This window comes from Panthera onca, chromosome D3 (assembly GCF_046562875.1).
Source record: "Panthera onca isolate mPanOnc1 chromosome D3, mPanOnc1 haplotype 2, whole genome shotgun sequence".
Lineage (NCBI taxonomy): Eukaryota > Metazoa > Chordata > Mammalia > Carnivora > Felidae > Panthera > Panthera onca.
In genome coordinates this window covers 36,278,050-36,518,408 of record NC_138350.1, presented here as the reverse complement: position 1 = coordinate 36,518,408, position 240,359 = coordinate 36,278,050, and the positions used below count along the sequence as shown (strand labels likewise).

General features: G+C 43.4%; 1 protein-coding gene and 1 long non-coding RNA gene across 2 annotated transcripts in view; both read right to left on the bottom strand.

Moving 5' to 3' along the window:
* Positions 1-17,963: 17,963 nt before the first annotated feature.
* On the bottom strand, positions 17,964-186,257 carry LAMA1 (laminin subunit alpha 1). Its single transcript, XM_081790773.1, has 63 exons — positions 185,917-186,257; positions 153,503-153,673; positions 153,201-153,313; positions 127,677-127,919; positions 126,578-126,757; positions 123,978-124,067; positions 120,451-120,568; positions 118,202-118,380; positions 117,420-117,525; positions 115,056-115,216; positions 113,257-113,397; positions 111,881-112,054; positions 109,752-109,853; positions 108,339-108,550; positions 107,441-107,552; positions 104,357-104,467; positions 100,645-100,772; positions 98,612-98,698; positions 97,690-97,901; positions 91,128-91,234; positions 90,629-90,809; positions 89,912-90,048; positions 88,787-89,023; positions 87,010-87,153; positions 86,315-86,494; positions 84,855-85,040; positions 84,184-84,311; positions 83,423-83,543; positions 81,347-81,484; positions 75,525-75,646; positions 71,579-71,665; positions 71,092-71,285; positions 70,475-70,617; positions 68,754-68,843; positions 67,149-67,260; positions 65,506-65,668; positions 58,531-58,741; positions 57,881-57,997; positions 57,592-57,755; positions 55,698-55,833; positions 55,062-55,155; positions 53,338-53,454; positions 51,596-51,778; positions 50,794-50,948; positions 49,170-49,313; positions 48,050-48,183; positions 46,791-46,941; positions 45,906-46,030; positions 40,242-40,392; positions 39,435-39,577; positions 38,826-38,969; positions 35,855-35,969; positions 35,493-35,663; positions 33,123-33,286; positions 32,220-32,405; positions 30,696-30,831; positions 28,815-28,927; positions 24,886-25,075; positions 24,191-24,349; positions 23,510-23,663; positions 22,140-22,273; positions 18,931-19,153; positions 17,964-18,324 (listed from the first exon to the last, which is right to left on the bottom strand). Exons 1-63 carry the CDS (start codon positions 185,987-185,989, stop codon positions 18,164-18,166), a joined length of 9,258 nt encoding a protein of 3,085 aa, XP_081646899.1. The 5' UTR covers positions 185,990-186,257; the 3' UTR covers positions 17,964-18,163.
* A 48,935-nt stretch (positions 186,258-235,192) lies between these two features.
* The window catches only part of LOC132665781 (uncharacterized), a 16,873-nt gene continuing 11,706 nt past the window's right edge, over positions 235,193-240,359 (bottom strand). The window contains exon 3 of the long non-coding RNA XR_009604274.3: positions 235,193-235,889. This is a non-coding gene — a long non-coding RNA (uncharacterized LOC132665781). The remainder of the gene's footprint in view (positions 235,890-240,359) is intronic.

Genomic DNA, 240,359 nt, shown 5'->3' with positions numbered 1-240,359 from the left:
CTCTCTCTCTCTGCCTTCCACCCCCCGCTCTCTCTCTCTTTCTTTCTCTCAAAAATAAGCATTAGAAAAAAATTTTTTTTTTTAATCACACAGTATTAACCAGACTCACTGACTTCCTACCTGCACCTAATTCTGCTTGCTTTTCTAGTCTGGTTGCAGAGCCTCAAATCTAACCTCTGGTGTGTCTGTTCCTCACAAGCTCCCACCTGCGTCCTCAACTGATGTTCTTTCCCTAATTGTTCTCTTCTGACCACCTAATAGAGACATAACTCTGTTAGTTATGCATTCTTCAATTTTTACCAAAGCGTTTACGGCTTTTTGTTTATAACAGATCATCTCATTTGGATTTTGAACACATGCTAAAAATTAAATTATTCATGAGATGCTTGATGCTTATAATGGTTCTGGCTAATACAAACTGCCAAAAACTTTACCCTTTCATAGCTATGAAATTCTTGTAATTATGTAAGCAGACCACAGCTCTTCCGTATTCAAACTGGAGTTTGTGCTTTAATACTTTATAGCTAAGTAATACATACTACATGTACTGTGAGAAGAAAATATTTCTAAATTGTGTTACAAAAAAAATTTCCATTATGTTCCCATCCAAGGCCTTGCTTCTGAAGGCTGCTATAGGTCCTGTTGCTCAAGACTGAAAAAGTTTGAAAGGAACATGGGCTATGTATTTGAAAAAATCCTGATAGTGTTGACATTTCAGGATATATTAAGCTGAAAATTACACTACGTATTATGAAAGGTGTTAAGCTTCAAGAACTTCTTTTGGAAATATCTTGCAAAAGAGACTTATCTGCCATTTGTTTTATGTTTATTAGACGGTACAGGGGAATTACATTTGTAAAGTCTCGATATTTGTACAAAGAAATACGCTGCTGAGATACTTTTAGAAAAAATGATAAATATTCAATAATTATTTGCTAATATTCTTCCACAGGTCCTAATTATGTTAGCTCTGGGAGAAATTCCCAAGAAATATCAAACACAATATAGACCTGCCCAGAAGCTTTAAAACAACTAGAGGATCACTGAGGAGCACACTGAGGGGAAAATGGATTGTAACCAAGAGCCATTAAAAACAATGACAGGTCCCTGACCAGAGCAGTCGCTGCTGCAGTGGGCAGTCTAGGAAGACATCAGAGACATTGGAAGATAAAAAATGTGACTGCATAGACTTGAAATTTATGTGACATTTTTGGCATTTGAAAACATTATAAAATAATAACTTGACAGAGAAATCTTAAGGCTTTAACATAATACCTAACTAAAACTGGTTACCACAGGTGTTAGGAGATAGGCCCATATTCACTTTGCTTTTCAGTGTAGTCAAACCTAAGAAAAAGCCCTGATATTTTCTGCTCAGGCTGTTAATGCTTTTTAGACATTTGGAACTGCACTAGAGATATTCTGCCATTAGGAACAAGTGATTCAGAGGCTGATACAGGAATAATTAAGGTTGTAGTTGTGCAAGAGTCCTGGGGTGGGAGCAGGGCAGAAATGCCTCCAGTCACAGTTCCAAGCAAGAGAGAAAAGCCAGGTAACAGTGTGTTACCTGGAGGGAGTTTATTATGGCCGAGGAGCAAGCATAAGGATTTTGGTGGGATTTTAAAATATGTAATCAGCCATTAAAGAGTTTCTGCTACTGGTGAAGAAAGGAGAGCCACCAAGTAGCACTATCATTATAAGAAATCTAGTGAGACTTCCTTATTTCTGCATCACTAATTCCCTCCTATTTAAAAAAAATATATATTACCCATAGAAAACGAAACATGTGGTGAGAGAAACCAGTTGCAGAATCCAGGAGACAGAATCCATCCATTCTCTCAATAGCTATTTTATGGAAGAAACCCCCTCAAAACTCAGCAATGCTTTTTAGAAAATACATCTGAACATTGCCCAATGCGAATTTCTTAGCTAGTTTTCCTTCATTGTAGTCCTAAGGTCAATCTTGATGTTTCCTCAGCTGGGACTCTGATGGTCTTGGACACACCTTGGAGGCAGCAGCGCGTAAGCCCTCAGCTCACTGGCCAGCTCTTTCCTCACCTTGTCCCAGTTTCTCTTCATCCAGCCAGCTAAGACATCCTGCTTCAGATGTTCTCACCGTTTTCTCAAACTCGGTACATTCAGAGCGTAAGCTTATGATTTCTCTCAACTTATCTCCTGTTCATGGAACCAGCACTCGCAGTGCTCTAGGCTCCCTGCTGAGCCTCATAATCTCTTAGTGGCTAAAGCTAACATGGAGCCCCTAACAATCCCGGGCCGTTCTTTTGTCCTTCTTCACCGCCCTGGTTGTCCGCTACCACTCAGTCTTGCTCAACCGGCTGTGCAGGCTGCATCTCCAGCCAGTTTGTGATTCCAAATGCACGGTCTCCGAACTGAGGGTTGGTGGACCGGAGGTGGGCGGGGGATGGGCTAAATGGTGGTGGGCGCTGGGGGTTATATGTAAGTGGTGAATCATTAAATTCTGCTCCTGAAGCCAATATTACACTGTATGTTAACTAGAATTTTCCAATAAAAATTTGGAAAACGAAAAGTTCAGATGATGGTTAAGAGTTTTTAGCAATAAAGTATTTTTAAATTAAAAAAATACATATATACATACATATATAATGAAAAAAAGCACACCGTCTTGTCACAGCATTCCCCTGAGAGAAAACCCTGATGCTTTACAGGGCATCTCCTTACTTACCTGCTTGACTTGTGGGCTGACGATGATCGGGCCCCATCCACTCTGTTCTCTCTTCACACCTGTTCCCATTGCTCCCAGCAGTCTCCTTTCTTTACTAGACCCATGTATCAAGGTCCCATACTCCCTGCTCTACACCCAACCACCACCATGCATGTGAAAGCAATTTGTAAATTGGGCTCCAGCCCACAAATGCGTCTGTTGTGTATTCCGCCAAGCCTACTTACAGCTATTAAACCTTCCCAGACTGTCCATAGGACTCCAGTCTATCCCCTGGTACCACAATTTAGCCTTTGATTTCTAGTGTTCTAAAGTGAAAATACAGATGCCTTCTGGGCTCGGAAATTCTAATAGAGCATTTCATCTGTTTTCCTCTCAATTTCTGGTTTGGACACTAAATTATTACTTAATTCATAAGCCTGTGTTGATATATTGTTGTCGTATTCAGCTGTGTGTATATCATCCCTGATTACAATGCATCATTTTAGAGATGGTTATATAGACAGACAGTACAGGAAGATCAGTAGTGTATTATATAAATTGGGCCTTCTAAGGTTATACCAGCATATTGAATGAGTTGGTTAGTTTTTTTTGTTTGTTTGTTTCTGATGTTTAGTAAAACTTGCCTTTAAACCAACTGATTATTGGCCTTTTTTTATGGGCATGTGTGACCAAGGATTAAATTTCACCAAAGTCAATGTTACTAGCTTACCCAGGCATTTTCTTTTGAGTCAATTTTAGTATTTCATAAATATGTACTTCTTTGATATTGGTTCCATAATCCCATTTTACAGATGAAAAAATTGAGGCTTAAAAACAGTGCTGGATGCTTGGGAAAAAGTATGGTGGTTCCTCAAAAAATTAAAAGTAGATTTACCAGGGCGCCTGGGTGGCTCATTCGGCTGAGCGTCCAACTTCGGCTCAGGTCATCATCACAACAGTTCATGAGATCGAGCCATGCGTCGGGCTCTCTTGTCATCACAGAGCCTGCTTCAGATCCTCTGTCTCCCTCTCTCTCTCTCTGCCCCTCCCCTGCTCTCTCATGCATGCTCTTGCTCTCAAAAATAAACGTTAAATGATCCAGTAATTCCGCTTCTGGCAATATACCCAACAGAATTGAAAGTAGAGACTTGCACAAATATTTATATACTCATTGTCACGAAAGCCAAAAGATGGAAACATTGCCAGCACCCACTGATGGATGAATGGATAAACAAAACATGGTCTGTCCACACAGTGGAACACTCCTCAGCATTACAAAGGGAAGAAGTCTGACCCGTGCCACAACATAGCTGGGCCTGTAGGACGTCACGCTAAGTGAAATAAGCCAGTCACAGAATGACAGGGACTGAATGATTCCAGTTATACGAGGTAATTAGAGTAGTCAGACTCCTACAGAGAGTAGGATGGTCGCTGCCAGGGGCTGGGGTGAGGGAGAATGGGGAGTCAGTGTTTAACGGGTACAGAGTTTGTTTTGTGAGATGAAACGAGTCCTGGAGCCAGAAGGTGAGGACGGTTGCACAACAGTGTGACTGTACTTACTACCACGGACCTGTACACTTAAAAGTGGTTGAAGTGATAAATTTTACATTAGCCATATTTTACCACAATTAAGAAAAAAACGCAGTGATGGCTGAACAGGCAAACTAAGCAAATGCTTGGGCTCCCAAAAATAGGTTTTGAAAAAAATCTGAAATTTCAATAAAAGTATTGTGGAAAAATATGATCTTCAGTGAACTTTTTTGCATATCTTTAAACTATAGATTTTTTTTTTTTTTAATCATGTGGTAGTGAGTGAGGGAAGGAGTACCAATCTTTGTAGGCCTTTGGGACTTTATAAAGTGGGGTTGCCAAATTTACCAAATAAATATAGGATGTCATGCAATAATTAGGACATATTCTTACTAAACGTGGTTCGTGGTTTATCCGAAATTTGAATTTAACCGAGTGTCCTGCTGTATTTTATCTGGCAACCTAACTCCAAAGACCTGAATTCTGCCTTGCTGAGAGAGGTTAAGGAACCAACATAAAGCCCTGCGGTGAGGCACAGCCAGGTGTCTGATCTGGAGCCCAGGTTCTTTACCATCAAGGGGAGACCTCTAAACCCCGGTTGTACTACTCTGCACTCAGTGGAAGCCCTAAGGGGAGAGAAGTGGATTTTCCTGAGGGGATCTTTTAGGAGAGGCCTTGTGAATAGTTCGAGCGATGAAAGGCCCAAACCCTGTTTCAGCTCTATTAATAAATGGTGAGGGCGAATGGGAAGGAGGGAGAGAGGGGAGAGGGGGGAAAGGGAATAGACCCTATCCAAGTCTGTAGTGTGCTCTCTGTAGTGGTTCGGACCATTTCCTCCTCCAACATGGTGAACCAAATTCTAGAATGTCCATGCCTTCGTCTCCACTGTAGAGGGTTTCCACAGAAACAAGAACAGAAGGGCCACTCTCGGCATGGTGAAGGGCCCTTGTGCATTTTTGTGCTGAGATGGCTAATGCCTCTTTCCTAATCCAGCTGTCCAAGGAACTGCCTTGAGACTGCACTTGTCCGCATTCCTTCGGTTGCCAGTTGCTACAGAACAAACAGCTCTGCCACAGTTGGCTGTCACCTTTCTCTAGTATCTTCACACAGATATTAAATTGGGAAGGAATTACAGATTTCAGAGACATCAGCCAGGAGGTACAGTTGGCTGCCAGTGTTCAGAGACATGAGCGAGGCACAGAAGAGAGACAGGGACAGGACCACAGTTGCCTTCCTTGTTTATCAAATTACAACCTCTCACAGGAATAGAAGTTGAATCTGTCACTTTCTGTATTGGAAAAGTAGGTCATTGCTAAGTGAGGTAGAGACCTCTTTTCCAGTAAGAATTTGAAAAAAGAAATCATTTTCCTGAAGTGTTTGAGATAGCAGCCATTTTGACCACAGCCATGGCCACAGAACAGAACTAAAACACGTTTGTAGGGAATCAAATAAGACCTCAAAAATTTGGGTTTAAAACTCCTCAGTTCATTTAAAGAATATACAGGTGTGGCTTAAAATTTTTTTCGTTTAAAATTATACACATTCTTCCAGAAAAAGTAGCGGATCGGGGCGCCTGGGTGACTCAGTCTGTTGAGCGTCCGACTTTGGCTCAACTCGTGATCTCGCAGTTCTTGAGTTCGAGCCCCACATCAGGCTCCGTGCTGACAGCTTGGGGCCTGGAGCCTGCTACAGATTCTGTGTCTCTATCTCTCTCTGCCCCTCCCCTGGTTGCACTCTTTCTCTCTCTCAAAAATAAACAAACATTAAAAATATTTTAAAAATCAAAAGCAAAAACAAAAACAAAATGTAGCTGATCAAGGGGAAAGAATTATACACACACACACGTTTATTTATATATATATGTGTGTGTGTGTGTGTGTGTATATATATGTATATATATATATACATTTTTTTTTTTTTGGTCCCGAAAAATGTTCTTTTAGTTCAGGCCCTGATTAAACAACAGTCTGTCTAAAGGAGGTTCCATCTCCTTCCTTTGCTCCCTTTGTCCCCTTTGTCCCCTGTGACTCTCTAGGGTCTGTTTAAAGTCTTCTGCAGCAAACAACTGGTGCCCTCTGCTGAAATGTAACCAATAGCATTCCTGGTCTGTTGTAGAAATCAGAGCTTAAAAATTTTGGTAAAGAAATGAAAATATTCATTCTTTGTTCTAATCTATTATAGGCTATAGGATACTTTATTTTTTAATTTATTCTTTTTTACTGAGTCAAAAAATCATTATTTTCTAGGGTTAAAATTAACTTTCTAGAGTGGATGTGCCAGAATGCTAGTCTGTTTAGACATTTGTATAAGCTTTAGACACTTTGAAAATAGAGTTCTTTTTCTCTTAAAAATAGGATCTGGGGCGCCTGGGTGGTTTAGTCAGTTAAGCGTCTGACTCTTGGTTTCGGCTCTGGTGATGATCTCATGGTTTCATGAGTCTAAGCCCCGTGTCGGGCTCTGTGCTAGCAGCACAGAGCCTGCTTGGGATTCCCTATCTCCCTCTCTCTGCATCTCCCCTGCTCATGCTGTCTCCGTCTCCCTCAAAAATAAATAAACGTAAAAAAAGAAAAGAAAAGAAACAGGATCTTATTGGATTGGTTGAAAATGTTTTTTTTTTCCCCAGCTCTTCAAATTAAGATAGATGCAGTCAACATTCCTTTGTTTTACTATTCAGTCTTTAAGGGCAGTTTTTCAAACCAATTGAAGTACAGTCGATGTTAGTGTTCCATCAGTTTCAGGTGTACCACATAGTGATTGGATAGTGTATGTTGTGCTGTGCTCACTACACGTGGAGCTACCATCTGGCACCACACAGCACTATTACAGTACCACTGACTATTTTCTCTACGCTATTATTTTTTTTTCAATATATTAAAATTATTGTCAAATTGGTTTCCATACAACACCCAGTGCTCATCCCAAAAGGTGCCCTCCTCAATACCCATCACCCACCCTCCCCTCCCTCCCACCCCCCATCAACCCTCAGTTTGTTCTCAGTTTTTAAGAGTCTCTTATGCTTTGGCTCTCTCCCACTCTGACCTCTTTGTTTTTGTTTTTTTTTCTTCCCCTCCCCCATGGGTTTCTGTTAAGTTTCTCAAGATCCACATAAAAGTGAAAGCATATGGTATCTGTCTTTCTCTGTATGGCTTATTTCACTTAGCATCACACTTTCCAGTTCCATCCACGTTGCTACAAAGGGCCATATTTCGTTCTTTCTCATTGCCACGTAGTACTCCATTGTGTATATAAACCAGAATTTCTTTATCCATTCATCCGTTGATGGACATTTAGGCTCTTTCCATAATTTGGCTATTGTTGAGAGTGCTGCTATAAACATTGGGGTACAAGTGCCCCTATGCATAAGTACTCCTGTATCCCTTGGGTAAATTCCTAGCAGTGTTATTGCTGGGTCATAGGGTAGGTCTATTTTAATTTTCTGAGGAACCTCCACACTGTTTTCCAGAGTGGCTGCACCAGTTTGCATTCCCACCAACAGTGCAAGAGGGTTCCCGTTTCTCCACATCCTCTCCAGCATCTATAGTCTCCTGATTTGTTCATTTTGGCCACTCTGACTGGCGTGAGGTGATATCTGAGTGTGGTTTTGATTTGTATTTCCCGATAAGGAGTGACGTTGAGCATCTTTTCATGTGCCTTTTGGCCATCCAGATGTCTTCTTTAGAGAAGTGTCTATTCATGTTTTCTGCCCATTTGTTCACTGGATTATTTGTTTTTCGGGTGTAGAGTTTGGTGAGCTCTTTATAGATTTTGGATACTAGCCCTTTGTCTGATATGTCATTTGCAAATATCTTTTCCCATTCCATTGGTCACCTTTTAGTTTTGTTGGTTGTTTCCTTTGCTGTGCAGAAGCTTTTTACCTTCATAAGGTCCCAGTAATTCATTTTTGCTTTTAATTCCCTTGCCTTTGGGGATGTGTTGAGTAAGAGATTGCTACGGCTGAGGTCAGAGAGGTCTTTTCCTGCTTTCTCCTCTAGAGTTTTGATGGTTTCCTGTCTCACATTTAGGTCCTTTATCCATTTTGAGTTTATTTTTGTGAATGGTGTGAGAAAGTGGTCTAGTTTCAATCTTCTGCATGTTGCTGTCCAGTTCTCCCAGCACCATTTGTTAAAGAGACTGTCTCTTTTCCATTGGATGTTCTTTCCTGCTTTGTCAACGATTAGTTGGCCATACGTTTGTGGGTCTAGTTCTGGGGTTTCTATTCTATTCCATTGGTCTATGTGTCTGTTTTTATGCCAATACCATGCTGCCTTGATGATTACAGCTTTGGAGTAGAGGCTAAAGTCTGGGATTGTGATGCCTCCTGCTTTGGTCTTCTTCTTCAAAATTACTTTGGCTATTCGGGGCCTTTTGTGGTTCCATATGAATTTTAGGATTGCTTGTTCTAGTTTCGAGAAGAATGCTGGTGCAATTTTGATTGGGATTGCATTGAATGTGTAGATAGCTTTGGGTAATATTGACATTTTGACAATATTTATTCTTCCAATCCATGAGCAGGGAATGTCTTTCCATTTCTTTATATCTTCTTCAGTTACCTTCATAAGCTTTCTATAGTTTTCAGCATACAGATCTTTTACATCTTTGGTTAGATTTTTTCCTAGGTATTTTATGCTTCTTGGTGCAATTGTGAATGGGATCAGTTTCTTTATTTATCTTTCTGTTGCTTCATTGTTAGTGTATAAGAATGCAACGGATTTCTGTACATTGATTTTGTATCCTGCAACTTTGCTGAATTCCTGTATCAGTTCTAGCAGACATTTGGTGGAGTCTGTCAGATTTTCCATGTATAGTATCATGTCATCTGCAAAAAGTGAAAGCTTGACTTCATCTTTGCCATTTTGATGCCTTTGATTTCCTTTTGTCTGATTGCTGATGCTAGAACTTCCAACTCTATGTTAAACAACAGTGGTGAGAGTGGGCATCCCTGTCGTGTTCCTGATCTCAGGGAAAAAGCTCTCAGTTTTTCCCCATTGAGGATGATGTTAGCTGTGGGCTTTTCATAAATGGCTTTTATGATGTTTAAGTATGTTCCTTCTATCCCGACTTTCTCAAGGGTATTTATTAAGAAAGGGTGCTGAATTTTGTCAAAGGCCTTTTCTGCATCGATTGACAGGATCATATGGTTCTTATCTTTTATTAATGTGATGTATCACATTGATTGATTTGCGAATGTTGAACCAGCCCTGCATCCCAGGAATGAATCCCACTTGATCATGGTGAATAATTCTTTTTATATGCTGTTGAATTCGATTTGCTAGTATCTTATTGAGAATTTTTGCATCCATATTCATCAGGGATATTGGCCTGTAGTTCTCTTTTTTTACTGGGTCTCTGGTTTGGGAATCAAAGTAATACTGGCTTCATAGAATGAGTCTGGAAGTTTTCCTTCCCTTTCTATTTCTTGGAATAGCTTGAGAAGGATAGATATCTCTGCTTTAAACATCTGGTAGAACTCCCCTGGGAAGCCATCTGGTCCTGGACTCTTATTTGTTGGGAGATTTTTGATAACCGATTCAATTTCTTCGCTAGTTATGGGTCTGTTCAAGCTTTCTATTTCCTCCTGATTGAGTTTTGGAAGAGTGTGGGTGTTTAGGAATTTGTCCATTTCTTCCAGGTTGTCCAATTTGATGGCATATAATTTTTCATAGTATTCCCTGATAATTGTTTGTATCTCTGAGGGATTGGTTGTAATAATTCTATTTTCATTCATGATTTTATCTATTTGGGTCATCTCCCTTTTCTTTTTGAGAAGCCTGGCTAGAGGTTTGTCAATTTTGTTTATTTTTTCAAAAAACCAACTCTTGGTTTCATTGATCTGCTCTACAGTTTTTTTAGATTCTGTATTGTTTATTTCTGCTCTGATCTTTATTATTTCTCTTCTTCTGCTGGGTTTAGGCTGCCTTTGCTGTTCTGCTTCTGTTTCCTTTAGGTGTGCTGTTAGATTGTGTATTTGGGATTTTTCTTGTTTCTTGAGATAGGCCTGGATTGCAATGTATTTTCCTCTCAGGACTGCCTTCGCTGCATCCCAAAGCGTTTGGATTGTTGTATTTTCATTTTCGTTTGTTTCCATGTATTTTTTAATTTCTTCTCTAATTGCCTGGTTGACCCACTCATTCTTTAGTAGGGTGTTCTTTAACCTCCATGCTTTTGGAGGTTTTCCAGACTTTTTCCTGTGGTTGATTTCAAGCTTCATAGCATTGTGGTCTGAAAGTATGCATGGTATAATTTCAATTCTTGTATACTTATGAAGGGCTGTTTTGTGGCCCAGTATATGATCTATCTTGGAGAATGTTCCATGTGCACTCGAGAAGAAAGTATATTCTGTTGCTTTGGGATGCAGAGTTCTAAATATATCTGTCAAGTCCATCTGATCCAATGTATCATTCAGGGCCCTTGTTTCTTTATTGACCGTGTGTCTAGATGATCTATCCATGTCTGTAAGTGGAGTGTTAAAGTCCCCTGCAATGACCACATTCTTATCAATAAGGTTGCTTATGTTTATGAGTAATTGTTTTATATATTTGGGGGCTCCGGTATTTGGCGCATAGACATTTATAATTGTTAGCTCTTCCTGATGGATAGACCCTGTAATTATTATATAATGCCCTTCTTCATCTCTTGTTACAGCCTTTCATTTAAAGTCTAGTTTGTCTGATATAAGTATGGCTACTCCAGCTTTCTTTTGGCTTCCAGTAGCATGATAAATAGTTCTCCATCCCCTCACTCTCAATCTAAAGGTGTCCTCAGGTCTAAAATGAGTCTCTTGTAGACAGCAAATAGATGGGTCTTGTTTTTTTATCCATTCTGATACCCTGTGTCTTTTGGTTGACGCATTTAATCCATTTACATTCAGTGTTATTATAGAAAGATACGGGTTTAGAGTCATTGTGATGTCCATAGGTTTCATGCTTGTAGCGATGTCTCTGGTACTTTGTCTCACAGGATCCCCCTTAGGATCTCTTGTAGGGCTGGTTTAGTGATGACGAATTCCTTCAGTTTTTGTTTGTTTGGGAAGATCTTTATCTCTCCTATTCTAAATGACAGACTTGCTGGATAAAGGATTCTCGGCTGCATATTTTTTCTGTTCAACACATTGAAGATCTCGTGCCAATCCTTTCTGGCCTGCCAAGTTTCAAAAGAGAGATCAGTCACGAGTCTTATAGATCTCCCTTTATATGTTACGGCACGTTTATCCCTTGCTGCTTTCAGAATTTTCTCTTTATCCTTGTATTTTGCCAGTTTCACTATGATATGTCGTTCAGAAGATCGATTCAAGTTACGTCTGAAGGGAGTTCTCTGTGCCTCTTGGATTTCAATGCCTTTTTCCTTCCCCAGTTCAGGGAAGTTCTCAGCTATGATTTCTTCAAGTACACCTTCAGCACCTTTCCCTCTCCCTCCTCTGGGATACCAATTATGCGTATATTATTTCTTTTTAGTGTATCACTTAGTTCTCTAATTTTCCCCTCATACTCCTGGATTTTTTTATCTTTTTCTCAGCTTCCTCTTTTTCCATAATTTTATCTTCTAGTTCACCTATTCTCTCCTCTGCCTCTTCAATCCGAGCCGTGGTCATTTCCATTTTATTTTGCATGTCGTTTAAAGCGTTTTTCAGCTCCTCCTGACTGTTCCTTAGTCCCTTGATCTCTGTAGCAATAGATTCTCTGCTGTCCTCTATACTGTTTTCAAGCCCAGTGATTAATTTTATGACTATTATTCTAAATTCACTTTCTGTTATATTGTTTAAATCCTTTTTGATCAGTTCATTAGCTGTTGTTATTTCCTGGAGGTTCTTTTGAGAGGAATTCTTCCGTTTGGTCATTTTGGATAGTCCCTGGAGTGGTGCGGACCTGCAGGGCACTTCCCCTGTGCTGTGGTGTATAACTGGAGTTGTGGGCGGGGACCTGATGTCTGCCCCCAGCCCACCGCTGGGGCCACAATCAGACTGGTGTGTGCCTTCTCTTCCCCTCTCCTAGGGGTGGGATTCACGGTGGGGTGGGGTGGCGTGGCCCGTCTGGGCTACTTGCACACTGCCAGGCTTGTGGTGCTGGGGATCTGGCGTATTAGCTGGGGAGGATCGGCAAGGTGCACAGGGGCAGGAGGGGCAGGCTCAGCTCACTTTTCCTTCGGAGATCCGCTTCGGGAGGGGCCCTGCGGCACCGGGAGGGAGTCAGACCCACCGGAGGGACGGACCCGCAGAAGTGTTTGTGTGGTGCAAACAAGTTCCCTGGCAGGAACCGGTTCCCTTTGGGATTTTGGCTGGGGGATGGGCGAGGGAGATGGTGCTGGCGAGCGCCTTTGTTCTCCGCCAAGCTGCGCTCTTTCGTCCGGGGCTCATCAACTCTCCCTCCCGTTGTCCTCCAGCCCTCCTGTTCTCCTAGCAGAGCTGTTAACTTACGACCTCCCAGATGCTAAGTCCTGCTTGCTATCGGAACACACTCCGTCCGGCCCCTCTGCTTTTGCAAGCCAGACTCGGGGGCTCTGCTTGGCCGGCGGGCCGCCCCTCCGCCACGGCTCCCTCCCGTCAGTGCCGCACGCACCGCCTCGCCGCTCTTCCTACCCCCTTCCGTGGGCCTCTCGTCTGTGCTTGGCTCTGGAGACTCCGTTCTGCTAGTCTTCTGGTGGTTTTCTGGGTTATTTAGGCAGGTGTAGGTGGAATCTAAGTGATCAGCAGGACGCGGGGTGAGCCCAGCATCCTCCTACGCCGCCATCTTCTCTCCTATGCCGCCATCTTCTCTCCTACGCTATTATTTTTTATCCCCATTATTTAATCATTCCATAGATGGAAGTCTGTACCTCCCACCCCCCTTCACCCATTTTCCCCATTGCCCCGCCTCACTCCCCTCTGGCCCTCATTAGTTTGTTCTCTGTAGGTATGGGTCTGTTTTTGCTTTTTTTCATTTTATAGTATGCTGTCCACTTTTTCATCCATTTATTTATTGATGGACACTGGGGTTGCTTCCATATCTTGGCTATTGTAAATAATACCGTAGTAAACATAGGAGTGTATATATCTTTTCGAATTAGTGTTTTTTTCTTCGGGTAAATACCCCGTAGTGGAATTAGTGGGTCATATGTTCTATTTTTAATTAAACATTTTTTTTAAGTTTATTTATTTTTGAGAGAGAATGTGAGCAGGGGAGGGGCAGAGAGAGAGGGAGACACAGAATCCGAAGGAGGCTCAGTCTCTGAGCTGTCAACACAGGGCCCGTTGTAGGGCTCGAACTCATGGACAGTGAGATCATGACCTGAGCTGAAGTTGGATGCTTAACCCACTGAGCCACCAGGCGCCCTTATTTTTACTTTTTTTGAGGAACCTCCATGCTGTTTTTCACACTGGCTGCACCAGTTTACATTCCCATCAGTAGTGCATAAGGGTTCCTTTTTCTCCACATCCTTACCAACACTTATTTCTTGTCCTTTTGATTCTAACCATCCTGACAAGTATAAGGTGATCTCTCATTGTGGTTTTTATTTGCATTTTCCTGATGGCTAGTGATGTTGAGCATCTTTGCATGTGTTTGTTGGCCATCTGTAAGTCTCCTTTGGAAAATGTGTGGTCCCCTGCCCATTTTATTTGGGTATTCTGGTGTTGAGTTGTATGAGTTCTTTATATATTTTGTATATTAACTCCTTATAAAATGTATCATTTGCAAATATCTTCTCCCATCCAGTAGGTTGCCTTTTTGTTTTGTTGATTGTTTCCTCCACTGTGCAGAAGCCTTTTATTGTGGTGTAGTCCAAATTTATTTTTGCTTTTTTTGCCCTCACCTAAGGAGGCATATCTAGAAAAATGTTTCCGTGGCTGATGTCAAAGAAATTGTTGCTTATGTTCTTTTCAAGGAGTTTTATGGTTTCAGGTCTCACATTTAGGTTTTAATCCATTTTGACTTTATTTTTGTGTATGGTGTAAGAAAGTGGTCCATTTCATTCTTTTGCTGTCCAGGGTCCCCAGAACTATTTGTTAAAGAGATTGTCTTTCCCCATTGTATATTGTTGACTCCATTATTGTAGATTAAATGGGCTTTCTTCTTTTCTTAGTTCCTTTAGGAGTGAGGTTAGATTATTTGAGAATTTTCTTGTTTCTTGAGGTAGGTCTGTAGTACCATAAATTTCACTCTTAGAACGGTTTTCATTTTCATTTCAATTTCCTCTTTGAATTCTTTGTTAACCCATTTACTGTTTAGTAGTAGTATGTTGTTTAGCCTCCATGTGTTTGTGTTTTGTGGTGTGCATGTGTGTGTTATGTGTGTGTGGTTGATTTCCTGTTTCATACAATAGTGGAAAGGATACACAATACAATTCTAATCTTAAATTTATTGAGACTTGTTTTGTAACCTGACATATCCTAATAGTGTTCCGTGTGCACTTGAAAAAAATGTGTATTCTCTGGTTTTGAATGGAATGTTCTATACATACCTGGTTTGTCTTGTTAGTATGTCATTCAAAGACACTATTTTCTTACTGGTTTTCTGCCTGGATATTCTTTCCTTTTATGTAAATGGAGTATTGAAGTCCCCTACTATTATTGTGTTACTGTCAATTTCTCCTTTTATATTTATGTATTTAGGTTTTTCAGTGTTGGGTACATAGATATTTACGTATCCTCTTGTTGGATTGACTCCTTTATCATAATGTATTGCCTTTATCTGACTCTTATCATAGTTTTTGTCTTAAAGTCCATCTTGTCTGGTGTGAGTGTTGCTTCCCCCCCTACCCCCCCTAACCCCCATATTCGCATGGTATATCTTTTTCCATCCCTTTACTTTCCGTCTGTATTGTCTTTAGGTTTGAAATGAGTCTCTTTAGGCACCATATAGATGGGTCTTGTTTTTTTATCCATTCTGCTTCTGTATGTCTTTTGATTAGAGCATTTAGTCCATTTAATTTAAAGTAACTATCGTGAGGTATGTACTTACTGCTATTTTGTTAGTTGTTTTCAGTGGTCTTTGTAATTCTTCTCTGTCCATTTTACTCTTGCTCTCTTTTCTTGCAGTTGAGGACTTTCTGTAGTGTCATATTTGGCTTTCTCTTTATGTGTTATGTTTTGGGGTTTGGGTTGCCATGAGGCTTATGTATAGGGTCCTGAGAATACAGCAGTGTATGTTGAGTTGATGGTTATCTAAGTGTGAACGAACACATCCTAAATGAACTTTTTTACTCCCTCCACCTTTTATGTATATGCTGTCATATTTTTACATCTTTTTATTCATAATTTTCTTCTAACTGTGACCTTTTGTTTTCCACTTAAAGAAGTCCCTTTAACGGTTCTTATAAGACCAGTTCAGTGTCAATGAACTCCTTTAACTTTTGACTGGGAAACTATTTCTCTGTCTCTGAATTCTAAATGATAATCTTTCTGGGTAGAGTATTCTTGGTTATAGGCTTCTGTCTTTCAGCTGTTTGAATATGTCATCCCACTCCCTTCTAGCCTACAAAGTGGTTACTGAAAAATCAGCTGGAAGCCCTATAGGGTTTCCCTTGTATATAACAGTTTGCTTTTCTCTTGCTGCTTTGAAATTGTCTGTTTATCTTTAACCTTTGACATTTTAATTTTGTGTTTAGTTGTGTACCTTCTTGTGTTCATTTTGTTTGGAACTCTGTACTTTCAGAACCTGGATATCCGTTACTTCCCCAGGTTGGGGAAGTTTTCAGCTATTATTTATTCAAATAAGTTTTCTGCTCCTTTCTCTCTCTGTCATCTTCTTGGGCCCCTATAATGTAAACGTTTGCTTGATGTTGTCCAAGAGATCCCTTAACCTACCCTCCTTTTTTAAAATACTGTTTTCTTTTTTCCGTTCTGCCAGAGTGCTTTTCATTACCCTGTTTTCCAGACTGCTGATATCTTCTGCATCTACTAATCTATGGACTCCCTAGAGTGTATTTTTTATTTCAGTTATTAATTTCAATTCTGATTCTTTTTTATATTTGCCGTCTCTTTGTTGAAGTTTTCACTGAGTTCTTCCACTCTTCTCCAGTCTGGCGAGCATCTTTACGAACATTACTTTACACTCTATCGTGTGTATTGTTTATCTCCATTTCATTTAGTTCTTTCTCTGAGTTTGTGTCTTGTTCTTTCATTGGGAGCATATGCCCCTGTCTTCTCATTTTACTTGACTTTCTGTGTGTGATCCTCTGAAATAGGTGGAGCAGCACTTCTAAACTTGAAGGAGTGGTCTTGTGTATGGTCAGCTCCCGTGTAGAATGTGTGTGTCTTTATGGCTTTGGCTGGCTGGCTGGAGCTGTGTCTGGTGCAGGCTGGGGATCACGTGGCACTCTGTGCTAGGGGTGCCTGGTGTGATGGCTGGAACTGGCATGGGTATGGGCTGGGCTGTCCCAGAGTACTCCATGCACCCTGAAAGGACAGCTGAAGCTGAAGTGGATGTGGGCTGGGGTGTTTCAGGGCTCTCCGTGCAGTGGGCACTCTGGTGGGCAGCTGTAGCTGAGGCAGGCCAGAGGGACCTGGGGTGCTCCATGTATGGGGCATCTGGGCAGGAGATCTGTAGCTGATGGTGGGTATTGACTCAGGCAGTTCCAGGGCTCTCTGGCCAGAAGGTATCCTTGAGGACAGGTGAAGTCACAGTGGGTACAAGCACAGGGAGTGACCTAGTGTGGCGATTAGAACTGGCACAGGTCAGGGAATCCTGGGACATTCTGCCCCGGGGCTGCCCTGGTGATGTGGCTGGAACCCCATGACAGGCATGGGCTTCGGGTTCCTGGTCACTCTGAATATTGGCCACCTTGGTGGGGTGGCTGGAGCCAAAGCAGCATGAGCCAGGAAGTCCCAGCATCCTCTTCACCAGGGTGCCCTGGCAAGCAGTCTGGAGCCGAAGTGGTACAGGCATGGAGTATTCTTGGGTGCTTTGTGCCTGTGTCACCTTGATGGGATGGCTGGAGCTATAGTGAGCATTGACAAGGGGTGTTCTAGCGTGTGCTGTTTCGGGGCCTCCTTGGTGGAATGGCTGGGGTGGTGTGGGCTAGTGGCCCAGGACTCAGGTAGTAGGCCAGCTCTGGTGCCTGGACCTTCTTCCCATCCACACTATCAAGGTAGATGGGGAGCGTAAACCATGGCACTTGCCAGCCCCTCCAACCTAGAAAGAGTTCCAGCATCTCCCCCACTGTCAGGTGGTTTTAGGGCTGGCTCTTTTGTATTCTATTTGCTCTTTTATACCATGGCTTTTTTTTGTGCTCCAGGGAACCCAGTATTAACGTGGCAGGCCAGCTAAGGCACCAAACCCTGCTCCTGCCTGTGCTATCAAGGTGTTCGGGGGAGTGTAAACCATGATACTTGCCAGCCCTTCCGACCCAGAGAGAGTTCCAGCAGCTCTCCTGTTTGGTGGACTTACAAGAGAGGATCTCTTAGATACTAGTTGCTCTTTTAAACGATGGCTTTTTTCTGTGCTGTAGAGCAGACGGATCAGCTCATGGTCCCTCAATGCTATCCTTCCCCACTGCAATTCACAGGGCTGGGGGTTCCTTTTGTTACCATGTCCCCATCTCTCTTGCCATTCTTTATGTGCTCTGTGCCACAGAAGCCAGCCAGCCAGCCCTCAGTTCTTCAGGAGGAACTGCTCTATAAATAGGTATAGATTGTGGAGGAGGTGAATTCAGGGTCTTCCTACATCACTATCTTCGACCAGACTCCATATTTTGATAAAATTCAAAATGTAAAACATGAAAAACTGTCAGGTAATCAACAGCATATTCAATGTTTACAAAGAAAAAGCGAGCCACTTAATTCAACTTACATTTTAAACTATTTAATAGAGGTATTTGTTGTACACATGGTTTTAGTTTAATATAAGTACAAAATTTCTCTCTGGAAACACTTAACCTGAGTTGAAAATGAAATCAGAACTGAAGAGAGATTTTAATTCACAAAAACAATTCTCCTCAAAATATAAACAATGATTCCCAGCTGGGGAGTTGCTCTGAAATTCAGGGTTCAGACCCAGGACAGGAATGAGGGAAAACTCCTTGTAGATCAAAAGCTCTGCTGAAGTCATAGGATTGCACTTGTGGGCCCTTAATCAGAGTGAGCTTTCTCAAGCACCCCCGGAAGGAGGTCTGGCTGCTCAGGCAGTTTTGCTTTACGTCAGCTGTTAAGAGAGAAGTCTTGCTTAATTTTGTTAAATGACATGACTAGCACAATAGGAACAAAAGTAATTATCAAGTCGTTTCTTCATCAAAATTAGAACACTGTTCTCCCACATATGTTGCTTCTGTGATAAATCAATGAAAACTTTTAATATATGGTAATTTTAAGGTATAGTTATGACTTAAAAGTCATCAAAGAGGTGTTTATTTCGTTATTTGTAAAAATCACTGGGAACATCCGAAATGCAGAATTCAAATCCAGAATCGATGCCAGAGGATAAGATCATGTTTCTTTGTCCTCTAAAATGGTTACCTGCCCTAAAATGACTTCCTACTCTGGGGGGTCATCTAAGATGACTTGCCTCGGTAAAGTCATCTCGCTTACTTTACATTGCATCCAGTGTTCTCAGAGTCTTATCTAACGATGAATTTACTTGTGTAGATTATTTTAACTTTTCTAAGAACTTCTAGGTATTTGAGATAGGCTTTCTAAAAATGTAAAGGATTTGTCACCCAAACCATGTATTTTTCTTAATCCCTATTCTGTATCCAGCTAAACTGACAGAGCTCCTTAAAAGTGAATGGGCAAAGCAGACACCCATACGTACCAGGGTAGCCGCCCACATAAATGGGATTGTTGGTGTCTGCTGAGGTGGACTGGGTGTGTGGACTTTCAGCGTGAGCTGCATTCCCATCAACAATCAGAACCAAGCGGTGTTTGCTTTTCTGAGCTTGAAGTGTGTGCCATCTTCCATCGCACAGAGTACTCGTAGCTTTGGGTTTATATGTGGCTGTTATCCGACCAGCTCCATTGTTAACATGAAACAAGATCTAAACAAATAAGACACAAATACCTTGGTGAATTTTTCTATGTTTAAGGAACACCATTCATTTATATAATGCTCTTGGAGTAGATAAATCCCCCCATTCTGCTAAAAAGGAGGGCAAGCTATGAAAAACAATGATTTTGAAAAATAACCTCATAAAGGATGCAGGTTTCATCACTCTCGAAATTACAGAAGGGATCAATGACCACCTCCATGGGAAGAAGCCCAAGCCATTGCCCTCAAATCAGTACCTTTTTCAGGCCTGCAGGAGCTGATGGGTTTAGAGGGTCAGTTTGTAGCAGATGGATAGCACCGATGAAGAACCATTTACCGACTCTCTTGTGACAGACTATAGGTGCCCTACCACAGCAAGTTGTAACATACAAAAAAATCTAAGACTTGCAAAAGCTAGCAGGGAATACTTGTAAGAATACTGTTGTAGAGGTGACTCCGTGTATTTCGAGGTCAACTGTGATAAATTAAAGATGTACACTATAGACCCTCGGGCAACAGCTAAGAAAAGTTTTAAAGGAAAAATAAGCCAATAGTAGAGGTAAAATATACATCAGAAATTACATTTTTGGCAACTGTTACACTTCTAATAATGTTTCTCAGATGTCATATAAAAATGCGCACATGATACAGAATTTTTCAAAATTTTTTTGATGTCCAGATGAGGAAGCCTTTGGCTATAAGCCACAGTGTAGAGGGGCAAGTGGTATGATGTAGAGGCAGCTTTGTTTAGACCTGAAGATGAAATAAGGGGGGAGAAGAGGTGAAGGACAAGAGGTGGATCTGATTTTCTTACATCCTCCTCACCCCCATTCTAGGATGTCCTCGCAGCCGGAAACCCAGTGGGGAAGAAGCAGAAGTACTAGAAATAGGCAAATGAGATTGCAAATAAAATTGGGAAAAATCTAGGGCACATAGACTTGTTCCTTCCTTGCGGGAGGCAGTAGCTTAAAAAGAGTCAAGCATCTTAGTTTCAGAGCAACACAAGTTGACCACAGTGCAAGAGAAATGGTGAAAAGTGTAGTTAGGTAGAGAGGATTTAAGAGACGCCTTTCATCCCCATGGCCTGGCAACAACTCCCCAGTTCTCCTATGATCCTCTGGGGGACGCAGGAGGTGGCTGAAGAGACAGCAGTGCCCCTGACCGGGATGGGAAGCTTGATCTGCAAGGGATGTTGGCCTAATAATCTCCAGGATAAGTTCCCACAACCTGGTGATGGCTGAAACTCCAGACCACTCGTTACAACTTGCCAGGGACAACTGGCCTAGTGCACAAAAGACAGAAGCTATGCCTAAGGACCAGGAATGCCAAGCCACACCTCAGCTATTGTCAAGAGAGAACTTACAGAAAAGAAAGGACAAGGAAGACTCTCTTCCTCACATCTTGCTTGCACCTAGAGGCAGTTTTCAAGCAAAAGAGACTAAGGTATCCTAATTGTTAAGTTCATTTTGTTCCGAACATGGGAAAGACTGGCGACTGAAAAGCAAGAGCAGAATAGTTACAGAAAAAAATATATATATATTTTGAATTAAAAAAATTAGACGGTGGTATATCCATCACATGGAATACTCTGCAATAAAAAAAAAGAAAAATGAACCATTGATAAACACAACAGCCCAGATCAATGCCAGGAAATGAGGCTGAGTGTAAAAAGCCAATCTCAAGAGGACATATACTGTATCATATCATTTATATAATACTCATGAAATAACAGAGAGCTGGAGAACAGATCAGTGGTTGCCCAGGGCTACGGAGAGAATTGGTGTGGATATGAAGGGGTGGGTTGAGAGAGCCTTGAGGTACAATTAAGTATCTTGACTATGAGGGTGGATACATAAAGCTAAACAAAATTGTGTAGGGCTACACACACACATGTACATGTATAACTAACTCAACTGAAAAAAACTCTGGGTTATGCCAATGTCAATTTCATGGATTTGATGTTGTGTAAGAGTTATGCAGGGACACCTGGGTAGCTCAGTTGGGTAAGCATTCAACCTTGGTTCAGGTCACAATCTCGCAGTTCATGAGTTTGAGCCCTGCATCGGGCTCTCTGCTGACAGCTGAGAGCCTAGAGCCTGCTTCGGATTGTGTGTCTCCCTCTCTCTCTCTCAAAAATAAGTAAACATTAAAAATTTTTTTAAGAGTTATGCAGAGCGTCTGGGTGACTCATTTGGGGAACTGACTTCGGCTCAGGTCATGATCTCACAGTTCATGGGTTCAACCCCCATGTCAGATTCTGTGCTGACAGCTCAGAGCTTGGGGCCTGCTTCCAGATTGTGTGTCTCTTTCTCACTCTCTGCCCTTCCCTCACTTGCAGTCTGCCTCTCTCTCTCAAAAATAAATACGAAAAAAAACTTTTTTAAATTAAAAAAAAAAAAAAGTTATGCAGATGCTAACACGGGGGAACCTCCTTACATATTTTACTATAATTTGCTATCAATCTGTAATTACTTCCAAATAAAATGTTAACAAATATTAGGGAAGGGAGAGCATCAGGTTGGCAATTTTCAGATGCCTCTGGAGAAAAGATTTCTGTTGTAGTAAGATTGCAGTTTTGCTTTAAATTTAATTTCATTTTTGTCATTTTTAATCTTTTTCAGATTAATTAAACCTTTTCTCTTTTCCACTGAAATGATCATTGGAAGTTTGGATCTAGGTATTTCTTGTTTTTTTGTTTTTTAATTTTTTAATGTTTATTTATATTTGAGAGAGAGAAATAGTGCACAAGCAGGGGAGGGGCAGAGAGAGAGATGGAGACGGAATCTGAAGCAGGCTCCAGGCTCTGAGCTGTCAGCACAGAGCCCGATGCGGGGCTCGAAGCCAGGAGCCATGAGTTCATGACCTGAGCCAAAGCCAGATGCTTAACTGACTGAACTACCCAGGCACCCCTGGATCTAGGTATTTTCTACTGTTTCTCAATTGCTCTGTCTCTGGCACTGGGATAAAGGAGAACCCCATCAAGATCAAGCACTTACCTTGCCATTCACAATCTCTAATCCGATGGCATCTACTTTGGCGCTGCTGATCCCCAGGAGGACACCATTCTCGGAGGTGGTACGAAATTCCAGTGTTATATTTACATCTGATCGGACTTTGTAGCCTTCCTTGACTGAAAAATACAAGGATAACCCCAAGTTAGGGGTGAGCCTGGCCCCGGAGGGTTCAGAGTCGGAGAGGCCGTGGGCTGGCTGGCTGGTTGGCTGTGCATTTTGGTTCCTAGTTCAGGAGGCCTGGTGCCAGCTCTTTCTCTGGATCCAGCACCATCCTCAGCTTCCTCATCTGTAAGATGAAGTGATGCTATTCAAGACCTACCAGGGCTGAGCCAGACCGGAGCCCAGGCAGGCACATCCTCTCTTCTAGAGACACATAGGGAAAAAACGGAAAGGGATTCGATCCATATAATCCCTTCATCATCTATCCAGCAATAGTCTACTTTATTTTCCCAATATCTACATACTGGGTATGGTGTCATTTACTGAGCATATTCATATCCACGCTAGGTTTTTTTTACTTGAGGATTTAATTAAATGTATATTTTATTCAAGTGATAGAAAAGCTGAGAAAACAAACTGGGGCTACATAGCAGACGGTTGTTCAGCCCAGGGTTAGAGGAGGATTGGGAGAAGGCTGTGTTACCAGAGCTTCTTGGAAGCACAGAGTGAAGGAGAGAAGTGTGCTAGCTTTTCCTTTCCTCCTCCCACCCGCCCCTAATCTTCCACCAGGACCTCCCTGGAAGCCAGAGAAATGTGGTTCCCTGTGGTAGACAGCAGAACAGAGGCCAAGAGGAGCAGGGTTGTGAGTGCAAACAGCAAATCAGATGGAGAGGGAAGGCCAGATACATTACAAAGGCTAGTTCTAGGCCGTAAGGAATTTACATTTGAAGGCATTTTAGACATTTAAATTCCTCTACTTAGGATCAGTATTGTCAACAGTCTCAATGGAGTCAATTTCTTCATCAAATCTGACTTGCATTTGGCTGGCTGGTCTAGATATTTTATGTTGATTTTTGTCAAAGGCCTTTATTAACTTGGGCAGAGAGAATATGGCTCACGTAAATTTAGGGAAAGTACAGACAAAACCAGTACCACATGTCTGCCCTCTGCCGGAAGTTGCCGCTCTCCTGGTGGGAACAAGCCTGCAGCAGGCCATCTGGATAGCATGAGGGGGAGAAGGCTTTTACATTAGAAGTTGAGAAATTAGAATAAACTCGAACACTGAACTAAAATGGTCTTGCTGCAGCCTTGTTCAGGGGGTCCTGTCCTATCAGGACATATCACTGGATCCATTTCAGAGTGCAGGCTAAACAAACCCAAAGATTTCTTTTGAGATCATTGATAATACATACCAAGAGCTGCGTATCCGCTGCCTTCAAAGAACGTTCCTTCCTGGGCCACTGCATAGCACCTGCTTACTGCAAATGCAGACACTGGGCTGCTCTTGTCCAGCTGTTTGCCATTCAGTATCACCTCCCCAATGCAGGCAGGGACACTGTGGGTGATCTAAACCAAGTGACATGAGAATAGATGCTCTAAGTAGAACAAGAAGGGCAAGGGTAAAATGTTCCTATGCTTCAACAAACACATTAAAATGTTAACTTTTGGTTTTTAAAATTGAATTTCCACAATAGTTTACATAAACATCTAACGGAATGCTACTAGCTAGTAGTATCTTGGCTAGTAATGCAGTAAAGGTGTTTTCCATCATTTTGATTAAGTAGTGTAGAAATCAAGATGCTGAGTTTTCTAATCTGCAAATACAAATCTACTGGACTTTCCTGCATTGTACCAGGGCTAAATGGCTGGGGAAGGAGAAACGTTCATTAACTAACAGATAGGAAAAGCTGGCTGAGCTTCAAGGGGAAGCCCCAACACAATTTAGGGATGCAGTTTAAAAGGTGTGCATCATGCAGCCAAGCTCCAGTTTCAAAAAAGATAATTCAACATAAACTTTTTCTTTTACAAATAAAACCACAAAAGCACAACCACAATAAAGGTAAGACGGGCTCCAAACAGAAAACACAGCTTACGTTTCCAATGTTCCTGGCTCTGTACTCAGAGGGAAGACCTCCTAGGTACAGCTTTCCTTCCACATCCAACATGGTGCCATCTCCCACAGCTGTCACCGTGGGGGATTCCTGGCCATCAACTGTCATGAAGCCCTTTCTTTTAAAGTGCTCTGTCTTGACCTAGAGCAAAATGAGAATATCCACAGTTTTAAAGGAATCTGAGAAAACTGTAACAGATGTTTGTTTGCAGCATCTGTTTATCATAGCTGTAATAACCTGACTGAAATCCTAAAGGATGGCTCTGATTTTTACACAGTTGGTGTTGAGGAGACCAAGCCTGGCAGGAGGCTGGAGCAGGCACAGGCAAAGCTCATGTTAGAATGGGAAGAGCCCCTGAGGCCTAGTTATAAGAAAGCAAATGCCATGACCTAAGGGTTGGCCCACTCATGCCACAGGTAGGCTTGGTTTACTTCTCATCAAGGTGAGAACGCTTCTGATACCTTTCATTCATTCCAACAATGTTAGCTACTGAGTGCCTTTCAGGATGCAGAAAAGGTCCCTGCCTACAAGAAGCTTATATCTATAGAGGAGGTAGTGGACACAAAGCAAGCTAGAAACCAAAGGGGATCACTTCATGACAGCGAACTGGAATGGATACAAGGGATGGATGGAATAAACCTTAGCACGAGGGATTCACCAGCTTCCTGAGGGCATACCGTGTGCCACCTGCCATCACTGATCACTGCAGGGTGGGAGACCTTTGTTCTGCCTTTCCCAAGATCAAACATGAAGTGAAGGTGGCCCCCATGCAGCTGGAGCGTGGCATAATCAACTTGGTTCTGATGAGCCATGTAGTAAATCAGACCGCTGGAGGCAAATGTCCGGATACTTAGCTGAACTGAGAGCCTGGAGGAAAACAAGAGCTCAGGCCTCAGAAAGAAACTTTCACATGTAAAAATAACCTCAAAGAGAGAATCTAATAACTGTTTCAACCTGTGTATTTAACATCTCAGCAGAGAGTCATTCATTATTCTTTCATTCACTCATCCATCTGTTCACCCAACTAATAGTTACCACATACAGATGTCTGCCAGGGACTGTTCTAGATGCTGAGGCTGGAGCACTAAACAAAGAGGAATGTCCTTTCTCCTGCAAAACTAATACTAGAAATCTATCAGAGATAAAATTGGGTCACGAGAGGCCAACTGGTGGTTTTATTAAAGAGGGCAGGCAGCTCTGAAAAGGTGCTGTTTCAGCTGAGCTCTGAATGGCAGGAGCAAGCCCCACAAAGCTCAGCACTTAGTTTGCAGACAGTGCCGAGTATGCTAAAACAATGGGGTGGATTTGGGTGGACAGCCAGGAACCCCCTACCGGGGCTCCATGGGAGACAGCACCACACAGCAGTGGAGGGAAGGCTGCATCTGGGTATCCTCCCGCAGAAGAAAGCACAACACTAAAGCACTCTGGGACAGGGAAAGGAAAGGAGAGTGTGGGTCTGTCCTCATGGATGAGGGGCTCTGGGAGGCAGTATTTAGATTCAAAGTGCAGTGGGAAGTCACAGTATTCAGAAGGGGAGTGGGCATGGCTTGATTTACATCTTAAAAGGAACTTCTGATGTGAAGAAGCCATCAGAGGAGGCCAGGGTGTCAACGGGCAGCTGGTGAGGCAGTCCACAGAGGCCAAGGGGGTGGTGGGGGACACAGAGCGGATGAACTAATTCATGAAATGCTCCAGAGGAAGAAGCACTAGGACTTGTAGATGGACTCAATTTGGAGAGGGAAGGAAAGACAATAACCATCTCTAGGTTTGGGCCCTGGGCAACCAGGGGTATGGTGCTGATGTCCACAGAAATGGCAAAGATCAGGCGAGCAGATGTGGGGGAAGACTGTGAATTCTCTTTTGGTATGTTGAGGTTGGGGAGCCCGTGCCAATCCACGCAGAGATGTGGAGGAGCCAGTCAGGTGTATGCCTCCTGAGTTCTAAGCAGAGGTCAGGCTAGAGATGTGGGTGCTGGTGCAAATAGATGGTATTTTAAAGCCCTTGAGATATGGAAGCTCCCCAGGAAGAATACACAGAAGAGGCCCTGGGCCTTCCTGATGGAAGAGGAGCCAGCAAAGGAGACTGAGCAGGGGTGAGCAGGGAGAGCAAGAAATCAGGAGAAGCTGGGGCTAGGACAGCCAACGAGGCTGAGTTGCCGAATGCATGTGATAGTGCCGAGGGCCCAGCAGAGAAGGCACCACGGGACGTGGCCACAGCAGGTCTGGGAGGATTGTGGCCAAGAGCAATGGAGAGGTGAGGGGAGGCTGGCTGGGTGGGTGGAGAGGAAATGAGAGGGGAGAAAAGGCAGACTGCCACATGAGGCAACTTTTTTTTAATAAGGCAACTGTCTTAAGTCTTACTGTGAAATACAGCCAGGATACTGTGGGGGTGGGATGAGATGTGGAGTCTCTTGGAGAGGTGTTTTTTTTTTTTTTAACTTTAATTTTTTTGTTTACATTTATTTAGTTTTGAGAGACAGAGAGAGACAGAGCACAAGTAGGGGAGGGTCAGAGAGAGAGGGAGACACAGAATCCGAAGCAGGCTCCAGGCTCTGAGCTGTCAGCACAGAGCCCAATGCAGGGCTTGAACTCACGAGCCGTGAGATCATGACCTGAGCCAAAGTCGGACGCTCAACTGACTGAGCCACCCAGGCACCCCAGGGTTTGTTTGTTTGTTTGTTTGTTTGTTTTAAGTGAGGAACTATTAATGGGGCTCCTGGGTGGTTCAGTCAATTAAGTATCCAAATCTTGATTTTGGCTCTGGTCATGATATTACAATTCTTGAGATGGAGCCCCACGTTGGGCTCTGCATTGACAGCGTGGAGCCTACTTGCGATTCTTTCTCTCCCTCTCTCTCTGCCCCTCCCCTGATTGCTCACTCTCTCTCTCAAAATAAACAAACTTTAAAAAACAATGAAGTGCAGATCTACTAGAGAGGGAATGACCAACACAGACATAGCACCTGGGTTTGGATCCTAGTTCTGCTGTGTGCCCTGGAGCAGGTGACTTGACTTCCCTCTCAGTTTCCTTGTCTATAAAATAAAGATGATACCTTCCTCATACAATAATTATGAGGACTGAGTTGGGGTATGTATGTTAAATATCAAGGCAATTTGTGGCACAAGTGTTTGCTCCTCTTGTTAACACTGATGAGGAAGAGGGTGATGGCTCTGAGAGAGGTGATGGGCTCCAGAGGCAAGCAAGATGGGGAGCAGGACCCTTCCTCTGTGGTGCAAGGGAAGAGGTACAAGGGTGGGGACGAAGACAGCAGGGGTGCTCTTTTGGGTAGTGGACAGATGAGAAGAGTTCTCTGTTCACTGAGGTAGTCATCAACTGGGGCATGAAGAGAGGCTGTGGGAATGCACAGAGTTTTGAGATAAGAGAAGCTATAAAAATTTTTAAAAAAATGAACATAATAGAGAATAGTATTGGCTACCCATGTAGTCTGGAGGTTCCATCTCAAATCAGTGGCCATGGCTTTCAAGTCAGACCAGGTAGGAAAGAGATACGCACTTCTGCAGACTTGACCACCAATGTGGATTCTGGTACAGATTAGGAAGTATGAATTTTTCCTGGGGCCGTGGTGGAAGTTTACAAAGGGGCACCTGTAATAATGGCACTGTGCCCATCTGTGTTGGGGATAAACTATTCTAGGGGAGCTGTAGAAGGAGGGTTTGTGAGAAAGCATGACAGGTTCAAGGTCTTGATGCAGTTGAGGAGCTGTTGGAATGGGAGGTAACAGTAGATATGAGGAGGACGGGGTTAATAGGATGCTTCAGGTAGAGATTCTGGTTGGAAGTGGGATGGATATTTACAAAGTAGGCAAGGTTGTGTGTGACCGTGGGGAGAATGTGGCTGAGGAAAAGCCCTCTGATAGATAGGAGCCAGAAGACTTGGAAGGTCCAGTGTGGGGTGGCCGAATTCATGGAAAATGATGGCCCAAGTTATGGAACAAGGACACTGAGGCAAGGTCTGAAGACGGTGCCGTAGGGGCAGTGATCACAGGTGGCCGTAACACCGGGTGCAGTCTGAAGGATTCAGAGGAGAGGAGGCATGTGGAATCCCCAGGCCTCATCTGTGGGATGTGAGCTAGCGTTGTCAAGGAAGAGCCCTTGGGGACAAGCAGGTGTGAGGGCAAGAAGGAACGCGGAATGCGCAGATTGGTGTGGGTGTGGCACCAGGGAGTTTGAAAGGCACGGTGAAAGAGTTTGGGTGGACGATTTGATCAGGTTAGTAAATGCTTACAATAGAATGGGGTTGAAAGTCCAGAGGATGATAGATCTAGAGGACTTGAGATTCTAGAACAAGATGATTTAGAGAGATTCCCTACCTATGTGCTTTCCTATATTCATACAGAGGCAGCAGCTAGCCTTCATCAAGAAGGGGTAAGGACAAACCACAGGAACCCCACTGGACCACATTTTAAGCATCTGGTTTGCACAAAGGCCGCATTCCTGTCTCTGCCTTTTCACCGCTGCCATTTGGTTGCACGCTGAATACTCCATAATAACATACAAGAAGCTTCTGAAAAGACTCATTGGTGAAGAATACCTCCTGGATTCATTTATCGGTGAGACATCTAATAAGGACTTTAGAACAACACCCACCTCTTTCTGACAGCCAGCTGATTGAAGGGCAACACAAAATGGCTGCTTTGCATGAGGCCAAACTGGTGAGCGTTGGGGATGTACTCTGGGGCTCTGTCCACAGCACACTGCCCCTGTAAGACACGCGGATGGACTCTCAGCCACACAGAGCCAGGGCCCCCACTAACGTGTCCCAAGTTTTCCATGAAAAAAATACCTCAGAAGCAACTGGATCAGAACACCAGTAGCCACAAATACATGTCTGCGCTGACTTATTCTCTGCTTTAAGTAATTTACTTGCTATGTCTTTATCTGAGAAGGCAGTTAGAGCTTCTGTCTTTCACCTCAGTCCCACTCAAGTTTGCTTAAAAGTCCCATGACTATTCATCAGGCCAAAGGGGCAGAGGCCTTGCTGCTGCCCTCCCCTGCCTCCCACCCCTGGCAAGGGCTGGAGGGCATCAGTGGCAGCACATGCATCAGGAGACTGGAAGTGCCCACAAGTGACCAGCAGGGGCTCCGAGCCTGATGTCTCCAATTCCTCCCAGACAGAGCAAGTCCAGCTGAGAGGAGCGAGGCTGAAAGGGGGGCTGCTGGGGAACCTGCAGGTTGCCTGGCCGCACCCTCCACACAGTGGCTCTGAACCACGTGAGGCTTCAGACTCACTTTTCGGCTTGGGGTAGGTGGACGCTACCAGGGGAGGTGTCCTGAACTCAAAGATCAGTCCTGCTTGGAAGGTACTGCTTTTTGTACAACTGAACCACCATCTAATCTGAGTGCATGCTTTCAACCAAGGAAACCGAGAAATCAGAAAAGGGAAAATAAAATGGAAACTAAGAACTGCCATTAAAAATACTTGGCCATGGGGCGCCTGGGTGGCTCAGTCGGTTGAGCGTCCAACCTCGGCTCAAGTCATGATCTCGTGGTTCATGAGTTCGAGCCCCGTGTCAGGCTCTGTGCTGACAGCTCAGAGCCTGAAGCCTGCTTCAGATTCTGTGTTTCCCTCTCTCTCTCTCTGCCCCTCCCCTCCTCACACTGTGTCTCTCTCAAAAATAAACATTAAAAACTTTTTTTTGAAAAGTACTTGGTCAAAATTGGCTTTTCCTAGATGAATCAAATCTTTTTTTTTTTTTAAGCAATAATGGAATGTTCAATGGCTTTTACATAACGACTTATTTTCTGTTTCTGACTCAACCTGAAGTCACGATTAGTCCTTATAGAAACTCTGCTCCAAATCTTGCTGTACGGCAGTCAAATGAAGATGGCTGTCAGGACCTGTGGTCTGTAAATGCTGTGCCGTGTCATCAGAGAACTATTCGCCACCCTGCCCCTGCTCTGCTTTTCATCACAGGGATGAACCTTGTGACTGTTCCTAGAGTTCTTTGAAAAATGGCTTCCTCGGGGCGCCTGGGTGGCTCATTTGGTTAAGCATCAGACTGGTAATTTTGGCTCAGGTGATGATAGCACGGTTCGTGGGATTGAGCCCCATGTCAGGCTCTGTGTTGAGCATGGAGCCTGCTTGGGATTCTCCCTCTCTCTCTTTGCCCCTCCCCCCCCCCCCCCCCCCCACACACACACACACTCTGTCTCCCAAATAAAGAAAATGTAAAAATGGCTTCCATCTGGGGGTTTGGAGGGTGGGTCAATGGAAAAGGCTGGAGTGTTTCTCCCTCCCTTCCAGCTCCAGGTGGCCTCCCTGACAGCACCTTTCTTCTCTGTGCCCCAGTACTCACCAGGAGACCCTCTCTGCTCAGACTCACTTCCCCTGTTCCTGGTAGCACCACCTTCTCCCGTGGCACTGTTGTTCCATTGTGCTCCTTCAGCTTTCCCAACACCTTTGTAACAAGGTCCCCGCTTTTGTTCTGACTGTACTTGACTGATACAATTAAAGAAAGCCCCTCTTACTAGACTTGGTAAAGGCTGAGGCTCTGGCGGGAGCTCGCTGTCCTCTCCATGAAGAGCCAGCTTCGGCCTTTCTGAAAGCAAGCAGGTGTCCAAATCTACTTGTTCATAACCAACCGCACTCGTGAAATCCAAATGTCTAGATACAAAGTGTTTATAAAATTAATTAAGATACTATGTACAAGCCAACACAGAAGCCAAAGTCATTTGATTATTGAACACTACAGTCTTATGAAAAACCATTAATATATTACCCTTAGTGAAACCAAATTGACCATCTTCCAGTGACTAGAAGTCTGTAAGTCTTACATATTCCCTCATTTGATTCTTCGACCCACCCCACTCCAGTCCCTCCCTGTGTCGTCCTCCTGGCCACCGCTGAGCATCCCTCAAGATTTGGCTCAAATGCAGCATTGGCCAGGGTAAGAGAATGAGCCTGTCTCTGGCTCTCGCACGACTACACACTGGCCTCAGTTAAACACAGATTTCTTTCTTAGAGATTTACACTTGCCAGGAAGTCCTGACCCACTCTTTTCATATTCCCTTCACTCTGCAGCCCTTGCAACATGTCCTGTCTGCGTCTACCCTCTTGGCACCTTCTGAGGACGCGGCTGTGAACGGCACAGAAGCATTTCTGCCCTATGAAATTCTCAGCCTCAGGGCTTTCAGTAGTAAGATGCTGAATCAGTTTATTTATAAACAGAGAACTGGGCAAATAAATCAACTGTACAAATAAGTTGTACAAACCAAGGCTCTGACATGATAATCGTGCTGAAACCCAGTGTAATGTTTTATTCTTCCAAAGTCCAAGGACTCCTAAGAGGTTCTTTTACAGGGGACACTGCGACCATCAGAGATCCAAGCCGTTGTTTAAGGTCTCAAGGCAAATGGGCAGTTCAGGCAGGAGGGAGCTTGCTTGTCCTGGGCAGATTCTGGCTCCGCACCCCCACCTGCAGGTTGTAGCCCCGCTTTTGTGCCACCAGCGTTCTTATGCAGGTGGGAGGCAAGTGAAGAAGAAATAAATACCCATGGGCATGTGGGCATGTGTCCGTTCTCTTACTCAGAATGAGCTCCACAGGGAAAACAGACTTCCAGTTCTTAATTAGGCACTAATTGTTTCAGGAGGAGCCATTAATCCGAAGCTGCAAGAAACCCCACCATAAAGGTTCCTTTAAAGCAGTGAGCTCAAGACAGCAAGAAACTTGCATCACAAAATCTCTATGTTCCCTGAAGTGCATGTCAACAGTGTATTTGACCTCTGATGTTTGTTGATAGTCCTGTGGAACTAACTGATGTTCATTTTTTTTTTTTTTTTTTTTAATATATGATTACCAGATATATCCACTATTCTAATCCAGTAGAATCCATTTGGGAGACCTTTGCGATAGAATAGGGCTCGCTTGTTATTCAGAAACTTGTAGGATTTTAGGTAATCTCAAACAGCAAAATTAGATAGCAAGTCAGGGTCAGTACTCAGCTTTAAAAAATTAGGAAGTGCAAAAACATATTGAGAGCAGTTACACTTACTCCATGTTAAAGATCAGGTTTTTGATACAGCCGTGAAATGATCTTCCCATCTTGAGCACTGATGTCCCCTCACCCTCTGGAACTCCCCCTATGTACAGGCTGGATACATTTATTGTCCTGCTTTCTGCTGATGGGCCCAACTTCATTTCTACAGGATTTGTCTCATCCATTTGGACAGTGATAATGCTAAAAGGTCAAAGGAGAAAAGAAAAGCTTTTCAATGTAATGAAACATAACTATTTTAATACATAATTTCACAAGTTCTTACTGAATGACAGGAGTTCCCTGAAGACAAATTTTAACAACACTAAGTGAATAAAAAGGTGAGTCTTAAAAATTAACACTTACAATTGAACGTCCTCCCAAAATGAATCACGTTATTAAATACTATTGAGTTCAATTCACTTGGGGAGAGTATTATTCTTTTACTTTACCTGTGATAAAATGTCCAGCATGCTTTTGAAACATTTGGTCTACCGCTTTGAAAGGGGTATATGTAGGAATGTTGATACAACACTATTTACTATTTTACTATTTGTTTTCTGTTTACTGTGTTCCTACTTACTGTTTGACATTTATTATTTAGTATTGGTATAATGCTTTCTACTCACACTATGGTACTATCTGCCACAGAATTAATCTGATGTAAAACATTTTATACTGGGCCCCAGAAAAGAGCAGGGTTAAGGTTTTTTAATTGCGAAAGTTCCACAAATATCTTATTACCAAGCAGATGAAATTACTTTTGAGGGAGGTTTTCTAGAAGAGCTCCAGAGTTATTCTGGAGCTGTAAAATCTCTGAATTTTCCTGACTTCATCCTAGTCATCCCAATCATTTTACTGCAAAGAGTATCCTAACATGGTTCCTACTGTCGAGGTCACCAGGGCCTTGTATGTGAATACCTCCCAGTCCTCATCAGAGAGATGGAATGCTCTTGCCCGTCACCATATGTGCCCTTGGGAGCACGCAGGACAGCTCTTCTCAGGTTTGCTCCGTCCCCAGAGTTAACGTGCACTTCAATGTGGCCTTCAATCAGCATGATGGAAAAGAAGGGCTGGGAAGTTTGCTGAGAGATTTTCAACAGAAAAAATATTGCCACGTGATTTTTAAAATTATGAAGACAATATGAGAGTATTAACAAGCAACTTATTACGAATATCACCATCTAACACAACTCTTTTAAGTTTTGTATATGAGTTTCTAATCTCTGTTCATATGATTTACATTCTGCTTTATGCTCTTATCATTAACCCTATCAAAGATTTCCCTTTCTACTTCATACTTTTTATTGCCACCATATGTACTAACAGATACATATACTGTAAATCATTGACCGATTTATTAAAAATTTAGTTTCCAATTTTTCTTACCATACATAGTACTTTTGTTTTTTGCCTGTGTACACTTTTTTTTTTTTTTTTTGGCCTAACATTTCTAAAAGTGGGTTTAAAAGGTGGAAGAGTTTGGAAATTATTAAAGCTTTGAGAACTATTTTGCACATTGAAAATCGGTCCACCAGCAGAACGGGAGTGTGAGTGTTTCACAATGCCCTTGTGAACATTCTGTTTTGCTGAACAAGCAGCAAACTATGATTTGCAAATGGTCCTATTAAGATTGGTGGAGGCAGGGCACCTGGGTGGCTCAGTCGGTTAAGTGTCCAACTTCCACTCAGGTCATGATCTTACAGTTTGTGGGTTCGAGCCCCACATCGGGCTTTATGACGACAGCTCAGAGCCTGGAGCCTGCTTCAGATTCTGTCTCTCTCTCTTTCTGCCCCCCCCCCCCCCACTCGTGCTCTCTCTCAATAATAAAGTAACATTAAAAAAAAATTTTAAGACTGGTGGAGGCAAACAGTCTATTGGTTCCTCAAAAAGTTAAACATAGAATTATCATGTGACCTATCAATTCCACTCCTTGGTATATACCCAAAAGAACTGAAAGCAGGTAGTCAGACAAATACTTTGATATGAATGTTCATAGCAGCATTAACAATAGCTAAAAGGCAGAAACAACCCCAAATGTCCATCAGTGAGTAAGTTATGTACGTATAATGGAATAGCAATTCAGCCATAAAAAGGAAGTACTGACACATCCCACGATGTGGACAAACCTCAAAAACATGCTAAATGGAAGACACAAAAGATGACATGCTGTATGAGCCCATTTATATAAAATACAGATCATCAGGAAATTCAGAGATACAGAAGGAAGACCGCTGGCCACCAGGGACTGGGCTGCTGAGGGGACAGGAAGGGCCCGCTTGACCGCACAGGCTATTATTTGGGTGATAAAAATGTTTTGAACCAAATAGATAGAGGAGGTGGCCTCACCACATCGTGAAAGCACTAAATGCTAACTGTTCACTGTAAAATGGTTACTTTTATGTTCTGTGAATTTCATCTCAACTAGGAAAAAAAGAAAAAGATTGGTGGGGCCCATAAACCACTCTGTCATGGTTAGACCTTCGCCAAGTGTCTCATGAGGCACTAGGAGTCTACACACTGGTGTTCCAGTCCTGGCTCAGACATATGTCAGCTGTGTGACCTTCAGCAGGTTAACAAGGTTCTCTGAACCTATTTCCTCCTCAGCAAAACGTAGGATAAGCAGCATTCACCCTGCAGTGTGGCTGTGATCATCACACAGCAATGTCTACAAATAATCTTGCACAAAAGAGGACAGTATGCCGTGACCTCTACTTCATTAAGACCGTAAATTAGCATTCTGTAAAGCCTCTTCAAATTACGTGATATATGCAAGTTTGAGCAAAAGAAAGGGTAAATCTATGCTCTTAAAATGGAATATAAATATGGAAACCCATCAACTTTTCTCTCTTCTACAGCTGCCCCACTGTTCTGATCACAGGCCACATTTCTCTTTCTGCTGACTTCAATCCTATTTGTAGATAAGGAAAATTGTGCTCCGTGGAGCAGCACACTAAAAAACTCTACAGAACTGAAGGATTTACTTTCTTAGCCTTAGAATAAAGAGTAGCCACCTAACATGTGGAAAAACTCTGAATGAGCTTGAAAAGAATGAGGGGTAGACAGCAAGTATCTGCCTTCTCCGTAGCCAGACAAGAAAAATGACTGTGTACCACAAAGAGGTCACTGATGCATAGGGGAAGACATTCAGCGATAGTAACTGCTACTTATTAAAATGCACACTTATAAACAACTGGCCACACTGCTACAATAATGTTCACGACCAAGTCACTTTCCAACTAGTGCTTCTTGAGCCTGTGGCTGAATAACAATAGCACTTGAGCTACTCACCCCATGGGCCTGCCGATGACCCTGCTTCTCCCCATGCCTGCCCAGGGCAGCCAGGATGATGCCACTGCTGTTCTTGGTGGCAAATGTTGCCAACAGTTCCGATTCTGGCAACAAAGACCTGGGTGACAATTCAACGTAGCCACCTTTCAAGAAGCTAACAGTTCGGATAGGCTGGTTAAAAAGGAGGCAAAAAGAACACCATCAGGACTCCTAAGCACTGAATCGCCCATGGCGGGGTTTACTGCTGGTCTCCCCATCACCTCTTTTCCATCCATCGCACTGTGTTAGATTTTACTACCTTATTATGTTGGTAAGTCAGTGGACATTTGCAAAAACTCATTCAAATATTAAAGGCTTCCCACCTCCAGTATACAGCCTTTTCTCACTCCATAGGAATTTCTGAGTAAATCAAAGGTTGATCTGGATATTTCCAGGTTTTTGATACAGCCCACATAGCTTTTGCTGGTGACACCTTTCCTGTAGGGAAGGGCATGAGAACAACAAGATTTGGATTTTATAACTCCATTTTTGAAAGAAGGAATAAAAATAGACCTACAGGTAAAGAAGATCTGCTTCTATGTGTCATTCTGCAGAAATGTCTAACTCTCCCACTAAGAAGAATATTGATGGTGAAGACTTGAGGTCTAATGAAGGCTCTCCTTAGGACCAAGGAAAGGGGTTGAATTTAGGGAGTTTGACTAAATGGCTACCTAGACAAAAATGCATAATATTTTAAGGGAAAGTACTGTAGTCACTGCAATTTAAATATACTCATTAGGGGCGCCTGGGTGGCGCAGTCGGTTGGGCGTCCGACTTCAGCCAGGTCATGATCTCGCGGTCCGTGAGTTCGAGCCCCGCGTCAGGCTCTGGGCTGATGGCTCAGAGCCTGGAGCCTGTTTCCGATTCTGTGTCTCCCTCTCTCTCTGCCCCTCCCCCGTTCATGCTCTGTCTCTCTCTGTCCCAAAAATAAACGAAAATAAATAAATAAATATACTCATTAAAACAGGCCAATTATAAGAAAGACAGTACACAGTCATAAGGAAACAATAGCACATAGATTGAAATCCAAATCAGTACTATATTTTTCTCTCTTTTTTGTTATTTTTAGAGAGAGTGTGTGTACACATGTGAGCAGCGGAGAGGGAGCAGGAGAATCCCAAGTAGGCTCCTCACTGTCAGCAGAGAGCCTGATGTGAGGCTTGATCTCACAAACTGTGAGATCATGACCTGAGTCAAAATCAAGAGTTGGATGCTGAACCAACTGAGCCACCCAGGGGCCCCACTACCATATTTTTCTTAATAGAAGTTGCCACACTCTGGTTGGGGTGAGGTTGTAATATGATCAGTCTCTCATTTCCAAAATATGGAGATGACTGAACATCTCTAAGTTATATTCTGAAGCATCAGCTAGTCACAGGAGAACTCTGAAGTCACATGGTTTCCAGCTAGAGTCACATCTCACTTTCCTTTCCCTCTGTGTTGAGTAGTGAGCTGCAGACCATTAGGCAACTCAAGATTTAGGGCAGACTTTAACTTTTCTGGATATGTTTCTTCCTTTGTAATTGAAGAGGCTGGTCTTGATAGATACCCAGGTCCCTTCTAGCATAAAAGTCTTATTTGGAATGTCTTCCTGGAAAGGGGGATCTTTTCTCCATTGTCTGCACAGTGTCCATCTCGGTAGAGTACAGATGAACTGTGGCACAGCTTGTTGCTACAGGAGCACCCACCCTGCTGCCACCATGTGAGGAAACGATATCTGGAATCGGGAATTAGGAGACTGGCTTCCAATCCTGGCTCCATCCTGGCAGAGGGGTAAGACCTGGGACAAGTGACCAACTCCCCCTGAAGTTTGAGTGTAATTCATTTCAAGATGGGGTGTGGGGGGAGGGTACTGGTGACTGTGGTGGTAAGCTGTGTCCCTTGGAACTTTCAGAAATTTCTGGCAAAGGAAAGGAGTGAGGAGTGGATCTGGACTGCTCAGCTTAACAGCAACCAGTGTGGACGCACTTCCGTGCCACTGATTAGGATTGCATATAAGAACTCAGCTGTAGTTAGTGCTGTAGTAGTAGGGTAGTAGCCGTGCTACTAACTTCTTCGAAGACCACTGGGCTAGATGAATCAGTTTGGACATTTGGTAATCCCACTCCCCAGAATCTATCTTGCCTCGACTGCTGGCCTTTGGTATAGGAGGTTTTTGTTTTTAATGGTGTGAAAGAAACTTTGGGCTTCATTTGTCCAGTCCAAAATGACACAACTAAGAACAAAGACCCACAGAGACCTTATATAAATTATTAAAGTCACAAAGCTAAACATGAATCAGTGTTACAAAAGGATCTCATTGCCTTCTCTGCCACCTTTCTTCCAACTTCCTGATGCTGGTGTTTCAACTTTCACATACATTATTCATTCTCATCACACAAAGGAGAAATGCAGACAGCATGATTTTTTTTTTTTTTTTTTTTTTTTTTTTTTTTTTTTTTTGCCCTGAAAAAGATTCTACTATTCTGAAATGTCTAGAAGGAACAACTTATGATGGGAAGTGGGGTCTAAGAATACTGTACCATATTAAGTAACAATTAGTAACAATCACTAGATGTTCTAAAGGCAACAAATAGAAAATCATTAATTTTACTGCAGGAGGATTTCTTTACATCCCAATTAGTAGACACACAGTGGTTTGAATCAAGGCAGACGTTAGGGATTAAAATTTGTCCCCCACAAAAGATGATGAAGGCCTAACCCCCAGTAACTGTGAATGTGACCTTATTTGGAAATAAGGTCTTTTTAGATGTAATCAAGTTAAGATGAGGTCATTAGGATAGGTCCTAATCCAATATGACCATTGTCATTATAAAAAGGGAAATTTAGAGGCACCTGGGTGGCTCAGTTGGTTACGTGTCTAGCTCTTGATTTTGGCTCAGGTCATGACCTCGTGATTCATGAGATCGAGCCCCACGCCGGGGTCTGTGCTGACAACATGGAGCCTGCTTCGGATTATCTCTCCCTGTCTCTCTGCTCACATCCAAAAATAAATTTAAAAAAGGAAATTTGGTCACAGAGACATACACAGAGGGAAGACAGTGTAATAAGAAACAAAGAGAAGCCATCCACAAGCTGAGTAATGCCTGAAACTCCCAGAAGCTAGGAAAGAGGCATGGAACAGATTCTTTCTCACAACCCTCAGACGGAAGCAATTTTGCCGACACCTTGATTTTGGACTTGTAGCCTCCACAGTTGTTTAAGTCCCCTGGCTTGTGGCACCTTATTATGGCAGCCCTGGGAAACTGACACATTTGGCAATTACAGGCATGACAATTGGGCCATGTGATATACCTTACAACTCTTGACCTAGGTAATCCACCCACATAAATTGGATCTTTATCTAGACGATTGAGGTCAGAAGATGCTCCCGGAGTTTCACCTTGCTTCGTTTCTTTATAACTGGTGTTATATGCATCAATAACTGCTAGGAGTCCTAAAATGAGATCAAATAGAAGAGACAAGAAAATGAAAATCACTTTCTGCATTAAAAACCAAAGTTCATTTATAAAGACATACTCTTTCACATTCTGCACATTTGACCAGGGAGTATTCTTGACTATTAAATCCTCTGTACAAAAGTCAGTGAATCCAGAATATACAAAACTAAAATGACAGCAGTGTGTGTGTGGCAGAAAAGAGAATGGATTTGATCCTTGATTCCAATGCAGCATTTAATGTTAAGTAATGCACCTGGAAACCATAGAAAATAGAATTATAACATTTCTCCAGCAAAATGTGAATCCTGGCGTTTAGCATTTCAAAGAAAACAATGGCTTTCTATTAGAGTATCATTCAAGAATACCCAAGGAGCCACAAAGTACATAAAGACTGCTGATTTTGGAAGGATTTCTATTTCTATGAGAGTGACCAGTATCTCCTTGCCCTTCTGTGCACTTAACTTGCTTTCGGTTTCTCTGGAAGGCGATTTTATACCAGGTTCCGTTGTTATAGCGTCTGTCTGTAATAAGAGCAAGAGGCCCTGAACCCAGGTCAACTGTAACTCTAACTCTGCCACGCACCAGCTCGATGGATACAAAGTCTTTCTGTGAAGAAGAGAAAAGAGTTACCCAGGGCTATGTCATTCTTACGGATCCCCTTTCCCTCCCAAGGCAAGGATGGCAGAAGTCTTCCAAAGTCAAACTCAGAAAACTGGATCTGGCCCAACAGTCCGAGGTCTCTGTTAGGAAACTGAAGTGTCGGGGAAGACTTTCTAGAATACTACACTGATACAAAGGAGAGAAACGCATTGTTGCCCAAATCCACAACTCAGTAAGAGAAATGGAATCTTTGTATCTTTTTCATTGAGATTACATGGGCCAGTCCTAAAAATAAAACTAGAAGATCCACAGAGAGATCACGTGCACAATAGGATAAAAATAACATGAAATTCCTGTCCATGGAATTCAAAGGCCACAGGGATCACAGTGAATGTGGAGCAAGATCTATGAAGGTCAAAATTTAATAACAAATGTCACTGCTCTCTACAACGATTGGAAGGCTGTTTTCTCCTTGGTGCTCTGTACTGTATTTTCCAAAGGTTCTTTGGTGAATTTATAATACATTTCTTGAAACGGGGAAATAGTATGGCGTACATATGTATACATTATATTTGCATATGCTCATAAAACAGTCATTAAACATAAATCTCCTCCTAGCAATCTGACTGTATATACACGGTGGAGTCTGCTGTCCCATAAAGCCTCTTACAGTGCCATTTGAAGCAAGGTAGAGAAGAAGCCCGTTGGGTGAAAAGGTACTAAAAAGCATAATTATCTGAGTCACGGTAGCCCGGAGCGTCTTCTCCACAACCGAATAACCACTCCCATCAAAATGGAAGGACGAGTCTTCGTTCTGGGGGCTGCAAAGCAGAGCAGATGAAATAACAATCTATTCTCAGGAAGGCAGTTAAGGAGAAGAAATACCTTTACTGAGTTCTCTCCCTCACAAAAACTGGTAGAGCTATTATTTCCATAATCTGATAAGCATAAATCATATCTTAAAATATGCTTGCCATGAGATTATGCAAAACAAATGCCAGTTGCTTTATATGGAAAGGAAAATGTAGGCAGTGTTGACTGTAGTAAAAAGGAATGTCTTCAAAGGATGGATAACTGCTCTAAATATTTCTACTTATCAAGTAGACTCTTTGTTCCAATGTCCTTTAATGTAACTGTCCTTTCTTAATTCCAAAGCTTTCAGAGTAGTTTTTATATTAGCATGTTATCACCCTCTGCTGGTTTTAACTAATACTAAACTGGAGTAATGATGGAAAACCCAATCTACATCAATGTAGCAGAAGGACCACTGCAAAAAAAAATCACTGACATATATATATGTATGTATACATATATATATATATATATATATATATTACATAAATATATAAATAAGTAAAAATATATATATATATATCAAAAATCTGCGGGATGAACTTAGAACAAAGTTATTTAATACAGACCTCAGTACTTCCCAGGTGAGTGTTTTCTGGTCTTTCCCACACCTCAAAAGGCTGACTTTACGCTTTAATTACAAAGTAAGCTTATCTGGAACATGTCCTAATAGGTTTAAAAAATGTTTCTGGGCTTCAGAGTGAAACTTGGACTTTGATGTGTTTGGGGTAGGAATTTGTACTTTTCCCAGTGGAATAAGCAAACTCAGTGCCGTATCTCCAAGCAGGACAAGTAACCCAACGGTGACACCGTTTCCATCCACAGAACATAGCGGTGCTTTGTGAAACCTGGGGTTTCAAACTGATAGCTTCCCACAGTCCAGTTTTTTCTAAAGATTGCTGTCTTTCGACCTCTTTCAGGAAGTGTATATAACTTAAAGGAAATGCACTCTGCGTAAAGAAACTATAGACAGATACCATATGGTTTCACTCTTATGTGGATCCTGAGAAACTTAACAGAAACCCATGGGGGAGGGGAAGGGAAAAAAAAAAAAGAGGTTAGAGTGGAAGAGAGCCAAAGCATAAGAGACTCTTAAAAACTGAGAACTGAGGGTTGATGGGGGGTGGGAGAGAGGGGTGGGTGGGTGATGGGTATTGAGGAGGGCACCTTTTGGGATGAGCACTGGGTGTTGTATGGAAACCAATTTGACAATAAACTCCATATATTGAAAAAAAAAAAAAAAAACCAACATCCATCCGACTTCGGCTCAGAAAAACAAAAAAAAGAAACTATGGCTTAATTCTCTGTTATTTAATTCCTAAAGCTGTGACTTCCTACAAGCATGTTCCATTGCTCTAGCTCTTGGCTGACCAGTTTCATGGGGTTAAGGATGCGGACTCTAGAACCAGATTGCTGGGGTTCAAATCCCAGTCCTTCAATTTACTAGCTGTGCGAACTTGGAGAAGTTACCTAATGTCTCTGCGCTTCATTCTTTTCATCTATAAAATAAGGAAAACAATAGCAGCTCTCAGGAAAGCTGTGCATGACTTAATACATGTCAAGTTCTCTAGACAGTGCTTGGCACTTGTATGTTCAGTACATTTAGCTCTGATGATTCTGCTTTGTTCAGAGGTCCCTGAAGGGCTGCCATTTTGCCTCTTAAAACCTGAACCTCAAAAATTAAGTACCTTTTTAAAGAGCACACCCAAGAAAATAGTGAAACCAGGTTTCAAACAGAACTCCAGAAATCTGTCTTGTTCCGCTGCACACACCCTCTCCTTCCCCAGAACTCCTGAGTTCTCTGTTCTCAAGAATGTGGACTCTCTACTTCTGGCTTCTCTCCATCAGCAGGGCCTGCCCCAATGAGGTAGCAAAAAGAGGGGTGCATTCAAATGAACCGACCTGTGAATGCACGTCTTCGGAGGTTCTTGACCCGGGGTCAGTGACACACTTCTGGGGCTTGCCCCCTTGTGGGTCAGGCTTCCATTCTATAACCATGAGGCCCAGGTGCCTGATCGCAGGTGGGCCACAGGAAGGCAGCTCCAGGCCCCTGCCCAGACAAGAGGCCCCGGGACAAATGAAAGCAGGGTTGGCAAGAGCACTTTATGGAGAGCTCTGTTCCAGACCCAGCAATTCCAGGTGAGAGTCCTGTAGTCAGGCAGGCCTAGAGAGACACTCTCCCTCCCCAGCCCTCAGCCCTGTGAGCCTTAAAGAATGACTAGGCCTCTGGTCCGAGCTCTCACTCGTGACAGGGGTAATACCTACTGTGGTACCATCAGCACTCTGGGCAGCTGTTATGAGAGTGAGTGGGGTAGCACCTGGGCCCAGGCCTAAGATGCTGCTTCACCTGTCACCTCCTCCTGCCACAGCACAGAGTACTTTCTCTGTGCTTTCATATGGCTCTCTCTCCTATACACCAGGAGATGTTGGAGGAGATGAACGCATGTGACTGACGTTGACCTTGCCAGCACCTAGAAGAGTACCCTGAACGCAGGTGACTGACCTATCCCAAAGGTCAGCTACACAGCCTATCACAACATCCACTCGTAACTAATACAAGAATAAAGTCCTGTTAATTAAATAAACAGGTTTTTTTCCCATATTTAGGTGAAAACTGTTAGAATCCATGGTTTCTTTTGTAATATCCTTTAAGAATTTAAGAGATTGTTCATAATTATTAACATACATTGATAGCATATAAAGAAGTGTAAATATATCCAACAAGGAATAAAACAAAAAATTCAATTCATTTAGTTGGTAATAGAAGTAAAAGTTAGGGGCGCCTCAGTCGGTTAAGCGGCCGACTTCGGCTCAGGTCATGATCTCGCCGTCCGTGAGTTCGAGCCCCGCGTCAGGATCTGTGCTGACAGCTCAGAGCCTGGAGCCTGTTTCAGATTCTGTGTCTCCCTCTCTCTGACCCTCCCCTGTTCATGCTCTGTCTCTCCCTGTCTCAAAAATAAAATGTTAAAAAAAAATTTTTTTTTAATAAAAAAATAAAAAATAAATGAAAAAATATAAGTCAAAGTTACAGGTAAATGTTTCTATTGAGAAAATTATTTTAGTAAATCTAAAGGACATCAGTTGACCACACTAATGATTTAAAACGGCAGGTTACACGCAGAGGTCCAAAGCACACTGAATTCTAATCACTGGTCTGCTAAAATTGATTCATTTACTAGAATTAGTTTGTTAATTCTTTGAGCTCAAGTCTTTGTCTAATAGGTAGGGATGGTTGCCTAAAATGAAGACAATTCAGTTTACAAATACAGAAAGCATCAGCTGTGTCTGTCTCAGCACTTGCCATGGTATGTGTTCTATGGAACACCAGCAACTCTGGAATGCTGCTTTTTAAAAAGTTTGGGATCAAGTGAGTTTGGGAATGGTGCAACTCCAGCCCATATCAAGGACAGGGTTACTGCACGTTCGCACATTAGAGGCTCTGGATGCCTCACAATCAGGAAATGTACTTAAATCATTTAACACACTGTTTCCCAAACATTTATGGTCAGGACACATCTGACACCCCCACTTTAAGAAAGTATTTATTAATATCCTATCAAACTAGTATTCTTTAAAAAAAACACACAACATACTTTAGAAGTGGTAGTCAGTATAAGAATAGCCAGTTGATTTGTTCAGTGCCCAGAAAAACATTTAATCAAAACTTTAAGCTAATGAGTCAGTCTGACCCTAAGGTTCAGCTGGGTGGTCAGCCTTCCAGCAAAAAAGCCAGTTCCAGGACATGCGTCGGGAGGGTGGTGGCACCTGCCAGTCCCTCCCGAGTTTGGAGCAACCTTCCTCTTTCCCCGGAGGTCCAGGTTGGGTAGACATGCAGGGGGAAGGCAGATCTCAGAAGAAAACGAGTGCCCACACAGAAAATTGACTTCCTCCCCAACAAAAGAAAAGAGCTAGCAATCATCAGATTCACTCATTGCTACAGTTTAAGGTCAGCGGTTTTAAGATAACGTTGAAAATGGCAGGTGAAATTGGGGATACTGTAAACAGCTAAAGCATAGGAGGACATTTTCCATATTAGAAATTTTCCATCTCTGTTAAGACTTTCCTTTCTACAAGTAAGATTAATGATCTGGGGTCAATGTGGGGCCCAGAGGTCCAGGGTCCAGAACATTTTTCAAGTTCGAATCACTATTGCTGGGGAAATGTCCCTGCTAGAGAAAAAGCATGAGGAAAATGTGATGGGGAGTTCTCTGCTCCCAGAGTTCTAGAGCCGGTGCCATTACCTCACTAGGTAATATCATTTTTTATTATATTTGCCAATTACAGAACCTCTGGTTTTCACATGCTTATTGTCAAGAAAATAACAGACATTTATCTAAAAAGCAGTGGATTATCACTGCAGAAAGATCAGAGGGAAACAGTCTCAAATTCATTGAGTATTTTCACATACATCATGCTAGGTGTTCATCACCCCACTTTTGGGAGGTAAGACAAACATGATTACCATTTTCCTTTTCTGAAAGAAGAAATCAAATCTCCACAAAGTAAGTGACTTACTACAAAGTCACCAAGAGGGAGTTTGGTAGGAGAGGGAGCCTGAGTAAGTTAGATTCCAAAGCTATTTTTTTTTTTTTTTTTTCACAAGGTTCCAATAACCAAGCTTCTGGTCATGACTTTGAAAGCAAGCTGAGTCAGGGGAAAGTAGCAAAGAAAAGGCTCAAACCACAAAATCCCAAGCTCTGAGCCCTAAGAGAAAACAGATCTGACAGTAACAAAATGAAAACTCGCCCACAAGTTTCCAAATGTAATGGGAGTTGCTTCCAACTGATCTTGTCACAGCTCACTGTTAATTACAGATATCTATCTAGACAGAGCAGCCCATTAGATGACAGAATCCTATCAGATGTTTCATTTCTCTAATGGCAAAGGCAATCTATTGTCTTAATTACTGAAGTGCTAGAAAACAGGTCTTGTACATTTACGAAACTGCAATTACCTTTTTAGAAAGTAATGCAGGGAGTGTTGAGCTCAGTGGGCTTGTTATTAAATGCCTGCTGTTACATTAATACCTGCAAGACGATTTTAGGTAGTTGTTCTCCATTGCCAAATGCATTTAATTTCTAGAATTTTAGAATTTAAGAATAGGAAAGTACTTATCCATAAAATCTGACAGCACAAAGAAAAGTCTTATCCTTGGAGGTATTTTCAAAGTAAAGACACACAGGGATTTACCTAAGATTTTGCTGTGGCTCTCTGAGACAGAAGGTTGTTGGAGAGGATGTCTGATGCTTCTCAATTTTATGATCCATGATGAAAAAGCATATGGCACAGTGAAAACAGTACTTTTTAGAGGTTAAAAATGATATGCAAACTTCTGTTAGTAAAGGACCTACATCACATCCTTAGCGGTGAGATGTCCGATATCACAGACTGTGTACCACCCATGATGTATGTGCTCGTGAATCCTCTAAGCATCTGCCAGATGTTAATAACATACTGTGTGTTAGATTATAGGGCATGTTACCTTCCGAAGCAGCCGTGGCACTTGCCCTCCCGTTCAACATAGTTCCACAGGCCGATGGACTGTCCGTTCAAGAAGGCCTCTCCCATGCAGCCTTTAAAATGAGTAACCTTCACAGCAGGAGACTTCTAATATAAACAAGCAAAACAAGCACAGCCCACACGTATCAGAAGGAAAGGAGTAAATTCTCTATGTGCACAAAACTCCGTCCTAGGAGCTCAAATCTAACAGATCCAAATTTTGAGAAAGCAACATCCAGAAAAAAGGCCAGGTTGGAATCACTGAATTTCCTTCCGATTATTAAGTAGGATCCTAGAATGAGTGACAACCTGACAGGATCTTAAAGATCACCTCAGTTACCAGGATCCCTGGAGAGAAGCCCCTTTCACAGACGAGGAAACAGAGACTCAGAGCATGTCAGGTGTGAGGGTCTGGCTGGAAGGAGACCCTTACTCTCCTTTCGGAGCACTGAACCAAGTAAGTCCAGGTGACTGAACTTTATTCAGTAAAGGGATAACAGGTATAATAAAATACATACCATAGGCTCCTGTGCTAAACACTAATTAGCATTATTCTACCACTAGAGTTTAGAATAGCAATAAGGGAAACTACAGAAATTAAGGTGGAATATTGAATTTCCTGTTTGAGTATTGGAAAAGAAATTCAAATAGCAAAATGAACCACTGGCTTCTTTTCCATTTATGCTATTTATCCAGCAGGATCCTTTGCTTTCTAAAACCAGCCCACTCTGCAAATTTACTGTCATTAAGCAAAATGATAGAAACAAAAAATATTCATCTGCCTAAGAGATACTCAATAACTTGAACATTAATTTTATATACAGATAAAAGTAATCAGTCCTGTACAGATGAACATTCCGAATGTTACCTTGATCTGTCCTCCAAGCCCTCCAACAAACATTAGTGTTGAATTGTTTATATCCAGAACTTTAGCTGTCCCAGGGGATTTACTTGTTTTTGTTGATGGCTTTTGGGTTGCACTCATTTCCTTTACACTCAATGAACCAATGTTTCCAAATCTATAAGGGTCACAAAGAATTGCAAAAAGAATACTTTCAGAATTCCAAGCCCCTCCACGTACATACACATCTGTTTATAACATAGCCTTTAGGTGTTTCTCCCCACAGTCCCTGGGCGGCTCCCACTGGTCTCCCTCGCCCAGTCTTGCCCACTTTGCCCCCAGTTTACTCCCAAGCTCTTGTCAAGTAGGTCTTCTAAATCATATACATTTCCTCGTGCTTAAGACAGTTCTAGAAAACAAGTTAAATTATATACAATAAAACCTTGGTTTGCAAGCATCATTGTTCCAGAAACATGCTTGTAATCCAAAAGCACTGGTATATCAAAGCAAATTCAAGAACCGTCAGCCCACTTGTGATCATGTCATGTTCAGTGTCACATACTACTCGTATTACAAGACGTCACTCGTTTATCAAGTTCAAATTTATTAGAAATGTTTGTTCATCTTGTGGAACGCTTGCAGAATAAGTTACTCGCAATGCAAGGTTTTAGTGTATCTGAAACAGTCCACTGCCTTCAGTATTGCTGCATATCTATAAATAACAAAGCAAAAGACAGAAATTTCCAGCCATAACACACCATCAACAATACACTGTAATATTATAGAAAAGCAAAATGATACACCTAAAGCTGCTTAAAAGGAGTTACCTCTGGAGAGGGGCTTTACAAGGGAGAGTTTTGCTTTGGGTCTGAATTTTAAGAAACCACATTCTCCACCTGGATCCTTGCGTTCTGTCCTCTATGTGTGCACACCACACCCACCAACCACGTGGCATTTCTACCCTGCTGCCTCCCACCCCTCTCTTCAAGGAAGAACACAATTTACTGGGTTGGCTGCCTCAGATTTAGACCAAACGTCCTAAAAGTAACATAAACTTTTAACTTTTACTTCTTTTGATTGTTGACTTTGGTAACAGTTTACTTCTTCTGTAAAAATAATAATAGTAATAAAAAGTCCTTATTTCTGTAATGTAAACCAACTATATTTGGCTGCAGTCTGACTTCCCAGAAGTTTCAAAGACAATTACATAAGGTGACAAACACATTACAAATTTATAAGGTACAGTTTTAAGAAAAGAGATGCTTGGAGAGCACTTTCTCCACTACCTGGTTACATAGATACTGTGCCATTTGTTGTCGTCAGCTCGGAAGTCTGGAAATTCCAACCGTGTAGACCCGGAGCCCATATCCCAGAGAAAGGCCACCTTCCCTCGCCGCATCTCCACTGCCAGGAAATCAGACTGGGGTGCGGGCATGAGTTGGGATGAGTTTATGTGCCAGACTGTTTGCATGACTCCCTACAGCATTTTCTCTATTCTTAAAAACAAACAAGCAAAAAAACCTGTCTTTTGTCTTTAAATGTTCATCTCCCTGGAGCTGGAGCATGACTCAGAGCATGGGAGACAGTAGCCACTGTTGGACATGAGTGCCCCACCACCCTGGCCCACCAGCATGGCCTTCCACAATGCCTTCCATAAAGTTCCCCCAAGAAATCTCCCGGGGGGTCACCAGCAGCCTACAAGGAGCATGAGGGAAGGCACTGTACTTATCTGCTCACTCTGAAAAGGCAATACACGAACATGAAACACACAGCAAGATAGAAGCCATGAAATCCCACATCACAGACTTGCATGTGTTCGGCACCTCAGCTCCAAAGAAGATGTTTTAGAATTTGTGCTTGTTAATATTTTCTGCTCTAATACCCCCTCCAAAGGTTCTGACCCACACATTGCCACTGGTATAGCCAAAGGTATCAGTGGTCTTCCACAGGGGACTTGCCTTCTGGGAACTACCAGAATGGTGGGTTGAAGAGCTTGGGGGAGGCTGGATAATTAGGATATGCCCCTTAGGGTGCTCTCCTCCACTCCTGGTAAACACCACCAAGATCGATTTTACAGACCCAATGCTAGACTCAGTGGCTGAAGAGGCTGCAGAAGACATAGGAAATTCTACCCCATAGCTAGCAATTAAGATGGCAGAGGGGAGAGCCCTCTCTCCTCAATACCACAGTCCTCCTCGTAGGCATTCAGTTTTGTACTGGGTGTTTTAATCTGATGCCACCAGTTCAGCAAATGCTGATTAGTTTCCTTAGAAGAATTCGTGATTTCACCAAGGCCCTATTTTTTTTTTCATAAAAGAAAAAAAAAAAAAAAAAAAACCCTGCCGATTCAGAAAATATACATGTTCATAAGAGATTCATTGTTGCTTTCGGCAGGTACACACTCACACTGGTGCTGCTCCCGAGGTAGAAGAGAAGGTTATCGGGTTCACTTGTCTTAACATTTAGTGTTAAGGTGTTATAGTTAGTAGAAGAAATCTGAGGCTGGTAGGCCCGGACACAATCTCTGTCTGCAGTCACAGCGACTTTAATCTGTAAAAGGAAAGGGGAAGTGTCCTACTCACTTAGTGACTCATGCTGGCAGCATGCCAAGAGTTCAAAAGTGCTGCTTCCTAACAGACTTTGACTGTTTGGCAGGTTTCCTCTCTTGATGATGCGTCACGTTTTGGGTTTCATAAAGTGAGAAATCTGGTGGTGATGAAAATTAGTTCATTTGGTGAACTATTTAACTACTAAAAAATCACTCTTGAAGTTTTAAGAGTATCTTATGTTGGAAAGAGTCTCACTCATGTGAGATTTAATTCCTTAACACAAGGAGCTTCTCCAGTTCACCTTGGCATCTTTACACCACGCGGGGAGGATATTTGATAATCGTCTGACAAATAAATGAAGGGATAATCTATTTATACATTCAGCAAATACTTATAGAGAGATTTTTGTCCTTACTACATATTTAAGTATTTGCATATATTTCTTATATTAATCTTAAGATTATGGGTTTGTATTAACCAGAGCATTTGGAAATATCTATCAGGCTTGCATTTATTTGGTAACTTTAATTGAAATAAATAGAAACCAGAGCCCAGGTCAACCTACAGCCCTTTTCCAATCACAAGGCCACCCGAAGGAAGGAGAATTCAAGATTCTAGAACTTTTTCTTGACTAGAAGGGTTCAGGCAGAAGAGCATGAGACCAGAGGTCACATTTATCCTCTATAAATCCCCAGTAGTGTGACAACTGCATATTTTGTTGAAAGTATTATTATTTCCCTGAAATGCCTCTCCTTTAGAGCACAACCAGTGCCATGTGCTATGGATGCCTGTAAAACATTTTCTCACATTCGTACTTTTCCAGCTATCAAGTGTTTTTTGCATTTAGTGACCTGGATTTGTGTGTGTTTAGAGTGTTTTGTTGGACTGACTCCTGGAGGATGAGGCTCATAGTGTGCAAACGTTCTGAAAAGTACTCGGATTATTAACACCAGGTTGGTTAAATGATGGCAATAATACCATACTCAGCCACTGAAACTTAGATGTAAACACTTTGACCACGTGCTCTACCGCTAATAGTTATAAATTGATACATCTAGGCTACAATTATAAATCTCCATACAGACATGAGATCTCTTTGCTAACAACATTTTGAAACATGTTGAATAAAGAAAAAAAAAAACCACAGAAAATGAGACTAATTAAGTAGTATATTTAAATACACTGCCTGGGGCAGGAAAGAAGGTATTTTTGAGACACGGCACAGGCACATACATGAAAGTCGTAAGTTGCCACTGAAAAAATATATGTATGTATTTAGGTAAATATGCTTAACATAAAGTTTTAAATATACTGCAGACAAGGCTGTGAGAAATCTGAGATATAAGAGCTGAATCAGTGGAAGTCCAGGAGACCAGTGTGACAGTCACCTCCTCCACAGGAGTTCCCCAAGTCCTGGAGTTATCAAGAGCTCCAGCTATAGGATGGCCACATCCCCAAGAGCCACAGAAGCCCACACTCACAGAAGCTGCTTGTTTCCGGGCCTGGCTGATCAGCAGTTTGATTTCTGATAGGTTTCTGCTCAGGTTCTCTTCTAATATCTTCAGAGGCTTCAACCGATCAAATAAAAGGCTGGCTTGTGTTTCTGCATCTTTAACTCTTCTTCCAGCTAGCAGAGCTAACAAGTTCAAGGTGGCAAAGAAGTTGGTGGTAGGGCGGAAACCAGAGAAATTAGTTCTTCATTACCAGTGCACTGGATCAAATAGAATATTCTAGTAATGAAATCCTTGAAATTTTGCTAACTACAGTTGACCTTTGAACAACGCAGGGGTTGAGGCACTCAAACCCTATGCTGTTGCAAATCTGTAAAACTTTTGACTCCCCCAAAACTTAACTAGGAATAGCCTACAGTTGACTGGAAGCCTTACCGATAACACAGATAATCAAATAGCACGTTTTATATGTTACCTGTATTTTATACTGTATTCTTACAGTAAAGTAAGAATAAATAAAGCTGAAGAAAATGTTATTATGAAAATCATAAGGAAAATATATTTTCAGTACCTATATTTATCGAGTCTGTATAATGGACCCACACATTCAAAGGTTCAACTGTATACGTTCAAAGGTCAACTGTATATGAAAAATGCACCAGCAACAGGCAATACCCAAGGCCCTTCTCTTTCTTTATAAATGCAAATCTAGATATCAGTGCATTTTTATTCTTTAGGAATTCTGTTTGTGAACAAGACACCATTGTGCACCTGGCCAGTTCGAAATCTCACGATGCAGACTCTCCTAATGGGAAGGGAGACTGTAACGTACTGGTCATTGAAGAGTCCTGCAGAAGTTTGTTTGTTTCTTGTAAGGCGGCATTAACCCTGGACAAGCCAGTTGATGTATTCAACAGCTCCTTGCTCAATCCCACAACCTTCTTTAGGGTGCTTGCAGCGCTCCGATTTGCAGATGAGGCCAGCTCTTTGATTTTGGCTCCTTTGTCTCTGACACCTGAAATAAATGTATATGCAAGCATGCACTTCAGTGATTATACGTGGAGAAAACCATAAACCACAATAAATGTAACTTTACATGGAAACCTGTTACAGTGTTTCTTACTGGCTGCTGAACACAAAATGGGGCTTCCGGTTTTTAAAGGCAGTATTAAGGCTGCATATCACAATGCCTTACTGCTCCCTTGAGGGACAAATGAAATAATCTTGGTAACAATCCTCTGTACTGAAATTTTAGTACATAGATCATGACAACACCTGCTAATTGCCATGTGCTCAGCATCTTCTATGTTTAATAAGCTACACTTCTTTCTTTGGTCTCCCTTCTATCCGTCCCTTCTCATATTCTTTAAACCTTTCTTCGGATCCCTCTGTGTGTGGATAAGGTTAGGTAGTTTAAACTTGTAGGTGAGATGGGCGTGTGGCAGGCTAGAGGAAGTGATATCTGCCCACAGTGTCAACTGGCTACGAGACATAACAGCAGAGTAAAGACTAAATGGTCACAATCAGTAAGGTGGAATTTAGTTATTCTAGAAAATCTGGGTGATGTATTTTTTTTTTTAAAAAAGGCACTAGTATTCATTTTTAAAGTATTCAATCACAAATGGGACAAATATTAACACTAGAAGAAGGCCAATAAAGAGTAGACAGGTTTCTTTTGACTCTTGTGGCAACTTTTCTGCAAGTCTGAAATTATTTCCAAATAAAAAGATATTTTTAAGTGTTTAATCGACATACATCATGCATCCTTGAAGGAAAGGAGGGAGGGAGGGAGGGAAGGAGGGAGGGAGGGAAGGGGAGGAAGGAAGGAAGGAAGAACTGTCCAGATCAGAAAATTCTCCAATGACTTAAGGTTGTAAGTCAGTCCAAAGCGCCCCAAGCCCAGGTCCCCACAGTAATCCTCGTGTTTACAAGGTGAACCAGCAGAAAGAACTCTAGAGTTGTTAAGGCATCTTTTAAGTCTTCTTAAGAAAAAAAGAGAAGGTTGAAGGAATGTAAGTAATGCATTGCAGCAGGATTCATTTGTATTACACTTTTAAAAAGTTATCCTATTTCAAATTTTAATGAATAGTGCATTTCCAAACCATCAATATTAAAGTGATTTATGAGCTTATTTTAGAATGCTTTATTGCCTCATGAAGGAAGATTACCAAGCAAGAGTTCTTTAATTGCCCACATTTATAATGAATCTAGCATTTTCCCTTAAAGCAGGAACATTCCCCTTCTTGCTGACTTCTCTGAATGACCCTTTCATTTAAGGGATGTGTCAAGCTCATTTTAAAAGTCAGCAATTCGTATGCTAACATAAAGTCTCCCAAGGCTTTTGTTTTTCAGAGTGTAATTCTAGCATTTCAATGCAAGCGTTCTGGAATTATTTCAAAAATAGTCCTCTTCCTTTCCAAATCATACTCCTCTGCAAGTAAAAACTCTATCAATCTTGGTCTCCTCTTGAGCGAGGGCTCTTAAGCAGACTCATGGCAGGACTTCCTCATGCTCAGGTGTAATGGTTTTGAAATGAGAAAATATTAATTAAATCAAGAACCCCTTTCCACTTACCTTCAGGGAATGCTCTAAGGATGGAGAGTGATTCATTGGTCCGCCTAGTAATTGTATGAGCATTCTCTTGAAATCTCTTTGCTGTATTTTTCAATTTACTCAGTTCCAATGTGATACCTATTTAAAGGGGGAAAAGTGTCCTTTTTTTTGCGTTGGCTACTCAAAGGTGCCTAGGCAACAGTTTCATTTTTCACTCAGATCTGTCTACAGAATCAACAGCTTTCTACAGAGACCCCCCAACATTGAAATTTTTCCCAAAAGACTTAGCATCACTCATTAGAGAAATTAAGGGTGTTTTTTGCTTGCTTGATCATTTTTTCTATTTTGCTTGTTGCCCTTCTTCCTAATATTTCTTCTTAAATTGCATGTCCAATTAAATTAGAGCTCAAGGTGAAGACTTGTGTTTAAATCACTCAATCTTGATCACTCACTGACTTCCCGTCCACACCTCAATCTTGTCCACGTCTCTCCTCTGGGTTATAAAACCTCAGACATAGTCCTGCCCTGGAATCTTCCCCAGTTGCTCCCCACCATGCTTCCCTGGGGGAATGACCCTCCCCTTCCTGCACTCTGTCGCCACCCAACAGGTAGGAGACTCAGCCTCCTTCAAGTCTGATCAAAGCTGTGGGATCAAAGCTTTTACTTCTAATATTTCTGTTCATAATACACAATCACATCTTGATTTTGGACACAGCGTTAAAAAATGAATTACGGATAAAATCCTTGATGAACACGATGGTTCTACCTAAGATTTTAATTGCCAGAAAATTCATTATTTGGTGGCCTGTGAAATACCTTTGGCTGTGTAAATGGAAACCACAGCCCATCAACACTGATGCTAGAGTTTGTGTTTAATGTGCTTTATGATCCAGCATTAGGAACTTTCTCTACCGTGAGATGACAACATAAATTTTAAATAGTGTCACTCACAGAGAAACAAAAATATGTGCACATCCATGCCCCTGGCTCATACAGCTATGGGAGCCAGTACTGGGCATGGCAGTGGTCTGAGGGGTATGAGCTTTGTTTACAGCCCACCATTTACTCCTACAGGAAAAGACTTGGTGTTTTTGATATATTAGAAGATATTCAGGTGAAAGTGTATGTGATAAAACTCCTCTGTTTCTCTTACACAGCAGATTCATGCTGCCATTTTGTGTTGTGCTTACTGGATAGCTCTTGATACGTGCCAAATAATTGTTTACTGAAACCCTCAGGAAAAACTAACCACATGGGTATTTTTTATAAAATTATGATTTAATTCAGTAATGACTTGAGAAGCGTCTAACGTTACATTAGCTCTGCCTGGCAAAAGTGCCCAAAGAAGCATATACCACACACAGTACGACTCTTCATGAACCTGCAAAACAGTGTGAGATGAAGAGAGGAGGCCCTGAAGCCAAAGAGAACTTGACAGACGCTGTGAAACGGTGACAGCTCATGAGCTAAAGCCACGAGTGGAGGATTTAGTTACCAAAGAAGGCTTAACAAGCCTATGGAAGGTTAGAGGTGCCCGCACATTAAGAGATAGCACTAAAATAAAAGTTTAAAAATAAATAAAACTTAAATTATAATATGACGTTCCTACATCAGAAAATGGGCATGTCACGGTGACAAGCGTTCACTTTCAAATTCTTCCAGGGGCGGAGAATGTTCCAGCAGTATGCTCAGAAAAGCGTTTGTATTCACTCTGCTTAGCAATACAGTCCAAGCTAGAAACTGACCTTGATGCTTTCTGCTCAGGCTGCTGCCTTCTTTTAGAAATCTGGAACTGCGCTGGAGAGCCACTTTCCCATTGGGAGCAAGGGATTCTGAGAACTGGAAAACAGGACAGAGTAAACATGGCGGGGGGTGGGGGGGGGGGTGCGTGCAGGTGCACTCCCACTGGAGACGGGAGAGCAACTCTACCCGAATAGCCTCCCGTCTAGTTCCAGACATGGGAGTCCACTAGGCAATATGTAGGGACAATTTAAATTGTCCTAATTTATGGCTGAGGAGAAAGAACACAAAGCATTTTTAAATATATAAACACAAAAACCACCATTAGATGAATATTCCTCCACAGGTAAGAAAAGTTGTCTCAAGTATGTATCAAGAAGCATTATCCTCTTGTTATAAGAAATTGTGAGATTTTCCTCATCTCCACATCGCTAGTCCCTGGTCTTTGTAAAGAAGTATTTACGATCTTAAGAAATTAAAACTTACATCACATGATGACAGAGCCAAACAGATCCCTCCAGACAAGAATGCTGACAAGCACGAATTTAAGCTACTAGGTCTTTGCTCAGCACCTTCTGGAACAATCTCCCATAGTGCCTAGTAAAGGAAGGCATCTAGTGCAGCCCCGGGGCAGCTCTCACCAGACTCGCCGTTGTCACGATCTTGAGAGCATCTTTTGCCACTTTCTCTGATTCTTCAATCATGCTCCGAATGTTGGAATGGACGTGGGTTGCACTGGTGGCATTCAGGGACACATGTCTAACACTGCCAAGGCCACTACGTAATCAACAAATGTACAGATGTTAGTATAAACTAAGTGGAACTTGCCCACTATTCCTAAAGGTTTCCTAGTTTCTTACGCTTAGAAAAGTATCAACAAGGAATTAACAACGTAAGGATTCTCCTCCAGCTCCACATGCGGTCTTTGAAAGAAGTAGCTACCTTGTCATGAGTACACTCAGAAGCACTGTTTAATGAACACCCAAAGAAGAGACCATTGCTGTTGCCCAGCTTTTTCAGCATCAGTTTCCACCAGCTGCCCTCAACATTGTTCCTGTTCAAGCCCCCTGCGCGTGTCTGGGGCACCATGCCCTGTTTGTGTTGGTTGTAATCTCTCCAGCTCTGCACTTGTTAATTTTCAAAAAGCTTCCCTAAGCAAATATAAGGATGCTGAATCTTGTTCCTCAAAAGGTACACACCGATTTAATGAAATTCACTAGAGGTTGGAGGAGGATCAGATAATATTTCAATCATCTGAACTTCACTCTTACAAGTGGGCAAACCACTTATGAACTTGCCAACTGGTAATGGTGCAATCTCATCCAGGTCACTCTATCTTGAGAATGAAATCTGACAATTGACGTATCTTTGCCTGCTGAATAACTCACTTCATTTTCTTCCCAAGGTTATCAAGTTGAGGGATGCCCAGACCAGACACTAGCAGTTACTACTTGATTGGCAAAATTTGGTAATTGATAAACAGAAGGTAATAATGTTATTTAACTTTATTTATCATAACAAATTGCTTTTATAATTCATGCTAGAGAATAAAGGTTTTGTTCTAGCTATGTATGTAGTCAGAGAGTTTTTTTTTCTTTTGGGAAATAATGAAAGTTGATGAAAAGAGAAGCTGAGTATCAAATTCCGCTTTCTATTACAGATTCTTATGGCATGTGTAGGTGGTAATGCTCCACATGGCACGTAATTCACACAACATTCTAGCTTCTATCATTTTTAATTGCTTTTGTTGTGTGAGCTAATCTTTGATGGCAGCATTCCTCAAATTGGAAAGATATTTATTTTTCTCCTTCCACAAAACACACCCAGCACACAGAAGCACAGATATTCCCAGTGGGGCCAGACATTTCCTACCTACAATTTGTAACAAATTTTAAAGAAATAAATTTACCAATTAACCACAATACTGCATAAATCATCGATAAGGCTGAACACTAGTTCCTTCATTTGCTGTACTTAGCTAAGCTGGGATACTTAAAAATATGACAGGGGGTTGGTGCCTGAGTGGCTCAGTCAGTTAAGTGTCCAACTTCGGCTCAGGTCATGATCTTGCAGTTTATGAGTTTGAGCCCCATGTCGGACTCTGTGCTGACAGCTCGGAGCCTAGACCCTGCTTCAGATTCTGTGTCTCCTTCTGTCTCTCTGCTCCTCCCCCGCTCATGCTTTCTCTCTCTCAAAATTAAATAAACATTAAAAAAAATTAATATCGCCATTCCATCCAACCTGACAAAGCCCCGAGTATTTAGTAGGTACTTAACAAGGCCTTCATGGCTTGATATCATAGCATAACATTTGTACTAATTCCCCTCCAGTTCAGTTTGTATTTTTCCATCTATGCAGAAGGACAACAATGTTACCAGATGTGGGAGGAAATCCTTCTCCCCCTGTGAATAAAACAGCAGTCTTCACTTGTAGACCAAAGAAGAGTGACCCAACACTGTCATCAAAAGAGCGGTCCTTATTGTCTCCTATCAATGGGTCACCACCCCCTGGGACTCCTGCAAGGTCTGGTCTCACCTGTCCAGAGCACCTGCTAGTCTCTGGAGTTCAGCTGCGTGGTCCTCTGCTCTGTAGACAAGGTCAAGAGCTCTCCTTTGGGACATCTGCATGACCAGATCATCTACATGGCGCCTGATTTTGGCAGTCCATAAAAGTAGCTCATCTCGGTGACGCTCTAACTGCTACGGAGAGAAATTCATATTGTGGCTACTTGTGCATCTATGTGACAGCACACGCTTGTGCATGTGGAGGAGGCGTGTGAAGATGCTTTGGAACCCGTATGTGGCTGTGCTGAGCGGTAACTTACTGCTAGAGCATCTCCTACAGCATCTGCAGGTGCAGTGACAGCGTCTAGCAATCTTCTCCCTCTGGCAATCAGCGTGGAGGTCAAGTTTTGCTCTTGTTGAACACGCACCGTCTTATCCTGTGGCAAAAATCGCCTTTGAGGATGCTTCAAAAGAGCAAGTCAGCTTCCAAATGTCGGTGCCTGACACCATGTGCTGAAGTTAGTACTTAGGGCTCATTTTTAAAGCTAAAAATGCTATTATTTACATAGGAGAATTTGGATCCCAGCCCTGAGAAGGAAAGAGACTGTCCTTATTACGACTCACATTTAGGGGCGCCTGGGTGGCTCGGTCAGTGCCTACTCCTGATTTAGACTCCGGAAACAATTTCAAGGTTTGTGAGTTCCAGCCCCACATCAAGCTCTGCGCTGACCCTACAGAACCTGCTTGGGATTCTTTCTCCCCATCCCCCCGCCCCTCCCCTGCTTGCGCGCTTTCTCTCTCAAAATAAATAAACTTAAAAAATTATATATATAGTATATAATTTTATATATATACTATATATATATACTATATATATATACTATGTATACTATATATATGTATAATATATATACTATATATGTATAATATATATACGATATATGTATAATATATATACTATAAGACTCACGTTAAATTCTCGCAGGTTGGCGCTGACGATGTGCAACAGGCGGTCGCTCTCCTGGTTCTTCACCTCTGCTTCCCTCACAAGGTCCCTCGCTGCCTGCAGTTCACTGCTGCGTTTTGAAAGAAGGCTGCTTGCTGCTTCTTTTAATACCTCCAACTCTTTCTGTGGCTTCTGGTAATTTTTCTGAATCTGTGACAATAAATCTTCAGCAGCCCTGATAAATGCAGACGATTCGCATAGTGAGTAAATGAACAACGCTCACGTCATGAAACGTAGCGGAAGGATCTGCATACCCACACACCGCGTCTTGGTGAAACCGTAAGTGCAATCACATCATAACCTCTTCAAAAAGGAGTAATTTGGGGCGCCTGGGTGGCTCAGTCGGTTGGGCGGCCGACTTCGGCTCAGGTCATGATCTCGCGGTCTATGAGTTCGAGCTCCGCCTCAGGCTCTGTGCTGACAGCTCAGAGCCTGGAGCCTGTTTCGGATTCTGTGTCTCCCTCTCTCTGACCCTCCCCCGTTCATGCTCTGTCTCTCTCTCTCTCAAAAATAAATAAACGTTAAAAAATAAATAAATAAATAAATAAATAAATAAATAAATAAATAAAAACAAAAAGGAGTAATTTTTCTAAGACCGCTACAGGCAGGGTATATGTATACTTTATCCTTAACGAACTATCTTCATTTACTAACTTCCTAACATATGTTAGTGAAAGAACTGAAAGAAATCATCTCTGTGAATCTGGGGGCAGAAAATTGGGCCCACGGTCTGGGAGCGATGGCAGCTTGTAGTCTTGTGTTACTGGAGGGCAAGAAACTGAAAAGAGGCTATTCAGCGATTTGCTATGAAGTTACCAACATACTCAGAGGACATAAAGGTTTTTCTGCAGCGACTTAAAAAATAGACCTTATAAAAACTTCAAATCCAAAGTTCCAGAAAGATCTAATTTGTACCATGGATACAAGAGCACGCTTTAGGAAATCAAAAGATATTTTTTCCCATTCTTTTGTAAATATGCTATCAAATTGCTTGTGTAAGTCAATTTTGAATCCGCAGTTACATAGAATAATGAAATTTTGACAGTATAAACTTTGACAGGGATTAAATATATCCCATGAGCTTCCTGCTTCAGTTTGTTAGGAGAACTTCAAAAGAGTTCATGGAAAAATGCCTTGTGAATCACCCTCAGCTTTCACAGATACAAGATTGCTGGCTGAAGACACAGTAGAAAACATTTGCCAAAGGCGCACGCTTGAACTCTGACATAAGAGCACCACCGGGAATTACTTGAACATTCTTATGATTTCTCATGATCGTAAGAAGTCGCAGTGTGATACAGGCAACAAGAACTCAAAGTACATGGGAGACACACAAGTAAATCCAATATATCTCTAATGTCTGACCATGGATCAGTCACTTTTTTTAAATATAATTTATTGTCAAGTTAGCTACCATACAGTGTATACAGTGTGCTCTTGGCTTTGGGAGTAGATTCCCATGATTCACTGCTTACATACAACACCCAGTGCTCATCCCAACAAGTACCATCCTCAATGCCCATCACCCACTTCCCCTTCTCCCCTATCTTCCCCCCCCCATCAACCCTCAGTTTGTTCTCTGTATTTAAGAGTCTCTTATAGTTTGCCTCCCTCTCTGTTTGAAACTATTTCTTCCCCTTCCCCTCCCCCACGGTCTTAAGTTTCTCAAGTTCCACATATGAGTGAAAACATGATACCTGTCTTTCTCTGCCTGACATATTTCACTTAGCATAATACCATCTACTTCCATCCACATTTTGCAAATGGCAAGATTTTATTCTTTCTCATTTCCGAGTAGTATTCCATTGTATATATAAACCACATCTTCTTTATCCATTCATTAGTTGATGGACACTTAGGCTCTTTCCATAATTTGGCTGTTGTTGAAAGCGCTGCTATAAACATTGGGGCACAAGTCCTTTATAGATTTTAGATACTAACCCTTTATCCGATATGTCATTTGCAAATATCTTCTCCCAATATGTCGGTTGCCATTTAGTTTTGCTGACTGTTTCCTTTGCAGTGCAGAAGCTTTTTATCTTGATGAGGTCTCAATGGTATATTTTTGCTTTTAATTCCGTTGCCTTCAGAGATGTGTCAAGTAAGAAGTTGGTGCAGCCGAGGTCAAAGAGGTTGTTGCCTGTTTTCTCCTCTATGGTTTTAATGGTTTCCTGTCTCACATTCAGGTCTTTCATCCATTTTGAGTTTATTTTTGTGAATGGTGTAAGAAAGTGGTCCAGTTTCATTCTTCTGTATGTTGCTGTCCAGCTCTTCCGGCACCATCTGCTAAAGAGACTGTCTTTTTTTCCATTGGATATTCTTTCCTGCTTTGTCAAAGATTAGTTGGCCACACATTTGTGGGTCCAATTCTGGGTTCTCTTTTCTATCCCGTTGGTCTGCGTGTCTGTTTTTGTGCCAATACCATGCTGTCTTGATGATTACAGCTTTGTAGTAGAGGCTAAAGTCTGGGATTGTGATGCCTCCTGCTTTGGTCTCCTTCTTCAAAATTACTTTGGCTATTTGGGGTCTTTTGTGGTTCCATACAAATTTCAGGATTGTTTGTTCTAGCTCTGAGAAGAATATCAGTGCAATCTTGATTGGGATTGCATTGAATGTGTAGATTGCTTTGCATAGTATTGACATTTTAACAATATTTGTTCTTCTAATCCATGAGCATGGAATGTTTTTCCATTTCTTTGTGTCTTCTTCAACTTCTTTCATAAGCTTTCTATAGTTTTCAGCATGTAGATCTTTTACATCTTTGGTTAGGTTTATTCCTGGGTATTTTATGGTTCTTGGTGCAACTGTAAATGGGATCAATTTCTTGATTTCTCTTTCTGTTGCTTCATTTTTGGTGTATAGAAATGCAACAGGTTTCCGTACATTGATGTTGTATCCTACAACTTTGCTGAATTCATGTATCAGTTCTAGCAGCTTTTTTTGTGAATTCTTTTGGGTTTTCCATGTAGAGTATCATGCCATCTGCGAAAAGTGAAAGTCTGACTTCTTCTTTGCTAATTTGGATGCCTTTTATTTCCTTTTGTTGTCTGATTGCTGAGGCTAACTTCCAAAACTATGTTAAACAACAGTGGCTGAGACTGGATCAGTCACTTCTCACCATTAAAGTCTCTACGAAATTTTAAAACAGAGGTCAACTTTTCATCCGTGAAGCGACTTTACCACCAAAAACTGACCACATGCAGGGATATAGTCATCAGTGACTTGGCAAAGATTGAAAAGAAAACAACAACAAAAAAACTCAGCATTCTTCATTTCTTCCTTCAAAATTTCTTCAACTGATACAGTTAAGCCAGTGTTCCTCAAACTATATTCCTCCACACCACCAACGCCCCATGAGTTGGAAGCAGGTTTCACGAGAAAGAGTGCCATGGTGAAGTAAGTTGGGCTGTATTCTCTCAGCTCCTCCTGGAGAGTCTCGATACACAGGAGCAAGCATACTAAAAGCTTTGAGAAGAGAAGTCCTTGTCTCTCCTTAGTAGACATTACCTTTCCCAAACTTAGGTAGTCACAGGATGCATTTCTTTAATGAAGTATCATTGGATAGCTCTGGGGACACGAGCATGGAAAACAGCTAGGATATACAGCTACAAAGGATAATTGATAGCATGCATTGAAGGAGTCAGCTATCCTTAGAAAGGCCTGCTGGCAAATCTGGCCCTTGGCTGGCATCTGCAAACATTCCCACCAATCCCTAACTGATAAGAGTGGCTCACTGCCTCGACCATTTGTGCAAACAATGTGGTTTATGTTGAACACCTGCTTTCCTTCTGAGAGTCTGGAATTTGGTATGTGCTTGGTAGAGGGTGCATATGGGACCAGCCCCCCGTTTGAACCTTGGATGCTGAACTTCTCATGGGCTTTCCTGGGTAGAAACATCCCATACGTGGTGCCACATTTGCATTGCTGGGAGAGTATATGCTGTGACCTCCATGGAGGAGAGAGAGCTTAGGAAAAGTTGCGTGGTTTCCTCCAGGCTCTGCTGTATCTTCTCCCCTATGTATCCAGCTGGGCATACTAAATACATCACCTAAGAAATCTTGGCCATGAGTCTGGAGAGTCCTAGAGTCCTAGTGAAACTCTGAATGGTCTTAGGGACCCCAACACAAGCATGATAAGCAACTGGATGGTGTGATAAATATTCTCACCTATGAGAATGCCACACTTCAGCAGTGGGGCACCTGGGTGGCTCAGCTGGTAAAGCATCTGACTCTTGATTTCAGCTCAGTTCCTGATCTCATGGTTTGTGAGATTGAGTCCCGCATAGGGCTCCATGCTGGCAGTGTGAAGCCTGCTTGGAATTTTCTCTCTCCCTCTCCCTCTGCCCCTCCCTCTCAAAATAAGTACATAAACATTAAAAAAAAAAAAAAAGAATGCCATACTTCAGCATAAATGACCACTTTTCTAAGAGTCATAATGAAAAGTTTATACATAATTCATAAAATAATCTGTGAAATTTGAAATGGCATAAACATTCAGGGATTATCTATGGAAAATAAGAAAGAAAAGGCCAGAGAACACATTTTAAACTCTTAAATGTTTTGGGGTCGCCTGGGTGGCTCAGTCGGTTGAACGTCCGACTTCGGCTCAGGTCATGATCTCACAGTCAGTGAGTTCGGGTCCCGCATCGGGCTCTGTGCTGACAGCTCGGAGCCTGGAGCCTGCTTCGGATTCTGTGTCTCCCTCTCTCTCTGCTCCTCCCCCACTCATGCTCTCTCTCTCTCTCTCTGTCTCTCAGAGATGAATAAATGTTAAAAAAATAAATAAACTCTTAAATGTTTTTAAATAAAAGGTATCTTTAGTAGCAATGATTTTACTTACAAGTTTAAGAGAGAGATCAGCAGTCTTATGGGTAACTTTACTGCAAATGGAAAAAGCGCTACAACAGCAGAAAAAGTGTAGTGAGGGCCCAGCAGGTGAGAGGGCCGGGTGCCCTAAGGGAATAGGGGAGAGGGGCCACCCTGCCTTCTCCCCTTCTTCCCAAATGCTACTTAGAAAATGAACTTCTCCCATTGGGACTACAAGCTCCTAGTGGGCAGGAGGGCTCTGTTCTCCTTTGTGTCCCCAACTCCCAGCACAATGCCTATCCCCTGGGGACTCAATCCATCTGATGAAGGAACAAATGAACGACTGAACTGACTGTGGTAATAGTGGAAGAGACATCCCCACAAATGATTCCCAAGAATCTCCAGGGGATCTTCATCTTTAATGAGCTCCCCCACTGACTCTGATATGCAGCTGAGGGAAGATGCAATGAGAGGATACATCATGTGTGGATGACAGGAACAGTGGGGCCAATAAGGGAGCCCCAGGAGAGCTGGAATTGAATACATGAAGTTTATATGTAATTCTAGAGGCAGTGGGAGCTAAGGATGATTGGGAAGCAGCGTTGAGCCTAGAATGGCTGCCTCAAGAATGATGGGTGCTGGTGAGATCTTTCCCCTCCCATGCCATACATTTCAGGTGAAGGGAGAATGCACATGAGAGGTCAGGGTCAGGGAAACATGATTATAACCTAGCACGTCTCTGATCCGAGCATTGAAATTCCACCCACCCATCTTTTATGGACTGGGTCTCAAGCGGTTCTTCCTTCCATTGGGTTGGAAGATCGTAGGGTTTAGGTGTGTGGTCAGGTTTCATATGATCCTGGAGGTTTAATATTGGGCAAAGTACTTGTCGTCTCTGGGCCCATCTCCCCAGCTGGACCCTCCCCAACCTCACAAAGCAGTGGAGATGACTATGTGACAGGATGAGAGAAGTGAAGCCTGCGCCCTCCCCAGCCCAGAGCAGGTGCTCCAAGATGGCAGCCCTGTTCGCCATTTCCCGGGACCCCACCCTCCTCTGATCTCTCCTCACAGCCATTCCGTTATGAGTTCTTGGCCCTCACCAATGTTCCAGTGATTATTTTACTAGTTCTCTCTCCAAATGCCAACTGACAGTAAGTTCCTCCTTTTGTTTTCTACCTAACAGATCAACAATGTCAGAAATCATATGCAATGATGTTGACATAAGCTCAAAAAAAGACGTATGTGAAGAAAGACGTAAGCTCAACTCTGCAGTGTGTTGCCAGTGGAAGTGTAATGGAATTGTTTTTAAATCTTTTAGAAAATAATTTAGAAACACAAGTCAGGAATCTTCCAAATGCACATTCTTTGGCTTCATGATTTCTCTTCTTAATATCTACCCTAATAAGAGATGATAATGTAAGATGTAGGAAAAGATTTTTGTCTGAGACGTCCATCACATTATTCAAAATAGCAAAATATGTTAAAATAGATTAAATATTGCACTGTAGAGAATGGAGTCTTGATGGCGTATGGTGTAACTACTAAGATATTTATCACAACCCGAGAGAGACACAGCTTGTGCTACATTACATCAAGGAATAATTGTGAAAACACTAAGAAAAAAGCCTGAAAGGAAATACAAACTCCTAGTGAGCATGTCTAACAATTCTTTGATCTGTCACACCACATTGTGGTTTTTAATGAGAGTTTGAACAACTGGCTAAATCATTCTGACATAACGTCAATCTGTCTGAGAGCTTACAGCGTAGTAACAGCCACTGACCATATTTGCTTCCATGGGAATTCACTGCATTATACTTGATCTTCAGTAAATATGGTATCATGAGGTTCTTTTGTTTGTGCTAGGTGGAAATGTTCCAGAGTCACTAAGAAAAACAAAACCTATGACACAAAGACAGATACTGGCATTGATTATACTCCCTCTATTGGGAGTAGCTGGCACCCGTCTCTTCATTTTTTTTTTTTTTTTTGACAATAGTGCCCCTCTCTTATGACATTCCATCCCCGGTGAGAGCATCCTCTCCCTCCCCTGCTCCCACATGCCTCCTTAGCTCTCAGTATTCAAGCTCCTACCTCTAATTGATTGTGTCATGAATGGTATTTAGAAACTTACTTGAGTTCCAGCATGGCTTTCTGTTGCAACTGCACGAAATGCCTTTTCTGTATGACTTCTAGCAAAGATGTAATATTCTTTTGCATATTCTGAAGAGTAGAACTGGGTAGTTGGAAGTCTTCATCCAAGGTCTGATTTAGAGTGGCTGCTTTTTCAATAATCTCTATGGACAACAGTCATCAATCATTCAACAGGTCTCTCAAAGTGGACAGCACTAAAATGGAAAAACTTAGAACCTTCTTCAGTGAGGCCAGCTTTGTTCACCTAAATTGGGTTGAACCTCAGGCCAAGCCAGGCCAGGCCAGGCCACATATCCCAATTTACTCCAGTTGCCCCTTATTAAAATATTCAAGAACTTGAGATCATTGGTTTATTTAATGTTGGTATTCCCCAGTATCCATAAACTCATGAGGGCAAGGGCTGTGGCCACCATGTTTCCCTCACCATTTCCTGCACCTGGCACAAACATTTGCACATAAAGCTCTCAGTAAATATTTACTGTATGAAGGAACCAATACTCAACACTACTCTTTTTAACAAACAAATTATTTGTTCTAATCATTTCCTTACCTTTTGCCCTATAAAGTCTAATTTATTATTGGATTTAATACTTTTTATATCCTTAAACTACAATCAAACAAGAAAAGCAAGAATATGTTTCTGGTAGCCAGAAAACTGAAAACAGCACTCCGAAAGCCAGATGAGACATCCCAGTTGAGCAGGACTAAATTATTCTAATACTGTGGGTATACATTGAAGCCCCAAATCCTATCAGCTCCTATTCTGGGCAGAGGGGTTGGTGTTGAGAGTTTAGCTCTCCTGCTCCATGGTATTGCTGCCTTGGCATCCATTTTGTTTGACCAAGCAGCCTGCAGTGACCTTGAACTGACAGTAGTCCCTCATGCCAGCCCATACCCCAGATAACAGCCCCAGCAAGGTCAACAAGCAAATGTCAGTTCTTGTTAGGACCTCCCCAGCAGCCCTTGTGACCAAGTCCCCCCTGCTTCCCAGGGCCTTCTCCTTATGGGCCTCTTTGATAAGACCTCCATGGGCCTTACCAATGCCCCCCCCCCCATTTTGGTTTGGATTGACCAACCTAGCCTTAGACTGGGACCCCAAAGCACTCCACCAAAAACCTCAATAAAAGAATATGCCCCAGGGCCTGTCTGTCTGTCTCTCTCTCTCTGCCTGCACCCCACCTTTACCCCCCTTGGGTGACCCCTCGAGGCATGGTGGGTACTTCCTCCTAGACCTGTGAGTAATAACCTTCTGCATCTCATGTTCTCTTGGGGTCTGCTGCGGGGGTTTGGCTCATCATCCGGGCCCTCTGTGTTCCACTTAATAAGTGCTAATTTGACAAACTCATAATAAATGGGGAGGCACCATACTCACCTGATACTTAGGAACTTACAAGGAATTACGAAGACAATAAAAAAGAAAGCATTCATTTTTCTAAAAGACAAAACTCTGAATGAAAGTCTATGATCTTTCGATTCAGTGCTCAGGATCCCCAACTATGGAATATTCCAGGCCTTTGATTCTAGGCAGGCTAGTACAAGTCACACACATCTGTTCATACGCTGAGTAAAGCGAATGGAGACCTTCCTACCAAATAAGCACAGGCGAGACACTGAGCACACTACCTTGGATAGTTCTCTGCAGCTTCTCAGTAAATGTCATGAGGTCTTGGCTCTTGTCAAGGATTCCTTCAGTCGCCCTGGTTACATGTTGGCTACTCGTTAGCACTCTAGTGAGCTGCCAGAAAGTCAAGGTCTCAGGTTAGTGTGACTTTGAATAACACGCAAGCTTTGCCGTTCCAGTTGTCTCTTTTAGGCAACAAAATATATCCCAGGGTATGGAGTAAAGCTATCCACGGCATCATGGGAGCCCAGGTTAACATTTCAGGGTTGGAAACTAAGTGGTTAGCGAAATAATTTACTACTCAGTCTGTGGGGGAAAAGATGGATTTTTTTTGTTTGTTTGAAAGAGCCTAATTGGCTATTAAACCACAAACTCCCAAGCGTGTCTATTGCAAAGACTCTATATTCACTTTAGGATGCAAGTATATAGAGTTTCGAAAGTAAAATCTCACTAATTTGCACTGACCGTGAGAACTTGGTTCGGGAGTTAAGAACACAGTCAGGTGCAAACAGGGTGTTAGGCCATCAGCCTTGTCGGGCTGGAGACCTAGTACTTAACCATCTCCTGGCCTCATCGGTAACATGGAGTAATATTAACCCTTACCTCCTGCGGCCTTATGAGGATACAACGCCATGATGTCTGTGAGGCCGGCAGCCCAAGGGCAGAGACCCAGCTGCCCTCTGCAGGTATTTTTATTAGGAACGTTATCATTTGTAAAGGGAAAGGTTGTTTGTGATGTTCAGGAGTGTGAAGTAACTCAGACTGGTTCTGTAAGTGTTTTCTAGTCAAAATCCAAAGAGAATCTTCTTTAATGGGTAGAGAGAATTATTTTAATCAGCTTATCATCTCCTACCAAATGTTTGCTCACTGAGGTACTTAAAAGCCACATTTAAACCCTTAAACTCTTCCCAAATCATCCTTAATTCTAAATTAACAGGCCAACCTAATACTTTAGGGTGCATGATTGTGTGTGTGAATACTGACAGGGACTAGATACAAACATGCACGAGATGATAGATACACTATCGTACACATATCTATATACATATGTCCATGTGCATATGCGCGCGCGCACACACACACACACACACACACACACACGAAATCCAAAAGTGAAAATTATAAATTTGACAATAGGCCTCCCTCACCATCTGCAAATGAGATTTTTTTTTTTGGGGGGGGTGGTCACTAAAAACCACTCATCCGGAATGGGCTGAACAAACACATCATTCCTGCTGACATCAAAACAGGCTCACGTGACATTCAAGCTGCACGAGTCAGAAGCACGCGGCCTGAAGCCTGAGGGTTGCACAGACACCACACACCCACCCGCCCCTCGGTTCACCGGAAGGAACGACAAGGCCGATGGCACAGAGACGGCCAAGTCCTCACTCGGCAGACGTGACAGGAGAAATTAAGTCAGGAGTCTCTTCCCACTAAAGCACAGAAACTGGCAGAGGGTTAAAACCAATTTGATGACAAGGTACCTGGAGCACAGCTCCCGGGAGAAAGAGCCTGCCCTGATTTAATAGAACCTTCCAGACCAGCCCGATGCAATTGCTCTCAAGGGCTGGGTGCGAAGCGGGTCTTCTGTGTGAAGCACTTACCTCCCTTAGCAGGTGGTCTGTTTGTTTTGCAACATCTTCAAGCTGATCTTCTGCCAGGTCCTTACGTGTATTTTCTTTTAATAAAGCTTCCTAAAAAGGACAAAATAAACAAATTGCTGGTTCTTAGTCCAGAGGGTCTACAGTGAGTGGAAAAGAAATTTAAACATTGCTTTCTTTTTTCTATTTTTTTTTTTGGAGAATATTTTCACCTTTCAAAAACATTTTTTTTTTCCATTTCAGGAGAAATAATGTGAAAAAACATCTCTGAGAGTTCCCTAACCTTTCTTCATGGCCATTATGTCTATAGAGAGAAGACGAGCAGATGGGTGAAGCAGCCAGATTCACAAACACACGCCTAGGCTTTTATCTAAAAACACAGCATTCAGGAATGACAATCCTTTTCATTACCACATGACACAATAAATTGACTATCTCAAACTCTAACGTGTAGGTTTTAAGCAAAATTAAGAACTGCACTTTTTCCAATTAGAATTAAAAATGCTACTGGGGCGCCTGGGTGGCTCAGTCGGTTGAGCATCCGGCTTCGGCTCAGGTCATGATCTCACGGTCCTTGAGTTCGAGCCCCGCGTCGGGCTCTGTGCTGACAGCTCAGAGCCTGGAGCCTGTTTCGGATTCTCCCTCTCTCTCTGACCCTCCCCCGTTCATGCTCTGTCTCTCTCTGTCTCAAAAATAAATGTTAGAAGAAAATTTAGAATTAAAAATGCTACAGTAGCAAGCTGTCCACTAAGCCAATTTCTTAATTTCCCATTCCTTTTTTTGACCCAGATCCTGTCTGACTAATCATAAAACTATGATTTACTCCCAGAGATGTTTAGATACCTTCTGGGGAAGAGAAACTTTTGTGCCCCACAAACCCAGTTAAGAATAATACATTTACATCGGGCTCTGTGCTGATGGCTCGGAGCCTGGAGCCTGCTTCGCATTCTGTGTCTCTGCCCCTCCCCCACTCACACTCTGTCTCTCTCTCTCTCAAAAATAAAATAAAAAACATTAAAAAAATTAAAAAAAAAAAAGAATAATACATTTACAGAAAACAGTTGATCATCAGCATATTCCAGCATGAAAGAAGATACGTCTAGGTTTATTTCCTGTATTTGTATCAGGACAGCTGCTTTCAAATATCCAAAGGTCTGTCATAAAGACGAGCAAGGGGACTTGTCTTCTCCCAAAAGGCAGAAGGACCATGGGGGAGGAATTTTTATGGAGGCATTTATGGAACAAGTCAAACAATTATTTATTTATTTATTTGTTTATTTATTTATTTATTTATTTTTAATTAAAAACATTTTTTTAATGTTTATTTTTGCGAGAGACACAGAGTACGAGCAGGGGAACAGCAGAGAGAGAGGGAGACACAGAATCCGAAGCAGACTCCAGGCTCTGAGTTGTTAGCACAGAGCCTGACGTGGAGCTCAAACTTTTGGACCGCGAGATCATGACCTGAGCCCAAGTAGGACACTTAACCGAGTGAGCCACCCAGGCGCCCCACAAGTCAAACAATTCACAGTGGTCCCACAGGGGAACAGGTTAGCGTGTGGATGATGAAGTCCCTGATCACACTGTAGGAAGCCTAGATGCCAGGAGCGAGACTCCCACACTGATGAGGCAGACAGACAGAAGGACAGAATACTGTCCCCACCGACTCTCCCATCTCTCAGTGACATAGGTTTTCTACCCATCTCCGTATTCCCAGTACCTACCCGGAGATATTTTGTTGTATTTTCCAGGTTTGACAAAATTCCAGATGGGACAGGGATAACGCCAGTGAGGTTCACGGAAAGGATGGCGTCCCCAATATTATCTAAGTCATTTAGCAGCACACCCACACATTCATCATCACAAGCTAGAAGAAAAAGAAAGTTGAAGTTGATGCACAGCCGTCTGCACGTTTTCTCATGGATCTACACGAGCCATTCTGCAGTAATGACATCCATGGGCAGAGGACATTCTCCCTTCCGCCTGTGTGACGGGAGGGAAGCAAGAAGTGCTGAGCCCCTATTCTCAGGCGATGCCTTTAAGCCTCAAATCAGATCAGTGACTCCCCTGGGGTCACACAGAAAGGAACAACTGATGCCCAGCGTGGATCCCAGGCGGGGCGCATGTTTCCTTCTACTGCTCCAAACTTCAGAGTGCGTTTGCTTGTCTTTGACTTGGACCAATGGCAACGAATGCCAAATGTATTTCCTTTCGGAGTGCATCTGTCATTTCCTCAGATAGCTCGCAGACACGCCTACTTTATCCTTGCAGGTGCCATAACAAGGAAACATTGGAGAGAGAGAGAAAAATCTTTAAAGGTTTAGAGGGGGAAAATACCCACAAACACAATCGCTTTCCAGCAGAATGTGCCTCGGTTCACATTCCTCGCATCGGAGCCCTGTGGCGCCCGGCCTGCAGACACACTGCCCGGACCTGCGGTCACAGTCACCGTGGACAGAGCCACTGGGGCTGCAGTCACACCGCTGGCAAGTGCCACCCAGCGCTCGAGGGTTCCCGTGATAGCCTGAGGAGCACCTGCAGAAAAGTACAGACAGTAGTATCAACACCAGCAAGTTGGTATATTACACCAACTCTTGTTCAAGGATAGCGGTCATTTCTGCCACATAAAATACAAAGAACGTGGGCCCATTTGCCTCATTCTACGTTTTATGTAGATGCTGTTTTGGAATAGTAATCAGGTCCCGTATCAGTCATGCCCATCCAAACTGATAACACCTCTCAAATCCCGTTAGTAAATACGCCCTGTACGCATCAACGGGGCAGAGGCACCTAGCGATTTCCGCATGGTAACCAGCCCCCCCGGGTACCTTTCGCAGTACTGTCCTTCGTAGCCCAGAATGCAGGCATCACAGCGGAAATCGTGATCACCTTCCAAGACACAAGTGGGACTAAAACTAGAAGAAAAAACGTAGTTTTTTGAATTCTTAGATCCACGGCTTCAAATCTGCCTATGGCACTTATTCATAAGTCTTAGGATACTCCATATTGCTCTGAAAGTTAAGTGATTACACCAGACAGACAACCTTTTTAGGGCTTAAAATCTATTGGGGGCAAAAAGAAGGAAAACAAACATGTGACCAACACTATCGCATGCATCTGTCATATCCAAAAGATATTCCTCGCACACCCAGCCAGTGACAATCATGTGGGCGCAGAGGCCAAGAATTGACAGATTACAACGAATCTGTACGATCACACACATTACAGCAAGTTAGTCACCGAACAAGAAAGCTTTCCAGGTGAAAAGGGTCTTGTTCTGAGGTTGAAGGGCATTACCACCTGGCTTATTAGATGGAAAGGGGACTGGAGAGAGCTGTGCAAGACCCTGAGCAAGCACGGGAAGATGCAGCCTGACAGGTGCCCGGTGACGGTAATTGACTGGAAAGGCAGCAAGGAGGAAAAGCAGGGCAAGGTCTGCACATGGGGGAGGGCGCCATCTGAAAGTAAATGAACCCGAAGTAGGGAGCCATGTGATGGGCCATTAGAAGCAAAATGACAGAGCCATTCAAAATTTAATAATCCTCTCAGATCTTCTCAGGGATTTCAGCTTTTGGCTCCTTCCTTTCCACAACCCCTGCCTCCACATTTTCAATTATCCATGCCCCTTGCGCCACCTACAGGCTAAGATGGGTACTTGCAACCCACTGGAAAAAAACCTCTGGGGTAGCCTGTGTTTTTGACCTGTGGGAGTTTCCGGAATGAGTGACAGGGTTCAGAGTCAGCCCCATTTCAGTTCGGACTTGTTTTTCCTCCTTAAAGACTAAAGGAACAGACTCAATGGAAACAAGATATAAGCAAAGTAAAGCATGTCTGTGAGGGTCTCTCAGATGCAGAGCTCACAGAGATGTTCACACCCTGTCTCTTACTACTGTGCACCTTGGGGGTGGTTAGGACCTTTTTAGATCGAAGAAGTAAAATATTCAAAAGTACGCAAATGTGCAAACTAGAAGGAGCTAGTTTGGATATGGAAAGAGCTATCCATATGTATATGGATACACACGTAGATATGAATTTTTTCCAAAATACCATATTATACATTGTTACATAGGTTTTTTTTAAAAATATTTTGTTAATGTTTATTTGTTTTTGAGAGAGACAGAGAGACAGAGCATGAGCAGGGGAGGGGCGGAGAAAGAGGGAGACACAGAATCGGAAGCAGGCTCCAGGCTCTGAGCTGTCACCACAGAGTCCCATATGGGGCTCAAACTCACAAACCGGGGGATCATGACCTGAGCCGAAGTCAGATACTTAACCGACTGAGCCACCCAGGCGCCCCCAGTTACATAGCTTAATTGCTCGTTTTTCCAACTCAGTGCCTACAGATATACCTTATTCTTTTCTCAGTGTTTGTACACTATTTCACTGTAGGTGTGTGCCACGATATATAAAAATCAGTTCCCTGTGAGTCGATATTTCAGTTTCCCCTGTGATTGCTTGTGAGTATAAGCAATGCCAAAATATATCCATCTTTGCACACATATGCAACTATTTCTACGGCTCTGATTACAGAAGTAGAATTAATGAGTTAAAATTTATATACATTTTAACCCAAAAAGTTTCATAGTAATAACTATATGCAGGGTAGCTTAGGAGGGAGGCCAACAGCACCTCTCATTTGTTACCGTCAAGCCTCAATGATTAAAAAAGAAAACTTCATTTTAGCCTACCAAAAGTTGGTATTCGATCTATACATGTTCAATGCCTTGTCAAACATTCTAAGCAATGGTGAAATGTTATTTATGCATTACAATTTCATATAAACCAAAGAGGCCTCATAGATATTCCAATTTCCACGTAAAACCTCTGGTTCTTTTTTGGGTTCAGATAATTCCAACATGAGCATCACGAGTTCAGGCAGAAGCTAGCCTCAGTCTCATTACTAAGGAGCATTTCTGCATTTCATCATTTCACCAGCATATACAGATTCTAACCGCCCCCCCCCTTACGTTAAACAGGAATGGAATTCTTCATATCGACATTCATAAAATTAATAACAATTCATCTCCAGGTACGCTGGATACAGAGGTTGGAGGCTATAATTATTCTTCAGAAAATAAAACCTGTGGCACAAAAACAGACACTCGGATCAATGGAACAGAATAGAAAACCCAGAAATGGACCCACAAACATATAGCCAACTAATCTTTGACAAAGCAGGGAAGAATATCCAATGGAATAAAGACAGTTTCTTCAGTAAATGGTTCTGGGGAAACTGGACAGCGACATGCAGAAGAATGAACCTGGACCACTTTCTTACACCATACACAAAAATAAACTCAAAATGGATAAGAGACCTAAATGTAAGACAGGAAGCCATGAAAATCCTCAAGGAGAAAGTAGGCAAAAACCTCTTTGATCTTGGCCGCAGCAACTTCTTACTCAACACGTCTCCAGAGGCAAGGGAAGCAAAAGCAAAAATGAACTATTGGGACCTCATCAAAATAAAAAGCTCTGCACAGTGAAGGAAAAAGAAACAGTCGGCAAAACTAAAAGGCAACCGACAGAATGGGAGAAGATATTTGCAAATGACCTATCAGATAAAGGGTTAGTATCCAAAATCTATAAAGAACTTATCAAACTCAACACCCAAAAAAACAAATAATCCAGTGAAGAAATGAGCAAAAGACATGAATAGACACTTCTCCAAAGAAGACATCCAGATGGCCAACCGACACATGAAAAAATGCTCCACTTCACTCATCATCAGGGAAATACAAACCAAAACCACAATGAGATACCACCTCACACCTGTCAGAATGGCTAACATTAACAACTCAGGCAACAACAGATGTTGGTGAGGATGTGGAGAAAGAGGATCTCTTTTGCATTGCTGGTGGGAATGCAAGCTGGTGCAGCCATTCTGGAAAACAATATGGAGGTTCCTCAAAAAAACTAAAATTAGAACTACCCTACGACCCAGCAATTGCACTACTAGGTATTTATCCAAGGGATACAGGTGTGCTGTTTCAAAGGGGCACATGCACCCCAATGTTTATAGCAGCACTAGCAACAATAGCCAAAGTATGGAAAGAGCCCAAATGTCCAAATGTCCATCGACGGATGAATGGATAAAGAAGATGTGGTAAAAACACATACATACACACACACACACACACACACACACACACACACACACACACAATGGAGTATTACTTGGCAATCAAAAAGAATGAAATCTTGCCATTTGCAACTACGCGGATGGAACCACAGGGTATTATGCTAAGTGAAATTAGTCAGAGAAAGACAAACATCATGTCTTCACTCATATGAGGACTTTAAGACACAGAACAGATGAACATAAGGGAGGAGAAGCAGAAAAATATAAAAACAGGGAGGGGGACAAAACAGAAGAGACTCTTAAATATGGAGAACAAACTGAGGGTTACTGGAGGGGTTGTGGGGGAGGGATGGGCTAAATGGGCAAGGGGCATTAAGGAATCTACTCCTGAAATCATTGTTGCACTAGATGCTAGCTAACTTGGATGTAAGTTAAAAAAAAGTAAACTGAAAAATAAATAAATAAAATAAACAATAAAACCTGAAAGTATTTTCTTCCGTGGGTTCCATTTTAACACCCCGATACCAACACAGATACTTTGCTTTTGGAAAGATTCTCTTCAAAGGCTGTCATAATGAACACTTTCTCTTAAAATCAGCGTTTCTCAACACACAGAGAGTATTAGTTAAAAGCCTGGAAACCAAGGCCGAGAATGGAAGCAGCCCCAGCTTCCGGGCACAGTTGCGCGGGCTCACCTGGCAGGGTGGCTGCGAGGACAGGCGCACACCGAGCAGTCGCTGGCTGAGCCAGTCACCTTCCCGAAGTACCCAGGAGCACACAAGTCACAGTGGTCACCGGTGGTGCTATGGCTGCAGTTCTGGAGCCCCGCGTTTCAAAAGGAGAGGAAAATCATGGGGTAATTGTTAGAAATCATCCTTACCTGGTAACACCTAAGTAAGCCACTGTCAGGTATTATTATTATTATTATTATTATTATTATTATTATTGAGAGGAAGAGCATTTTTCATCATATATTTTTTTAATATTTATTTTTATTTATTTTGAGAGAGACAGACAGACAGTGGGAAAAAGGGGGGCAGAAAGAGAGGGAGAGAGCAGACTCCACAATGTCAGCACAGAGCCCCACCCCACAAACCGTGAGATCTAATCTGAGTTGAAATCAAGAGTCAGATGCTTAATCGACTGAGCCACCCAGGTGCCCCTCTTCATAGGTTTTAAATCCTGGAAATACTGCCAGCTCTGCCCTGTATTCGTCATAATGAATATAGCCTAGGAATTATTAATACATCCTTCTTATAGAAAGTACACACACATACAATATGTATGCACACACATGGCTTCTAGAAGCCACCAACTTTCAGGTCCTTAAAATGTGGATCTAGGGGTACCTGGGTGGCTCAGTCGGTTGAGCGTCCAGCTTCAGCTCAGGTCATGATCTCGCAGTCTGTGAGTTCGAGCCCCGCGTCGGGCTCTGTGCTCACAGCTCACAGCCTGGAGCCTGCTTCCGATTCTGTGTCCCCGCCCCTCCCCCCCGCCCCCGCCCCCACTCATGCTCTGTCTGTCTCAGAAATAAACATTAAAAAAAATTTTTTTTTAAAACATGGATCTAAAATATATACTAACTCAAAAAAAAACATCTGAAGCACACTGGTTTTACACATAGTTGGGGTTCATTGATCACAGGTGAGGGGCTGAAAGAACAGAAGTAAAGAGACGATTTAGGAAACAGGGAAGAAACTGCTGACCTTTAATTTTTTTTTTTAATGTTTATTTATTTATTTTTGAGACAGAGAGAGACAGAGCATGAACAGGGGAGGGTCAGAGAGAGAGGGAGACACAGAATCTGAAAGAGGCTCTGGGCTCCGAGCTGTCAGCACAGAGCCCAATGCGGGGCTCGAACCCATGGACCGTGAGATCATGACCCGGGCCGAAGTCAGACGCTCAACCGACTGAGCCACCCAGGCGCCCCAAAATTTCTTTAATGTTCATTTATTTCTGAGAGACAGACAGAAACAGAGCATGAGTGAGGGAGGGGCAGAGAGAGAGGGAGACACAGAATCAGAAGCAGGTCACAGGCTCTGAGCTGTCAGCACAAAGCCCAATGCGGGGCTCGAACTCACGAGCTGCAAGATCATGACCTGAGCTGAAGTCAGACGCTTAACCAACTGAGCCACCCAGGTGCCCCGAAACTGCTGAGCTTTAGAGCACCACCAGGAGATTCTCGCAACAAGCAATTCATTTCTAGTTAAGTTTTATGTCACCATTTCGATGACACGACTTATGATCCTGCCATTAAAATAGTTTTTGAAGCTACAAGAGAAAATAATTGTGTGACATCCATTTCCAAGGTGAAATCTGCTTTGGCCGGTTCGATCACTTTCCGCCCAGGCCCTGGGCACGGGCTTCCGTGTGGGGTGTAGGGACAGAAAGACAAGATGCGGAACACTGGCAAACAGAAGCAGACTTTCTTCTTGGCAGCCAGAGAGGATATACAAAGACACCTTTTTAGACCTTTGAAACGCTATTTTTGAAATCCTTTTGGTTAAAAAATATGCCAGTATTTTCTGTTTTAAAATTACATTCCTATTTCACCTGGTGAAAGTAGATTTTACTGGGATCTCCCAGGCCCCTAAAAGCACGATCTCTTTAGGAGTAAAATTTGCAACCTCGCTCTTAAAAAGAACATGTGTTAAGTACTTGTTTTAATGATACACAATATAAATCTGATGAACAATAAATAGATGATGAACAAGTATGGATCCGATTTTCTGGTTTTCATTGTGACACCAACTCCAGCATTTAAAAACTCCCCAAATCCACAACGGATCGTGAGCTTCCTGGTTTCCAAGATCCTAGAGAACTGAAGACAAGCTGCCCCCGAGAGTGGCTGGGAAGTGAGAACCTGTTCATGTCAACCGATCTGGAGGATGAGTCACGTGCTTTGGAAGCTGCACAGACAAGGCTGGTCAGTTTTTCAAGGGCAAAAGCGTTAAGGGTTATCTCCTGGAAGGGAGTCCCCAAGGAAAGGAATTCCCAGGATAGCTTGGTGTTCCTCAGTCTCCCCACCCCTTTCCAGGTCACATGTCTGACCAATCATTTTTAGGATACTATCGAAGTCCCAGTGACATGAAGAGGGGGGACACTATATGCTGAGTGACTAAATCAGATCCAAAATGGTCTGGATGCCCACCTACGTAATAATCCACAGGAAGTGCTTAAAAGAGATTTTGCCAACTAGAAGTGCACTGTTGCACTAAACCACAAAAGAGACCTCACAAGATGAAGACTGAAGAGGAAAGATAAGGCCCCAAGTTCAAAGAGCAAGGACTCGGTGTTAAACATGTGGACGGAGCGTAAGCATCTTAAATCAGCTCAGCAGAGGCAGCAGTGACCAGACTGGCAAAACCCACGGGCTGCCTTCATGGGACACCTAAAGTCAGAGAGAGAGATGCCCCACCCATACCTGGAGAAAAGGTGCTGGGCTGTGGGCATGATACTTGAACCTCAGGATGGGGAATGGATTCAACCATTCCATAGAAACATCAGGCATATAAACTAAGGATATTTGACCAGGAGGACTGGAGATTCAGGACCTTTGATATGTGAAAGAGGAAGTTAATGTTTTACAAGTTATTTCTTAAAACATTGCCATCTTGGGGCGCCTGGGTGGCGCAGTCGGTTAAGCGTCCGACTTCAGCCAGGTCACGATCTCACGGTCCGTGAGTTCGAGCCCCGCGTCAGGCTCTGGGCTGATGGCTCAGAGCCTGGAGCCTGTTTCCGATTCTGTGTCTCCCTCTCTCTCTGTCCCTCCCCCGTTCATGCTCTGTCTCTCTCTGTCCCAAAAATAAATAAATGTTGAAAAAAAAAATTAAAAAAAAAAAACAAAACATTGCCATCTTTCATGAACAAATTTGAACTACTGGTTTGTCTCAATGGCTCCAAAGATTAAAAGTGCACCAATGGGTAGACAAGCCAGGGCACTAAATTCCAGGAATGATCAGGGCTGCCCAAAGATGAGCTGAGCTCCCCATTGCTGGAGGTGGGTAAACATACGTTAAATAACTGCTTGGTGTGAATAATGTAGTTCAGACCTAAGTCATCTTGGAGCATACGTATCCACTGTTGTGGACTGCAAAATTTAACGAACAAATCCAGGTGTGAGCTCTTATGGGTTCCAGGTAACATCTGGCAAACGTTTCCTCCCAGAGCGGGGAACTGTCCAAAAAGCTATCAGTCTTTATTGATACTGGTGACACTCTTCACCACAATCTTTCCTGGATTGGGTTAAGCAGGTTGTATTCTTCCTTGGGTACAAATCAACCGGTCATTTGCTCAACTTTATTCTGGTGAATTTGGGCCAGGAAAGGCAGGGTAATAATTTAATGCCCTAAGAGTGCCTAATCTTGTTAAAATAGTTAGCTGTACCAAGGAAAGATACAGCATGAAAGAACTGATCAACTTTAAAAAAAACCCTTTTTTTAATGTTTACTTATCTTTGAGAGAGAGACAGAGGACGTGGGGGAGGGGCAGAGAGAGAGAGGGAGACACGGACTCTGAAGCAGGCTCCGGGCTCCGAGCTGTCAGCACAGAGCCCCACGTGGGGCTCAAACTCACGAACCACGTGTCCATGAGACCTTTGTCCCCATGACTGGCCAAGGGACCTTCCCCGCTAATCGCGTCTCGATTTAAGTTGCCTGAAATCAATCCTCCTTAAATCCTTAAATGAGATTTTCTCATTTTCTCGATTAGGACCTTACTTTTGCCTGGAGCATGAGCTGATTAAAGTGAATAAATTTTTTTTAATAGTGTTGCAGCTATTTGCATCTTCATTAAGTCCATTTTACCGGGTAGAACTGGAACAATTCTTTAATTCCACATATATAATGAAGTCAGCAAAGGTTAATAGATACCTTTTTAATTGAGGAAAACCCTGCTGCGCCTCAGCATCGAAATTCACCTGCACACTGCGACAGTTCAGCAGCGTCCCTAGTGCGAATGACCTTTACAGGCCACATACGAAAAAATGCTTCCAAACAGAAGAAGACAGGTCTAGAGTGGCTGCAGGTCGGCTGGGAGCCCCCTGTCCTAATTTCCCTGTCCTGTTCCTTGTGATTAAGCCACACCTGGGACCTTTACGGCTTCAGGTATGTCTTTCTCGGTGGGCAGCTCATTTCCTGTCAATGAGTTATTTTACCCGAGGTAAGTTAGTCTTGGCGCAATTTATACGAGTAACCCATGTTTCTCCAAGAATTATTATTTTAAAAATGAGATTTCCAGAGCGGGGAAAGAATATCAGGTTATTCTACGCTATCAATAAGGCCTTGTCAGCTTAAGCGAAATCACAGACACAAGAGTTTGTCCTCAGCAAGGCCTCAAGACTTCCATCTGGCCCACGTGTTCCTTTTCGGTGACCAGAATTCTCCTTAGGTTTCCGGGACCGATCTTGGTCTAGGCTGTTAAAAAGAGAACCATGGGCCCAAAATGGCACCACTTAGGCCAAGACGCCAAACTGGACCTAATACCTAGCCTGACTACAGTTTCAGTCTCCCCCAGAAATGTATTTCATCAGTCAGTCGGGAATTTTCTCATCAGCACCAGTGAGGTACCCTGTCATGTAGGCCCTTCTCTATCCCCAAAAAAGGAAGAGGAGGTGACCCACCTCATCAGACTCCCTGCCCTCCCCCCAGTGGAAAGTGACCTTGCCTCTGGAGCAATCCTTTCTTTTTGATAATAACTTCCTTGCCCCACCCTCCCTCCTAAAAAATGTCTATTTTGTATAACTCCTTGGAGCTCCCCTCTACTCAACAGATGGGATTGCCCCCCCCCCCCCAATTCACGAATCCCTCAGTAAAGCCAGGTATATCCTCAACTTCTGAATTTTGAATTTTGTGTGTTTTAAAAACAAGGGAAAGGTATCTCAGAACCGAACGCATACGAAGACATCCAAGAAATTAAATATTATTAATTTTTTTTTAAAGTGATCTTTGAGAGAGAGAGAGAGAGAGAGACAGAGCACGAGCAGGGGAGGGGCAGAGAGAGAGAGGGAGACACAGAATCCGAAACAGGCTCCAGGCTCCGAGCGGTCAGCACAGAGCCCGACGCGGGGCTGGAACCCACAGACCATGAGATCAGGACCTGGGCTGAAGTCAGATGCTTAACCGACTGAGCCACCCAGGCGCCCCGAAAATAAGCTTTTTTAAAAAAAAATTGCGAGGAGAGAAATAAATTTGCGATGCTGGCATTAACTTATTTTAAAACCTCCAGGTGACCCTCCCGGTTCTGGGACACAAAGGTCTCGTCTACTCTCACCATAACCACCACTACTGCAAGTACATGTAACTAATTCCCCAGTTGGTACCGACACACGAATTCACAGAACTAAAATTTACACAAGACTTCGCACTGACAGCATCAGACCTCTTAGCCTTTTGGAAGGAAATTTATGTGTAGTTTACACTAAATATAAGCTCCCTCTAAACCAAGATCTTTATAGGACTCTGGACCAGAAATCCAAAGACTCGGTGCCTCCTCTAATCACCCACACAAACACACGTACCAGGCACTTCCCAGTTTCGGGGTCACAGGCATCGCTGTGGTTGTTGCAATTGCAGGGCACACAAGGAGCGAGCAGAGGGCGGGGTCCTCGGCCACCACCTTGCGGCAGCTCCCCTCTGTGGTAACCAGGTGCGCAGTCCTGAGCGGATGCAAAAGGAAATGGACATGATTACACAATGGGCGAAGGACTTCTAGCCAGTCTGACACCAATTCCACTTCTGAGCCGCAGCTCTGATCAGTACATTCTGTGGCCAGTTCTTTGTGTGGGTTTGTTTTCCCCCCACGCCAAGCAACGTCTGGACACCAGCTGGGTGTCTGACAATTTAATTCTCACACTGCCTACCTGGAGATAGCATCAGATCTCACAGGTTAAGGGCTCAGTTCCGGAAGCCTGCCCCTCCCCCCCACTACAGATGCCAATCACAAATCCAGGCTGTCACCCGTGTTTCTGACAACCAGCTATAGATTGGAGGCTCCAACAACTCCCTCCTGGAGTTTAATTAATTTGCCAGAGTGGAGCTCAGAACTAGATCACTGGTTTATTATAAAAGAATGTAACTCAGAAATAACCAGATGCGAGAGATGCAGAGGGCATGATACGGGGAAGGGGCTTGGAGCTGCCATGCCCTCTCCTGGCTCACCAAGCGTTGACAAACTAGGAAGCTCTCTGAACTCTATCCTGTTTTTTTTTATGTTTATTTATTTTTGAGAGAGAGAGTGAGCAAAAGACAGAGTATGAGCTGGGGAGCGGCAGAGAGAGATGGAGAGAGAATCCGCAGCAGCTCCAGGCTCTGGGCTGTCAGCACAGAGCCCAACGTGAGGCTCAAATCCACGAACCATGAGATCATGACCTGAGCCAAAGTCAGACGGTTAACGGACTGAGCCACCCAGCGCCCCTATCCTTCTGGGTTTTTACGGAGTCTTCCTTAACATAGGCACGATTGAGAAAATCACTGGCCCCTGGAAACTGATTCAACCTCTAGTCCCTCCCCTCTCCCCTGAGGTCTGGGGGTAAGACTGTAAGTCCTCCAACCACATGGCGGGTTCTTCTGGTGACCAGCCTCCATCCTTACATGATCTAGGAGCTTTCCAAAAGTCACCTCATTAACATAACAAAAGACACATTTACAGATCTCATCACTTAGGAGATTCCAAGCATTTAAGAACTCTGTGCTAGGAATAGGGGATAAAGACCAAATACATCTTTCTTCTGATAAATGACAGTATCACAACTTGACTAAACATTTCTCCAAAGATGATACAATGGCTAATAAGCACCTGGAAAGACGCTCAACCTCACCCATCGTTAGGGAACTGCAAATCAAAACCACAATGAGATACTACCTCACACCCACCAGGAGAACTACCATCAAAAAACCAGCAAATAATCAGAGTTGTCAAGGATGCGGCAAAAGTGGAACGCTTGTGCACCGTGAGCGGGAATAGAAAATGCCGCAGTGCTGTGGAAAACAGTAGGGCAGCTCCTCAAAAAAGTTAAAAACAGAATTACCACATGACCGAGCAATTCTACTTTTGGGTATAAACCCCAAAGAACTGAAATCAGGGTCTTGGAGAGATACACGTGGCCATATTCACGGCAGCATTATTCACAACAGGCAAAACGGTCAACGCAGTATCCATTAGGCTAGCCAGTCATAAATGAGAAATACTGCAGGATTCCATTTAAATGAAGGACCTAGCGTGGTCAAATTCGGAGACAGAAAGGTGATTGCCGGGCTGTGGGCAGGGAGACTGGGGAGTTTCCGTGTAATGGGTACAGAGTTTTAGGTTTGCAAGTTGAAGAATCCTGGAGGTTGGTTGTACAGCGTGAATGCCCTTAACACTACTGAACAATACCCTTAAAAATGTTTAAGACAGTAAAATTTGTATATGCGTATTTAACCATAATTTTTTAAAAGAGAAAAAGGATACAATCCATACAAATTCTGATCACTTGGGAGTTGCTGTAACAAGCAGATCTCCGCTCAGAACCAGGTAGTGGGTTTTAAGCACCGTCTCCCTAACTGACAGAAGGACCCAGCCGTGTGCCCGACGACAGAAGGACCCAGCCATGTACCTGACAGGAGAACCCAGCCGTGCCAGGAGGACAGAGACACTTCTCTAAACGGGATGCCGCCTTCTGTCCCGGCCGCAACTTGTCCGCCTTTTTGCCAACCTCCATGGAAATATTTGAGATTCTGTGAAACCACGAAGTGTGAGAGGGGACATTAATATTTAAAAAGACGCTTTCTAGAGACCTAGCACATTACCTAATGAATTTGCTCACGTATTAAATCAGAGCTTTCCTGCCGGTTTGGGAGTAGCTCCTACACGATTATAAAGGGAATGTGTAAAAGCCCATCATTACTGTTATTACACGGTGAAGGTCCCCAGCCAACATTTTAGACCTTACAAACAAGGTTCCAGAAAGCACACCCAGAACTGGAAGGAGTAGTTTGGCCATAACTGAGCAGCTTTCTTTATGGGATAAGCACTAACTGAGCAGGTGACAGCATTCTTGATGTTATTACAAAGAAACGTCATCTCAGTTCAAGGGCAGAACAGAAGATGACAGAACTGTTTTGTTTTCTTTATATTTCATCCTCAGCTAAGATTTCACCATTAGGTACTCACATTTTATATCCACATTAATTGGAGGATGGATAATCTAGGTCATTTCCCACACATTTCAGAATATTAATATTTAACAAAGTTTTGGTGAGGCACACAAATATATCTAGACTAATAAATATAGGAAGTAATAAGGGTGAATCAAATCTCTTCAGTTTGGTTTCAAATTAAGACTATCTGTTTTTCATTCTAGAAGATTCCAAGTACCTGCTTTGCTGTAATCCCTGACCATAAGATGCTTTGATGAGGATGTACTCAATGTTGCTAAGAACAGACATAAAATCGGAGCGTGTGACAGGTTTTTCAGAAACGGAATTAAAATATCTCCAAAAATTCTGTGGGGGAGAAACACAATTCAATTACATTCAGGTTACAAATCCTCAGGGGCTTGTGAACTTAGTAACCCTCTGGTCAATTTCTGCAGAAGTGAGCCCCATCCTGCGCAGGAGAGCGAACACAACGGAGGCGGCTCTGCGGTCACCTCCCAGGCGGCAGTGACGCCAGCCTCGTTTGTCAGCAGACAGGGGTCACCTACGGCAGGTCAACAGTGAACCGTCCACAGACCTCCACCAGGCAAGTGGACACGCACCTGCCAGGTCCAAGCAAGTCCAGAGACTTCACGCCATTACATCCACTCAGATGGAGACATGGGTATCGCGATGGAGGACTTAGGGTGCAATCTGCACCAAGGTAACACAAACCTAGTATACAGTTCTTGAGAACATGAAACTTGGGACTGTTTTCACAAATCTTACCAAACCCGCTGGGATTTTAATCTCCAGGTCTTCTTGCTCTCGTATTGGCAGCTTGTCATTCCACTGCCCCCAGAGCTAAATTCACACCCTTAAGGGACATATGCGAAAAGGGGACACCGTCACCTCTTTCATTCCCACTTCTTGGTCTTGTCGCACGCCATTCTCCGGTGCCGGCACATCCACGTAGATGACTTGCTTTCTGGTCCGGCCTCCTTTGATGAGCACCTGGGGTTCAAGGTTGAAGGTGCCCATGCCATTGGAAGAATAGAAGGCCACGCTGTACCTCAGTCTGCCACCGTAGGCCAGGAGCTGTGGGACAGGAAATGGCTTACACCTCTTATGTGCGCTGGTTTAAAGCTTTCACCACAAGCCTGCTGCCACTTGAAAGAAATCGCGCATCACATGGGTGGGATAGGTTGTCTGGAATTTCCTTCCTTTTAATTCTACTTAATTATGGATTATTACGTTGACTCAGGCTATAGTCTTTTTGTTGTTGTTGTTTTGTTTCTTAAGTTTACTTATTTTGAGAGAGAGCAAGCACAAGCAGGGGAGGAACAGAGAGAGAGGGAGAGAGGGAGAATCTCCCAAGCAGGCCCCGCACTGTCGATGCGGAGCCCGACTCGGGGCTCGAACCCACAAACTGTGACATCACGACCTGAACCAGAATCAATAGTAGGACGCTTAACCGACTGGGTTGCCCAGGTGCCCTAGTTTTTTTGGTTTTGTTTTTTGTTTTTTTAAAGTTAGAGATGTTTTATAGGTTCCTTGTTTTGTTTGTTTTAACTGAGGCATGTTTGGAATGTAAAAAGCTGTACACAATTAAGTTGTACAACTCCACGAGTCTGGGGATGAGTATACACCTGTGAAGCCACCACCATCATCAAGGCCACCACAGACAGGTCCATCACCTTCCAGAATTTCCTCTTGCTGGCACCCAAGGAGGGCAGCACCAAAGTAACAAATCTGTGTGGTAATGATCCTGATTATTTTCAAACTCCTTTGAATTAAAAATAACCTACAGCTATAGGAACACTGGATACATATTTGCCAATTTTAAAGATCTGGGTGAATTCACTCACACACTCAAATTGATTTAAACAAAAATGCAAGTGAGGCCTTCCATACTCTGTTATAGTAGGTTTTTACACCCCATCCCCCTCCCCAACCAACGACTGGCGATTTCTTAAGAAGAAACACAGCATCTAGGTTTGCACTGAGCTTACATTAAGAACAATGAAAAATATTTGTGAAATCAGAGACAGAGAGAGAGAGAGAGAGAGGGAAACACAGAATCCAAAGCAGGCTCCAGGCTCTGAGCTGTCAGCGCAGAGCCCGACGTGGGGCTCGAACCCACGAACCGCGAGATCATGACCTGAGCTGAAGTCAGATGCTTAACCGACTGAGCCGCCGAGGCGCCCCATGGGGGGATTTTGCTAAGTGTTAAACTTCTCCAGCCCCACTTAGAAGAGTGAACTAATAACCCCCTCGGTTACTAGTAGGCTAACACAGTCCATTGTGATTTCGGACGAGACCCGAGTCTCCCAGGAAATGAGAACCAGTCCTAGGCTGGGCGTGGGCCTCACCTGGTCTCCCTGGAACCGCTCTGGCAGTCTCCAGTAAAACGGCTCCGTGTGAATATGCTGCCTGACAGTCACGGCGTCCAGGAGGACATCAGGAGCCTGGTAATACACCCCCTGGGTCGTGCCCCTGAGGTTGCTCTGAGAAACCACACGCAGGAGCGGCTGACCCGAGCCCAGCGTTATCTAGTCATGGAAGGAAAGAAAAAGACACCTTAGGACATGAATTCACACCTCCCCTTTGATTTGTCAGATTCTACTATCGTTTCACAGACGAGATAGCTTCATTATTAAAACAGGAGTAACACAGATGTTTCCTTCAAACTGAAACCTCTGGGTTAAGGTGAAAACTGCACGTGTTTTACACTATTGCGTTTTGGGCCAAGCTACTGCTACGCTGGGGCAGGATTCAATCCTACGAAGGAGGCTGTGGTGCGTTGCAGTCTTATCTTCTCGCCAAGTAAAGCTTTTGACAGATTAGCTAAGGAGCGACACGGGGTGCCTTCCGTCCCCGCTTCATTTCTTTCCTCGGACGGCAGAAAACAGAGCTCCGATTCACAGCGAACCCAGGTCAGCTTCCTGGAATTTCTGATGCCATCAGAGCAAAGTTTAAAGTACTTGACTGTCTCCCCCACCATCACCCAACTTCCACGGTGGGGAGGGTGCTGAAAACAGCACGCTTTACCGCGCGCACCACTCACCGGGGTCCTCACATAACCCTCGAGCTCTGAGCAGACTTGTGACAGCCCGAAGCAGAAGCAGGGGGTGCACCCCAGAGGGTCGTCGGCGCGGAGAGCATAGGTGCCGGCTCGACACTCGCTGCACTGCAGGCCAAACACATTTTCCTAAAGGAGAAAAAGCAACAGACTCGTCTGTTGTTACCTAAAAAGAAGAGGTGTGATTTCGGAACAGAAATGAGAGCAGACAGCAAACTAATTCGGGAGCAGCACACGTCTCGGAAATAGCCGTTTCCTTGCGCAAAGCAAGCTCCCTGACCTCAAGGAACACCCGCCCTCTGACGCCATCAGTGATTCCCAAATGCAGCTAACCATCAGCATCACCTTGGAGGCCTTGGCAATATATAGATTGCCTGATGAGCCTTTCCTGGAGCAGCCAGGGAGGCTTCCCCGAGGCCCCAGGTGACTCTGATGGCCCATCAGGTGGAGAACACAGACCAGGTGATCACTGCGGCAGGCCCTTCCCGTCCTGTTCGGGTGAAAGTTGCCATCACCTGTGTGGTAAGCCAAAGGCACATTCACTGGTGTTTCCATCGCTCCCGGGCCGTCGTATCTGCATGGGCGCTCCCTTCCTCACCCCTAGTCACTGGTCAGCCCACTACCCTCTCTCTCACCAGCCCCTGAAAAGGATCAGAGGAGGTAGCCAGTCACCTCCTAATCACAAGCACAATGGGGAACCCAGTGGAAACACACAGAGTTAAACATGATGTTGAAATCTTACCTGCTGGGAAAACAACAAGCACAAATTGCCTTCAGTCTGGCCAGCGCATACCAAAGAATAATTACCAGCTATAAAATCACATCTTCTTGAAGCCCTGGGTTACCCGTTTTGCCTGAATATTCAAGACGCACTGGCTACTCAGCCAACCGGAACACGAAAGAAAACTCGTGTCTTTCAGTTCAGTTCCATCATCTGACACTTGCAATAACCAGTAAAAATTCCACTTTAGAGAAGTGTTCTAGAAGGGCCTACACCGAATTGTAACTCAAACCTAGAAGGCAGTGAGAACCATGCCAAGTGTCTAAAACCTAGCTGCTGATGTAAATAGAGTAAAACCTTGGATTGCGACTAACCTGTTCTGTGAACGTTCTGCAAGACGAGCAAACATTTCTAACAAACTTTAGCTTGATAAATCAGTGTCTCGCAATAGGAGTAGAACCTACTCCTAGTAGTGATGCCGAATGTCTCTCTCTCTCTCTCTCTCTCTCTCTCTCTCACTGCTGGATTATGAGTGATCATCCATGCAGTATCACATTTCTGCGAAATCCTCCAAAGGAGGCAAAAGCAAGTGTCGCTGGATAGGTTCCTTGTGAAAGTTGCCCAAAAAGAAAAAAATCCCATTGAGCCAATAGACAGCAGTGATCCCACTGCTGATAAAGTCGTCCTTCACTATAACCCTCCTTTCTCTTGTCTCCCTCACACCAGCCACAAGGGTTTTCAAAGGCAAGTGCAGGTTAGTTTGTTTACTTTTCTTGACATTTTGTATTTTCTTTATTATTTTGTATTGTACTACAGTATTGTGATCATTTTTATATGAATATTTTTGGGTTGTGGAACGGATCACCTGAGTTTCCATTATTTCCTATGGGAAATTCGCTTTGATGTACAAGTGCTTTGGATTACAAGCATGTTTCTGGAAGAAATTATGCTCACAAACCAAGGTTCTACTGTAGTCAAAAGCCCAAAAGTCCTAATGATGCGCGTGAGAGGGGAAGACCGTGGAACGCCGAGGGCCGTTACCTTGCAAGAGCAGATACCGGTTTCCTCTGCACAGCTGCAAAGACTCTGTTCCTCATCACAGGTGTCTGCCGAGGTCCCTCTTGGGTCACAGTCACAGGGCACGCAGTCTGGAAAGTCTCTGTACCCCAGGGAGCACTGGTGGCAGCTCGGTCCACCGAACGCTGGCTTACATCGGCAACGGCCAGTGAGCACATCGCACCGATGACTGGCTGACCCGACAGCACTGCAATTGCAGGCCTGGAAAAACAAACTAACTAAATAAAAAGGTACCTTTTACATTTTCATAATGTACCCATGTGGGGATTACAGAAGAACACTGAGTGTGGGGAAGTGGTCTGGATGAGTGGGCCTCTCCCAATATGGCTCCATGGATTCACTTTGCCAAGAGCCAACGGGAGGCGGTGACTGCCATGCTGGACAGCTGTGCCCCGTTCAGCACATGCGCACTGGGCCCAACCTGTGACGTGAAAGTCAACATCATCTTACAGGTCAAAGTCAAGTCTGTTTTCAAAACACAACCTCTATCTAAGCTTCACTGAGGAAAGCTACATAGACAACAGAACCAAGGAAGACTGGATACAACCCTCCAACAAAGTGACTTATGTCCTTCTCCTGGAAGATAGTGTACGTGCAGAATACATTTAAAGGGCACTAAAATAAAGTTTTCCAGCCATCAATTCCACAGCCGGTTCTCGAAGAAAATTTAGAATGATGTACTTTAAAGGTGCTGCTTCAGGTGATGCCTGAACCTGTACTGAGTTTTATTTACTTTTTTAATTTTTTTTTAACGTTTATTTATTTTTGAGACAGACAGAGACAGAGCATGAACGGGGGAGGGTCAGAGAGAGAGGGAGACACAGAATCTGAAACAGGCTCCAGGCTCTGAGCGGTCAGCACAGAGCCCGACGCGGGGCTCGAACTCACGAACCGCGAGATCATGACCTGAGCCGAAGTCGGACGCCCAAACGACTGAGCCACCCAGGCGCCCCACCTGTACTGAGTTTTAAATGCAAACCACAGAGCTGTTCACCGGGTTGAGGTCAAGCGAATGGATGACAGAGAAGGAATGTAATTTGCTCCAGCAAAGCGCTTCTCGGTTAAGAAAATGCCGATGGCAGTGCACACCTGGCATCCGAGCTCTGGGTCACGGCCCCAGTATCCGTCCTCACATTCGTCACAGGATGCGCCCCGAGTATGAGGAGGGCAGATGCACTGCCCCGATTCCGGGTGACAAGTGTGCTGCGTGTGGGCGCAGTCACAGGCTGCAACGAAGACAGACAGTGTTGTAACACATCAGGACCACCGCGCGACGGAAGGCGTCCGAGTTGATGCCACAGGTCATCTCCCTTTTATTAATTATCCAAACCATTCTAGACCATTCTTCTAGTTCCTAACGGAGACCTCGTGGTTCCCAAGACCCGTCCGTGTCTCCCGGGAGGTGGCTGTTCCTCCTTGTCAGGAGCTGCTGCTGGAAACGGGGTAACCGGGACAGAGAAACAGAAGTAGGCGGGAAGATACAGCCAATACCCACAGGGCATTTATTGTGTTCCAAATGCCTATGCTCAACATTTAAAATAACTCCTGGGTGGAGATTACAATCAGCTTCTCTATTTTACAGATGAAGAAACGAAAGCTAATCAAAGTTCACATCATTAGTAAAGCCTGACCAGAGATTCCGGGCAGATGAAAAACAGGGGCCAGGAAACAGAAAAAAGGTATGAAATCCTACACACTCAAAAGAGAAAAAGTGAAGGAACTTAACACAATTAGAAGTCAAAGGAGAGCGCCAAGAAAAGTCGGGAAATTACTATAAAGTCTCAGATAATGAATTCCAGAGCTTACGTGTACAGCCGCCGTCCTGGAACGCATAGAAGCCACGCGCACACCTGTCGCACTTTTCCCCAGCCACACCTGGCACACAGTGACATCGGCCTTCCTCCGTGCAGTCATCCGACAGGGAGCCTGGCGTGCTGCAGTTACAGGGCAAGCACCCAAGCCCTGTGTCCAGCCCATAATAGCCATGCTGTTTCACAGGAGGGACAGAATTGGGGAAGCCACAGATACATTTTAGTTAGCCACTAATACTCACGAGAATGTTTCCTAAGTCAAACACAGGATGTTTCACAGAATCATAAAGTGCTCACGACGTCATTCCACCCCCTTACAGACTGAACACTTGGTCCGCAGGTAAGGACCCACAGCATTCACCAGCCGTGTTTTGGGCATGAGCTCTTTCCGGCAGTCATGAAGTCCATTTCACTGGGAACCAACGTTCAGGTATCGATTACAGACCTCGCTGACACATACTTTAATTGTACGCAATGACCAGCAGGCCTCTTACCGAGCACCGGTCACACTGCTGTCCAGTCACATGCGGTTTGCAGTCACAGACTCCAGTCTCCAGATGGCAGACACCAGAAAGGGAGCCTTTTCCATGGCATTCACAGGCTAACACACACAAGAGACACATTTGTGCCCATTTCTGGATATAGCTGTAATAAGACCCCTTAATCCCCAAAGGCAAAATTTTAAACATTCATGTTTCAAATCCTAAAACTACAATAAATCACTTCCAAATGACTTTTAAAATTTAGTATTTTTCTGAAAAGTAGGCCAAATGGGGTTGGTGGAAGGAACCATCGCACAGAAAAACCACTGAAGCTATGACGATAGCAAGTAGCAAACGATCTTAACCAATTTCATGAACTCCTTGAATCTGTAAAAAGGAGCCACCGATGTTTATTAACAAATCTTCATAAGAAACATACGACGGAGATTTCAAAATCAACTGAGTCGCCTGCTCTCATTCCAATCATGTAGATATTTAATATTTTAAAGCTCCGTTATAACAATCGAAATAGCTAATATTACATTTCATAGTTTAATGTGACATATTTCCCTGTTCTAAGTCACAAGTTATTTGTAGCTCTGAAGCTCTTAGCTTCAGGTCAAACACTTCAATTTTATCTATAGGTATAGCTATTGATGTTTTATCTATGGTTATAATATTGATGTTTCAAGCTAGCAAGTCCCTCACCTTTTCAGAGTGATGCAATTTAATGGTTCCAAGAAATGTTTAATTGGTATTTATAAACTGGCCGTCAATATGCATGTCCTTGAAAATATTTAATATGTTCACTGACAAAATACCCCAGAAATGCACACGGCTTATGAACGCTTGCACTCAGGGAATGCGCACTGTCATATGGTGTAATGAGGTAAGAAGAGAAAAACTTCGCAGGTTATCTCACTTGTGCCACTGCGTGTGGCACAGCAGTGGCAGACAACAGGACACTGCAAGGCTGAGGCTCAGAGGAAAGGCAGCGTAACTGACTGCGGCCAAGGCACTGAGGTGGTGGTTCCCCAGCGGAAGTGGATCCATGATGCCCCCTGCAGGAGGCTGGGGAAGTGCTAGGGGCCCCACTCGCCGCTGCCCATTCCCTTGGCTCAGCTGTGAACACTCGACTCACTCTTTGTATTACATGTGCCTTCTGGGGCCTTGGACCCTGGAGACACCGCCCTTCCCAGGGCTAGTCAATGTCCAGAAAGAATAAATAGCTTGCCAGCCAGAACGCCTTTCGCGTGCAAACGAACCAATCCGGAGCCCACACCCACAAAGGCCTTCTTATTGGGCCTTCCCTTCATTTGGGCTTCACCTCCACCGTCCCCAGGACCTTTCACCCCAGGGCCATGCCTCAGACAACTAGGGATGGCTCCCATGCCCCAGAGCCTGCTGAAATTGTTTAAAGTAGCCAATCCTAAGCCCGTTTACTCTGCCTTGCCCTTTCCTTCCTGAGGAAACCACAACAAAGGCTCTAAAAACCACATTTCCCCTCCTGACCTACATGGGTGCTTCCTGAGTGCCCTCCCCACAATGCCTTGGTGTGTCCCCTCCTCCTGGCATCTGCTGGCCTTGCCATACCTAAATAACAATACACCGTGTGTGTGTGTATGTGTGTGTGTGTGTGTGTGTACGTGTGTGTGTATATATATATACATATATACATACAGCTTATTTATTTTGAAAGAGAGAGAGCACAAGTGGAGTAGGGGCAGAGAGAGAGAGAGGGAGAGAGAATTCCAAGTAGGCTCCACACCCTGTCACTGCAGAGCCCAACATAGGGCTCGAACTCACGAACTGTGGGATCATGACCTGAGCCAAGATCAAGAGTCAGATGCTTAACCAACTGAGCCACCCAGGCGCCCCATAAAACCTGTATTTTAAAACACTCCTCCGCATCTATTTTCAATTGTCGCCCATAGAAAACATCACACACCCATTTACTCACATGCACACACCCATGTGCGTGCGCACACACACCACACGCACGAAAGTCCATCTGAGGTTCCATCTCCTGATCCCACTAATTGTCCCCCTGTCTCCCTCCAACTCAATTTTTGCCTGCCTCTTGCCTCCTGGCTGCTAAAACTGCTTCCTCCTAACATCTCCCAGGACCTCCCGGGGCAAATTCAATGAGCACACTATGGGTCTTCATCTGGCTGTATCTTCCCGTGACATAGACTCATCACCCACTCCTGCTCACCAAGGTTAGGGACACCCTTCGGTTTCCTTCTCGTATCTTGTGTCTCTCCCTCTGGTGCCTGCCCCTCTGTGTCTCAGGGAAAGCCTCCCCTTCCTCTGGGGAAAGGTCAAAGTTCACCGCATGACCACCACCAAATATTGACGATAATAAATTGTATTTCCTGTCCTGTCAGTTTGCGCCCGTATCACATTACAGTAGCTCTCATTCGACCTGCGTAACAAACTGAGGAGAGACGTGTTATAATTGTCTCTGTTGTCCAGTGTGGAATCTGAAACTTAGAGACATTGTGTAATTTGCCACAAGTCACACAGCTGTTAGTAGTTGTCCTGCTATGGCAACAATTCTAATAGGAATTATTACCAAAAAGTTTTTTTTACTGTAAATAATACTAATTTAAAATAGTTGCCATTAGGGGGCGCCTGGGTGGCTCAGTCGGTTACGCTTCCGACTCTTGACTTCAGCTCAGGTCATGTTCTCACAGTTCGTGGGTTCGAGCCCCACATCGGGCTCTGTGCTGATGGTGCGGAGCCTGCTTGGGATTCTCTCTCTCCCTCTCCCTCCCCCTCTGCCTTCCCCTGCTCATGTGTGCACGCTCTCTCTCTCTCTCTCAAAATAAATACACTTTAAAGAAAATAAAATACAAAAAAATAAAATAAAATACGTGCCAATAACCGACTGCTAGGTGCTTTACATATAATTCTCATAAGAACCTCATGATATCAAAATTGTGCCCGCCTAACATATTTCATATAAGGTGCCTTGAACAGTAGAGCTTGGTGGGGTTCCAGTGCCCCCGGGCTGTCCTGCAAAACCATTCCAGAAGCACCAATTCTGCTACCACACCAAAGCTGATGCGTCTCGGAGCTCCATTTCCTCCCTGATTCCTGCACACCTGAATATCCAAATGCCTTCCCAACAACCCCCTAGGAATTCCCATGTCAGTAATACTGAATACTGGGATTCTCATTGGGGTTAACCTAATAAAACAGTAGTATATTAGCAGGTGGGGCCTCTGGGAAGTCCATGAGAGGGATTCTATCATAGCCTGGAAAGATTTCTTTTTTATTATTATTCTTTTTTATTATTTTAGAGAGAGAGAGAGAGAATATGCGAGCAGGGGAGAGGGGTGGGGGAGGGAGAGACAGAGAGAGAGAGAGAGAAGCAGTTTCCATGCCCAGTGTGGAGCCCAGTGTGGGGCTTGATCTCACAACCCTGGGATCATGACCTGAGCCAAGATCAAGAGTCAGACGCTCAACCAACTGAGCCACCCAGGCGCCCCTGGCCTGGAAGGATTTCTAGTGAAATATCCAGAAATAGTAAGAATTCATCTCCTCAAAGCTGGGGAACAGGAAAGAGGAAATGAAGCAAGAATAAAACTTACAAATGCTTGGAAACTAGAAAGAACCGGGACAGTGTCCCTCTATAACCAGTCCAGCCACCTGGGTCACCATCCTGCCCGTCCTAACCCCTCCCTGCCTCCCAACCTCCAGTGGCCACGGAGCTTCTTCACTTTTACCCCATGCCAAAAGCTCTGCTGGAAACCCTCATTAATTCTGCCAGCAAGTTTCTTTTCTGGCCTTGTCTGTCTTCTTGTCAACTCCAACCTCCACAGTGGTTCCAGAGTGACTGTTCAACACAGATCCGTTCAGGTGAGCTGGAGTCCGGGACAGACGGTGCTGTGCTGTCCACACTAGATGCAGTCTGCTTTCCGCCCGTAAGCCGAGGCTCCTGCCCTGGCCCAACCTGCCTTTCACTTTCTAGCACACTCTTTCCGGACTCTGCTCCTCCGGCCTGGACGACACTTTCCCACCACTTGCCAGCCCACCTGGTCATCTCCTACCCATCCTCCTAGACTCACATCAAGTGGCATTTCCTCCAGACGCAGCCGTGGATGGCCCTGGGCCCTTACGGACCTTTGTGCGCACCCCAGGGATGGTCATTTATCACCCTAGAGACTTGTCTGTCATATCTGCCTGGTGCTACGTGCACGTGTCTCCTGAGCCCTGGGATGTGGCCGATGCAACTGACCAGCGAGATCTCTAATTTCCCTTAAATTAAGACCTGGGCCAACAGCTCGGACCCAGACCCAGATCCTATATGTTCTGACCCTCCTCCCCACTTCTGTTCATCACCAAGACCTATTCTCTATGCAAAATACTGAAGCAGTTTTGTCAATGCAGATGCAAATATAAAGGAAAATGATTCTTTTTTTTTGGTCACAATGAAAAACTTTGAAATATGTTTGAACAACTCGGGTATGTAAATTCCCTTTTGCAGCTATGAATTTTATGTTATCTAAATTACAGATCAAGTGTTTCTTAGGAAAAGTTAGCATCCTAATTGAAATAGGCTATAAAATATGCACTGAATTTTGAAGGCTCAGTCTTAAAAAGGAAAGAAAATATCTCACTAATACCTTAAAAATTTGATTACATGACAAAGTGATATTACTTTTACGTATTGGGTAAAATAAGATGTATTATTAAAATACATTTCATCTATTTATTTATGTGGTGACAAGAAAAGAACTTCTAAATGTTTATTTATTGGTTTTTGAGAAAGAGAGAGCACACACAAGTGGGGGAAGGGCAGAAACAGAGACACAGAATGTGAAGCAGGCTCCAGGCTCTGAGCTGTCGGCACAGAGCTTGACGCGGGGCTCGAACCCATGAACCATGATACCATGACCTGAGCTGAAGTCGGATGCTCAACCAACTCAATGCTCAAGCCACCCAGGCACCCCGGTGACTAGACACTTTAAAATTACTTGTGCGGTTTACATTTCTACTGGATGGCATTAATTATAGAAAAGTAATAAAAAGTATCATTTTTATTATTATTTAATAAAAATAATAAATCATTTTATTATTATTATCATTAATAAAGCTAATAATGAATAGCTTCATAACAGCTACCATTTATTCCACGTCCAGAACTTTGTTATCTCACTGACGTCTCACATATATGTGTATATACACATATATATGCCTATGTCTATTTTATGTGTAAGGAAATAGTGGTTCAGAGAGGTTAGTAAATTTGTCTAATGTCACCCAGCTGGTTGTGACCAACCCTGAGCTCTAACCCGCATTAGACTCCAAAGCCTGAGACCCACATCTGTGCTTCACCTCCACACCATTACATGTAGCTCCTTAATAGACCTGGGTCGGGGCGCCTGGGTGGCTCAGTTGGTTAAGCATCCGACTTCAGCTCAGGTCATGATCTCACGGTTCGTGAGTTCGAGCCCCGCTTCGGGCTCTGTGCTGACAGCTCGGAGCCTGGAGCCTGTTTCAGATTCTGTGTCTCCCTCTCTCTCTCTGACCCTCCCCCGTTCATGCTCTGTCTCTCTCTGTCTCAAAAATAAATAAATGTTAAAAAAAAAATAGACCCGGGTCATAATTTTTCCAACTTCTACGACAATACTTAGTATAGTGACTGCTTAATAAATGATGAATGAACAAACAATGAATCATCGAGGTTTGCAGTAAAGATGAAAAGAAATGGCATGAGTGTAGTGAAAGCATTCTGTAAACTTTGAAGCTTTTCACAAATACCAGTTATCGTAATTATCCTCCTATGATAACCAATCTAGGTGGCCTTGCTGATCAAGTCGACTGGCCCAAGGCTACAAAGCCTTACCTGCCTGGGAAAATATCTTTTCTGTATCGCTAGCACCCTCTTGTGTCCCCATGTTGTAATAGCATAGTAGGACTGGACATAGCAAATTATCAAAAAAATTTAAAATTGCCATTTTTTCTCTTTCACACCTTCAAGATCTGTGCCTAGAAATCTGAGGGCTGTATTAGCCCTGAGGCTACAAGTTGGTCATCTCAGGTATATGAAATTCTGCTTTCCTCAATGAATGATTCTAAGTGATCTGTAATGTCGGGAAGGAAGCACAGCCCTGCAGAGCAACGTGAGAGTCGGTAGTCCGGGCACAGACCTCTGAGACTCCAGGGTTGGAGTCTTCCCATTTCCCACCCTGTATCTGGAAATCCCGTCCGACTCAAGAGACCCCTGAGCCTGTCCTCACAAACACTGCAGGCTTTGACACCACTCTGCCTTCGCCACGGTCACTGGGAGCACTTGACCACTTAAGCACTGTCAAGTCCCGCTTTCTCCCCCAGTGGAAGGTCACTTATTTGCTAGACCATCGGACCTCGTTTATAGGAGCTGATCAAGCTAAGGCAGGGCAAGCAGGGAAGACACAGATCTTGGGTCTACACTGGCATTAACACAAGCACCAGTTGAGATAAAGTTACCCCATAGGCTGAGCCCTTTGTGACACATGTAAGTAGATGGATGGAGACTTCACATGGCGATTAGTAACGGCTCTGACTTCGCAGCCCACACACTCACCGCGGCAATTTTTAGCCTTCACGGCATCCCCATAGAAGCCGTCCGCACACCTCTCACAGTGGGCACCAGCCGTGTTCCCAATGCATTTCAGGCACTCTCCGGTGACGGAGTCACAGTGACCGGCCTCTAAGGGATCCACATTGCCGCTGCAGTCGCAGGGAACACAGGATTCCCCGGGCACTGTTGGGTTTCCATAGTAACCGTCTGCGCATCTGCAAAAAGGTTGAAGGAGGGATCCAACTGAATGCAAATGCTCTAGACATTACCCCACCATCCAGGGATTCTCTGAATGGTTAATAAGTCAGACAGAACTCTTTTTACATAAGATTTATTGTGGAGTGCAACACTGAGTTCGGGCGTTCAGATCTCCTCACTCGTTGTGAAGGCAGAGAGTGCATCCAAAATGAGCCATACATCCAAGCGGATGTGCACTCAGCCCTAGGCCAACTGTACCTGGATGCCACGGCCACGGGTATGGTGTGGCTCTCCTGGGGACTTTAGCCATAGCCGGGCGCTGATACTTACACGTGGGAAAAGACAGCGTTGGCTTTCAGGCGCCAGAGGATGGCTATTAAATCAAACTACCCCTCACCTCTGAAACTATCCAGAGTAAAGGGAGATTTCAATGTGTGAACAGTAAACACTGGCTCCTCACTGTGTCTATTGTCACTGACGAGAACCCATCTTAGCTCAAGGAGGCCAAATGCCGTTCTTGAAAATTTCCCAGGGAGTTTTTCACACTAGTTTTTTAATCGGCATACTGGCTTTTCTCTATAATTATGTGAAATAATAATCACACCCCAAAGCTCTAAAATCATACTTAGCTACACATTTAAAAGTAAACACATATAACTGATATTGAAGTAACAAAAAAAGTCTGATGCAACTTTTTGAAATCAATTGAGTGATGCAGACAGAGTACCTCTCGCACCAAGCTCCCGAGTATCCCGGTGCACACTGGTCACAGACCACTTCGTCCCCATCTTCTAGGTGGCAGGTGGGGCTGAAACTGTCAAAACGCTACAGATTAACACAATTTTCCAATGGGTGGGGTAGAATTTCTAAACATTTAAAGTGTTCATCTTTTAGGGGCGCCTGGGTGGCTCAGACGGTTAAGCATCTGACTCTTGCTCTCGGGTCAGGTCATGATCTCATGGTTCATGAGTTCGAGCCCTTCATCGGGCTCTGTGTTGGCAGTGTGGAGCCCGCTTGGGATTCTCTCTCTCTCTCTCTCTCTCTCTCTGCGCCTCCTGTGCTTGCTCCCTCTCTCTCTCTCTCAAAATAAAATAAACATTAAAAATTTTTCAAAAACAAAAATAAAAATAAAATGCTCATCTTTTACCACTCCTTACAAACTTTCACTAGGTCTTTACTCCAGAACCCCGGTCCCCGACCATGCAGCCCATCTCACTGGGCAATGGCTGCTCACTGTTCCCTGTTCCTGCTTGTCCCTAGCCCAGAGGGCACTTCTTCCCCTCTCTGGCTGGGTTCATCTTATCCCCCATCCCCAACTCAGCAGCCACCTCCTCCAGGACGCCTTCTCTGATGCTCCTCCTGGCCAAGCCAAGTTCCCCTCTCTGGGTTCCCTGTCACTGGTCTGCTTGCCTCGGAGCCCTCTCCACACTGGTCAAGAGCGAGCTCGAGCTTGTACATGACGGCCCATCAACATTCTCCAAAGGACCCCCACGGCTGACAAAGGTCCCTTCAACCTCTGTTCCTGGGTTTTGGGGGGACCTGTGAAGGGAGCCATGGGGGCAGCTGAGAGTCTCCCACGATTTCATCCGAGTAGCCCTGCCTGTATCTGTTTTGCACGGCGGAGTTTCAAATAAAAATCCCCATGGGGGAATTCCTTGGGTCATGAAGGAAGAAGGGTCCTGAAGGGAAAACCAGCAAGAGAGAAGCAGGTTTTCAAACCACTGGCCTGCAAATGAGGCCGTGTGCACCACTGGCCCCTTCCACCTCCCCTCACTTTGTGCGGCAGGACCAACTGTGATTTCATAGATGGGATCCGCTCCTTTGTGCTACCACGCTTTGGCATACCATGCCTTGGCAGTTCCTCCTGCCCAGAAGGCCCTTCTCTGCGGCCTTCAAATTCCTTCTCATCCTCAAGCCTCAGATCAAAGGCTTTCTCTGAGTCATTCCTGGCAGATTCACACTCTCTGGACAGTGGACATACCTCCACCGAGTCATGACCACACTGCGGGTTCCATGGGACCAGCAGCCGTGGATGAACACGTTGAACCAACCATGATGCTCAGTAGGCACTTGATAAATATCGGTTGAATCATTACGTGAGTTCAGCCCATTTTCAACGAGCCTCATATTTACCTATTTTGGTCATTATATCAAAAACTCCTTAAGGTCAGGAACAAAGTTTTATTTATTTCTGTGTACCTTATATGTCCCAGACCGCTGGTAGGTACATACCCTATACATTAAAAGAATTAACGAGCAACGTTAGACCCAGAGGAGCAAACCTGTGCATCTTTCCTTGCCATCACATAACTTTTCTTACTTAATTTAATGCACCAAACTTGTTCTTTTTTTTTTTTTTTTTAAAGAGAATCCAGGGGCACCTGGGTGGCTCAGTTGGTTAAAGGTCCAACTTCAGCTCAGGTCATGATCTCACAGTTCATGAGTTCGAGCCCCGCGTCGGGCTTTGTGCTGACAGCTCAGAGCCTGGAGCCTGCTTCAGATTCTGTGTCTCCCTCTCTCTCTGCCCCTCCTCACTCATGCTCTGTCTCTCTGTCTTAAAAATAAATAAAACACTAAAAAAAAAAATTATAAAATAAAATAAAATAGAATCCATTCCTCCACCTTTAATCCTACTTAATTACCACCGGGTTATCACACTCTCATCACACACAAAGTCTGGCTCTGAAGAAATCAACGCACATCTGAATAGACATTGTGGCCGCCCCGGGTGGAGCCCACCGGTGGAGTTGCCGGGCTTACTTGTTGGAGGCTGTGGAGAGGGGGCAGGCACACTGCTGGCAGTCCCTAGGAGTCCCTCGGGAAGGCAGCCCGTAGAAGCCCGGTGCGCACTGCTCACAGTGGTCCCCGGTGGTGTTGTGCTTGCACGCCTAGAACACGTGAATGAGGAGAAGACTCAGTTCAGGTCTCCTTAAAGGACTCTCTGATTCATCTACAAACAACTTGAAGTCAGAGTGGGAGGGGAAAAAAAAAAAAAAAAGATCAAATGCTCAAACAAGTCACCAAACCCTGTCATATGAGGAGGGGTTGCCTGTTTCCAGATAAATGAATTAAAAAATGTAATTTGCACAATCTGTATAAATGAGAAGATTTCACTTCAGCCCATGTTGGAGGAACTGCTACCAGACTTGCCCGTCTGTGGGAAAGAACTAGAAAACTGGAGCAAAACATATCGAACAACTTCTTTCAGACACTGGACCACAGAGGGGTGCGGAAATACCTGAGACAAGGGAGGTGATGGGATGAACCCACGACCACATGTCTTTCTGCCCGGAGACACTTGCCAAGTTGGCAGGGAGTTGTGGGGGGCGGGGTGGGCAAGAAGGTGGTTTTGCTGAGTTGAGCAGACAGAGGTCAGAGTATGGGGAGGCTGGAACTGCCAAGAATTTGGGCAGAGAACCAGAACTTCACAGAATAAGAGCTCCAGAAATCCCCACGGGAGACCCCTTCAAATAGCTACTGAATACTAAACTTCTTGTGTGTAGAGCGCGTTTCCATGAGGTCAGCTGAAAAATTCAGAACTCACACAGAGCCCAGGGACACTAGAATTGTAACCGGCCAGTATGGAGAATCTTTGTTAAACACCCAGAGCGCCCAGCAGAGACCCCAGAAGAAAAACTCATTTGCAGAAGGGTTAAGCCTGCCCTAGAATAGAGGTTATTTTAGACCCACCCTAACAAAACTTAAAAACAAACCTGGAGACAATCAAGCTGACCTATGGTAATTTACTGCGTGCCAAAACAAACTCTGACATTCTTTAAAGGAAAGCGACAAAATCCAAAAACTTAACAATGCACAATGTTCATCATGCAATCAAAAACTACTGGGTAGGGGCGCCTGGTTGGCTCCGTTGGTTAAGCATCTGACTCTTGATTTGGGCTCAGCTCATGACCCCAGGGTTGTGTGTTCGAGCCCCGCCTTGGGCTCTGCACTGGGCGTGGAAGCTGCTTAGGATTCTCTATCTCCCTCTCTCTCCCTCTGCCCCCTTCCTCTGCTCTCTCTCTCTCTTTCTCTCTCTAAAAAAAACAAAAAACAAATAAACAAAAAAACCCTACTGGGTATGCTTCCACTAGTCAAATCTGGGAAAATTTGGAATCCATGAGTCCAGAGAGATAATCAGTAGGTAAATAAGTAAACATAAGAAAGGGGTGTGGGGTTCTTGCTTAGAGTGGAGGCTGTGTGCCAACCAGTAAGCATGGGGGGAGTGCTGGAGTTGGAGAGCTACCCTTTTGCAAACATCGTGGTGGTGGGGCCAGAACCATCAGCGGCTGCTACATCTAAGGGGAAAATTTGATGATGATTATGTCCACTTGCAAAATAGGTATGATATGATTTTTTGCTCAAAGGGCCAGAACGGGGTTTTCTTTTTCTTTGGGAAAGCCATTATGGAGTTCTGCTAAAAAACCTACTAAGGGTCTGTTTTTTTCTTTTCATTTAAGATTCTTTTTTAATTTGAAAGAGAGAGAAAGTGAGAGTGTGAGCAGGGGAGAGGGGCAGAAGGGGGAGAGGGAGGGAGAGAGAGAGAGAGAGAGAGAGAGAGAGAGAGAGAGAGAAACTTAACAGGCTCCACGCTCAGTGCAGAGCCAGACGCAGGGCTCAATCCCACAACCTTGGGATCATGACCTGAGCCGAAATCAAGAGTTGGACGTTCAACCGACTGAGCCACCCGGGCACCACTACTGCCAGGCCCCACGGATCTGTTTTAATGCTGTCTCAGTCACCATCGCTTTAAGTGACCAGCCCTGTTGGAGGAGCTGGTATGTTAAGGATGAGAATGTTCATCTCCTTGGGAAGGAAAAACATCTTCTCTTGAATGGAAAAGAAAAATAACCTCACAGTGGAAAAACCCGACTGTCACCACCTTATCCGGCTGTCCCAGGCTAACGTCCCCAGGAAGAAGACCAGACCGCATGCTCCTGACAGTGTGCACCGAGAGGGCATGTCACCTTCGCGTCTTCTTGCCTAAAATGCTTGACACTGGAGAGGAATGGGACATGAGTGGAAAACCTGACGAAATCGGAGTGAAGTCCGCAGTTCCGTGGATGGGATGCTGTCAGCGTGAATTTCTTAGTTTCAGTCACTGGACTCTGGTTATGCAAGACCATCAGGGGATGATGTGTGAAGGTTGCACAGGGTCTCTCTACACTGGTTTTGTAAACCTTTCTGTACATCTAACATGGTTTCCAAAACTTTTTCAATGATAAAAATCATTATCATTTATTATATTTAGAACTTGAAGGCCAGTGGCTATCAGCATCTTCGCTTTAACGGGGGTATCTATTTTTATATTTTGTCAATATATATTAATAGAAGCCTGTGCAAACACCCTTTCAGCTCGCCTGTACCTTAAGTCATCGGTGCCACAACCACGGTCTGCCGACCACCCCTCGCTATTGGCAGAGGCCCTTGGAAGGCTGGCCTCGAGAACGCACGTGGAAAGGCAGAGGCATTTAAAAAAAACAGCGACCTCATCAAGCTCTGGGAAACTGATCCTGAGGCACTGAGTGTGTGTGCAAATCATCATTTTATGCATTTCCTACAGACACTTGCATTCCCAGAACAAAGAAAGGAACAAAGAACAAAATGAAAGCTTTACTTACAGAATCAAGAGAAACCAGGCTCTAGAGAGAATAAGCAATCCAGGGCATCTCCCTGGGTCTGATAATTAATTTTCCCTAGCCCTAGGACTCAATCAATCTCTTTTGGAAGGAGTATGAAGGTTTCCCTGCGGTGAATCAGACTCAGCTGATTAACATATGTGTTCACTCCATCTACGTGCAGTAAATCCATTAGAACCCAGGAGTATGGCCTGGCTTCCGGGCAAAAGAACCGAAAAGAATTTCTGATTGAAGTTAAAAAACAAGTCTTGCCCTGTATCTGCCCCAAAGTTCATTCTCAAGATTAACTGCATATTTGTCAAGCCATGTTTCAACTCATGTTGCATGAAAGAAGTATTTGTTTGAAGAGTTTATCCAAGCTAACAACTATGAAGCATTATATATTGTACAAATGAGTGTGATTATCAGAAATTTTATTATCCCTTTTATGATATGCTGTGTAATATGTTAAAAAATGCTAGCATTTTCATGTAAAACACCCGATCCTTTTTATTTAATTGGTGGATAATATTTTCTACCTGTATATAGCTTTATAATCTTACAAAGTAAATTCGTTGTTCTAATAAAAAACCCGCAAAGAAATTATATATCCCTTTTCCGTTTTCACCAAAGTAACTTTTTTTTTTTTTTTTTTTTTTCCAAAAAAGAGTGTTTGTGGCGGGGGGAAGCAGGAAACATTTTATGACATGAACTTAAGTCTGCAAATTTCCTTTGGAGTCTACAAGGGCAGGGATAATCTCCTGTGAAGGAAGCATTTTGTTCAAAACCACTTCTGCATAGCAGATGGCTTTGGGATGGGTGGGAGGGGGCACTCAAGGTTTTAGGAACAGACTCACAAAGCAAACGCCGTGGATATCGCATTCAGCTGCATGGCCATGGCATTCACAGGGTTGACAAATTCCTCCAAAGAGTATTCCATCCACACGATAATAGCCAGGGAGACAGGACTGCAAAAGAGGGGCGGGTAACACACACCGGTGAAGGCAACCTTGGACATTATCGAAACCATCATCTTTTTTCATTATTATTTTAAAATTTTTTTAAGTTTATTTATTTATTGAGGGGGAGAGAGAGAGAGAGAGACAGAAAGAGCGAGCATGAGTGGGGGAGCGGGAGAGAGAGAGGGAGACAGAGAATTCCAAGCAGGCGCCACACTGTCAGTGCAGAGCCCCACACAGGGCTCGAAATCAGGAAACCTCGAGGCTGTGACCTGAGCCAAAATCAAGAGCGGACGCTTAACCAACTGAGCCACCCAGGCGCCCCTCATCTTCTTTTCAATACGTTAGAAACAAAAACGGCTCCATTTTCTAGAAGTAGAGAAACTTCTCTTTTTCCCCCTCAAACTTCTTTATCGAGGCATCATCTACGTGCCATAAAATGCTCCCATTTTAAGGGCACGGTTCAATGAATTTTTTAGTAAACTTCCCAAAGTGTGCAACCGTCACCATAAATCTAGCTCCTTATTTATTTTTGTTATTATTTATTTATTTTTAATTTTTAAATTAAAACAAATGTATATATAATTTATCGTCAGGTTAGCCAACATACAGTGTGCTCTTGGTTTTGGGGGTAGATTCCCGTGATTCATCGCTTACATATGACACCCAGTGCTTATCCCAACAAGTGCCCTCCTCAACGCCCACCACCCACTAACCCCTTATTTCTTTTTAAAGGTAGAAGCACGCACACCCAAACCTGGTGGCTATACAATGGGTCCGCATGTACTTCAGTGGTATCCCACCGCAATATTATTAGAAATCATGTAACACTCAGCCACTTAACCAGTGTTTCGATCAAGAGGGCATTCTCCTCTCAACTTGATTTTATTTTCTTCTGCTTATAACTCACTAAATATTACCATCAAAGTCTTCAAGCGTAGGTCGGTGTCAAACCGCATCAGTTTAATGGAGCATTACAGGTGTGCTTTCTGAAGTATCCAGGGCCATCCCCTGCCTGTGAGGAGCTGGGGACCGCCCCGGACACAGTCATGAGAATGTCATAATTCTCATGATGACCCTGAGAAATATTCTGTTTGATAGACATGAAATCTGGAACACAGAACAGTTAGGCACCAGGCCCACTGTGCCAGTGGAGGGAGTGAAGTCACCACCCAGACCCGTGGCCACAGGGCTGCCCAGGGCCACACCAGACACAAAACATGTTCAGAATGCAGACTGGGGAGTGATGACTTTGGAGGCCAGCATACTCCCGTGGGGCCACGGATGAGGGATGTGGATTTCGTTTTTACTTGTTGCAAAAAGTATTAAAACTGCATTTTCATTATATAAATAATATACACATGCATTCATTCATACTGACCTTGTGAATGTCCTCTAATACCTCCATGCAGCCATACTCCCCTCAAGGGCAATGGGCTAGTCTACAGGTGGGCACCAACTGGGGTGGGGGTCTGTGTGGTCCCTACAGTACTATCAAGAATTCCATTCCTGGGGCGCCTGGCTGGCGTCTGACTCTTGATCTCAGCTCAGGTCCTGATCTCAAGGTTCGTGAGTTTGAGCCCCACCTTGGGCTCTGTGCGGATGGTGCAGAGCCTGCTTGGGATTTTGTCTCTCCTTCTCTCTGCCCCACCCCAGCTCGTGCTCGCTCTCTCTCTCTCTCTCTCTCTCAAAATAAATAAATAAACTTAAAAAAAAGAAAAGAACTCCATTCCCCACCAATAGCTGCCCGATTCCTTATGTCAGCCTTTGATTAAAGAATTTGTTCTATTGTCTGACAAAAACACTGAAACATTTGTGTTAAGCTTCGTGCACTTGCTTGAGCCATCATCGTAGGCACATCAGTACTCTTCTCTCCAAACCCAGTGGACTTTTGAGTTCTCCAGCAGCAACTGCTCACTGCTGCCCCCTCTTGGTCTAGCTGGGACAGGCTTTTACTTGATCTGCCCGCTTTCCTATTTCCACAACCCACACTCTATAAGGTATCCTTGAGGTCATTTACCCGTTAAATATTAACTACACAGGAATTAGGACCTACAGACATTTCCTTGGCCTAAGAATAAATGTTTCAGATCTAAAAAAAAAAAGTTCATTGGATCAAAAAAGAAACAACTCTGCAAAAAATTTAAAAAAGCAATAGAAATATTTAATTAAATATTTACATCATGAAGCATGGGCCAGCTTTCTTAACTGCAATGTTTATAATTGATAAACATCCATAAAAATGAATCATAAATACAGTGTTCTCACTTTGTAAAAATGATTGCCAGACAATCACAGCCAATGACAAATGTTCATAATTATAGTCAGTCTTGAACACGGGAGAGGCGGGACCGTGGGGTGGTTAACAGCACAGATGAACTTGAAACCTGATGTGACTACTTCCTAGCTCTTTCCTACAGAAAGAGGTTAGGATAGTGCCAAATACACAGAAAGTTGTCAATACTTATGTCCAAATCGTTTCAAAATATATTTCAAAAAAAAATTTTTAACCAACAGATTACTTTTAGTGATGACTCAAGTGCATTTTCTCACCCTTCATTGTGGGATGGAGCTCACCTAAGTTAACATAGCTGGGGGCCATAAAAAAGTCTCAAAACGGGCCTGGCTTGTCCAGTGCTTTCTAGATTGCATGCTGGTGATTAGCAAACATTCAGATACAATCAAGTTCAGTCCTCCTTAGAAATGCAAAATATGGCATGCAGTTTTCCAGATGACTAAGGCAAGAGGGTAGACTTAATTCGGAGCATTTCCAGGTGCCCCAGAACCCCCCTCTGCAGGCAGCACCAGATTTCTTTAAACATGTGTTTGCTAATATTCCTATAGCCTGTAAAAGTCTGAGCCAAACATGGGGTTTCTAAGTTAAAAACCAAGTGTGGGCCACTGTATTACCTTCAGGGTGCTTTCTTCCCCTTAGGAAAGAACAAAAGGGAGGGGTCAGGAAGGGGATAAGAGAAGCCTTACCTCACAGGAGATCCCTGCATAGCCTTGGGGACATTCGCAGTGTTCCACCTCTGTGGCCAGTGCCAGGTCTATAACGTTAGGGCTGGCTGTGTCCAAAGAGACAGAATCCAACCTACCAATAGATAGGGGTCATCACGTGACTTAGATACCCACCGGCAAATGACATCTAACACCTTGAGGAAGGTGGATTCTTAAAAAAGGCCTGTTCAAGCAAAATGGTGATGTGACTTTTGTAAGTAAAGATTTTCACACCAATATGATTTCTGCAAGCCATCAGTATTCGCTGGAAAGCCTCTGCAACATTTGGTGGAAAGACATGTGATTGCCCAGACAGCTGTGGGAAGGATCTGATGCTGTCCAGTCTGAGCTGAAGTGCTTCAAAAAAAACGAATCTATTCAATAATCCTCTCTTGAATACAGAGATTGTCCTTAAATGTATAATTCCGTGTTTGCTTTAGCTGTAGCCAATGTTTATACTTAGCCTGGCATTGCCAGAAATTGCCCTTCTAGAAGCAATAAAAAGACTAAGGATGGGAACATTAGCTTAAATAGACAGTAAAATCTAAGACCGTTAACATCGGGAGGGTGAAAACTAGATAGATGCAAGATGGTCCAGCCAATTGTTAACTTGTCAGGAAGTTCTCAGAAAAACACCCTAAACGTTTCTGATCCCGACGTCAAGACTATCTCCTTACTGAGACACACATTTGTCATAGACACCTATTCTTACATCTTCCATAAAATTATAGTAATAAAAATATTTTTACAACAGCTGGTTCCATTAGGTGTGCCCTTAAAATAATCAAGTAAAATATATTATGCTTGAAATGCATAATAACAGATAAACACAAGATTAAAATACCTTCACCAAAACCCTTCCCTCTCTTTCAATACCCACCTGTAAAGAGCCATTTTTGCAGAATTATAGTTGGCTCTGATCAGGAGATGTGTCACATTGGCAAGGACAGTCATCAGTTGATCACGATCTATCTCCTTTTTGTTATTAAAATCTCGGAAGTTCTCTGGCACAAGTCTGACCACGTTTAAATACTCTTCATAGGGCTGTAATGACAGGCCCTCAGCCTGGGTGCTTAAAGTGAGTCCATTTCCCTAACATTCAAAACAAGAGGAAATATATTTGTAATTCAACTTCACGGCCAAAAAGTAAAAGCAAATTTGTATTCAGCAACATGGCTTTTCATTTGTGCTTAGGTTCTCAGGGTAAACATGTAATTGTGTCTATAGCTCTTGGTCCAGAACAATCAGAGGAAAGGTGTTTCAATGTAGCACCCTCAGAGGGAATCAGACTGTAAATCTAAAGACGGGGTCCTTCCCTGGGATCTCAGAAAAGAAACGGCATATAGTCGCCCACAATTTTCCTCAAAGCAATCAATCTGACACACCTAATCTTTTTCTTTAAACTTTTAAAAAATGTTTTCATTTATATTTGAGAGAGAGAGAGAGAGAGAGAGAGACAGTGTGTGAGTGGGGGAGGGGCAGAGAGAGATGGAGTCAGAATCTGAAGCCGCCTCCAGACTCTGAGCTGTCAGGACAGAGCCCAACGCGGGGCTCGAACCCACGAGCTATGAGATCATGACCTGAGCTGACGCTGGACGCTCAACTGACTGAGCCCAGGCGCCCATGACACCCATAATCTTTAACTGAAGAGCAAAAGTAGAAAAAGTATGTAAAAATACCTCTAGCTTTCATAAATTGCCATTCACAAAAATGCTTTATGTCACACTGTTCCCACCCCACGCAGGCTGGACAGGGAGATTTCAGTCATTAAAGGTACAGACTAGAATCTGAAGTGGTTTCGTACCTTTGGGAAAACTACTGGGGAGGCTGAGCTGGGTCTTTTGGTGACGGGGGAGGAGAAGAGTGAGGGGACAGGATTAGGGACAGAGGCTGAGAACAAAAATGGCACCGCATGTCCTGTCCCCACACTGCCGGGTGCTGTCACCTAACCATTCATATGGGGGCCAACGTGGCAGGAGGAGACAGAGGGACTCAAATGGCTGACAAGGCAGTTCCAACATCAAGACAAACACCTGTCTCCCTTTTAAATGTGAAAAGATGTGTCAGCTTCCAGGATCCAGGGAAGAGCCGCGCGTGCTCCCCTGAGGCAGTTCCGGAAATGGACCCAGAGACACTCAGTCTGGTCAGTTTCCAGATGAGGCAAAGCACTGCTGAATGGCCACCCGGCCAAGCGCTCCTTGCTACTAGAGCCTCCCTTATCTACTCGGAGTCACAAAACTGTCACCCAACTAAGCCCTTGAGCTCCACAGCAAAGCAGCGTGAGAGCACCTACCTTGATGATGACATCGGTGTGCGACATGAGGTCGCCATCCACTGTCTCCACTGGAATATCATAGGACACTGTGTACTTCAGGAATCCACCAAAAGCAGTCAGCTGAAACATGTAAGCGAGCGTGAACACCAAGGGCAAATGATCATAGCCCCTCAGCAAGAGAAAGTGGTGGCTAGGATCCATCGGGAAACAACCAGGCGACAAGGTGTCCAAGTGGCCACAGTATGTAAGGAGGTTCACATTAAGCCAGTGAAAAGAAAGCATATTACAAGAATATTTTGTTTAATTGATGTTACCATAAGGCAGGACATAATTTTTTAATGTTTATTTTTGAGAGAGAGAGAGAGGAGGGAGGGACAGAGAGAGAGGGAGACAGAGGATCTGAAGTTTAACAGCAAAGAGCCTGATGCGGGGCTCGAACTCACGAACCACAAGACCATGACCTGAGCTGTCAGAAGTGGAACTGACTGAGCCACCTAGGCGTCTCGATGCAGGATATAATTTAAGTGGACAGAAGAAAGATGTACTCCTTCTTAGAGACCCTAAGGTTAATTAGCATAAATAAACTCCTGTGAATCACACAATAGACATGTACTTCACTTAAATCCTCTAGGATTTAGGAGTTAAATCCATGACAATAACCCCAACATTCTGATCTCACCGCCTGATTGTAGGAGAACAATAAGGAACCTGTCTCATCTGCCAGAAGAAAGACAAAAGCTTTATCTTCCTGGTCATAGCCTCTAATGTAAAGTGGAGATTTTCTTTGCGACAGGTATGTTACAACAATATCATGTTCAGAATCTAGTCTTTGCACCACAGAATCGGAGAGGCGATCTTAACAGAAAAAAAGAAATCACTGACTATTGGTAATAAGATCACATAAACAGAGTACATCTTCTAGGATTATAATTTGATGGGAAAAGGAATCATTTTCAAAATAAGCACCACTTAAACCTAAATCTAAGGTAAAACAAGATTTTACTAAAATGTAAGTAAAACTTAGTAAGTAAGTAAAATCTAAGTAAAACTTAGTAAGTAAGTAAAATCTAACTAAAACTTACTAAATCTAAGTAAAACAAAATCTAAAATTAAAATATAACCAACAAATGAAACAGAAGCTTACCAAGCTAAAAAACCTACACTACGATGAAACATACCATTACTTTATTTTTTTATTTAAAGAAGAAAAAATTTTTTAATGTTTATTTATTTTTGAGAGACAGAGACGTGGCACAAGTGGGGGAGGGGCAAAGAGAGAGGGAGACCCAGAATCGAAAGCAGGCTCCGGGCTCTGAGCTGTCAGCACAGAGCCCGACGCGGGGCTCAAACTCACGAACTGTGAGATCATGACCTGAGCTGAAGTCGGCCGCTCAGCCGACTGAGCCACCCAGGCGCCCCAACATACCATGACTTTAAAACAAACTGAACGCGTGGCGAAGGTGAACACAGAGCTCGCGTTACTGAGATGGATTCCACTGAGTATATTCCCAGGTCATCCGAATCTGGGGAGAAGGCGTTATTGGTGAGGAGGAAGGGGACAACAGCATTGAGGGGAGACTTAAGTCACAGCAACCAAATTTCTGCCTCACGGAACCACCATTTTGCATTTTCTTCAAATGGAAAGTACTCTATCTGTCGCTGACTGTGGATGTTAGGTGAGAGACAGTCTGTCCTGACGCTGAAACCGGCAGTGCCCCAGCCTCACAGCGCAGCCCTCCCTGCCTGAGTACCTCCTACGTGCCAGGCTCACTACCGTGCCATGGGGCCAAGGTATGTACAGGGCTAACCAGACAAAGCAGGAATGTGACCGACACTTCACACAGGCCCACGTGATCCAGGGACCCAGAGCAAAGTAGAAAGTCTGTCAGGGGAGGAGGGGACCAGGCTTCCTACAACAGACTGCTTATGACCGATATGGCCGAGTAAAAAGTCCGTCTTTTAATGATGTAATAAAGTCAAGTAAGGATAAGCAAGACCATGTGGGTCAGGCAAGTGTAAGTAAATGCTGTGTAATTTTCTGTCAAACCCTCAAGTGACCATAAGACGACTTAAAGTGCCAAGTTACGTTCTTTCTTAACGTGCTTTGAGATCTTTGTCCAAGCTGTTACTTCCGATGATGGCCCTACCTTATTTCCGAGGTAGGCCTCCGGTGCCGACCAGTAATACTCGGAAGTCAGCCTCTGCGTGGCCACCGTGTTGTTGATGCTAATCTGATGACGCCCACCCAGTGCGTCTTGCTGAGATGGGATCTTGCTCGGACTGATCAGGTCGGTGACAAGCCACCCAGACATGTCTTTCACCTTAAAAAAAGATTCAGAATTCAGGAATACGAGATAGAAGTCATCTTAGGTTTCACCCAGAAATCCTCACGGTGAAGAAACAGATCCAGAAAGCTTAGCTAGGGACAGAGCTAACACACTGTGGCCACAGAACCACACGACCCATGACCCTTCTACCTGTCAAAGGGCCGAGAAGACCTGAGAACGAGTCAAACACTCCTCAATCCAGATCAATTATAGCCAGGTAGGTGAGCAAAATTGTCAAGGCCACGGATATATATCTTAGATTAAAAAAAAAATGGCAAAGACCTTAGTAAATGCATTGAACAAAATGTCTTTTGCTAACTCTGATTTCTTCATCATTGCTTCCTGTTTTTTACCAACAAGCTGAAAAGTATATCAGTATAACCTCCAGATCCTATCCTCCCAATTTGTCACCTACAAAGAGAGGACAAGCCATCGCACCAGCATGGTGGCCACAGGGATTCACCTTCATTCCCAGGTACTGACTGAGATTCCCACTCCCTCCCCTATGTGGTTCCCACTCCTCCTAACCTGCCAGTGACGGAGGGAGGGGAGAGGGAGGGCAAGGAGAGTCAGGGACTAGCAACCCCCAACCCCTCCCTGAATACCAGTCTCCCGAGATGGGCCATGGGGAGGCAAGGTGGTTCCCATGGATGAGCCCTATGCCCTACAGTCCTCCCTAACCCCCAGCCATCACACTGTCCTCCCAAGGCACCACGTGGCATCCCCCTAGGACTTCCCACTCCCAGAACAACTGAGGCTACCTTTCCTCATAATCCCTATGTCACTCACTGTTGTTCCTACCCTCACCAGGTTCTCTGAACTAGAAAATTCTGCATAAGCCCTTGTCCTGATGTGCTTCCTGGCCCGAGACCAGTGTGGAGCAGATGTGGTGAGATCTGACCCCACAACCTGATACATTTCCCCACAGGAGAAATTTAAACGTGATACATTCTACGATACCATAATATCGTATTGTTTGGATAGGGAAATGTATGTAGGAACAAACACATGACCAGGAAAGAAACTTTTGTGACACTTTAGTAGTAAGCTGCCTCTGATCTATGCCAATGTCATTCCAAACTGCCAAGAGGGGTATTACAGGGAAAGGCAGCCTCCATGCTTTAGAACACAGCTCCCAGACAGCTCATTTGAGATGGCTCGATTCTTAAATCCTGGCTCCGGGAAGGTACCCGCACCTGACTGATGGACCAAGAAAGGCTGTCGCAGACATCAGAAACGCCAAAGCAGAAGCACTCCGAGCAGCCCTCGGGGTTTCTCTCCTTCAAGTTATAGAATCCTGGCTTGCAGAGGTCACAATTTTCCCCTTCAACATTTTCCTGCACGTTAGAGAAAAGATTAGCTTTGAAACCAGTGTGTTCTAGGTAGACGGAATTAAGTGACATTAACATGACATTAACAAGAAAGGCATTTGGTGATCCAGAGAAACAGGTAAATAAATAGATGCTCAAAGTAAATGTAAAGCCTCATGACGTCATTAATTCCAGGACACATATTTTCAAATAATTACCATTTAATTTTGTAGTCAAGAATGAGGGTCAGGATCTCAGAGCTTGGTCATTATTTTGAAATGGCTTTTTTCATATTGTTTTGTTTTAAGTCTCCCATTTTTGCTAGTCTTTAAAGAATCTTAAAATCTGAAGAGTGCTATGTAATTGTCTTATTGATAAATGCTCAAGACTATTTTCAGTCACTTATAACATGTGCCTAAGACTCTGATTACATAGGAAGAAGCACATAAGATACAATGGGAAGTCCTACAATTATGGTTATCATGAGGAAATGGATATTAATATCAGATAGCAAAAAAGCTCTACCACCCTGGTACCCAATTAATATGTTTTTATCACTGTCTAATTCCTTTTTTTTAAACTTTATTTTTAACGTTTATTCATTTTTGAGAGACAGAGACAGAGTATGAGTGGAAGAGGGGCAGAGAGAGGGAGACACAGAATCTGAAGCAGGCTCCAGGCTCCGAGCTGTCAGCACACAGCCCAATGTGGGGCTTGAACTCATGAACCGTGAGATCATGACCTGAGCTGAAGTCAAACACTTAACTGACCGAGCCACCCAGGAACCCCTCCAATCCCTTTTTTTAAAGTTTATTTATTTATTCTGAGAGACAGAGACAGAGAAAGAGTGAAAGAGTGCACCATGAGCAAGCACAAGCAGGGGAGGGCAGAGAAAAGGAGAGAGAGAATTCCAAGCGGGCTCCATGCTGTGTCAGGGCAGAGCCCAACTCAGGGCTCGATCTCACAAACCATGAGATCATGACCTGAGCCAAAATCAAGAAATCGGATGCTTAACTGACTGAGTCACCCAGGTACTCCTGTCCAACTCCTTTTTTAAAATATTTATTTATTTATTTGGAGACAGAGAGAGAGCGAGAGTGGGGTAGGGGCAGAGAGAGGAACAGAGGGAGAATCCCAATCAGACTCTATACTGTCAGCACAGAGCCTGACGTAGGGCTTGAACGCACAAACTGTGAAATCACGACCTGAGCTGAAACCAAGGGTCAGCTTAACTGACTGAGCCATCCAGGCACCCCCTCTGTCCAATTCCTTTTTAAGAGAAATCTACAATAACGTATCTGCCTTTAATTTATGTTCTTATAAATTTAGTATTTACCTGGTTCTCCTCTAAACATTAAGCTGGAAAAGGATGTCATACATGAGGTTAATGGCCCAGGCTTCAGAAATGCAGTATTTGGTTTCATCTTGGAAGTCACAGAAATACCTCTGGACTATGTGGCCATTGCCCAGAAGCCACCAAAAAAAACCCAAACTGGGCGTGCCTATCTAAGTCCGAGGACATGGATGTGACATAACCTCATGCTTGTCAGGAAGGTGCGGGGAAGGAGAGTTCTATTTAAATCTTGCTGCCTTGCTCAAGAACTGATCTTCTGAGCCTGTGGAATGTGTTCCTTTCTTGCACACCTCAAAGGAAACTCAGGGTCACCTTTAACCCCCACACATACCTTGCAGAGACAGGGCTCTGAGCATGGGTCCTCGTTCACACTGCCAGCCCGGCTACACTCACAGCGGACACAGGCTGGGTAAGCCTTATAACCAAATTGGCAGTGATCACATTTTTCTCCTGCGTAGCCTTCCTTGCATGGACATTGACCTGGCCACTTCCCTGGGAAGAAAAGGATAGTGATGGCCCATCAGGAGAGTAAAAAGTAAAGTAGGGGTTGGCAAACTATTTCTGTAAAGGGCCAGACACGAAATATTCCAAACTTTTTGACCAAAGGATTGCTGTTGCAACTACCCAACTGTGCCATGACTGTTCCTTTTTTTTTTTTTAACGTTTATTTATTTTTGAGACAGAGAGAGACAGAGCATGAATGGGGGAGGGGCAGAGAGAGAGGGAGACACAGAATCTGAAACAGGCTCCAGGCTCTGAGCTGTCAGCACAGAGCCTGACGCGGGGCTCGAACTCACGGACCGCGAGATCATGACCTGAGCCGAAGTCGGACGCTTAACCGACCGAGCCACCCAGGCGCCCCTCTGCCATGACTGTTTCAAAGCAGCCATGCATAATACATAAACAGATGGGCATCGCTCTGTTCCAATAAAACTTTATATACAAAAACAGGCGGTGTGCCAGCTACGGCACTTGGACCATAGTTTGTCAACCCATGGTTTAAAAAAAGAAAACAGAGATGAGAAACAGGCTAGTGAGAAGGTAAAACGGTGCCATGACTTTGGAAAACAGTTCGGTACGTCTTCAAAATATTAAGCAGGGAGTTACTCTATGACCCAGCAATTCCACTCCTAACCTTTTACCTAAGAAAAATGAAAACATACATCCACAAAGAAGTTACACAGGGATGTTTGTAGCAGCATTATTCCTAATAACCAGAAAGTGGAAACAAATGAAATACTCATCAACTGATGAATGGATATATAAAATGTGGTATATAAATGCAATGGAGTAGTATTCAGAAAAGAAAAGGACTAACGTACTGATAGATGCTACAACACGGATAAACCTTGAAAACATTATGCTAAGAAGCCAGTTTCAAAAGACCATATATTGTATGGTTCTATTTATATGAAATGTCCAGAATAGGCAAATTTACAGAGAGAAAGTAGATTAGCGGTTGCCTAGGGCTGCGGTGGAGGGTGCGGAGGGAAATGGGGAATGATTACCAACAGGTAACAGCGATGAAAATGGTCTAATATTAGGCTGCCTTGACGGTTGTAATCATGAATATACCAAACCGACACTTTAAATGGGTGAATTGTATGCTAGTGAAGTGTATCACAATACAACGTTTTGTTTTGTTTTGTTTTGTTTTGTTTTGTTTTGTTTTGTTTTGTTTTGTTTTGAAAGCACAAGACAAATGGTAAAGGGCAGTGAGCAGTATCTCTGCTTTAATGCCAGCTTTGAAACTTTCTAGTTGTGTAACCTCAGCCAAGTTTATTAACTGCTTTGCGCTAGTTTCCTTGCTTATAAAATGCGTTAAATAATTTCTGCTATGGTTGAATGCTTAAATGATACATTTTTTAAAATGAGCCCAATCAAGGGTAATTGTCGCTACAATCAACATCACCCTCATTAGCATTAGGTTCCCATCACCAGTCACATGTAGGGATTAATTCAGTTCTGTAAATTACCCTCCACATTTCGGGCCCCACAGTTGGCACATCCTTCCCTGTGGATCGATAGCCATTTTAACTGCTAGTGACTGAGAATTGGATAAGGTCACAGAAATCGTTGAAAAATGCAACCTTTTCAGGAGATTCTGGTATTCGCAAGTCCTTTGCCAGTGTTTGAAACAGAAAGAACACTGACATTTGCAAAGTTAGCAGGAGAATTTGTTTGCTCTGCCAGATGATGTATGCAAAAGCCTTGTGAGTGTCTTCTAAGGACTAAATAGAGGCATTGCTATTTACTGTGTTCCCATTTGGCTTTAAACTGAGCCTTACTTCTTCTCTCATCAAACACGCAATTACCTGCTCAAATGTCATTTCATCACCCAGCGTTGCCCCCTTTACACCTCATCCTCCTCCAATCATGATTCCTAATTTTGCTTTATACCCATAGCCTTCATCCCTACCTGGAGTTACATTACGCGTGTACTTGTTTGTCTACCTGTGAGCAGGAATTTTGATCATCATGTTCAAGTACATATTCCTGGGTTCTAAAAACATCGCCTGACACATAGTAAGTGCTTCATAAGTGTTTTGTGAACAGAATAATTGATAGAGGATCATATCATCCAATTGCTATCCAAAGGTAACAGTTCCACCAGGTACAAATCTCACACACACACACACACACACACACACACACACACAATCAATTCAAGCACAAAAACGAATCAAGTACTTACCTTTGTGTAAGCCAGATTGAGGCTTATCCTTAATACAGACAGAACTGAGGGACCCAAAAGGGTCACATTCACAGGGACGACAAGGGTTGTCATCATAAGGAGATACCTGAAAGGCAGAGTTTGTCCTGGATTATCTCACTAAAAACAATAGCGATATTAGCAATAATAACAATACCAATGACAAGGGATCGCCTTTTTATTCAAGATGTGACGATCATAATGATTTTGTGTACCCAAGGAGGGTGTGTCTCAGGAAAATAAGGTGAGCTCAAGCCAGAAAGCCCCAAACAGTTTTGTAATGGGACAGGAGGTAATATCATTAGCGGAGTGTCATCCTTTCCCGTGACCATGGCTACGTGGCTGCCCATGCTCTGCTCTCTCTCTCACAGTCATACAGGAGCATCACCCAGACCAGACCGCCACAGGGAGCCAGGTCGTAGCTGCATATCAAGTCAACCAGGGAGGCACAGCCAAGATACAGCTGTGATAGTTCTTGGCTGACTCCACATTCACAGTTAGTGTTACAAAACCAAGATCACACAGCCAGTAGCCCCCCCTCCCCATCCAAGTTAAATAACAAGTGGCCATCCTACTCTGAGCAAGAGAACAGGACAGATCGAGTAGGAAGCTGATGTCTGAAAAACGCTACTGGCATAAAAAGAATATAAATGAAACATCCCAAAAGGAAGTGAGTTTCCAATACTGAAGACGACACTTGGTGAAGTCTCTCTTCCACCTTGACAAGGCAGCGAAATTCAGCTATGGCGAAGAAACACTCTTACGTCGTGTGGTCTGTAATATCCATCGATACAGGTTTCACAGTTGATTCCCATGGTGTTCTGCAGGCAGCTGATGCACACCCCGCCTCCTCTGAACTGTCCCGCGGTATTCAAGCTTCTCCTCTGATTTGCAACATTTCCATCATAGTAACAGTCTTGGGCTTTATTGTGACAATTACACTCTAGGAGAATTTTAACATCTCAATTCATATATTTATTATGTCCTATATAAAGAAAACCCTTCCCTCCCTAAGTTTCCATGACTGCAAATTAAATTAAAATTCCAGAATAGGTCATTTTAATAGGATATGGGAAATCTTATGGAGGACAATGGAAGTAGCTGTCAAAACTATAAACATGCACACCCACCGGACCCCTCACCCTATCTCCCGGGATCGTATCCTGCGGAAGTACTTGGCACTTACGAATGATATATATAGGGCTAATTGCTGCACCACTATTGGTGTTAACAAAAGACTGGTAACACCCAAACTATTCATGGACAGGTAGCTATTTTAATTACGTTGCATCCATTTAATGGAATTCAGTGTTCCTGTTTTTAAAAACAGCATTGATAGCGAACAATGTGATGGTTCCGAGAGTGGAGGTGGGTGGGGGGGGGGGGGGGGTGAAATAGGTGAAGGGGATTAAGAGCTCACTCATCATGATGAGCACTGAGTAACGTGTAGAATTGTGAATCACTATATTGTACACCTGAAACTAACATAACGCTGTACGTTAATTACACTAGAATTAAAATAAAATAAAATTTATAAATGAGAACAGCATTTCATATTGCACGTATCGTTAAATAGAAAAGCGATGTGGAGAATGGCATGCATCGCATGTCAGGTTCTGTGTCCACACTAGGTTGGGGTAGGAATATGTTGATGTAGGCTTTATTTGCATAAAAATTCCAGGAAGAACACAGTAGGAAATAGTAAAAAGTGGGAAGGATGGGGCGCCTGGGTGACTCGGTCCGTTAAGCGTCCGACTTCAGCTCAGGTTATGATCTCACAGCTCGTGAGTTCAAGCCCCGCATCAGGCTCTGTGCCGACAGCTCAGAGCCTGGAGCCTGCTTGGAATTCTGTGTGTGTGTCTCTCTCTCTGCCTCTCCCCTGCTCATGCTCTGTCTGTCTGTCTCTCTCTCTCTCTCAAGAATAAATAAACATTAAAAAAATTTTTTTAAGTGGGAAGGTTGGAGATGGGGTGGAAGTAATACTTTCCACCACGTATTTGTGTATATTGGTAGATGTTGGAACCGTGTGAATAAATTGCCTATTTAAAAATTAAACCCTCGGGGCGCCTGGGTGGCTCAGTCGGTTAAGCGTCCGACTTCAGCTCAGGTCACGATCTCACGGACCGTGAGTTCGAGCCCCGCGTCGGGCTCTGGGCTGACAGCTCGGAGCCTGGAGCCTGCTTCCAGTTCTGTGTCTCCCTCTCTCTCTGCCCCTCCCCCATTCATGCTCTGTCTCTCTCTGTCTCAAAAATAAATAAACGTTAAAAAAAAAAAAAAAATTAAACCCAAAATGGGGTGCCTGGGTGGCTCAGTCGGTTAAGCGTCCGACTTCGGCTCAGGTCACGATCTCACGATCCGCGAGTTCGAGCCCCGTGTCAGGCTCTGGGCTGATGGCTCGGAGCCTGGAGCCTGCTTCCGATTCTGTGTCTCCCTCTCTCTCTGCCCCTCCGCCGTTCATGCTCTGTCTCTCTCTGTCTCAAAAATAAATAAATGTTAAGAAAATAAAAATTAAAATTAAAACTAAACCCAAATTAAGGGCATCTGGGTGGCTCCATCAGTTAAGAGTCTGACTTCAGCTCAGGTCATGATCTCATGGTTCACGAGTTTGAGTCCCACATCGGGCTTTCTGCTCTCAGCACAGAGCCCACTCTAGATCCTCTGTTCCCTTCTCTCTCTCTGCCCCTCCCCCACTCACACTGTCTCTTTCTCAAAAATAAATAAACATTAAAAAAATTAAACCCAAATTAATAAAGAATAAATTAATATATGGGAAGGGGAACTTTAGATAAAACAGCAAATCCCAAAAGATACACGTAGGCCTTAACACTGAGTTGTATTAAGGTAATATGTAGCTTTGGGAACTATTTGAAGAGTTAAGGAAACGGGTTATGTACTGATTACAAATGTCAGGTCATCATAGAGTTATTAAGCATATTAAGCGTATTAAGCATAGAAGCATAAAGCATATTAAGGAGGAAAACAACGACATTCTTCCAATCCTCAGTGGACTTACTTTCACATGTGTTACCGGAAGAAATGGTGCCAGGCCGCCACGGCTGCTGGTGATATCCCGGACAACACCTATTGCAGCTCTCTCCACAGGTGTTATGTTCACACTGACACTGAAGCTTCTAGAAACAAGGAATATAAAACTGCACCTGAAAATCAACCTGTATATTTTTAACTTTATTTTACAAAGAACTTACCACCGTCAAACATGTAGCATGACGGTACACGAGAGGACATGTGGCTAGATCAGAGCATAGTGGCATCTGATTTTTAGAGAAAAATGTACACCCATGGCCTGGTGACAAACAGAAGCGAGGAGGGATACAAAGCTAAAAATAAAATGGGTCCACGAACACAAAGTTTTCAGAGTAAGATGCACTGATGTTAAGGGTTTATAAGTTCCTATTAATAATTATCTTGATCTTCATAGTTTTCATCCTCAAAAGAGGATAATCCTATTCAAGAGTCAGAGAATTACAGAGTGGGGATAGGGAGGGTGTAACAAGTCATTTCATATACGTTGTTGAAGAGAAGACAGGGTGTCAAATTATTCACTTAGCATTATGCTAACATGGGTAAACTTGATTTTCCCTTGATTTAGTACCACAAAAATGGAAGAGGGAGAAAATGGGAGGAGGGAAGCCATTCTTCTAAAAAATATAAGCATAATTTATAACTGTGATGGCTTTTTGCTTGACAGTCTTATAGAGAGAAGAGCTTCAAAATTCATAAGGCCACTGAATTGTATGCTTGTAAATGGTTACAATGGTAAATAGTATGTTAAGTATATTTTACCACAAAAAAAAAATTCCTAGCAAATACTTAATTACAAGTACATCTTCCAAACAAAAGATAAATAAAATAAATAAAGGGCATCCAAATTGGAAAGGAAGAAGTAAATTTCTCACTATTTGCAGATAACCTGATACCGTATATGGAAAGCCCTAAAAACACCACCAAAAAAATACTAGAACTGATCAATGAATTCATTAAAGTCACAGGATACAAAATCAATGTACAGAAATCTGTTGCATTGCTATACACTAATAATGAAGCAGCTGAAAGGGAAATTAAGAAAACAATCCCACTGGGGCACCTGGGTAATTCAGCAGGTTAAATGTCTGACTCTTGATTTCAGCTCAAATCATAATCTCATGGTTTGTGGAATCGAGTCCTACTTTGGGCTCTGCACTGACAGAGTGGAGCCTGCTTGGGATTCTCTCTCCCTCTCTCTCTGCCCCTCCCCCACTCATGTGTTTTCTCTCTCTCTCTCTCTCTCTCTCTCTCTAAGTAAATAAACATTTAAAAAAAGAAAACGATCCCATTTACAACTTCACCAAAAACAATAAAATATCTAGGAATAAGCTCAACCAAAGAGGTGAAAGAACTGTCCTCTGAAAACTATAAAATACTGATGAAACAAATTCAAGATGATGCAAAATAATGGAAGGAAATTCCATGCTCATGGATTGGAAGAACAGTTATTATCAAAATGTCTACACTATCCAAAGACATTTGGGTAGATTTAACACAATCCCTATCAAAATACCAACAGAATTTTTCATAGAATTAGAACAAATAATTCTACAATTTGTATGGAACCACACAAGACCTCAAATAGCCAAAGCAGTCTTGAAAATGAAAAACAAAGCTGGGGGTATCACAATTCCAGATTTCAAGTTACATTGTAAAGTGACAGTAATTAAAACAGTATGGTACTGATATGAAAAATACACACACAGATCAATGGAGTAGACTTAAAAACCAAGAAATAAACCCACAGTTATTTGGTAAATTAATCTTTGACAAAGGAGGAATGAATATACAATAAGAAAAAGACAGTATCTTCAACAAATTGTGTCGAAAAAAGCTACATGCAAAAGAATGAAACTGGACCACTTTCTTACACCATACATATAAACTCAAAATAGATTAAAGACCTAAATGTGAGGCCTGAAACCATAAAAATACTTGAAGAGAGCACAGGCAGTAATTTCTCTGACATGTCTCCTGGGGCAAGGAAAATAAAAGCAAAAATAAACTATTGGGACTAAATCAAAATAAAGTTTCTGCACAGTGAAGGAAACAAACAACAAAACTAAAAGGCAACCTATTGAATGGGAGAAAATATGTACAAATGACATATGCGATAAAGGGTTAGTATCCAAAATATATAAAGACTAATACCACTAACACCCGAAAAACAAATAATCCAATTTAAAAATGGGCAGAAAACATGAACAGACATTTTTCCAAAGAAGAAATCCGGATGGCCAACAGACACATGAAAAGATGCTCCACATCACTCATCATCAGGGAAATGCAAATCAAAACTACAATGAGATATCATCTCACACCTGTCAGAATGGCTAAAATGAATAACACAAGTAACAACAGGCGATGGGGCGCCTGGGTGGCTCAATTGGTTAAGCATCCAACTTCAACTCAGGTCATGATCTCATGGTTCACAAGCTAAAGCCCTGTGTAGGGTTCTGTGCTGATAGCTCAGAGCCTGGAGCCTGCTTCAGATTTTGTGTCTCCCTCTCTCTCTGCCCCTCTTCCCGTTGTGCTCTGTTTCTTTCTCTCTCTCAAAAATAAAGAAACATTTTGTAAAAACCCAACAGGTGTTTGTGAGGATGTGGAGAAAAAGGAACCCTCTTGCACTGTTGGTGGGAGTGCAAACTGGTGCAGCCACTGTGGAAAACAGTATGGAGTTTCCTCGAAAAGTTAAAAATAGAACTACCCTATGACCCAGTAATTGCACTACTGGGTATTTAGCCCCCAAAAACAAAAACACTAATTCAAAAGGACATGTGCACCCCTGTGTTTATAGCAGCATTATTTACAAAAGCCAAACTATGGAAACAGCCAAGTGTCTATTGATAGATGAATGAATAAAGAAGATATGGTGTATATATACACATTGCATATATATATATATATATATATATATATATATATATGTAATGGAATATTATTATGCCATAAAAAAGAATGAAATCTTGCTATTTGCAACAACATGGATAGATCTAGAGAGTATATTGCTAAGTGAAATAAGACAGCCAGGAGAAGACAAATACCATATAATCTCACTTATAGGTAGAATTTCAGAAACAAAACAAATAAGCAAAGGGAATAAAAGAGAGACACAAACCAAGAATCAGACCCTTAATTATAGAGAATGAACTGATGGTTATCAGAGGGGAGGTGGGTGGGGTATAAGAGGATGGGTGAAATAATTGAAAGAGAATAAAGAGTACACTCATCATGATGGGAAAAAAAAAACAACCACTGCTTTGTGCTGGACATAGTAGGAAAACAAACAAACAAAAAAGAAATATATCCTCCAAACAAAGTGAAATAAAGTTGTGCAAAAAAATTAAACCAGTTAAATTATCTGAAAAATCTTTTTTTGCCATGTGATTTTACACCTTTGGACATCTGACTTGAATAAAAAATACAGTAAGGCAAATATTATAGCTATAACTTCTATTTGGAAGTTTTACTACACTGTAAAATACTAGAACTCACCTTTGTAGCTTCATCCCATGGGCAGCTACTGGCATGGCCATAACAAATACACATTCCGCCAACAGAAATGTCTTTGATTGAATAGTAATACTAAGGAAAACGAAAGCGACAAACAAAAATTAAGGCCTCTTCTGTTTCAGTTAAAAGAAAATGTTGGGCTCACCAACAAATAGCTCAGTTGTTATCAGTAACCTAAAAAAATAATTAGATATACATTTTAAATTATATTTCATGTACAAAGAATCCTTGTGTTCAAGTTAAGCAAATAATGTTCAAATGAGTTCATCAACAAAAACCAAAGGCATCTAAAAGAAATTCTTATACCAAGAAATTCTTGTAACTGCACCTCATACCAGGCAGTCATATTCAAAACTCATACCACTGAAAACCCTAAGAAACATTGCTACGTTGAATACAGCACCATATAACTGAATATAGTACTTGACACAAAGCATAATAACTCATGACCAAGTAGGATTTTCCCCCAAAATGCCACGTTAGTTCAACACACAAAAATCAGTAAATTTAAATCACCATCTTAATAGAATAAAGGAGAAAAAAATCATTTGATCGTTTCAAATAGATTCACAAAAAGCATTTTACAGAATTTAACATCATTCATTAAAAAAACTTGGCAAGCCAGTAGAAGAGAATCTCCTCAACCTAATAAAGGGAATCCAGGAACAACCAAGAGCTTGCAGTGAAAGATTAGGTGGTTTCTTCTTACAATCTGCTCTCACCATTTCCATTCCACATCTATGGGAGGTGCCAGCCAGTTCAATCATGCAAGAAAAAGAACTCAAAAGTGTAAAGAATGTATAGTAAGACCCAACACTCATTATTTGTAGATGATATTATTGTGTACTTAGGAAAAAAATCTAAAACAAACAAACAAAAAAAAACTACTAGAAATAATATGTGACTTTAGCAATGTCTTAATATGAAAATTAATAAAAATGGACTGTATTTCTATACACTAGCGATGAACAAATGGAAAATAAAATTTAGAAAGCCATCTATGAAGACTAACATGCAAAAATGTGTAATTCTTAAGAATAAATTGAATAATAGATGTACAAATAAACAAATAATAAAACATTGCCGAGAGGAACTACAGAAGACTTAGCTAAGTGGACAGTTATGACATGTTTACGGATCAGATGATCCAAAATTGTCAAAATGTCTTCCAAAACCCTTCCCAAACTCATCTATGAAACCAGTGAAATCCTAATGAAAATCTTAGCAGGATTTCTTTTGACAACAATGAACAAACTGATTCCAAAATTTACAAGGAAACACAGTCAACCTAGGATAGCGAAAAATATTTAAAAAATAATTCACTAGGGCTATTATAGTACCTGACTTCAAGACTTACTCTAAAAAACTATGGAAAGAAAGTTTATTATTAGCCTAAAGACAGACAAATAGATCGATAAGCCAGCATGGAGTGCAGATATAGAAGTAGATAATAGTAAAGTCAAATAATTTTCAACAAGGCACCAAAACAATTTAATGGAGGAAAGTATTTTCAACAAATGGTGCTGGAATAATTGTATGTATAGGCGGGGAAACAAAGAGCCTTGACCTCTACCTCACACCAAACACAGACATTCATTTGAAATGACAATAGATGTAAAAGTTAAAACTATAAAGCTACTAGACAGAACACAGGGTAATATCTTGGCAAACCCGGAATAAAAAACTATTTTTCAGAAAGGACACAGAAAGCATTAGGCATAACATTAAAAATGGTAAATTCGACTTCATCAAAATTAAACCCTCTTAAATGTCATGGGAAAGTGAACAAGCAAGCTCCAGACAGAGAAGATATTTGCAGTGTAGACATCTGACAAAGGACTGGTATACAAAATATATAAAGGTCTTTTATAGCTCCCTAATAAGGGGACGAAATGATTTGATCAGATACTAATAAGCACCTGTTCAACATGTGTGGTCAGGGAAATCCAAATTAACATCACAAGGAACTGCCACCATATGCACATCAGAATGGCTGACGTGGAAATGGGTGACAACCCACATCTGTGACAGCGTGTCGTGCGACAGAACTCTCACACGTTGCTGGTCTGCAAAATGGTACAACTTTCCAGAAGGCTTAGCAACTTCTTAATACTAAACACACAGCTACCCTGTAACTCAGTAATTCCACTCCTCATTTATCCAAGGGATTTGAAAATGCTTGTCCATACAAACCTTGTACGTTTACTGTAACTTAAAATCTGTACCTCCCCTTGAATATAAATTATAACTCAAATTTTAAAATTTCCTTTTAAGTGGAAACAACAACAACATCTTGCTGAAGACCACACGTGGAGCCAGAGCAGAATGTGAGAAACAAATACAACATTCGTTAAATTATGGCATTATGGGATGGGGGGAGGGGGCTTGAGGACACGAGGTCAGAACCATCCCCCAGCTTAGAGGTGGCACGTTAAACAAAGCATATATAATGATCCTCAGTGAAATAAGGAAAAAAAAACAAACGCCAATTTGCGAGGAAAAGGCCAACCAAAAAGAAAAGTCTATTTCTCTTAAACAAAATAAGCTTTTCACAAGGGGCAGGAGCCCTGCCATAGACTTACTCGTCTTGTAACAATAGGATCGAGGTCTTTAGGGTCTCGGTGGCTGAGGGTCATAAGATCGGCATTGAGGGTTCTGATACGCTGTAAGCGAAGGCGGATATATCGTGCAGAAGTAAACTCCAACAGCTTGGGTGAGAGATCATCAGCACTCGGTCTGCCGTTGATTAGCGATGTATGAATCTAAATATAAAGACATCAAAATAAACAAATGTCAACTTTAACCATGCAAAAATATAGCCCTGATTGTTTACCCTGAAGATGTAATCTTTACTGATACTATCTAAAATCAAACTAACCAACTAGATTCTTGTAGAAATCCAGCATTCGTTAATTACTACCTGTGAACTACCATGCTCACAAAACATCTTCAATGAATTTCACATTATGAATTCCAGCATCTCAGCGATTGCCGGAAGACTTAACGGAACCCCTTCTCCCAGGGTGGTGAGGGTATTTTAACATGTTTCATTAGGCTATGACTTCTCTGAAACAAAGTCTAAGTGCCAGGAACAGACTGGGAGAGTGAGAGAGTGAGAGTTTCTCTGTTAATCTCTGCTCTTGAAACGAGGCAGGATTGCTGCCGAGTTCCTGCTGTGAAGAGTGCTCAGGAGGGGGTTCGTAGTTTTATCTCATCAAGCCAGGTGCCACTAAAGAACGGTGTGTTTTTTATTACACTCTGACTCTAATGAAGTGTGTACGGTCTGGGTGTGGTGAGCACTGAGCTGAAATACTTTGTGAGCCATCTCTGACACTCAACACCACCAAAGAGGAGAACTCCACAAAGAAAACTAGAAACTACATCTTTTAGAGGCATTTCAGTCCTCTCCTTAATATTTCCACAAATGTTCTTGAGCTGGTGTCACAAAAGATGCTCTGAGGAGTATCTGACAGAGTTATTGAGTTACAGCTGAGTGACCAGGGGCTCTCCTGGAAAGGACGAAATCAATACAGTGAAATGTACGGGTTACAACATCAATCATCAACAGACACCAGTCAATACCTTAAACACAGCTGGAGAGTTACAGATCTCTGTAACCTGAACTAAGATCTATTTTGAGCGTTCTGGTGAAACACCACGTCACTGCGGTGGGCACAGTACCTCTCCGTGCTCAAGCGGCACCAGTCTGGAATAGTAGGAGGTGCAGATCACTTCATCATCAGCCCTGTAAGTGGGCGGCCCCCGTCTTGGAGTGATATTGTAACGGGTCAAACACTCCGTGTCACTGACTGCATAGTACTGCCAGGGGCTGAACTTGGTGCCATCCAGAGAACGCTCCAAGATCCAGTTTCCGGGTCGAGGGGCATTAGCAGCTTTGATGATGACGTAGGCAACTTGAAAGACCTGAAACGAAGACACTGAGAAATCTCAAGCGAGAATCAGTAGCAATTACAAAAAACAGTTCCCTTGAAAGAACTATTAGACGATGATCGCCAACGTCTCATAATGTAATTGCATACAAGTATTGATCAGAAATATGTCTTGTGAATGTTCTCCTGGTATTTGGCATTGCTTTTCCAAATAAACTCAAAAAGGACTCACAAATAAATTTATATTATTATAATTATTATCAACAGTATTAATATTAAATCAGTGCTTGTGCTCTTGTTTCTAGTGTCTTTCCATCTGGATTCTGGATGATAATAGTGACATTATATTTCATAAATAGTAGCCTAAATATATTTCTTTCTTTATTTTTGAGAGAGAGAGAGAGAGAGCACGCACGCTCACTTGCAAATGGGAGGGGCAGAGAAAAAGAGAGAGAGAGAACCCCAAGCAGGCTTCGTGCTGTCAGCACACAGCCTGATCGGGGCTCCATCCAACAGGAGATCACGACCTGAGCCAAAATCAATAGTTGGATGCTCAACTGACTGAGCCACCAAGGCACCCCTTAAGTGTATTTCTTATAGTAATTTGGAAATAACACATCTGAATATGAGGGGGGGAAAGTCAGTCCACTAAGCATGTGCCCGTTTGAATGACGTAAATCCAAAGCACGAACAATACTGAATGCTGACAAGACATGGAACAACAGGGAGTCCCATTAATTGCTGATGGAAATGCAAAATGGTGGCCGCTTTGGAATGCAGTTTGTCAGTTTCTTACAAAAGTAAACATATTCTTACCATAGAACCCAGCAACTGCACTCCTTGGTATTTACATAAGTGAATGGAAAACTTCCACTGGTGAATAAACAAAGGGTGATACATCTCCAGTGATAAAAAGAAATAAGCTCTCACACTACAAAAAGATATGGAGGAACCTTAAATGCATGTTGCTAAGTGGAAGAGCCAATTTGAAAAGGCTACATACGATATAATTCCAAAAATGTGGTGTTTTGGAGAAGGTAAAAATACAGAGGCAGTAAAAAGATGAGTAGTTGTCAGGGGCTAGGGGCAAGGACAGATGACTAGGAGACCAAGAGGATTTTTAGGGCAGCAAAGCTACTCTGTATGCTACTGTAATTGCAGACACATATCATTATACATGTGTTAAAATCCATAGACTGTGCAACACAAAAGAATGAAACAATGTAAATTAAGGACTTAATTAATAACCATATATCCACATCTGCCCGTCAGCTAAAATGAATGCTTTACACTAATGCAAGACTGAATAACAGTGTAGAGGAGTGAGGGGGATAGGGGACCCTGTACTTTACAGTCTTTTTTCTGTAAGCATAAAAACTGCTCAGAAAGATTAAAAACTATTCATTTAAAAGGAAATAAAATTAGAAAGTGTAGAGGAGGAATAGAGGGGAAAGGGGGATGTTGATGACCACTGGCCGGACGAGGAGACCGGCCAGGTAAATCTTGGGTTTGGAAGGGGCTCTTGTAGCTATGTAGCCCCAAATTCAGCACTAAAAAGGAATCATGTCTCCACCAACCAGCCTCTCTTGGAACACTGCAGTGGCAGGAAATTCATTTGCTCTGAAGATAGTTCTTTTGTTTTATGGAAACTTTCTCTGTTAGGGGATCTTTCCTTGTATTGATTCTCAAGGTGCCTCATAAATTCCATGCCCCAGAGCTTCAGAAAAGATGCTGATTCCATTTCCTGTAACTCTCCTCCAGACAGTCGAACATGCCAATCATATATCACCTCTGGAATCCAAAGTTTTCAGCGTCAACTTTCTATTTACCTGAAGATATTCATCACTTAACAAGACCTCATTGCCCTGTCGTGATGCCCGAAATACAGCCTTACTATAAAATGCAGTTCCCATGAACTGAATACAAAATTTCGAATGTTTTCCGAATTGGGGAAAACATAGGAAAAATATTATGCCCTTTGTTCTTTAGCAAGCATTCACTCTTCTGTTAGTAAACTTAGATTAGGGTTGCAAGCAACAATACAAAAAAATGCCTTTTTCCGTGTAAACTGCTACTTGCTCCAGATTTCCTGTAACCCAGATAGTTAGAGGTGATTTTTGTAAACCAAAGTGAAATATTTTTTATTTTTAAAATATATATGTAATATACGCATACAAATGTGTACACACATATAGCATTTATGTGTATATATATTTGTGCGTATGTACATATACATATGTGTATGCTTTGGGAAGGAAGTTATAATTTGCTTATTCTGAGTCTTATTGCCTCTGCGTTTTTTGTTTTTGTTTTTAGCTTCTCCATCTTAGCCCTCACCAGTTCCAGGAACACAAGAGCTCCTAATGTTAACCCACCATAAGCCATATAATTTTACATTCACCTACTGACTCATTCTCTGGGGGAGACAATTCTATTTCATTATAGTAACTCTATTCACCTGCAAGAAACATCCTCCAACCAAGCTTAGTCTGCAAGTGATAGAAGTGTGTCTGATATTTTGATGACCCGTATTCATGTGCTATTTCCTTTTAAAATGCAACCACTGTTTCTAAAGCACAGTAGAAGTAAAACGATATTCTCAGGTTTCAGGAATGAGGAAAATGAGGAGCTGTGTATCTGCTATTCACGCTTGGAACGGGAACTGAACAGGCTATGTTGACAAATCTAGAACCGTTTTTTTTCAATAAAGACCACCTTTAAACATTAAAATGATGCAAAGACTATTTTGTCCTGGCGTAAACATCACCAGAAAACTCACCCATGAACACAACTTCATGATTTTTATTTGTGGTGATTGCAAAGAACCCTTTCCCCCAATTTTATAATTCATATATTTCATTATTTATGTAATGCTCCCCTGACTTACTATATTTTAATGTTACTGAAATACCGAACCCTTCTGAGAAGTACCTGCCAATAAATCTTACTGTCTCCTCTAGAACTAGTCCTGAAATACATCCAGAGTTTGTTATACAGGTTGGTGACAGGCTACTTCCAGCTTCTCAGAGATCCAGCACTCTCCCGGAGCATCCTGACAGACTTCTGCCTTCGTAGGTTCCTCCTGGTTTTCTTTTTTTTTTTTTTTTTTAATTTAAACTTTAGTTAGTTAACATACAATACCATATTGGTTTCAAGAGTAGAACTCAATGATTCATCACTTACATACCACACCCACCATAACAATACCCATCACCCATCCTCCTTAATACCCATCACCCAGCCAGCCCATCCCCCACCTTCTTTCCTCCACCAACCCTTGGTTTGTTGTCTATCCTTAAGAGTCTCTTGTGGTTTGGTTCCCTCTCTTCTCTCCCCCCGCCCCCCCATCCCCATATATTCATCTGTTTTGTTTCTTAAATTCCACATATGAGTGAAATCATATGGTATTTATCTTCTACTGGTTTTCAGAGCAACGCCCAAACTAATTGAAGGGAGAATATCTTCCTCTTTACTCATTACCTATCCAGTTGCTTTTGCAAATATTTCCATCATAGGAGTAGAACTCCATGATCATGGAACCTTGATCCTTCACCACTGGTGACTATGTTAAACTAGACTTTAAAAAATAGAGGTGCCCAGTGAGACAGTGTGATGGGGCAGCCCATTTGAGAGGGATAGAAGGAAAGGAAATTTACAAAGACAGCTGAAATGAACTGTATTTACCTTCATTTTTCCAGTTTCACATTTAAAAGTGGAAAGAGCTAATAGGATGACTTCATACATTTTAAGAGCTTTATGTGTGTCATCTCATTTAATCCCAAACAACTCCTTGAATTCCAAATGATTGTTGTTCCCAGTTAATATATTTTTTTTTCAAAAGTTTATTTATTTTTTTTGAGAGAGAGGCAGAGAGAGAAGGAAAGAGAGAGAATCCCAGGGAGGCTCCACACTGTCAGCGTGGAGCCCGACGTGGGGCTCGAACTCACAGACTGCAAGATCGTGACTTGAGCAGAAATCAAAAGTCAGATGCTCAACCAACAGAGCCACCCAGGTGCTCCCTCTTCCATTTTACATATTCAAAAACTGATGAATAGAGACGGTAAGAGACCAACTACGGAGTTGTAGGTTCCAATAAGAAATCAGGCAGATTTCAGGTAGAAATCAGGCTGACTCCAAAGTCAGCCACCACACATCCTCCAGAGCGCTGGTCCCCAAGTGACCACACATACCTAAGGTTGCTGAACTTCCTTTTTGTGATACAAAAATGAAAGATTCCTAACATTCACTTGGACAGTGCATTCATATCTAAACAAGTGCCGTGGAAGTTGTTCCAGTTAACTCTGGCATTTCTGTCGTGAGAGTCCTGGATGAGCCATGGGAGGGTATGGAGAATGTGCCAGAAACAAAAATTAATGACAGCTCATGCTTAATGTAGCACTTACTGTGGCCCAGGACAATGCTAAAGGCCTTATCAGAATTATTAATGCTTCATTAGAATCATTAGCTTTTCTAATCCTACCACTAAATTCTTCTTATGAAGTACATGCCGTTATTTCCACCACTTTACAGATGAGGAAACCGAGGCACCACAGAAAGGTTGTGTAATCTCAAGATCTCACAGGTACTCAAATGTGTAGCACAGGGCTTTGAGCCCACGCAGTCTGTACTCAACCACTATGCACACTGCTACGGCTGGCAAGGTTCCAGGCTGGGTCAACTGGTGGGTCCTAGCCTAGTGTTTCCATTATTTCAATATCATGTTCTTGTATTTTCATTAAACTCTTTGTCAGCTTTCATACTGAGAGCTTAACCATAAGAAAAGGACACCAAATGGAAGGAGAACCAGAAGGGAGAAACTTCAGGACAATCCTTCAAGGAAGGAAACGTTTAACTCTTATCTTGATCAAGACCTTGGGCTGTGAAGCTAGGCATTGTTGTCACAATCTCTCAATAAATAGTCCTCAAGGTCCCCAAATTGGAGACCAAAAAAAAAAAACAACCAGCCACAAACCAAGAAAGGGACTGGGAGCTATAAATCTGCAAAAGAGGAGAGGAATGCATGAAGCATTTAAACACAGTCTGTCCTCACTTAAGCTGTGTTATTGACTGAATTGTGTCCCCAAAACTCATATGCTGAAGTCCTAACCCCTAGGACTGCAGAATGTGACTATATACGCAGACAGGGTCTTTAAAGAGGTAATTAAAGTTAAATGAGGTCATATAAATGAGCCCTGATCTAATATGCCCAGTGACTTTATAAGAAGATTAGGACACAGATGCACACACACCGAAGGGGGACCATATGGGGACACAGTAAGAAGCCATCTGCAAGCCAACAAGATAAGTCCCAGAAGAAATTAACCCTGCCAACATTTTGACCTTGGACTTCTAGCCTGCAGAAGTCTGAGTATATAAATTTCTGGCATTTGTTTGTTTGTTTGTTTTTTACTGTTTATTTATTTTTGAGAGAGAGACAGAACATGAGCAGGGAAGGGGCAGAGAGAGAGGGAGACACAGAATCCGAAGCAGGCTCCAGGCTCCGAGCTGTCAGCACAGAGCCTGATGCGGGGCTTGAACCCACAAATCATAAGATCATGACCTGAGCTGAAGTCGGACACTTAACTGACTGAGCCGCCAGCACCCCTAAACTTCTGTTGTTTAAGCCACCACGTCTTTCGTATTTGCTATGACAGGCCTAGCAAATTCATACAAGTTCTAATTCACGAACTGTGCATTGATAAACAGGACTTAACACACAACATAGAACAAGTGAGGGATTCTATGTTAGTATATAGAATCTTAAACATTTGCCCTAATGAAATCTGTGATAGTCCTGTGTTTCTTTAGGGTTTTTTTTTTTTTGTTGCTTTTGGTTTTTTGCATGGTTGACTAAACTGCCTTTTGTCTCCACGTAAGGTTGGCTGAACACAAGCTGATGAAGCAGTTTTCACTAGACTCAGAGCCACTGCGGTCTTGCCAAACCTGCAGCTGATACAGCCATTTCAAAATCCACCTTCATCACGGTTTTCCACCAGGTGGCCTTTGTTAATGATCACTGGAATGCACATAAACAGTGTCACATAAATAAAGTAGACGTACATCGAACACCACTTTCTACAGTGGAATCCAGACAGGAATTTTCACGTGGGCCGCCATCTTAAACATATCAAATTCACCTCAGGGACACGCATCTGAAAAATACAGAGAGCCTCATTCTCCAACATTGGAGGTTAATTTCCAACGTACATGGAGAAGTGAAGTATCTCATCTCCACAGAAAGCTCAACTTCTCTCTGCTGGGCCACGTAATCCGCGGGGACCCAGATACCGCGCAGGATCCCCTCTGGAAATTCTCCATACAAGCATTTACCTGCCTCCGCGACGGTCACTACACAGTGAATGGAGGAATGTTTTCTTTCTAATGTGATGGAAAAGAGCTTTTTGCCAACCAAAGAGTTTGGGGTTATGGGTTAAATTATATGTTTTAAAAGCTAAGTGCATTTGATAAGTAATATTGCTCAATTATCCCTCCAAAAAGTAGTGAATTTGCGCTTTGTAAGCTTTATTTCTTAGGACATTATTAGGCTATGAAATTCAGAATGACCATTTGAATTAGTATTTACTACTCAGGAATAAAGAGGTTATTATTTACCAGAAGGCTGACTACTACCACAGATATGAACCTCTGCTGGTTTTAGAGTATACATCACTCACGCATCTAATCAGTTGATAATCATGGGAAGCAGCAGGGGGAGTTTGGGGCTTAGGTTACTTGACGCACAGGATACGTGCGATGCACTTTTTAGGTAAACCCCTTACGGGCAATCACCTTACAATGTCATTTCTACCATATTTTAGTTGGCTGTTTTACTGATCTCTCTTCATTTTAGGACCTGTATACAAAATTAACAGACAGAAGGAAACAGCGTTGTGAATGAGAAGAGCATTCTGGAATAAAACTAGATTTCTTTTCCTTTAAATTTGGTGCTGTCATTAGAAATGCAAAATGAACACATCAAAAATCCCGATCTGCCCTCTGCTGTCTTTTCTTTTTTGCCTTTTCTTTTCACTGGGATGGGGGGACTTGGCTACCGGTAGTGACAAATTTAAATCAAGTAGGTTTCTTTCCTTAACTTGAAGATTCGCGTCTCAGAAAAACGAGGAATGGCCCACTTTTGAACCAAGATGCTTCAAGCAGGCCAGGCCTCTGTGCCTGCTGATGTCCCCCCGCTGTGTGTGGGGACGAGGAAAGCCTGTCTAAAAAGGAAACGGTAACTTATAACCAGCAATCGGAGGATGGGGAAGCGATACTCAAAACATCTGTCAGAAGCAGTTCTGTGTTTCATCAACTAGAAAAGCTATTTTAAAAAGGACAGTCAGTAAGCTGTCCCATGTCACAGTTTCCATTTAAGGACGACTAGCAAGTATTTCAAAGGAAAAGTGTCACACTACTTGAAGAAGTCAAAACTGGACAGTAAGAGGTTGGTTTTCATTCCCTGTGTCAGTGCATTTCTCCACATAATTGTTCCCAGTGCTCAATGTTGCCAAGTGTTCTGGAACGCTTTTGCTAAATTTTGTGGAAGATTAGTCGGAACTACCTCAAAAGCACAACGAGGCATGTCACCCAATGCCCTGCGTGGATATCTTCACCCTTTTTCCCACTCTGTGTCCTGTGACGGCCCAGCACCCCTACGATGAGACAAACCCGCTTGTGAGATGCACGTACTGGTCACTCTCAGACCTAAGAAATACAAAAGGCACCTTTCCTATCCCCTGACTCCTACCCTCCACCAGTTTTTCACCTATGAATCTCATAGCCTTCGAAATTACATTTGGCTTTTCCCCAAAATGCAGCCTCCCGTTGATTTATGTTGGAGCAGAAGTGGCAATAAATAATTTCCCTTTCTTCCCCTACTCACAGTGAAGTAGGCTCAGAAATCTGTCACAGAGACTGAAGAAAGAAGTCAGCGATATTCCAGAAAAAGGGAAAAAATGGAGGTTGCGGCTTTAATGGGTAGCTGTAGTGGTCTGTGTGGCTCTGCGTCACGGGCGGAGTGGACACGTGCACACCGGCCCCGTGACCTTGCCCTGCGGGTCAGGAACCTGTGTCCTATGACAACCTGCCCGACAAGAGAAGAATAGGGACGTGGCCCTACCTGGGTCAGCTCTTCAGCCAGCTAGACAAACACCTGCTCCTCTCCAGGGGAGGAGGAGGGAGAGGCAGAGAAGCAGAGATGTCATTCTCAGAGATGCTCCCCATAGGGACACATGAGGACGGGAGCAAGGAGTGCTCCCTAACAACGTTTCACTGGAGCTTCATTCAATAAACACTGACTGAGTGTCTGCTTTGTGACGGGGACTGTATGGGGCAGGTGCAACCAGTACAGCGGGGAAGGGGAGGACATGGTTAGCATGGCTGGATGCCCTGATGGACAAGACAGAGGTTAGCCAAGTCCCCAGGAAGACAGAAGGTGTTGAAGGTGTCTGGCTGTGGCAGGGGAGGCCAGCCTAAACTGGAGAAGATGGGGTGGTCAGGGAAGTCTTCTCTGAAAAGAGGGGAGGCCTGAGGAGGAGATGTCGAGGTAAAGCAAGAGAAGGAGCAGAGGGACAAGGAGGGAAGACCCTGCAGGGCCAGAGCACAGAGTGGTGTAGAAATGGCAGGAGGCCAGGCCAGCTTGGGTGTAGACAGAAGGGGGGAGACAGGGAAGGACACCATGTTCAAACTTTTAGACCATTAGAGGACCTTGAACCAGGGGGCTGCGGAGTCAGCAGGGGTGAAAAGATAATGGAACTGGATGTTGGTGCTGGGAAATCGGGAGAGATGGTGACACTGATGTAGTGAAGGCCAAGACCAAAAATAGAAAAGGTCAAGCGTTTTCTTTTTCTTTTTTTTTTTTAATGTTTATTTATTTTTGAGAGACAGAGACATGGCACGAGTGGGAGAGGGGCAGAGAAAGACACACACACAGAATCGGAAGCAGGCTCCAGGCTCTGAGCTGTCAGCACAGAGCCCGACGTGGGGCTTGAACTCACAAGCTGTGACATCATGATCTGAGCCGAAGTTGGACACTCAGCCGACTGAGCCACCCAGGTGCCCCTCTTTTTTTTTTTTTTTTAAGTTTATTTATTTATTTTGAGAAAGAGAGAGCATGAGTGAGGGAGGGGCAGAGAAAGAGTTAGAAAGAATCCCAAGATGGCTCCATGCTGTCTTCACAGAGCCGGATGCAGGGCTAGAACTCACAAACTGAGATCATGACCTGAGCTGAAGCCGAGAGTCGGATACTTAACTGACCGAGCCACCCAGGTGCCCCAAAGGGTTTTCTAAAAAGTCAAATATAAGTTTGAAGAAAACACAAAGAGGTCAGGCAGAGCTCTCCAACTCTGGCAGGACCCTCTATCCGCCTCTGGAAGATGGAACTGGTCTGTCCCACATGGCCCCACAACCCGCACTTCCCCCTTCTTTCCTCAGTCTCAGAAACTTCTGGCTACAAACATTTGGAAATCAACTTCTTTCCACTTCATCTGCTAGAACTCCCAAAGGCCTATGGTGCCCTAGTCGTTCTCGCAACAGGTCGCGTGCTTCCGATCCCTTCTCATCACTAATCATGAGAAAACAGTGTCATCACACCCTATGAAAGTAAAAGGGGCTCCTAATCATTAAGCCTCCCAAATCCAAGTGGCGATACCATCCAGAAAAGCTGTGTAAATCTGCACTTGACCGACTCCACTAAACATTAACCTATTAGTTACACATTTACAACTCCTAGAAACAATAATTATGTGTTTCTTTCCTTTGGTCACGAAATCTAGCCGGATCGTTTATAGTTTTAGCACTAGAGAAATTAGAAAGCATTTTATTTTTTGTTTTTGCAAGATTTCATTCTTTGGTCTATGTCCTATTTAAAGATTGTCATTTTTCTTTAGACACATCTAACTTCACTGAGCATCTATCACTTGTCAGGCATCAAATGGATGGTTATCACATTTAAATGATCACGCTTAAAGCTTTTTTTAAAAAAAAAGAATATCTAAATAAGTGTCTCACGTAGGATGGCTTTTTGTTTACTTAAAAAAAATGTGGTGGGGTGCCTGGGTGGCTCAGTCGGTTAAGTGGCCGACTTTGGCTCAGGTCATGATCTCACGGTCCGTGAGTTCGAGCCCCGCGTCAGGCTCTATGCTGACCGCTCAGAGCCTGGAGCCTGTTTCAGATTCTGTGTCTCCCTCTCTCTCTGACCCTCCCCCGTTCATGCTCTGTCTCTCTCTGTCTCAAAAATAAATAAACGTTAAAAAAAATTAAAAAAAAAAAGAAATTAAAAAAAAAATGTGGTGAAAATGTAAAATGGTGCAGCCATTATGGAAGACAGTATGGAAGACAGTCCTCAAAAAATTAATCATAGAATTACCATATGACCAAGCAATCCCACTTCTGAAAGCAGGGACTCAAACAGATACCAATATACCAATGTCTATAGTGGCACTACTCACAATACCCAAGAGATGGAAATAACCCAAATATCCATCAGTGGATAAATGGGTCAACAAACCCTGGGATGTCCCTATTCAGCCTTAAAGAGGAATGAAATTCTAATACGTAACACAACATGGGTGAACGTTGAGGACATTATGCTAAGTGAAATAAGCCAGATGCAAAGGATAAATACTGCATGATTCCACTCATATGGGTCACCTCAAATTCATAGAGACTTGATTATTCACCTAGAGGTAAATAGTGGTGATGATTTCACAACAGTGTGAATGTACTTAATGCCACTAAATGGCACGCTTAAAAAAAAATGGTTACGATGGCAAATTTTATGTATATTTTACCACAAGAAAAAAAAAAGGATGGGAAAATAGGGAGAGAAAAGTAAATGGCATGAAGATTCAACTTTTCCTGGAAGATGGAGGTTTCTGAATTGCACGTGAGTAGAACACATTATTTCTAGTCAGGGAACTCTGGAGAAGCCCATGAAGCCACGTGGAGGTCAAGCAAACAGCTCAGAAGGGACATCGGGAATCTCATCTTTCCCATGACCTTGTTTCTGTCATGATGGTACTTCACAAAATACAAAATCCAAGCCCCAAACCACTCAGGTTGGAGAAGGGAAGGAGGCCCTGGCGATGCCTTGACTGAAGACCCACAGTTCAGACAGACTGCTTTCCTCCCTGGAGCTACTTCCTGAACCACGAGCTGACTTCTGGGAAGCCCTGTTTCCTGCCTGGCCCGTAGGTAAATCTGGTATAAAGCAATAAATAACCCCGAATAGTGGCCACCTCAGTGGAGGCCTACTGCCTGGTTACGTTACTGGCTTTTCTGTGCTTCTACTGTATGAAGAACAAAGGTAAATATCCTCTGATAACAGGCCATAAAACACTACAGAAAAGAGAAAATTTTAAATTATAAGACGGATGACAATTTTCAGTCACCCTCTACATATGAGGGGGAAAGTTCTTAGAAACTTGTGAATATGTACTACATCAGTCACTTGATTTACTTTTAAAAACTATGATTAAGAGTCCAAAGTTGATCAAAAACTATTATAGAGGGGGGTATATGGGAACTCTTATACTTTTCACTCAGTTTTCCTATAAATCGAAAACTTCTCTGCAAAATAAAGTCTATATTACTTTAGTAACTATAAAATAGTTTGTCAAAAACTATAGTTACTTTAGTAACTATAAAATAGTTTGTCAAAAACAAACTATTTACACATGACTATCGTAGTTATCACTCTAAGAAAGCTTAAACCACCCCAGTTGGCTAATGGGTGGTTTTAAGACTTCACCAAATTTCTCAGGATATCCGGTGTGGACAGCTGTGACTCCCCAGCTAATAATCTGCAGGTTTTAATTTGATCACACAGCTTTTCCAGACTTCATTTCCGTACCTTATGGCGCATAAAGGGCAGGCCAGAGGGAGCCAGTGCCCTCCGAGTATCTGGATACAAATCTCAAAGGGATCCCAGGCCTCAGGAAGTGCACTGGCATAAACAGGCTGCTGTCCGGGTCACTAAGGATTTTCTACCTTTATCGCTCTGGCAACTTTGCCTGTCATCTCACCAAGAATAATGCTCACAGAGCAAGACTTCCAGATTCACTCTCCCCCAGGTAACACATTTTAATTTCTTACCATCTAGAGAATTATAAAACTAGATTTGATGTTTTCCACAAGTCAGGCTTAAAATGATAAATCCAGAGCGTGTTCTATTGTCCCCACTGCATGATTCACAACGAAGAACGCGAACGCGAATCGATCCGTTCTTTACTTGTTCCGCATTGTAAGTGTGGTGTGAAATAATGCATAGGAAAACACTTCATAAGATGCTCACTATGGCTGGAAGGTACCACTATCAGAGTTTTTGTTACTTTTCTCAAGTGCCATAGTGATTCTTCTGACAAGTGGTACCTCCCCAAACAATGATATTTAGAGTTAATTCAACGTTTTGCTGGCTGGTTACAAGAGGAGTTGAAAATTCTGTCCTGCCTCTTGCATGGATGTTCAAATATCTAAGAGTGTCATGTTACAAGCAATTTGATGGCTCCTGTAGAGGTGAATAATCATGGCATAATTTATACCTGTGAAGGTAATAGACAAGGATAAATAAACATTGTTTAAGCATCTGAATTCAGCCCAGTGCCCCCAAATATATGTCCAATACAGTGACATAAATCAATAAGTATATGTTACATCTGAATAAATGCATGAACAAATAATAACAAATAAACAAACAAGCAAATAGTAGATGCTCTGCTATTCGATTAGCAGAGAACAAAAATCGAAGGGAAATGTTAATCTCTGAGCTGCTGAGGGGTTGTGAGACACACACACTCACTGTCAGAGAGCATATAAAATAACAAATATTTCTGAAAAACTAAGGCAGTGAAGATCACATTTGAGGGGCGCCTGGGTGGCTCAGTTGGTTAATATCTGACTTCGGCTCAGGTCATGATCTCACGTTGATGAGTTCGGGCTCACTTCAGGTGAGCTCGAGCCCTGCTTTGGACGAGCCCTGCTTCTCTCTCTCTCTCCCTCTCTCTCTCTGCCCCTCACTCACTTGCATCCTCTCTCTCTCTCTCTCAACAAAAGAAAAAAGATCACATTTGAAAGATGTTTAAGCTCTTTGACCCAATAATCCCATTTCTCGGAATCTACACTAAAATATAATCAGACCTTCAGTCATAAAAATATCCAAACATTTGTTGCAGCATGACTTTATAAAATTGGAAATGCCTTATATGTCCAACAATGGGAACAGGTTGAATAAATTATCATGTACCCAGATGGTGACCTATTATTCTGTCATTAAATATTGTTACAGGAATTTCGAGGATGGCCATGAAGAAGAAGTTGGTACTGCCTGGCCCTCCCGGAGTAAACAACTAGAAAACTGGATAAAGTATACAAAAGAGTGGTTCTAAAAAATTAGGGAGGCCTGAGTGGCTCAGTCAGTTAAGCACCCAACTTTGTCTCAGGTCATGATCTCACGATTTGTGAGTTCGAGCCCCACATCGGGCTCTGTGCTGACAGCTTAGAGTCTGGAGCCTGCTTCCGATTCTGTGTCTCCCTCTCTCTCTGCCCCCCCCCCCCCCCGTTCATGCTCTGTCTCTCTCTGTCTCAAAAATAAATAAACGTTAAAAAAAAAATTAAAAAAAAAATAAAGTGAGAAACTTCCAGAGGAGTTGGTGGTGGGAGGGGGAGGGGGAGGGGCTGGTAGAGCGCAGACTGGGAAGGCACAGGAGGAGGTGGTGGGGCCGTGGAAATGGTCTGTATTTCTATAAGGCTGTGGCTTACACATGTGTCTGTAGGTGTCAAAACCCATCCAACTATACCCTTACGACGGGTGCATTTCACAGTGTGTAAACTGTATCTCAATCAACAGGAAAAATGAAAGAAGACACTTATTATAGGACTGAATGTACTATTTTAGCTCCATAAACATGCCTTTCCCTAGCTGCTCTCCTGTGTACCCTTCCTCATTCCCTGCTCCCTTCCTTCACTCCCTTCATTTGGGTTGTCTCCCTGATTCCCTAAGCTTCCCTTCCTTATGTTCTCCAAGCACCCTCAACCCCTATTCCACAGGACCAAAGAGGTCTGCTTACTTGCCCATTTCCCCCACGACCAGAGGCCCTGAAGGCCAGACTCGGCCTTAAGTAACAATCAAAGCAGCAGTGATAACAACCAATATATAAGGAAGCTACTGTTTGTTGCGTACCTTCTCTGTGCTAAGGGTTTTCCCCAAATGCCATCACTGTCTTGTTCATCAAGGAATCCTGAGGCCCTAGCACCCAATAGGCAGAGATCATGAATTATTAAATATATACCGTGTTCTCACCTAGGATGGAATAGATCAAAAGGTAATTCCTAAGGCACCTGGGTGGTTCAGTCGGTCAAGTGTCCGACTTAGGCTCAGGTCATGATCTTACGATTTGTGAGTTCAGGCCCCGTGTCAGGCTCTGTGCTGACAGCTCAGAGCCTGGAGCCTGCTTCGGATTCTGTGTCTCCCCTCTCTCTACCCCTCACCTGATCACACTCTGTCTCTCTCTCAGAAACAAATAAACATTAAAAAAAAAATCTAAAAAAAAAAGGTAACTCCTGGTAATTAATATCACAAGTGATTTTTTAGAAACTTTTTGCCTTGTATTTTTTTATATTTCAAAAATTTCCACTTTTATATCAAAATAAAGGATGTTTCTGCACAGAGAAAAGGTCAATTGAAGACATTGAAAACACAAGAGCTATTCTGAGGTATAGCTGAGGTATTCATGAGCTCCTTTGTTTTTTTTCTAGTTGTCCCAGCTTTATTTTTAAGGATAAAGATGCTGCAGTTTGAGTAGATCACTAAGTAAAAAGAAAGAAATAAAAACCCAGCAAACGCTAGAATGGATTCCAACGGCACCATATTTTCCAAAGAAGTATTTCTTCAGAAATTAAAACTTATCTTTATAACAGGAAGAAATAATGATTTCAGAACAGACCTCTCTCTTTCCATACATATACAAAAAACTGTATTTTGAAGTCAAAATAACTGGGGACAAAAAAAGTATATTGAGACAGGGTCTCAAAACCTGCACTGATTTCCCAGAATCCTCACCAAGGCCCAGTCTAAGAAGCCCTGTTGAGTAAGACATACTGTATTAGTGAGGCCAATCCTCTGACTTTCAAAACAAAATAAGGGGCTGGGGATGCTAAACGAAATGTGCTAAATGGCAATAGGCTTATGCTTGACTGTTCAGCAAACTATTGATAATACATAAATGATAAAGCTCAAAAATAAATCTTGTCAGGGCACCTGGGTGGCTCAGCTGGTTAAGTGTCTCACTCTTGCTTTTGGCTCAGGTCATGATCTCACACATCCTGAGATCGAGCCCCATGTCCGGCTCTGTGCTGACAGTGAGGCGCCTGCTTGAGATTCTCTCTCCCCCTCGTCCTCTGCCCCTCCCCCACTCATGCTTGCTCTCTCGGCCTCCCTCTCGCAAAATAAATCAACATTAAAAAAATAAATCTTGTCAGGAAACAGAAGTCTGCACAGTCCTTGAAGCCTGGTCTCAGTTAATTTCACTTATTCAGCTCACCCGCCAGGAACATTGAACAATTCAAGGTATAGTATTTGTGTCCCCATTTGATCCTCTAGCTCTTTAGGACACCAAAAGATAAAGGCATGGCACCTAAGACGAGCTGTGGGAGGCTGGCAGAAGAAGTCCCTCAGAGACAGGCGTTGTCAGAAGTATGAGGCAGTCACAGTTTGACAACAGGCCTCCAACTGTTTCCCCCTCCCCCGCTGACAGGCTGGGGTGGCTCCATGTTTCCTCTACTTGAATCTTCCATGACTTCAATGACCGGGTGGCCCATAGCGCCCAGGGAGGTGCTGCCACGTGACTCTGGAGGCCAGGTCTACGTGGGGACACGACTTCTGGAACTTTCTCTGGAACATTTGTGCTGGAGCCCTGAACTGCCATGTAGGCATTCTGCCTTAAGGCTGCCATGCTATGAGGACGCCCACACCAGCTCACATGGAGAGACCACACAGAGAGGTCTTGAGACCACATGAAGCCCCAGCTGCCCCAGCACCCCCTTCTCAGCTGCCCCAGTACCCTCTTCCCAGCTGCCCAGACCCCTCTTCCTAGTTGCCTCAGCACCTCCTCCCCAGCTGCCCCACCTCCAACCCCCATGCCTGCAACCTTACCCATACACCCACTCAATCAAGCCCTTCCTGAAATACTCACCCATAGAAACTGGGATAAATATAATGAATGCTGCTGTTTGAAGGCATAACGGTTTGCTGTGATTTCTTACACACTAGATACACAATAGATAACTGGAGAAGTTGTGTATGAAACAATAAAATGAGATAATAAAAATAGGAAAACAAAAGAAAGACCTATCTACGAGAGTAGCAGTTTCACAGAGAACAGGATGAAAAAGATAAAAATGCCTGAAGGACAAGGATTTTGTGTGGCTTACTTCAGACCACAATGAAGAGCTTAAGATTTCTTCCAATCTATTCTTTTTGCCAAACAAATTCAAGAAAAACTTAACATGTGAAATTGGTTGAGTATAAAGTAACAGAAAATTGAAACAGAATGAATCATTTTGAATCAATGCAAGTATACGGTTAACAATAATTCCTACCACAGTTTCCAGGAAGGGTCTTTGCCTGACCTCTTTTAATGAACAGCCAAGACTCCCCTGCAATGAGAAACTCCAACTTACATGCAATTCTTGTTCTAAAAATCTTTCAAGATTTTCCCTCTGAAGACTGTGAAATCTGCCTGTTCTTTTCTTATTTACCCTGTCAGTGTGCTTAGCAAACACCTTCTATTTGGATATGACACAATAATAAACCTAAATCTAGTTCTGGTCAATTTTTCAGAAATTTTAGGGAAAAAACAACAGACATCCAAATTAATGAGGTTTTATAAAACCCGGCAAACAAGCAGCTATTGTTTAAAGTTTCGTCTAAAACAAAGGCCCTTCTGTGATTATGTTCCCACAACAAAGTGCCACTTCCTAATTAAACCTACACAGAAAATAAAGCACTGCTTCAAAGGGCAGTTTTATTTTCAGTGCTATAGGAAACATTTCCTTTTTTTACGAAACATATTTTATCTTCTAAACGAACATTACAAATTTTGACTCACAAATCTGACCACCTCCCAGTGACACTTTTTTCCCAGGTTTAAAAATTTTTGAGGGAGAGTACAACACATTGGCTCATTTTCCTGCTTCTTGGCCAAAAAACACATGGCCGCTAGCACCCAAATCTACCAGTGACCGTAGGGAAAGGACCCCCTGAGTGGCAACATGAAGAAAGAGAAACAAGGGAAGGGTTTATAAAGGAAGACCCTGAACTATCCCACATCAGGAGGAAATTCTATGAGATCCAGCCAGTCTCCCCGTAATAGGAAAACAGTGATAGGAGACCAGGAACAAATGAGGTGAGACAGTAGCATAGTGTGGAAGGAACCAGAAGTCCCGATTTCCAATCCCAGCTTCAGCACATACAGCCACTTAACCCTAGGTGAGCCAGTGAACCGCTCTGTGCTGCAATGTGCTTACCTCCAAAGAGACCATCTGTATTCCAGGACTTTTGGGGAGAGCAGATAAAATAATATGGATGAGGAAAAAAATGCTTTGTAGTCTATAACCTATACTTATGTTAGTATGTATACAAATATAGATTCCTACATATATTCATTGTATATAAGTACACAATACATAGATTATATGTATACAATATATACATGTATAGATTTAATATGCCATATATAGATTCTATACCTACTGTATATAATTCTATATTATATATTTTTATAAGTTCTATATGATTCTAAATTCTGTATGTTATCGATAAGGCTTCCAGTCAACAGCAGGTCAGTAGTTGACTTATACATGAATTTTCAACTGCACAGGTGGTCAGTACCCCTAACCCCCACACTGTCTAAGGGTCAACTGTGTAAGTCCTACACATACATATCATATATATATGTAAAATACATATATGTTCATATACAAGGTATATGTATAGATTCCTATACACATATAGGCAATAAATATTCCTTTTTAATGGGATCATCAAAATAAAACTAAACACAAACTTGCAGTATGAACCTTGAAACTGATTTGTATTCACTGTATTACTTCATTGGCATACATAGGAGATCAAACTCTTTTTTTTAACCCAGTTATTACCCATAACAGAAAATAACTAAAATGTCAGGCATGGGGATTCTTACGCAAGTAATGGGTAAACCATGTAGAAGAATATTAATGTACTTTCAAAAATTATTAATAATGAGTTTTAGCTATGTTGGGAAATGCTACAAAGTTAATAAAACATCAGGACACAAACATATGTGTCAAAAGTTTCAGCTGAAGGGATCGTATTGCCCATTGATGAAGACAGAGCCCAGGCTCTTGAACCCCAGTGAGTTCTACTCTTGAGCAAGTTACCTGAACTCCCTAAGTCTCAGTTTTGTCATTTGTCAAAAGGAGATCATAATAAGACCAAACTCATAGTGTGAGTATGAGGATTTGATGATGTAACACCCATAATAAATCTGTTATACATGATAGCATTATTGCAGCATTATTAAATACACACAAATCCATGCAAAAGCCTAAGAGCAATATGCTGATGTTATTTGGGTTGCTTTGGAGTGAAGGGATTATAAGGTTTTCTGCCTCTTTACACTTACCTGAACCTTCTAATTTTTCTACCATGAGGCCACGTACTTTTCTAACTAGGAAAAAAAATCATTTTTGAATTATGAATGTATTTCTCAACATCTGCATAATTGCATCCTTCAACCTTCTACTAGCTAACTCCAACCAGATTACATCAAGTTCTTGGTTAACCTTTTTTTGGTGATATCTAAAGATCTTTGGGACTTCAAAGTCACTTGTGGACTACAAATATGGCAGAAGGAAAGGAAGCCCACATTTATTTAGTGTGTGGAGTTTGTCAGGTGCTTGACTAGGAACAACATTTCATCCTCAATGCTGTGACCTTCTACTTTGTAAATTATGAAAGCATAGTGCCCAGTTACACTTTACACATCTCCATGGCACCACACAATCAAGAAGTAACAATAAATACATATGTAAACAAAGGAACTGCCTCCCTTTTCCTCCACCACTGTCCTTCTTAAAGTCACGGTACCAAGGTATCACCCTGTATGGTCTCTAAACCAAGATCTAAGGACACATCCAGTCTGTCAATGTATCAAAAGGCACTCCATGGTTTGCCGATGAAAATTCCAAATTTTGCATTTTTATTCCAAAGCTGATCTAAAAACTTACTATAAGCATATTCAGGATCTGGCCAACCACGGTGAAACTACCGTTCCAGGGTTCAAGGCCGTGTCTCTGTGTTTACATGGTTGCAATGGCACAAGTGATGACCTACAGAGAAGACAGTATCTGTGCTGGTTGCAATGCAACTGCAAATCCACCCTTCTATACTCTGCTTTGGGGGGCTTTGAGTGGAGGTAATAGTAGGAGGCCAGAAGACTGGAAGGCAGCCTCCCCCACGCCTCCCCTGGTTCCCCTTCAGCCATTAGCATCCTCGAGTTCCCTTGGTACTCTCTTCCCCAGTCCTCCAACACTGTTTAACCTGTTCCTCGTGCTAGATACATCCCTGTAAATAACTGGTGTGGTTTCTGATTTCCTGATTGGATGGACCCAGCTGATACAAAACAGCATGTATTTCACAGTATACCAACTTTCAAAAGTTGTAGTAAAATATACATAACGTAAAAAATGACCATTGTAGCCATTTTAAGTGTGCGGTCTATTGGCACGAAGTACATTCACATTGTTGTGCAGCCACCTCCGCCATCTACCTTGAGAACTTTTTCACCTTCCCAAACTGAAAGCCTGCACCCATGAAACACTGACTCCTCAGTCCCTCCTCCCCTCAGCTCTGGCAGACATCATTCTACTTTCTCTCTCTCTAGAGAGAGAACCACACCGGTGCTGCATAGAAGTAGAGTCATGCAGGGTGCCTGGGTGGCTCAATTGGTTGAGTGTCCGACTTCGGTTCAGGTCATGATCTCGCAGTTTGTGAGTTCGAGCCCCGCATCAGGGTCTGTGCTGACAGCTCAGAGCCTGGAGCCTGCATCCAATTCTGTGTCTCCCTCTCTCTCTGCCCCTCCCCCGCTCATACTCTTTCTCTCTCTCTCTCTTCTCTCAAAAAGAAAAAAGAAAGAAGTAGAGTCATGCAGTATTTGTCCTTCTGTGTTTGGTTTATTTCACTTAGCATGTTTTCAAGGTTCATCCATGTTGCTGCATGTATCGGAATTTGCTTTCTTTTAGCTCACCAAACTCCACACCCGAAAAACAAATAACCCAGTGAAGAAATGGGCAGGAAACATGAATAGACACTTCTCTAAAGAAGACACCTGGATGGCCAACAGGCACATGAAAAGATGCTCAACGTCGCTCCTCATCAGGGAAATACAAATCAAAATCACACTCAGATATCACCTCACGCCAGTCAGAGTGGCCAAAATGAACAAATCAGGAGACTATAGATGCTGGAGAGGATGTGGAGAAACGGGGACCCTCTTGCACTGCTGGTGGGAATGCAAACTGGTGCAGCCACTCTGGAAAACAGTGTGGAGGCCTCAAAAAATTAAAAATAGATCTACCCTATGACCCAGCAATAGCACTGCTAGGAATTTACCCAAGGGATATAGGAGTACTGATGCATAGGGGCACTTGTACCCCAATGTTTATAGCAGCACTCTCAACAATAGCCAAATTATGGAAAGAGCCTAAATGTCCATCGACTGATGAATGGATAAAGAAATTGTGGTTTATATACACAATGGAATACTACGTGGCAATGAGAAAGAATGAAATATGGCCCTTTGTAGCAACGTGGATGGAACTGGAGAGTGTGATGCTAAGTGAAATAAGCGATACAGAGAAAGACAGATACCATATGTTTTCACTTTTATGTGGATCCTGAGAAACTTAACAGAAACCCATGGGGGAGGGGAAGGGAAAAAAAAAAAAAAACAAAGAGGTTAGAGTGGGAGAGAGCCAAAGCATAAGAGACTCTTAAAAACTGAGAACAAACTGAGGGTTGATGGGGGGTGGGAGGGAGGGGAGGGTGGGTGATGGGAATTGAGGAGGGCACCTTTTGGGATGAGCACTGGGTGTTGTATGGAAACCAATTTGGCAATAAATTTCATATATTGAAAAAATAAATAAATAAATAAATAAATAAATTGTCTCTAAAAAATAATAAATACTGAAGTTAATGCCAAAAAAAAAAAAAAAAAAAAAAGAATTTGCTTTCTTTTGAAGGCAGAATTATATTCCATTCTATTTACGTACCATACTTCGTTTATTCATTCAGTTACTGACAGGCACTGGGGTTACATCCACCTTCTGGCTATTATGAATAATGCTGCTATGAACATGGGTGTGCAAGCACCTCCTTGAATTCCTGCTTTCTGTTCTTTTGGGGATATATCTAGAAGAGAATTGCTGGAGCATGTGCAAATTCTCTGTGTAACTTTTTGAGGGACCACTACACTGTGTTCCACCATACTGTACCGTTTTACATTCCCCCCAGCAATGGACCACGATTTCAGTGTCTCTGCACCCTCACCAACCCTCGTTATTTCCTGTTGTATTTTTGGTAACAGCCATGTCAGTGGGTGCAAAATGGTATCTCACCGTGGTTTGGATTTTCGAATTTCCCTATTGATGAAAGATTCTGCCTGGTGTCTAAACTTTGAAAGTAGTGGGTCTCAAACTGCAAATCCTTGGGTTCTTCTACTTAGGTTCCCTCTACCATAAGGAATACATTCAAGCGGAATCAGCAGGGCCTAAAAAAATGCTGACAAGCATTACATTCAAGATACATCAAATGGTGTGCCTGGGTGGCTCAGTTGGTTAAGCGTCCGACTTCGGCTCGGGTCATGACCTTGCAGTTGTGGGTTCGAGTCCTGAGTCGGGCTCTGTGCTGACAGCTCAGAGCCTGGAGCCTGCTTCGGATTCTGTGTCTCCCTCTCTCTCTGCCCCTCCCCTGCCCATGCTCTGTCTCTGTCTCTCTCTCTCAAAAATAAATAATAAACATTGAAAAAAATTAAAATTAAAAAAAGATCCATCAAATGCACATGCTAGTTCTCTCACTCAGAATGACTTCTCTAAAATTTTAAGTTGTCACAAAAGATCTCTGACTCAATTCAGGGGTATAGTGCTGAAGACCAAGCTCCGAAGTCACTTGATAGTGAGCAGGAAGTAGTTTATTATGTAGACTACTCACATATATGTTAGGATTAACATTTGTTAAAGTGAATCTTAAGCTTTCTTTTTCTTCCTTCCTTCTTTCCTTCTTCCCTCCCTCCTTCCCTCCCTCCTTCCCTCCACTGAGGTCATCATCTGGCTGTTCCTGAGTTCAAGCCCTGCATGGGGCTCTGCACTGACAGCATGGAGCCTGCTTTGGATCCTCTATCTCCCTCTCTCTCTCTCCCTCTCTCTCTCTCTCTCTGCCTGACTCCAGCTTGTGCTGTCTCTCTTTCAAAAATACACATTAAAAAAATAAAATTAAAAATTAAAAAAATTAAAAACCAGTGGAGAGCAATTCAGATTAGAAGAGATTTAAGAAGTCTCACAATCAAATGTGAGGAGTGGTTTTAATGGATCCTGGTTTGAAAAGGAAAAAGAGCTACAGAAGACACTGTTGGATAAACGGGGAAAGTTCGATACGGATGGTGAAACAGTTATTAGGGAATTGCTCTTAATTTTGTTAGGGCTGCAAATAGCATGGTGTCTCTTCAGGACAAATCTCTTAACTTTTTGAAGCTACAGAAAATATTGTATTGGTACAATATCATCATGACTGCCATTCGCCTGGAAACTGGGAAGCTGAAATCAAGATTGCAGAATGTTTAACAATCTCTGAGGCTCAGGGGTGGGTATGTGCATGCTTACTGTAATATGCTTTCTACATATTAAAAAATGTTCATAATAAAAAGGCTCAATAAATAAATAAATCTGAGAGAGACTTGCATAACGCACTTTTTAAAAAACTGAGAGCATGACAAAAATTTTACACTGTCTAAAAAAGGTAAAGAGGGGCGCCTGGGTGGTTCAGTCGGTTGAGCGTCCAACTTCAGCTCAGGTCATGGTCTCGCAGTTCGTGAGCTCGAGCCCCGCGTTGGACTCTGTGCTAACAAACAGCTCAGAGCCTGGAGCCTGCTTCAGATTCTCTCTCTCTCTCTCTCTCTCTCTCTCTCTCTCTCTCTCTCCACCCCTCCCCTGCTCATGCTCTGCCTCTCTCTGTCTCTCAAAAATAAATAAATGATTTAAAAAATTTTTTTAAATAAAAAATAAATTAAGAAAAAAGGTAAAGACATTTCTGAGTACCAATTAGTTTAAGTAATCTTAATTTGGAAATTTATCTAAAAAGCACTAGAAATTACCTAGAGGTCTATAACTATGTAAACATGCCTATTTTTGAAATATGCTTTAAAGACCTAAAACTGATGAGCCCCCTTGAATTCCTCAAGCCAACTCAGCTCAACCTAAAGCAAAAGAGATCCCTTCAGAGTGAAATCAAATGTGACACATTGCACGATAAATGACAGTCTAACACGGATCTGAAATCCAAAAGTAAAATGTCCAGCTGTTAGTTTGCCCCTACACTCCATACACTATCACATTTCTGATGGTGAAAACGGCTGTATTTTTCCCCTTGAAGATAGAAAATAAACTGAAAAGGCGATGGGAAAACCAAGATCTCCTGCAGTAGAGGAAGAGATTCAATTTCTCACCATTGAAATAAAAACAGGCCAGGCCAAAATGGGGGTTCTTTTCTCTTTTGCTTTAGGGAGGTTTACAAATATTAAGACATGACATAATAACGCAAGACATACGGCTGAAAACAACTGAAAGTGTTATTTTACTGAAATACTATGAACCTAAACATGGGGAAAAATCTCCTGAGCCTCACCTTTTGCTACTTTATTTACTGTTATTATTAGAAATAATACATTTTCTAATAGGCCCTGCTAATTCCACTTGAATGTATTCCTTATGGTGGAAGGAACCCAAGTAGAAGAACCCAAGGGTTCCCAGAAGAACTCAGATACATTAGAAATAATACAAAAGTTCCTTGTATGTGAATATACACACCATCACCTTGTCTTCTACTTAAACGCCTACACATTTCAAAAACTATTACTTATTTGGGGCACCTGAGTGGTCTGGACGTTCGAGTGGTCGACTCTTGATTTCGGCTCAGGCGATGATCTCACAGTCATGAGATTGAGCCCCGCACCGGGCTCTGCGCTGACAGCACGGAGCCTGCTGAGGATTCTCTCTGTCCTCTCTCTGCCCCTCCCCTACTCACGCATGGGTACACTCTCTCTCTATCAAAGTAAGTAAATAAACATTTAAAAAAACCCAAAACTAATACTTGTTCAAAGAATTATAATTATTTGTCATTAAATTTTCACAACTCCTATTTCAACCCTGCAGTGCATATTTCAATGATTTGTCTCTTTGAGCTTATAGTTAACGTGATATTGATGAGTTCTAATGTAAGAGAAATTAAATGGAAATAAATAAGAATGTCATGTAATGGCTTTTCTGGAGACCTCAACTTCGAGATTTTGACAACAGCCCAAAACACCTGCCATCTCTCTTTCATTCCTTCCTCTCAGATTTCTTTCCTTTTCCTTCCCTTTCCCAGAAACATTGGGACAACCAAGACCCATATCATATTTTTCTCCATTCTCCTATGTGGTCTTGAAGCAAAGCAAGAAGATACGGGCATGGCTGGAGCCATTTATACCTTGTCTTTCCCAACTCGTACTGAAGGCTTGCTCACAGAAGTGAGGACAATCCATTACTCTGGGACTCACCGACGGCATGACAGGGCCGGAGCATGGCCAACAGGAGTCACATCATCCCTTTGGTTTCCTAGCCTTATTTTCTACATACAACCCTTATGCAATACCTTTGCACAGTGATAATAGTAAGCCAATAACCTCAAAAGGAACTCTGCGTTTTGTCCCCTCACCCCCAGGGTGTCTGACGACATGTAGCACACAGCTTGATATGGTATCCCAAACAGGTGAGCGTGCCCCGCTCACCCAGATTCCAAGAACACCAAACCACGTGGACACAATTTCACCCATATTCTCGCAGATACCTGGGAATGATAAATGCGACAAGAAATAGACTACTTCTGTGTATCACTTGAATTCACCTGGTGGAAAACAGTCTGACCAGAATGTAAACATGCTCAGACACAAGCCAGACTTTCTGGAAGGGCATTGGGAGAGCACAACTCAGCAATCCATAGACATCCTCCAGTGCTTCTGGCCCGACCTACCTGTCTTAAGTCCAGAGTGATTGTGACCCAGTGATATTCTCTCCCGTTTTGAATACTGGGGCTTTGCCACCAGTTGTTGGTCCCATCGATTGCATGGGATATTGGGTGGCGTTCTGCGAAAAGAAAAAATATAGGCGTTCCTCTCAGCTCTTTAAAGTTTTTGACTTCCCAATGGCAAGGCTAGTGGACATGAGCGGCAGTGAAGGTGAACACAATGTTCGTGACTCCTAACAGAAGCCTTCAGTCATCATTTCTAGAGGCACCAGTCCCCAAGGGCACTTCCGAATAGGAGCGACACTTGCCTTTGGGGTTGGCGCTGTCCGCGTCGCAGATCCGGCACTGTGCGTTGCGCACGGGTCGACCGGGCACGTGCTCCACAAGCTTGCAGGACATCTCGGGCCCCCGCTCCCCACAGGTGGCGTTGGTGCTGATGTGCGCGTTGCTGGCAAGATTGAGAATGGCAGGAAACAGCCCTGAAAGTCAGGATTCACCAAGTCAGCTCAGCCACTTGAAATCGAACGAATGGGATTACTTCACCTCACTCTGCAGGTGACTCAAAAAGAGATTTTGAAGTCTGTGTGCTGAGGGAAGGAAGCCTTACACCGAGCAGCACATACGGCGGATTCAATTATATGAAATTCTAGGACAGGCAAAATTCATCTATGAGGAAACAATCGGAACAGGCAGTTGCAGGGGGTGGGAATTGATGGGGGGGCGACATGAGGGAGCTTCGGGGGGTAATGTTACATTCTACATCTCGATAAAGGTTTGGATTACACAGACGTGCTGTCATGAAAAATCACAGAAGGCACAAGTCTACAGTGTGGGTAGGTTTGAGTATTTCACTGTATGTACACCTTACCTGAAAAACAAAAAAGAATCAAACAAATATTGACGTACGTGCTTAAAAGTTTAAGAGCAGGGGTGCCTGGGTGACTCAGTCGGTTGAGCGTCCAACTTTTGGTTTTGGCTCAGATCATGATCTCACGGTTTTGTGAGCTCGAGCCCCCAAGTTGGGCTCTGTGCACTGATCACGTGGATCCTGCTTGGGATTCTCTCTCTCTCTCTCTCTCTCTCTCTCTCTATCTCTGCTCCTCCCCCACTCATGCCATCTCTGTCTCTTTCAAAATAAATAAATAAAGTTTATTAAAAAAAAGTTTAGGACCAAAGCATACTGATATCTAAACTCACTTTGAAATGCACCAAAAATGAGCTGGGTTGATGGACAGAGATGGAATACAGGTGGTAGAGAAAGAGTGAAATGTTCATTGTGGGATCTGGGTGGGAGGAGAGGTGTTCATCGTACAATTCTTTCCACTTCTCTGATTGAAAATCTTCACAATAAAATGTTGGGAAAATAGGTGTCAAGACAAGTTTCAAATGATCCAATGCATGTATCTGCCAATGAAATTCAAACACCTTTCACTTAAAAGAAGGGCACCCATTCTCTGTCCGCCTTGTTCCCGCTGCCTCTGCCAGAACTTACCTGGTCTTTCCCGTAATCATCTAGGATTTTCCCCGCCTTCTCCTTTTTCTTTACTGCCTATTTTTGTTGGTGAATACGAGTTTACAACACTATGATCCAGGTTTCAAAATTCTCTTCAGTTCAGTAATAATCTTTGCCTTTGTACACTCCTTTTTGTCTTGAGTGATTTTTATCTTTAAGCAACTGGTCCAAACTATTCAGAAAACAATTTTTGGATGACTGTGGGAGGCAGAATTGCTTTAGGGTCTTTGGAAACTTGGCTGTATCTTGTTAAAAGAAGATAAGAGCAGTGAAGATTCCATAAAGATCGAGAAACAATGGTGTACAGGACACTGAAGAGGCATTCTACCTAAATGATTTTGTGTACTGAGACACAAAACTTCAGTGAGGGGGCAGGGGGGTGTTAGCTAAGGGGGGTTTCTCTAATTTACTCGAGGTTGATCTCAGATCACAGGAGATAATCTTTTCTTTATAAAGAACAAAGAGTCAATGTTTTCTCTGCAGTGTTTCTTTTCCAGTAAAATCTGAAAAAGCACAATATAATCTTAGTAATATAGAAGGAATTCATGTGTTCAATTTTTATTGTTTAGGTAGTGCCTAATGTTTTCAATGAGCTTTTCTAATATAGATATTGTAATCACTGAAATTACAAAACTCAAATGGTGTTTTTGGTAAGGGTTACTGCATTAAAAAAAATTACTATGCATCTATTTAAAAAATAGATGCCACAGGGGCATCTGGGTGGCTCAGACAGTTGAGCATCTGGCTTTGGCTCAGGTCGTGATCTCGCAGTTCATGAGTTCAAGCCCAACGTCAGGCTTTATGCTAACAGCTCAGAGCCGGAAGTCTGCTTTGAATTCTATGCCTCCCTCTCTCTCTGCCCTCCCCTGCTTGCTCTCTCTCTCTCTCTCACTCTCAAAAATAAATAAATAAACTTAAAGATAAATTAAAAAAAAAAAAGATGCCACATAAAACAGAACTACCTATCAATAGTGTTCTATCCCAGGAGAATGACCTTGTTCAAGTCAAGAGGCCCTTAGCCTCTCAATAGAAAATAGTTATTGAATGTTTGTTTGTGTTCCAGATCATTATTCCTAATTGTGAAACACAATGCACACTTATATCCTATACAATATTTAATATATTATATATTTTTTCACTGTGAACTTAAAGTTGGTTATTTTTATCATATTCCTTTAAAGGGGGTTCTTTTTTAATTAAAAAGGCTTTGTGAAGAAACTGATGAATTGTTATGTGTAATTATGCAGTTCCCTAAAGTATTATTTTTATCCACCAGTAGTTAGACACTTACATTTTATGTACTGATCTGGTTCCTAAACCAGATTCTTGCGTGTGGTATTTACATGGTAGGAGGAGCTGATATTTATTCTGTTTGGTGCTGAGGTAAATACTAATTTTCTCCATCCTTTAGGAGATTACCATTAGAATTACCATCCTAGTAATCTGGTTTGAATGTATCTTAGGAGGCAATCATTTAAAATACAATATGGTTTGGGGTCCCTGGGTGGCTCAGTCAGTTAAGTGTCTGACTCTTGATTGCGGTTCAGGTCGTGATCTCACAGTCATGGGATTGAGCCCCAAGTCGGGCTCCATGCTGAGCACGGAGCCCGCTTCAGATTCTCTCTCCCCCCCTCTCTCTCTGACCCTCTCCCCTGCTTTTGCGCTCTCTAAACAAACAAAGATAAGAAAAAGAATAAAATGCAATATGATTTTAAACACTGGTGTTTTATCCCTAGAGCTAAAACGATATTTTTCTGGCTCTATACCACATGTATGCGTTTAGATCTGCAGTACAATCAACTCTATCCATTCCCTTGGCACAGATTAGCCAAGCAAGAAAAAGAAACCAAGGTCATGGGAACCAATTTAGCGATGCATTTCTCTATCGACAAATACTTCACATGTTGACTTAGCAAGTGGTCCCACTTCTTCACCCCCCCCTCCAAGTGCTCCACATCAAGAGAACTCCCCGCTTCCTGCCCAGGGGCCCCTCCCACTCTGGAGAACCTCTGTGGCCTTGAGTTACAGGGGGCAGCTAGGAGTGGTGAGGGCACATGCTCTCTGTACTCAGAAGTCCCTGCTCCAAGTCACTGATGCAAAGAAGCGCAAACCTCGTGAAGGTAAACTGAACAGAATTTGGTTGAATAATATCTCAATTATAGTAATCAGCATCAGGTAGTTCTTTATACTAGGTAGGCTTTAAATTTTTTTCATGCTTATTTATTTATTTGTGAGACAGAAAGAGACAGCTTGAGCAGGGGAGGGGCAGAGAGAGAGAGAGAGAGAGAGAGAGAGAGAATCTCAAGGAGGCTCTAAGCTTTCAGCACAGAGCCTAATGTGGGGCTCGAACTAATGACATGGTGAAATCATGACCTCAGCTGAAGTCGAGTTGGACGCTTAACTGACTGAGCCACCCAGGTGCCCCTGTACTAGATAGGTTTAAAGAATTTCTGTATGTTTTTACCTTGCTGGTATCATACATACACTTTCAATACAAGAAAAAGAAATTCCTTCATTAGTATGCTTGAGTAGAAAAACCTTTAAATCGTTTTAGTGCCATAAAAACATCCTGGCTGTCTTTCACTAAAACTAATCTTTCTTCTCAGATAAACTAATGTTTGAAGAAAAAAAAAACAAAAACGATTCACTAAACATTATTCCTTGCATGAATACATTTACTTTCACTTCACAGTTATAAAATAATTACTGTTCCCTATTGCATATGACCGCATCTGCTAGAAGAAGAAAAAAAGAAATACACACTAGAAAAAGCATGTGTTAAAAATAATTTTTTTAAGGGGCGCCTGGGCAGCTCAGTTGGTTAGGCATCCTGACTCTTGATCTCGGCTCAGGTCTTGATCTCAGGGTTGTGGGTTCAGACCCCGTGTTGGGTTCCATGCTGGGTGCAGAGCCTACTTTAAAAAAAAAAATTTTTTTTTTAAACACCTCAGGTTGCTGAATCATTTCAAAGACCACTGAAATACCTCAGTAAAGGGAAACTACCCAAGCTTCAAGTTGGAGGAGGGACAGGAAATCAAAGGGTAAGAAAGGGCCTCGAGATCAAGAATTTAGCAAGAGCACACGTTTGATTTTATGCATAAAAATCAAAGGCAGAATGAAGGCTACAGTAGAATACGTATGTTACACAGTTTTCCCATTACCTAGCCATGGACTTAATAAATTAGACTATACATTTTTGTTGAGAGACATTATTTACTTTAGTTAGTGTTCCTGTAATACTAATCTGTATTTTTCTCTCATTCAATGGGACACACAATGGAATCATTTCTCTATGTGTGTATTTAGCCAGTAGCTAATATAAAGCCAAACTCCACTGAGCATGAAATAAATTCCTTCTCATTCACCAGTGTTTTTTTTTTTTTTTTTAATTCCCTTTCCTCACAGCCTGAGTACATATGGCCTTCTTAAATGCATTTTAGGACTTGTCAATCTAATGGAAATTCCCTTATTAATATGAGGTAAAAAATAAAAATAAAAACAACTGCCACAAGCTGGCAGGCAACAATGCTACTACATATAATTACCCAAGTTTTCATCTGAGAGACTTCCCGATAGCTTAATAATTCATTGTTAGAAGTTTCTAGATGTTTTTCTCAGCAGCAAATATTGTTGCTGCCTTAAAACCGGAGTATCTAAAATGCTGACTACCCTGAAGCTAATTGCAACATCTTTTTCATCAATATTTCTCAAATGATTCAGGGTCGGGGGTTGAGGGCCTTAATGCATTTGTGTGTAAGAAAAGCATGAGTTTTTCCAGTGAGGTTTGTTCTCTGCTTTGGAAAAAGAAAAAAACAGTTTTGAGTTCTATATAATGCTAGTATATGATGCTATACTAATCCATACTCAAAACCAATGTGATATCCTGAAAAGAAAATGATCTGCAATTCTTAGTTAAGGAGTCTAGGGCAATAATTTCAGATCCTTTTCTTCCCCAGAATGGAATTAAAAATTATGAAAATTTTATGGGGTTGAATAATCAAAGTGGCTTTTGCTGTCAGGAGTTTTTATTTTGAAAAAATAATCAAAGCTATTTATTCGATCATGGAGAAATTTGGAAAAATAAGAATGTAAGTTCATGAATTAAGAAATTTGTGATTTTTTTTTTTAAATTCAAATCCATTTTGTTCTCCATTTACTCTAAACTCACCCATTTACCCAAGTAAACTTCTATAAATAAGTAAATTAGAGAAGGCTAGTATTAGAAATAAACCACTCTGGGGAGCCTGGGTGGTTCAATTGGTTAAGCATCCATGTTCGGTTTAGGTCATGATCTTGTGGTTCATGGGTTTGAGCCTCACATCAGGCTTTGTGCTGACAGCTCGGAGCCTGGAGTCTGCTTCTGATTCTGTGTCTCCCTCTCTCTCTGCCCCTCCCCTGCTCATGTTCCGTCTCTGTCTCTCTCTCAAAAATATATATTTAAAAAAAAATTTTTTTAATTAAAAAAAGAAAGAGACTACCCTGTTTGCCAGCACTCTTTGAATCATGGTAGTTGCCTGGTTGACCAATAAAAACAGCACCTCTAACAACTACAAATGGCATCATTCAGAGAAAAATTCTGGAAGGATCTAACACTATTCCAGGATAATAACATCAATGTATTCTAATAGCTTAATATCCAGGTTAATAGTATTAAAGTATTCTAATGACTTGAATTTTAGGGAGATGATGATTTCACTTTTAGTAATGTATCCACATGAGTCCAAAGAAGCAGGTGAGGATGTTAGGTTAAGTTCAATAAACTTTCCGTGAGAATCTCTTAGGATCAAAGCACTAAGGCAGGCACCCCCTCTGAGACACCAGGATGCCAGATCTGGGCTGTTCCTAACCCTGGGGCTCTCACAATCAGGAGGGAAAAACAGGCATCTACTCACAGATTCTAGTAAGAATAATATTTAAAATGCAGCAATATTTTAAAACATATTAGAGGACAGAGTCTAGAACAAGAAATGCAGTTAGGGATAATCCAGGCAGATGGATGAGGGTGTGTACCCAGGCAAAGGCAGGTCTAAAATCCTTTCCCAGCTCCTCTTGTTAGTTTTCAAATCAATTTCAATTTCCTTCCCTTTGCATATTTCATATAACCCTTCACGCCCTACTCACCCTTCAAGCTAAGCTCTGATCTTTCCTGAATCCCAGGCTAATATAGATGTTCTTCTTTTGTCCTGTTCCCATCTGCACTTAGCATTTACACCAGTTCCCATCTCCCTCCCATTTTTCTCCCCTCACTATCCATTCTCTGAAAAATAAAAACAACTCTGATCAATCTGTGGGTTACTTTCGGGTAGAACCATATCCTACTTGCCCTAAGTTTGCCTCTGGCTCATGTGAATGCCCAATAAAGTCTGAATGGAAGAATAAATAAATGAAGGAAGGAATGCTCTCTCACTACTAAGTGCACAGAACTGGGAGACTAAATCTAGACTCTTTTCCTGGTTGCATTTCTACATGCCTTTATGTCTTCAGGCACATCAACCTCTCAGAGCCTCTATTTCTTCAACTATTTTTTTTTTTTTACTTTTTTAAAATGTTTATTCATTTTTAAGAGGCAGAGAGAGACATAGCATGAATGAGCCAGGGTCAAAAAGAGAGGGAGACGCAGAATCTGAAGCAGGCTCCAGGCTCTGAGCTGCCATCATACAGCCTGACACGGGGCTTGAACCCACGCACCATGAGATCATGACCTGAGCCGAAGTCAGATGCTCAACCAACTAAGCCACCCAGGCGCCCCTTCAACTATTTTTTTTAAGTTTGTTTATTTATTTTTGACAGTGGGAGAGATAGAGTGCAAGTGGGGGAGGGGCAGAGAGAAAGGGACACAGAGGATCCCAAGCAGGCTCTGTACTGTCAGCACGGTGTCCAACACGGGGCTCCATCCCATGAACTGTGAGATCATGACCTGAGCCAAACCAAGAGTTGGACGCTCAACTGACTGAGCCACCCAGGCATTCCAATTTCTTCAACTATTAAATGAGTATTTTTATGAGCCCTTTTTTCTAAGTTATTATGATTCTGGAATTTTACCTCAATAGATTATCAGGTAAATTTGTCCACCATTCTCTTTCCCACTATTTGGAAAATGAAGTAAGAAAAAATTTTCTCCATTCAATGTACAGAAAGGCAAAGAGAAGTAATTTGGTAATTCTTTTATCATTTTGGATAAAATAACCAAAAAGAGGGCCACCTGGATGGCTCAGTAGATTAGGCATCCAACTTGCATTCAGATCATGATCTCATGGTTCGTGGGTTCCAGCCCCCACATCAGGCTCTGTGCTGACAGCTCAGAGCCTGGAGCCTGCTTTGGATTCTGTGTCTCCTTCTCTCTCTGCCTCTCTCCCTGCTCACACTCTGTCTCTGTCTCTCAAAAAATAAATAAATGTTAAAAAAAATTTTTTTAAAGAATTCAAAAGAAATATAAACTGGCTTTCTTTTTCTTTCTCTCTCCCTTTCTTTCCTTCTTTCTCTTCTCTTCTCTCCCTCTCTCTCTCTACTTTCTGCTTTCTTTTGCTCCTTTGGGAGTCACTCCTCAGAGCTTTGGCTCTCAAGAGGAGAAGGAGAGAAACAAGTGATGTTTCATACAACCTTGATCATAAGTCAGAGAACTCACAGAGGCTGGCTTTGCTTCTGATCTATGCCTATGACAATAGCACTTCCTGGACTCTTGCCTACTCCCCAGTGTATAAATCTACATCATGTGGAATTTTTCCAAAACAATTAAGTTCTACTTAATATGGCATGTTTAATGTCGAACTTGTACACGTTCAGGCTTAAAATGGAAACGTCCACTCCAATCATGTATTTTCTATCAATTCTATTAGAATGGAAAGTCTATTACAATCACCACTACTTATGAAAGGCAGTGTTTGGGTAAGGAGGAAGAACATGGACTTCTGTCTCACAGCACCATGGATGTGAATTATAAGTCTACCAGTTGCCAGCTGTGTGGCCATGGCTGAGTGGCTTTACGTCTCAGTGTCCTTATTTGTGCAAGGAGAAGAGCAGTGCCTAGGAACTTCTGTGAGCATTAAATGAGATTATGGGTAAAATATAATGTATTAGGAGCTCAATAAAGAGTTGTTCTTATTATTTGCATATTGTAAGTGGATACCACTAATATCAGTTTCCTCAAATATAGTTAGACTTACATGGTTATAATTCATGTATTTGAGTCTCTGTTTCTCTGATTTGATTTTAGGTGAAATAGCAGGCTTGTCTTCCAGGGTCACTGAGTATGAGAAGTATCTGCCTTTAAACAGAAGAGACACATTCAGCCCAGAGTGATGTGCATCATGGATGACACACGGAGGAAAGAAACCCAGACTCTCCAAGGCAGGGACTCACCGCACAGAAGGCTGAGCAGGACTGCTCACTCTATTCACACTTGACCCCCTTCCCTCCTCCCTTTCTTCCTTGCTTACTGTTCCTTCTGATGTTGCCTTTGCGACACTGTGTGGTCATAAATCCCTGTAAGTTAAATGCACATTTGTAAATCACAATCTTCTCTCATTGTCCTAGGAGGTGACAAGGGAAGACGTCTCTGAAGAGGTGACGTTTGCACAGTTACACAAAACGTGAAGAGTTAGCCATGCTAACTCCTAGGGGCAGCGCTATACTTTAATATACTTGGTTTTCTTTGTAGTATGCTTTTTATGCACTTAAAAACATGCTAAGAATAGGCCCGTTGGCTTTGCCAAAGGGACCCGTTGGTACCAAAAGGCCAAGAAGCCAGGATGGGAAAGGGCTCCTACTAAAGTGTTGTGAGTCAGGGGCTGGTGTCTTAGGTCACTCTTAGTCTCTTTTCCCCACCTCCTCACCCCCACATCTAGTCCATCTTTGGACAAAGGCAGCCAGGAGGTTCCCTGCCCTTCTGATCCAGGTGGGTCATGAAGGTGAGTGAGAAGAGCCCCGGCCAAGCCAAGAGTTAATGTCCTGCTCAGGCGAAGTCCCAAGTGACCTGACCAGGTGGGCCTGACATGGCGCCCGCCTCCAGCTCCAGGGCACTGAGTGGAAAAGGAGCCCTTAATGTCATCCAGGCTGCCTGGGCCAGGAGATGAGATGCCCTGAGGAAACCAACATAAGCTTTCATGACATCTTTCCTCCCTCCAAGGGAATGAACCCACCCTCATAAAGTTATCACGTGATTTCTTCTTGCATTTGCCATCGGAGCTTATTTTCAGGGACACGTTCTCCGATGCTGAGGACTGTGGGCATATGTGAAAGAGTGGGGGAAAGAGTGAAGAGGGTTTAAGTTGAAATTACTTACAGGAGCACATCCCCAACCCCTAAACTATGTTCAGGAGGCTACTTACCGGTTGTGGCAAAATGCACCTCACCTTAAATGTTTTTTTTTCCAGAAAACAACACAAACATCCCTGCAGGTTATGAATTAGTGTATATGAAAAATAAGCACACGTGAAACTACTTCCCCACTTTTACTTGTGACTTATCAGCAATTGTCAGAGGCTCCTTAGAACAACTGGTTCCTTCCTTTTCTGTTCCTTTCCCCCGGGAAACCTACAACCATGCTTTCGCAACAGGAACACACCATTGAAAGAAACTCTATTTCAAGTTATTTATCCTAAATTACAAATCATTTTAATCACTAGTAAGTGAACTTGTTTTGTATACGAAATACCGTTATTCTCAGAACTTTGAAATAATTTACCATCATGGCTAATGTTGAAATGTGCAAAAGCCTTGCTTGCTTAGTGTTAAACAGGGCTTTTGCTTCCAATGCGAATTATTCAAAAGTGACCAGTTATCTTATTTTCTCGAAAATCTCACACTTGGGAGCATTTTTAAATGAAGACAACTTGGGGTCCTCCCTAGGCTGGGAGCCCTGTCAGCTCAAGACAGAAACAGGGCAAATGGCTCCCCGCCCACAGCTCCTCCTCCTTCAAAAGCAAATACTTGGGTTTTGGACTACACCAATTTAATCATTGATGGCTGTTAGTAAAAGAAAAGCTTTAAGATATTCTAGAGATTCCAAGGCCCTTTCCAGCTCAGTGGGGGAAAAAGAGGGGGAGGAGCGGAGAGAAGGAGAATGAAAAAGAAAGACCCTACATAATCAGTGAGGGAAAAGTCAAATCCAAACTCCTGGGAGCTTGGCATTTAACACAGTTGACTTTTTTTTTGTCTCACATGGGAAGATGAAGAGACGTTTAATCTCAGAAAAACTAGAGGGGGTGGTGAGCTAAAGGCCTTCTCAGGGTTTTGCTGAGTTCCATTTCCATAGCAATGGACTCAAGGTGTCCTTGACAAAGACAGAGGTTTTCACTGTTAAGATAAATAAGCAGAATGAACCAGCTGGGCACAAACATCCTCTGCAGAAAAGAGAACCTTATCGGGATCCACCCACTCCTCCCACAAAGGCTTGTTTAATGCTTATATTCCATGACATTGTGGTTTTTGATTCAGCATAATAGTTCAGTCGCAGAGACAAAAACTAGAATTCATTCATCAGGAAGCGTTTTTCTCTTTGGCTGCCAAGGGCAGCAACTTAAATACCTGTGGAAAACATTATTGCATTTAGGCAACACACAAAAGGTCCTCAACGCACACACATATTTTGAAATCTTCTGTCTGGTTCCCCACTGCCCTGGAATGGCACTACCACTCCTCCTCTCCTTCCAGATCCTTACAGGGGTGAACTGACTGAAAGGAAAGTCAAAAAGCAAGTATGGCCTTTAAGTTCAATATTGCCAGCCTGCTGAATTAAAATGCAGTCACATTATACTTTGCTTTATTCATGTATAATGTGTGCGAGGTTTATATCATTTGTTTAAATACCTAGAAACATCAATTAATGCAACATTTTCTCACCAGCCAAATGCTTCCAAAACCCATCAACTTTTCTACAAACCCTTCGAGGTCTTAATTATTTCTTTCTCCTTCTTCTGCCTCTGCTGTGCTCTGTGATACAAATTCTCCTTGCTTCTGCTTTAAAACTTTGGCAAGTCTGTTGAGGAATGTGCCCCCAGTCACTTCCAGGATGTGTGATCAGTGCCCTCCCCCCTGGTTTAATGCTCTGTGAAACCATCCTGAAAGTTTTCAGAATTTATTTTATTTTATTTTATTTTTCAACGTTTTTTATTTATTTTTGGGACAGAGAGAGACAGAGCATGAACGGGGGAGGGGCAGAGAGAGAGAGGGAGACACAGAATCAGAAACAGGCTCCAGGCTCCGAGCCATCAGCCCAGAGCCTGACGCGGGGCTCGAACTCACGGACCGCGAGATCGTGACCTGGCTGAAGTCGGACGCTTAACTGACTGCGCCACCCACGCGCCCCGAAGGTTTTCAGAATTTAAACAAAGAGCCCCCTATTTTCATTTTGCCCTTACTCTCCATGGGCCCAGCAGTAGCATCAATCGAGGCTTGTCCTCACAAGTGTCCATGTACCTCTTGATGAAACCATTTGGCATTCAAAGCCACCACCTGTAACTGAACACCAGTACGATGACCCCAAAGTGGCTGGATCCACCAGATTACAGCTCTTTTTATTCCAGTACATTCCTACAGGGACATCTCACAAACAAAGAAATCATTTGAGATACCTCCCACCTTGGAGACCAACCAGAGACAAATACATTTAACACCCAGAGTAAACACTCCAATCAAAAGTACACAGACTTTCATGATCTTGGTAGCATTCTCACTGGGATTGATAATCCTGTGTTTTCTCAGGTCCAGTACCATTGTTTGTTTCTGAAATCAGGCTCTTTCAATAGATGAAATCATACCTCTTTCAATAGATGTATATGTTTAAGGTGATCATTTCTCTCTTTTTTTTTTTTTCAAAAAGCTGTTACTAAGTCAAGGATGTGTATAAGAATTTCATTCACTGTCTCTCCTGTTCCTTGCCTCACATTTGTTCTTCACTCACCTTGAACTGGGATTCCGTTCCTTGAAGTCACTAAAAATGCCCTTTTCGAGGGCATCAACTTCCAACTCTGCCTGCAGTTCACCTTCAGTTTACTTGACCTTGCAGGAGCTTCTGCCAAAACTGACCTTCCCTCTTCCTTAAACCCTATCTTCTTTTGGCCTCCAACCTACTACAGACCCGCATTCCCCCTGTGTCACGGTAATTTGGTCACTCTCTGCGGGTTATCCTAGCGCACCTTAGGAACTGATTTCCTATGGAAAGCCCAAGATGGCCCAGGAGCATTCTCATGGGGAAAAGGGGGAAGCAGTGTACTTTCCCAAAAAGCTACCTTGAAAAAAAGAGAAGCAACCTAAAGTATATTGAACTGAGAGCAGACACTTGGGTTTTCCACATTGTGTTTCCAATGCTTGCTAACGTTATGAATCCTAATTGAGATATTGATATAAAAAGGCATCACATATATGGGGCATGAATACGTGGGGTTGTGGAACGAGTGGAATCTCAGGTGGCCAAAATAAAACCAGCAGAAGTTTGATAGGGATAAATGTAGGACCCTGCACTTTCCCCCCAAAATCCATCTGCAAGTATGGGATAAGCTTGGCGAAGGTGGAAAAGATATTATGGTTCCTTGTGATAGGTATACACAATACGAAAACAGTACTCTGAAAAAAGTTACCAGATCTAAGGTTGAATTAATAATGCCATGCTAGGGGCGCCTGGGTGGCTCAGTCGGTTGAGCGTCCGACTTCAGCTCAGGTCACGATCTCACGGTCCGTGAGTTCGAGCCCCACGTCAGGCTCTGGGCTGATGGCTCGGAGCCTGGAGCCTGCTTCTGATTCTGTGTCTCCCTCTCTCTCTGCCCCTCCCCGTTCATGCTCTGTCTCTCTCTGTCTCAAAAATAAATAAACGTTTAAAAAAAAAATAATGCCATGCTATTGAAGACAGAAGAGAGGGCACCTGGGTGACTCAGCTGGTTAAGCATCTGACTTGGGCTCAGGTCATGATCTCACAGTTTGTGGGTTTGAGCTCCGCGTTAGGCTCTGGGCTGATAGTTCAGAGCCTGGAACCTGCTTCAGATTCCGTGTCTTCCTCTCTCTCTGCCCCTCCCCTGCTCATGTTCTATCTCTCTGTCTCTCAAAAATAAAAAAACGTTAAAAAAAAAAAAAAGACAGAAGAGGGCCCTTAGCATCCGCAAATGTGATCATTATAATTTAGCTATGCACAAGATATTCGAAAGCCATTCTGCACTGGACTGTGCAAAAGGAGTTGAGAATTACAATAGTACTTCTCCAGCTTTTACATGCATAGATCACCTGGAGATCACCTTAAAAATGCAGACTCCCACTGCAGATCTGAGGTGGGTCTGGGATGCTTCATGGCTGAGCATCTCCGGGGCTGCTGTTCTGGATTCAAGAGATTAAATGATCTCTTGGATTGTTTCTAGCTCTCATTCCACTCTGGGGTTGGCTAATTCAGCCAAGCCTTGGCATAAAGATCAGCAGACTAATTAGTAAGATCATGTTTCCTCCAGCAGTTTTCTGTCACTACTTCAACAGAACCCCACACTCCCCATCCTGCATTCACGTCTTGGAGACGCTGAGCAGCTATTTCTAGAGGGAATGGGTGCTTCAGTTAAACAAAGGCTTTTGGCTTACTGTAAAGAGAAGCAGAATCTTCAAGAGTTCCCCAACTGAAGACACAACAGATGAACAAAAAAGTTCAAATGAGCATCAACCAGTGAAATCTATTAAAGCAAACCAGTGGCTTGATTCCTCTGCCCTGTTCCATGCAAATAATCTGCCACTGGCCTGCTTCACTCATATTGCAAACAATACTGTTGAAGACACAGTGAAATGCTTACAATATAATGTTAAAATTTAAAAGAAGAGGGGGGCCTGGGTGGCTCAGTCAGTTAAGCGTCTGACTTCGGCTCAGGTCATGATCTCACTGCTCGTGAGTTAGAGCTCCGCATCGGGCTCTGTGCTGACAGCTTGGAGCCTGAAGCCTGCTTCAGATTCTGTGTCTACGTGTCCCTCTGCCCCTCCTCTGCTCAACCTCTGTCTCTCTCTCTCTCTCTCTATCAAATATAAATAAACATTAAACAATTTTTTTTTAATTTAAAAGAAGGATATTTACTTGGCATGGTCTAACTCTGATGGAGAGTCACCCTCTAAGCCTGAATCCTGCAGATTGCTGGGCACTCTGACCAAGTGTCTTTTCACAGAGGCCTGTGGGGAGGGCTTTGCACAAGGTGGGGAGGGGTGGGTTGGAGAGGACAGTGTGACATCTCTTCCCTGGCTGCCTTGGAAACTTGCATTTGAGCTTCCAGGAGAAAATGTAGGTCTAGGTGACAGAAGGATCAGGAAGAGTTTTCAAGAGCACCTCCGAAGGCACAGGCAGGGCCATTCAAAGAAGGTGGGGCCAGCTCCCCATTCCGGTGAAGAAAACAGGTGGAGATAGGTAGGGAAGGTCAAGGAGACACAGTTCATCACTACAGCAGTACCCTTTTTTGAAAAAAGTTTATTTAGTTTGAGAGAGAGAGAGTGTGTGTGTGCATGAGCAGGAAAGGGGCAAAGATAGAGGGAGAGAGAGAACCCCAAGCAGGGTCCACGCTCAGTGCAGAGACTGACATGGGGCTCAATCTCATGAATCACGGGATCATGGCCCGAGACGAAATCCAGAGTCAGATGCTTAACTGACTGAGCCACCCAGGTACCCCATATTAACCCTTTATTTTTTAAGTTCTTCTCTATATTGTATTTTATCATGATATTACAGGCAAGGAAAATTTACTTTATTTCCACACGTTAGTAATGAGGAAACCAGAACCCAGATTCTGGGTTAATAGACTACTACTCTCAAATAAACCACATTGATATACATCTTCTGTAGCACATTTTCTTTTAGAACAAATGAGTAAAAACCAAATGGCCCATCTTTACTCTCCACTGTGGCTTACACACGTTTCCCATTCTAAGTATCTTGGTTCAAGCTCAAGTTTGTAGGGTCCACACGGTTTTCCGTTTCCTCAGCCCTTACCTTCTCGGTCCTTCCCTCCCCTTCCCACACCTTAGCACAGACCTCCCTCTGTGTTTCCTCCACACCTCTGGCTCTCTCTCCAAAGAAGTTGGTAAGTTTAGGGGGCCTCATTTGTGTCAGGAGAATGTTAGCCCTTCTTCCAACTTCTGGGACCACGCTCCCAGGCTGCCAATACAGCACTTCTTTAAATGTGGTGTTCATTTCCTCGTGGGGATTGCATTTCCCAGAGTTCCCTTTCACTTGCATAGGCTGACAATTAGTCAAACTGAGGATCTAAACTGAAGTTTGACTCACGATGAACATCTACTTAAGTATAAATGGTAACAGGTCTAATATCTGAAATTTACTTTAAGATACTTCAGTATAAAGACTGTGATAGTGTGTGTGTGCGTGTGTGTGTGCGTGTGTGCGTGTGTGTGTGCGTGTGTGCGCACGTGTGTGTGTGCATGTGTGCGTGTGTGTGTGAGTGTGCGCGCGCATGTGTGCGTGTGTGTGTGTGTGTGCATGTGTGCGTGTGTGCGCGCGCGTGTGTGTGTGTGTGTGTGTTTGTGTGTCTTAGGTTAAACTACCCAGCTGCAGCTAGTGTTAAAGTTGGTGAGGTTCCTCTGGGGGGCAGTCCGCTCGTACTCCAGTCAGGAAGACTGCTCATATTCCAGAGGTGCCCGTCATAGATAGTGTTCTGTTATCTGTCTCCATCAACACCAGCATTTTGCTAATTAACAAGAAGTATATCAGAAATGGACAGAAAACTAGTGGGTTGCTAATGGCATGATAGGTAATAGAAATGGGCTCTCAGGGCTCCTGGGTTGCTGAGTCAGTTGAGCATCCAACTCTTGAATTTGGTTCCAGTCATCATCCCAGGGGTGTGGAAAAACATGCTCCGCGTGGAGCCTGCTTGAGATTCTCTCTCTCTGCCCCTCTCCCTTCTCCCACTTATGCACATGCACTCTCTTTCTCTCTTAAAAAAAAAAACAAGCAAGCAAGCAAGAAATGGACTCTCACTGGTGGTGAGAGGAATCTATAAAAGTTAAAACATTTTAAGAGAGACTTCTGGCAATGGCACAATAGAGAGGTTGACAAATCTTCCCCCGAAAAAAAAATACGTAATTGGACAAAATGTTTAAAAACAACTGTTTTAGGACTCTGAAATCAACCAAAGACCAACAACAAATTGAGGAGTTGTTCTTTATGAAAAGCTGCCAGGGTTTCAGGTTAAGACCAGCGGGCAAGATCAGCCTTCTGCCCGGGCTGCTGAACCCTTACCCAGCTCTTCACCACCATGGTAGATTACCAGGGCAATGCAAGCCTGGGCATCAGCAGCTTCACTGCTAGGGACTGACGGCTGACCCCATTTGGAGCAGAGAGTGGAAACACAATGATGTTGTCATAAAAATAGTAAATTCAACAGAAAACATATAAATGAGTGGGGATTGCTTGAGGTTTTGCTGGCCTGTGATTGCAGTCCCCGAAGTGCAAGCTACATTGAGCACCTAACAGGGATGTCCTGGAAACATGAGTGCAAAGGAGGACTTGATCAGCTCTCCATACGTCCCAGATTTTTTTATTCGCAAAGAAGAAAATACTTAAGAAAATAATTTAACAAAAGAAATTTAAGACCAACACACTGCAAACTACAAAACATTTCTGAGAGAAATTAAAGAAGACCTAAATGAACAAAGAGATGGTTCATTTTTTTTTAAGTAGACTTCATGCCCAGTTCAGACCCCAATGCAAGACTCAGACTCACAACGCTGATATCAAGACCTGAGCTGAGATCAAGAGTTGGACGCTTAACCAACTGAGCCACCCAGGCACCCCTGAAGAGATGTTTTTTATTCATAGATAGGAAGACTCAATACTATCAGACAGCAATTCTCCCCAAATTCATCTTTAGATTCAATCCACTTCCTATCAAAATCTCAGTTGGCATCTTTTGTAGAAATTGACAAGCTGTGGGGTGCCTGGGTGGCTCAGTCAGCTAAGCGTCCAACTTCGGCTCAGGTCATGATCTCACAGTTCATGAGTTCGAGCCCCACATCGGGCTCTGTGCTGACAGCTCGGAGCCTGGAGCCTGCTTCAGATTCTGTGTCTCCCTCTCTCTCTCTCTCTCTGCTCCTCCCCCACTCACACTCTGTCTCTCTCTCTCTCTCTCAAAAATAAATAAACATTTTTAAAAATTTAAAAAAATAAAAAGAAATTGACAAGCTGTTACTAGTGGAAATGCAAAGGACCTGAAACTGTCAAAGCAATTTAGAAAAAGTAAGCAAAATTGAATGTCTTACACTACAGATTTCAAAATTTACTATAAAATGAAATGAATCCAGACAGCATGGTGTTAGCATGGGAAAATACATATGAATCAATGGAACGAAATACAGTCTGGAAATATACACTCATACATGCGGCAAATTGATTTTGGGCAAAATGCCAAGGCAACTTTGTCTTTTCAACAAATGTTTGGGACTGCTGTATATCCATATGCAAAAAACAAATTTAGATCCTGTCTCCTCACTGTACATAAAAGTTAACTCAAAATGGATCATAGACCTAAATGTAAGAGTTAAACATTAAAACTTCGAGGAGAAAATCTTTGTGACCTTGGATTGGGCAAAGAATTCTTAAAAATGACACCAAAAGAACAATCCATAAGAGGAAAAAAAAAAAAGATAAAGTGGACCTAAAATAAAATTTTAAAAACTTTGGCGATTCAAAACACACTATTAAGAAAATCTAGGGGCTGGGTTAAATGGGTGATGGGCACTAAGAGGGCACTTGTTGGAATGAACACTGAGTGTTATATGTAAGTGATGAATCACTGGGTTCTGCTCTCAAAGTCAAGACTACACTGTATGTTAACTAACTTGAAAATCTAAAAAAAAATTTTTTTAAATAGCTAGTGGCACCTGGTTGACTCAGTAGAGCATGTGACTCTTGATCTCAGTGTTGTAAATTTGAGTCCCATGTTGGGTGTAGAGACGACTTAAAAATAAGATCTTTAAAAAAAATAAAGAAAATAAAAACCAAAGACAAGTAATAAGCTGAGAAAAAATACTTTCAAATCACATTTCTGATTAAAGACTTGTATCCAGAAAATATGAAGAACTTTTATAACTCAATACTCCAAAAACAGAAAAACCCAATAAAAACTGGGCAAAACGTTGGAACAGGTATTTCACCACAGAAGGTATATGAATAGCTAGTAAGCACATGAAAAATTCTCAATATCATTAATTATGAGGGAAATGCAAGTGAAAGCACAGGATACCAGTTCACAGCCACAAAAATGTCTCCAATCAGAAAGACAGACGATGTGCAGTGTTGGTAAAGATGTGGGGGAGCTGGAATTCTCATACACCACTGGTAGAAATGTAAAAATGGTGCAGCCACTTTGGAAAATAATCTCAGTCTCTTTAAAAAGTTAACATAAACTTCCCATATGACCTATATTCCGCTCTTAATATTTCACTCAGGAGAAATGAAACATGACTACAGGAGGACTTGAATGCTCATGTTTATAGCATTGTTCCTAATAGCCCCAAAATAGAAATAATCAAAATTTCCACCAACTGGTGACTGGATTTAAAAAAAAAAAAATGTGGCTATGGGTGGCTCAGTCAGTTGAGCCTGATGGCTCATGATGGGTGAGCCTAGGTGGCTCAGTCAGTTGAGCGTCCGACTCTTGATTTGGGCTCAGGTCATGATCCCAGGGTGGTGGGATAGAGCCCTGTGCTGGGCTCCTCGCTAAGCATGGAGCCTGCTTAAAATTCTCTTTCTTCCTCTCTCTCTGCCCCTTCCCCCACTCATGCACATTCTCTCTCTCTCAAAAAATAAATTAACGAAATTAAATTAATGTGGCTATCTGCAAAATGGAACAGTATTCAGCAATAAAGTATAACAAACTCCAGATCCACCCCATAATCTAGATCAACCTAGAAAATACCATTTAAACAAAAGAAGATAGACATAAAAGAATATACACCGTATGACTCTATGCGTATGAAATTTCCAGAAAAGGCAAATCAAAAAGTACAGAAAGCAGATGATTGCTTGGGGCCAAGGTGAGGGTGAAGGTGGGGACTGAGTGGAAAGGAGCCTTTTGAAGTCTTGGAAATATTCCACAACAGATTGTGGCAATGACAGTACGACACTCTAAATTTACTTTAAAAAACACTGCACAGTACACATCCGATTGGTAGAATTTTATGGTATGTAACTATACCCCAATAAAACCATTATGTCGGAGTGTCTCCTCACCTTTGCATGTACAGGGTATAAAATCATGCAGTCTGTAGCCTTCATTCTGAGGATGGTGATGCCACCTGAGGACTGATCCCTAAAATGTCCCGGATCCAGACAGAGGCTTTGGAAGGTTGCATATTGCTTGATGCTGATTCAAGGAAGAAGTCTTAACACCCCAAAGGACAGAAAGCTGTAATTCTATCAGATTCATTGGGTATGACCTTTTTTCTTACCTGACTGCTAATACGGTATGTTAATAATGTGTAATGTGCAAGCTGTGCATCTGACATCATCTAGTGGGTTAGACTGTAGGGAGCAGTGAATTCTCATGTATCTCAGACTTCTCCGTGGGTACCATCATTCACCGAAAAAGAACTTAAGCATCTTGTGTAACAAAATCAGCATAGGGAAGTTGGTAACAGAAACCAAAGTGCTGCAAGTCACCCTCTTCAAAAGAAAACCCAGTGCAGCAGAAATGTAGTGGTGAATCAGTTTTCTTTCTGCTTATGGTGATATTATTCTAAAGCTGTAAGATGAGTTATATTGGCGTTTGAGGCGTTCAGAAACAAAAATCTCTCCCGGATCTGAGCTGAGGAGCACACGCAGCAGGATCCGTCGGGTATTTCTCATGTTCATTTGACTACAAGCACTGGGGGTGCAAAAACCCTGGGTCACCGGTGTATGGAACATTCTAGAAATCTGAATACTTTTTGCCTGTGTGCGTTAATAAATTGCTGCCTTGAGATGCTTAGGAGGTAGTAACTCCAAATCTATAAGTAAGACTTTGTTAAATATAATCAGGGTTTTAAATCTGTATTCAATATTCACCATCAGTCATTATTTTAATTATAAGAATGTAATCCATTTTTGCTTTGTACTAAATTAGTAGATAGAAAAAAAAAGCCCAGATTAATAATCTTTTCAAGTTATTCAGCACCTTCTAATTACTGGATTCTGTGGCTCTTCTGTCTCCATATTTGGATGCCATCTGTGAACACGAAAAGTATCTGGATTTCTTATTTCAGGTTGTCCCTGATCACGTGTTCTGGTTTAGAATGCGAGCTCAGGTCTTGGTCCCAAAAAATGTTTGTTCACCCTCCCCCCGCTCCATTTCATTATCTGAATTCTTCTGTGCTCCCCATCCTTGAATCCTGCCATCCAGCCTTCCTGAGATGGCACCCTGTCCTTTCCCTGCCACTGATGATCACTCTGCTTGGTGACTTCCCTAATCCCAACTGCCTGTGTGCCCGGATCCCTAAGTAACGCCCACCAGACTCCTTTGCACTCCTGTTGCTTGTCTGCACTTGGACTTCCATTCATTCACCCAACTAGTATTTACAGAATCAACACTAAATGCCAGGCACTGTGCTGGTTATTGGAAATAAGAACAAAATCTCTACCCTCAAGGAGTGACGGACAAGTTAACAAACAGTTACAAAACGATGAGCCCGGCAGGTGTATGAACAAACTGCTATGGCAACAAGCAGGCACAAAGCCTGAATGGGTGGAGCCGGGTAAGTCAGGGAGCCACAGGTGAAAGAAATGCCTTTCCATGTACTAGATAGAACAGTGTGTTCAAGGCTCACAGATGCAAGCCACCATGTCCCATTGTGGGAACCTGAGATATCTCAGAATGGCCAAAATAGGGTTAGCAGTGGGAGAAGCAGCTAAGGAGGGGTCTGAGCACACAGCCCTGGAAGTCCTGCTCACAGAGAGTGAGAAACCATTCAACAAGAATGGGATGAACATGGCCAACTTCACAGTCCCTAAACTCATGGGGACTTAGGATACCAACAGCTTTCTGGGCTCTTATTGGCTACATCAGACTTCATCTCAGCACCTGCAGCTGGGCTGGTCCCTCCAGCAGAATTTGCCCACCCCTCTCCCCAGAAAATGGGCCCCAGACTCTGGTTCTGTCGGTCTGGGGTTAGCTAGTACAATACCTCTCCAGGTATCTTTAGCTGGGAGCTGGTCTGCAAGGTCAAGACAGAGGTGTGTGTTTGGTAGGCAGTGTATGTGGTGTATAGGTGGAGGGAGTGAGTTTGGGTGGAGCTAGAAGGGAAATATTAAGCCAAACATTGGAAAAAAACCCCAAATTTCTGAAGGGAAGCAGGAAGCAAATGCAAAATGGATCATCAATTAAAGACAAGATCAGAGAAGGATAGGGAAGCAGGTGAGTAAGGACAGTTGGACTTTGTTGTCACCGGACCTGAGAAGGTGCAGACTGGATCTGGTGAGAAGGGGGTGACCCAGATAAACACAGAGAAAAAGGCACCTGTGGCTTATCCTTCTAAAGGAGTTGGGAGAGAGGGATATGGCACCAGATAGTGCCCATATATGGGATGGATTTACTAAATTTTTGATGGATCCTGTAAAGACTGAAAAATAATCCATCCGTCAACTGCTGAGCCCTACAAGACCAGATCTTGTCCCCAGATGGAAGGGAATCTAAATGTCATATTTGATCAGGAAGGATTTAAAAAAAATTTTTTAACATTTACTTATTTAAAGAGAGAAAAAGGCAGAATGCGAGCCGAGGGGGCAGCGAAAGAGAGGGAGACACTGAATCTACAGCAGGCTCCAGCCTCTGAGCTGTCAGCACAGAGCCCGACACGGGGCTCGAACTCACAAACCATGAGATCAGGACCTGAGCCGAAGTGGAACGTTTAACCAACTGAGCCCCCCAGGTGCCCCCCTATCAGGAAGGATTTTAAAGAAAGAAGGGCCTTTATATGTGACTAAGTCAGCAAACGGAGGCTGCAACTGCTCATTTAAACCAGAATTGCAGCAATTACTATACATCAGCTGAGCACTTACTGGTGACACACACTTGTTGAGGGGCTCCTGGGACACAAAGAAGAATCTGTTTCTCTGAACAACTTTAATGACACAGGCCGTGAGTGCGGGGATCCCTCACAACTTTGTGGTGTTTAGTATCATCTCCACTTCCCGGTGCAATGGGAATCACATGAAACACACATGAAGCGAACAAGGATGGTGCTTGGGTATAAGCGCTCAGTATCCGCGCACACAAAGCATTAGCCTCCCAGCTATGGCAGGCTCAGTGGGGTCAGTGTCCCTGATCTGCCTCCATGGATAAGTTACCAAACCTGCATTGCTGTATGATTGCAATTCACTGGCACGGCTGAGTTTACGACATTCACATAGTGCCTTTCAACCCTGGCTACACAGAGGAATCACCTCTGGAGCATTTTTAAATGCAAATGACCGGCCACCACCCCAGACCCCATAAATTATAATCCGTGGGGGCAGGACCTAGGCGCTGATGTTGTTAAATTCTAATGTGCAGCCCGGGGAGAGAACTGTACTAATTGTGCCTCTTCACCTGGAGCACAGAGAAGAGCCAGCCAAACAGGTGAGCTCCGAGTTTCCCACAAAAGGAAGCCTAAGGAAACAGACATCACCTAACAGGGTGTTTGGTGTAGAAGAGCTGCTCCTGCAGCTCCAGCTAACGCTGAACATTCTCTGTCTCACGATCTCCTGCCTTTCCCTGCCCCAAGACTCAGCCTGCTCAGGTCATGGTGAACCGACATGACTAAAGGAAACAAAATATAATGGTAACATCTACAAATGAGACCTTAATCCCTCCATTTCTTCTCTGCCCATTATTTCTCCTGGAGAATTTTTTTTTTTTTTTTTTTTGTCATATGCACTTTTCAATTCTGTGGACTTCAAAAGCAAGTCTACCAACATCATCAAGAAATGCCTGGGGTTGCAGCAAGGAAGGCAGCTGAGAACAGGGTCCTCAAGAGACATCGGGGCCCTTTGTACAACGGGGTCCCAGTGTATGTTCCTTGCATGAATGGATAAGTGAATTAGCAAACACAAGGACAAAAATTAGAAATATGGAATAGAAATAGCTATCTCACAAGAAAATATTATTCCCTACCCTAAGAAGGTATTAGCTATTTAAAATGCTAACTCCCTTTAAGAAAAGGTACGGAAGCTTCTAAAGGCATTTCGCATGTTTGTGAATATCTTGAACTCCCCTCCACCCCACACTTCTAAAATGAACAAAAGAATACCCATGAATCCAGGAGTACAGTTGTCAGGAGCTGGGAAAACTAGATTTTGTGCAAAAACAGAGATGGTGTTTGGATGGAGGAGGTCAAAAGGTACAGACTACCAGCTATAAATAAACAATTCCTGGGGAAGTAATGTGCAGCATGGTGACCATAGTTAATAATACCCTGTTGCGTATTTGAAAGTTGCAAAAGGTGGGGCGCCTGGGTGGCTCAGTCGGTTGAGCGTCCGACTTCAACTCAGGTCACGATCTCACGGCCCGTGAGTTCGAGCCCCATGTCGGGCTCTGGGCTGATGGCTCAGAGCCTGGAGCCTGCTTCTGATTCTGTGTCTCCCTCTCTCTCTGCCCCTCCCCCGTTCATGCTCTGTCTCTCTCTGTCCCAAAAATAAATAAACGTTAAAAAAAAAAAAATTAAAAAAAAAAAAAAAGAAAGAAAGTTGCAAAAGGAGTAAATCTTTAAAAAGTTCACATCAGGGGCGCCTGGGCGGCTTGGTCGGTTATACGTCCGACTTCAGCCCAGGTCATGATTTCACGGTCCATGAGTTCGAGCCCCGAGTCGGGCACTGTGCTGACAGCTCAGAGCCTGGAGCCTGTTTCAGATTCTGTGTCTCCCTCTCTCTCTGCCCCTCCCCTGTTCATGCTCTGTCTCTCTCTGTCTCAAAAATAAATAAACGTTAAAAAAAATTTAAAAAAAAATAAAAAGTTCACATCACAAGAAGAAAAATGTGTAACTACATATGGGAATGGATGTTAACTATACTTATCGTGGTGATCACTTTGCAATATACACAAACATCGAATCATTATGTTGTACACTTGAAACTAACATATATAATATGTCAATTATACCTCATTTGAAAAAAAAAAAAAAGAAATGCCAGAATTAGAGGCTCAGAATAAAGGGGCTGGAAAGCTAGACAGGGGAATTCTGAGGGTGGGGAAAGAGTGCTAGCCAACCATAGTGCATAGTAACGGGGACAGAAGGTAAGCCAAGTGGCAGAAAGAGTTGTGGAAATAACTTTTCTTTTAAATTTTTTTTAACATTTATTCATTTTTGAGAAACACAGAGAGATAGAGCGTGAGTGGGGGAGGGGCAGAGAGATAAGGAGACACAGAATCCGAAGCAGGTTCCTGGCTCTGAGCTGTCAGTGCAGAGCCCGACGCGGGGCTCAAACTCACAGACCACGAGATCATAACCTGAGCTGAAGTCAGACGCTTAACAGACTGAGCAACCCAGGCGCCCAGGAAATAACTTATTTATTAGTTATTAGCCAATCTAGGGGCTGGGTAAGGGTTTTATGGTTGTTAAGGCAACCCCACCATCTCTGGAGCATTTGTGGGCAGTGCCACCCCCCACTGCCAATGGTTCAAGTCTGAGCACAAGAACCTCATACCCTCAAGTTATTTGTGTATTGCATGAAGTGCAGGGAGCTAAGGTTTTGATCTTTGCAGGAAAAATACCCCTTCTTTTTGACCTTGGCTGACAAAATTCTAGGCAAGCCATCCAAAAGAGGATCAGAAGGCAACTCTGGCTGGGTGGGATCCCTAACTCGTCACAAAAAAAAGAAAACACACACACACACACACACACACACACACACACACACAAACACGCAAATCCAGACACAGGACAGTTGATACAGGGCATCGTAACAAGGCAGCAGTAAGCTGCAGGCTGTGCTGGGTGGTCAGGTTGGGTTTTAGGTAAGAAACGGGGGTGCAATTAGGGTAAGGGGGTAATGCAGACCAATCAGACAGCTGGAAGTCCATACACTACTTGCAGTAATGGAGGAAGGAGGCGTTTGGGATAGACAAAGTTATGGATAAGGCTAGGTAGTCCTGACTGAGCCAGACGGGCTATGGATAGCCATGGCCGTGGCAGGAGTTGGAACTGGATGGGCCAAGGGGGCACACGATGACAGCAAGGCTTCAGCAGCACTGGCCTAAAGGCAGTGTTAGACCACATTAGGAGAAAGCATGTGGGCATCAGACTTATTAGAAGTGGCCGGGGGAGCCCTTGGGTGGCTCAGTTGGTTGAGCATCCAACTTCAGCTCAGGTCATGATCTCACCATTTGTGAGTTCGAGCCCCACATCGGGCTCTCTACCATCAGCACAGAGCCCGCTTCAGATCCTCTGCCCCCCTCTCTCTCTGCACCTCCCCCATTTGTGCTCTCGTATTCTCTCTCTCAAAAATAAATAAGCATTTTAAAAAGCGGCTGGGGGGCACCTGGGTGGTTCAGTCAGCTAAGTGTCCGACTCTTGATTTTGGCTCAGGTCATGATCTCACACGAGATCAGAGCCCACACTCTGGGCACTGGCAGCACAGAGCCTGCTTGGGCTTCTCTCTCCCTCTATCTCTGCTCCTTCCCTCCTCTCATTCTCAATCTCTCTCTCTCTCAAAATAAGTACATTTTTTTTAAAAACCTTAAAAATATATTACAAGTGGTTGGTCATAGTTAGTTTAGACAGCTGGTGACTATTTGCAGTCAAACAAGGAGAAACAAATTTAAAAAAAAAAATCAGGGAATCGTTTAAAGGAAGGAACAAAAATTCAGGGACACAATCTGGATAAGGGGATACAAAAAAAAAAAAAAAAAAAGAAAGAAAAGGTAGACGCAGCCAAGGGAACAGAAAGAAGGTCAGAAACTAGGGGAAATCCTGAGGGAAGTGATTGTAAGTGCTGGGCCTGAGGTAACAAGATAATCGCTGTTAGTCAAATTCTGTCACTACGAAAAACGTTGGAAGACATTTAAAAGTGTGTGCTATGTAATAATCAGCATTGTGACGTGAGGGGCTCCCCCCTCCCCCCAAATGTTCTCTTTTAACCAAAAATGATCTGCTAAACTCCAGCATCTTCTTTATTGTCGCGGAGCATTTCCTGAGGTTCTGACAGGAAATTAGGGAACAGTGCAACAAAATGCAGGAAATACTTCAGGGAATGGGGAACGATGGCATTTGCTATAAATACTCATTGATCTAAATTTGACATTCCCACCAGCAATGCAGGAGGTTCTCTGGCACAAGAATTAGAGTCCCACTGCCTGCTAGGCCAAAAGATCAGACTTCAAAGATACTTCAGGAATGAAGAGATTCAAACTTCAAACAGTAGATTCAGAAAAGAAAAAAACGAAAAATAAATAAATAAATAAATAAGGCGCGCACACGTGCCGAAGCCAGCATTTTATGAATTTCCACACCACAGTTTCTGGGTGAACACTCTGAGGTAAATGCTTACCCAGGCAAGAATGTCATCCACCGGGTTGATTTGGATTCTCACTGCCTCCATTGTCTGTCTCCTGCCCCCAAGCAAGACACAAAATCACTGGGAACAAGTTAACCCAAAGAAAGCTCTCCTGACCCAGCCTTGAAAAAAAAAAAAAAAACAAAAACAACAAAGACTCAAGTGGAAGGATTCTGTGCTATTAAATGGTTACTCTGGGCACTGTCACCCTCAGCATAAAAGACATGAAAATGCAGTGAACCCAGCTATCGTGTGGTGCTTCATGCTGAAATAGCTCCCTGGCCGGCATGTTCCAACAGAACCCAAGTTCATGACCTTAACTAAATTACTTCTTATAAAGGATTTTTTTCCCCTCCTCATTAATTGTGAAATGCCTTTATTTACCCAATTGTCCGTGGATACGTATTCGTATTTTGAAATTAAAACAAGTGAAAGAATTATTGGAAGCGTGTAAATAACCCACAGGCATCTTTCTTAGGAAACATAGTTTTTTTTGTTTGTGCAAACATTTCCGAGGAAGGTTACTAAAAAACTTCATCTAAGGTCTAAGATGGAGAGTTCTCTCTGGTTGTCTCCAGTTAAATCTTTGTAATCAGGGGTGCCTGGGTGGCTTGGTCGGTTAAGCGTCCGACTTCGGCTCAGGTCATGATCTCGCGGTCCGTGAGTTCGAGCCCCGCGTCGCATCGGGCTCTGTGCTGACCGCTCAGAGCCTGGAGCCTGTTTCAGATTCTGTGTCTCCCTCTCTCTCTGCCCCTCCCCTGTTCATGCTCTGTCTCTCTCTGTCTCAAAAATAAATAAACGTTAAAAAAAATTAAAAAAAAAATCTTTGTAATCAAAGTGCAGACTTAACTTTATTCATTAGGAATTATTTAATTAAATTTTAGGGAGCTCCTGGGCGGCTCAGACAGTGGAGCTTCTGACTCTTGATTTTGGCTCACGTCATGATCTCACGGTTCGTGGGAGTCCCAAGTCAGGCTCTGAGCTGACAGCACACAGCCTGCTTGGGATTCTCTCTCTCCCTCTCTCTCTCTCTCTCTCTCTCTCTCTCTCTCTCTGTCCCTTCCCTGCTTACATGCATGTGTTCTCTCTTCTCAAAGATAAATAAACTTAAAACAATTAAAATTTTCTGTGTCTGCCATAGGTGTTCCAGTAACAAATCATACTTAGTTGGTGAAACAACACACCATTCTAAACTTCTAATAGAATTATCCTCAAACTTGACTTCTTTACATCATAAATCTCCTACAATATACTTTTAAAAAGAATTTACTGCTTAAGGAATAGCTTGTCAATGCAATGGTAAGCAATACTTTCAGAATGAGTACAAGGTCATGGAATCAACTGGTGGCCTGCTTTTCAAATTCCAAAAGATCTAGGGAACACGGCTCTAATACCTTTCTGTCAAAGACCATGTTGGAAGGGACAAGTTGAAGGTGACAAGCGTCAACTGAAGTTCACAAGTATGTACATTCATTAAGTGATGTATTAATTCCCTGCAACAGGTGCACTGAAGTAGGAACGGGGAGCGGCAATGGAGAGAGGAACACTGTTCGTGTTCTGTCAGGAAATAACGGGGTCCTCCCTTTACCATTACAGAAGAAGTAGGTGTCATAAAGTAGCTTGCTTGTAGGAATTATGTGAAGAAACATCTATGGAAGAATACACAAGAAACCAAAGTAGTGCTTGCCTCAAAAGAAGGTGACAAAAGTCAAGGCTTAATCCCTTTCTATATACCCTTTAGTACTCTTTGGATTTTGTTCCATGGGCATGGATTATCTATACAAAAACTTATTTTAAGTTGATTGATTCGTAAGTAAAGATATTGATTGCAATTTGGCTCAGCAAAGTTGGGGGCTGTTAACTGCGAGGAATGTTGCAAAGCAACGAACATACAGATTATGAATAAAACTGTCCCTGGCCTCAAGAAGCTCAAGTCAGCGGGCGAGACAGATTGGCGAGACAATTGTTTACACCACCATGATAAGTAGGTAAGTATGACAAGTGCACTGAGCAGAGAGACCCCTGGGAATTCAGGGAAGAGCATCTAAGAAATACATCAGCGTCCAGGGGACCAGGAAGGTTTTCCAGGATGTTGGAACCTAAACAGCAGACTTGCCTGACACTTAACAGCCTGTGTGTCAGGAAATACTGGTTGCCTATGAGGAGGTACCAGTGTGCCTGAAATAACGGCCCTTAGCTCTGGGACAACAGGCCAGCCGGAGTCCCATCCTCCTTGGTTTACCCCCAGTGTGATGTCACTGTTATTTTGTGTATACATGAGAAACAGCGAGGGGTGTGGGCACCAGGCCAAGCCCATAAGGTGGCGTTTCTAAAAAAATCACAGAGAAGGCAGTGCTGAGAAGGGAGAAGAGGGGAGGAGGGAGGTTTGGTGAGAGAACTATCACAATATTTCATGGGAAAAATAAACAATTCCTGAGCCTAGTCAGTAGTGGGGACAACAAAGCAAAACCAAACAAAACATAACGTGGAGACAGATTTTCAGGGGGTAAAATCAACAAGTCTTAATGACCAATGAATGTGGGCAATGAAAGAGGGAGGTAGGCACACACGACAGGCATAACAGTAAGAGCCATTGCCACGGGTTGTATGCCTGTGACACGAGGAGGTGCCCAACGCCACACCAATATTTCCATGCGTTATTGAATCACATGAATCCTATCCATTTTATAGACAGGAAGACTGACATTCAGAGATGTTAAGATGTTAACCAAGGTCATGGCTCATCAGAGGGACAGGTCTGGTACTTAAAGCCCAAGACTATTTAATTCCAAATCCAGACTCCAAATTGTGAAATGATTATGCATCCCAGAGAATACAGCTAAGAAGAGGGCCTCCCTCATAAGCTCTATGTAATATAGTAACAACGATGCTTGTAGATTACCTACTTTAAGGGCTAACCCTGCACTAAACACTGTTTGTTCCAAGCGCTTTTCTTGCATTGTTTCATGTCATCATTAACAGCCTCTCCAGGGAGGCACTATAATTTATTCCCATTTTGCAGATGGTGAAACCAAAGCACAGGACATTAAGTAACTTGTCCAATTCCACCCAGCTAGTAGGGCCAGAGAATAAAACATCTAAAGCTTAAAGATCTATCTTGTCGCTCCCCAAATTTGCTGCAGATAATAATGAATATCCATAGGACTTTATGAATGAATTATTATAAAATGGTAGTGTTTCGAGGATGATTACCTTGAAATAAGTGGGTATATCAACATTTTATGATATGTGCTTATATAGCAATACAATTCTAAGAGTGGCACAAGACTTCACAAAACAGTACATATGTTCATTTCACCTCTTTGTGGCATTTGAATTCTTCATCATGTCATATTAGCTACAGTGGTAGGCTTTATATTCAATGTCTGGAAAAGAGGAAGGGAAAAGGAGTGGGCTGAAGTCCAGGATATATAGAAGATGGGCAGTGATGTTTATTACACACATCCTTGTTTCCAACTGCTAAGACCAATATTTTTTATTGGCCCTTACCTGGGCAATACAGCTCCAGAGAAAAGAAAACTGTGCCTGTGAAATCCCCTAAGTCACACGTATGTTACTGTGAGTATATACATGCTAAATTTGAATGCCATGCCATTTTGATGATCGAGTAAATGTTCTTTTATTCACACAATACATTTTACCCCTATGCTTGGAAATACCTATTTTTACTTTTAAAAAAGAAGGACTTAAAACAGAAAAGCTGATGAGCCAACCCATGAAGCAATTTTAATTTTATGTAATTGCTAGCTGTGGACTTAACCTTATTTTAAGAAACACACCACCTTTTATTTTAGACTTAGGAATAACTCACTTTAAACAGGTTACGTTTCAAGGTAAATGAGCCACTGGGTCCTATACTGTGAGTTGTAAGGTGATCCAGAGAGAGACTGCAGAAATTATAGAGAACTGCTAATAATCTAAGGGCTGTTAGATAATGATCATTTTCAAAAACGCAGGCACCAGACAGCTAGTTCATCAGTGATACAGGTCAGGATTATTTTATTATGACCAAATTATACCATTACACGCATCATTTCTGCTATATATGTAGGGCACAAATTATTATTTTTTAAATGAAAACTCCCTTTAAAATGCCTGTTAAGAAGCACAGTGTTGGTTGATGGGGTGGAGACCAGCAAATGTGGAAGGCGGTGTGATGAAAGATTCAAAGGCTCCCGCTGTGGGTGGCTTCCCACGGCATCTTAAGCAGGAAAGCCCCATGAGGTCCCACTTTCTCCAAACACCATTCATAACCTCTGGAGCCAAGTGCTCGGCTCCTAGGGGCAAGAAAAACATTCGGGGCATCTCCTCCATCTAGAACTTTCAATTTCTGAGAACAATAAAACTGAGCCAAGCTGCACTCTGTGCACCGTGTGGGAAACTGGGACTTGTTCACTTTCAACAACCCCAGAGAAATGAGTTGGGCTTGCGGCGCCCTTTCTTGTGGCTCCTTTCTAGCACACAAAACTATGTAAATTCCCTCTATGTCCCAGCCCAACTCCCGGCAGAGCAGGCGCCTGGCATTCAAAGCTGTGTTGCCAGCTCCGGTCCAGTGCGTTCATCACGAATGCCTGAATGAATGAGATGGACACGTTTCTGTGGAGTTCACAACTCAGCACAATGCCCAAACACACAGTTTTCCCACGAGGGTATTTCGCATTCCGCCTACCTACTTTTGACTCGTACTTTTTTTTTTTTTTTTTAATGAAATGTATATTTGTGGGAATGTGCCCATGGTCATATGTTGCACCATTACGATGCATTCAACAAATACTGTGACCGCTTAGCCAAGTAGAAGCGACGCTGAGAAGACTTAACCCTAGGGTCGAGTGGGGGGGAATGGAGTGATCCGCAGAAAGGGAAAGAGGCATTCTGTTTCTGCCCCGGCATTGATAGAAGCCTGGACAATCAGCTTGGGGTTTCCGTTCTCCGCAAACCTTGCCCAGGGAAGCACGGAACCCTGCAGCGAGCGAGCATGCAAAGTCCTCCGGTCGCCGCCGGCTCCCTCACCCCGCGGCCTAAATTCGCGCGGGGAATGAGCTGGTTTGGCCACTCCGGGGCGGGGGACGGCACATAAAGCGCCCTTTGGAAGGCGCAAACTGTGGCTCGGACGCCGTCTGCAGGGCCGCGCGGGCGAGTACTCCCGGTCCAGGACAGCTGGCGGGGGGCGCGCTTCTCACTATGGCTTGTCCCCACTAGCCCACCTGGGCCGCGAGTGGCTCCAAGGAGCCCGCCCTTTCCCCGCCGCGGACCAGCTGGCTTTCCACTGCAGGACAATGAGGGCGACTCGGAGGATGCTTTTCCCATTCATTGCCTGCGCCCGGCCAGCAGCCCGGGGCTGCGAACTGGGGACCGCTGCAGGGTCGTAACGAGCCCCCCCCCGCCCCCGTCCCGTACCCCCCGCCCCACTCCCGCCATCCCCGCACCGCTAGCTTCAGCGGCGCTCTGGATCGCAGAAAACAGAGCGGGACCTCCCCGGAGCCCGAGGAGTTTCAAGCCCAAGGGTCGGACGAGCGGGGTGCGTCCGTCCCGGGCGGCGTCCCCAGCCCTCTCTGGCTCGGCCAGGGAGACGATTCCCACGGGCCGCGCGGGAGACTCACGCGTGCTATCCCCCCGGGACGGAGGTGAACGAGGATGAGCGCACCGACCCAACAAGCGGCAAAGCGGCGGGCTTTGTCCCGCAGCCGCCCCCGCCCGCCGGGGGACCGGAGACCGGGTCTCACCTCTCTGCTGGCACCGCGCGGCGACCCAGAGCAGCGAGGCCAGGAGCGCGACCCCCGCGCCACCGCCGCGCATCTCGCAGCCGCCGTTCGGGTGGGCTCCGGGAAGAAAGGCGCGGCCACGCGCGGGGTCTCTCCGCAGAGCGCGAGTCCGCCCTTCCCCGCCGGGCTCTGGCCTCCCGCCCGCCGGCCCCTCGGACACACCCCCCCGACCTCCGCCGCGCCCGCCCCTTCCCGCCCCGGCCCGCGCACACCCCTCCCCCACGGGGCCCCTCGCTCGGCCCCGGCGACCCGCGGGGACCGGCCGCTCCAGCTGGCCGCCCGCCCTGCGCGGTGCCCCGAGCGTCCCGACTCGGGGGTGTGACCCCCCTCCGAGCGGGAGAGGTGGGCGGAGAAAGTGTCTGGGAAGGAGGAGAAAAATCTGCTGAAGTGGGTCCGGGCGAGTGGATTCCGAGAAAGTATTTGCCCTGCCGACCCTTCCGGCCCCACGGCGGCTCCGCGCCCAGGCCGGGCCCGGGAGCCGGGAGGACGCGCCGCTGCCGAGACCGGCCTTACCTCGCAGCCCGCGCCCCCCGGCGTCCCCCGGCCGGCTGCGTGCCTCAGCCTTCGGAAAGCCCCCCGGAGTGTAACTGACCAGCGCCCCTCTCCCTCGCAAGGTCGCCGGGCCCCGGGCCGCCAGACTCCTTTCCAGGCCGGGACTCGGGGCCTTAGCTGAGGATTTTGTGAAGATTTTTCTGAAAATGAGTTGTAACTTGTTTCCCACTTCGTGTAAGGAAGGCAAGAGGGGTCACTTGGACTTAATTATTAGTTTACCCTTACTTACAGCGGGGGGAAAAAGATGTCCCTTTTTTTTTTTTTTTGGAAGTTAGTCTTAACATGAGAGTTCAACTGCTTTGTTCTTTTTTTTTTCTTTTTAACTACATCTGGTCCTTGTTAATTTTTTTTTTAATTTCCTCTGATTTTTTTCTATTAAAAGTATTCACAACATTTTGCAGATCTCATTTTCTCACAGTGTAAACCCATGAGATCATAAAAACCCCTTAGTACCTTCCCCCATCCTTCCCCCTTTTTTTTTTTTTTTGCCTGATCGGGAGATTTTATCTCATTGTATCAATTAGTTTGACACCCCTGGCAATTCCAGTTTTTCTAAAGACACTTCCTTAAACACTTAATAAATTATTATATTAGCGATTATCTTTTAAAAGTCATAGAGGTAAAGAACAAAAAGGTAGAATTGGGCCCTTTAAAAAGGACTTGTTACGGGACACCTGACTGGCCCAGATTAGGGAGGGCAGGAGACTCTTCATCTTGGGGTTGTGAGTTCTGTCCCCATGTTGGGTGTGGAGATTACTTTTAAAAATCTGAGAAAAAAAAAAGGATGCAGTATGGTTGAGTGAGAAAGCGTTCTTCACAGCACCAAATTTAAAATACAGTTGTTTTTAACTATTAGAATATTTAAGTATTCAAGTACTTATCAAATAAATGATTACATAAATTCAGTATCTAACAACTAATCAAGTACTAAACATGGAAATATTAAAATACAGAATTGTAAGTACTTCTGCACTGAAATACCTTTGGACACACATGCATATATGTCTTTTAAAGTGTCTTACATGCATTTACATGGGTTATCTGTTGTGATCTTCCGAATTCTGTTTCTGCAGAGCAGCAGTGGGGCAGAAGGGCCTGCCTTGTGTGAGATGAGGTAATGAGTTCATGGGTTAAGGTCCTAAAGTGAGGATATGTCCAGTCGATAACTAGACCCCAGGTCTGGTTTCTGGTCCAGAGTTCCTGAGGTCATTGCCCGGAGACCATGGAGGATGAGGTCAAAAGCAGCAGGCAGAATCATAAGGGGTCATCTGTCTCCCTATGTCCTGGGTTCCTAGAAATTCCGTTCAGACTCCAGTCAGAGCTTATCTGTGAACTGCAGACAGAGAACTCACTTGTGATGTGAGGAAGCAAAGGGTCAACACATTTGGGGAAGAAATAGGAAGCGTCAAAATTTGCAAGTAGGCACGATTTGTCATCGCTCAAAATTGAGCAGAAATAATGCAGTGAGAGAAGAGTTTCCAAACTTCCAAGGGATAAGATGAAACAGTAAAAATGTCACAATTCTGAGCGTCTTATAAAAATAAAAAGCAACCGCAGTAACAAATTTTCCCATTCTTTAGCATGCTTGGATAAATTGGCTGTAGCACCATGCAAGTTCAGGGGTGGCCCATTCAAGGTGAAAACGAGATAAGAGTTTTTACGTTTTGTGCGAAAGTAGAAACTCAGCTCAAGTAAGCACCCACAGATGCTTGGTTCAAAGTCACCGATAAATAATAAACAGTGACAATAACCTAAATGCTAAGCAATACATGGTTAAGTAGTTCACAGTAAATCAATGTGATAGGCTATTGTGTAGCTATTTTTAAAATATAAAACTTAACATTTGCAAAAAGCATTGTGATATGTTAAGCGAGAAAAGCAAAATTCTAAACATAACGGGCATTCTGAGTGCCATTGTATAAAGTAAGCACTCATGCAAACAAGAACCTAGAAGGCAGCACACAGAAAATACAGTTGTATTCTGCTCATGAAAGGGTGAAGGGTGGTGTGTGGGTGTTAGAGGTAGTGATAGAGGGCTTTGATCAAGCCCGGAGAAGGCTCACTGTTCCCCCTCACTTATTGAAAGCAACATCTTGGGCAAGTTCCCTCATCTGCAAAGTCGAGATAATGGAAGACAGACATATTATGGTCCTCATCTTTGTAGGACATTCAGCCTGGCAGTTAAGACAGAAAAAAGTAAAGGGATGCCTGGGTGGCTCAGTTGGTTAAGCGTCCGACTCTTGAATTTGGCTCAGGTCGTGATCCCAGGGCTGTGGGATGGAGCTCTCTGAGCATGGAACCTGCTTAAGATTTTCTCTCTCTCTCTGCCCCTGCCCCCACTTGTTGCTCTCTCTCTCTAAAATAAAAAGACAGAAAAAGTTAAAAAAAAAAAAAAGTTATATATAGGGGTGCCTGGGTGGCTCAGTCGGTTGAGCGCCCGGCTTTGGCTCAGGTCACGATGTCACCGTTCGTGAGTTCAAGCCCCGCGTCGGGCTTTGTGCTGACAGTTCGGAGCCTGGAGCCTGCTTCAGATTCTGTGTCTCCCTCTCTCTCCGCCCCACCCCTGCTTGTGCTCTGTCTCTCCCTGTCTTTCAAAAATAAATAAACATAAAAAAAATTTTTTTTAAGTTACATATACATACATGTATATGTATATATATGCATAATGAAACATCAGACTTTAGAGAGGGAAAATGGGGAACCAAGCATTGACTGGGCAGCCTGGGAAGGCTTTACTGAGGTTTGCCCTAAGAATTGAATGGGCTGATGTATGTAAATCACCAGCGCTCTGCCTGGCCCATGATAAATGCTCAATAAAGATGAATTATTTCAATTTCTTCCAGTACTACTCCATTTTCCAATTAAAAGGCAAAAAAAAAAAAAAAAAAAAAGCTCAGTTATGAACACTTTCATAATGAGAGAAGCCACTCAAGGGAGCTTGTTGAAATGCAGATCGTAATGCAGTAGGTCTGGGGTTAGAGGTTTGAGTTTCTGTATTTCTAAAAGCTCGCGGGTGATGCTGATCTGCTGGTAGGAAGAGCACACTTTGAGCAGAATTGCTGGTTCACTTGTCCTTGATCTTGCCCGAAAAGTGGAATCGATGGAGTTTTTAAAAATATGCCCCCAGAGATCGTTTCAGTTGGTACCAGGTGTGGCCTGGATATCGAGATATTTTAATCCTAATCTCCTGCAACAGAATTTGAGAAACGCTGAGCTAGACTTTACTGACTCCTGCATGGAAGGCAATCCAGGTCCGGCTATTGGCGGCTGGACCCACCAGAGGAGCCAGCCTCACAGGGGTACGGTCACAGGCAAGAGGAGGAAGTCTACCCTAGCAAGTGATTTTCCTGCGTGGTCTGATACCCACGTAGCACAGAGCTGGCCGTGATACCCAGAGTATGGGGCAGGACTGTTTCTCTGGAGGCTTGCTTTAGTTCTAAAGGACCTGAGGTTCCAGACGGGGACTCGGGCTCAGGAGCATCACCCTAGGATCTAGGAAGTAGGCCTGGAGTACAAAGCCGGGGGCTTGGTTACAACGAAAGAGGCGAGAGGTCAGTTTCTAAAATTGGGTTTTGGTGTTAGAGTCTGATCCGGGACAAAGCTAAGGAGGCTGAGTATAGGCTAAGCTCCTTAAGGGCCCATGGCAAGAAATAAAGTGATTAGGAGACTTAGGCTTAGGCAGCTTGAGAGTCGTAGGACTAGGAGACAAAGTAGGCAAATTAGGAGAAGTACACAGAATAATGGCACCCCAAAGATGTGGTCAGAACCTGGAATATGTTCCATTGCATGACAACGTGGGCCTCACAGATGTGATTAAATAAGGATTTTTCCCCCCACAAATATATATATTTATTCACTCAGAGCCCCAAACTGGAACCAAGCTATGCGATGTGTCCATCAGCAGGAGAATAGATTTCAAAATTGTGGTGTAGTTTACAATGGAATATTACTTGGCAATAAAACAGAATGAACCATTGACTCACACAACGTGAGGGACTTCCAAAAACATTGTGTTAAGTGAAAGAAGTCAGACACAAAAGGGTACTGTATAATTCCATTTATGTGAAGTTTAGCAACAGTCAAAACTGGTCAGAAGAAAACAGTGGCTGCTCATGGAGAGCGGGAACACTGACTGGAAGGGGACAGAAGGGAGTCTGGGGTAATGAACATTTTGTGTCCTGAGTGAAGTGTTGGCTGTATGATTATAAACATTTATCAAGATTCTTTCAATTATATAGACTTAGGACCTATGCATTTTTCTGTATAAATAAGGACCTTGAAGTGAGGCGATTTTTCTGGTTTATCTGGGTGGGCCCAGTATAATCCCTTATGAGTAAAATAAGGAGGCAGGAGAGCCTGAGGCATTTGACATGAGAAGGACTCAAGTGGCCATTGCTGGTTTTGAAGATGGAGGGATGGGGACTGTGAGTCAAGGAATGTGGCAGCTTCAGCTTCTAGATGCTAGAAAGGCAGGGAAATAGATTCTCCCCTACAGTCTCCAGAAAGAACCAGCTCTGAGAACACCTTGATTTCAGCCAATGAAAGGCCATTTTGGACTTCTGACCTCCAGAGCTGTCAGATAATAAATGTGTGTTGTTTAAAGCCAGTGAGTTTGTGGTCATTTGCTACAGCAGCAATAGGGCACTAATACATTAGATAAACACTGTCTCCCAGAAATCAAGTGGAGATGATGTCAGGGGGGGGAATCATAAGTAGCTACAGCTGCCTTCCCACTGTGTCCTCACATGACCTTTCCTCTGTGCGTGCACAGAGAGAGAAAGAGAAAGCTCTGTGGTATCTTCTTATAAGGACGCTAATCCTATTGGATCAGGGCCCCACCCTTATGACCTCAGTTAACCTTAGTTACTTCCTTAGAGGCCCCATCTCCAAATACACTTGGGGGTTAGAGCGTCAACATATGAATTTTGAGGGGACACAAACATTCAGTCGACAACAGACAACAGACTCTGACTAGTTCAGGCCAACAGGATGTGAGCAGACACGAAGTGTGACCTTCCGGCCCTTTCCCATGGAGGAAGACTCCCTTGCCCTGAATGATGGGCCTGTCTGTCCCCTTTTCACCAGCTTCACCTCACGCCTTCCACCGTGCTGCTAAAATCCCACAGATGCGAACCACTCAGGGAGGATGGGGAAGCAACAGAACAGAGGATAAATAGAGCCAGCTTGCTGCCTGGATTGTGTTATGGAAGAAGGAAATACAAGATCGTCTAAGTTAAACCACTGTTTTTTGGAGTCCTTTGTATAGGCAACATAGCCTTACACTAATATATCCTATAATCTGAAAAACGAGGCTCTCCTCTGCGTGGCTAACAAAAATAAATTATCATGACTTGTGCCAGATTATTTTGAAATTAAAAATAGAAACTTATTAAGATGGCTAAGCATGATTGATGAACTAGTTACTCCACAAGAGTCAGTTTCAAATTTCTTTTTTTTTTTTTTTAATGTTTATTTATTTTTGAGACAGAGAGAGACAGAGCATGAACAGGGGAGGGTCAGAGAGAGGGAGACACAGAATCTGAAACGGGCTCCAGGCTCTGAGCCGGCAGCACAGAGCCCGATGCGGGGCTCGAACTCACAGACTGTGAGATCATGACCTGAGCCGAAGTCGGATGCTTAACCGACTGAGCCACCCAGGCGCCCCTCAAGATAAAATCAAATAAATACTGCCTCAGAGCTGAATCTTACCCTGGCAAGATTTTCTAACTCATTCTGAATTTCACTTTTGATCATTTTGATTCACGTATTATATCCTCCCTTCAGTATTTCTCACAAAAGTTTTCTCTTTTTTTTTTTTTTTTTTTTTGCCTCAAATATTCTGCCTTCTATCTGCCTGCATGTCAGGGAAAGTTTTACTTTTCAAAGTCCTATTGCTACTATTTCTTTGTAAGAGCACAGAACCACCACACGAGTAAAATTATGACTCATGTCAGGAAACTATCATGCCTGGCCCAGAATTTCCTTGTCAAATGAAAACATTTCTCACCATTCAATTCAGGCCTTACCTTGGACAACATTTCTTAGAAATCGCTTCTCAAGGAAATTTCTTAGCTTTTCCATTGTACAGGACATCTATGTCCCACATACTTTTTGAGAATTGCCTTCCCATGGCTCTGTGGTTACCACAAGAAGACCCTGTTTGTACCACTTGACCTGACCTTATCCTACCCACCCCCACACGAAGGCCACTACCCAGTGGGGGTTGGCCAAGCATAGTCATTGTCTGAGACCCTGCCTAGGTGGTATACTGACCCTTGACACCATCTTGGCTTTTCAGCCTTCTTTTTTATCCACATGATGAACTTTCCTCTTTCTTTAACCATTTTTAGTTGGGTTTTTCTCACTTGAAACTGAGTCCTAACACACACTTTTTAAAAAACTTTTTAACGTTTATTCATTTTTGAGAGAGAGAGAGAGAGAGAGAGACAGTGTGAGCAGAGGAGGGGCAGAGAGAGAGGGAGACACAGAATCCGAAGCAGGCTCCAGGCTCTGAGCTGTCAGCACAGAGCCCGACACGGGGCTCGAACCCATGAACCGTGAGATTGTGACCTGAGCTGAAGCCAGAAGGTTAATTGACTGAGCCACCTACGCCCCCCCCCACACGCTTTTTATACTGACATACCTCCCATTACTGGTCACAGAGAATGTCGGGTAGTATCTGCTTTCTGATGCTGAATTGTTTTCCTAAAGTTATTTATTTATTTTGAGAGAGAGAAAGAGAGCGCACAAACCAGGGGAGGGGCAGAGAGAGAGAGAGAAAGAAAGAGAATCCCAAGCAGGCTCCAGGCTGACAGCACAGAGCCTGATGCGGAGCTCAGACTCAGATCATGCCCTGAGCTGGAACCAGGAGTTGACCATTTAACCGACTGAGCCACTCAGGTGCCCTCACTCAATGGTTTCTTAAAGGACTTAGAGTATTTTATATTTGCAAATCTAAGTTTCCAGAGCATTACTTAAAAAAAATACATTTAGGGGCGCCTGGGTGGCTCAGTCGGTTGGGCGTCCGACTTCAGCTCAGGTCATGATCTCACGGTCCGTGAGTTCGAGCCCCGCATCGGGCTCTGTGCTGACCGCTCAGGGCCTGGAGCCTGTTTCGGATTCTGTGTCTCCCTCTCTCTCTGACCCTCCCCCGTTCATGCTGTCTCTCCCTGTCTCAAAAATAAAGAAACGTTTAAAAAAATTTAAAAAAAAATACATTTAAGTAGAATTTAACAAGAATTTCACACAAGAACACGTAGTGGTAAAATACTGAAAGAATCCGACTGAAACCAACTACCAGCTCCCACATTTTACTTGACTGGATAATCGTTGGAAAATGATTTAACTTCCCTGTCCTCACTGTCCTCATCTGGAAATGGGAATAAATACAAGACGTATGCCCAAAAGTGAGAATCAAGATTCTTAGCATACATAGCCTGACATCAAGTAAATATCGAGCAATAATTTTCTTTGATTACAGTCATCACCATCATGGGTGGATGAGGAAGCAATATTGTCCAGCTACTATAAGACTGTAAGGTGAGCAGATTTGTCGGCACATGCCTATAAAAGGCAGCTAGACGCACGTGAAGAGATAAACTATCATTCACCTTCTTATTTCTATGCAAGCAGTGCAGCGGACCCTGAGGGGGAAGTCAAGCCAGGAGAGAACATCTTCCTGAAACCCAAGTAGAGATTAAGATAAAATAGTGACCAGTGGCAGCAAAACCCAAAAAGATTTTTCAAAATATTTTGGCAGGGAATCAGGCATGAGGAGACTTGGCAGGTGTGTGTTTTCTTGCATCAAGGAAGAGGAAGACGAATTGGGGAGAGTCTGGAAGACAGCTGTTCACAAGGACAAGTCAACAGCATTTGTCCCCGGGACCCCCTGCAGAATATCCTTGCCTGCTGGGTATTTGTAACAATAAAACCCTTCAACAGGAAAGTTAGACTTTGAAATCGGGCTTTCAATGGTCAAACAAATTTATAGCTGGACACCAGTTATCTGAAAAGTAAGATATAGATATTTATAAACCTACTTGTCACTGTGTCATTGTCATCCTCCCTGGTTCGGAAGAAGATGCTTATAAACTATCACTTTAATGATGCTTCCTTCTGTTTTTTATTAAGTTCTCCCTCTCTTCACTCTGGATGGAGGTAAACATTCTACACCGATCTGTGTTTTCAGTTTTCCAAGCGCTTCTTTTCTCCATGGTTGCGTTCAGATCCCCATCTGTTGTCATTATGTGATACCTTCTCCAGACTTTTCATCAAGAAGCCAATTTATAGTTATATAACTTGTAAATCTGGCTATGGTTTAGTGATGGAGACAATATTCATATATTAGGAAGAAGAAATGACTAAGAAATGGGATTTGTTGTAGGAATGGACAGTATTCTTTTATCAAAACATCCTTTCCAGGATATAGTAGTTCATCTTGGAAGGCAACATTGGATACTAGAAAGTCCGAGGTCCTGAGATTGTGTGTAAATAAAGTTGTGTTTTATTTACTTATTTATTTATTCATATTTAAAGTTTTAATTCTATTTATGTTTAGAGAGAGAGAGAGCAAGCATGAGTGGAGAAGGGGCATAGAGAGAAGAAGAGAGAGAATCCCAAGCAGGCTCTGAGCTGTCTGTGGGTAGCCTGATGCGGGCCTAGATCCCAGGAACCATGAGACCGTGACCTGAGCCAAAATTGAGATTCAGATGCTTAACCAGCTGAGCCACCCAGGAGCCCCTAAAATTATTAGCTACTTGACTCTTGGACAGAAAATATTAGCTACTTGACCCTTGGACAGATCAATTGCCGTCTCTGAGGCTCAGTGTTCCTCTGCTGTAAAATCTGAAGACGAGCATCTCCCACTAGAAGCGGTAATGACAGCAATAACAGTAACAGCTGCGATGTGTTGAGTGTTGAAAGCATGCTGTACATCCATTATCACATTTATTCTACTTAAATCTCCACCTCCCCCTGTCCCAGGACTGCACCATGGCATCTGAAGGAGGCTGGAGAACCGTGCTGACCAGCCTTTCCTCGACTCCTGCTCACACTCATTAAAGATGGCCTTTAGAATTGGCTGGCAATCACACGACCTGCTCCAAACTACCCACTTCCCACCGAGCGAACCATCCTTCAGAGCTCAGCTACATCTCCTTCTGCCAATGACGTCCATCCCTCTTCCCACCTGTTAACTTCCTGGTCCTCCTTCAAGACCCAATTCAAACATCTCCTCCCCTAGGTGGCCTTCCGTGATCGTTCCCATACTCATGGACTGCTCACTCCTTTGTGCCACCAACATACTTTGTACTGAAAGCTCTGTTGTGACTGTTCTGTTGATTTTATTAACGTTATTTTTCACATTGAAGAAGGAACTCATGGCCCTCTTCATTTTGTTTTGGCTTAACACCCCCACAGTCCTGGGGCTGAAACGACAAATATTTTCAGTGCCTGAAACCTGACAAATATTTGTTGAATATGACAATAATGTGGTCTTCAACACTATGTAGTGATGTTATTGCAGTTCTTGTGTATGTGCTAGGTTCCAAGCATTATGCTACACATATGACATAAATGATCTCAAGTGCTATAAACATCCCAAGGCGGCAGAAGGAAATGTCAGCTACTAGATATAAATAAGGTCCTGAGTTACAAGCAACAAAAGCTGATACCGGCCACCTTTAAAACAGGCAAGGAGGGGGGCCTGGGTGGCTCAGTCGGTTAAGCATCTGACTTCAGCTCAGGTCATGATCTCACGGGTAGTGGGTTCAAGCCCTGCCCTGGGCTCTGTGCTGACAGTGTGGAGTCTGCTTAGGATTCTCTCTCTCTCTCTCTCTCTCTCTCTCTCTCTCTCTCTGCCTGTACCCCACTGGTGTGTTCTCTCTCTCTCTCTTTCAAAAATAAATAAATAAACTTAAAAAAAAGAAGTTCGTGATATGTGGGCATCTCTTTAAAAAAAAAAAAAACAGGCAAGGAAATTGGAGAGGTATCAGGGGGCAGGGAGAATGAGATTCACAGAATCCACGGGAACATGGAGGGCAAGGCTTCAGAACACACGGGAACCAAGAGTTGCAGGTGCTAGGCAGCAGAACCGTAGCCAAGGTCACCCACCCAAACAGCAGAGCTGAAGCAGACTACAGAGTCTAAATCCTGGGGAACCAGCAACCGATTGGCTGAGCTTAAATGGTGTGTGCCCAAGGTGGGGGTCAAAGGGACACTGACACCTTCTCCTCCATTCCATGGTAGGAATCGGGAGCGAGGAAGGGGAAGAATGTTTTACACGATAGGAAATCACCCCCTGCCCAAGGAGAGTGTATGTGCTAAGAAAATGGACAGAAACCAAAACAGCAGATGTCTTCCATAGGCGGTTGGAAGGAGCTTTATGGAAAGAGTGGAGCTTCAACAGTCACTGAAGAAGCGGCCTCAGAAAGGCAGAACAGAAAGTAAACGACTGTGGAGAATAGTCCAAGCAAGGAGACAGCGTCAGGTTGGGTATGTTTGGATGGGTGGGGCCACCGGCAGACTGTAAGGGACACGAGCTGATGGGTCTCCTCAGATCCCTTCCGTGTGGACCAACCACGCCCTGACCATGGCTTTTGACCCTCCACTCTGGCCTCTTCTACAATTGCTGGAGTTCTGGCTCCTCCTTACACTTTCTGGTCTGGGCAGAAACCACTGCACTGTGCCAGTTCTGGCACCTAAAATAGCTCCTGAATGGGACAGATGATGAAACCCAGAAGTGGGGCGGGGGGGGGGGGGGGCAGCTTACACCCCATGGGCGGAATTTTCATGGGTGAGAAATAGAAGACAAAGGAGCCAGACAGAAATTCCTCCTGTTTCTCTCTCCCATGCACTACTTGAAGGCCCAGCCTCTCCTCGAAGCTGGCCGAGAGGAGACCAGTGCGTGCACACAACCGCCGAGCCCCTCGAGAGCCCCTTTTGGCTCATCGTGAAACAGAACCGGCACCTAATGCCTCACTCTGTGTTGCTTGCCTCTCCCCTTCCTTCTTTCCACATCCTCCTCTCTTCTGCTGCCACGATTTCACTTTTCAAATAAAGCATCAGCATCTTCTGCTTTGCACAGCATCTATTTGTGGGAGACGGGCTAATAGCGGCCCCTCTTGAATGGAGCAGTTAGCGGGGAGCGGGAAACAGGTTTAGATACTGCAGTGGGACCACAACGCATAGGAAGAGATTGGAGTGAGGAATCTGCCCTTGAAACACAGGCGATGTAGAAATTTTACAGGTTCTTAAGCAGAGAAACAGCAAGGCCAAAACCTTAGAAAAATCGATCGGCTGGCAGTTACTAGAAAAAGTGGAATCGAGACATGGAAGGCCGGTGACTAGGATCATAATGGGGGTCGAGGTGGGGAGAACATTGAATAGATGACTGGCACTGGGAACAGAGAAGAAAGAATACAGTGAGATTTCAAAGGAGAAACATGACTTAGTAACTAATTGGAAACAGACAATAAAGGAAATTGGGGATTTAAAACTTTCTCTCCTAGAATGAAAAAAAAATAGGTTAGATGGGAAAGGTGAGCCAACGGGAGAGGAAGTAATGAGTGTCATAGACTGTCGTAGTTCAGACATGATCAAATCGGTAAGTGGAGACGTGAGAGAAACAGCTGGAAATGCAAGACGGACAGAGAGTTGAGTCTTCCGTGCTTGATCATAGAGTCCCGGACACGAGCGAGCTCACGAGGTGCAACGGCTCAGAGAGAAAACCAGGCGAGGAAAGAGCTCCTGGCAGGTGGGGGAAGCCTTCTGGGAAGAGGAGCTGTGCAATTGATCCGTTGAAAGGACCCCAGGAAGTTATAGAGAGCAACACTCACTTTACTGTGCCAGCTGCTTAATCCTCATCTGCAAGATAAGTAAATAGTATCTCCGTTTTACCAGTGAAATGATAGAGGTTCAGAGAGATTCAGCAACTTGCTCAAAATCGCACAGCCAGAAGGTGTGTGGGTTTTTTGCTACATCATAAATCACCCAATCTCAATGACCAGAACGATAATTATTCTTTTCCTCGAGGTGATACTGTGGGCTGGAGGTTTGGGCTGGCTCAGCTCTGTGCTTTTCCTGCTGGCCTCCCCTGGGCTCATTCGTGTGTCCACAGTCAATGTCAGGTTAAGAAAGTACGTGATTTAAGGAGGAGCCATAGCTGGGAGTTACGGAGTTAAAATACAGGAGTCGACCATAGTCAAAGGATGCTATTAGATTTAGTGGATTAGGAATTAGAACGAAGATCAGGGTTAGACAAAATATTTAAAGCAACAGCGATGGAGAGCAGATCTACTGACTATGGAAGAGAGCAGTTGGTAATCGTTAGAGCTAACAGCTATCGGGCTTTCGCAATGGGCCAGGTACTGCTCTGAGGGCCTTTGTGCACTATCTCACTTAATCTCTGCAACAACCCTATGAGATAGGTATGGTTCTTAGCTTTATTTTTCAATGAAGAAACAAGCACGAAACACTTAAGTAGCTTGACCAAGATAAATCCAGGTAGGTGGACCAGGAGTTTGAAATTTGGGACAAAGGCCAGACTTAGTGATCTCAGCCTTGGCGTGGAGGCCTTACAGTAATGAGTTCCAGGATACGACCCTGCTGGATGGTGACTAATATAAAGAAAAAAGTTCTAAAGACAAGGCAGGCAGGCACTACAGGTCTAAGATGCGGCAGGTCATAAGCGTAGATGTTGAAGTCAATGAGAATAATGGTGGATAATAAGGCATAAAATAAAAGGAGAATGCACACCAAGTCCTGAAAGCTCCAGTGAAATACAGGATGTGAAAAGGTTGTACAATACTGAAACAGAAAAATAAAACACAGACACAGCAGAGGACATAGCATCAGGACATGCCAGGTTATACCACAGGAACAAACAACTTCCAAACCTCAGAAGCTTAAATCAACAAAGGTATCTTTCTTGATCATTATAGGTTAGCAGCGGGCTCCACTCACTTTGGTGACTCAGGGGTCCAAGCTGATGCAGTGACGGAGGCTCATTTCAACACATGCTTCCATACTCACTGAGACAGCAACAGAAGTAAATCACACACTGGCTCTTAAACTTTCCACCGACATTCCACTGGCTAAGGCAAGTCATCTGGTCGTACCTAACTTCAGGGGGATCCCATTGTGTGCCTATCGGCGGGGAGGAGAACCAGAAATACTGGGAGAAACAGTGCTAATGACAACCACAGAAATTCTAAGACATGGTGGGAAGACACATATGAACGAGAACACAGGTATAGGGATCCCAGCTGAGCGTGTAAATGAAATGGAAAACAAGAGAGACAGAGGTGGGTGGTAAGGCCAGGTTAGGGTCTAAAGCACAGCTAGGATTGCTCCCCAGAAGGTCATTGTGCAGATGAAGGATGCTGTAAACAGGGAAGTTTATTGGAAGAGACCCTCCCCACCCCCAATCCAGGAAACTCAACTCTGTGTTAGGATAGAGAAGCTCTTTTCCTTCTGCTCCAGACTTTCTCCAAGTCTGTCCTGGGACAAAGCACGACCAATTCAAGGAGTGGAATGAGAATTTCACTGGGGGCAAGAAAGGCCTTAAGTAACAGAAGTGACCGGAGTTGAGTTATCCCCAAGGCCCGGCTCTCTGTAGGTGGGCATGTGCTCTGGGCAAGGGCTCTGACCGAGACTGTTTGAGACACCAAATGTTTCAGCTGTCAACAGCTTTCTAAGTTAGGCTCATCATTACAGTTCTTCAGAAAGTTTAGCTTTTACATTTCCCAAGACGAAAATCAAAGTGCCTATGGGTACACAGCTTTTGTTTTCTACTAAATCTGCAGAGGTGGACATTTTAGCATAAATAAAGCCTTAATTTATTGTTGGTGAACTTTAGAACATAATGGACGATATGTTTAGGTACAGGGTTTTAAAAGCCAGTGCTTTTTTCAAACAGAGTCTTCTGTTAACCTTCTTTAGCGCCCAGGGCACAGCTTCACATCTGTAACTGGGGCAGGGCTTTTATGAAGCGAAGGGTTATAGAGATAATGAGCTCAGGTTTGTTTGTTTTTTGATTACCTACATTCCAAAGGTATTTAGGACCTGAAGAATCTAGAAGAATGCACCGATTTTTTTTTTTTCTAGTTGATTGTCTTACTTGAATATCAGATGTTTCAAGTGAGCTCGTAGCAGACCTGTCAATTTAGGCCTGAATTCTCTCACAACTCTGGGTAATGCATCGTGAATAGCAGCACGCAAGTTATGCAGGGCTCTGTAACTCACCCATAAAAAGCCATGGTCCTGAAATCTACATAGAAACAGGGACCAGCCCAGGCCTATTTTAATGAGAACCACCCGTGCAAGGCAGACTTCTTCAATTTCAGCACAGACATTAGAGAAGGAAGCAAAACATACGTAGCGGGGAAAAATAAACACATTTCAAGAGCAGAACAGCATACGTCTTTCCTCTCTGCGAGTTCGGCCAAAAACGTCCTCCCTTCAAAGCCACAAGGACAAGCTAAGCAGCCAAGGATAGAAAACAAAATACCCCATATGAAGGGACGGAAAGAGGAGTTGAAGGAAGGTCACATGCCACATGTGCCGGTCACAATGTCACAGGGCGTTCGTGGGGGGCTTCGTCTTCTCTTCCGTAAGTTGCCAGCTCATCGAGCTTGGAGGATGTGCTTCATATGTGTCCTTTAATGGGAGAGCTATTTTTCAGTAACATTCTACACAGTTTTGGTGGGCAGGAATGGCTCGATAGGTGATGATTATTCATGAAAGGCTGGATTTTACTTACAAAATGAAGATTATTTATGGCTAATTTAAATAAGGACGTTATGACCCTGAGCAGAGGAAACTGTTGGTTGTAACCCCACCTTTCTTCCTACTAACAAACCCCCATTTTATCCAGGTTTAAGATGGTTTGTGCTCGAGGGAAGGAGGCTTTTTCCCACCCGAGAGTGAATCTTGATACATGCAGTTTGATCAGAGTAATTCCACTCTAATTGCCAGAGATTAGCTTAGATACAGGCTCTTGACTCAGTTTTTTTCTCAGTCAGCATTACTGAAGTTTATATGTGAAATAAAATAAAGCAATTTTAAGTGTGCAATCTGGTAAGACTGACGAATGTAAACAGCCATGTAACCATGGCCACATTCGTGACATAAAACATTTCCTCACCCCCCAAAAGTCTCCTGCCGTCTTTTCAGCGTTATTTCCTTCCCCCATTTTCTGGAAACCACTGCTCTGCTTTATTTCACTACGGAATCAGCATCTTCTAAGTCTTCATATAAAATAAATTATACGGCGTGTAGTTTTTATGTTTTTCTTCTTTTGTCTAACGTAATGCACTTGAGACTCCTCCGCACTGTCGTGTGATTCAGCAGCCTGTGCCTTTTTAGCCAAGTGGTTTCCCATCGCACGGCAACAGTACAACGGATTTATCGACTTGGATGACTTCCGTTGACTCCTACGCATAAGGTTGCTGAACATTCAAGCACAAATCTTTCTGTTATCATTTTCTTAAGTAAATATCTAGGAGTGGGATTTCCTGGGTCATAGGATGAACATATACAAAGTATATATAAGCTTGAAGAAGATGCAAAAGTGCTTTCCAAAGCAGCATTCCCATCCATATCATGTAAGATTTCCAAGATTTTCCAGTTGCTCTATTTTCTTCACTTACATTTGGTATTTTCATCCTTTAAAAAAATTGTTTTAAATGTTTATTTATTTATGAAAGAGAGACAGACGCAGAGCAGGAGAGGGGCAGAGAGAGGCAGGCACAGACTCCCAAGCAGGATCCAAGCCCTGAACTGTCAGCACAGAGCCCGATGCAGGGCTTGAACTCACGAACTGTGAGATCATGACCTGAGCCAAAGTTGGATGCTTAACGAACTGAGCCACCCAGGCACCCCATCTTTTTTTTTTTTTTTTAAGTAGTCTTCACGCCCAGCACGGAGCCCAACTCGGGGCTTGAGCTCAAGACCCTGAGATCAACACCTGAGCTGAGATGGAGTCGGACACCTAACCTACTGAGCCTCCCAGATGCCCCCGTCATCCTTCTTAATTTTAGTGGAGTTCTCTCAGTGTAGTTTAATATACATTTGCCAATGATAACAAATGATCAGATATGATGAGCATTTTGTTGTGTTTACTTGCCATTTTCAAAGACGTTTATTTATCTATTTTTGAGAGAGAGAGACAGAGACAGAGACAGAGAGGGAGAGAGAACACAAGCGGGGGAGGGGCAGAGAAGGAGACACAGAACCTGAAGCAGGCTCCAGGCTCTGAGCTGTCAATGCAGAGCCCCACTCAGGCTCGAACCCATGAACTATGAGATCATGACCTGAGCTGAAGTCAGACACTTAACCAACTGTTGGCTGCATGCTGTTCTCATGATTAGATTGCGGTTATGGGTTTTGGAGAAGATTACAGAGGTAAAGTGCCAATCTCATCCTATCACATTACATGATGACATTTTACAGGCACATGATTTGTAATTATTTTAAGGTTGCCATTAGTCAGCTGGCTGAAGGAGGGTTTGTAGGGTTTCTCCAAGTCAAGTTATTCTCTTTCCCCTTCCCATGTTGTACCCTGTGCAAGTCACTGTGCACGGCCCACACTTAACAGGGTAAGACTAAGTTCCCCCGTCCGTAAAGTAGAATATCAATGTGTTCTCCTTTAGGTTATAATCCAGCACGTTATTTACTTATTTTGTTTATTAATTTTTTTCCAGCTTTGGCCATTGAGTCCTTTTTCAGTTGGCTCCTTTGACATATCTGCCATCATGGTGAACTTGGTATTTTGTTCTATTTTGTTCATTGAGCATTTACTTACTTTCTGGCAGTACGAGGTGCTCTGGGCTCATATCATATATTCCCTGACCCAGACGTAAAATTAGCAGTTTCTCCAAGGAGCCCTATTTCCTTTTTATTGGAGAGTGGTATTAGAAACTGAGATACTAACTAGCGTATCTACAGAAATCTATAAATATCTCTATGCCTTACCACTTGTATGGATGTCAGGGTAAGCATGAGTAGTTACCAGTGTCTCCAATTGTAATCCAAAACCACACGGATCATTCTAGCATTCTCCCCTCGATCTCCCCAGATTCACACTCCAACAGTTAGAAACCTACCTACCACCATTTGTCATTTATTTACTTAATTGTTTGACTCCAGTATACATGTGTCAGAATATATATGTGTATCAGCAGTATCAGAACTGTTAACTGCTTCCCCCGTGGGAAATAACGACATCAACTAGAGTTTGAGTGACGTTCCTTTCCCCTTTAGTCTTACAGACTACATTCACATCCAAAGTTACTTAGGTCAATACCTTTGTCTCCCACCACCCTCAGTGAAGTTGTTTCCCACCTACATAGTACCTTCGATTCTCTTGTCAAAGTCTACATTCTTTCTTGGAATCCCCCAATCCACTAAAGAATTATTATTTTTTTTTAATGTTTATTTTATTTTTGAGACAGAGAGAGACAGAGCATGAGTGGGGGCGGGTCAGAGAGAGAGGGAGACACAGAATCTGAAACAAGCTCCAGGCTCTGAGCTGTCAGCACAGAGCCCGACGCGGGGCTCGAACCCACGAACCGTGAGATCATGACCTGAGCCGAAGTCGGAAGCTCAACCGACTGAGCCACCCAGGCACCCCTAAAGAATTATTTTAAATTTTCATACACTAAGGTTCACCCCTTGTGTTATTCAATTCTATAGGTTTCTGCAAATGCAAACTGTCACCTATCCATCATTACTGTTTAACACACAATCGTTTTATCATAATAGTGACTTTTAAAGAACAAGTTTTAACTTTCAACAAAGTTCAAATTGTCGATTTTTTCTCTTACAGGTCGAGCTTTTTGTGTCCTGCCTACGACATCATGCTTAACCCAAGGTCACAAAGTTTTTCCTATGTCTTATTTTAAGTTTCATAGTTTTATTTCCTGTATTACTTCTTATGAAGTAAGAGTTGAGGTATATTTTTAAAAATCTGGATGTTTAATTGTTCTAGCACTGTTTGTTAAAGAGAATATTCTTTCTCCACTGAATTACCTTGGAACCTTTTCAAAAATCAATTGGCCATATATGGATGAGCCTATTTATGGATATTTTATCTTGTTCCATTGGCCTATATCTCTATCCTCATGCAAATCCCACAGTCTTGATTACTATAGCTTTATATTAAGTATTAAGTATATTGATCTGCAATCAGATCAATATATTTTGTGAATTTATTCTCCATTTTCAAGTTTGTTTTGGCTAGTCTAAGTCCTTTGCTTTTCCACCTACATTTTGTTTTATCTTATTTTATTTTATTATTACTTTTTTAATGTTTATTTATTTTTGAAGGAGAGAGAGACAGAGTGTGAGCAGGGCGAGGAGGGGGGGGCGAGAGCAGAGGGAGAGGGAGACACAGAATCTGAAGCTCTGAGCTGTCGGCACAGAGCCCGACGCAGGGCTCAAACCCACAAACCGTGAGATCACGACCTGAGCTGAAGTCAGACGCCCAGCTGACTGAGCCACCCAGGTGCCCCTACACATACATTTCAGAATGTGTTTGTCAATTACTACGTGCACACAGTAATCTATACTGCGTGGATCTATAGATAAGTTGTAGGACAATTAACATTCATAAAGTCAAGGCTTCCAATCCATGAAACAGCCTGCCTCTATTTACAGAAGTCTTCTGTGATTTCTTGCAGCAATGTCTTCCAGTTTCAGTGTCTAGGCTTTGCACGTCCTGTTTTTTGTTAAATTTATCACCAACTATGTTATGGTTTTTCAATGCTATTGCAGATGGTTTTTTTTTTTTCAATTTAAACTATTTATTGCTAGGAACACAAATGATTTTTATTAACCTTGTATCTTGAGAGCTTCCTAAACTCACTTATTAATACCAATAGCTTTTTGCAGATTCCATAGGATTTTCTACATAAGCAGCCATGTCATCTTAAAAAAAAAAAAAAAAAAAAAAACAGACAGTTTTGCTTCTTTGTTTCTGTCTTAAAGCCTTTAATTTCTTTTTCTTGCCTTGTTGCCCAGGTTAGAAGCCCTAGTACAATGTTGGATAGAAGTGATGAGAGTGGACGTCTTTGCCTTCTTCATAACCAGGGAAATCAGTGAATCTTTCACCATTGAGAGCGATATTAGCTCTCACTAGTCATTAGTAGAAGTAATTTATGACATTGAGGAAGTTCTTCCTTCTCCTAGAGAGAGAGAGAGAGAGAGAGAGAGAATGCAAGAGAGAGTGAGTGGGGGAGGGACAGAAGGGGAGAGTGAGTGGGAGGGAGAGAGAGAGAAAGAGAGAGAGAGAGAGAGAGAGAGAGAGAGAATCTCAAGCAGGTTCCACAGTCAGCACAGAGCCCAATGCAGGACTCGATCCCATGACCCTGAGATCATGACCTGAGCTGAAATCGAGTCTGATGCTCAACTGACTGAGACACCCAGGTGCCCCGAGAGTTTTCACATATAAATGTTGATTATTCTGAAATACTTTTACTGTAACTATTGAGGTGATCATACAGATTTCCTCCTTTTTTTTTTTTTTTTTTTTGTCTTCCACTGTATTAAACTGATCTTGCATTTCTTGGGGAAACCCTATGTCGTGTTAAGGTATCACCTAATGTGTCACGTTTTACATATTTCTGGGTTTAACTTGCTGAAATTTGCTGAGGAGTTTTGTATCTGCTGTGGAGGGACATCAGTGGGTAGAGTTCTTTTACTGTACAGGAGTTTTATGGTTGTGACATTGGGTTAATGCTGGCCTCCTCCTATCTAGAACCCTACCCAGCAACCCCTGCAGTGTCTACACCCCAGTCTCAGTCTCCTTAGGTGAGAGAGGCCAGCAGACTCTGTTTTGGCTGTCTTCCTGGGCCGTGTCCTGGAAACTATCTCCATGCAGTAATCTTGGGCATGTGGAGGGCTCACTCCTTTTATTTCCTCCCTTCACGGATCCCAGGTCCGTACTGCCCATTGTTCAATGTCTAAAAATGTCACATCTTTCACATATTTTGACCAGTTTTCTAGTTGTTCGATGTGGGAGGTTAAATCTAGTCTCTCTTACTAGATCAGAGCAGAAAAGGACATCCTGAATTTTGGCTACGGAGACACCAGGAAAACTCTGCTCTAAGTTTCACTCCGTTTTCATCCGTCTTAAAAAAGGACAGAAGGAAGGGGTGCCCTCTCTATCGGCCTTTAGACATCACTGTGTGAGAATATGGTACCTAGAATTGTGTAGCCACCCCGTGGCCACAAGGGCTGACGTACTGAGGAAGGTAAATAAAAATAGGCAAAGAATCTGGGTCCTTGATGACACTGCCGGGCTCCTGGCAACCTGGAGTCAGCTACTTCCAGACTGCTTGTTATGTGAGACCCATTTCTGAAAATTATTTAAACAAACTTTAGTTGCACTTTCTGTTACAGCCAGCCCAAACCATCCTGACTGACATGTTCTTTTCAATATATGTATTGCCAGATTCTTAAACAATGTTTAATGTTTATTTTTGAAAGAGAGAGAGAGAGTGCGAGCAGGGGAGAGGCAGAGAGAGAGGGAGACATGGAATCCGAAGCAGGCTCCAGGCTCTGAGCTGTCAGCACAGAGCCTGATGTGGAGCTTGAACCCACAAACTGAGAGATCATGACCTGAGCTGAAGTTGAATGCTCAACCGACTGAGCCACCCGGGCGCCCCATGTATCGCCGGATTTTTGCCAGCTCGGTTCCCTTTGGTTGTTAGGTCATTTTGATTTTTTTTTTTTTTTTTAAATACTGAATTGAATCAGGATCTATTGAGTGAGACATTGTGCGGAGAATTGCAAGAGAGAAATATTACCTGGTCCCCATCTTTGAGGCACTTATATCCTTGTACAGGAAAAACAAGGTAACAAAGTAGTGTCTACACTAAAGAAGCAATAGAATACATGTCATAAAAGGAGAAAACAAAGGAAGTGGTTAATAAACTTCTGAGTGAATAGTTAAATGAATCCAATTGAATCTTTAGGAATGTCTGCGTGAGTCAAAATGTTAGGTGACATTAATCGACTTGACTTCTAACAAGCCCCTTCTTGTGTTATCTGGCATATTCTATTAAATATTGTGCAGATTTAAATTAAACGAGGGAGAAAAATGAAACAAAAGAGCAAAATCTTCCCAAATAATAAGTTCAGCAATAATAACAATAAATTTTCACTTCAAATATTAGCTTAATAATAGTTTGAAATATCTATATTTCAGATATATAGGCAGATATATAAGATTATCTATCATCTATCTATCTATCAATCATATATATATATATATAGAGAGAGAGAGAGAGAGAGAGAGACAGAGACAGAGACAGAGACAGAGAGGGAGAGGGGGGAAGGATCTGGCTCAAATATGTTTCCTACTGTTGCTACTACCCTTTTTTTTTTCCCAATTGATAGAAAAATCCTAAAGAGATTCTTCACTTTCTGGAAGCAAATACACACATTGTTATTTCAGAAGATATTACTGTTACCCTATTGTTTCCTAAATTAGGTATGGTCAAGAATTTAGGGAATTCCTTTCTTGGAAAAAAATCTGCTTGACGAATATGAAGAAGTTGGACTTTGCTTATCCTGAGAACCTATTCATAACAATGCTGTTTCCTGTCCCATTATGTGTATAACTGGTTGAAACATGTCTATGGATGTGCATTCAATGATGTTGAAAGGGTGACAGAAAAATAACCAGAGTCATAAGTTAAATGGGACTGTCTCTGAACCCCCAAGGGCAAGAAGAAAGTGTAACCAATAGCCATGAAACCCAGAGAGCCTTGGATTTAGACACAAGAAGGCCTGGTGATGGCCAAAAGGGGAGATCTGGACAGTAATGCCCCAGGACGCACGGAAGTAGATGGTCGTCAAAGATCATCTCTGACGCACAGTTAAATTTCAAGGAGCAGGACAATCTCCCGCCTACATTTTTTTGAGGGGAGAAGACAAAGCGTTGAGAACAATGTACTTCCCAAAGATTCTCTAACTCTCTGATATGATTTATAGTCCAAATACCTAGAAGAGCTGTCTGCCTTTGGAAACAGGAAATAGAAATGAAAATACAGGATTGGTCGTCCGTCACCTCAACTACAATCTTCACACTGCCCTTATCCTTCCTTGGAAAAGTGTTGAAACCAGGCCAACTGGGCCCAGTTCAAGTACATGCTCAGTAATGGCAACAAAAATATCAACTTTGCAATATACAAAGCTCCCCCCACCCCCTAAACACTATCTCATTTAAGCCACACAACAAACCCATCTGGCATCATTGTCCCTATTTGGTAGATGAGAAAACTGAGGCTCAGTGGAATCCCACTGAGCTTATGTTCTTTGGATCATAAGATCATTATATTAGTTTGCTATTGCTGTGTAACTCATTACCACAAACTTTGCAGCTTAAAACAACACTAAGTCATAGTTCTGTGGGTCAGAAGTCTGGATAGGTTCAACTAGATTCTCTGCTTAGGGTCTCAAATGCTGTAATTTAGGTGCTGGTCAGGCTGGGCTCCTCTTTGGAAACTGTGGGGAAAAATCCACTCCCAGGCTCATTGAGTCATTGGTTGAATTCAGGTCTATGTGGCTTCAGGGCTGAGATCCCTATTTCCATGCTGGACATTGGCTTGGGATCAGTGGCACCTGGAATCAGGCCCAACTTGAGAAGTTAAGGATGCCATCCTCCATAAGACTGCCCTCCCTCCCCGTGCCAGCCAGTTTCCACAAAGTGGAATCAACCCAAATGTCCACTGATGGATGAATGGATAAACAATATATGGTCTCTACCGACAGTAGAACATTTTTGAGACTTAAAAAGGCAGGAAGTTCTGACACACGACACAGCATGTGAAGATATTACGCTAAGTGAGGGAAGCCAGACACAGAAGGACCATTATTACAGGAATTTACTTATATCAGGTACCTTGAGTGGTCAGATTCATAGAGACAGAAAGAAGGATGGTGGTTATTAGGGGCTGGAGCGGGGAAGAAAGGGGAAGTATTACCCCTGCTGCTTCTCCTCAGGGCCTTCAACGGTTCACTGTATTCCTCTTGCCCCAGGCTGCCTGTTATTCTCATGCACCCTGAGGCTCACCACTGCTCTTACTAGCCTCCACACGGATATCTGAACTATGCCACTGTTCCCCTTTCATCTCTCAGTTAGTCAACATGGAAACCAGTGTCTCAAGAAGCTCCCTGAGAAGCCTGAACTTTGCAAACAAGTTCAACTCTTTTCCTTCTTTCCTCAGGGAGGAAGGGCACAGGAACTGTGTCCCCGCTAAGCGTGCTGCCCTATGCGGGGTCGGGAACTGGCCAGGCGCAATCAAAAAATCCCACAAAGTTTCCTACTGTTTTGAGTGTGCTTTTTCTTCATTAGGTATTTGGTTCAAGGCGTTGGTGTAAACATTCACTTTCAGATGAGTTAGGTAAATGCCTGGGACCATGAGCCCTGAGCTGTATGGTAAGAGGATGTCTAGCATTTTAAGAAACTGTCCAACTATCTTCCATAAGGGTGCCATTTTGCCTTCGCATCAGGAGTCAGAGTTCTTGTTGCTCTTCCGCTTGGTCAACATTTGGTATTGTCAGTTTTTTGGATGTTCGCCATTCCAATAGGCGTGTCGTGATATCTTCTTGTCGTTTTAATTTGCATTTCCCTATTGATGAGTGATGTTGAGTATGCTTTCATATGCTGACTTGCTATCTGTGTGTCTTGTGTTTGCAGTCCATTGAGTTACTTGACTCTTGGTTGATATTTTCCTCAGTTTTAGAAAGTTCTCAGATGTTATCTCTTTGAGTATTTCTTCTCTCCTAGTATCTTTCTTCTTCAAGAAGTATACCTATACAAAGGTGCCTAGGTGTCTCAGTTGGTTAAGTGTCGGCTCTTGATTTTGACTCAGGTCATGATCTTGTGGTTGTGAGGTACAGCCCGGTGTCGGGCTCTGCACTGGAAGTGGAGCCTGCTTGGGAATCTCTTTCTCTCCCTCTCCCACTCTCCCTCTCCCTCTGCCCCTCTCCTGCTTGCGCTCTCTCTCTGTCTCTCAAAAAAAAAAAGAAAGAAAGAAATATAATTATACATACCTTAGACCATTTGACTGTGTCCTCGTGTTTCTCATGCTCTTTTCTGTTATTTCTATTCTTTTTTCTCCTAATGTTTCAATTTAGATATTTTCCACTTACCTTTCTGCAAGGTCACTACTCCTATGCTTTGCTATGTCCAGTTGCTTATTAATCTCAATGAGTTATTAATTGCAGTTGGTTGGTTTGTGTTTTTTTTTTGTTTTTTTTTTTTGTTTTTTTTTTTTGAGTTCTAAAATGCCCACTTAAATTTTTTTATAAATATGGATTCTCTGTCGGGGATTTTCAATTTTGGCCACACTTACCTCTGTCTAAAAGAAATGTGTTACTTGGATTAGACTTGGTGCACTTCTGGTTTGGGATGTTAAGATCTATTGCACGTTCCATGAGGGGCGAACCTGTCTCTCCCAAGCCAAGTGAGGCCATGGGAGAGTTTGCTCTGCCTTTCCTGCTCAGCCCTATAGCCTCACATGCCAGCTTCATACTCAGGAAGTGGAAACTCTGCCAATCATTGTGTTCTCCTCCAGGTCTAAATCTGTCGGGCCAACTCCTATGGCCATGAAAACTGCTTCCTTGCCTTTCCCGCAATAAGTCCCTCTGCCTTGACCAATCCTGTGCCCAGACTTGACAACACACCCGTTAAGCAAACCTCAGCCCACACAGATGGGGTTCTTTGCTCTTTAGAATGTGGTTCCATTCATTTTGCCTTTTACATTTACAGCTCTCCAACGTCTGGAAACAGGCTGACTGGGTTGGAATGTGACTCTTCCACTTATGGTCTGCGTGGTCTCTGCAAATCATTTCATCTTTCTGTGCCTTAGGGTCTTCATCTAGAAAATGAATGTAATAGCAGTACCTACTTCACATGGTGGTGGTGGTTAGTGTAGATGAAACATTTAGAGTTGTGCAGAGCTATCTACCTGTTAATCGTGATGGTAATGATGATGAGATAGCCCTCTCCTAGCTTTGAGAGGCCAAGTCAAAAGAATTCTATGAAAATGCCGCCTCACAGCTGGAGCTCTGAAAGTCTCACTGTTGCCCCCAAAAAGTTACAGCATATTCAACTCCCACACAAAACCCTTATCCTTCAGGCTACATACCTGGTCCCTAAACCATTCATTTCTCCTACCGTGCTCAGGCACTGAGTGGTCCTCGGCTCCTGGGACCCCACTGTTCCTTCTACACCCTGGCCTCCATCAAAGCCCACTCAGCCCATCAGACAATTTTGTTTAAGTCTGGACCCCAGTGACAGGTAAGTTCATGTCTTTCGGCCAGGTGGCTCTGTGGCCACTGTGCAAATATGAGGGTGCAAACATTTTGCCCCAGAGACAGAATGCTGGCCAACCTCAATCTCTAGAAGCTATCCTACAAAATTGAAAATTGGAGGAAAATGGGACCAGGGGAAGGTCCCACTCATCTAAGAGGCTCTGTTACAAAAGAATGTGGTTACTCGGTCTGTGAATTTTGCTGGGGGCATTCAGCATTTCAGCAGCTTACACAACATCCTGGAAAAGTATAGATACTAGAAACCATCTAAGCAGTCTTCTTCTGAAGGCGCCTACAGCTCTCCAGTGATTAGGGCCACAGGTCTAGGCTTACATGAGTTGACGTATGGACAGCATTCAGCACAACGATGGGTGCATGGTAGGAGCGAGCTCAGTGCTGGTTACTGTTATCTCCATGCTCGCCATCATCATTCCTTATCTGGACGCTGTGGGAAGGCACGCCAGTCTCACCATGGCCTCAGTCCTGCTGCCAAGGTGCCTGGAGTTTCAGGCACCAGTCATGTGTCCCCCAACCTCAGGGAACACACTTTCGGTCCCTAAGTCATGGTAGTCATTAAGGGCAGTTCACATATATTCCATTTCTCCTTCTTCAGGGACTACGGTGGCATTGCAATTCCTTATCTCCTGATGTGGGCAATGAAACAGGGCAGAAATGACCGTGTCACTTCCAGGTGGACGTTGGAAGAGGCCACGCATGAGTCACTATAGCCACTCACCACTGCTGCGGTGATGACGAGCCTGTGTGTTGAGATGGAGGCTCCATCAGCCAGGACCCTGAGAGATGGCAGTGAGCTGAGCCTCAGCATTGGACATGCAGCGTGAATGGAAACAAACCTTTACTGCGTCATGTCCCTAAGATCTGGGGACTGTTGGTCCCTGCAACATAATGAGCCTCGCTTGAATAACATGTCTCCTAACCAGGCTTGAAATAAATACGGTAGCACCCCATACACACGCCTGGGATTGGGGAACGGTGGGAACTGAAACTTACACTCACCCCTCAAGTCTCCACAAAGTGACCCTCTAGGTCATCTCAAGTAGGCATGAGTGATGGTCACGTTCTCCTCGAACTTTCTACACACTCTCAAGCCTGTTTACGGTTTGTTGTTCTTTGCATGTCTGCCTACCCTCTCCGACTGTTAGCTCCAAGAAAGGAGCAAGTGTGTATTTTTACCTGACCATCCAATGAGCTTTTGATTAAGTTCCCTAACACCCTTGTGTCTCTGTTTCCTCATCTATAAACTGGTAACAACAATAGTACTCAGCTTCGACTTGCAGTGAGAATTTGATTAAATTAAGTGAACCAACATATTTATACGGTGGTTATACCACTGTTAGAACAGTGCCTGCCACATAAAATCCGCCATGTGAGTGTTGGCTCTTATTTTCTTATTCCTGCCGGGGGTACCCTGCTTCTGAAAATTACTCTTGGGAAATTGAGGGGGAAAGCCCTGATTTGTAGTGTTTGCCAATTTTCATGGCGGAAATGCTCCCTCAAGGGCTGATTTCAGGCTATCAGCATGACATCACTAAATGCAGGATCAAGAGATGTTCAGGGACACCTTCTACCACACAATACAGTAGACACAGTGACTTCGAATGCATGGGATAATATGTTAGGAAATGATAAGCTGTGAGTATTTAGCAGCTTTGTTTTTAGTGGGATTTATCTGATTTTAAGTTTATAGAATTTAATTGTTTAAATGTTTATTTTTCAGAGAGAGAGAGAGAGCACATGAGTGGGGAGAGACAGAGAGAGGGGGGGACAGAGGATCCAAAGCAGGCTCTGTGCTGACAGCAGAGAGCCCGATTCAGGATTCGAACCCATGAACCGTGAGATCATGACCTGAGCCGAATTTAGACGCTCAACCGATTGATCCACCCAAGCGCCCCGTAACTTAATTTTTAATAAGGTCAAGCTTAACAATTGGTTTGCAAAATTCCAGCTTGAGCCAGCTTAAGCACACTGAGTATGTACTGCCTACCCCTCCCATTCCCAAAATAGATAGTTGCAACTCACTGGGCTCAGTTACGCAACTGGACATCAGCCTCTGAATCCTCGCCAACACCGAGCACGAAACAGCTCGCACCCATCGACTGAAGTTGGCAACCTAGCTGACATCTCTCTCTTTTCCATTGTGTAGTCTCCCACATTAGAGATACTGCACGCTTTTCTACTGTAAACATTTAGAAAGGATGTTTTATTATGTTATTTTTGAAATTATTTGGCCAGAATTCATTCATTTAATTTGTAATAAGCTCCCATCCCTCACAAGTCAACTGCCATATTTACGAGTTCTTACAAAGAAACTATTAAGAAGAACGAGCTTACATTGTTAATGCAGTCAAATATTTATGAATGATAACAACTTCTGAAGTTAACGTGATCGAAGTTTGGTCATCATTTACACACTTATTCATTTCTATTTTAAGACAACTTTTTTTCCTTGTTCAGCAAATACACTGACTGGAATCGTGAATTATCGGATTTATTTGTGTAAGACTTTGCATTCCCGGAGGTCCCAGCATTGTGCCTAATGGTTGTAGGAGGGAGATAAGTCAAGGACGGACAGAGCCAGGATCTCCACTCGAGGAATGTGGTGGACACCACGTCAACCAAAGAAGACAAAATGGATGGGAGGAGGAACAGATTTAAGAAGGAACTGCATTTGGTGTGGATGTGGACATATTGAGTATTAGGTGCCTGCAGGCCATCTAGGGGGAGATGAATGGTAGGCATCTGGAAATGTGGATTTGCAAGTAAGACAAGAGATCGGGGAGGAGATGTAGATATATGAGTTGTCAACAGAGACTTGACAGTCATGGGGCTGGAGGGGCAAGGACCGAGGTCAGTCCCCGAGGGGGTGCCTGTTGCCAAGGAGGGAAGAAGAAAAATGAGCCTGCTATTGAAATGATAAGGATTACATCTGAATATCTCAAAATAAAAAGAATTAAAAAATGAGGAAGTTCCTCACCTATCAAGAAAACGGACTTTTGAGTGTTCTAGACAACTGTATACAAGCTTCTCTCCCTCTCAAATTTCTTTAAATACCCATGTGTGAAACAGATTCCCTAAAACATGAGAGTGTGCACAAGTGACTATGAATGTCCCGTACTGCATCGCATGAGAGCAGGGTCGTGCCCATGCTGACCCCCACCGTGTGCCCAGGGCCCAGTACCCGGTAGGTACTCAGTAATATTTGTCAAATGATAAAATGTTGCTGGAGTTAAGATATTGTTTCCTCCTTTCACTCATTCCAAACGTTTTACATTAAGGGCTTTATAGCCATGCTGAAAGCATTGTCTCATTCAAATTTTATCCTAATCTGGAATAAACTGCATTGAACACATGCAGAATAGAGTTTTTGATACGAAAGAGGACCTGACTCTTGGTGTCCCAGACCACCAACACTTTGCTCAGAGCGCCACTAGATGGCGCCGCTTATCCATCTAGCAGGAGAAACCAGCTCTCCGTGGGGCTAGTTTCCCAACATCACATTCAAACGTGCCAAGTGTGAACTCCTGTATGGAATCATAGAGCGATTCTGCCATTTAACTTGTCTTTGTAAACACTGTATCACTAACGAAAAAAACCCACTATCTCCAGATCGTGTATAGCACACTCAGAACATGCCCAACCATCAAACCCCATCCTCACCTTGGGATCTTCTAAGGATTCCAGGAAAACAGTAGGAGCAAAAGGGCTCCTCTTCCCCTCCTAGAACTTCCTTCTCTTCCTTCTTTCCCATGTACTTCCTTCTTCCTCGAAACCCTATAGCTTTAAAGTAGCCAGAACCGCTGACCTCTTACTCCAGGGACCTACACCTTTCATTGGCTGCCTGCCGGACCCCACCTGCTAACACTTGCCCTAACTCTGGAAGTCCTCATCAGACACCTGGAGCTGAAGTTCAGCTCCTTCTCTTTACCACGTGGGAGTGGGGGGAGATCCTACCGCCTCAAATCTTCTTTCAGATAAACATTGTTTGGCCAGTTGCCAAAAGTGTTTTATTTCAACTAGGCCAGGGATTAAATGGGTTTTGAGGAGCTCGTGGAGAACACAGCCACCGATCCTAACAATCCTATCATTTAAGGAGCCAAAAATCTATAGGGGATGATTAACAGAGCTACAAAGGGATCACAGCTAGTTAAGGAGGATTACATGTTGAGTGCTGCAATGGAGCTCTGAAGAAAACAGTGGGGCACAGGTGGTTCATTCTTGCCCGTGGCGGAGGGCTGGAGGAGGCCCTACAGAGGAAGTGATCTTGAGCTTGAAATGCAGAGTTCGCTCAGCTGAGGGGGTGGGGAGGTGACGATCACGTGCAGCCCACTAAAATGTTCACAAAACTTGAGTGTAGAGTGAGCGAGACTGTCCGACACTAAGACTGGAAGGGACAGCTAAGGATGGACCATGAGGGACAATGAATGTGCCGCTGATGTTTAGACTTGAAACATTAAGCTATGAGGAGCCAACGGTTTTCCAGGTCTGTTATGGGTTGAACTGTGTCTCCCCAAAAAGCTAGGAGATCTTAACCTCATTGCCTGTGCAGTTGACCTTATTTGGAAGGAAGGTCATTGCAGATGTAATTGGTTATGGTAAGATGAGGTCATACTGGGGCAGAGTGGCCCCTATGCCAACAAGCCTCATAAGAGAAGAGACAGGCACACGGGGAATGTCATGGGACAACAGGGGCAGGCACCGGAGTTATGGGACACCCAAGGGACAAGTTATGAGCCAAGGGACACCCAAGATGGTTGACATTCACCAGAGCTATAAGAGGCAAGGCCTCTTACACATAAACCTCCAACACCTTGACTTTGGACTTCTGGCCTCCACAACTGTGAGACAACACAGTCCAGTTGTTTTTAAGCCCCTCAATCTGTGATACTTTGTTACGGCTGCTCTAGGAAAGCAGTTCAAGGTCCTTTCTCTGCCCCTGCTTGCCTGGCATCCAGCCACCTGAGCCTGGCTTGGAAGGCACACCCTGACCCTCACCTCACCTCACCGCACCCACAGCCCTTCCTACCCATGCTTCAAGGACGGACTCAAAGCCTACCTCGTCACTGCCCCCTCCAGAGATCAACAGCGTCACACATCCCCAGCTGGGCCTGGTGTACCTGACGAGCCCACAAGAGCACCTCAAGAGCCACACGGCCCTCATGGGACCACTGCCACATCGGGGAGGGTGTTGATACTCCACCAGCAGCACCTATACCTTTCCATCCGCCTAACCTCCCGCACCTGCTGCAGGGCATTACCCGGCCTGCCTCAGGCCTGAGTTCTGGGAAATTCTGATTGGACAAGAGGGACGTACACTTTGAGTCGTGAGGGTCTGGCCTTCCCGAGGTCTGAAAACGAGACCGTTCTAATCCTTGAAAGTAATAGGGAAGGATTAGGGCATCTTTCGGGCCTTGGTCTCTACAGGTGTAGAAACAGTGGGGGAGAAAAAGAAAGTTCCTTTTTTCTTGTTCCTCACAAGGTCAGGTCGTCCAATAAACGAGGTAGACATACAGAGTGTTTTCTCCCTACTGACTTGATTATCTTCGGCTTTTGAAGAGTTGGCATTTTAAATGATCCTAATGACACTGAATCTATCTTCATTATAAACTTTCCTCTTGGGGGCACAGAGTTGTCTATGGAAGAATTTTCTAAATTTCTTAATTAACCTGCAGTGACTTTATTTTGCCAAAGATTGTGCTCTGAAACCATTAGGAGATATTCTCTACGATGCAATCTCAGAACAGTTAAAAACAGCAGCAACAACAACAGCAAAACTACACCATAAAACAAAACAAAACAAAAAAACCTTATAACACTAAACCACTCATCAATGAAAGGTCAGAAAGACTAAGAAAATAGGCAACAACTAGATGAAGAATTTGAAGCTGTAAGGTTGCAGAGATTAATGTTGATATTCTGCACACATCACTTCCAAGGGAATGTTTGAAGATGAATGGTATTTTTTTTAACCTGCTTCAAATCTAATTTCTGATGATGAGGGTTTTACAAGCGAGCTGTAATTCATGAATATGTGGCTTTTTGCTATCTGCTTTACCTTTAAGAGAAAGTGGTTAATCCTTCCTCTAGACAGAGACTGTATCTTGAGTCTGATGGAATTAGCTGAGATGCAATTGGGAGGAAATTCATTATTTCCCCAGCTTCCCTTTTATTTAGTCCCTCCCAACACAGGAGGACTGTCCCAGAGATGAAGGGAACTTCAGGCTTTTTGCTCAGGTCCCTTGCAAGGCCCAAGTGGGAGCCGACAATATCTCCACATGGCCATAAACGGCATATCCAGTGGGCAGAATTAAGATACAATGGGTCAAGAGCATGCTATCTTTTGGCTTCAACTTTCCCTTTCCAGAATTTTCTTTGGTATTGGGAAGACTATGAGCATTTTGGGACCCAACTAAGGCAGAGTTGGGCTGTTCTGGGTTCAGGAGATAGAAGTCTGAGGTATTGGAGGAACCTCTGTGTTAGGCTGGTTTTCTGTCAGGCACTGGCCCTGGGTTGCTGGGACCATAGGTCCTGGGGCTGCCTGAGGCCCACCCAGCCTGTCTTGCTGAGCTTGGGGGATGCCCCAGTGCCCTGGCATCATCAGCCCCCACCGCCTACACTCACACACACATACCTTGGGCCTGGGCCTCTCTCCACTGCATGGCTTCTAGGCACCTCTCCTCCAGGCCCCCATGGGAGGCCTCCTTGCTCTGCACCAAGCCCATGGCAAGCCTCCTGGGCAGACCACCTGGATCCTTGTCTGGAACCTCCGCCACGCTCCTACAATCTGGAGATTACCATGGTTAATGCTTTCCTGTGTATGCTCTTCTGGAACTTGCCCTCAGAAGGTCAGGGGTGGGTGGGGGCTAGAGAGCAACGGTTCTTTGCTTTCTGAGCTTCCATGACAGGGGTTATTAGGAGATGTCTTTTTGTTTCTTTCTAGATGTCTCTCTACTAGCCTCCCTCGGAATAAAGTGTGGCTCTCCCCGCTAGCTCATGTAATGAGGGCTGACATTTATTAAGTGCCCACTGGACAATGTATATTAACTCATTTAACCTTCGCAGGTATTTTATCAAGTGATTTAATACTATCCCCTTTCTATGGATGAAGAAATCCAGTATCTCAGCCACCTCCCACCGTCCTCCAGGCTCATAAACCCAGGGGACTTCTCTAAGTCGTGCAGGTTTCCTTTCTGGTTCCACGCTAAGCAGAGCTGGAGGCATTTGGAAACTCCTCTCTCAAGACAACAGTCTGGCTTTCGAGCCACTAGTTTTGCTGGAGAAGGAGACCCGCCCTCTGGAGCCTTTTGTGGGTGGGAAGGGAAAGTGCGTGTAAGTTTTGGGGGGAAATTAAAGCATCAGTTTAATATTTCCCAGGTTCAGAAAGCTTTGGGGGAAAAGGTAAGTCCAAGTTGCATTTGGGGATATTTCGTTATTTTAAACGATACGATCTTCTGGAGCCCAGGTCAGTTTTGGGGGAATCCTGTCGGCGCAGTACAGTAGACAATCAGATGCTGACTTCTCTGATGCTCTGGCTAAGGAGGGGACAGCTCTTGGAAATCATTCAGCTAACATGGCATATTGAGATCGGCACTCCACCACTGGCCCCAAACAAGAGGGTGCCCGGGAGGCAGGATCCTGGGACCCTCCCTGACATCTACTTTCTCGGAACAACTGATAGTGGATAGTGTATGTGTGTGTGTGCACGTGTGTGTGTGTGTGTGTGTGTGTGTGTGTGTGTGTTATGGCTGAGTTTTTACCACGAAAGGTTCACCCTTTGGGTCAAAAAGAAAATAAAATGGTAACACAACAGGGGCTGGGGACTTATCAGACCATCTGCAGCCCAAGGCCTGGAGGCCCAGTCAGGTGACTTTGGATTTGGGGAATGCGTGCAGAGTGAATTGCGGCCATACAGGATCCTGGGAGGAGAGGACAGGAGGGAGTGAGACTGGAAAGGGCCTAGGGTCCCCAAGGGCAGCATGCATGCATATGGGTGCAAGGGACTCCCTCTTTTTCCTGAGGGAAATTAGGGGTTTTTTTAATGCTTATTTTTTTTTTAATTTTTTTAATGTTCATTTATTTTTGACAGAGAGAGAGAGAGACAGAGAGACAGAGAGACAGAGCATGAGTGGGGGAGGGGCAGAGAGAGGGAAACACAGAATCTGAAGCAGGCTCCAGGCTCTGAGCTGTCAGCACAGAGCCCGATGCAGGGCTCGAACCCATGAACGGCGAGAAGGTGACCTGAGCTGAAGTTGGATGCTCAACCGACTGAGCCACCCAGTCGCCCCAGTGCTTATTTATTTTTGAGGGGGCGGGGCAGAGAGAGAGGGAGACACAGAATCCAAAGCAGCTCCAGGCTCTGAGCTGTCAGCACAGAGCCTGACACAGGGGCTGAACCCATGAACCATGAGATCATGACCTGAACCAAAGTCAGATGCTTAACTGCCTGAGCCACCCAGGTGCCCCTGGGAATTATCTTTTTAAAGAAGATAGCCTTTTACTGTTACAAAGCATGTATATACACACATATATATGTTACAAAGCATGTATATACACACATATATATGTTACAAAGAATATATATACACACATATATAATATGTATATATTAGAAACCTGTATATGTATATGTTTATGTTATGTTCTAACATATGTTAGAAAGCACATGTAAGCAGAAATTAGGAAATAAAATGCCAAGTTTACACCAATCCAGATGTCTACTGTTAATGCTTTAGGGTGTATTCTTTCTACAGATAGACATTTTTTACCCAAACGAGCTGGTTCTATCCATGTCGTTTTGTGACCTGCTTTTTTCGATGAACAGTCTCCACCTCTCCGTGGATTTTCACCTCATCCACCACTCTTCTGTATTCCGATTTCCCAGGTAGTACCCCAATGTCCTTCATAGACAGTTCATCCTGACCCAGCCCCAAAGTGAGCATGTTCAGTGCACCTGGTTCTTACGTTCTAGGTAGAGGCCCTGCCAGGGGTCCTGTAGAGCATCCCCCTAGGATGTGTCTGGGGGTCACTCCATGGGGATACTTTGCTCTTCACCCCTGGCATTTCCAGCAACTGAGAGCACGATATAAAGGCTTGGGAGGGGCGCCTGGGTGGCTCAGTCGGTTGGGCAGCCGACTTCGGCTCAGGTCATGATCTCGCAGTCTGTGAGTTCGAGCCCCGCGTCGGGCTCTGTGCTGACAGCTCAGAGCCTGGAGCCTATTTCAGATTCTGTGTCTCCCTCTCTCCGACCATCCCCTGTTCATGCTCTGTCTCTCTCTGTCTCAAAAATAAATAAACAGTAAAAAAAAAAATTAAAAAAAAAAAGGCTTGGGAAACTCGGGTGCCTGGGTGGCTCAGTTGATTGAGTTCAACTTTGGCTCAGGTCATGATCTCATAGTGTGTTGGAGCCCCACATACGGGCTCTGTGCTGACAGCTCAGAGCCTGGAGCCTGCTTCAGATTCTGTGTCCCTCTCTTGATCTCATCCTCCCCCGCTCATGCCGTCTGTCTCTCTCTCAAGAATAAATAAAACATTTAAAAAATTTTGAAATCTGTTGCTAGATTTTAGCACTGAATCGATACATTCTTGGGTCTTCCCTGATGGTCTGTGTATCCGGGCACACCTAAAACAAGGAAGGTCCCGGATCAACCCAGTCCTGCTGAATATGGTGAAAACCCCTCTCCTGTGGGAGATGACTTCCAAGTTCATCACCAGGCAGCCTGTTACAGAGACCAAGGAACAGAAAGGCTCCCCGTGGCTACATCAGTTTTACGGCCAGGACGAAAAGCAGGGAGAAAACAGAGAGGGGTAGGTAGCGCCCCGAGGACGGGTGCAACTTGGGTGGAGAGCCTGCTGCCCCACTCCCGTCCCCCTGCTCCCACCACCCCACCACTCGCCTTTCTGGAGGGCCATTGTGGGGGTCGTGTGGTCCTGGGGCCAGAGCAGAGTTGGGGAGCGAATGCGCACTTGCTGCTGGACAGAGACACAGGGACCTGCGTGCCGGGCAAAGCTGCGTGGGCAGAGGGTCCATGGGGATGGGGCTTGCAACGTGGGCACAGTAAACCTCCTGAGCCCCGAACCTCCTGAGTGCAAGGAGCCTGGAGAACGTGAGTGCCTGCCTGGCCCGGCCGCCTCTCCCAGCAGTGCTTAGCACACACAGGCCTGCACGCTTCATTCACACCTGTGCCTCCTAAGCTGCTTGCTGCCACATTCAGTTTCATGGCTATTTGCTTGTTTCTCTTATTTTCTGTAGGTGAACTGAGTATCTTTAAATCATACAGCAAAGATGCCCTACAACTCCTAGACTGCCCTTCGAGCACATCTCCTCTCCCCAGCCCTCCCAGGTTCACATCTCCCCCTCCCCCCACCCATCCCAGGTCCACTTCCCCACCCCTACCCCGATCCACATCTCCTCCTCACCCCTCCCAGGTCCACATCTCCGACCCCACCCCTTCCAGGTCCACACCTCCACTCCCGCCCCACACACCTCCCATGTCCACATCTCCTTCCCCCACCTCCCAGGTCCTTATGTTCTTATGGTTCTTATGTTCTAGGCAGAGGGCCTGCCAGGGGTCCTATAGAACATCCCCCCAGGATGTGTCTGGGGGTCACTCCATGGGGATACTTTGCTCTTCACCCCTGGCATTTCCAGTAACTGAGAGCATGATACAAAGGCTTGGGAAACTCAAGGGCGCCTGGGTGGCTCAGTTGGTTAGGCGTTCGACTTTGGCTCAAGTCATGATCTCATGGTTTATAGGTTTAAGCCCCGCATCGGGCTCTGTGCTGACAGCTCCCAGGTCCAAATCCTCCCTCTCTGGAGCCCACCTGGACCACAGGCCCTCCCACTAGGCCTCCTTTGGTCCTGTCTGCCGAAAGCTCTCTTTCCTTCCTCCTTTTTACAGGGAGCGCTCACCGGTACCCCCGGTGGCTCATACCTCCTGCCTTAAAGAAGGATAAACTAGTCCAAAGGAAGGCTGCTCATAGGAAAGACAGAGGCTGTCTGAACTCTGCCCTCTTATGAGAGCTGCCTGTGTCCCTCCTCATTCCCCACTGAACGGGGCCACCGGCCTTGCTGGCCGAGTTTAACCCAGGTGGGGAACTGAGCTTGGGAGGAAACTGATGATACCAATCAATGAGGCTAACAATGTCGAACTGATGAATCTTCTCTCTGCTTCAGGCAATCCTTCCTTAAAATGTCATACTAGAGCACTTCCGGAAGATTATAAAAATCTACAAGGAAACATTTCTTACCTAGAAGAAACTGTTGAGGGCCAACCCAATAGCCCGTCTCCTCCTTCCTGGTAGCAGGAGGCTGATGTGGCCTAGGCCGAGGAGGGCAGGGAGGGGCCCAGCGCCCCAGGTCTAAGCCGGCCCTGCCGGGCTCCCCGCAGTGGGCGGGGCTCGGCCACCGTTCTGGCAAAGGCCTGCAGTGTGGCAGGGCCGCGGTGGGCTTGCGTGGAAGTTCGGGGAGTGGCTGTGTTGCCCGGGAAAAGGGACTTGGAGAAGGCAGTCTACCCCACTCCCAGTGCCCACACGGCAACACGCCACAGACACCACACACGCCATATACGACACATACCACAGACACAACGCACTGCCCATGCGATCCACATACACGTAACACGTGCCACACACAACGTGTGCGCGCATCTACACAAAGCACACAACGCGTATACGCGTCTATACACTAGCACAACATAGACCACACAGAGCCTCCATGTGCATACATCTAGGTACACACCACACACACACACACACACACACACACACACACCGCACATACACAGACGCACATGCAAACTCCCCTTCCTCCCGCTCTTGGATGCTGTCAGGTGAGTCTGTGTCTGCAGGCTTCGCGACCCTGGTGCAACCATGAGGAAGCAGTCCACGAAAGCACAAAGAAGCCGCCCCTGGGTCCGGAACCTATTGATCTTCTGAATTGGACAAATTCCGCACCCCCCTGTCTCCAGACTTCCTATTCTGTAAAAGAATACATCTCTGTTTCCTAAGCAATTTTTTCATCATGTATTCTGCTCTTTGCAGCTGAAATCAGCCTAACGTATTAGCGGACCAGATTATAAATCTGTAGGACTATGTTTTACACGTTATTCAATCCTGGTGGATGGTCTTTTACAGATCAGATGCTAAGGGGATGTTGGAGGAGTAGGTAAGTGAGTGAAATGGGGGTCTTGACGCAGGGCAGGGGGAAGAGGGCACATCCTGTGCACCAGGCCCCGGGGGGGAATATTCCTAGTGAGTATATAGTCACTGGCATAAATGCTTTACATTTACTGATTTATTTGATCGTCACAAAAACGGGGTGAGACAGGTGCTATCATTGCCACCCCCATTTGATACAGGGGGAAACTGAGGTGTGGAGAGTGGAAGCGACTTTGCAGAGATCACACAGCAAAGGATGTGGTCGCAGGGCTGGGACCAGGGTGAGGCAAGGGAGGCTTTGCTCACCTTGGAGCAAAATGAAAGGAAACGTCCCAAACGCTTAGGAATCAGGACAGGCCGCGGTTAATGCCATATTTTCAAGATAAAAATGAATGTACAAAGTCAGGATGAACAAAATATTAAAATCGTAAATAAAGATGGGGTTCAACCCTGCACTTGTACAACCTGGTCTCACTCTCCTCACCCTGATCTCGGCTCTGAAATAAAACATTATGTGCAGAACGAAGCAGCCCTCCTGGGGGCCATAGTTTGTTGATATGATTTTTAAATTTAAAAATTTTTAAGCTTTTAAATGTTTTTATTTATTTGGGGGAGAGTATGAGTGGGGGAGGGGTGGAGAGAGATGGGGACAGAGGATCTGAAGCCGGCAAGGCACTGACAGCACAGAGACCGATGTGGGGCTCAGACTCACGAACCGCGAGATCATGACCTGAGCCGAAGTCGGATGCTCCACTGACTGAGCCAGGTACCCCGATATGATTTGTTTCAAATACTGCATGGAGATACTATCTATCTTCATTGCTGAGTTTTTTGATTACCCCTTAAATTTTGTGCCCAATTTGAGTGCCCCACTCCTCTCACCCCAGTGCTGGCCTCAAGGCCAGGATTTGAACACGAATAGCCTGGCCCTAACCTTGTGCTCTCAAGCACTGGTTTCACCTTTCTTTAAAGGAGTTGTAGGAAAGAGAGTCGGGTCATCCTCGAGGTGGTTCTTACTGTCCCAGAAGGTGGTTCTTACTGTCCCACAAGACTTTGGGAGGTGAGGGACACATACATTCATTTGCCCCTGCTAATTGGAAAAAAATACCTCTACACCGCCTACACTATGTTCATTAAAAAACAAAAAAAACAACTTTTTAAACTAGGCTCATTTTTAAGATGCAGAAACAGATCCAGTGACATGTGGAGTAATTCGCCTCAGTTTACACTGCTGGTAAGCGGATGGATGGGCCAGGGTTTGATCCCAGGGTTCTGCTTCCAAAGCAAAGATCTTCCTATGGCCCCTTGGCGTTTCTGCATAGATGGTAAGCATATTTAGTATAGTCAACTGAAACTAGACAAATGTAGGCCTGGAACAAAGATTTCAGCCTGAAAAGAAGCCAGAGGTACATGAGGGGGTAAACTGAGGCACAGGTGGAGGCGGGGTGGGAATGGGAGTGGAGGAGTAAGGGGCTGGCAGAGGAAAAGAGAATGCATTTTTTAAATGCTTATCTATTTTATTTTAAGAGAGAGGGCGAGAGCTGGGGCGGGGCAGAGAGAGGGAAAGAGGGAGAGAGAGAGAGAGAGAGAAAGAGGGAGAGAGAGAGAGAATCGCAAGCAGACTCCATGCTGTCAGCACAGAGCCCAATGTGGGGCTCGAACTCACTAATCGCGAGATCATGACCCGAGCTGAAACCAAGAGTGGGACACTGACTGAGCCACCCAGGCGCCCCCAGAATGCGTTTTCCAGGGCAAGCCTGAGGGATGTGGGATGAGGAGAGGGCAAATTGCAGGGGAGGTCTTGGAAGAAAGCTGTCATTAGCACAGTGCGGTAGAACTGACTGTAAAACGCCATGTCTCAAGAACCACCCTATGAAGTACCCAGAGGAGCCACCGTAGTCGGGAAACTGGAGACTGCATGTGAAAGGACTTGCTTGCCCAAGGTTACGTGCTCTCAGTTGGGATGCCAGGACCTGCCGGGAGCGGGCCCCAGTGCTCTTCCGCCTGTGCTGCTCTTCCTATGGCCTCAGGTGACTGCGCTGGGGAAGGAGCGCGGTTGGAAATAATGTGCCCATCACAAGCTCAGTCGGGGCCTAACATGACAGGCCATTGAGGAAAGAAGGAATAGTGCCGCAGACAGTGATGAATCCCAAATCAGGTGAAGACGCCCCCCACCATGTCCTGTGACTTCCTAGAGCAGCTAGAAATCTCTCCTATTTGGTCTGGCTTCTCCTATTTGATCTGTTACTCCCATTTGTGTGTGTATCTGGAATGTCTACAAATGCTGATGTTCTTGGAACGGCTGAGGAAGACTGAGATAACATGAATAGCAAGAACTTTCTATCTCGCAGGCACTCGCCCCAAATCCCTTACACCGCAGGCACAGAGCCAGGGCTCATGGGCAGAACCACACGCACGTGCCTGTGCCGGGGTGCTCGCCATACAGGCAGTCCTCAGATTGAGACGCGGAGTCACCCCCACACACGGCAGCACGGCTCGCTGTCAGCATTAGTGTGACAGCACTACTCCACTGTCTTCCTCGAGGTAAGTTTACTCTTCTAGAAAACTCTTGCCCAGAAAGTTGCAAATTACTTGGTCTTTCCAGAACCTTCCTGAAACACCCATCAGCCTTTCGATAGAAAGCATCACAGATAGTTTACACCCCTAAGACTCTGTCAACCCCTGCTTCAAAATCATTGCCTTGCTGTGCCCCCTAGTCCTACCCGTGGATGTTATTGTTCTTACCTCCTCCTAATCAAGGCCCCTGAAGTTGAAAATCAACCTTAGACCAGACCTCAGAATCTTGATGAAGATTCCTGGCATTGGCCTCCTCCCTGAGTCTCCTCCCTTTGCACAATAAGGGTAAACACAGCTTTGTTTACTTATCAGCAGATTATTTGGGTGATATTTTCAGGGAGCTGGAATTTGATAACAAAGTAAAGAGAAAAAGAGGTGTAAGAGAAGAGGGAGAGCGGGGACATTCGTTAGGGACAAGTAGGGACATTCCAGGGCTCAGCACCCATGCAGTACATGAGCCTTGCGTGGCGAGCCTTATGGTGATCAGCTACATGGTATTCCAGGGTGAAATTTGCTGCCCTCGTGCCCCCTGTGTCGGCAGCTTGCAAACTTGGTTCCCAACCCCCAAGTAGAAGGGAAGGGTACATTTGCTAAAGAATCTTTCATTGCCCTTTGAGGAAAAGCTTCAATGTGTCAGATTCCACAACCCATGTCTTTCCTTTCCCAAGATGGTGCCCCGGTTCGCCAAGCTCACTGAGCCCTTAGGGCTGCAGCCAGGGTCCCCACCGCCTCTCAGCAAAGGCCGCTCCTCACTTACTGGCCACTTGAGCCAGGCCTGGGGCTGCCCCCTGCTGGCCTCGCCTCTGTCCAAGAGGCAAGGTCTGACTGTGACCCCCATGTGCTCCCCTGCAGGGGCTACACTCAGCCGGCTTACCTGCCAGGTCCAGATTTCTCCCTCACAGCAGCCACTGTGCACCCAGGGGGTCCTCTGACATGTGAGCGACCTTCTGTGCCTTCCATGAAGCCCGCACACGTGTGAGTGACCTCCCAGTCACTTGTCCTTCCATGCCCAACTTTGCCACTTGTTGCATGCAAACCAGACACGTTGGATCAAGGACTCTGAGGTGTTTTCCGCCCAGAATCCTACACGGGCTGTAGCGCGGAAGACCTGCTCTCCATGTCCCTTCGACCTATTCACAGTTCACCTTTGTCCGTAACATCAGCCAAGAGAAGGAAGTCAACTGCTGTAACCGAACAGCACAGGCTGGGGGACTTAGCCAACAGAAATATCTTGTCTCACAGTTCTGGAGGCTGGAAGTTGGAGACCAAGGTGTTAATAGGGTCGGTTTCTTTTGAGGCCTCTCTCCCTGGCTTGTAGAGGACTGTCTTCTCCCTGTATCTTTACATGGTCTTCCCTCTGTGCCAGTCTGTGTCCTGAGAGGGACAGACAGAGCGCGAGTGGGGGAGGGGCAGAGAGAAAGGGAGACACAGAATCCGAAGCAGGCTCCAAGCTCCAAGCTGTCAGCCCAGAGCCCAACGTGGGGCTTGAACTCACGGACTGGGAAATCATGACCTGAGCTGAGGTCGGACGCTTAACCAACTGAGCCACCCAGGTGCCTCCCCCCCTCCTCGCCCTGAACTCTACTTCTTATAAAAACCCCACTCACACTGGATTAGAGCCCACCCACATGACCTCATTTTGCCTTAATTACCTCTTTAAAGGTCCTGTCTCCAAATACAGTCACGGTCCGAGGTACTGGGGGTTAGGACTTCCACATATGAAATTTGGGGCCATGGGGAGGTGAGGGAACACACAATTTAGTTCATCAGGGAGCCCTTCTTCTGTTTCCCACATGCTCCATTCAGTTCTCTGTGCAATTCCCACGGGCCAGAAGCCCCAGTTATGTGCTTCCTTTTCCTTTCTAGGTGGGAGTTTTCTTATTTTCCCTTTCTGATATACCTTCTCCCCTTCTAAAATGGCAAAATGCTACTATGGGACAGTTTCCAAGGGGAAGAAATGAGAAATCCATTAGTTTAATATTTTCAAAGTATTATCTTCCTTACCTTTATGTGGAGGTTATGAATAAGCCTGGCAAACTGGGAAGGAGGTTGATAAAACTGACTTGCATAAATCCGGGCACCTGAGAGCCCACATGCCTCAAGAAAGGAAGGGTCTGCACAGTGGGCTCACCAGCCTTTACACCCGGGGGAAGAAAGACCCCCCCCCCCCATCTGAGAGAGTTTGCTCTCTGACTCTGTAACCATTTGGACCCCAGTAAAAGGCAAAACCATAAGCGAAGAAAGAAGTCTTTTACCCAACTGGAGAGGCTCCCTGGGGCTCTGAGATTCCAGAACAAAGGGAGGACTTCTAAATGGGGCCAAGATTCTGAGGGCAAAATGGGTTTAGCAAGCTAACAAACATTCAGATCTTGGTGATGATAGGATCTCTTTCGTACCCTCAAGCTATGAGGCGTAGGAATATCCAGATTCTTTGAATTTGATCGAGAAAGAAAAAAAAAAGTTGAAAAAAAAAAGAGGGCCTGGTTAATTGACAACATTTTCATGGCCGTTTGTTCTTAAATAAGCAGTTTTGAGACCACTTAGCAAGTAACTTTTTACCTCCAATCCTTTTAACTTGAATGAAATGTGTTTCTTGTGTGGAATTTTTATAATTTTACTTTCTGTATTAGAGGGGTTGTCAGTATTTGATGATGAGCCTGGAGCCAGCTGAACATTCTTTAGAAGTTTTCAAGGTATCTGATTGAGTTTATCAGCTTCTTTTTTCATAGCTTCTTTACTGCCTCTCCGAGTGATTAGAGAGTTCTTTCAAAATTGTGCCAAGCTTGAAGTGATAATGAAACACTGCTAATCAAAAAGTGGTTGTGCAGTCATGGACGTCAGGATTGCTGGTTTACCAAGTAATGAAGGACCAACAGCGCCGCCTGGTGGAATAACACGGGTACTAAGTGTTTATGCCAGCTAAGAGGAACTCCATAAAATCAGCACAAATTCAGGGTTAAGTCTCGTTTTATTGCAGATTTTCACAAGTGCAATCAAAAACTGTAAGTGAAAATTCTAATAATCTGTTAAGAAGAAGTTAAAAAGTATATCGATTCCTATTTTTGTAACTCAAAGAATGTATAATATCATGCATTTGTTGAAATAGTCTTGAGCCTGAAAACACAGATAAACGCGACTCTAATGATACCAGAGCAAGCCTTCATCTTAGCTTATCAAAACATAATCACAGTGATTTATCAAGAGCAGATATTGCTATTCTGTCGGTAAGACCAAAATATTTTGACTGCATTTTCATGAGAAGTTAATAAATATGGTTAAGTACTGCCACTAATACATTTGGGAAAAATTCTAAACTGCCAAGAAAGGAACACATATTTAATTTTTTTTTTTTTTTTTCAGAATTTTCTCCCAAGTGTGAACAATGCTTAGTAGAGATTGGTGATGTTCATTACTGTCTTTCCTAGTTGACTCATTCAGCTAAATGGAAAATTATTCTGCATGATTTTAAGTTAATGTACAATGAGAGAGAAGAGATTCCCAGAAGATTTTGAAAATTAAATGAAAGAGACCCACAGGCCAAAGTTACACAGACCCACAAATTGCATAGAGAAATCAAATCCATAAGATTTGATAATCTAATGGAAAAGGCTTGACAGAAGAGAAATCTTCTTGAAGAAATCACTTCATTCGGACTCTCCTGGTCATTGAATATGAGCCTGTATTCGTGATATTTGTTCATAGTCTAATTGCATTCACTTAACAGGTTAGAGGCAAGCTATTATCAAATGAGATTTTAAAATGTAAACCATAAAGACTTGGTTAACATTTAATATAAACCCATCCCCCTTTTTTTTTTTTTTTTTTTTTTTTTTTTTTTTTTTTTGCATTTAATAAAATGAACAAAGAGACAATCAAGCTTTGAGCCAGGAAGTGAAACGTTCAAAGTTGTTTGCACTTTCGGGCAGAAAGTCCAAATCTGTTGATTCATGATCACCTACAGAGTTTTTTGATATCAACACCTAGAAAAATGAGTTTCAGGGAAACCAGTTTCCATGAACAGAACCTGATGGGTCAAAAACCAGTATCTCTATGTGTGTGTAATTTCTGGAATGGGATCTAAACTTGAAGTCCTGGTTTTGTCCAGCAGTGGTTATCTGGGCCCATCCATCCCATCCAGGCCTCTTCAAGCACACCTGTCCCAACCACGGAAGTGCCAGGACAGAAGCTGAGCTCACTCCTCCCCGCTCAGGATGTAGGAGATCCTATCTCCCAATTGCCTGCTTTTAAAACGCTCTGTACCTCCTTAATGACCTTGGTTTTTCGATTCTGGTTTTTTTTTCCCTCCCTATGTATATGCTCTCAAACACTTAGCTATGAGGACAAAAAGAAAAAAAAAAAAAGTGTATTTTCCAACAGTGGCATCTTTTCAATCACTGTCAATGAGACTATGTTGACATAATATGACAATTGTTAAGGATAAGGAGAAAAGACCGGTAGAGAGTCTGTGATTTTGTGATTCCAACAGTCAGGGAGCAGATACCCTGACCAATTGTTCTATTTACATATGCTAAATATGCTAGGCTACGAAATCAGGAGGGGATATTGATATGCCTGCAAGCAGTTAAGGCAAACACACAGGCCAAAAGCAAAGTGAAGCTGGAACCTGAGATAGAAAGTAGACAGGAAGCAGGTTTTAGCCTCAAGGACATTTGCCAAACCTTGTGCCTTGGTCTTTGGTTTTCAAGGCTGGTCCAAGAAGAAAAATCTAACAGGAGACCCCCTTGTATTTTTTTTTTTTATTTTTTTTTTTGGTGCCACAAAAGTAGTGTTATATTTTTTAAAAGGAATATGTATAATTACACCCATTCACACACACATATGTGACTTTAGGGAATGACTGATTTGATAATCTCAGACTACACGTATATTAAATCTTCTGCAGTTGAACATTGTGATTCTATTAGCTGTCAATTCCACAGAAACAGTCAGATTTGTTTTACAGTGATGAATAACCCTACTCATTATTATTATTTGTTAATTTTGTTTTTTTATGTTTTAAAATTTACATCCAAATTAGTTAGCAGGAGACCCCCTTGTATTGAGTTGGAACCTCAAACAGTTACCCACTTGGTGTTGGTGTGGCCTAAACGCACTGACCCCCGACCCCCAGGGCAAGATCAACTGATCAATTTGAATCCTTGAGCTAGAGAGGGGGAGCAAATCTTCCCAAAAAATGCTCACCACCAGGTGGCCTTATGCAGGTTTTCACCTTGGTGCTCCGGAATTTCTGGAACCATGATTTGGTTTGCAGTCACCCAGGGTTGTCGGGGGCCTCAGATAACTGGGAAAAGCAGACCAAAGTGATCTCTGAAAGCATTTACCTTCAAGTGACCTCTAAGAATTCCCTCAAAGAAAATTCCAGAAAATATGACGTCAACCTTAAAAATCACAAAACACACAAGGAGTCACGGCTCCACTATCGAGAGCTGGCAAAAACAAAGACGGCGGAACTAGACTCCTGAGACGGCAGGTATTGGAATTATCAGACACAGAACATAACATAAAAATGTTTAATATGTTTTAAAGAAAGAAACATGAGAGCTTAAAATAGTAATAAATAAAGCAGTTTTAAAAGTAACTGAATAATTTCTGGACAAGATCTGCGTAATAATTGACATGAAAACAGCTGACTGGTTTAGCAGCAGTTGTTACCTAAAAGACAATTAGCAAAATGAAAGCTAATTCTGAAGACATTATCCAGAGTATGGCACCTAAGACAAGCACCTAATGGCAAATCTGACAGGTTAAATAAAGACACAGTGGCTAGAGACGAAAGGTCCACTAAGTGAATGTGTCAAAGGTAATATTTGAAGAGAGAATAGCTGTGGATTTCTCAAAGCTGATAAAAAGAAATCTTCGGTTCACAGACTAAATCCAACAATTTCCAAATACAATTACAAGAAAAAGAAAAAGCCGTGCACATTTCATTGTATCATCATGAGATGAACAGACCTTTGAAAAACCTAGAGAGAAAACACGAAGTAACGACAATTGCATGACATTTCTTCTGAGATCTGATTTTCCCATGGGCAACAGTGGGAGATCGAGGACACGCTATAGTATTTTTAGCATGCTTAGAGAAAGTAGATGTCAACGTAGGATTGTATTCTTGGCAAAAACTCTCTTTCAGAAGTGAATGTAAAGAAAAATCATTTTCAGAGCAATATAAACCTTTGTTAAGGACATTTGGAAGGATGGATTTCATGAAAAGGAAAGTGACCCCAAATGTAGATCTGAGATACAATGAAGGGCTGCTGAGAAAAGGTAATGTATGCAAGCCCTGGCTGTCGAAAACGATAGCAATAGATCCTGTAGGATGACACAAAAACAAGGGGAAAATGCACTACCAAAGGAATCATCAAAATTACAGAGTTTCAAATTCCTCGTCTCATTTAAGAAAACCATAAAGATAGCCACTGACTCTAAACTTGGTTAAGTTAAATAATATATCAAAATGTCTGGGGTGACTATTATGCCAACCATGTGTCAAAGGCTCCGATGTTTGTATTTTTCAGTCCAGACCTCTGCCCGGCACTCCAGATGCATATATCAGACTGCTTATGTGACATCTCCACTTGGATGTCTATTGGACAACCCAGATTTACCCTCATCTGCAACCCCCGCGAGCCCCCCCAAACAAACCCTGTCCTGCTTGTAAGCTTTCCCATGTCGTGATTGCAACGGCATGCTTCCACTTGCTCGATACAAAAACATCTTTCTCAGTTTGTCGGGATGACTGAGTGACTCTATCCTAAAACGATTTCCGGACCACCTCATGTACTTCCTGCCTCTAACATCCTGCTCTGACCCAGCATCGCTTCTCACCTGGATTACTGCCATCGGCTTCTGTCTCCCCACCTCTGCCACTGGCACTTTAGATTCTGTTTCTCTTATAACATCAGGGTAATCCTTTCAAAATAAGTCAGATCATAACAACTCTCTGCTCAAAAACCTGAAATGGCTTCTCATTTCAACCTAGAGTGAAAGCCAAAGGCTTCGCGACAGTCCTTACAAAAACCCAGTGTGACCTCCTACCCTGCTCCCCCTGCTCCTCTCCCCCCCACCTTTTTTTTTTTTTTAATTTTTTTTTCAACGTTTTTTATTTATTTTTGGGACAGAGAGAGACAGAGCATGAACGGGGGAGGGGCAGAGAGAGAGGGAGACACAGAATCGGAAACAGGCTCCAGGCTCCGAGCCATCAGCCCAGAGCCTGACGCGGGGCTCGAACTCACGGACCGCGAGATCGTGACCTGAGCTGAAGTCAGACGCTTAACCGACTGCGCCACCCAGGCGCCCCTCCCCCCCACCTTTTTTAATGTTTATTTATGTTTGAGAGAGAACACAAGCGTGAGAGGGTCAGAGAGAGGGAGACACAGAATCTGAAACAGGCTCCAGGCTCTGAGCTGTCAGCACAGAGCCCGACGTGGGGCTCGAACCCACGAGCTGTGAGATCATGACCTGAGCCGAAGATGGACACTCAACCGACTGAGCCAGCCAGGTGCCCCTTGCTCCTCCCTTCCTTTGCTGTTCTGACTTCATCTCCTGTCTGCCCCACTGGCTCCCTACTCTTCCCGGAGTGCCAGGCACACTCCTGCCTTCTACAGTGCACTGGGAGTTTCCTCTGCCTTGAATGCTTCTTTCTCAGACATCTGCGGGACTAATCCCTCACTGTCTTCAATAGTTGCTCATATGTTCCCTTCTCCATGAGACCCACCCTATTTGATATTGCAAATCCGTCCCCATTCCTGCCATCCTGCACTCCTGACCTTATTGCCCTGCTCCATTTTTTCCCTTTTCTCTAGTATTTATCACTTCTAACATACTATTTAATTTGATTATTTATTGTATCTACTGTTTATCGTTTCTCGCTCTCTTTTTGAGGGAAAGAGGAGGGGTCCCCTTGAACTCTAAGTCACTGCCGTTGTAAATGGCTGTAAGTCACTCTTTTTGAGAGAAGAGAGAGAGAGTGACTGGGGGAGAGACAGAGGGAAAGGGGGACAGAGAATCCCACGTGGGCTTTGTGCCGATGGCAGGGAGCCTGATGCAGGGTTCGAACTCACGAACTGTGAGATGATGACCTGAGCTGATACCGGATGCTGTACTGACTGAGCCACCCACGCACCCCTATTGTTTTTCTCTTGATTTCTCTCTCACATGCCCTGAAATACAAGATTCATAAGAATAGGAACCTTCTCTCCTTCCTTGTGTACCAGTCTACCCAAGCATCTATGACCTGGCAAGTTACCCGGTGGTGTGAGCCCAACTTTGCTCCTGAGGAGACTGCACCCTTGGCAATCACCCCTTCTCAGTTAAACAGTGCTGCACTCTCTATCCACAGTCCCGATGGCAAGACAGGACTTGAGGATCCCTCGAGTTCCACGCGGTGTCCTTCCTGCCCCACTGGTTAGGAGCAGCTCTGGTTCCACTGGGCAATAAGGTGATTCCTCTGCCTGCCTGTGTGTCCCCCAGGACAAGGAGCCCAAAGGGGACCCCTGCTCTGTCTCTCAGACCACGTGTTTACACAAGCAACAACATGCGTCATCCGCAAGGACACAATTTTGAGCAAAAAAGGGTCACAGCAAAATACATGTAGTATGATTCCAATTTTATGTGTTTAAAAACAGTTTATTATATATTTGTACATTGTAATATATAGGTAATATATTTTTATATATAAATTTATGTAATATATATAATACATACAATAAAAAGGTATTTGGCAATGTGAACATATAAAACAAAATTATGTAGAAAGCATGGGAATTATCAGTCGAAAATGAAAAATCACCGTTCCCTCTAAGTGAAGAGCGAAGACAATGGGACACACGCCGGACTTCAAAGGTCATGGTAATGAGCCATTTCTTAATCTAACACTGTGGGCACATAGTTGGAACTATGTCCATATTCTTTTCTCTTACATGTCTTTGTGTCTGTTCATTTATTGTTGAATTACCCAGGCGGGAAGTTTTATATGACATAGAAAGTTGTGTAAAATACAATAGTGCCCTCAAGGAACTTGCTGTCTAGTGAGGGAAATGGACATGCCCTTCGGTGATTATAGTACAAAGCAGAGATTGAAAAGGAAATAGGAATGTTGCAAATAACATGAGGCCAGAGAGCTAAATGGAGCACATTAAATGGCCAGAGAAGGTTCGTAAAAGGAGCGGCACTGGAGATGGAGCTTGGAGGAAGAGTTCATGGTGATTCCAGGTGAGTCCTGGTGACGAGACCCCTGCACAGCGCTGGAAGTCATGTGGAATGGGCAGAGGAGAGAGCAGACGGGATTCCAGCTGAAAACACATGGAAGGGATAGACATTTGTCTAGTTCTCAGATTTAGACTCTAACCGTTTAGGGTAGGAATTCGAAAATAAAAGCACCAATTGTGAATGGTAATTTATACACTTTTTTTTTATTTCTTAGCAAGATTCTATGGGAAAGACAACATTGTTCTATCCTTACACATCCCTGTGGAGCAAGTAACCTGCCTTTAGATGCAACTTGAAAGCTGGTGCTCAGGTGAAGGTCTCTCACGTGGCTGGTGAGGCCATGGAAGGTTATGCTTTCTGTGTGCTTTCCAACCTTACAGTGCAGAGCTTCGCACCGCAGGAGCAACCCATGTCCTCCAACGGCTATCAGGTGTATTTTAGATAAAAGAAAAAGTCAAAGATATGTGTGGAAGGAAAACATATCCCTAGTAACAACGAGATTGTCACTAGGAATTTGGGAGTGTGTCATTTACAAAGAAAACTCTTTCATGGACTCCTGCTTTTCTTGGGAATTACATGTGCTCTGCCATGCCGTTCTCAGTCCGGAAGCTTCCACGGATCTGCAGTGATTATCCAGCATGATCGGGAAACTGGCCCATAACTCACTCGGGTTGGCTGGAGTATGATGTGCTTTGCATTTTGTGATCGAGAATCCTTTCAAACGATCACTTGTAGCTTTGGTTTTATTCTAATTCTGGTAACACATTAAAGCGTCATGATTTGGGAGATTTACTGGTTGAATATGGGCCGATAGAAACCGAGTCTCTACTAGGCCAATTGCAGTGTTTCCCATGAGACTTGGCTACTACACAGAGCAGGTTTTGTGATTCGTCCAATAATCAGAAAACCTGAATTGTAACTTTGGATCTATCGCTGCTTAGGCATGGGCACTCAAACAAAACACCTCGCCTCTCTGAGATCAGAATCATTTTCTAAATAATGGAAAGAGCACCACTCGGCCTCCCAACTCCACAGGGTCCTTATGAAAAATCAGAAAATCAAAGTGGTATTTGTTTGAAAACTACAAGGTTCCACACACACACAGAAAGATGAATAGTGTTTTTCCTAATAAAGCAATTTAGAAAATGAATTAACTTTTTCAGTTTTATTAATGTAAAGTGATATGAAATAAATGTTCATGTTTCAAAGACAACTTGATAAATTCTGGCATTATATGTATACATACACACACACCATATACATACATCCCCCAAACTTTCTTCATACCCTTTGGTAATCTTTCTTGTTCCTCTCTGCCACCATAGCACTAGGTAATCAACAGTGTACTTTCTGTCACAATAGATTGTATATTCAGGGATTGTGTATAAACGAGATCATAAAGTATGTACATTTATGTGTGTGTGGCTTCTTTCACTCAGCATCATTATTTTCAGACACTTCTATCTTGTTATGGATCCCCAGTTTGTTACTTTTTATTGCTGAGAATTATTTTTATTGCTATGCATTATTCCATTACACGCAGGTAGTACAATTTGCTTCTCTGTTCACTTATTGGTGGACGTTCGGGTTCCCAGCTTTTGGCCGTTATGAATAAATCTCCCATGAATATTCAAGTATAAATCTCTGTGTAGACATACGTACTCACTTACCTACACACGAGTAGAATACCTAGGAGTAGAATGACTAGGTTATGGGGTAAGTGTGTGTTTAAGTTTTTAAGAAACCGCCCAGGTGTTTTGCAAAATGTTTACACCATTTTACAGTTCCACCAACAGTATATGAGAGTTAAAGTTGTTCCTTGTGCATGCCAACACTCAGCATGGTTAGTCTTCTGAAATTCAGCAATTCCAGTAGATGTACAGTGGTATCTTATTGTGGCTTTGATTTCCATTTCCCTGATGACTAACGATGTTGCACATATTTTCACATGCTCATTTACTATGCACGTATCTTTTTGGTGAAATGCCCCAACATTTGCCCACATTTTCCTGGGTTGTTTGTTTTCTTATTACTGAATTCTAAGAATCCTTATGTAATCTGAGTACAAGTCCTTTATTGGATATGTGATTTGCAAATATTTTCTCCCAGTTCATAGCTTGTCTTTTTATTCTTTTTTTTTTTTTAAAGTTTATGTGTTTATTTTGAAAGAGAGAGAGAGTGTGTGTGTGTGTGTGAGCAGGGGAGGGGAAGAAAGAGAGATGAGGAGAGAGAATCCCAAACAGGCTCTGTGCTCTCAGCGCAGAGCCCGGCACAGGGCTTGATCTCATGAACTGTGAGATCATGACCTGAGCCGACAATGGATACTTAACCGACTGAGCCACTCAGTTGCCCCTTTCTATTCTTGTAATAGTGTCTTCCAAAGGGTAGATATTCTTCCTTTTTATGGAGATTATTTTATCAGTTTTTTTTCTTTTAGGAGTTGTGTTTTGGTGTTATCTAAGAAGTCTTTGCCTTACACAAGGTCACGGAGATTTTCTCTTATGTTTTCTTCCACAAGTTTTATAGTTTTACATTTTACATTTGAGTCTATGATGCATTTTTATATATGATGTGAGGTTTGGATAGAGATTTTTTTTCTCTTTTCTTTTCTCCTTCCTCCTCCTCTTCTTGTTCTTCTTTTGTGTTGTTCCAGCATCATGAGTTGAAAAGATTGTCCTTTCGCCATTAAATTGCACCTTCATAAAAAAATCAGTTGGAGATATGTGTTTATATTTGAAATATTTCTGGACTCTCTGTCTTTTCGTGTGTCTGGTGGCCATCTGTATATCTTCTTTGGAGAAATGTCTGTTCATGTCTTCTACCCATTTTTTAAAGGAAATAATCAACAAAACTAAAAGACAGCCTACTGAATGGGTGAAGACATTTGCAAATGACATATCCGGTAAAGGGTCAGCATCCAAAATATGTAAAGAAATTGGGGGACCTGGGTGGCTCAGTTGGTTAAGTGTCTGACTCTTGATTTTGTGAGACTGAACTCCACATTGCACACTGTGCTGGGTGTGGAGCCTGCTTAAGATTCTCTTTCCCTCTCCCTCCGCCCCTCCCCTGCTTGTGCGCACGCTCTCTCTCTCTTTCTCAAAAAGAAGATAAAAATATATAAAGAACTTATACAACTCAACACCAAAACAAAACAAAACAAAACAAAACAAAACGAATAAGCAGGTCTCATTTTAAAGTGTTTTTCACCACTGAGGCAATACCTTATGAATACTCAATATGAGTATTCTATAATGCCTCTATATGAGGTCATGTAAGCTACAAGGTTTTTCCACTCTGGAACACAAACTCTTGCTGGTCCTGTGTGATTTGATAACAGTTGTTCCTGGTCTTGGGTCGATTTATCACGTGCATACACTGGTCAGTCTTCAGTTGCAGACTGGAGGGGGCCATTTCAGAACCCCAGAACTCTCTGTATATAGCTCCCACCTCTCTAGTTTTTTGCTTTGTAAACTCCAGCCCCTTTGGTCTCCCCATACTCCCAGCATCATCTCCTGAACTCAGCAAGACTGCCCAGCTATTCCTGGTTGCGTCTCTCTCCAGCAAATGAGAAGGCAATGGTGTGGGCTACTGTGTTTGTGTCTCTTATCTCAGGACTCGTCATCCTGCCTTAATGTCCGATGTCTGAAAACCACTGCTTACATATTTTGTCCCATTTTTCAGACATCCCATTTTGACTAGAAGTGAAAATCTCAAGTGTACTATTGATACTAATTTTGATTTCCATGATTCTGTCTTTTCTGCTTGCCTTTCAGCTTCCATGTTAGGATTTCATGAAGCCAAAGCCTTATTAAAACAGTAATCCAGGGCTTGGAGGAAAGAAGGAACAGGGGGTTAATAAAGTTAAAGACAAAAATAATGCAACACACCTTCACTGGGCTCCTTCTATCTTTGAGGCACTGTGCCTGGAGGCACGCAGGTATTAGACGTTTGCATAAGCCACAGTCCCCCACAGGGACTTCTAGAAAGACTTCAGGATTTCTCTGTGAAATGGAGGATACGCCTACCCATTGCTTTTGTTCTTTGCTACTCCCTCCATTCATGTCCCAAGCCTCCTATAAAAATATTTCTTCAACCAGACAGCCTGTGTTTGCTGCTTGCGCGTTGTGGGTATCTGTGATCTTTTCCTAGTTGCTATGGGTTTCCTAAGGCTGCCTGCTCAACCATTCAGCCTGATTTGAGAAGAAACGCTAAAGCCATTAGTTGCATCCACTTAGGGATGATCTTACAAAACCTGACTCTTGTCCTCATCTCAGTTCAATTATGTGTTGTGTTTCCCTGAATTTGCTGATGCTTTATTTATGTTGGGCACGCGGGCAGCTGTGCTGGCCTTGTTAGAGCGGTCTGCGCCCTTGCAGGAGCATTCCGTTCTGCTACATTTGTGTCACACATTTGCTACACAATGAAAAGCTGAAGCGGGGAGGTTCAAGGAAATGTCAGCCTGGGATGGGTGTGAAGCTCCGGCTGTGCCCTTCCATCTTCTGGAGGAAACATTACTTTAAATTGATTTGTCATTTGCAAAACCACAATCCTAA

Coding starts and splice junctions, on each gene's coding strand:
- LAMA1 (XM_081790773.1), bottom strand. CDS start 185,989: ATGCGCGGCGGTGGCGCGGGGGTCGCGCTCCTGGCCTCGCTGCTCTGG. Junction 107,553..108,338: donor GCAAAAATGGCTCTTTACAG/GTGGGTATTGAA, acceptor ATCTATTGGTAG/GTTGGATTCTGTCTCTTTGG. Junction 25,076..28,814: donor CAGCTGGCTGTCAGAAAGAG/GTGGGTGTTGTT, acceptor GTTTTCCTCCAG/GCTCTCAGTTCAGCTAAGTA.